The sequence below is a fragment of the Arachis hypogaea genome, chromosome 17 (genome assembly GCF_003086295.3).
Source record: "Arachis hypogaea cultivar Tifrunner chromosome 17, arahy.Tifrunner.gnm2.J5K5, whole genome shotgun sequence".
NCBI classification, from domain to species: domain Eukaryota; kingdom Viridiplantae; phylum Streptophyta; class Magnoliopsida; order Fabales; family Fabaceae; genus Arachis; species Arachis hypogaea.
The window spans coordinates 1,394,992-1,637,556 of NC_092052.1; the positions used below are offsets into that span (position 1 = coordinate 1,394,992).

At 33.8% G+C, this 242,565-nt stretch overlaps 28 protein-coding genes, 5 long non-coding RNA genes and 1 pseudogene across 47 annotated transcripts; 10 read left to right on the forward strand and 24 right to left on the reverse strand.

The window, feature by feature from the left end:
• Positions 1-8,480: 8,480 nt before the first annotated feature.
• LOC112764978 (uncharacterized) lies at positions 8,481-11,172 on the forward strand. Its single transcript, XM_025810836.3, has 3 exons — positions 8,481-9,384; positions 9,455-10,582; positions 10,680-11,172. Exons 1-3 carry the CDS (start codon positions 8,689-8,691, stop codon positions 11,016-11,018), a joined length of 2,163 nt encoding a protein of 720 aa, XP_025666621.1. The 5' UTR covers positions 8,481-8,688; the 3' UTR covers positions 11,019-11,172.
• Positions 11,173-11,244: 72 nt separating this feature from the next.
• On the forward strand, positions 11,245-14,159 carry LOC112764981 (red chlorophyll catabolite reductase, chloroplastic). 3 transcript variants are annotated; one of them, XM_072222137.1, is made up of 5 exons: positions 11,344-11,686; positions 12,015-12,061; positions 12,201-12,268; positions 12,451-12,691; positions 13,412-14,159. In XM_072222137.1, the coding sequence occupies exons 4-5, from the start codon at positions 12,476-12,478 to the stop codon at positions 14,024-14,026; spliced, it is 831 nt and encodes a 276-aa protein (XP_072078238.1). In that variant the 5' UTR covers positions 11,344-11,686; positions 12,015-12,061; positions 12,201-12,268; positions 12,451-12,475; the 3' UTR covers positions 14,027-14,159. The 3 variants fall into 3 exon arrangements, with proteins under 3 accessions (XP_025666624.1, XP_025666623.1, XP_072078238.1); XM_025810839.3 differs by lacking the exon at positions 12,201-12,268 and having other exon boundaries at positions 11,245-11,686; XM_025810838.3 differs by lacking the exons at positions 12,015-12,061; positions 12,201-12,268 and having other exon boundaries at positions 11,318-11,686.
• Positions 14,160-16,303: 2,144 nt separating this feature from the next.
• LOC112764549 (phosphatidylinositol/phosphatidylcholine transfer protein SFH9) lies at positions 16,304-19,539 on the forward strand. The gene is made up of 11 exons (XM_025810209.3): positions 16,304-16,596; positions 16,718-16,746; positions 17,128-17,211; positions 17,299-17,352; positions 17,454-17,528; positions 17,637-17,690; positions 17,781-17,840; positions 17,927-18,022; positions 18,440-18,541; positions 18,664-18,744; positions 19,029-19,539. Exons 1-11 carry the CDS (start codon positions 16,542-16,544, stop codon positions 19,344-19,346), a joined length of 1,008 nt encoding a protein of 335 aa, XP_025665994.1. The 5' UTR covers positions 16,304-16,541; the 3' UTR covers positions 19,347-19,539.
• A 38-nt stretch (positions 19,540-19,577) lies between these two features.
• On the reverse strand, positions 19,578-22,390 carry LOC112764548 (uncharacterized). The gene is made up of 5 exons (XM_025810208.3): positions 21,834-22,390; positions 21,228-21,313; positions 20,805-21,113; positions 20,574-20,657; positions 19,578-20,360 (listed from the first exon to the last, which is right to left on the reverse strand). The coding sequence occupies exons 1-5, from the start codon at positions 22,227-22,229 to the stop codon at positions 19,925-19,927; spliced, it is 1,311 nt and encodes a 436-aa protein (XP_025665993.1). The 5' UTR covers positions 22,230-22,390; the 3' UTR covers positions 19,578-19,924.
• Positions 22,391-22,936: 546 nt separating this feature from the next.
• LOC112765301 (WEB family protein At5g55860) lies at positions 22,937-26,827 on the reverse strand. Of its 2 annotated transcripts, none has more exons than XM_025811211.3 (4): positions 26,670-26,827; positions 26,489-26,551; positions 25,905-26,129; positions 22,937-24,933 (listed from the first exon to the last, which is right to left on the reverse strand). In XM_025811211.3, the coding sequence occupies exons 3-4, from the start codon at positions 26,082-26,084 to the stop codon at positions 23,149-23,151; spliced, it is 1,965 nt and encodes a 654-aa protein (XP_025666996.1). In that variant the 5' UTR covers positions 26,085-26,129; positions 26,489-26,551; positions 26,670-26,827; the 3' UTR covers positions 22,937-23,148. The 2 variants fall into 2 exon arrangements, with proteins under 2 accessions (XP_025666996.1, XP_025666997.1); XM_025811212.3 differs by having other exon boundaries at positions 26,674-26,825.
• A 4,517-nt stretch (positions 26,828-31,344) lies between these two features.
• On the reverse strand, positions 31,345-32,081 carry LOC112766043 (uncharacterized). The gene is made up of 3 exons (XR_003184079.3): positions 31,888-32,081; positions 31,610-31,721; positions 31,345-31,449 (listed from the first exon to the last, which is right to left on the reverse strand). It is a non-coding gene; the product is annotated as an uncharacterized lncRNA (long non-coding RNA).
• Positions 32,082-33,870: 1,789 nt separating this feature from the next.
• LOC112765696 (uncharacterized) lies at positions 33,871-34,729 on the reverse strand. Its single transcript, XM_029294589.2, has 2 exons — positions 34,113-34,729; positions 33,871-33,999 (listed from the first exon to the last, which is right to left on the reverse strand). Exons 1-2 carry the CDS (start codon positions 34,707-34,709, stop codon positions 33,979-33,981), a joined length of 618 nt encoding a protein of 205 aa, XP_029150422.2. The 5' UTR covers positions 34,710-34,729; the 3' UTR covers positions 33,871-33,978.
• A 2,658-nt stretch (positions 34,730-37,387) lies between these two features.
• Positions 37,388-38,426, reverse strand: LOC112765698 (uncharacterized). The gene is made up of 4 exons (XM_072223083.1): positions 38,332-38,426; positions 37,833-37,949; positions 37,690-37,747; positions 37,388-37,570 (listed from the first exon to the last, which is right to left on the reverse strand). Exons 1-4 carry the CDS (start codon positions 38,424-38,426, stop codon positions 37,406-37,408), a joined length of 435 nt encoding a protein of 144 aa, XP_072079184.1. The 3' UTR covers positions 37,388-37,405.
• A 17,923-nt stretch (positions 38,427-56,349) lies between these two features.
• On the reverse strand, positions 56,350-57,147 carry LOC112765701 (uncharacterized; the record flags this gene model as incomplete). The annotated part of the gene is made up of 1 exon (XM_072223812.1): positions 56,350-57,147. A coding segment is annotated over one exon (669 nt), but the record flags the coding sequence as incomplete, so codon positions are not given.
• A 2,582-nt stretch (positions 57,148-59,729) lies between these two features.
• On the reverse strand, positions 59,730-60,830 carry LOC112765705 (uncharacterized). Its single transcript, XM_072223084.1, has 4 exons — positions 60,736-60,830; positions 60,237-60,353; positions 60,094-60,151; positions 59,730-59,975 (listed from the first exon to the last, which is right to left on the reverse strand). Exons 1-4 carry the CDS (start codon positions 60,828-60,830, stop codon positions 59,811-59,813), a joined length of 435 nt encoding a protein of 144 aa, XP_072079185.1. The 3' UTR covers positions 59,730-59,810.
• An 8,866-nt stretch (positions 60,831-69,696) lies between these two features.
• Positions 69,697-70,572, reverse strand: LOC112765237 (uncharacterized; annotated as a pseudogene).
• Positions 70,573-77,201: 6,629 nt separating this feature from the next.
• LOC140180994 (uncharacterized) lies at positions 77,202-78,689 on the reverse strand. Its single transcript, XM_072223085.1, has 2 exons — positions 78,524-78,689; positions 77,202-77,995 (listed from the first exon to the last, which is right to left on the reverse strand). Exons 1-2 carry the CDS (start codon positions 78,687-78,689, stop codon positions 77,331-77,333), a joined length of 831 nt encoding a protein of 276 aa, XP_072079186.1. The 3' UTR covers positions 77,202-77,330.
• Positions 78,690-87,280: 8,591 nt separating this feature from the next.
• LOC112765708 (uncharacterized) lies at positions 87,281-88,656 on the reverse strand. Its single transcript, XM_072223086.1, has 4 exons — positions 88,591-88,656; positions 87,712-87,824; positions 87,568-87,625; positions 87,281-87,448 (listed from the first exon to the last, which is right to left on the reverse strand). Exons 1-4 carry the CDS (start codon positions 88,654-88,656, stop codon positions 87,290-87,292), a joined length of 396 nt encoding a protein of 131 aa, XP_072079187.1. The 3' UTR covers positions 87,281-87,289.
• Positions 88,657-91,123: 2,467 nt separating this feature from the next.
• On the reverse strand, positions 91,124-93,125 carry LOC112766579 (uncharacterized). 2 transcript variants are annotated; one of them, XM_025812474.3, is made up of 3 exons: positions 92,934-93,125; positions 92,216-92,573; positions 91,124-91,971 (listed from the first exon to the last, which is right to left on the reverse strand). In XM_025812474.3, the coding sequence occupies exons 2-3, from the start codon at positions 92,550-92,552 to the stop codon at positions 91,253-91,255; spliced, it is 1,056 nt and encodes a 351-aa protein (XP_025668259.1). In that variant the 5' UTR covers positions 92,553-92,573; positions 92,934-93,125; the 3' UTR covers positions 91,124-91,252. The 2 variants fall into 2 exon arrangements, with proteins under 2 accessions (XP_025668259.1, XP_025668258.1); XM_025812473.3 differs by having other exon boundaries at positions 92,216-92,577.
• Positions 93,126-96,262: 3,137 nt separating this feature from the next.
• Positions 96,263-117,273, forward strand: LOC112764913 (cellulose synthase-like protein E6). Of its 6 annotated transcripts, none has more exons than XM_025810739.3 (9): positions 96,263-96,660; positions 96,900-96,988; positions 97,951-98,290; positions 98,660-98,800; positions 103,603-103,734; positions 103,809-104,021; positions 104,695-104,925; positions 115,143-115,490; positions 116,621-117,273. In XM_025810739.3, exons 3-9 carry the CDS (start codon positions 97,967-97,969, stop codon positions 117,158-117,160), a joined length of 1,929 nt encoding a protein of 642 aa, XP_025666524.1. In that variant the 5' UTR covers positions 96,263-96,660; positions 96,900-96,988; positions 97,951-97,966; the 3' UTR covers positions 117,161-117,273. The 6 variants fall into 6 exon arrangements, with proteins under 6 accessions (XP_025666524.1, XP_025666523.1, XP_072078244.1 ...); XM_072222141.1 differs by having other exon boundaries at positions 96,394-96,660; positions 96,866-96,988; XM_025810740.3 differs by having other exon boundaries at positions 96,522-96,660; positions 96,897-96,988.
• Positions 99,846-102,156, reverse strand: LOC140180825 (uncharacterized). The gene is made up of 4 exons (XR_011874812.1): positions 101,988-102,156; positions 101,842-101,896; positions 101,625-101,753; positions 99,846-100,142 (listed from the first exon to the last, which is right to left on the reverse strand). It is a non-coding gene; the product is annotated as an uncharacterized lncRNA (long non-coding RNA).
• A 1,042-nt stretch (positions 117,274-118,315) lies between the features above and the next one.
• On the forward strand, positions 118,316-123,892 carry LOC112764268 (cellulose synthase-like protein E1). Of its 3 annotated transcripts, none has more exons than XM_025809825.2 (8): positions 118,316-119,238; positions 120,142-120,457; positions 121,016-121,156; positions 121,256-121,390; positions 121,615-121,827; positions 121,930-122,157; positions 122,725-123,072; positions 123,193-123,892. In XM_025809825.2, the coding sequence occupies exons 1-8, from the start codon at positions 118,931-118,933 to the stop codon at positions 123,757-123,759; spliced, it is 2,256 nt and encodes a 751-aa protein (XP_025665610.1). In that variant the 5' UTR covers positions 118,316-118,930; the 3' UTR covers positions 123,760-123,892. The 3 variants fall into 3 exon arrangements, with proteins under 3 accessions (XP_025665610.1, XP_072079173.1, XP_025665611.1); XM_072223072.1 differs by having other exon boundaries at positions 118,702-119,238; positions 120,189-120,457; XM_025809826.2 differs by having other exon boundaries at positions 118,740-119,238; positions 120,192-120,457.
• An 85-nt stretch (positions 123,893-123,977) lies between these two features.
• LOC140180987 (uncharacterized) lies at positions 123,978-125,167 on the reverse strand. The gene is made up of 2 exons (XR_011875411.1): positions 125,063-125,167; positions 123,978-124,545 (listed from the first exon to the last, which is right to left on the reverse strand). It is a non-coding gene; the product is annotated as an uncharacterized lncRNA (long non-coding RNA).
• A 13,139-nt stretch (positions 125,168-138,306) lies between these two features.
• LOC112764269 (cellulose synthase-like protein E1) lies at positions 138,307-144,532 on the forward strand. 2 transcript variants are annotated; one of them, XM_025809827.3, is made up of 8 exons: positions 138,307-138,976; positions 140,078-140,396; positions 141,352-141,492; positions 141,592-141,726; positions 142,295-142,507; positions 142,594-142,821; positions 143,281-143,628; positions 143,747-144,532. In XM_025809827.3, the coding sequence occupies exons 1-8, from the start codon at positions 138,669-138,671 to the stop codon at positions 144,302-144,304; spliced, it is 2,250 nt and encodes a 749-aa protein (XP_025665612.1). In that variant the 5' UTR covers positions 138,307-138,668; the 3' UTR covers positions 144,305-144,532. The 2 variants fall into 2 exon arrangements, with proteins under 2 accessions (XP_025665612.1, XP_072079174.1); XM_072223073.1 differs by having other exon boundaries at positions 138,416-138,976; positions 140,128-140,396.
• Positions 144,533-144,554: 22 nt separating this feature from the next.
• On the reverse strand, positions 144,555-146,492 carry LOC112764270 (protein NOI4). Of its 2 annotated transcripts, none has more exons than XM_025809828.3 (3): positions 146,296-146,492; positions 145,391-145,579; positions 144,555-144,954 (listed from the first exon to the last, which is right to left on the reverse strand). In XM_025809828.3, exons 1-3 carry the CDS (start codon positions 146,299-146,301, stop codon positions 144,910-144,912), a joined length of 240 nt encoding a protein of 79 aa, XP_025665613.1. In that variant the 5' UTR covers positions 146,302-146,492; the 3' UTR covers positions 144,555-144,909. The 2 variants fall into 2 exon arrangements, with proteins under 2 accessions (XP_025665613.1, XP_025665615.1); XM_025809830.3 differs by having other exon boundaries at positions 145,391-145,576; positions 146,296-146,489.
• Positions 146,493-148,451: 1,959 nt separating this feature from the next.
• LOC112765150 (uncharacterized) lies at positions 148,452-154,496 on the forward strand. Its single transcript, XM_025811028.3, has 16 exons — positions 148,452-148,687; positions 148,816-148,878; positions 149,037-149,191; positions 149,310-149,420; positions 149,631-149,696; positions 150,085-150,168; positions 150,256-150,342; positions 150,566-150,657; positions 150,974-151,034; positions 151,137-151,196; positions 151,379-151,439; positions 151,512-151,619; positions 153,205-153,323; positions 153,407-153,564; positions 153,655-153,751; positions 153,838-154,496. Exons 1-16 carry the CDS (start codon positions 148,540-148,542, stop codon positions 153,967-153,969), a joined length of 1,602 nt encoding a protein of 533 aa, XP_025666813.1. The 5' UTR covers positions 148,452-148,539; the 3' UTR covers positions 153,970-154,496.
• LOC112765152 (uncharacterized) lies at positions 151,694-153,059 on the reverse strand. The gene has a single exon (XM_025811029.3). The coding sequence runs from the start codon at positions 152,983-152,985 to the stop codon at positions 152,140-152,142; it is 846 nt and encodes a 281-aa protein (XP_025666814.1). The 5' UTR covers positions 152,986-153,059; the 3' UTR covers positions 151,694-152,139.
• A 1,267-nt stretch (positions 154,497-155,763) lies between the features above and the next one.
• On the forward strand, positions 155,764-157,230 carry LOC112766644 (uncharacterized). Its single transcript, XR_003184470.3, has 2 exons — positions 155,764-156,176; positions 156,897-157,230. It is a non-coding gene; the product is annotated as an uncharacterized lncRNA (long non-coding RNA).
• A 4,459-nt stretch (positions 157,231-161,689) lies between these two features.
• On the reverse strand, positions 161,690-164,537 carry LOC112766764 (probable L-type lectin-domain containing receptor kinase S.7). The gene is made up of 3 exons (XM_025812661.3): positions 163,054-164,537; positions 162,627-162,956; positions 161,690-162,468 (listed from the first exon to the last, which is right to left on the reverse strand). The coding sequence occupies exons 1-3, from the start codon at positions 164,435-164,437 to the stop codon at positions 162,026-162,028; spliced, it is 2,157 nt and encodes a 718-aa protein (XP_025668446.1). The 5' UTR covers positions 164,438-164,537; the 3' UTR covers positions 161,690-162,025.
• A 286-nt stretch (positions 164,538-164,823) lies between these two features.
• Positions 164,824-168,097, forward strand: LOC112767015 (nicotinamide/nicotinic acid mononucleotide adenylyltransferase). Of its 2 annotated transcripts, none has more exons than XM_025812900.3 (10): positions 164,824-165,112; positions 165,199-165,269; positions 165,403-165,476; positions 165,894-165,979; positions 166,261-166,344; positions 166,476-166,560; positions 167,017-167,096; positions 167,432-167,533; positions 167,639-167,697; positions 167,801-168,097. In XM_025812900.3, the coding sequence occupies exons 2-10, from the start codon at positions 165,202-165,204 to the stop codon at positions 167,901-167,903; spliced, it is 741 nt and encodes a 246-aa protein (XP_025668685.1). In that variant the 5' UTR covers positions 164,824-165,112; positions 165,199-165,201; the 3' UTR covers positions 167,904-168,097. The 2 variants fall into 2 exon arrangements, with proteins under 2 accessions (XP_025668685.1, XP_025668686.1); XM_025812901.2 differs by having other exon boundaries at positions 164,829-165,112; positions 165,406-165,476.
• Positions 168,098-184,984: 16,887 nt separating this feature from the next.
• On the reverse strand, positions 184,985-189,034 carry LOC140180995 (uncharacterized). Its single transcript, XM_072223090.1, has 5 exons — positions 188,940-189,034; positions 187,271-188,876; positions 186,440-187,186; positions 186,053-186,346; positions 184,985-185,962 (listed from the first exon to the last, which is right to left on the reverse strand). Exons 1-5 carry the CDS (start codon positions 189,032-189,034, stop codon positions 184,985-184,987), a joined length of 3,720 nt encoding a protein of 1,239 aa, XP_072079191.1.
• A 14,620-nt stretch (positions 189,035-203,654) lies between these two features.
• LOC112764954 (protein TIC 20-v, chloroplastic) lies at positions 203,655-204,643 on the reverse strand. Its single transcript, XM_025810800.3, has one exon. It carries the CDS (start codon positions 204,472-204,474, stop codon positions 203,830-203,832), a length of 645 nt encoding a protein of 214 aa, XP_025666585.1. The 5' UTR covers positions 204,475-204,643; the 3' UTR covers positions 203,655-203,829.
• Positions 204,644-210,753: 6,110 nt separating this feature from the next.
• LOC112765343 (nuclear transcription factor Y subunit B-3) lies at positions 210,754-211,888 on the reverse strand. The gene has a single exon (XM_025811249.3). The coding sequence runs from the start codon at positions 211,552-211,554 to the stop codon at positions 210,967-210,969; it is 588 nt and encodes a 195-aa protein (XP_025667034.1). The 5' UTR covers positions 211,555-211,888; the 3' UTR covers positions 210,754-210,966.
• Positions 211,889-219,649: 7,761 nt separating this feature from the next.
• Positions 219,650-221,251, reverse strand: LOC112767162 (uncharacterized). The gene is made up of 2 exons (XM_025813042.3): positions 220,863-221,251; positions 219,650-220,659 (listed from the first exon to the last, which is right to left on the reverse strand). The coding sequence occupies exon 2, from the start codon at positions 220,511-220,513 to the stop codon at positions 219,797-219,799; it is 717 nt and encodes a 238-aa protein (XP_025668827.1). The 5' UTR covers positions 220,514-220,659; positions 220,863-221,251; the 3' UTR covers positions 219,650-219,796.
• Positions 221,252-222,627: 1,376 nt separating this feature from the next.
• LOC112765311 (transcription initiation factor TFIID subunit 9) lies at positions 222,628-224,800 on the reverse strand. The gene is made up of 3 exons (XM_025811220.3): positions 224,418-224,800; positions 223,671-223,990; positions 222,628-223,161 (listed from the first exon to the last, which is right to left on the reverse strand). The coding sequence occupies exons 2-3, from the start codon at positions 223,932-223,934 to the stop codon at positions 222,865-222,867; spliced, it is 561 nt and encodes a 186-aa protein (XP_025667005.1). The 5' UTR covers positions 223,935-223,990; positions 224,418-224,800; the 3' UTR covers positions 222,628-222,864.
• A 627-nt stretch (positions 224,801-225,427) lies between these two features.
• LOC112764729 (uncharacterized) lies at positions 225,428-226,954 on the forward strand. Its single transcript, XM_025810489.3, has 3 exons — positions 225,428-225,765; positions 226,298-226,392; positions 226,503-226,954. The coding sequence occupies exons 1-3, from the start codon at positions 225,708-225,710 to the stop codon at positions 226,773-226,775; spliced, it is 426 nt and encodes a 141-aa protein (XP_025666274.1). The 5' UTR covers positions 225,428-225,707; the 3' UTR covers positions 226,776-226,954.
• A 114-nt stretch (positions 226,955-227,068) lies between these two features.
• LOC112764727 (cysteine synthase 2) lies at positions 227,069-229,538 on the reverse strand. Its single transcript, XM_025810488.3, has 6 exons — positions 229,220-229,538; positions 229,063-229,137; positions 228,765-228,908; positions 228,164-228,550; positions 227,839-228,074; positions 227,069-227,668 (listed from the first exon to the last, which is right to left on the reverse strand). Exons 1-6 carry the CDS (start codon positions 229,418-229,420, stop codon positions 227,446-227,448), a joined length of 1,266 nt encoding a protein of 421 aa, XP_025666273.1. The 5' UTR covers positions 229,421-229,538; the 3' UTR covers positions 227,069-227,445.
• A 617-nt stretch (positions 229,539-230,155) lies between these two features.
• On the reverse strand, positions 230,156-231,082 carry LOC140180988 (uncharacterized). The gene is made up of 2 exons (XR_011875412.1): positions 230,943-231,082; positions 230,156-230,735 (listed from the first exon to the last, which is right to left on the reverse strand). It is a non-coding gene; the product is annotated as an uncharacterized lncRNA (long non-coding RNA).
• A 5,728-nt stretch (positions 231,083-236,810) lies between these two features.
• On the reverse strand, positions 236,811-239,719 carry LOC112765815 (two-pore potassium channel 1). The gene is made up of 3 exons (XM_025811679.3): positions 239,547-239,719; positions 237,638-238,597; positions 236,811-237,293 (listed from the first exon to the last, which is right to left on the reverse strand). Exons 2-3 carry the CDS (start codon positions 238,543-238,545, stop codon positions 237,143-237,145), a joined length of 1,059 nt encoding a protein of 352 aa, XP_025667464.1. The 5' UTR covers positions 238,546-238,597; positions 239,547-239,719; the 3' UTR covers positions 236,811-237,142.
• Between the last annotated feature and the right edge of the window lie 2,846 nt (positions 239,720-242,565).

A 242,565-nucleotide genomic window follows, 5' to 3' on the forward strand; every position in this document is an offset into this window, starting at 1 on the left:
AAAAAAAATCAGGTTCTTAACAGTAAGAGAGGACAAACCACCTCTGGCGGCTGGTGCCAAAGGTGAACCTCATCAGCTCCGCTACCTCCAGATCCCATATTTGCCAACCGATCTGCCACGACATTAGCTTCTCTCGGGATAAGCTCAAAACGAATATCCCAATCCCTTCTTAACTTCAAGTCAAAGATCAGTTGTATCACTTCTTTTTCAAGATGTCAGAGTGGAACTTGCCAACTAGTCACTAGCTCAAAAGCTGATGCGCAATCTGTCTCACAGACAGCAAGCTTAAGACCCGCCTCCCAAGCCCAAGCCAAACATTTTCATATACTCCACAACTCCATCTTGATGACACTAGATCCAAAGGAATTTCCTGAGCATCCCATTACCCATTGACTGGAGCTATCGCGAATTACCCATCCAAAACCAGCACAATCATCTCCCAAGTTCACACTCCCATCACAATTTAACTTCCAAGCACCAGGTTCTGGCGGAGACCAAGACAGAGATTTTAATCCCTGGATGCAACACACTCGATTCTGATTTGTATATTCAAAATCCACCATGCACCTGCGAGCCTTGTATGCAATTGACCCAGCAGATCCAAAAATTCCCTGAAAATTATCCATATTTCTGTCTTGCCAAATTGACCATATTATAGCTGCAAATTTGGAACAACCTTCATTGAGGAGGCCATGCTTGAACCAATTATGCACCTCGTGAGAGCCAAAGAAACATACATAAGAAAAACCTAGAGAAACCCAAACTGATCGCACCACTTCACAATCCCGAAAACAATGAAGAATTATCTCCGGAAGTTGATTGCAACGTGTACATAAGGATGAGGAGGAGAGATGTCACCGAAAACGCAGATATTGAGTTGGTACAGCATCATGAAGGCAAAGCCACACTAGGAGCCTCAACTTTTCAGGGACCCACGCCTTCCAAAGCCAAAGTCAATTGATATTTCTATCCCAATTCAACTTATTCTGAATTAATTAACCATAAATATCCTTATTTAGCAGAGTAAAGAGTGTGCTCCCAACTCCAACCCAAATCACGACCAGAAGCCGAAATATGTACTAAACTAAGAATGTCTTCCCTTAAGTCCATAGGAATAAAAGAGTAAATCCTCTCCAAATGCCAAACTCCATCACGGTAAACATCTTCAATGGTCAAAGCAGCCTCACAAATATCAAGAAATTCAACCCTCGCTCCTACTGGCCCAGAGTGCAACCAAGAGTCAAACCAGAAATTCTTAGAAAAGAGCTCCCACTTCCCAAACAAACCCTTCCTTTAATACGGAAGCTGTGTGCACAATAGACTTCCATATATACGATGAAGAACCCATTGCTTTAACTGCAAATAGGTTTCTATTCTGGAGGTATTTTTGAAGCATAATCTTGACCCACAGTTTCTCTTGATTCATCAAAATTTGCCAAACTAGCTTTCCTAATAAAGAAAAATTAACCAACCGCGACTCCCGCAAAGCAATACCTCCAAACTTTTTCGGAGTCGTCAAAACTCTCCAAGATGCTAAATGAAGACCACGGTGATTATGACTACCACACCAAATGAAACTTCTAGTAAACTTATCAATGTTAGAGTATACACCTGATGGAAAAAGGCTTACTTGCATCCTATAAATAGGTATAGAAGATAAAACTGATTTAGCAAGGTAAATCCGACCAGCTTTATTAAGGAAGCGACCTTTCCAAGATGCTAGCCTATTAGTAAGCTTATCAACCACATCATTAAAATCAGCTTTAGTAACTCTGCCATGCTTAAGGGGGACACCAAGGTATTTTCCCAGAGAATTAGCAAATCGGATAGAAGAAATACCAGTGAAGAGATCCTTGCGTTGTCTAGAAACATTCATAGAACAGATAGCACGAGATTTGTCAAAATTCACCTTCATACCAGATGCTCTGCAAAAGGTGGCCATAGTGTCCAAAACATGAAGCACTTGAGATTTCTTCGCTTTGCAAAAAAGGATAAGGTCGTCTGCAAAAAGGAGATGGGAGATTACAGGACCTCCCCTAGACACAGTCACTGGTTTCCATCTACCAACCTCCACTTGCCTAGCAATGAGGCAACTCAACCTCTCCATATAAATAACAAATAAATAAGGAGACATCGGGTCTCCTTGCCTCAAACCCCTCTTTGGCTGAAAACCATCCAACCGGTTACCATTCCACATTAGAGAAAGGGAGGAAGACTTTACACATTTCATAATAAGAGAAACAATAGTACCTGGAAAGCCAAACATTATGAGAGATTGCTCCAAAAACTCCCAGCTCACCCTGTCATAAGCCTTTTCTAGGTCAATTTTAAAAGCAAGAACACCTTTCTTTGATTTGGTTTTCTTCATAAAATGGAGAACTTCCTGGGCTACAATGATATTGTCTGGGGCACCCCTTCCAGGAATAAACCCTCCCTGCAGAGGACCAATGATATCTTGTAGAAAAGGTCGTAACATCTCCACAACCACCTTAGTTATAATCTTGTAGATGACATTACAGAGGCTGATAGGACGAAACTCTTTCATGCGAGACGGGTTATCAACTTTAGGAATCAGCACCACCAAAGTGTCAAACAGAGCACTATCCAGATCAAACCCAGCGAAAGTCTTCTTAACAAGTTTCCATACCTCTGTACCAACCACTTCCCAATATTCCTTGAAGAAAAAAGCCTGAAAACCATCGGCACCTGGGGCCTTAAAAGAGTTCATACCCATAACCACCTTCCTAACATCTTCTTTAGAAACATTTCTTGTGAGACTTTCAATAGCCTCACGAGATAAAGAAGGTAATTCCTGATCCCCCATCACATCAAGTTCTACATGTTCCACATTACAAAAAAGATCTCTATAAAATCCAATTGCACATTCTTCGAGTTCTTGCGGATCAATACTCCATCTTCCATCCTCCAAAAATAACCCCTGAACCTTGTTACGCTTCCTCCGCATAATGGTTTGCATATGAAAGAACTTAGTATTTCTATCTCCAAATCTGACCCAATGCTCTCGGAATTTTTGATACCAAAACAACTCCTCTTGCATAAGCAGATTACTATATTCAGCCTGTAACTCCCTTTCTTCCTGTATGAGGGATAAAGCATCAACTCTCTCCATTCGCTGTTGGATACTGGTCACACGCCTCTCCAATTCCCTCTTTCTTTTAAAAATATTCCCAAAGACATCTCGGTTAAAGGCCAAAGCATCATCTCTGACTTGAGAAAGGCAACGAATAGGATTGGGTCTACCCTTGTCCCAAGCACCCCTGACCACCGACAAAAAACTTGGGTGATAAGACCAAGCTACTTGAAAATGGAAAGGTTTTACCTCGACTCTTCTATCATTACCTTGACATCGTATCATAATGGGACAGTGATCAGAATGCATCCTCGCCAAATTCTCCACATAGCTTTCCGGAAAACGAAAACACCAAGCATCAGTAGCCACAGCCCTATCCAGCCTCTTCGAGATGAACCGATTACCCTGCATATGTCTGAACCAAGTGTACAAAGATCCATGGGCTCCCAAATCAATCAAACCACACTCATCTAGGAGAGCTCCAAACCGCTCTGCCCTTCGAGAGACAAAGTTCCCACCTTTAACCTCAGATGAAAGAAGGACCTCATTAAAATCCCCAATAGCTAATAAAGGACCTGAATAATTTCTAGAAAAATCTGTCAAAACCCTCCAAGCTTCTTCCCTTTTGCTAGGAACGGGACTTGCATAAATTGCTGCACAGACCCAAGAAAAATCGCCATTCGAAAACTCAACACACACCACTTGCAAACTCGCTGCCACGACATTGCAAGATACTCCGGGCCATGCAGAGAGCACCCAAATACCTCCACTATGCCCCTGAGCTTCATCAATATGAATAGGAGTATAACCTAATCTGTTCAAAAAGACAGCCATCTTTTGGAAAGCACAATGAGTCTCTAAAATGATAAAAACGTACGGATGAAAATTCTTTACCAATTGTTTCAGATGCACCCGAGCCAGCTTATTTCCAGCTCCTCTCACATTCCAAGCTATAATATTTGTACAATCCATATTAATATTACTTGGAGTGAGACCCACACCTCAGATTATTTGAGGGTAGTGAGTGGGGTCTCCACTGTAACCACACTGTGCCCATTCTCAACCGGAGAATTCTGAAGAGAATTAGGCCTTAATCTCTTTAAATTGCTTTTGAATGGCGTTTTAGAAGTCTCTGCGCCTTGCGAATAAGCCCCTGCCCGTTCTGAACCAGGTCCTTGCTTGCCACCCGTCACACCTTGAGCAGAGGTAAAACCTGACGAAGCTAATTTAAAGTTCCTCGCTTGTTTTAGCACTTGATTGCCCTTACTTATGTGTAAAGATGATTCAACCACATTGATGCCTTTCATAGCAGGTTCTCCTTTAGCAACATAATTAGAAGATTTATCCACATAAACTTTTTTGGACTTATCCTGGTCATGCCTACCCAAAAAGACCTTCTTGCCCTTTGCCTTTCTTTCCACTTTGGTCCACGTTGTATCCCCTGTATGTGCCCCTTCCATTACATGCACTTCCTTATCCTTATTCTTCTCTATCCCAATTGTAGTACTACCAAAAACAAAAGGCTTCTCAATATTAGAAGAAAATGGCACCTGATCTATTTTCTCATGATCTTGTTCCTTGTCTTCATTCACCCCTGTTTTATCAATGTTCGCTGAAATTGAACTAATCAATTTACAGTCCACACCAACATGCCCATAACAACCACACGTATTGCAGACCAACTCAAGGCTTTCATATTCAACATCCAAAACCCTCCCATCCACCTCAACACTACGAGTAATGGGAACGCCTAAATCAATCTCCACACAAGCCCTCGCATACTTCCCTCTTACTGCCATCTTAGTTGCTACATCGACTTTCACTGGCTTTCCCACCGCAGCGGCGATCCTCAACATAGCCTTCTCATGGTAGTAACGAATCCCTAAGCCGTAAAAGCGTACCCATACCATGGTGTGTAAGGCCCACATCGGTTGGAGAGGGGAACGAAGCATGCCTTATAAGGGTGTGGATACCTCTCCCTAGCATGACGCGTTTTGACGAGTGAGTGTGGGGGGTTTCAGCTATCATCCCTATCGTCAAAGGCAAAACCGTGAGGCCTTGTGTGCCAAAGCGGACAATATCGTGCTAGCGGGTGGTCTGGGCTGTTACAGATGGTATCAGAGCCAGAGCTCGGATCGATGTGCCAGCGAGGGCGCTGGACTCCCTTAGGGGGTGGATTGTAAGGCCCACATCGATTGGAGAGGGGAACGAAGCATGCCTTATAAGGGTGTGGATACCTCTGTCCAGTCACCATGTCGCGGAAGGAAACCTTTTGAAAGCGATGTTCTTCCTTAGAAACCTCACCCTCTTCGTGAACCCACCCCCGCTCACTCCGTCACTCATACCTAAACCCTAGTAGAAAGAGTACAAAAAGAGTACCTAACTTATTGGGTACTTTAAATCATAGTAAAGTATTTAAGTCAATTGAACTATATTTGTTTAAACTTTAAAATGACAGAAAAATCAGTCTAGCAAATAAAAATTTATAAAATAATAAAAAATATTAAAAATTAAAATTTTTAATTTAAAATAATTTTTTAAATAAGTCATCCCTGATCCCGCGCAGAAGAAGTGGGACATGGTTAGTTTAAATAGTTCTCCATATAAGTTAGTTACATTCTGGCATTTTGCACATTCTCTCAAGAATGGTTTCCCCGCTAGAATTACTTGCTGACGATCCGATTTTAACCGAATTTCTTTCTCCCAACTTCTTAATGTCCTCCTTTGTCGCCAGAGTATGGTTAAGAACTCTTTCATGTGATTCTGAGTTGTTGGAGATGTGTTTTCATGTGAAGAATAACTAAGGAATTGTACATGTTTATTTTGATTAATATATATAGATTTGTTTTAGTTGTTGAGCCGATTTATATAGATTTGTTTAGGATGGTAATAATTTATATTAGGAGTACATAAAAAGTACATTAGGAGTACATTTTTTTCATATGAGATTTTTTTCCTTGACTTTAAATACTTTAAAAATTTGATTAATATATGAGTTTATTTATGTTTTTGAGCTTATTGTGTAATAAGGAGTGGTATGAATTGTAGGTATGCCATGTGTTTACGCATGTGCTGTATTGTCAAGAGTAAACAAAGATCCTGAAGATTTTTGTCACAAATGGTTGACTATGGATTCTTATAAGGCTACATACTTGCACTCATTGAATCCAATTCTAGGAGAAGCATTATGGGAAAAATCTCAATACCTTAAGCCTCTAGCTACTAAAGTAAAGAGAAAGCCAGGAACTTTGACAAAGAAGAGAAGAAAAGATGTTGATGAGGAACCTTCAGGAAGTAAAAAATAAAAAAATGCAACTAAGTTGAACAGAAAATACAAGCAGTTTACTTGTACCTATTGTGGGACAAAAGACCATACTAAAAGAAGTTGCAGTCATAAAAAGGCTGACGATGAAGCAATTGCTGAAGCTACTGCTGCTGTTGCAAATACTGGTGATGCTGCCGATGTTGGTGTTGATGGGCATAATGGAAATACTGCTAGCAATGATGGACATGTTGTTGCTAATGATATTGGAAAGCCGATAACAATGCTAATAATGATACTGCAGCCTCAGAGGTTGAAATCACACAACCCAGATATTCACAACCATTGATTAATGAAATGGTATGATTTTTCAACTCACTTTAAAGCAATAAACAATAATTATTCCTTACACATTTCTTCAGTAGAACTGACTCATTATCTTGCAGGTTGCTCCACTTGCTCCAATTCAACCTACAAGGCCAAACAAGTTGCCCCCAAAGAGAAGATCTCAACACTCAACTGCTGCAAATATAGATCTAATGCAGGGAGCAAGTTCTAGGACAGCAACAAGATTGGCAGGGGTCATGAGGTTTGTCCCTACGCCAGGCTTCATACCTCCAAGGAAGAAGTGATGAGAAGCTTTCTGTTTTTGTTGTATTTAATTATGTTAAACTTGGGTTCATCTTGATGATTGTATTTTGGGATTAGTTTATGTACAAGTCAAAAACAGTAAAACTGATATAGAATGTTTAAGTTTGAATTTCAATAGGTGATTCTATTTTGAATGGTTTTAATATTTTGTATAATGATGATACTACATACAAATCAATGCTGATGATTGTTATGACTATGTATCACCATGTTACTATAACCATTTATCTTAAATTAGGTGTTTTAATTGCAACTTGATATGTGCATGTTAAAGACTGTGATAATATTTAATATCACCATGTTAGCCAAGTTGAAATTGAAAATTAGATGCTGTTTTTTACGCAACTTCATACCACTACATTGCAAAAATTGATAATATTCAACATTATCATATTAGCCAACTTGAAAATAACACTGGCAAAAAGTGATGTTTAACATATCTATTGCATTCAAGTCAATTTCAATTGTACAATGACGAACAATTTCACATAGTTTATTTTCCTACAACTAAGTCATAATCAATACACAAAACCACAATAAAAAACGCAAGCAAACTTAAAATACAGTTCCATATTTTTAAAACTCTAACATCAGCTTCCAAATCCCTAATTGTCCATCTTAAATTCATTTTCCAATGGTCAATATCTCTTACAGAATCAACTCTCCTAACAATAGTTTCATCTTCTTCATTTGCCCATACGAAAAGCTCGCACTATCTCTTTTCTGCGGTTTGCAACGATACCAGGAAAAAAAATTAACATAAAATACAATTAATAAGGAGGTTTCAATAAGCTTCGAGGATTTTGGATTCTCTTGATTTTATTTTACCATGACTTTATCATTTTCACATTAAAATCTTGAATAATCGATGATGGAGAGACAAACATGAGAAGATCATGTCAAAAATGAATATGAACCAATCCAACCCAATTGGGAGAGAATATATATGTTAACTTTTAAACATGTTAGGTGTACACTAAAATTAATTATTAAAATTAGTGGTTAAAGTAGAATATATATTAAAATATTAAATATATATTAAAAATAAATTAAATTATATATGTATTTAATAAAAAATATATAGTAGTTGATTTTTATATGCAAATAGCCTTTTTTTTATTGAAAATAAAGAGACTCAAATCCGCGATCTCTTAGGTGAATATGGAGAGACTATGTCATTTAAGTTATAACTCATTGTCATTGGTAAGTAGCATTTTGTTTGACCTTTTAGAATTTAAATGAAAAATATTAAATAACAATTTAATCAAATATATCAAATAACAACTTCATATAAACACAATTGCATATGAATTTTCACTTATATTAAATTGAATTACTTAAAATAACAGAAAAAGCTAATAAAAGCAGGGGATATATATGTTATAACATTTATATTGAGAATAAATGGTCATTTTTGATCGTGTAAAATTTGATCGTTCTCAAAATTAACTAAAAAAAAAAATTAAATTAGTGTTGTACGGAACCCATAAAAATAAGTGTACCCATACAAAATGAGTATTGTTTGACAATAATTATAATTAAAGTTGACTCTGTTAATTTTTTTTAATTTCTACTCTTTAATCTCTTTCTTCTTTAGCCTTCACCAGAATCAATTCCTTCCAGTTCCGATTTCCGTCGATCTTCATCCAATGTTAACCGTATCCTATCCTGATTCGCCGTCGCCATGAGCAACGTTAATCCGAACCCGGAAAGGGTGCTGGCAATCCCTGTGAAGAAGAGTGATCCGGTGGGTCTGTACCGGCCGTTACGCAAGTTCGTAGCCACAAAATATTCAGAGAGCGATGCACAGAAAGTGGAAAGCATTCTCGAAACCCTAAACAACTGCCGCAGGGACATGGTGGAGCGAGGGGACCTCTCCCTTCCCATGCAACGTGACTGCCTCGTCCACTACTTCAAATGTCTCTGCATGGTTGAGCCACTCTTCACCGCTATCTCCTCCGATGCCGACGCCGACCCCATCATCTTTGTCTGGTACGACGCCTTCTCCTCTGAGCGTGAGAATGGGGTCTCCTCGCAGCGCAACAGCATCCAATTGGAGAAGGCTGCTGTTATCTTCAACCTTGGCGCCATCTGCAGCCAGATTGGGGCCTCTTGCGACCGCACCACCGCCCTTGGCCGTCACCTTGCAATGGACGCATTCAATGCCGCCGCCAACTTCTTCTACAAACTCTGGAAGGTTTTTGCCAAGGACGTCTCCGCCACTCTCGACTTGACTCTACTCTTCGCCGAGAGTCTGCACCGCCTCTTCTCCGCTCAGGCCTCGGAGCTCAACTTACAGCAACGACTTCACCACAACAACACAAATGAAGACGCCAGTTCCGCTCAACAACAACATCAATGTGCCGTTGGGTTTGAATCGGTCAGTTTTAACTCTTGATTGATTTTAGATTTTCAATAGGATGATGTTGATGATGATTATGATGATGTAGGTTTCTAAGCTTTATCGAATGGCATTTGATCTGATACTAAGTGATTCGGCTGCAACCAAACTTGTTGGCTCATTTGACGAATCCTGGATAACACATCTTTCTCGGAAGGTGAAATTCTTTGAGGGGGAGGCTCGTCAGAGGCAATCATCCATCCTACCCAATTCCAAGCGACCTAAAACATTGTCATTGGTTCAATCTTGTCGTCTTGATCATGATGCAGAATCTGTCACTGAAAAATTAGTTAGAGGGATTTGTTGCATGATTTCATTGTTACAATCTTGTCTTGATCATGATGTAAATCCTGTCCTTGAAAAGAACACTAGAAAGTTTTGCAAGTCCAGGGACATGTCTATACCCAAGCACCATAGAATCCCATACCTTGACCTCCTCCTCTCTGAGTACAGCTCTTTCAAGATTATTGACAATGGAAAGCTAGTGTCCAGCCCGTGGAACATGCCTCCTCCTTATCCAATAAATTTGGCCATCCTCTCAGCTTCGTCTTTCTCAGATATGCTGGCAATCCCTTTGAAGAAGAGTGAGCCCTTGGACCTCTATCATCCCCTTCACAGTTATGTTGCCCTTGAATACTCGGAGAGTGAGGCAAAGAGAGTAGAAGGCCTTTTCCAAATGCTACATAAATTGCGCAGTGAAATGCAGCGTGATGACCTCTCTCTACCCATTCGCCGTGACTGCCTTATCCGCTATTTCAAATGCCTTTGCATGGTTGAGCCTTTGTTCCCCATGACTAACTCACCCAGTCCACCTATCTTTGTTTGGTACAATGCCTTCAACCCACAAGAGAATTCTTCCCAGCACAACATCCATTTGGAAAAGGCCTCTGTTCTCTTCAACTTGGGAGCCCTCTGCACCCACATTACTCTCTCCTGCGATCTTACCACCGACCAAGGCCTTCACCTTGCCGTGGACACCTTAAACGATGCTTCGTATTGGTTCTTCATACTGTGGAAGCATGAGGCAGAGAAGGCATCTGCCACCATTGACTTGTCAGTAAACTGCGTCGAGCTGCTTCGCGAGATAATAACCGCTCAGATTGACGAATTGAAATGGAATTATCCTCCTTCCCATTGTAATTCCCATTCTTATCGATCATCATTACCTGCATATCCAGTATGTATCATCATCTAGCTTTTCAGTTGATTTTTTCTTAGTGCAATTGATTGATGTCAATCTTCATTTGTTAAATTGTTTGATTGGGATGATGTAGGTTGCTCAGCATTATCGGAAAGCTTATGATATGTCGACATTTGGGCCTTTGGCTGAGAATCTTGTTCAATCCTCAATACCTCAATTTCTTGAGTCGAAGAAGAAAACCTGCCTTGTTAAAACTGGTTCCAGTGTCACTGAACAATTTCTTTTGGGGTATTGTGAGGCTCAATCCCTGCTTCAAGAGGGATGTCAAACATCATGCTTGGACCTTTTCTCCGTGGTTGGCTCTTTCAAGATTAAGGATGGAAATCTTGTGGCTAACCTTAGAGGCAGTAATGTTGCCATTGTAGGAGATGAGGTCCCAGGAGACCATACCACCACAGTAACATCACCATAGAGAAAAACAAAACGAGCTTTAGGATTTTTCTTTTCCTTTTTTAAGTTGGATGTTGGAATTTTGTTGGTTGATGCTAGAACTCTGTTTGTGAATATATTATCCTCATAATTTTGTTTGTTGATGTGTGAATATATTGGTTCTTATTCCTCACCAATTTGTATGCCTCTGATCTGGTAGCAATTGTTAGTTTTTGTTGCATATTGGTAGAGAGAACGTATCAAATTTTGTGACATATGGTGCTAAGGAGAGCGGTTTACTCTTTTCTTTTATCTTAGAGATACACAGATAGAGCAACTAATATGCATATGTTTTGCTAAATGTGAATGAAGTTGTTTTCTAAACAAAACTTGCTGTCAAACAGTGACAAGGTATAGTCTCTCACTGTTCCTCTAATTTATTTTCTATTTTTCCATTTGGAAAATAGAAGATTAGGTATTTCCTTTACTGGAATGTAGAGGAAAGTATATCTTTTTGTGGTTATGTTCTTTCATTCTAACAAATGTCCTTATGTTCTTGTTTGATTGTTTGAGATCAATTAATTATTCTTGTTTAAAACTATTGCTTCTGTTGTTAATCAAATCCTTTAAAATTTATTGTTTGTATTTAAACAATTTTTTCTATTGTGCTGCCGAGATGAGTTTCGCCTTCTCCATTGCAGTAAACCCTAGGTATGCCTTCTTCTCTTCTACCTCTTTACTGTTGCTCAAATATTTTGACAAATATAAACTGAATTTGTGTAATTTGATAAATTCTCAACGTGATTGCTCCTGGCATGGAAGGATCCGTATATAGTTCTTTAAAATTAGATAATTTAATATCACTTTTAATCCGGTTTGCCTCTTTGGTTCTTTTTCTGCCAATTTTCCAATTCTGATTTTGTTGACCCAATTTTGCAAAGCATCTTTCCATGTTTCAATTCTTTTGTTTATACTTTTTTATTTTATTTCAGCTTTATAGTCTCATTTTCCAATTCTGATTTTGTTGACCCAATTTCAGCTTTATTTCAGCATCTACTCCTAAGTTGATATGCATCAAAAGAGAAGGTTGTTTGTAAGCAAGTACTTTTTTCTTTTTTGTCAATGAATGGGCCGGACAAACCCGACCCGAACTGAAACAGACCTGACTCTTACCCATCTAATAACATAAAGAACCTAACCACTCTCCCTCCTTCATTGACGGAAGGTTTGGTAAACAGAGAAGGTTGAGCTTCCATTAGAAGTGCTAGCAGCGGGTTCGGGTTACCGGTTCGGGTATTGTTTTCTGAAATTCGCCCAAGACAAAAAATAATAATTAAAAATTATTAAACAATTTAACATATTTAAGTAACGGTTTAACACTACATATTAGATTCGATGGAGTAGGTAGTGTGAGTGGAAACTGGAAAGTGATGCAAGGGAGTGATGTTCATCTTATCTTCTTCTTTTTGTTATAGGCCTTTATCTGTCTCTTGCTCTCTAATGGATTCCAACAACAACAACAACAAATTCATGGAGTTCCCTTTCGTTTCTTCTCCACACAAGAGTCTCATGGTTGATCTTGTTTCCACACTGGAGAATCGATTTCACTCGCATCTTCTTCCTTCCACACTCCCCAACCATGTTCGCCATTACCAAAGCCAGACTGGTTCTGCACAAGCCTCTCTCCATATTAGAGCTGCTCATCCTCACTCCCCTGTAATAATTCCCACCCTTCCTTCCTTCTTTCCAGCATTCTCAATTTCAATTAAGCTAATGCATGTCTTTAGTGTTGTAGATTCGGTTCTGTTTAAGACCGTTAATATATAAACTTATCATGAGAGAATTCAGTTATCTGAATATTGTAATTGTGTTGTGTTGATTGCATATGAAACTAATGCTTATAGAGTAGTAACTACCACACCAGAATACTATGCATTGATTTAGGTTATATGACTCCCAATGTGTTGGGATATTCTATGTGAAGTGTATATAATATGGAAATGTCCATAGATTATTGTCTTAATGTAAAAATCAGTCATCAATTGTATTTGTGTATATGTACATGCATTATTTTACACATTTTCATATGAATTTCGTATTGCAGTACGTATTCTACATGAGTGGTTGATTTAGTTTTTGAAATACAAATAGTCTAGTTCATATATAATATGTAAGGATCCTTTGTTTCTTTCTTGCCATTGTTTCCTTATGTATACAAAATCATTTTGTCTTATGCTTTTTTGGTTTCCTGCTGTGTGCTGTTGACCTTGTTTTGTTAATAAGATTATTCACTTGGTCTATCTAGAACATGGACTGAGATCCCTTGAGATTATGTAGAGACACTCATGATTTGGGGTACTTGTAAAGTGCTAGTGTCTATTTTTTGCACACAAACAATTGATGATGATCAAATTGGATTTTGAATGTGTGATTCAGATAGATTTTGTGCTGGGAAGTTGGGTGCATTCAGAGCTACCAACAGGAGGATCCTTTGATATCACAAGTCTTTCAGCTTATCTCAACACTTCAACTGATGCACCAAACTTTGTCTTTGAAATCATCCGCAGCAGCCCTACAACTCTAATCCTCATCCTCGATTTGCCTCCCCGAAAAGACCCCGTACTTTGGCCAAATTACCTACAAACATTCTATGATGACACTCAGCTTGATGCACATAGGCAGGCCCTACATACACTCCCTGAGGTTCAACCTTATTTCTCCTCGTCACTTTTCATCCGCGCCGTTTCCTCCCCTACCGGTATCCTAGTCCGAATTCAAACAGAGAATGGTGGGCAGGAGCGGATGGAGGAGATAATTGCCAAGCACCTGGACCCCGTTTCGAAGCAGGTGCTTGAAATATGGCTGGACAAGTGTGCCTCTGCAAACAGAGAAGTAGGAGATGAAGAAAGAGAGTATCTGAAGAAAAGGGATGGTGTGATTAGAAACAAGACCATAGAGGTTGATCTTGGTTCAAGCTTTCCAAGGTTGTTTGGTCCAGAAGTAGCAAACCGGGTACTTGATGTGATCAAGGACTATTTTACAGTCTCATGACTCATTCATATCTTTATATAGTTGTGAATTGTGATGGATAATTCTGTAGCAGCAGCAATACTTTACCTATGACAATGTTTACAAAATGAGTTGCCAGATTATGGAGATAAATCATCCTTAATTAACCTATTAATTTGATGTGTCTAACTATAGAGAAATTCTAAATATCAGAAAAATAACATTCTGTGATTGTAGTGTACCCAAATCATCAGAACATTTTTCTCTTGATGCATATTTCACATCAAAAAGAAAAGTTAGAAGCATGCAGAAAGTTGAGTAAATTGAATTTTTATGAATTCACCAGGCGTACTATAAAAAAGTATTTCTGTCAACTCAAATAGTATAAAATAATTATTAACAGGATCAGCGCATATTGAACATTATTATTGGCAAAGAATCATCTTTAAGGAACATGTAATTTTGAGAAACTGATTAAACGATTCCCCAATTTTAATTTGTTTGTTTGCATCAGATGCTGTTAAGCACATATATGAGCTATGAGGTGGCTATTATACTATATTACCAATATGAGAATAATATTTAACGATCTACAAAGTCAAAAATGTTATAGAAATTAATTAGAATCTTTCATAGAGAACAAGTGCATGGTTGTTAAATGATCTAAGTGATAATTAATCAGTTTAGTCGTCTAAAGATCATATATTATTACATATTATACGTTGTATTATTTTAACAAATTAGCCTATATTATATATACTAAAAAAATTATCTCCATTAAAATTTTTATAATAAAGTTCTGAGTATATTTCAACCGAGTGATTCTTTAATGTAGAATTTTTACATCAACAACTAATCTTCTATTATCACATTAGTAAAAATAATAAAATTTTAAATTTATTATTTAAAAAATCATCTAAATACATAAATCTTATTTAATAATTATATATAATTTTTATATTATTAATATATCAAAATTAAGATTAATATATCAAAATTAAGGTCTTATAATAAATCCAATTTATTATAGATGCGTGGTATGTTTTATGGTGTATAGTTACAATATATGGACAAAAGAATCAATACATTCTCTAGTTATAAAACGTGTGTATGTTCCTAGTTTTTTTAACATGAATGCTTTTTTGTTCTTATTTTTCGTTGGACATAGATATTATGCTGGACAAGGAATATTTGTTTATAGATGGATTATGGACACAAGCATATGTGCACATAATAATGGAGAAATGGTATATTCTCGTGCTATTCCATCTTCTAGTAGCTACATAGTGTGTTAAATACTTAAATTAAGTGAGTCGATTCCTTCATTTTAATTACAAGTTAATTAATAATTACATGATTGTTCTTTATTAGAGCATCTTCCAAATGGAAAATCTTGTCGTTTTGGCACATTATTATTATTATTATTATCCACGTTATATATATATATATATATAAACAAGCATCTTCATTGTTGGCCGTGGAAAACTTTAAGCAAAAAGAAAGGTTAGGCAGCATATCTAATGAAATTTAAGAATTAGATAAGTTTTGAAATACAATTAGAGAATAATAGAAAAAAAATAGTAGGGGTATAATTGAATCTTAGAAATTATTTTAATGCATTCTTTTTCGACCTTTTTCTAAGATTTGGAAAACAACTGCCAAAGGGAAATGAAAATGACAAATTATTAGGAGATAAGGTTCCTTCATGATTTAGATATAAATTCTTGTCAACTTTATTATATTTTAAAATTTTCCTTTACAACTTTATAAGGTATGGCTCACTTACTTAAGATTATGTACTTTGATTATTATTATTATTATTTTTTATACTATATAGCATTAAACCACAAAAAAAGCAATGTGCTTCTTCTTTTACCAAATTAACAATAACTTAACTTTTTCAATGATTTATAAATATTAAACAACCTATGAGTGCTCTTTTGCTAGACATTATGGACTTAAAATTCATGAGTGCCTCACACTAGCAAGAAAAAAAAAAAAACTATGTACAGTAATTTTCTTTCACAAAAAATATATTTTATGAATAAATATATTATGAGTTTAATTTTCATATACTAAAGTGTAAAATATTTTATACAACTATATATTATTTTACATAGTCATATATCAAAATTGAATTTATGTATTATTTTATTATATGGATTTTAACTATAATTAAATAGGGATTAGTCCTCTGTAATTAAATCTATTTTATCAGTTCAATGACCGATTTAGTTTTTGTGTTTATATTATTTCTTTGTAGTGATGCCCACTGAATTGAGTTCATACTTTAAAAAGGAAGCTGCAACAAAAGTCCAAGATACTTGGATACTTTATTGTCATAGGAAGTGTTGTGGACACAACAAACAAAGCATCAACATTTTTTAACTAAGGACACCCCAATTGGTTAATTAGTTTAAGGTTTAATTATGTGGACACAGTAGCTTCTTGATTATATAAACATCAGAAGCCTCAAATTCTTAGTTGCAGATTTTCCCCTGAGAATTTCTCAGCAACTTTTTAACCTGGGGAACTTTTTTAATCTTTACCATAAGACATGGATGCATGGAATGATGAAGCTATGAAGCAGTTTCAGTCCCTTCTGGAAACCTGTATGCATATTCAGTTCCAAACTTTGCTTGCATAATATTGTTCTGTTTCATCTTCTATGATCTTACTGCTGATTTGTTTAAATGTTACTGACACAATACATACAACACCTTCTTGGTGCAGTGGATGAACAACACAAGAACACATTCCAGGTTTTGTTCTTCAGTCTCTTAGTTTTGTTTGATTTGATTTGATCTAATATTCTGATGTGTTGAGAAATGAGAATGGCAATGGAAAAAGAAATCTGTACAAGCTATAACTATGATGATCAGAAACATGTTTAGATAACAAGTTTATATATTGTTTTTTTTTCCCTTACTTTAGTCCTAATAAATTAGATTATTATAAATGATCTATTTTTACCAGAAAGTTTGTTCCTTTAGCACAAAATTTTACTTGGGTAAGAAGCTTTGGTTCACCTTGTTTTAGGTATGTCAGAAGTCAGAACCATCATAAACAAGTGATTATAGTTTTGTGGTTCATAAAATTTGTTAGGTTTGTACTTAAGCTCTGAAAGCTTGTTTATAATGCAGAATATGCACCAGGGTTATCCCAGAGAAACATTAGTACGTTTTCTCAAAGCAAGGGATGGGAATGTTCCCAAAGCACATAAAATGGTTAGATATGTTTAGTAGTTTCTCTCTTAAATCTTCAACTTTTGGTGTATTCATTCACTATGCTGATGGTTTAAACTAATATTACAGTTAATTGATTGCTTGCAATGGAGAGTGGAAAATGAGATTGACAATGTTTTAGCTGTGAGTTTGATTCACTTTCCAATTTCTCTTCTGAATTCTATTGTCTTTCTAGTTTTATGGCATCTTTATATCTTGATCATCATGGGTTTGTTGATCAGCAGAGGCCAATCCCGGCCGATTCGTACAGAAACGTGAGAGATTCGCAACTCATTGGAATGTCTGGTTACACAAAAGAGGTAAGATCTGTGCTGCTCTATACAGAATGATACATTTCATTAGAGCTTTTATTCTTCTTTATGTATGATTGCTAATATGTTCCATTTTGTGATGAATGATGATGGCAGGGTCTACCAGTCATTGCTGTTGGTGTTGGTCTTAGCACATATGGCAAAGTTTCTGTAAGTTCAATACTAATGTTGATTAGTGAGGTATCTGAACTTCATTTTGATTTTTTATTGATGTTAATTTGTGTATTGTTTTTTGATCAGGACAAATACTATGTACAATCTCACATCCAAATGAATGAATATAGGGATAGGGTGATCTTGGTTAGTACCTAACACTGTTTTTGACAATTCTTTTTATTGAAAAATCTTTGATTTGCTGCTTGATTATTTGGAAGTTTTGTTTTTAGCCAACAGCTACCAAGAATCATGGAAGATACATTGGTACCTGTGTGAAAGTCTTGGATATGACAGGCCTAAGACTATCAGCACTGAACCAAATGAAGGTATGTCAATAACTTAAATGGCCAATTTCTCTGGTGTCTTCTAAAATCATGTCAAAATTGTCAAATTTGGTCTTGATATATGATTTTGGAAAAAGCTGTCAATGTAGGATCCACCAGTATATGTGTGTGGTTAGGCAATTGATTTTCACATTTTTCAGCATCATAGAAAATATGTAACTTAAAAGCATTTTCTTAGTAAACTGCTATTTTAACTCTCTGAAAAAGTATTCACTGATAAAATGGTTCCTCAAATATTGTTAATTGTCTTGTTGTAAAGCATAGTTTCTGTTTGCCAATTCACCCAAAACGTGGACCGATTTGTATTATTCGTGGGACAAAATAGTAGTTTACCATCTTTTGTTCTTTTTCTTCATCTTTTGTTCTCATGAGAGTTCCTTGATCATCCACCTTGTGTAGCTTTTGACATCTATATCTACCATAGATGACTTGAATTATCCAGAAAAGACAGACACATACTATATTGTCAATGCTCCATATGTATTCTCTGCATGTTGGAAGGTTTGCACCTACCCTTTTGTTTGAAGAATTTAAGCTTAGTTTCATAAATGTCATAACAAAATCCATAGATTAATAACTAACTTAAGGGTTGTTTTGTTTTTCACATGAATAACAATTGGCAGGTTGTAAAGCCTCTTTTGCAAGAAAGAACAAGGAAGAAAGTTCAAGTGCTGCAAGGTTGTGGCAGGGAGGAATTACTTAAGGTAAAAACAGTATTACCTCTTATATTTGGTGTTATCTCAGAATATTATAGAGCTTCATGTTGTCATATGAATTTAATTTTGATGTACTGTCGGTGTAAAGCAGTTTTACACATACATCTAATTACATAATGTCACGTTAGCAAAAAATAACTACCTTTTGCATTGACTACGTGAATGGTTATCTAAAAGAACAGATAAAATTAGGCGACTATGTAAAATGTTTTACACTTCAGTGCATCAAAATTAAACTGTTTGATATTGTTCTTTTAAAAATTGTGAAACAGGTAATGGACTATGCATCCCTTCCACATTTTTGCAAGGACTCATCAAAGTTAACCAAACACAATGCAACAATGAATGCTGAAAACTGCTACTCCCTTGATCATGTCTTCCATAAACAACTTTATAATTATATGAAGCAGCAAGCTATGATAATGGAGTCCATATCACAAATCAAACAGGATTCTTTCTATGTAGAATTGCCAGAGACAGACCCAGATGATGCCAGAATTGTCAAGACTATAGAAATTGAGTTCAGGAAAGTGGAAAGCAAGAATGGCCTAAATAATTCACTAAATGGTGTTACTGTTAAAGGTGTTTGAAACTGTGGAGACTCATTATTACACTATTTTGGCCTCTTATAGAGTTCAGTGCCACTAAAATTGTTGAATTGACATATAACCCTTTCAGATAAGGAATAGTTCTTTATAATGACAAAGAACTCATACCTATTAGCTGTAATTTCTTGCATCAACTCGATTTAAATCTCTAATAACAGAACTTTGTTTGATCTCATTGTTTTAAAGCATGAAACCTTTATGATTCTTGTCGACTATGCAGAACAGAACTTTAGAATTAAGATTAACAAACAAAAGTTCTAGCAACACCAAAGCTGTATGCTTTACATAAACTTTAAAAAAGGGTCACATCAAATTCTACCCTAAGCAAACTACCAATAGATTATTTGAATATTGGGGCTAAGGTTTCTTATATGTACAGATGAAGAGAACTACTAACCCAACACAAGTGCCTCAGCCAATACTCCAATAGTAAAGGACACACATCAAGGATTTTGATACAAAGAGGAACTGCAATAGCATCACATAACTTGAAGCTAGATACAGCAAAATAAAACTATGTGATCAGAACAACCGAAAAGTACTGCCAGTGTTGATTCCTCTTATGTCAACTGTTTGTAGCAGTTATAGGCAATACCAACTGATACGGCGGCACAAACAACGGCAAGGGCGGCATAAGTATCTTCTCGCTCCCAACTCTCAAGCCATGTTGTCATGGAATGAAACTTGCGTGACGCTCCTTTGCCGCTTTTGATGCGAGAAATCACGGTCTCACCACTCTTGTTATCGGCCGAGAGTTTTGCCTCTGTCTCAATGACATCGGCGTTTTTTCTCTTCTCAACTAACACATGATTCTGAGAAGAGGAAGAGACTCCGTTTTCTTGGCAGCAGCTCACTCCATTTGTTTGGCAGCATCCCACAGAGTTGTCATGAGATCTGTACATTGCATTGCCTTCTTCGAAACTTCCCAAACCATTAAGCAGAAACCTTTGTTCTTGGCTCTTGATTTGTTCATCTTCTGATAAACCCATCTGACCCCTAATGAACAGATCAAGATGTCAATTAATGTGAAAACAGAAGTAGACTGGCTAAGCTTACATTCTACATTTCAGAATAAAAGTAATGCCAGTATATAAAATTGTTGTTGAAAGCAAAAGGGGCATGTTGTCACTTCAAGGATAAAACTCAAACAGAAACATAACTTTTAAACCAAAACACTAACCAAGATCAAGCATTACAGGAAACAATTACCTCCATAAGGAGTCTATAATCTCTCCTTTCACAATATGCTGTTGAAGTAATGAAGGAACATCATCTGGAGTAACATATCCATACCTACATATTTTACATGAAGAAATATTGATTTACACAATAATCAACATAATAAACAATCTTATAGTGGAATTTCAAAATTTTAAATAATGATTCAAAAAGTTCTGACCAAAAAAGAAATTTTATCGACCAAGCAGATCTTCTCCTTACCAGTGCCCGGTGACTTCTCCATACGCACACGACCTATTAAATATAATAACATTTCCGGCATACTTATCCCCCCCAATATGTGAGCATGGGCTTACAAACACTTTACCCTGAAGACCATGTAACTTTATCTCTTCCCTGAATCTACTGACCAAGACAGGTCCGCAAACCCCACATCTACGATCACGGGATCCGTGTGAACACACAAAAACATATGAACCTTTCAATGCTTCCGGGGTTCCAGGAAGCCATTCTCCATCTTTCACAAGAACTTCTTCGACAAACGTTTCAACATCAAAATGTGTTAGTCTCCTGCAATCAAGCAATTTCACTAATGTTCATCGTCGGAGACCAGCTGGAGTGAACAAAAACAGATCAAAGCCTTCACTAGGGAATCATATGCTGCAAAAACAAAATCATACCAACCTATATCTGATCATGTCAGGAAAGATCAATACATCACCATTTGATGTTTCAGTCCCATCATGACCCTCACATATCGTTAAGCGAGTCTAGCAAACATACAAAGTCCAAGACAATCAGCTACATCCAATGTTAAACCAAAAAAGAATGCCAAAAGAGCAACCATTTTAATATTACATTCAATTAGCACTTCCAACAGCATCAACAAAATCACTAATTTCCTCAGCACAACAAAATCAAGGAACAAAACTCAATCACACATCACTAAATACCATAGTTACTAACAAAAATGACACTCCACCGGAAGCAATCTAGATTGAGCACTCACTAAACACTTCATCTAGCAAGCATTTGAAATTGAATGATAACTTGGCACTAGAGTAGCTCCTTCTACCAGATTCACCACCCACTGCTTCAAGGAAAATCAATTACTTAATTTCCCCAAACAACAACAAAATCAAGGAACAAAGTTTAACCAACCATTAAAGAACCAATTACCTCAAGCATACAAACCAACCCTGAAATTTCTTTTTTTTATATCTCTTAAAAAAATTGAGATTTGAAATAAGAAAAAAGGATTAAAAAAAAAAAGCGAAATGTTACAGTCACCTCCTTCTTCATGTGGTTCTTCCTAGCCATGACAGCTGCATAGAGCAACCTCGGCAACCGATCAAACTCTGCCGCCTCGATTCTCGGTGGCCAAACCCGAGGATTCTTGTAGCAAAGGAACACGTGGCGCTCATAAAGCTCGACAGTGCCGGCGAGAGGGCTCTGCCTAAAATCCGGGCGAGTGAAGCCGAATTCGGCTTCGGCAGCAGGGTCTCCTCCTCCACCGCCGCCACCGAGGAGTCCCTCGTTCTGGAAGCTTCCAGAAGCACTCCTAGGGTCTGCAAGGTAGCTGTCGAGTTGGTCGGAGACGGTGATTGGTGAGGAATTGGAAGAAGATGAAGGGATCGTGAATGTAAGTGGCGCTTCTTCTCTGTCCCTATTGCTGCTGGACATCATCCTTGTTCTAAATCGTTATCAAAGTTTGAATCTTTGGGACCAGTTAAGTGATGGGTCACTCTTCTTCTTCTTCTTTGTTCTGTGTATGGGGTTGGTGAGTGTGAGACTGTGAATGAATGAGTGAGTGAGTGAGTGAATGAGTGAGTGCTGTTTCCTCTGCGGAGGGGTTTGATGATGATGTTTAATTTGTACCTTGGAGGAGGCCATGATTCTGTGCTATTGAGACTAGGCTCTATCTGTGGAACCGAGGACACGTGTCATTTAGGGGTAGTATGTGCTTCTTTTCTTTTCATTTAGGTCAACTTATTTCAAGCAATACTTCATATTTTGACCTAGGAAAAATGTTTGACATACTTGCTTTTGAGGTTTGACCAATTTATTCATTTTGTGTATATTATACCAAATTAATTATTATTATTAGAGTTTAGTTTTCATACATGAACAATATAAAGAATTTCACATGATTACACCAAATTTTGACACACTACATACAAATTCAATCATTGCAAAAATGTAAATTGACCTGGTAAATGATAGTCCAAAGTAGTTAGAGTTATCATTACTCACAAAAATTTCTCATGGAAACATTTGAGAAATTTTGTAGCTTTGTTGTAGTAGAATTCTCATGTTTCTCCATCTAAGAAAATAAGGCATAAAGAAACGAGCAAAAAATGTGTGGATAAAAATGAAGTAGATGGAATAAGGTATACTACTAAGAATCTTTGAATAGTTTATTATGAAGAAAAATAGTTTATATGTTACCGGCCATGAAACCTCAATAATATGATGATCCACTACTTGATTTCCATTCACACTTTACATCCCTGAACTTGTGATTGTTACCAAACTATTCACAGCTCAAAAGGTTATGAATGCAAAATCTAAATTGGTCTCAACTTTATACAAATCCATTCACATTTCAAAGAGGTTCCTCTCCTGGAAGGTAAGAGGGAGATCCTCCATCAACCTGGTTCTTTTTCCGATGGAAAATGCCACTAATGTTGGGCAACAGAACTTTCTTTGAAACTGAAACCTTTCCCTTTTCAAGCTTTTGCACTTCAACCTTTTTTGGAGTTGGATTGTGCTGTTGAATCCTGTAGTGCTGAGGAGACACTCTTGGTGACATCTGTGTTTCGGCCAATATTCGAGCTGCAGCCTCTTCTGCTTTCTTCTGCTCCCGCTCACGCCACCTTTTTAGCTCAGTTTCCACTGCCTTCTTTGCTGCTTCGGCCATCTCAGCGCTTTTCAAGGTCTCTAGTGTTGCAGTCTTTATATCATCAATCTCCTTCTGTGTTGCCTCTAATCTTTTGAGAGCCTCATTTTCACTCACCCTGATAGCTTCAACCTGTGCCTTGGCAGCAGCCACTTTCATGTCAGCTAATCTATCTGATTCCTCAACCTTTCGAGATAAGGACTCATATTCCTCCTTTGAGATTGTAATTTTAGCACCATGCTCGGAGGTTGATGCACGAGCAGCATTAGTCCTCTCAGATAAGACCCTAATCTGATCAATACTGCTTGCCTCTGATGCTCTCGCTGCTTCGGCTTCTTCTAATGCTACTTTAAGCTTTATTTCTGCATCTTCTAAGGCAAGCTTAGTTACTTCAGCTTCCATCTTCAGTTCAGCTTCCATGTTCTTCATATCTTCAGCTTCCTGCTTTGCATTCTCAGTTTCGGATGACAACCGGTTCAATGTCAAGATCATTTCCTCAGATGCACCTCTGACTTTAGATTCTTCTGCCAAGTATGCTTCAAGCTCAGACTTACTTTTCCGAAGCTTGACATGCAGATTTCCAACAATAGATTCAGTTTCAGATTCTTTCTTCTTCAATTCAGCATGTTCTCTTCTCACGTACTCCAGTTCAACCTTAAGAGCCTCAACCAAACTTCTTAGGGAGCTTTCCTCTTCTGCTACTTTCTGCAGGGATTCTTTAGCATTATCAAGCCCCGAAGTGACGCTTTTCAGAGAATCCAAGTCTGATGTCTTTTTATTTTCTATTTCCTTTTGCAGAGCCCCAATTTTATTTGTTGTCTCATTCAGCTGCATTTCAAGATTTTCTGTTTGGTCCGGACTGAATTCCTTCTTTAAAGCAAGCAATTTCCTTCGTGATTCTTCAAAGGCTGCTCTATATGATTGTCGTAGAACTTCTTTATCAGTTAATATGCTTTCTTGTGGTTGATGTGCCAATGGAGCTGTAAGCCTCATTCGTTCAATTGATTCCTGCACGGCTAAAATTTCTTTTGATAGCTCAGATGCTCTTTCAGTGTTTGCCTTCATTGCATCTTCAGCTTCTACTGCTTGCTTGAAAGCCGAAACTCTTGCTTCCAAGGAAGTATTATACTCCTGACGAATATTCCTCAGTTCTTGCTTTGCAACATCGAGTTCTGTAATAACAGATGCATATCTTTTAACTGCGGTTTCCAAGTCTTCTTTCCAAGCACCATTGCTTCCAACAGGATCACCACATTTTTCTTCTTTAAGCTGTTTGGCTTGACAATTTGAAGCTTCTGTTGCTTTAGTTGATAATTCTCTTGACTCGTTGAGAACATTTAGCTTTTGTGAAAGATCCTCAACTGCTTTTTTATGCCTTTGAAGCTCCGCTAGGGCTTGAACCTTAGTAGTTTCTGCATTCTTTAGTTGATCCTTCAATTTGTTCAGCTCTTTCTCAGCTAAGTGAAGTTGTGTTTCTTTTGCCAAAACTCTCTAACAAAATAACAACAATTGTAAGTTACAATAATAAGGAGAGAGTACATCATAGCTAAGCTCGGAACGAAGAAAACGAAAATATTGAGCAGATAGCTTAGCCTAGAAGTTAGAAAAGCTTGTCCAATTAGAACACCTAGAATAGCTTTTCTCCGGTAAAAGGCTATCTAATATGGAGATGAAAATATGACTAGGAAAATTCTCAAGGTCCCTAGAATCCACAAAAACTTGTCCCAGCCTTCACATACACAAGATATTCTCTCTTAAATGAGGACATGCCATCAGCTATCAAGTCAATGCATAAAAATTCAATGCCATTGAACTCTTCGTCAACACTTCAATGCCTAATAATACATATAAGTTTAAAAAGCTTATCAACTAATAATAACACCACATGTTTCCCTGCTCAATTTTTTTTCCTTGAAGGATTTACGGATCAATGATTTTCATGACATTGCACCAGCTAGCATTATATTCATGATATCAGAAAAAAATGCCTTAGATTCATAACTCACACAAGAATGCATTGATTTGTAATGCCACACGAGTTTGCATTCGATTCATGACATCACACCAGATATTCTCTGTTAAATGAGGACATGAAATTGAATATCAAATCAAAGCTTAAAGATTGGGTGCTGTTGAACTCTTCATCAACGTCTAATGCCTAATCATATATTAGTTTGAAGAGCTCAAACCACATGTTTCCTGGCGGGCGCTTTTCTTTTTTTTCTTCAAAGGAAAAACAGATCAATGATTTTATACCACTACACCAGCTAGCATTAGATTCATAACACCAACAAGAATGCATTGGTTTATAATGCCACACGAGTTTGCATTCAATTCGTGACGTCACACCAGAATGCATTAGATTCCTAACATAACAGAGATTCTAAGAAAGAACTTTTCACTAAAGCTACTAATCCATTAATTTGAAAGCACACACAATTATAAGAAAAAGCCAGTGTTACCTCAGCAGAATAAGGTTTAGCCTTCTTAATGGAAGGTTTCTCGCCGGAGAAAGCACCTTCACCAAATAGAGAAACGGCATCTTTAACTGACTGAATAGGTGGACTAGTATCAATCTCTCCAACCTCTGGTTTTGTTGGTTTAGGAGAGCTGATAGCACTTTGCCTTATTTTTGCCACCATTGCAGGGTAGAATTCAGATGTTATTGGTGACTTTTGAAGCCTAACCTGCTTAAAAGCAAAATGTTACAAGTAACAATTGAAATCAAATTCTCATCAAACATGTTTACAAGTAACACATTATAAACATCAATCTCAGATAGTCCCAAATAAATGAAAAGGGGAAAAAAATAGCATCATAAACCGAAAAACACACCAAATTAGAGAGAGAGAGAGAAGAAAACCCCCTTCGTTAGATTCAGAAGTGGTTTCTTAAAAAAAATGCCAATCCTCGTACTCATCGAAACTTCTGATTCTATGGAACCCCAAAATCGCAAACGGAAAGAACAAGTAGGAAAGTTTCTAGCTTTATCTGAATCCGAAAGAAAAATAGCGAAAACTAAAAATCCAGAGGGGAAAAAATTCACCTTTTTCAGGCCTTGTAATTTGTAAAGCTAGCTCCTTTACAATTTCCAAGACACAGATGAAACCTATGGCATTGAATTGCAGAGTAAAAATAAGAATCCAAACAATGCTCCTTGCTTGCAATGAAGGAAAATAAAAGGAAAAGAAAGAGAGAATTAAAAAATGGGGTTCTGTGTTACTTACTTACTGTGTTTGAATTGAAAGATGTTGAAGACAAATTTTGTATCAGCAAGCAAGCAAGGTTCCGAAACAGTGTGATTTAAAAAGGGTAATATTCACGTGCACCCTTTTTCCTATTCAAAATTTTACTCCCCGCTTCTGTTATTCATTCCTTGTACCTTGTGGACTATGTTGTCCTTTTCCCCAATGCTTATGGGGACACACAAAAGTAAGTGGAGCGTAGTGGAAGATTCTGTCAGAAAAAAAGGTTGCAATGGAAAATGGGTCCCCACGTTAGCACCAGCACCGTCCAGAAAATAATGAGACTATATTAAGTTATGATTGACATTGAACATTAAGCTAATAATTGATAATTGATATATTAAAAAAGAATAGTGTAATTTAAGGTATGTAAAGATTTGAGAGATTCATTGATTCAAAGGAGTAATGATAATTATGGGAAAATCATAAAGGGCCAAATCTGAGAGAATATTAGAATAAGATGTCAGTTATACATGTATCAGTTATCAGTTATCACTGTCTAATCTTTTGGATAGTGCCATTTGTGGGGTTTGGATTTCACCTACAAATAGGATAATGTGTTCTTTCAAATCTTAATTGTTGTTGTTATTTCTTAACTTGCACTAGCTATGTCTCATTATCAACTGAGGTAGATGTGGATATATATTATTAATTAATTTATTATGGTACTATATACCATATACACCTTAAAGTTGTGTTATTTTATTCCACTTCCTTTGGAAAATGAAATATTAATGGTATGCTTTGAGTTTGTACTTATTGAGAATGAGAATGTTTTGAAGCAAAGACTATGAATTGGGATCTTTGTTAACAAAGATGACTCATCTCATGCATTTTCTTTTTGGGGGTCATGTAATGATATCTTCTGTACTGATAACAATATATACTGTAAAATTGCAGCAAAAATTTTAGTACTACTATGACATGATAGTGAATTTATTAACCGAATCACCAAGTTATTATGAGTGTTATTTCTTTTTTGGTCTTGAGTTATTGTGAGTTATTTATCAATCACCTTTATTTTCTTCTTCTATACTTTTCATAGAGTTATATTCAGAAGGAAACGGTCCATGAAATGATTTTTGGCAAACACAATATATAAATTACTTTTAAAAATTGTGTTTTTGAGCAATGAAGATGTTCATATAGTTGCACTTAAGCTTCCTAGTTCTTAAGAGGAATGGAAAAGATGCAATATAATATATACTTTTAACCACATAGAATTTCCCTTAAAAGTAAAGTATAAGCTAGGTATAAGTAATTTTTAAAAAGTCAACTATAAACTAGGTATAATGAATAATGTAGTCTACAATTTCTCATTGCAATTGGAATCAAAATTTTTCCTCCAAAATTAAGGAATTCTCTCATCTTCTTTATTAGTTTTACAATCAAAATGTGCCACATAACATTGTTTCATTGTAATTGAAATTAAATATTTTCCTCTAAAATTAAAGAATCATTTCCTTCTCTTTACTAATTTAATAATTTTACAACAAAAATATGCCACATGTCACTCCCTCGTTGCAATTGAAATCAAATCTTTCCCTCCAAAATTAAAAGAGTTCTCCTCTCCTCCCTCTTTCTTTTTCTATTTCTCTCATTCCTTCGACCACTCTATCTATTTTGAATATCATTATCAATATCAATGACTAATTACTAATTTGACAATTAAAATATGCAAAATGACATTCTTTAATTGCATTAAAACTAAAATTGAAATATTAAAATTAAAATTGAAATATACCTATATTATGTATCATATATTACTATCTAATTTAATAATTAAATGTGTCACATGACACTTTCTTATTAAAATTGAGAGAAAATATTTTTTTCAAAATTAATAAACTCCCTTCATAAATTCTCTCATCTACCTCCATTTTTTTATTTATCTCTACTATTTTTACTCTATATATAATTTATATTTTATATTAGTAATTTGACAAATCAAAATATGTCATCGGATATTTTTTTACAATTAAAATAAATTTTTTTCTTCCAAAATTAACAAACTCTCACTCTCGTTCTCATTCTTCATCTTTATCTTTCTCCCTTTTTTCTCTCATTCTCTATTTTTTCTATCTTTCTCTTATACAAAAAATAAAATTGACAAAATAATATAATTTAAATAAAAAATATTATTATTAGAGAAAATCTCTACATACAAGTGTTTTGCGTTTACAAGCTTTACAAGTCTGAAGAGAACGAAACCCACTAAACGCACTGCTTATGTTACGTGCCTCTTTAACAGAATTTTAAATCTATTCAAATCAATTAACGCGCAAATATATAACTTCCATTTTTTAAAAGATTTCGTTTCTTTTTTCGAGTTTCTTGCCAAATTTGTTAGATCTCCTTCGTGCGTTCTCTCTTTGCTTTGTTTTCTTTTTTGATTTTCATAGTTTCTGAAATCAAGTTTTGAAGATAATGGAACTTTAAAAATACACTCAAACGATTACATAAATACACCCAAACGGTTACATAAAGGATTGCAGAAATATACCAAAACGGTTACAGAAATACACCCAAAAGATTACAGAAATACACCCAAAGGATTTAAGAAATACACCCAAAACAGGGAGAAACAGTATATTTCTTCTTGAAATCTTTTAATGTTTTGCTGGTTAAGGATGAAGTACATGATAGAGACAATCTAAAAGAAAAACCTAAAAAAACAGTAAAACAGTATCTTGAATAATGTTTTTTCGTTTTTTCTGGTGATTTTTTATAGAGATTTGTATCTTTTTTTCTTAATTTCTTCTACTTTTCGCGAGGAGTTGGAACGTTTCTCCAGAATCTTAGTTTGTTTCGAATGTCCCTTGAATCTTGACGGTTTGCGTTTTGATTGAAGAAGAAGAGGAAGAGTGAACGTGTTGTGGAAAGGTGATTAAGGCGTGTGCGTTTGACGCTTGATTCTAAAAGAGTGGTGTGCATGTTTTTTTCTTGGACTTGGAGCAACTTGTATAGCTTGTAAACCAAAAAGGCTTGTATGTGTAGCAAGCCTCCTATTATTGTTATTATATACATAATTTTTTATTTAATTTTAAATTTTCACCGCTTATATTTCTAATCTATATTTTCATTTCTCTTCTCTTCATTCGATATTCTTTACACACGCTTCGGCCGGCCTGCTAACTGACAACCTCGGCTTATAGAAGTATAAGTATGGAAGTATAAGTACAAGTACAAAAGTACGAGTAAAATTTAGATAGTAAAATAAAGAATTTAATTTTGATGGGCAGTCAGTGTAAAGCAGTTCTACACGTGCATATTGTCACATCAGCAAAATAACCACCTTTTAGTTTGATTGCGTGAATGGTTATCCAAAAGAACGAATATGATTGGACAATTGTGTAGAAGTTTTACACTGTCAGGTGCATCAAAATTAAATTTATAAAATAAAATAAAAATATTACAAGCTTAAATTAAGATGGGAAATAACAATCTAAATATTGTCCTTATCTGTGATGGATTTTAATTGTATTCTACCTAAGTGCATCACAAATCAACTAGACTATAGAAAATATCAATCATTGTTCCATTCTTCTCTTTGAATGGAGAGGAGAGGCAGGAAGAATATAGAAGACAAGCCATTTTCTCCACTGTTTGTAGAACATGATCCTTTAGGAATAAATTATTATCAAATACGTCTTGTTGATACTATTTATCTTGTTGTTGCTAATTATCAATAGATTAAGAGCAAAAATCAGGTTGAGTAAACTATTAGAAGGCCAGTTTTATTAGTAGAACTCTAATATATAAACACTTTCTAACTACCATACAAATATAAGCAAAAATTTATGACAGTCATCTCCTTGAGAAATTGACAAGACATCATAAGATAGAGGCTCTTACAAGAACAGATATGTAAGAATCCAGCTTTTGTAAATTTTGATATATAGAATTGATAGCATCCCTGATTTCACAATCTGTCCACTGGGAATACTCCTGATTTATTTCCGGCAGCTTCTTAAACAGTAGTGGAATTGAATAGCTTCCATCAACAGAAGAATCAGTCTGAAAAGTGAATGTTGGTTCCAGGAAGAAAAGGTTAAATATGGAAAAAAAATTGCCAAATACAAGTTGAAAATTTACTGGAGTAAACTGTACTTTAACAAAATTTGGCCGATAGCAATGAGAATAACATGAAAAAGGAACAATTAGTTTATTCATGTATACCTGATGCGCTGCATGTAGGTGACCGATTGAACTTTCTGTTAGTGTTGCAAGTGTGAGGAGTGTTGAAGTTAGTCCCACATCAAAGAAAGCATAGAAGAGTGAGGAGTTTATAAGATGAGAGACCCATTAATTTGACATTTTAAGATTTTGAGTTGCATATGGTGTCTTTTTATTTTATGTTCTCTTGCTGTGGATCTTTCACCAACTCCTCTCCAATTTTATCAACTTCCACATAAAACTGAAAGCCAAGTCAAGAGTTTAAGTCAACAACTGAAATCATAAGTTTATGTCTCAACTTGATGAAAATTACTTAATAACAAAACTACATTCCTTGATGTGATCGCAAAAAACAATTATTATAATGATTTAAAACTAAGGGGGGAATTTTCAGCAGAGCACACCTGAGCTAAGAATGTTGCCAGAGCATATCTCAAGCTACTCAAAACCGTTACCCTCTCATGTATGAAAAGTTGAAAACAGATCCTTAAGCAGCATTTCCGCACAACAACTTAGCTGTTTGGTTGATAAAAGCGCTCGGACCCCTCTCAAAAACCATGAAATAAGCTTTACTAGCATCCGATTTCTGAACACATAAACAAGTTACAAGCATAAATATTTGCAGAACACACACATATTTGAATATCATGACTAAAGATGCTGAAAAACTGTAAATCTTAAAAAGTGTATCAAAACAAAATCATGATAATAACGAATGAAAACAATAAAATAAAATAAAATAAAACCTCTGATTTAGATTGCCAAAACTGGAGATTCTTCTCTATACTATGCAAGTTCAACAAAACATGTTCCAGTATATCCTCCAATACACCATGCACTCTAGATTCCTTTATGATCCTGCAAGATAACATCATCATAATCAAAACCTAAACCTAGCATTCATTGCACGTGAAAAAAAAAAGAATTATACAACGCGGAGAAATTAAATTCATGAGTAGAATCGAAGCACGTGACATCGATTTTAATTCAGTTAGAAGTTATCGGAAAATGAAAATGAGCATACATGGAAGAGTCGCGGAAATTGGAAGGGAGAGGAAGAGGTATGCATTGGCGGTGGTGGATCGATCGGAAAGGAGCGGCGAGGTTGGAGAGGAAGCGGAGGAGATTGGATGGATGGAAGGGGTAGAAAGCGCGAAGACGGTTGCGGAGGTAGTTGGAGTAGAGTGAGACGATGGTTACGTTGCTGGTTTTGGTGGATTCGGTTTCCGCCATTAAGTTTGAAGTCCCACATCGGTGATGTATATTGAAGAACAAGAGTTTATATAATTAATGAGAAGCAATGATGTTTGCCAAGTATTGGCATCATTACTATACAATTGGGCTTGAATTGATGTTACAATTGGGCTTGAATGGGTGTTTGTTAACCTGTTCTCTCGTACCGAGTTGGGCCTCGGTTGTGCCTGACTCACAACAATAAAGGGATAACGGGTCACTCCACCAGCCTTTTTGGCCTTTTATTTTTTTTATAATCGAATTTTTTTAACAACAATTAAAAAAAATTGTCTTCATATATATTTTTTTGCACAACCATTAAATAATTTTTTCTATTCATATTTTTTTGGAAAACAAAATTTTAAATCAAATAAAAATTAAATTTCACACTAATAAAATTTATAGCCAATCAATTTAATCTTTATAACTTTTAAAATTTTTTTTTATAATCGAATTTTTTTAACAACAATTAAAAAAAATTGTCTTCATATATTTTTTTTTGCACAACCATTAAATAATTTTTTCTATTCATATTTTTTTGGAAAACAAAATTTTAAATCAAATAAAAATTAAATTTCACACTAATGAAATTTATGGCTAATCAATTTAATCTTTATAACTTTTAAAATTCATTAATTAAGTCGAATTTTATAACTATCTAGAATAAACTAGTAAAATAGTACTCCAAAATTTATATTGTTGACAAAAAAATTCACAAAAAATATTAACAACAAATAAACTTCCTTATAACTTTTAAATTTCATTAATTAGGTCGAGTTTTATAATTATCTAAAATAAACTACTAAAATGGTACTCGAAAATTTATATTATTAACAAAAAAAATTACAAAAAATATTAACAATAAATAAGCCTCTAAAAGATTTAAAAATGAGGCGAAAAGAATCAGATATATATATATTTTAAAAATAGATTTTAGAGATCAAATTTTTTATTCAAATATTTATAACATTGTTCTAAATTCTTCGCTTGACAAGTCTCACCTCGGTCATATATATTAGAGCACACGGGTTTATAAAACTTATGAGAAGGTGTAACATTTTTTGAACTTAATATCGCAAGCTTGTGACCTGAGTGGGGGCATTATTGTGATGGAACATGGGTTTGGATATTCTTGGTTGGGCTAAATGGATTTGCAATATGCTGTCCTGTCCTCTCCAAGTTGAGAGTTGGGTCTCGGGACTTGGGTGTAGGCTAGAGGGTAAAGGGTTAATAGGCTGCTGCACCCTCGGCCCACATGGCCTGGTATGTTTTGCTCATAAACCATCACTTTTTTTTTAACTAATTTCTTTTTAATAAAAACTTTAGAAGTAGATTATAGTTGAATTTTTTTTAACAATTAAACAATATTTTCCGTTCATAATTTTCTTTTGCACAACTATTAAACGATGGAATACTTTTTTTTAACAACTGTTAAATAATTTTTTTCATCCGTAATTTTTTTTGAAAAATACTTTAGAATCAAACAAAAATTAAATTTAACACTAACAAATTATCTAGCTAATCAATTTAATCCTTAAAATTTTTAAAATTGATTAATTAAGTCGAGTTTTATAATTATCTACTTTGACATTGTTAATAAAATGACAATAACAACGTCGTGCCAATATGGTCCAATATCTTTTGAATTTTTTTCACCAACATATATCGATAAACTTTATTTTAATTGTTATTCAATAATTAATTTAGTCATGAGTTTTATAATAAAGTAAATTAACTTAGTCTCTTATGTAGATTATCTTTTTGATGAAATTAGTAAAATCCTAAAATAATGATGATCATTATCTTTTTCTTCATTGATTAGGTTAAGGAATCAATAAATAAGGGATTTGAAATAATAATAAAAAAGTGGAAATGCTTTGTGTCACTCATGCTTCCAACCTTCCTGCAATCATATGATTCAACAAATAAATAGTTAAGCATTACATTTTTTTTCCAGATTGAGACAAACATTAAGCATAAAGCTTACAAGTTAATCTCATTTTCTGGCTTCCATACCCGAACAAGTTTGTCATAGAATGAGCAAGTAGCCACAATTGGTTTGGTTCTCTCAACTCTGTGATTTGCTTCACCTTTCTGCCAATCTACTCCATATGCAAGGGAATCATGCTTCTTGTAAGTTTCCAACACTTCGTTGCCCTTGACGAAAACAATTGCAAAACCATTGTGCATACATGCAGCCAAGACCAAGTTTGGAATGTAGGGATGGTGCTTCACCCTCCAAACTCCTCCCCCTAAGCCAATTGAAGTCTCATTAACAGGTTTTGAGATTGTTCTCAAGTCCCATACCCTCAAGGTTTCGTCGTAGCTACCGGTTACTAAGCTATTTGGATCATGAGAACTCTTTTGAATGCAACAAATACCCATTTTATGAGCTTTGGAATTCTGAAATACCAGATTGGAAGGACCATCCCTTAAATCCCAACAACTGAATTTACAATCATCAGAGCCAGTATATACCAAATTTGGTTGGTGGATATCAAATGCGGTTGTCCAGAGTTCAAAGTCATGTGCCTTCCATTCTTCTTGTATTTCCAACTTGGATTCAAGGAAAGAAACAATGGATACAGAGCCATCAGAAAGCCCCACGGTCATGGATGTGCCTGAAGGGTTCCAGTCCAAATCTGAGAGAATATTAGAATAAGATGTCAGTTATACATGTATCAGTTACTGTCTAATCTTTTTGGATAGTGCCATTTGTGGGGGTTTGGATTTCACCTACAAATAGGATAATGTGTTCTTTCAAATCTTAATTGTCGTTGTTATTTCTTAACTTGCACAAGCTATGACCCATTATCAACTGAGGTAGATGTGGATATATATTATTAATTAATTTATTATGGTACTATATACTATACTATATACACCTTAAAGTTGTGTTATTTTATTCCACTTCCTTTGGAAAATGAAATATTAATGGTATGCTTTGAGTTTGTACTTATTGAGAATGAGAATGTTTTGAAGCAAAGACTATGAATTGGGATGTTTGTTAACAAAGATGACTCATCTCGTGCATTTTCTTTTTGGGGGTCATGTAATGATATCTTCTGTACTGATAACGATATATACTGTAAAATTGCAGCAAAAATTTTAGTACTAGTATGACATGATAGTGAATTTATTAACCGAATCCCCAAGTTATTATGAGTGTTATTTCTTTTTCGGCTTGAGTTATTGTGAATTATTTATCAATCACCTTTATTTTCTTCTTCTATACTTTTCATAGTTATATTCAGAAGGAAACTGTCCATGAAATGATTTTTGGCAAACACAATATATTAATTACTTTTAAGAATTGTGTTTATGAGCAATGAAGATGTTCATATAGTTGCCCTTAAGCTTCCTAGTTCTTAAGAGGAATGGAAAAGATGCAATATAATATATACTTTAACCACATAGAATTTTCCTTAAAAGTAAAGTATAAGCTAGGTATAAGTAATTTTTAAAAAGTCAACTATAAACTAGGTATAATGAATAATGCAGTCCACAATTTTTCATTGTAATTCGAATCAAATTTTTTCTTCTAAAATTAAGGAATTTTTCTCTTCTCTCTACTAATTTTATAATCAAAATGTACCACATAACATTGTCTCGTTATAATTAAAATTAAATATTTTCTTCCAAAATTAAAGAATTATTCCCTTCTCCTTACTAATTTTACAACCAAAATATATCACATGTTACTCCTTCATTACAATTGAAATAAAATATTTTCCTCCAAAATTAAAGAGTTCTCCCCTCCTCCCTCTTTCTTTTTCTATTTCTCTCATTTCTTCAACCACTCTATCTATTTTAAATATCATTATCAATATCAATGACTAATTACTAATTTGACAATTAAAATATGCAAAATGACATTCTTTAATTGCATTAAAATTAAAATTGAAATATACCTATATTATGTATCATATATTACTATCTAATTTAATAATCAAATGTGTCACATGACACTTTCTTATTAAAATTGAGAAAAAATATTTTTTTTTCAAAATTAATAAACTCCCTTCTTAAATTCTCTCATCTACCTCTATTTTTTTATTTCTCTCTACTATTTTTACTCTATATATAATTTATATTTTATATTAGTAATTTGACAAATCAAAATATGTCATCGGATATTTTTTTACAATTAAAATAAAATTTTTTCTTCCAAAATTAACAAACTCTCACTCTCATTCTCATTCTTCATCTTTATCTTTCTCCCTATTTTCAATCATTCTCTATTTTTTCTATCTTTCTCTTCTATAGAAAATAAAATTGAAAGAAAAATATAATTTAAATAAAAAAATTTATTATTAGAAAAAATCTCTACATACAAGTGTTTTGCGTTTACAAGCTTTACAAGTCTAAAGAGAACGAAACCCACTAAACGCGCTGCCTATGTTACGTGCCTCTTTAACAGACTTTTGAATCTATTCAAATCAATTAACGCGCAAATATATAACTTCCATTTTTCAAAAGATTTCGTTTCTTTTTTCGAGTTTTTTGCCAAATTTGTTGAATCTCCTTCGTGCATTCTCTCTTTGCTTCGTTTTTTTTCGATTTTCTTGGTTTCTGAAATCAAGCTTTGAAATCGTTTTGAAGATAATGGAACTTCAGAAATACACCCAAACGATTAGATAAATACACCCAAACGGTTACAGAAATACACCCAAAAATTTTAAGAAATACACCCAAAACAGGGAGAGACAGTATATTTCTTCTTGAAATATTTTAATGTTTTGCTGGTTAAGGATGATGTACATGACAGAGACAATCTAGAAGAAAAACCTAGAAGAACAGTAAAACAGTATCTTGAATAATGTTTCTTCGTTTTTTCAGGTGATTTTTGATGGAGATTTGTATCTTTTCTTCTTGATTTCTTCTACTTTTCGCGAGGAGTTGGAACGTTTCTCCAAAATCGTAGTTTGTTTCGAATGTCCCTTGAATCTTGACGGTTTGCATTTTGATTGAGGAAGAAGAGGAAGAGTGAACGTGTTGTGGAAGGGTGATTAAGGCGCGTGCGTTGGACGCTTGATTCTAAAAGAGTGGTGCGCTTATTTTTTTTCTTGGACTTGGAGCAACTTGTATAGCTTGTAAACCAAAAAGGCTTGTATGCGTAACAAGCCTCCTATTATTATTATTATATACATAATTTTTTTATTTAATTTTAAATTTTTACCTCTTATATTTCTAATCTATATTTTCATTACTCTTCTCTTCATTCGATATTCCTTACACACGCTTCGGCCGGCCTGCTAACTGACAACCTCGGCTTAACTTCTTTATGTTCCAACACATTTTCCGGCCTTTCACTGCTGTGTGTGCTTGCCATTTTGCTTCAATACATCAGATTCATCTTCAAACTTGACATGTGAAATCATTTCATAATCATGATCTGCTGTTCTATGTCCTCGGCCACGACCTCTACCTCTCCCCCTACTCCTTCCTCTGCCACTAGTATTTCTGGCCTCTAGCTGCGCAAATTATAAGATAACATAAAAAAAAACTGATATATTACTGCGGATTCATACAAGAAAAAGGAGAAGTCATATAACTTCTAATTTGAAGTAATTTAAAACATTTGATACATTACCATCTTATTTCTCTTTTGCTCCTCGTCGCTGTCATTATCATCATCTTCCGCAATTTTCCTGATGTAAGATATAAGATAAACAAAATTCAGCGAGAATAGAATATTTTCAAAATAACAAACAACAGAATCAAGCAAGCACAAACCTCTTCTTAGGGATAGAACGATCATCACCCGTCGCACCAGAACCACCTAAATCAGGAACCTTGTTGAGAATATCTTTCAGAAAATCAAACACATTAAATGTCTGGACACAATGCTTTCTGCAAAGGCAAGGATTCAAGTAATTGAAGCTATTATCTTTCAAGGAATTATGGAAGTATAAATACAAGTAAAATTTAGATAGTAAAATAAAGAATTTAATTTTGATGGGCAGTCAGTGTAAAGCAGTTCTACACGTGCATCCAATTACGTATTGTCACATCAGCAAAATAACCACCTTTTAGTTTGACTGCGTGAATAGTTATCCAAAAGAATGAATATGATTGGATAATTATGTAGAAGTTTTACACTGTCAGTGCATCAAAATTAAATTTATAAAATAAAATAAAAATATTACAAGCTTAAATTAAGATGGGAAATAACAATCTAAATATTGTCCTTATCTCTGATGGATTTTAATTGTATTCTACCTAAGTGCATCACAAATCAACTAGACTACAGAAAATATCAATCATTGTTCCATTCTTCTCTTTGAATGGAGAGGAGAGGCAGGAATAAGAATATAGAAGACAAGCCATTTTCTCCACTGTTTGTAGAACATGATCCTTTAGGAATAAATTATTATCAAATACGTCTTGTTGATACTATTTATTTTGTTGTTGCTAATTATCAATAGATTAAGTAGTATCGAGCATGTATGTACTCATGAATTATAAAGTCCAACAAATAGTTTACAATTTATACTTTATACACAGTTTAACCATTAGAGGCCAGTTTTATTAGTAGAACTCTAATATATAAACACTTTCTCAACTACCATACAAATATAAGCAAAAATTTATGACAGTCATCTCCTTGAGAAATTGACAAGACATCATAAGATAGAAGCTCTTACAAGAACAGATATGTAAGAATCCAGCTTTTGTAAATTTTGATATATAGAATTGATAGCATCCCTGATTTCACAATCTGTCCACTAAGAATCCTCCTGATTTATTTCCAGCAGCTTCTTAAACAGTAGTGGAATTGAATAGCTTCCATCAACAGAAGAATCAGTCTGAAAAGTGAATGTTGGTTCCAGGAAGAAAAGGTTAAATATGGAAAAAAAATTGCCAAATACAAGTTGAAAATTTACTAGCATCCGATTTCTGAACACATAAACAAGTTACAAGCATAAATATTTGCAGAGCACACACATATTTGAATATCATGACTAAAGATGCTGAAAAACTGTAAATCTTAAAGAGTGTATCAAAACAAAATCATGATAATAACGAATGAAAACAATAAAATAAAATAAAATAAAACCTCTGATTTAGATTGCCAAAACTGGAGATTCTTCTCTATACTATGCAAGTTCAACAAAACATGTTCCCGTATATCCTCCAATACACCATGCACTCTAGATTCCTTTATGATCCTGCAAGATAACATCATCATAATCAAAACCTAAACCTAGCATTCATTGCACGTGAAAAAAAAAGAATTATACAACGCGGAGAAATTAAATTCACGAGTAGAATCGAAGCGTGACATCGATTTCAATTCAGTTAGAAGTTATCGGAAAATGAAAATGAGCATACATGGAAGAGTCGCGGAAATTGGAAGGGAGAGGAAGAGGTATGCATTGGCGGTGGTGGATTGATCGGAAATGAGCGGCGAGGTTGGAGAGGAAGCGGAGGAGATTGGATGGATGGAAGGGGTAGAAAGCGCGAAGACGGTTGCGGAGGTAGTTGGAGTAGAGTGAGACGATGGCTACGTTGCTGGTTTTGGTGGATTCGGTTTCCGCCATTAAGTTTGAAGTCCCACATTGGTGATGTCTATTGAAGAACAAGAGTTTATATAATTAATGAGAAGTAACAATGTTTGCCAAGCTTAGTAATGCAAGGCATTAAGATGTTACAATTGGGCTTGAATGGGTGTCTGTTGATCTGTTTTCTCGTACCGAGTTGGGCCTCGGTTGTGCCTGACTCACAACACTAAAGGGATAACGGGTCACTGCACCAGCCCTTTTTGGCCATTAAGTTTGAAGTTCCACATCGGTGATATCTATTGAAGAACAAGAGTATCGAGTTGGGCCTCGGTTGTGCCTGACTCACAACACTAAAGGGATAACGGGTCACTGCACCAGCCCTTTTTGGCCATTAAGTTTGAAGTCCCACATCGGTGATATCTATTGAAGAACAAGAGTATATATAATTAATGAGAAGTAATGATGTTTGCCAAGCTTGGCAATGCAAGGCATTATGATGTTACAATTGGGCTTGAATGGGTGTTTGTTGACCTGTTCTCTCGTACCGAGTTGGGCCTCGGTTGTGCCTGACTCACAACACTAAAGGGATAACGGGTCACTGCACCAGTCCTTTTTGGCCATTAAGTTTGAAGTCCCACATCGGAACAAGAGTATATATAATTAATGAGAATTAATGATGTTTGCCAAGCTTGGCAATGCAAGGCATTATGATGTTACAATTGGGCTTGAATGGATCTATTGAAGAACAAGAGTATATATAATTAATGAGAACTAATGATGTTTGCCAAGCTTGGCAATGCAAGGCATTATGATGTTACAATTGGGCTTGAATGGGTGTTTGTTGACCTGTTCTCTCGTACCGAGTTGGGCCTCGGTTGTGCCTGACTCACAACACTAAAGGGATAACGGGTCACTGCACCAGCCCTTTTTAGTAATGATGTTTGCCAAGCTTGGCAATGCAAGGCATTATGATGTTACAATTGGGCTTGAATGGGTGTTTGTTGACCTGTTCTCTCATACCGAGTTGGGCCTCGGTTGTGCCTGACTCACAACACTAAAGGGATAACGGGTCACTGCACCAGCCCTTTTTGGCCATTAAGTTTGAAGTCCCACATCGGTGATATCTATTGAAGAACAAGAGTATATATAATTAATGAGAAGTAATGATGTTTGCCAAGCTTGGCAATGCAAGACATTATGATGTTACAATTGGGCTTGAATGGGTGTTTGTTGACCTGTTCTCTCGTACCGAGTTGGGCCTCGGTTGTGCCTGACTCACAACACTAAAGGGATAACGGGTCACTGCACCAGCCCTTTTTGGCCATTAAGTTTGAAGTCCCACATCGGTGATATCTATTGAAGAACAAGAGTATATATAATTAATGAGAAGTAATGATGTTTACCAAGCTTGGCAATGCAAGGCATTATGATGTTACAATTGGGCTTGAATGGGTGTTTGTTGACCTGTTCTCTCGTACCGAGTTGGGCCTCGGTTGTGCCTGACTCACAACACTAAAGGGATAACGGGTCACTGCACCAGCCCTTTTTGGCCATTAAGTTTGAAGTCCCACATCGGTGATATCTATTGAAGAACAAGAGTATATATAATTAATGAGAAGTAATGATGTTTGCCAAGCTTGGCAATGCAAGGCATTATGGTGTTACAATTGGGCTTGAATGGATCTATTGAAGAACATGAGTATATATAATTAATGAGAAGTAATGATGTTTGCCAAGCTTGGCAATGCAAGGCATTATGATGTTACAATTGGGCTTGAATGGGTGTTTGTTGACCTGTTCTCTCGTACCGGGTTGGGCCTCGGTTGTGCCTGACTCACAACACTAAAGGGATAACGGGTCACTGCACCAGCCCTTTTTAGTAATGATGTTTGCCAAGCTTGGCAATGCAAGGCATTATGATGTTACAATTGGGCTTGAATGGGTGTTTGTTGACCTGTTCTCTCGTACCGAGTTGGGCCTCGGTTGTGCCTGACTCACAACACTAAAGGGATAACGGGTCACTGCACCAGCCCTTTTTGGCCATTAAGTTTGAAGTCCCACATCGGTGATATCTATTGAAGAACAAGAGTATATATAATTAATGAGAAGTAATGATGTTTGCCAAGCTTGGCAATGCAAGGCATTATGATGTTACAATTGGGCTTGAATGGGTGTTTGTTGACCTGTTCTCTTGTACCGAGTTGGGTCTCGGTTGTGCCTGACTCACAACACTAAAGGGATAACGGGTCACTGCACCAGCCCTTTTTGGCCATTAAGTTTGAAGTCCCACATCGGTGATATCTATTGAAGAACAAGAGTATATATAATTAATGAGAAGTAATGATGTTTGCCAAGCTTGGCAATGCAAGGCATTATGATGTTACAATTGGGCTTGAATGGGTGTTTGTTGACCTGTTCTCTCGTACCGAGTTGGACCTCGGTTGTGCCTGACTCACAACACTAAAGGGATAACGGGTCACTGCACCAGCCCTTTTTGGCCATTAAGTTTGAAGTCCCACATCGGTGATATCTATTGAAGAACAAGAGTATATATAATTAATGAGAAGTAATGATGTTTGCCAAGCTTGGCAATGCAAGGCATTATGATGTTACAATTGGGCTTGAATGGGTGTTTGTTGACCTGTTCTCTCGTACCGAGTTGGGCCTCGGTTGTGCCTGACTCACAACACTAAAGGGATAACGGGTCACTGCACCAGCCCTTTTTGGCCATTAAGTTTGAAGTCCCACATCGGTGATATCTATTGAAGAACAAGAGTATATATAATTAATGAGAAGTAATGATGTTTACCAAGCTTGGCAATGCAAGGCATTATGATGTTACAATTGGGCTTGAATGGGTGTTTGTTGACCTGTTCTCTCGTACCGAGTTGGGCCTCGGTTGTGCCTGACTCACAACACTAAAGGGATAACGGGTCACTGCACCAGCCCTTTTTGGCCATTAAGTTTGAAGTCCCACATCGGTGATATCTATTGAAGAACAAGAGTATATATAATTAATGAGAAGTAATGATGTTTGCCAAGCTTGGCAATGCAAGGCATTATGATGTTACAATTGGGCTTGAATTGGGTGTTTGTTGACCTGTTCTCTCGTACCGAGTTGGGCCTCGGTTGTGCCTGACTCACAACACTAAAGGGATAACGGGTCACTGCACCAGCCCTTTTTGGCCATTAAGTTTGAAGTCCCACATCGGTGATATCTATTGAAGAACAAGAGTATATATAATTAATGAGAAGTAATGATGTTTGCCAAGCATTATGATGTTACAATTGGGCTTGAATGGGTGTTTGTTGACCTGTTCTCTCGTACCGAGTTGGGCCTCGGTTGTGCCTGACTCACAACACTAAAGGGATAACGGGTCACTGCACCAGCCCTTTTTGGCATTAAGTTTGAAGTCCCACATCGGTGATATCTATTGAAGAACAAGAGTATATATAATTAATGAGAAGTAATGATGTTTGCCAAGCTTGGCAATGCAAGGCATTGTGATGTTACAATTGGGCTTGAATGGGTGTTTGTTGACCTGTTCTCTCGTACCGAGTTGGGCCTCGGTTGTGCCTGACTCACAACACTAAAGGGATAACGGGTCACTGCACCAGCCCTTTTTGGCCATTAAGTTTGAAGTCCCACATCGGTGATATCTATTGAAGAACAAGAGTATATATAATTAATGAGAAGTAATGATGTTTGCCAAGCTTGGCAATGCAAGGCATTATGATGTTACAATTGGGCTTGAATGGGTGTTTGTTGACCTGTTCTCTCGTACCGAGTTGGGCCTCGGTTGTGCCTGACTCACAACACTAAAGGGATAACGGGTCACTGCACCAGCCCTTTTTGGCCATTAAGTTTGAAGTCCCACATCGGTGATATCTATTGAAGAACAAGAGTATATATAATTAATGAGAAGTAATGATGTTTGCCAAGCTTGGCAATGCAAGGCATTATGATGTTACAATTGGGCTTGAATGGGTGTTTGTTGACCTGTTCTCTCGTACCGAGTTGGGCCTCGGTTGTGCCTGACTCACAACACTAAAGGGATAACGGGTCACTGCACCAGCCCTTTTTGGCCATTAAGTTTGAAGTCCCACATCGGTGATATCTATTGAAGAACAAGAGTATATATAATTAATGAGAAGTAATGATGTTTGCCAAGCTTGGCAATGCAAGGCATTATGATGTTACAATTGGGCTTGAATGGGTGTTTGTTGACCTGTTCTCTCGTACCGAGTTGGGCCTCGGTTGTGCCTGACTCACAACACTAAAGGGATAACGGGTCACTGCACCAGTCCTTTTTGGCCATTAAGTTTGAAGTCCCACATCGGAACAAGAGTATATATAATTAATGAGAATTAATGATGTTTGCCAAGCTTGGCAATGCAAGGCATTATGATGTTACAATTGGGCTTGAATGGATCTATTGAAGAACAAGAGTATATATAATTAATGAGAACTAATGATGTTTGCCAAGCTTGGCAATGCAAGGCATTATGATGTTACAATTGGGCTTGAATGGGTGTTTGTTGACCTGTTCTCTCGTACCGAGTTGGGCCTCGGTTGTGCCTGACTCACAACACTAAAGGGATAACGGGTCACTGCACCAGCCCTTTTTAGTAATGATGTTTGCCAAGCTTGGCAATGCAAGGCATTATGATGTTACAATTGGGCTTGAATGGGTGTTTGTTGACCTGTTCTCTCATACCGAGTTGGGCCTCGGTTGTGCCTGACTCACAACACTAAAGGGATAACGGGTCACTGCACCAGCCCTTTTTGGCCATTAAGTTTGAAGTCCCACATCGGTGATATCTATTGAAGAACAAGAGTATATATAATTAATGAGAAGTAATGATGTTTGCCAAGCTTGGCAATGCAAGACATTATGATGTTACAATTGGGCTTGAATGGGTGTTTGTTGACCTGTTCTCTCGTACCGAGTTGGGCCTCGGTTGTGCCTGACTCACAACACTAAAGGGATAACGGGTCACTGCACCAGCCCTTTTTGGCCATTAAGTTTGAAGTCCCACATCGGTGATATCTATTGAAGAACAAGAGTATATATAATTAATGAGAAGTAATGATGTTTGCCAAGCTTGGCAATGCAAGGCATTATGATGTTACAATTGGGCTTGAATGGGTGTTTGTTGACCTGTTCTCTCGTACCGAGTTGGGCCTCGGTTGTGCCTGACTCACAACACTAAAGGGATAACGGGTCACTGCACCAGCCCTTTTTGGCCATTAAGTTTGAAGTCCCACATCGGTGATATCTATTGAAGAACAAGAGTATATATAATTAATGAGAAGTAATGATGTTTGCCAAGCTTGGCAATGCAAGGCATTATGGTGTTACAATTGGGCTTGAATGGATCTATTGAAGAACATGATTATATAATTAATGAGAAGTAATGATGTTTGCCAAGCTTGGCAATGCAAGGCATTATGATGTTACAATTGGGCTTGAATGGGTGTTTGTTGACCTGTTCTCTCGTACCGGTTGGGCCTCGGTTGTGCCTGACTCACAACACTAAAGGGATAACGGGTCACTGCACCAGCCTTTTTAGTAATGATGTTTGCCAAGCTTGGCAATGCAAGGCATTATGATGTTACAATTGGGCTTGAATGGGTGTTTGTTGACCTGTTCTCTCGTACCGAGTTGGGCCTCGGTTGTGCCTGACTCACAACACTAAAGGGATAACGGGTCACTGCACCAGCCCTTTTTGGCCATTAAGTTTGAAGTCCCACATCGGTGATATCTATTGAAGAACAAGAGTATATATAATTAATGAGAAGTAATGATGTTTGCCAAGCTTGGCAATGCAAGGCATTATGATGTTACAATTGGGCTTGAATGGGTGTTTGTTGACCTGTTCTCTTGTACCGAGTTGGGCTCGGTTGTGCCTGACTCACAACACTAAAGGGATAACGGGTCACTGCACCAGCCCTTTTTGGCCATTAAGTTTGAAGTCCCACATCGGTGATATCTATTGAAGAACAAGAGTATATATAATTAATGAGAAGTAATGATGTTTGCCAAGCTTGGCAATGCAAGGCATTATGATGTTACAATTGGGCTTGAATGGGTGTTTGTTGACCTGTTCTCTCGTACCGAGTTGGACCTCGGTTGTGCCTGACTCACAACACTAAAGGGATAACGGGTCACTGCACCAGCCCTTTTTGGCCATTAAGTTTGAAGTCCCACATCGGTGATATCTATTGAAGAACAAGAGTATATATAATTAATGAGAAGTAATGATGTTTGCCAAGCTTGGCAATGCAAGGCATTATGATGTTACAATTGGGCTTGAATGGGTGTTTGTTGACCTGTTCTCTCGTACCGAGTTGGGCCTCGGTTGTGCCTGACTCACAACACTAAAGGGATAACGGGTCACTGCACCAGCCCTTTTTGGCCATTAAGTTTGAAGTCCCACATCGGTGATATCTATTGAAGAACAAGAGTATATATAATTAATGAGAAGTAATGATGTTTACCAAGCTTGGCAATGCAAGGCATTATGATGTTACAATTGGGCTTGAATGGGTGTTTGTTGACCTGTTCTCTCGTACCGAGTTGGGCCTCGGTTGTGCCTGACTCACAACACTAAAGGGATAACGGGTCACTGCACCAGCCCTTTTTGGCCATTAAGTTTGAAGTCCCACATCGGTGATATCTATTGAAGAACAAGAGTATATATAATTAATGAGAAGTAATGATGTTTGCCAAGCTTGGCAATGCAAGGCATTATGATGTTACAATTGGGCTTGAATGGGTGTTTGTTGACCTGTTCTCTCGTACCGAGTTGGGCCTCGGTTGTGCCTGACTCACAACACTAAAGGGATAACGGGTCACTGCACCAGCCCTTTTTGGCCATTAAGTTTGAAGTCCCACATCGGTGATATCTATTGAAGAACAAGAGTATATATAATTAATGAGAAGTAATGATGTTTGCCAGCCAAGGCATTATGATGTTACAATTGGGCTTGAATGGGTGTTTGTTGACCTGTTCTCTCGTACCGAGTTGGGCCTCGGTTGTGCCTGACTCACAACACTAAAGGGATAACGGGTCACTGCACCAGCCCTTTTTGGCATTAAGTTTGAAGTCCCACATCGGTGATATCTATTGAAGAACAAGAGTATATATAATTAATGAGAAGTAATGATGTTTGCCAAGCTTGGCAATGCAAGGCATTATGATGTTACAATTGGGCTTGAATGGGTGTTTGTTGACCTGTTCTCTCGTACCGAGTTGGGCCTCGGTTGTGCCTGACTCACAACACTAAAGGGATAACGGGTCACTGCACCAGCCCTTTTTGGCCATTAAGTTTGAAGTCCCACATCGGTGATATCTATTGAAGAACAAGAGTATATATAATTAATGAGAAGTAATGATGTTTGCCAAGCTTGGCAATGCAAGGCATTATGATGTTACAATTGGGCTTGAATGGGTGTTTGTTGACCTGTTCTCTCGTACCGAGTTGGGCCTCGGTTGTGCCTGACTCACAACACTAAAGGGATAACGGGTCACTGCACCAGCCCTTTTTGGCCATTAAGTTTGAAGTCCCACATCGGTGATATCTATTGAAGAACAAGAGTATATATAATTAATGAGAAGTAATGATGTTTGCCAAGCTTGGCAATGCAAGGCATTATGATGTTACAATTGGGCTTGAATGGGTGTTTGTTGACCTGTTCTCTCGTACCGAGTTGGGCCTCGGTTGTGCCTGACTCACAACACTAAAGGGATAACGGGTCACTGCACCAGCCCTTTTTGGCCATTAAGTTTGAAGTCCCACATCGGTGATATCTATTGAAGAACAAGAGTATATATAATTAATGAGAAGTAATGATGTTTGCCAAGCTTGGCAATGCAAGGCATTATGATGTTACAATTGGGCTTGAATGGGTGTTTGTTGACCTGTTCTCTCGTACCGAGTTGGGCCTCGGTTGTGCCTGACTCACAACACTAAAGGGATAACGGGTCACTGCACCAGCCTTTTTGGCCATTAAGTTTGAAGTCCCACATCGGAACAAGAGTATATATAATTAATGAGAATAATGATGTTGCCAAGCTTGGCAATGCAAGGCATTATGATGTTACAATTGGCTGAATGATCTATTGAAGAACAAGAGTATATATAATTAATGAGAATAATGATGTTTGCCAAGCTTGGCAATGCAAGGCATTATGATGTTACAATTGGGCTTGAATGGGTGTTTGTTGACCTGTTCTCTCGTACCGAGTTGGGCCTCGGTTGTGCCTGACTCACAACACTAAAGGGATAACGGGTCACTGCACCAGCCCTTTTTAGTAATGATGTTTGCCAAGCTTGGCAATGCAAGGCATTATGATGTTACAATTGGGCTTGAATGGGTGTTTGTTGACCTGTTCTCTCGTACCGAGTTGGGCCTCGGTTGTGCCTGACTCACAACACTAAAGGGATAACGGGTCACTGCACCAGCCCTTTTTGGCCATTAAGTTTGAAGTCCCACATCGGTGATATCTATTGAAGAACAAGAGTATATATAATTAATGAGAAGTAATGATGTTTGCCAAGCTTGGCAATGCAAGGCATTATGATGTTACAATTGGGCTTGAATGGGTGTTTGTTGACCTGTTCTCTCGTACCGAGTTGGGCCTCGGTTGTGCCTGACTCACAACACTAAAGGGATAACGGGTCACTGCACCAGCCCTTTTTGGCCATTAAGTTTGAAGTCCCACATCGGTGATATCTATTGAAGAACAAGAGTATATATAATTAATGAGAAGTAATGATGTTTGCCAAGCTTGGCAATGCAAGGCATTATGATGTTACAATTGGGCTTGAATGGGTGTTTGTTGACCTGTTCTCTCGTACCGAGTTGGGCCTCGGTTGTGCCTGACTCACAACACTAAAGGGATAACGGGTCACTGCACCAGCCCTTTTTGGCCATTAAGTTTGAAGTCCCACATCGGTGATATCTATTGAAGAACAAGAGTATATATAATTAATGAGAAGTAATGATGTTTGCCAAGCTTGGCAATGCAAGGCATTATGATGTTACAATTGGGCTTGAATGGGTGTTTGTTGACCTGTTCTCTCGTACCGAGTTGGGCCTCGGTTGTGCCTGACTCACAACACTAAAGGGATAACGGGTCACTGCACCAGCCCTTTTTGGCCATTAAGTTTGAAGTCCCACATCGGTGATATCTATTGAAGAACAAGAGTATATATAATTAATGAGAAGTAATGATGTTTGCCAAGCTTGGCAATGCAAGGCATTATGATGTTACAATTGGGCTTGAATGGGTGTTTGTTGACCTGTTCTCTCGTACCGAGTTGGGCCTCGGTTGTGCCTGACTCACAACACTAAAGGGATAACGGGTCACTGCACCAGCCCTTTTTGGCCATTAAGTTTGAAGTCCCACATCGGTGATATCTATTGAAGAACAAGAGTATATATAATTAATGAGAAGTAATGATGTTTGCCAAGCTTGGCAATGCAAGGCATTATGATGTTACAATTGGGCTTGAATGGGTGTTTGTTGACCTGTTCTCTCGTACCGAGTTGGGCCTCGGTTGTGCCTGACTCACAACACTAAAGGGATAACGGGTCACTGCACCAGCCCTTTTTGGCCATTAAGTTTGAAGTCCCACATCGGTGATATCTATTGAAGAACAAGAGTATATATAATTAATGAGAAGTAATGATGTTTGCCAAGCTTGGCAATGCAAGGCATTATGATGTTACAATTGGGCTTGAATGGGTGTTTGTTGACCTGTTCTCTCGTACCGAGTTGGGCCTCGGTTGTGCCTGACTCACAACACTAAAGGGATAACGGGTCACTGCACCAGCCCTTTTTGGCCATTAAGTTTGAAGTCCCACATCGGAACAAGAGTATATATAATTATGGCATTATGATGTTACAATTGGGCTTGAATGGGTGTTTGTTGACCTGTTCTCTCGTACCGAGTTGGGCCTCGGTTGTGCCTGACTCACAACACTAAAGGGATAACGGGTCACTGCACCAGCCCTTTTTGGCCATTAAGTTTGAAGTCCCACATCGGTGATATCTATTGAAGAACAAGAGTATATATAATTAATGAGAAGTAATGATGTTTGCCAAGCTTGGCAATGCAAGGCATTATGATGTTACAATTGGGCTTGAATGGGTGTTTGTTGACCTGTTCTCTCGTACCGAGTTGGGCCTCGGTTGTGCCTGACTCACAACACTAAAGGGATAACGGGTCACTGCACCAGCCCTTTTTGGCCATTAAGTTTGAAGTCCCACATCGGTGATATCTATTGAAGAACAAGAGTATATATAATTAATGAGAAGTAATGATGTTTGCCAAGCTTGGCAATGCAAGGCATTATGATGTTACAATTGGGCTTGAATGGGTGTTTGTTGACCTGTTCTCTCGTACCGAGTTGGGCCTCGGTTGTGCCTGACTCACAACACTAAAGGGATAACGGGTCACTGCACCAGCCCTTTTTGGCCATTAAGTTTGAAGTCCCACATCGGTGATATCTATTGAAGAACAAGAGTATATATAATTAATGAGAAGTAATGATGTTTGCCAAGCTTGGCAATGCAAGGCATTATGATGTTACAATTGGGCTTGAATGGGTGTTTGTTGACCTGTTCTCTCGTACCGAGTTGGGCCTCGGTTGTGCCTGACTCACAACACTAAAGGGATAACGGGTCACTGCACCAGCCCTTTTGGCCATTAAGTTTGAAGTCCCACATCGGTGATATCTATTGAAGAACAAGAGTATATATAATTAATGAGAAGTAATGATGTTTGCCAAGCTTGGCAATGCAAGGCATTATGATGTTACAATTGGGCTTGAATGGGTGTTTGTTGACCTGTTCTCTCGTACCGAGTTGGGCCTCGGTTGTGCCTGACTCACAACACTAAAGGGATAACGGGTCACTGCACCAGCCCTTTTTGGCCATTAAGTTTGAAGTCCCACATCGGTGATATCTATTGAAGAACAAGAGTATATATAATTAATGAGAAGTAATGATGTTTGCCAAGCTTGGCAATGCAAGGCATTATGATGTTACAATTGGGCTTGAATGGGTGTTTGTTGACCTGTTCTCTCGTACCGAGTTGGGCCTCGGTTGTGCCTGACTCACAACACTAAAGGGATAACGGGTCACTGCACCAGCCCTTTTTGGCCATTAAGTTTGAAGTCCCACATCGGTGATATCTATTGAAGAACAAGAGTATATATAATTAATGAGAAGTAATGATGTTTGCCAAGCTTGGCAATGCAAGGCATTATGATGTTACAATTGGGCTTGAATGGGTGTTTGTTGACCTGTTCTCTCGTACCGAGTTGGGCCTCGGTTGTGCCTGACTCACAACACTAAAGGGATAACGGGTCACTGCACCAGCCCTTTTTGGCCATTAAGTTTGAAGTCCCACATCGGAACAAGAGTATATATAATTAGGCATTATGATGTTACAATTGGGCTTGAATGGGTGTTTGTTGACCTGTTCTCTCGTACCGAGTTGGGCCTCGGTTGTGCCTGACTCACAACACTAAAGGGATAACGGGTCACTGCACCAGCCCTTTTGGCCATTAAGTTTGAAGTCCCACATCGGTGATACTATTGAAGAACAAGAGTATATATAATTAATGAGAAGTAATGATGTTTGCCAAGCTTGGCAATGCAAGGCATTATGATGTTACAATTGGGCTTGAATGGGTGTTTGTTGACCTGTTCTCTCGTACCGAGTTGGGCCTCGGTTGTGCCTGACTCACAACACTAAAGGGATAACGGGTCACTGCACCAGCCCTTTTGGCCATTAAGTTTGAAGTCCCACATCGGTGATATCTATTGAAGAACAAGAGTATATATAATTAATGAGAAGTAATGATGTTTGCCAAGCTTGGCAATGCAAGGCATTATGATGTTACAATTGGGCTTGAATGGGTGTTTGTTGACCTGTTCTCTCGTACCGAGTTGGGCCTCGGTTGTGCCTGACTCACAACACTAAAGGGATAACGGGTCACTGCACCAGCCCTTTTTGGCCATTAAGTTTGAAGTCCCACATCGGTGATATCTATTGAAGAACAAGAGTATATATAATTAATGAGAAGTAATGATGTTTGCCAAGCTTGGCAATGCAAGGCATTATGATGTTACAATTGGGCTTGAATGGGTGTTTGTTGACCTGTTCTCTCGTACCGAGTTGGGCCTCGGTTGTGCCTGACTCACAACACTAAAGGGATAACGGGTCACTGCACCAGCCCTTTTTGGCCATTAAGTTTGAAGTCCCACATCGGTGATATCTATTGAAGAACAAGAGTATATATAATTAATGAGAAGTAATGATGTTTGCCAAGCTTGGCAATGCAAGGCATTATGATGTTACAATTGGGCTTGAATGGGTGTTTGTTGACCTGTTCTCTCGTACCGAGTTGGGCCTCGGTTGTGCCTGACTCACAACACTAAAGGGATAACGGGTCACTGCACCAGCCCTTTTTGGCCATTAAGTTTGAAGTCCCACATCGGTGATATCTATTGAAGAACAAGAGTATATATAATTAATGAGAAGTAATGATGTTTGCCAAGCTTGGCAATGCAAGGCATTATGATGTTACAATTGGGCTTGAATGGGTGTTTGTTGACCTGTTCTCTCGTACCGAGTTGGGCCTCGGTTGTGCCTGACTCACAACACTAAAGGGATAACGGGTCACTGCACCAGCCCTTTTTGGCCATTAAGTTTGAAGTCCCACATCGGTGATATCTATTGAAGAACAAGAGTATATATAATTAATGAGAAGTAATGATGTTTGCCAAGCTTGGCAATGCAAGGCATTATGATGTTACAATTGGGCTTGAATGGGTGTTTGTTGACCTGTTCTCTCGTACCGAGTTGGGCCTCGGTTGTGCCTGACTCACAACACTAAAGGGATAACGGGTCACTGCACCAGCCCTTTTGGCCATTAAGTTTGAAGTCCCACATCGGTGATATCTATTGAAGAACAAGAGTATATATAATTAATGAGAAGTAATGATGTTTGCCAAGCTTGGCAATGCAAGGCATTATGATGTTACAATTGGGCTTGAATGGGTGTTTGTTGACCTGTTCTCTCGTACCGAGTTGGGCCTCGGTTGTGCCTGACTCACAACACTAAAGGGATAACGGGTCACTGCACCAGCCCTTTTTGGCCATTAAGTTTGAAGTCCCACATCGGTGATATCTATTGAAGAACAAGAGTATATATAATTAATGAGAAGTAATGATGTTTGCCAAGCTTGGCAATGCAAGGCATTATGATGTTACAATTGGGCTTGAATGGGTGTTTGTTGACCTGTTCTCTCGTACCGAGTTGGGCCTCGGTTGTGCCTGACTCACAACACTAAAGGGATAACGGGTCACTGCACCAGCCCTTTTTGGCCATTAAGTTTGAAGTCCCACATCGGAACAAGAGTATATATAATTAATGAGAAGTAATGATGTTTGCCAAGCTTGGCAATGCAAGGCATTATGATGTTACAATTGGGCTTGAATGGGTGTTTGTTGACCTGTTCTCTCGTACCGAGTTGGGCCTCGGTTGTGCCTGACTCACAACACTAAAGGGATAACGGGTCACTGCACCAGCCCTTTTTGGCCAAGAGTAATATATTAAAAAAGTATATAATTAATGAAAGTAATGATGTTTGCCAAGCTTGGCAATGCAAGGCATTATGATGTTACAATTGGGCTTGAATGGGTGTTTGTTGACCTGTTCTCTCGTACCGAGTTGGGCCTCGGTTGTGCCTGACTCACAACACTAAAGGGATAACGGGTCACTGCACCAGCCCTTTTTGGCCATTAAGTTTGAAGTCCCACATCGGTGATATCTATTGAAGAACAAGAGTATATATAATTAATGAGAAGTAATGATGTTTGCCAAGCTTGGCAATGCAAGGCATTATGATGTTACAATTGGGCTTGAATGGGTGTTTGTTGACCTGTTCTCTCGTACCGAGTTGGGCCTCGGTTGTGCCTGACTCACAACACTAAAGGGATAACGGGTCACTGCACCAGCCCTTTTTGGCCATTAAGTTTGAAGTCCCACATCGGATCTATGGAACAAGAGTATATATAATTAATGAGAAGTAATGATGTTTGCCAAGCTTGGCAATGCAAGGCATTATGATGTTACAATTGGGCTTGAATGGGTGTTTGTTGACCTGTTCTCTCGTACCGAGTTGGGCCTCGGTTGTGCCTGACTCACAACACTAAAGGGATAACGGGTACTGCACCAGCCCTTTTGGCCATTAAGTTTGAAGTCCCACATCGGTATATCTATTGAAGAACAAGAGTATATATAATTAATGAGAAGTAATGATGTTTGCCAAGCTTGGCAATGCAAGGCATTATGATGTTACAATTGGGCTTGAATGGGTGTTTGTTGACCTGTTCTCTCGTACCGAGTTGGGCCTCGGTTGTGCCTGACTCACAACACTAAAGGGATAACGGGTCACTGCACCAGCCCTTTTGGCCATTAAGTTTGAAGTCCCACATCGGTGATATCTATTGAAGAACAAGAGTATATATAATTAATGAGAAGTAATGATGTTTGCCAAGCTTGGCAATGCAAGGCATTATGATGTTACAATTGGGCTTGAATGGGTGTTTGTTGACCTGTTCTCTCGTACCGAGTTGGGCCTCGGTTGTGCCTGACTCACAACACTAAAGGGATAACGGGTCACTGCACCAGCCCTTTTTGGCCATTAAGTTTGAAGTCCCACATCGGTGATATCTATTGAAGAACAAGAGTATATATAATTAATGAGAAGTAATGATGTTTGCCAAGCTTGGCAATGCAAGGCATTATGATGTTACAATTGGGCTTGAATGGGTGTTTGTTGACCTGTTCTCTCGTACCGAGTTGGGCCTCGGTTGTGCCTGACTCACAACACTAAAGGGATAACGGGTCACTGCACCAGCCCTTTTTGGCCATTAAGTTTGAAGTCCCACATCGGTGATATCTATTGAAGAAAAGAGTATATATAATTAATGAGAAGTAATGATGTTTGCCAAGCTTGGCAATGCAAGGCATTATGATGTTACAATTGGGCTTGAATGGGTGTTTGTTGACCTGTTCTCTCGTACCGAGTTGGGCCTCGGTTGTGCCTGACTCACAACACTAAAGGGATAACGGGTCACTGCACCAGCCCTTTTTGGCCATTAAGTTTGAAGTCCCACATCGGTGATATCTATTGAAGAACAAGAGTATATATAATTAATGAGAAGTAATGATGTTTGCCAAGCTTGGCAATGCAAGGCATTATGATGTTACAATTGGGCTTGAATGGGTGTTTGTTGACCTGTTCTCTCGTACCGAGTTGGGCCTCGGTTGTGCCTGACTCACAACACTAAAGGGATAACGGGTCACTGCACCAGCCCTTTTGGCCTTTTATTTTTTTTTATAATCGAATTTTTTTAACAACAATTAAAAAAAATTATCTTCATATATTTTCTTTTGCACAACCATTAAATAATTTTTTCTATTCATATTTTTTTGGAAAACAAAATTTTAAATCAAATAAAAATTAAATTTCACACTAGTAAAATAGTACTCCAAAATTTATATTGTTGACAAAAAAATTCACAAAAAATATTAACAACAAATAAACTTTCTTATAACTTTTAAATTTCATTAATTAGGTCGAGTTTTATAATTATCTAAAATAAACTACTAAAATGGTACTCAAAAATTTATATTATTAACAAAAAAAATTACAAAAAATATTAACAATAAATAAGCCTCTAAAAGATTTAAAAATGAGGCGAAAAGAATCAGATATATATATTTTAAAAATAGATTTTAGAGATCAAATTTTTTATTCAAATATTTATAACATTGTTCTAAATTCTTCGCTTGACAAGTCTCACCTCGGTCATATATATTAGAGCACACGGGTTTATAAAACTTATGAGAAGGTGTAACATTTTTTGAACTTAATATCGCAAGCTTGTGACCTGAGTGGGGGCATTATTGTGATGGAACATGGGTTTGGATATTCTTGGTTGGGCTAAATGGATTTGCAATATGCTGTCCTGTCCTCTCCAAGTTGAGAGTTGGGTCTCGGGACTTGGGTGTAGGCGAGAGGGTAAAGGGTTAATAGGCTGCTGCACCCTCGGCCCACATGGCCTGGTATGTTTTGCTCATAAACCATCACTTTTTTTTTTAACTAATTTCTTTTTAATAAAAACTTTAGAAGTAGATTATAGTTGAATTTTTTTAACAATTAAACAATGTTTTCCGTTCATAATTTTCTTTTGCACAACTATTAAACGATGGAATACTTTTTTTTAACAACTGTTAAATAATTTTTTTCATCCGTAATTTTTTTTTGAAAAATACTTTAGAATCAAACAAAAATTAAATTTAACACTAACAAATTATCTAGCTAATCAATTTAATCCTTAAAATTTTTAAAATTGATTAATTAAGTCGAGTTTTATAATTATCTACTTTGACATTGTTAATAAAATGACAATAACAACGTCGTGCCAATATGGTCCAATATCTTTTGAATTTTTTTCACCAACATATATCGATAAACTTTATTTTAATTGTTATTCAATAATTAATTTAGTCATGAGTTTTATAATAAAGTAAATTAACTTAGTCTCTTATGTAGATTATTTCTTTGATGAAATTAGTAAAATCCTAAAATAATGATGATCATTATCTTTTTCTTCATTGATTAGGTTAAGGAATCAATAAATAAGGGATTTGAAATAATAATAAAAAAGTGGAAATGCTTTGTGTCACTCATGCTTCCAACCTTCCTGCAATCATATGATTCAACAAATAAATAGTTAAGCATTACATTTTTTTCCAGATTGCTACAAACATTAAGCATAAAGCTTACAAGTTAATCTCATTTTCTGGCTTCCATATCCGAACAAGTTTGTCATAGAATGAGCAAGTAGCCACAATTGGTTTGGTTCTCTCAACTCTGTGATTTGCTTCACCTTTCTGCCAATCTGCTCCATATGCCAGGGAATCATGCTTCTTGTAAGTTTCCAACACTTGCGCTTCGTTGCCCTTGATGGACACAATTGCAAAACCATTGTGCATACATGCAGCCAAGACCAAGTTTGGAATGTAGGGATGGTGCTTCACCCTCCAAACTCCTCCCCCTAAGCCAATTGAAGTCTCATTAACAGGTTTTGAGATTGTTCTCAAGTCCCATAGCCTCAAGGTTTCGTCGTAGCTACCGGTTACTAAGCTATTTGGATCATGAGAACTCTTTTGAATGCAACAAACACCCATTTTATGAGCTTTGGAATTCTGAAATACCAGATTGGAAGGACCATCCCTTAAATCCCAACAACTGAATTTACAATCATCAGAGCCAGTATATACCAAATTTGGTTGGTGGATATCAAATGCGGTTGTCCAGAGTTCAAAGTCATGTGCCTTCCATTCTTCTTGTATTTCCAACTTGGATTCAAGGAAAGAAACAATGGATACAGAGCCATCAGAAAGCCCCACGGTCATGGATGTGCCTGAAGGGTTCCAGTCCAAATCTGAGAGAATATTAGAATAAGATGTCAGTTATACATGTATCAGTTACTGTCTAATCTTTTTGGATAGTGCCATTTGTGGGGGTTTGGATTTCACCTACAAATAGGATAATGTGTTCTTTCAAATCTTAATTGTCGTTGTTATTTCTTAACTTGCACAAGCTATGACCCATTATCAACTGAGGTAGATGTGGATATATATTATTAATTAATTTATTATGGTACTATATACTATACTATATACACCTTAAAGTTGTGTTATTTTATTCCACTTCCTTTGGAAAATGAAATATTAATGGTATGCTTTGAGTTTGTACTTATTGAGAATGAGAATGTTTTGAAGCAAAGACTATGAATTGGGATGTTTGTTAACAAAGATGACTCATCTCGTGCATTTTCTTTTTGGGGGTCATGTAATGATATCTTCTGTACTGATAACGATATATACTGTAAAATTGCAGCAAAAATTTTAGTACTAGTATGACATGATAGTGAATTTATTAACCGAATCCCCAAGTTATTATGAGTGTTATTTCTTTTTCGGTCTTGAGTTATTGTGAATTATTTATCAATCACCTTTATTTTCTTCTTCTATACTTTTCATAGTTATATTCAGAAGGAAACTGTCCATGAAATGATTTTTGGCAAACACAATATATTAATTACTTTTAAGAATTGTGTTTATGAGCAATGAAGATGTTCATATAGTTGCCCTTAAGCTTCCTAGTTCTTAAGAGGAATGGAAAAGATGCAATATAATATATACTTTAACCACATAGAATTTTCCTTAAAAGTAAAGTATAAGCTAGGTATAAGTAATTTTTAAAAAGTCAACTATAAACTAGGTATAATGAATAATGCAGTCCACAATTTTTCATTGTAATTCGAATCAAATTTTTTCTTCTAAAATTAAGGAATTTTTCTCTTCTCTCTACTAATTTTATAATCAAAATGTACCACATAACATTGTCTCGTTATAATTAAAATTAAATATTTTCTTCCAAAATTAAAGAATTATTCCCTTCTCCTTACTAATTTTACAACCAAAATATATCACATGTTACTCCTTCATTACAATTGAAATCAAATATTTTCCTCCAAAATTAAAGAGTTCTCCCTCCTCCCTCTTTCTTTTTCTATTTCTCTCATTTCTTCAACCACTCTATCTATTTTAAATATCATTATCAATATCAATGACTAATTACTAATTTGACAATTAAAATATGCAAAATGACATTCTTTAATTGCATTAAAATTAAAATTGAAATATACCTATATTATGTATCATATATTACTATCTAATTTAATAATCAAATGTGTCACATGACACTTTCTTATTAAAATTGAGAGAAAATATTTTTTTTTCAAAATTAATAAACTCCCTTCTTAAATTCTCTCATCTACCTCTATTTTTTTATTTCTCTCTACTATTTTTACTCTATATATAATTTATATTTTATATTAGTAATTTGACAAATCAAAATATGTCATCGGATATTTTTTTACAATTAAAATAAAATTTTTTCTTCCAAAATTAACAAACTCTCACTCTCATTCTCATTCTTCATCTTTATCTTTCTCCCTATTTTCAATCATTCTCTATTTTTTCTATCTTTCTCTTCTATAGAAAATAAAATTGAAAGAAAAATATAATTTAAATAAAAAAATTTATTATTAGAAAAAATCTCTACATACAAGTGTTTTGCGTTTACAAGCTTTACAAGTCTAAAGAGAACGAAACCCACTAAACGCGCTGCCTATGTTACGTGCCTCTTTAACAGACTTTTAAATCTATTCAAATCAATTAACGCGCAAATATATAACTTCCATTTTTCAAAAGATTTTGTTTCTTTTTTCGAGTTTTTTGCCAAATTTGTTGAATCTCCTTCGTGCATTCTCTCTTTGCTTCATTTTTTTTCAATTTTCTTGGTTTCTGAAATCAAGCTTTGAAATCGTTTTGAAGATAATGGAACTTCAGAAATACACCCAAACGATTAGATAAATACACCCAAACGGTTACAGAAATACACCCAAAAATTTTAAGAAATACACCCAAAACAGGGAGAGACAGTATATTTCTTCTTGAAATATTTTAATGTTTTGCTGGTTAAGGATGATGTACATGACAGAGACAATCTATAAGAAAAACCTAGAAGAACAGTAAAACAGTATCTTGAATAATGTTTCTTCGTTTTTTCAGGTGATTTTTGATGGAGATTTGTATCTTTTCTTCTTGATTTCTTCTACTTTTCGCGAGGAGTTGGAACGTTTCTCCAAAATCGTAGTTTGTTTCGAATGTCCCTTGAATCTTGACGGTTTGCATTTTGATTGAGGAAGAAGAGGAAGAGTGAACGTGTTGTGGAAGGGTGATTAAGGCGCGTGCGTTGGACGCTTGATTCTAAAAGAGTGGTGCGCTTATTTTTTTTCTTGGACTTGGAGCAACTTGTATAGCTTGTAAACCAAAAAGGCTTGTATGCGTAACAAGCCTCCTATTATTATTATTATATACATAATTTTTTTATTTAATTTTAAATTTTCACCTCTTATATTTCTAATCTATATTTTCATTACTCTTCTCTTCATTCGATATTCCTTACACACGCTTCGGCCGGCCTGCTAACTGACAACCTCGGCTTAACTTCTTCATGTTCCAACACATTTTCCGGCCTTTCACTGCTGTGTGTGCTTGCCATTTTGCTTCAATACATCAGATTCATCTTCAAACTTGACATGTGAAATCATTTCATAATCATGATCTGCTGTTCTATGTCCTCGGCCACGACCTCTACCTCTCCCCCTACTCCTTCCTCTGCCACTAGTATTTCTGGCCTCTAGCTGCGCAAATTATAAGATAACATAAAAAAAACTGATATATTACTGCGGATTCATACAAGAAAAAGGAGAAGTCATATAACTTCTAATTTGAAGTAATTTAAAACATTTGATACATTACCATCTTATTTCTCTTTTGCTCCTCGTCGCTGTCATTATCATCATCTTCCGCAATTTTCCTGATGTAAGATATAAGATAAACAAAATTCAGCGAGAATAGAATATTTTCAAAATAACAAACAACAGAATCAAGCAAGCACAAACCTCTTCTTAGGGATAGAACGATCATCACCCGTCGCACCAGAACCACCTAAATCAGGAACCTTGTTGAGAATATCTTTCAGAAAATCAAACACATTAAATGTCTGGACACAATGCTTTCTGCAAAGGCAAGGATTCAAGTAATTGAAGCTATTATCTTTCAAGGAATTATGGAAGTATAAATACAAGTAAAATTTAGATAGTAAAATAAAGAATTTAATTTTGATGGGCAGTCAGTGTAAAGCAATTCTACACGTGCATCCAATTACGTATTGTCACATCAGCAAAATAACCACCTTTTAGTTTGACTGCGTGAATAGTTATCCAAAAGAATGAATATGATTGGATAATTATGTAGAAGTTTTACACTGTCAGTGCATCAAAATTAAATTTATAAAATAAAATAAAAATATTACAAGCTTAAATTAAGATGGGAAATAACAATCTAAATATTGTCCTTATCTCTGATGGATTTTAATTGTATTCTACCTAAGTGCATCACAAATCAACTAGACTATAGAAAATATCAATCATTGTTCCATTCTTCTCTTTGAATGGAGAGGAGAGGCAGGAATAAGAATATAGAAGACAAGCCATTTTCTCCACTGTTTGTAGAACATGATCCTTTAGGAATAAATTATTATCAAATACGTCTTGTTGATACTATTTATTTTGTTGTTGCTAATTATCAATAGATTAAGTAGTATCGAGCATGTATGTACTCATGAATTATAAAGTCCAACAAATAGTTTACAATTTATACTTTATACACAGTTTAACCATTAGAGGCCAGTTTTATTAGTAGAACTCTAATATATAAACACTTTCTCAACTACCATACAAATATAAGCAAAAATTTATGACAGTCATCTCCTTGAGAAATTGACAAGACATCATAAGATAGAAGCTCTTACAAGAACAGATATGTAAGAATCCAGCTTTTGTAAATTTTGATATATAGAATTGATAGCATCCCTGATTTCACAATCTGTCCACTGGGAATCCTCCTGATTTATTTCCAGCAGCTTCTTAAACAGTAGTGGAATTGAATAGCTTCCATCAACAGAAGAATCAGTCTGAAAAGTGAATGTTGGTTCCAGGAAGAAAAGGTTAAATATGGAAAAAAAATTGCCAAATACAAGTTGAAAATTTACTAGCATCCGATTTCTGAACACATAAACAAGTTACAAGCATAAATATTTGCAGAGCACACACATATTTGAATATCATGACTAAAGATGCTGAAAAACTGTAAATCTTAAAGAGTGTATCAAAACAAAATCATGATAATAACGAATGAAAACAATAAAATAAAATAAAATAAAACCTCTGATTTAGATTGCCAAAACTGGAGATTCTTCTCTATACTATGCAAGTTCAACAAAACATGTTCCCGTATATCCTCCAATACACCATGCACTCTAGATTCCTTTATGATCCTGCAAGATAACATCATCATAATCAAAACCTAAACCTAGCATTCATTGCACGTGAAAAAAAAAGAATTATACAACGCGGAGAAATGAAATTCACGAGTAGAATCGAAGCGTGACATCGATTTCAATTCAGTTAGAAGTTATCGGAAAATGAAAATGAGCATACATGGAAGAGTCGCGGAAATTGGAAGGGAGAGGAAGAGGTATGCATTGGCGGTGGTGGATTGATCGGAAATGAGCGGCGAGGTTGGAGAGGAAGCGGAGGAGATTGGATGGATGGAAGGGGTAGAAAGCGCGAAGACGGTTGCGGAGGTAGTTGGAGTAGAGTGAGACGATGGCTACGTTGCTGGTTTTGGTGGATTCGGTTTCCGCCATTAAGTTTGAAGTCCCACATTGGTGATGTCTATTGAAGAACAAGAGTTTATATAATTAATGAGAAGTAACAATGTTTGCCAAGCTTAGTAATGCAAGGCATTAAGATGTTAAATTGGGCTTGAATGGGTGTCTGTTGATCTGTTTTCTCGTACCGAGTTGGGCCTCGGTTGTGCCTGACTCACAACACTAAAGGGATAACGGGTCACTGCACCAGCCCTTTTTGGCATTAAGTTTGAAGTCCCACATCGGTGATATCTATTGAAGAACAAGAGTATCGAGTTGGGCCTCGGTTGTGCCTGACTCACAACACTAAAGGGATAACGGGTCACTGCACCAGCCCTTTTTGGCCATTAAGTTTGAAGTCCCACATCGGTGATATCTATTGAAGAACAAGAGTATATATAATTAATGAGAAGTAATGATGTTTGCCAAGCTTGGCAATGCAAGGCATTATGATGTTACAATTGGGCTTGAAGGGTGTTTGTTGACCTGTTCTCTCGTACCGAGTTGGGCCTCGGTTGTGCCTGACTCACAACACTAAAGGGATAACGGGTCACTGCACCAACCCTTTTTGGCCATTAAGTTTGAAGTCCCACATCGGTGATATCTATTGAAGAACAAGAGTATATATAATTAATGATACAATTGGGCTTGAAGGGTGTTTGTTGACCTGTTCTCTCGTACCGAGTTGGGCCTCGGTTGTGCCTGACTCACAACACTAAAGGGATAACGGGTCACTGCACCAGCCCTTTTGGCCATTAAGTTTGAAGTCCACATCGGTGATATCTATTGAAGAACAGAGTATATATAATTAATGAGAAGTAATGATGTTTGCCAAGCTTGGCAATGCAAGGCATTATGATGTTACAATTGGCTTGAATGGGTGTTTGTTGACCTGTTCTCTCGTACGAGTTGGGCCTCGTTGTGCCTGACTCACAACACTAAAGGATAACGGGTCACTGCACCAGCCTTTTTGGCCATAAGTTTGAAGTCCCACATCGGTGATATCTATTGAAGAACAAGAGTATATATAATTAATGAGAAGTAATGATGTTTGCCAAGCTTGGCAATGCAAGGCATTATGATGTTACAATTGGGCTTGAATGGGTGTTTGTTGACCTGTTCTCTCGTACCGAGTTGGGCCTCGGTTGTGCCTGACTCACAACACTAAAGGGATAACGGGTCACTGCACCAGCCCTTTTTGGCCATTAAGTTTGAAGTCCCACATCGGTGATATCTATTGAAGAACAAGAGTATATATAATTAATGAGAAGTAATGATGTTTGCCAAGCTTGGCAATGCAAGGCATTATGATGTTACAATTGGGCTTGAATGGGTGTTTGTTGACCTGTTCTCTCGTACCGAGTTGGGCCTCGGTTGTGCCTGACTCACAACACTAAAGGGATAACGGGTCACTGCACCAGCCCTTTTTGGCCATTAAGTTTGAAGTCCCACATCGGTGATATCTATTGAAGAACAAGAGTATATATAATTAATGAGAAGTAATGATGTTTGCCAAGCTTGGCAATGCAAGGCATTATGATGTTACAATTGGGCTTGAATGGGTGTTTGTTGACCTGTTCTCTCGTACCGAGTTGGGCCTCGGTTGTGCCTGACTCACAACAAAAGGATAACGGTCACTGCACCAGCCCTTTTTGGCCATTAAGTTTGAAGTCCCACATCGGTGATATCTATTGAAGAACAAGAGTATATATAATTAATGAGAAGTAATGATGTTTGCCAAGCTTGGCAATGCAAGGCATTATGATGTTACAATTGGGCTTGAATGGGTGTTTGTTGACCTGTTCTCTCGTACCGAGTTGGGCCTCGGTTGTGCCTGACTCACAACACTAAAGGGATAACGGGTCACTGCACCAGCCCTTTTTGGCCATTAAGTTTGAAGTCCCACATCGGTGATATCTATTGAAGAACAAGAGTATATATAATTAATGAGAAGTAATGATGTTTGCCAAGCTTGGCAATGCAAGGCATTATGATGTTACAATTGGGCTTGAATGGGTGTTTGTTGACCTGTTCTCTCGTACCGAGTTGGGCCTCGGTTGTGCCTGACTCACAACACTAAAGGATAACGGGTCACTGCACCAGCCCTTTTGGCCATTAAGTTTGAAGTCCCACATCGGTGATATCTATTGAAGAACAAGAGTATATATAATTAATGAGAAGTAATGATGTTTGCCAAGCTTGGCAATGCAAGGCATTATGATGTTACAATTGGGCTTGAATGGGTGTTTGTTGACCTGTTCTCTCGTACCGAGTTGGGCCTCGGTTGTGCCTGACTCACAACACTAAAGGGATAACGGGTCACTGCACCAGCCCTTTTGGCCATTAAGTTTGAAGTCCCACATCGGTGATATCTATTGAAGAACAAGAGTATATATAATTAATGAGAAGTAATGATGTTTGCCAAGCTTGGCAATGCAAGGCATTATGATGTTACAATTGGGCTTGAATGGGTGTTTGTTGACCTGTTCTCTCGTACCGAGTTGGGCCTCGGTTGTGCCTGACTCACAACACTAAAGGGATAACGGGTCACTGCACCAGCCCTTTTTGGCCATTAAGTTTGAAGTCCCACATCGGTGATATCTATTGAAGAACAAGAGTATATATAATTAATGAGAAGTAATGATGTTTGCCAAGCTTGGCAATGCAAGGCATTATGATGTTACAATTGGGCTTGAATGGGTGTTTGTTGACCTGTTCTCTCGTACCGAGTTGGGCCTCGGTTGTGCCTGACTCACAACACTAAAGGGATAACGGGTCACTGCACCAGCCCTTTTTGGCCATTAAGTTTGAAGTCCCACATCGGTGATATCTATTGAAGAACAAGAGTATATATAATTAATGAGAAGTAATGATGTTTGCCAAGCTTGGCAATGCAAGGCATTATGATGTTACAATTGGGCTTGAATGGGTGTTTGTTGACCTGTTCTCTCGTACCGAGTTGGGCCTCGGTTGTGCCTGACTCACAACACTAAAGGGATAACGGGTCACTGCACCAGCCCTTTTTGGCCATTAAGTTTGAAGTCCCACATCGGTGATATCTATTGAAGAACAAGAGTATATATAATTAATGAGAAGTAATGATGTTTGCCAAGCTTGGCAATGCAAGGCATTATGATGTTACAATTGGGCTTGAATGGGTGTTTGTTGACCTGTTCTCTCGTACCGAGTTGGGCCTCGGTTGTGCCTGACTCACAACACTAAAGGGATAACGGGTCACTGCACCAGCCCTTTTTGGCCATTAAGTTTGAAGTCCCACATCGGTGATATCTATTGAAGAACAAGAGTATATATAATTAATGAGAAGTAATGATGTTTGCCAAGCTTGGCAATGCAAGGCATTATGATGTTACAATTGGGCTTGAATGGGTGTTTGTTGACCTGTTCTCTCGTACCGAGTTGGGCCTCGGTTGTGCCTGACTCACAACACTAAAGGGATAACGGGTCACTGCACCAGCCCTTTTTGGCCATTAAGTTTGAAGTCCCACATCGGTGATATCTATTGAAGAACAAGAGTATATATAATTAATGAGAAGTAATGATGTTTGCCAAGCTTGGCAATGCAAGGCATTATGATGTTACAATTGGGCTTGAATGGGTGTTTGTTGACCTGTTCTCTCGTACCGAGTTGGGCCTCGGTTGTGCCTGACTCACAACACTAAAGGGATAACGGGTCACTGCACCAGCCCTTTTTGGCCATTAAGTTTGAAGTCCCACATCGGTGATATCTATTGAAGAACAAGAGTATATATAATTAATGAGAAGTAATGATGTTTGCCAAGCTTGGCAATGCAAGGCATTATGATGTTACAATTGGGCTTGAATGGGTGTTTGTTGACCTGTTCTCTCGTACCGAGTTGGGCCTCGGTTGTGCCTGACTCACAACACTAAAGGGATAACGGGTCACTGCACCAGCCCTTTTTGGCCATTAAGTTTGAAGTCCCACATCGGTGATATCTATTGAAGAACAAGAGTATATATAATTAATGAGAAGTAATGATGTTTGCCAAGCTTGGCAATGCAAGGCATTATGATGTTACAATTGGGCTTGAATGGGTGTTTGTTGACCTGTTCTCTCGTACCGAGTTGGGCCTCGGTTGTGCCTGACTCACAACACTAAAGGGATAACGGGTCACTGCACCAGCCCTTTTTGGCCATTAAGTTTGAAGTCCCACATCGGTGATATCTATTGAAGAACAAGAGTATATATAATTAATGAGAAGTAATGATGTTTGCCAAGCTTGGCAATGCAAGGCATTATGATGTTACAATTGGGCTTGAATGGGTGTTTGTTGACCTGTTCTCTCGTACCGAGTTGGGCCTCGGTTGTGCCTGACTCACAACACTAAAGGGATAACGGGTCACTGCACCAGCCCTTTTGGCCATTAAGTTTGAAGTCCCACATCGGTGATATCTATTGAAGAACAAGAGTATATATAATTAATGAGAAGTAATGATGTTTGCCAAGCTTGGCAATGCAAGGCATTATGATGTTACAATTGGGCTTGAATGGGTGTTTGTTGACCTGTTCTCTCGTACCGAGTTGGGCCTCGGTTGTGCCTGACTCACAACACTAAAGGGATAACGGGTCACTGCACCAGCCCTTTTTGGCCATTAAGTTTGAAGTCCCACATCGGTGATATCTATTGAAGAACAAGAGTATATATAATTAATGAGAAGTAATGATGTTTGCCAAGCTTGGCAATGCAAGGCATTATGATGTTACAATTGGGCTTGAATGGGTGTTTGTTGACCTGTTCTCTCGTACCGAGTTGGGCCTCGGTTGTGCCTGACTCACAACACTAAAGGGATAACGGGTCACTGCACCAGCCCTTTTTGGCCATTAAGTTTGAAGTCCCACATCGGTGATATCTATTGAAGAACAAGAGTATATATAATTAATGAGAAGTAATGATGTTTGCCAAGCTTGGCAATGCAAGCATTATGATGTTACAATTGGGCTTGAATGGGTGTTTGTTGACCTGTTCTCTCGTACCGAGTTGGGCCTCGGTTGTGCCTGACTCACAACACTAAAGGGATAACGGGTCACTGCACCAGCCCTTTTGGCCATTAAGTTTGAAGTCCCACATCGGTGATATCTATTGAAGAACAAGAGTATATATAATTAATGAGAAGTAATGATGTTTGCCAAGCTTGGCAATGCAAGGCATTATGATGTTACAATTGGGCTTGAATGGGTGTTTGTTGACCTGTTCTCTCGTACCGAGTTGGGCCTCGGTTGTGCCTGACTCACAACACTAAAGGGATAACGGGTCACTGCACCAGCCCTTTTTGGCCATTAAGTTTGAAGTCCCACATCGGTGATATCTATTGAAGAACAAGAGTATATATAATTAATGAGAAGTAATGATGTTTGCCAAGCTTGGCAATGCAAGGCATTATGATGTTACAATTGGGCTTGAATGGGTGTTTGTTGACCTGTTCTCTCGTACCGAGTTGGGCCTCGGTTGTGCCTGACTCACAACACTAAAGGGATAACGGGTCACTGCACCAGCCCTTTTTGGCCATTAAGTTTGAAGTCCCACATCGGTGATATCTATTGAAGAACAAGAGTATATATAATTAATGAGAAGTAATGATGTTTGCCAAGCTTGGCAATGCAAGGCATTATGATGTTACAATTGGGCTTGAATGGGTGTTTGTTGACCTGTTCTCTCGTACCGAGTTGGGCCTCGGTTGTGCCTGACTCACAACACTAAAGGGATAACGGGTCACTGCACCAGCCCTTTTTGGCCATTAAGTTTGAAGTCCCACATCGGTGATATCTATTGAAGAACAAGAGTATATATAATTAATGAGAAGTAATGATGTTTGCCAAGCTTGGCAATGCAAGGCATTATGATGTTACAATTGGGCTTGAATGGGTGTTTGTTGACCTGTTCTCTCGTACCGAGTTGGGCCTCGGTTGTGCCTGACTCACAACACTAAAGGATAACGGGTCACTGCACCAGCCCTTTTTGGCCATTAAGTTTGAAGTCCCACATCGGTGATATCTATTGAAGAACAAGAGTATATATAATTAATGAGAAGTAATGATGTTTGCCAAGCTTGGCAATGCAAGGCATTATGATGTTACAATTGGGCTTGAATGGGTGTTTGTTGACCTGTTCTCTCGTACCGAGTTGGGCCTCGGTTGTGCCTGACTCACAACACTAAAGGATAACGGTCACTGCACCAGCCCTTTTGGCCATTAAGTTGAAGTCCCACATCGGTGATATCTATGAAGAACAAGATATATAATTAATGAAAGATATTTGCAACTTATATATTTTTTTTTTTTTTTTTTAACATTATTTTTTATATTTTTTTTTTTTTTTTTTTTTTTTTTGAAACAAATTTTAATCATAAAAAAAATTCACACAGTAAATATATCCAAATTATATTGAAAAAAAATTAAAAAAATATTAACAACAAATAAACTTCTTATAACTTTTAAATTTCATTAATTAGGTCGAGTTTATAATTATCTAAAATAACTACTAAATGGTACTCAAAAATTTATATTATTAACAAAAAAATACAAAAAATATTAACAATAAATAAGCCTCTAAAAGATTTAAAATGAGGCGAAAAGAATCAGATATATATATTTTAAAAATAGATTTAGAGATCAAATTTTTTATTCAAATATTTATAACATTGTTCTAAATTCTTCGCTTGACAAGTCTCACCTCGGTCATATATATTAGAGCACACGGGTTTATAAAACTTATGAGAAGGTGTAACATTTTTTGAACTTAATATCGCAAGCTTGTGACCTGAGTGGGGGCATTATTGTGATGGAACATGGGTTTGGATATTCTTGGTTGGGCTAAATGGATTTGCAATATGCTGTCCTGTCCTCTCCAAGTTGAGAGTTGGGTCTCGGGACTTGGGTGTAGGCGAGAGGGTAAAGGGTTAATAGGCTGCTGCACCCTCGGCCCACATGGCCTGGTATGTTTTGCTCATAAACCATCACTTTTTTTTTAACTAATTTCTTTTTAATAAAACTTTAGAAGTAGATTATAGTTGAATTTTTTTTAACAATTAAACAATGTTTTCCGTTCATAATTTCTTTTGCACAACTATTAAACGATGGAATACTTTTTTTTAACAACTGTTAAATAATTTTTTTCATCCGTAATTTTTTTTTGAAAAATACTTTAGAATCAAACAAAAATTAAATTTAACACTAACAAATTATCTAGCTAATCAATTTAATCCTTAAAATTTTTAAAATTGATTAATTAAGTCGAGTTTTATAATTATCTACTTTGACATTGTTAATAAAATGACAATAACAACGTCGTGCCAATATGGTCCAATATCTTTTGAATTTTTTTCACCAACATATATCGATAAACTTTATTTTAATTGTTATTCAATAATTAATTTAGTCATGAGTTTTATAATAAAGTAAATTAACTTAGTCTCTTATGTAGATTATTTCTTTGATGAAATTAGTAAAATCCTAAAATAATGATGATCATTATCTTTTTCTTCATTGATTAGGTTAAGGAATCAATAAATAAGGGATTTGAAATAATAATAAAAAAGTGGAAATGCTTTGTGTCACTCATGCTTCCAACCTTCCTGCAATCATATGATTCAACAAATAAATTGTTAAGCATTACATTTTTTTCCAGATTGCTACAAACATTAAGCATAAAGCTTACAAGTTAATCTCATTTTCTGGCTTCCATATCCGAACAAGTTTGTCATAGAATGAGCAAGTAGCCACAATTGGTTTGGTTCTCTCAACTCTGTGATTTGCTTCACCTTTCTGCCAATCTGCTCCATATGCCAGGGAATCATGCTTCTTGTAAGTTTCCAACACTTGCGCTTCGTTGCCCTTGATGGACACAATTGCAAAACCATTGTGCATACATGCAGCCAAGACCAAGTTTGGAATGTAGGGATGGTGCTTCACCCTCCAAACTCCTCCCCCTAAGCCAATTGAAGTCTCATTAACAGGTTTTGAGATTGTTCTCAAGTCCCATACCCTCAAGGTTTCGTCGTAGCTACCGGTTACTAAGCTATTTGGATCATGAGAACTCTTTTGAATGCAACAAACACCCATTTTATGAGCTTTGGAATTCTGAAATACCAGATTGGAAGGACCATCCCTTAAATCCCAACAACTGAATTTACAATCATCAGAGCCAGTATATACCAAATTTGGTTGGTGGATATCAAATGCGGTTGTCCAGAGTTCAAAGTCATGTGCCTTCCATTCTTCTTGTATTTCCAACTTGGATTCAAGGAAAGAAACAATGGATACAGAGCCATCAGAAAGCCCCACGGTCATGGATGTGCCTGAAGGGTTCTAGTCCAAATCTGAGAGAATATTAGAATAAGATGTCAGTTATACATGTATCAGTTACTGTCTAATCTTTTTGGATAGTGCCATTTGTGGGGGTTTGGATTTCACCTACAAATAGGATAATGTGTTCTTTCAAATCTTAATTGTCGTTGTTATTTCTTAACTTGCACAAGCTATGACCCATTATCAACTGAGGTAGATGTGGATATATATTATTAATTAATTTATTATGGTACTATATACTATACTATATACACCTTAAAGTTGTGTTATTTTATTCCACTTCCTTTGGAAAATGAAATATTAATGGTATGCTTTGAGTTTGTACTTATTGAGAATGAGAATGTTTTGAAGCAAAGACTATGAATTGGGATGTTTGTTAACAAAGATGACTCATCTCATGCATTTTCTTTTTGGGGCTCATGTAATGATATCTTCTGTACTGATAACGATATATACTGTAAAATTGCAGCAAAAATTTTAGTACTACTATGACATGATAGTGAATTTATTAACCGAATCCCCAAGTTATTATGAGTGTTGTTTCTTTTTCGGTCTTGAGTTATTGTGAGTTATTTATCAATCACCTTTATTTTCTTCTTCTATACTTTTCATAGATTTATATTCAGAAGGAAACGGTCCATGAAATGATTTTTGGCAAACACAATATATTAATTACTTTTAAAAATTGTGTTTATGAGCAATGAAGATGTTCATATAGTTGCACTTAAGCTTCCTAGTTCTTAAGAGGAATGGAAAAGATGCAATATAATATATACTTTAACCACATAGAATTTCCCTTAAAAGTAAAGTATAAGCTAGGTATAAGTAATTTTTAAAAAGTCAATTATAAACTAGGTATAATGAATAATGCAGTCCACAATTTCTCATTGCAATTGGAATCAAATTTTTTCCTCCAAAATTAAGGAATTTTCTCTTCTTCCTTACTTGTTTTACAATCAAAATGTGTCACATAACATTATCTCATTGTAATTGAAATTAAATATTTTCCTCTAAAATTAAAGAATTATTTCCTTCTCTTTACTAATTACTAATTTAGTAATTTTACAACAAAAATATGCCACATGTCACTCCCTCGTTGCAATTGAAATCAAATATTTCCCTTCAAAATTAAAAGAGTTCTCCTCTCCTCACTCTTTCTTTTTCTATTTCTCTCATTCCTTCAATCACTCTATCTATTTTAAATATCATTATCAATATCAATGACTAATGACTAATTTGACAATTAAAATATGCAAAATGACATTCTTTAATTGTATTAAAATTAAAATTGAAATATACCTATATTATGTATCATATATTACTATCTAATTTAATAATCAAATGTGTCACATGACACTTTCTTATTAAAATTGAGAGAAAATATTTTTTTTTTCAAAATTAATAAACTCCATTCCTAAATTCTCTCATTTAATAACCTACTAAACGCGCTGCTTATTTTACGTGTCTCTTTAACAGACTTTTAAATCTATTCAAATCAATTAACGCGCAAATATATAACTTCCATTTTTCAAAAGATTTCGTTTTTTTTTTTCGAGTTTCTTGCCAAATTTGTTGGATCTCCTTCGTGCATTCTCTCTTTGCTTCGTTTTTTTTTTCGATTTTCATAGTTTTTGAAATCAAGTTTTGAAGATAATGGAACTTTAAAAATACACCCAAACGATTACATAAATACACACAAACGGTTACAGAAAGTATTAGAGAAATACAACTAAACAGTTACAGAAATATACCCAAAAGATTACAGAAATACACCCAAAGATTTAAGAAATACACCCAAAACAGGGAGAGACAGTATATTTCTTCTTGAAATCTTTTAATGTTTTGCTGGTTAAGGATGAGGCACATGACAGAGACAATTTAGAAGAAAAATCTAGAAGAACAGTAAAACAGTATCTTGAATAATGTTTCTTCCTTTTTTATAATGATTTTTTATGGAGATTTGTATATTTTCTTCTTGATTTCTTCTACTTTTTGCGAGGAGTTGGAACGTTTCTCCAGAATCGTAGTTTGTTTCGAATGTCCCTTGAATCTTGACGGTTTGCATTTTGATTGAGGAAGAAGAGGAAGAGTGAACGTGTTGTGGAAAGGTGATTAAGGCGCGTGCGTTGGACGCTTGATTCTAAAAGAGTGGTGCGCGTATTTTTTTCTTAGACTTAGAGCAACTTGTATAGCTTGTAAACCAAAAAGACTTGTATGTATAGCAAGCCTCCTATTATTATTATTATTATATACATAATTTTTTTATTTAATTTTAAATTTTCACCGCTTATATTTATAATCTATATTTTCATTTCTCTTCTCTTCATTCAATATTCCTTACACACGCTTCGGCCGGCCTGCTAACTGACAACCTCGGCTTAACTTCTTCATGTTCCAACACATTTTTCGGCCTTTCACTGCTGTGTGTGCTTGCCATTTTGCTTCAATACATCAGATTCATCTTCAAACTTGACATGTGAAATCATTTCATAATCATGATCTGCTGTTCTATGTCCTCGGCCACGACCTCTACCTCTCCCCCTACCCCTACCCCTTCCTCTGCCACTAGTATTTCTGGCCTCTAGCTGCGCAAATTATAAGATAACATAAAAAAAAAACTGATATATTGCTGCGGATTCATACGAGAAAAAGGAGAAGTCATATAACTTTTAATTTGAAGTAATTTAAAACATCAGCAAAATAACCACCTTTTAGTTTGACTGCGTGAATGGTTATCCAAAAGTACGAATATGATTGGACAATTGTGTAGAAGTTTTACACTGTCAGTGCATCAAAATTAAATTTATAAAATAAAATAAAAATATTACAAGCTTAAATTAAGATGGGAAATAACAATCTAAATATTGTCCTTATCTCTCATGGATTTTAATTGTATTCTACCTAAGTGCATCACAAATCAACTAGACTATAGAAAATATCAATCATTGTTCCATTCTTCTCTTTGAATGGAGAGGAGAGGCAGGAAGAATATAGAAGACTAGCCATTTTCTCCACTGTTTGTAGAACATGATCCTTTAGGAATAAATTATTATCAAATACGTCTTGTTGATGCTATTTATTTTGTTGTTGCTAATTATCAATACATTAAGAGCAAAAATCAGGTTGAGTAAACTATTAGAAGGCCAGTTTTGTTAGTAGAACTCTAATATATAAACACTTTCTCAACTACCATACAAATATGAGCAAAAATTTATGACAGTCATCTCCTTGAGAAATTGACAAGACATCATAAGAAAGAAGCTCTTACAAGAACAGATATGTAAGAATCCAGCTTTTGTAAATTTTGATATATAGAATTGATAGCATCCCTGATTTCACAATCTGTCCACTAGGAATCCTCCTGATTTATTTCCGGCAGCTTCTTAATCAGTAGTGGAATTGAATAGCTTCCATCAACAGAAGAATTAGTCTGAAAAGTGAATGTTGGTTCCAAGAAGAAAAGGTTAAATATGGAAAAAAAATTGCCAAATACAAGTTGAAATTTTACTGGAGTAAACTGTACTTTAACAAAATTTGACCGACAGCAATGAGAATAACATGAAAAAGGAACAATTAGTTTATTCATGTATACCTGATGCGCTGCATGTAGGTGACCAATTGAACTTTCTGTTAGTGTTGCAAGTGTGAGGAGTGTTGAAGTTAGTCCCACATCAAAGAAAGCATAGAAGAGTGAGGAGTTTATAAGATGAGAGACCCATTAATTTGACACTTTAAGATTTTGAGTTGGATATGGTATCTTTTTATTTTATGTTCTCTTGCTGTGGATCTTTCACCAACTCCTCTCCAATTTTATCAACTTCCACATAAAACTGAAAGCCAAGTCAAGAGTTTAAGTCAACAACTGAAATCATAAGTTTATGTCTCAACTTGATGAAAATTACTTAATAACAAAACTACATTCCTTGATGTGATCGCAAAAAACAATTATTATAATGATTTAAAACTAAGGGGGGAATTTTCAGCAGAGCACACCTGAGCTAAGAATGTTGCCAGAGCATATCTCAAGCTACTCAAAACCGTTACCCTCTCATGTATGAAAAGTTGAAAACAGATCCTTAAGCAGCATTTCCGCACAACAACTTAGCTGTTTGGTTGATAAAAGCGCTCGGACCCCTCTCAAAAACCATGAAATAAGCTTTACTAGCATCCGATTTCTGAACACATAAACAAGTTACAAGCATAAATATTTGCAGAACACACACATATTTGAATATCATGACTAAAGATGCTGAAAAACTGTAAATCTTAAAGAGTGTATCAAAACAAAATCATGATAATAACGAATGAAAACAATAAAATAAAATGAAATAAAACCTCTGATTTAGATTGCCAGAACTGGAGATTCTTCTCTATACTATGCAAGTTCAACAAAACATGTTCCAGTATATCCTCCAATACACCATGCACTCTAGATTCCTTTATGATCCTGCAAGATAACATCATCATAATCAAAACCTAAACCTAGCATTCATTGCACGTGAAAAAAAAAAGAATTATACAACGCGGAGAAATTAAATTCACGAGTAGAATCGAAGCACGTGACATCGATTTCAATTCAGTTAGAAGTTATCGGAAAATGAAAATGAGCATACATGGAAGAGTCGCGGAAATTGGAAGGGAGAGGAAGAGGTATGCATTGGCGGTGGTGGATTGATCGAAAATGAGCGGCGAGGTTGGAGAGGAAGCGGAGGAGATTGGATGGTGGAAGGGGTAGAAAGCGCGAAGATGGTTGCGGAGGTAGTTGGAGTAGAGTGAGACGATGGCTACGTTGCTGGTTTTGGTGGATTCGGTTTCCGCCATTAAGTTTGAAGTCCCACATCGGTGATGTCTATTGAAGAACAAGAGTTTATATAATTAATGAGAAGTAACGATGTTTGCCAAGCTTAGTAATGCAAGGCATTAAGATGTTACAATTGGGCTTGAATGTGTGTTTGTTGATCTGTTTTCTCGTACCGAGTTGGGCCTCGGTTGTGCCTGACTCACAACACTAAAGGGATAACGGGTCACTGCACCAGCCCTTTTGGCCATTAAGTTTGAAGTCCCACATCGATGATATCAATTGAAGAAAAGTAATGATGTTTGCCAAGCTTACTGCACCAGCCCTTTTGGCCATTAAGTTTGAAGTCCCACATCGGTGATATCTATTGAAGAACAAGAGTTTATATAATTAATGAGAAGTAATGATGTTTGCCAAGCTTGGTAATGTAAGGCATTATGATGTTATAATTGGGCTTGAATGGGTGTTTGTTGACCTGTTCTCTCGTACCGAGTTGGGCCTCGGTTGTGCCCTTTTGGCCTATTTGGCCTTTTATTTTTTTTTATAATCAAATTTTTTTAACAATAATTAAAAAAAATTGCCTATTTGGCCTTTTATTTTTTTTTATAATCAAATTTTTTTAACAACAATTAAAAAAAATTGTCTTCATATATTTTCTTTTGCACAACCATTAAATAATTTTTTCTATTCATATTTTTTTGGAAAACAAAATTTTAAATCAAATAAAAATTAAATTTCACACTAATGAAATTTATAGCTAATCAATTTAATCTTTATAACTTTTAAAATTCATTAATTAAGTCGAATTTTATAACTATCTAGAATAAACTAGTAAAATAGTACTCCAAAATTTATATTGTTGACAAAAAAATTCACAAAAAATATTAACAACAAATAAACTTTCTTATAAATTTTAAATTTCATTAACTAGGTCGAGTTTTATAATTATCTAAAATAAACTACTAAAATGGTACTCGAAAATTTATATTATTAACAAAAAAAATTACAAAAAATATTAACAATAAATAAGCCTCTAAAAGATTTAAAAATGAGGCGAAAAGAATCAGATATATATATTTTAAAAATAGATTTTAGAGATCAAATTTTTTATTCAAATATTTATAACATTGTTCTAAATTCTTCGCTTGACAAGTCTCACCTCGGTCATATATATTAGAGCACACGGGTTTATAAAACTTATGAGAAGGTGTAACATTTTTTGAACTTAATATCGCAAGCTTGTGACCTGAGTGGGGGCATTATTGTGATGGAACATGGGTTTGGATATTCTTGGTTGGGCTAAATGGATTTGCAATATGCTGTCCTGTCCTCTCCAAGTTGAGAGTTGGGTCTCGGGACTTGGGTGTAGGCGAGAGGGTAAAGGGTTAATAGGCTGCTGCACCCTCGGCCCACATGGCCTGGTATGTTTTGCTCATAAACCATCACTTTTTTTTTAACTAATTTCTTTTTAATAAAAACTTTAGAAGTAGATTATAGTTGAATTTTTTTTAACAATTAAACAATGTTTTCCGTTCATAATTTTCTTTTGCACAACTATTAAACGATGGAATACTTTTTTTTAACAACTGTTAAATAATTTTTTTCATCCGTAATTTTTTTTTGAAAAATACTTTAGAATCAAACAAAAATTAAATTTAACACTAACAAATTATCTAGCTAATCAATTTAATCCTTAAAATTTTTAAAATTGATTAATTAAGTCGAGTTTTATAATTATCTACTTTGACATTGTTAATAAAATGACAATAACAACGTCGTGCCAATATGGTCCAATATCTTTTGAATTTTTTTCACCAACATATATCGATAAACTTTATTTTAATTGTTATTCAATAATTAATTTAGTCATGAGTTTTATAATAAAGTAAATTAACTTAGTCTCTTATGTAGATTATTTCTTTGATGAAATTAGTAAAATCCTAAAATAATGATGATCATTATCTTTTTCTTCATTGATTAGGTTAAGGAATCAATAAATAAGGGATTTGAAATAATAATAAAAAAGTGGAAATGCTTTGTGTCACTCATGCTTCCAACCTTCCTGCAATCATATGATTCAACAAATAAATAGTTAAGCATTACATTTTTTTCCAGATTGCTACAAACATTAAGCATAAAGCTTACAAGTTAATCTCATTTTCTGGCTTCCATATCCGAACAAGTTTGTCATAGAATGAGCAAGTAGCCACAATTGGTTTGGTTCTCTCAACTCTGTGATTTGCTTCACCTTTCTGCCAATCTGCTCCATATGCCAGGGAATCATGCTTCTTGTAAGTTTCCAACACTTGCGCTTCGTTGCCCTTGATGGACACAATTGCAAAACCATTGTGCATACATGCAGCCAAGACCAAGTTTGGAATGTACGGATGGTGCTTCACCCTCCAAACTCCTCCCCCTAAGCCAATTGAAGTCTCATTAACAGGTTTTGAGATTGTTCTCAAGTCCCATACCCTCAAGGTTTCGTCGTAGCTACCGGTTACTAAGCTATTTGGATCATGAGAACTCTTTTGAATGCAACAAACACCCATTTTGTGAGCTTTGGAATTCTGAAATACCAGACTGGAAGGACCATCCCTTAAATCCCAACAACTGAATTTACAATCATCAGAGCCAGTATATACCAAATTTGGTTGGTGGATATCAAATGCGGTTGTCCAGAGTTCAAAGTCATGTGCCTTCCATTCTTCTTGTATTTCCAACTTGGATTCAAGGAAAAAAACAATGGATACAGAGCCATCAGAAAGCCCCACTGTCATGGATGTGCCTGAAGGGTTCCAGTCCAAATCTGAGAGAATATTAGAATAAGATGTCAGTTATACATGTATCAGTTACTGTCTAATCTTTTTGGATAGTGCCATTTGTGGGGGTTTGGATTTCACCTACAAATAGGATAATGTGTTCTTTCAAAGCTTAATTGTCGTTGTTATTTCTTAACTTGCACAAGCTATGTCTCATTATCAACTGAGGTAGATGTGGATATATATTATTAATTAATTTATTATGGTACTATATACTATACTATATACACCTTAAAGTTGTGTTATTTTATTCCACTTCCTTTGGAAAATGAAATATTAATGGTATGCTTTGAGTTTGTACTTATTGAGAATGAGAATGTTTTGAAGCAAAGACTATGAATTGGGATATTTGTTAACAAAGATGACTCATCTCATGCATTTTCTTCGCTTTTTAATATTGATATTGGACCCATGCCGGTGTATGAGAATGATATGGGGGTGGGAGGTGTCTAACAAAAATGTGGGTTCAGGGTAGTAGGAACTCGGACCCTTCGAGGACAGCAAGCAAAACCCACGGTCCGATTTCTTTGCGTTTGTATCTGCTTGGAGTGGAAGCAAAACCCACGGTCCGATTTCTTTGCGTTTGTATCTGCTTGGAGTGGAACTCGGACCCTCCGAGTTGCATGCAAAATTCTTCCTTGTGATATCGTTGGGTCCGATTTCATGCATACGAATTTTCATCTCTCACCCAAACAAATCGGACCATTCGATTTGTTACTAAAAATTTAAAATTCAAAAAAAACGCAGGGTCCGATTTCCTTCTGCCCAAACTGACAAAAAACCTGTCCCACAAATATGTCTGTTTCACCCCTAAATCATATCGGAGCAAAGCACACACATGCCCCCATTTCCAAAAAATTGAGCCCATTTTCTTTTTGGGGGTCATGTAATGATATCTTCTGTACTGATAACGATATATACTGTAAAATTGCAGCAAAAATTTTAGTACTACTATGACATGATAGTGAATTTATTAACCGAATCCCCAAGTTATTATGAGTGTTATTTCTTTTTCGGTCTTGAGTTATTGTGAGTTATTTATCAATCACCTTTATTTTCTTCTTCTATACTTTTCATAGAGTTATATTCAGAAGGAAACGGTCCATGAAATGATTTTTGGCAAACACAATATATTAATTACTTTTAAAAATTGTGTTTATGAGCAATGAAGATGTTCATATAGTTGCCCTTAAGCTTCCTAGTTCTTAAGAGGAATGGAAAAGATGCAATATAATATATACTTTAACCACATAGAATTTCCCTTAAAAGTAAAGTATAAGCTAGGTATAAGTAATTTTTAAAAAGTCAACTATAAACTAGGTATAATGAATAATGCAGTCCACAATTTCTCATTGCAATTGGAATCAAATTTTTTTCTCCAAAATTAAGGAATTCTCCCCTCTTCCTTACTTGTTTTACAATCAAAATGTGCCATATAACATTGTCTCATTGTAATTGAAATTAAATATTTCCCTCTAAAATTAAAGAATTATTTCCTTCTCTTTACTAATTTAGTAATTTTACAACAAAAATATGCCACATGTCACTCCCTCGTTGCAATTGAAATTAAATCTTTCCCTCCAAAATTAAAAGAGTTCTCCTCTCCTCCCTCTTTCTTTTTCTATTTCTCTCATTTCTTCGACCACTCTATCTATTTTAAATATCATTATCAATATCAATGACTAATTACTAATTTGACAATTAAAATATGCAAAATGACATTCTTTTATTGCATTAAAATTAAAATTGAAATATTAAAATTAAAATTGAAATATATCTATATTATGTATTATATATTACTATCTAATTTAATAATCAAATGTATCACATGACACTTTCTTATTAAAATCGAGAGAAATTTTTTTTTTCAAAATTAATAAACTCCCTTCTTAAATTCTCTCATCTATCTCCATTTTTTTATTTCTCTCTACTATTTTTACTCTATATATAATTTATATTTTATATTAGTAATTTGACAAATCAAAATATGTCATCGGATATTTTTTTACAATTAAAATAAAATTTTTCTTCCAAAATTAACAAACTCTCACTCTCATTCTCATTCTTCATCTTTATCTTTCTCTCTCTTTTCTCTCATTCTTCTATCTTTCTCTTCTACAGAAAATAAAATTGACAAAATAATATAATTTAAATAAAAAATATTATTATTAGAGAAAATCTCTACATACAAGTGTTTTGCGTTTACAAGCTTTACAAGTCTGAAGAGAACGAAACCCACTAAACGCGTTGCTTATGTGACGTGCCTCTTTAACAGACTTTTAAATCTATTCAAATCAATTAACGCGCAAATATATAACTTCTATTTTTCAAAAGATTTCGTTTCTTTTTTCGAGTTTCTTGCCAAATTTGTTGAATCTCCTTCGTGCGTTCTCTCTTTGCTTCGTTTTTTTTCGATTTTCATGGTTTCTGAAATCAAGTTTTGAAATCGTTTTAAAGATAATGGAACTTCAGAAATACACCCAAACGATTACATAAATACACCCAAACGGTTACAGAAAGGATTACAGAAATACACTCAAACGGTTACAGAAATACACCTAAAGGATTACAGCAATACACCCAAAGGATTTAAGAAATACACCCAAAAGAGGGGGAGACAGTATATTTCTTTTTGAAATCTTTTAATATTTTGCTGATTATGGATGAGGCATATGACAGAGACAATCTAGAAGAAAAACCTAGAGGAACAGTAAAACAGTATCTTGAATAATGTTTCTTCGTTTTTTTTAGTGATTTTTTATGGAGATTTATATCTTTTCTTCTTGATTTCTTCTACTCTTCGCGAAGAGTTGGGGGGGAATGCATGATAGTTAGTATTTAGTGATTTTTTATGGAGATTTATATCTTTTCTTCTTGATTTCTTCTACTTTTCGCGAGGGGGGGGGAATGCATGATAGTTAGTATTAGTCAAGAACAGTACCGGTTGTTCCACGTGATCCTTATAAAAGCCAACTGTAGAATCCTTTGCTTTTTGAACCCAATTATCAAGATCAGAACTTCCCATCAAACTACTATGTCGCAAGAGCCAAATGGAACAGGCAGACAGACCAATTGCACCACATGTATAGCCGATCCAATATTGGGTTATTTTCCTTGGTTTTCTGTGGTTGGTAACCTGAAAAAAAATAGAAACAAAAAATTCTAGCAAAGAATTTTGTCAAAGTCATTCGTAAACCAACTAGTTTTACCCTAACAAATAGTTGATTCATTGTTCAACTCATTGTTCTCCATTTCAACAGCCTCTAAGGAGCCAAGGAGGCAAGGTTGGAGGGAGGAGAGACTATAGAGGCTCAAGTAGTATCAAGCATGTATGTACTCATGAATTATAAAGTCCAACAAATAACACCTGATGGTAGGGTTTACTAATTAACTTCTTCACAATTCACAAAGTTAAGAAAAAGGGTCCTAACAGTTGGTTCACAGGTGAAGACAGGAGAGACAGGGAGAGAATGTGATAAAATAACAAGATGAAAAGTTTGGTAAGCCAACTCTGGGAAAAACCACATTTGAAAACTATAATCAGTTAATCACCAACAAATATCTATCATTCCGATATCTGAGACAAGGAGACTCTAGTAATACATAGTGATTAAACAGCAATTCCTTTAGAGGACTCCGTAGTGTGTCTTTTGTAAATGTTACAGAAGAAAAATAGCTATGAGTTCACGAGTGCTAAACAGCAATGGAAATAAAAATTACCAATACTAAAAGAATTAGCTGCTGGAAATTGAACGATGAACTTATGAGGAATAGATCCTTTTTTATTCTTGCTCACAATCTTAAGTTACAAATAGTTTACAATTTATACTTTATACACAGTTTAACCATTAGAAGGCCAGTTTTATACTTTTATTAGTAGAACTCTAATATATAAACACTTTCTCAGCTACCATACAAATATAAGCAAAAATTTATGACAGTCATCTCCTTGAGAATTTGACAAGACATCATAAGATAGAAGCTCTTACAAGAACAGATATGTAAGAATCCAGCTTTTGTAAGTTTTGATATATAGAATTGATAGCATCCCTGATTTCACAATCTGTCCACTGGGAATCCTCCTGATTTATTTCCGGCAGCTTCTTAAACAGTAGTGGAATTGAATAGCTTCCATCAACAGAAGAATCAGTCTGAAAAGTGAATGTTGGTTCCAGGAAGAAAAGGTTAAATATGGAAAAAAAATTGCCAAATACAGGTTGAAAATTTACTAGCATCCGATTTCTGAACACATAAACAAGTTACAAGCATAAATATTTGCAGAACACACACATATTTGAATATCATGACTAAAGATGCTGAAAAACTGTAAATCTTAAAGAGTGTATCAAAACAAAACCATGATAATAACGAATGAAAACAATAAAATAAAATAAAACCTCTGATTTAGATTGCCAAAACTGGAGATTCTTCTCTATACTATGCAAGTTCAACAAAACATGTTCCCGTATATCCTCCAATACACCATGCACTCTAGATTCCTTTATGATCCTGCAAGATAACATCATCATAATCAAAACCTAAACCTAGCATTCATTGCACGTGAAAAAAAAAAGAATTATACAACGCGGAGAAATTAAATTCACGAGTAGAATCGAAGCACGTGACATTGATTTTAATTCAGTTAGAAGTTATCGGAAAATGAAAATGAGCATACATGGAAGAGTCGCGGAAATTGGAAGGGAGAGGAAGAGGTATATATGCATTGGCGGTGGTGGATTGATCGGAAAGGAGCGGCGAGGTTGGAGAGGAAGCGGAGGAGATTGGATGGATGGAAGGGGTAGAAAGCGCGAAGACGGTTGCGGAGGTAGTTGGAGTAGAGTGAGACGATGGTTACGTTGCTGGTTTTGGTGGATTCGGTTTCCGCCATTAAGTTTGAAGTCCCACATCGGTGATGTATATTGAAGAACAAGAGTTTATATAATTAATGAGAAGCAATGATGTCTGCCAAGCATTGGCATCACTATTATACAATTGGGCTTGAATGGGTGTTTGTTGACCTGTTTTCTCGTACCGAGTTGGGCCTCGGTTGTGCTTGACTCACAACAATAAAGAGGGAAAATGGGTCACTACACCAGCCCGCCTTTCATTTTTTTTATTAATTGAATTTTTTTAACAACAATTAAAAAAAATTGTCTTCATATATTTTCTTTTGCACAACCATTAAATAATCTTTTCTATTCATATTTTTTTGGAAAACAAAATTTTAAAATCAAATAAAAATTATATTTCACACTAATAAAATTTATAGCTAATCAATTTAATCTTTATAACTTTTAAAATTCATTAATTAAGTCGAATTTTATAACTATCTAGAATAAACTAGTAAAATAGTAATCCAAAATTTATATTGTTGACAAAAAAATTCACAAAAAATATTAACAATAAATAAATCTCCTTATAACTTTTAAATTTCATTAATTAGGTCGAGTTTTATAATTATCTAAAATAAACTACTAAAATGGTACTCGAAAATTTATATTATTGACAAAAAAATTTACAAAAAATATTAACAATAAATAAGCTTCTAAAAATTTTAAAAATGAGGCGAAAAGAATCAGATATATATATTTTAAAAATAGATTTTAGAGATCAAATTTTTTATTCAAATATTTATAACATTGTTCTAAATTCTTCGCTTGACAAGTCTCACTTCGGTCATATATATTAGAGCACACGGGTTTATAAAACTTATGAGAAGGTGTAACATTTTTCGAACTTAATAACGCGAGCTTGTGACCTGAGCGGGGGCATTATTGTGATGGAACATGGATTTGGATATTCTTCGTTGGGCTAAATGGGTTTGCAATATGCTGTCATGTCCTCTCCAAGATGAGAGTTGGATCTCGGGACTTGGGTGTAAGCTAGAGGGTAAAGAGTTAACAGGCTGCTGCACTCTCGACCCACATGGCCTGGTATCAGTTATCACTGTCTAATCTTTTTGGATAGTGCCATTTGTGGGGGTTTGGATTTCACCTACAAATAGGATAATGTGTTCTTTCAAATCTTAATTGTCGTTGTTATTTCTTAACTTGCACTAGGGGTGCACATGGGGCCGGGTGAAGCCGGGTTTGCCGTGACCCGAACCCGACCCTAAATAATGATCGGGTCTATTTATGAGACCCTTACCCGATCCTAGACCCGATGAAATCGTGTTACTTTCGGGCCACACTTAAGCCGGGTCTAAACCGGGTGAAGCCCGGGTCTTGATCAAGTTTATCACGACATCACCAAAAATTAGATTCTACATCTTTTAAACCTCTAAATTTTGGAAAATAATTATTCCATAACATTGCAACATTCACATAATAATAATTTAGAATCTAATAATAATAATTTAAAGTTTCATAATAATAATTATATCAATTACACATTAAACATTCAAAGTTCAAAAGACAATTAAAACAAAGTTAACAACCAACACAAGATTAACATAATAATAATAATTTATATTGTCATACCAACCAATAACAACAAAATATTAAGTAGTAAACAACTACACGGGTCCAACGGGTCGAAACCAGGTGACCCGAGGCTTGGCCCGAACCCGATTTAATAAATAATCGGGACCATCAATTAAAATTTCGGGTCTGACCGGATCATAACGAAACCGAACCAAATTAATCTCGAAGTCATCGGACCCGGTCCGGATCTTCGGGCCAGACCGGGTCTTGTGCACCCCTAACTTGCACAAGCTATGTCCCATTATCAACTGAGGTAGATGTGGATCCATATTATTAATTAACTTATTATGGTACTATATACTATATACACCTTAAAGTTGTGTTATTTTATTCCACTTCCTTTGGAAAATGAAATATTAATGGTATGCTTTGAGTTTGTACTTATTTAGAATGAGAATGTTTTGAAGCAAAGACTATGAATTGGGATATTTGTTAACAAAGATGACTCATCTCGTGCATTTTCTTTTTGGGGGTCATGTAATGATATCTTCTGTACTGATAACGATATATACTGTAAAATTGCAGCAAAAATTTTAGTACTACTATGACATGATAGTGAATTTATTAACCGAATCCCCAAGTTATTATGAGTGTTATTTCTTTTTCGGTCTTGACTCTTGAGTTATTGTGAGTTATTTATCAATCACCTTTATTTTCTTCTTCTATACTTTTCATAGTTATATTCAGAAGGAAACGGTCCATGAAATGATTTTTGGCAAACACAATATATTAATTACTTTTAAAAATTGTGTTCATGAGCAATGAAGATGTTCATATATTTGCCCTTAAGCTTCCTAGTTCTTAAGAGGAATGGAAAAGATGCAATATAATATATACTTTAACCCCATAGAATTTCCCTTAAAAGTAAAGTATAAGCTAGGTATAAGTAATTTTTAAAAAGTCAACTATAAACTAGGTATAATGAATAATGCAGTCCACAATTTCTCATTGTAATTGGAATCAAATTTTTTCTTCTAAAATTAAGAAATTCTCTCATCTTTCTTATTAGTTTTACAATCAAAATGTACCACATAACATTGTCTTATTGTAAATGAAATTAAATATTTTCCTCTAAAATTAAAGAATTATTTCCTTCTCTTTACTAATTTAGTAATTTTACAACAAAAATATGCCACATTTCACTCCCTCGTTACAATTGAAATCAAATCTTTTCCTCCAAAATTAAAAGAGTTCTCCTCTCCTCCCTCTTTCTTTTTCTATTTCTCTCATTCCTTCACCACTCTATCTATTTTAAATATCATTATCAATATCAATGACTAATTACTAATTTGACAATTAAAATATGCAAAATGACATTCTTTAATTGCATTAAAATTAAAATTGAAATATTAAAATTAAAATTGAAATATACCTATATTATGTATCATATATTACTATCTAATTTAATAATCAAATGTATCACATGACACTTTCTTATTAAAATTGAGAGAAAATATTTTTTTTCAAAATTAATAAACTCCCTTCTTAAATTCTCTCATCTACCTCCATTTTTTTATTTCTCTCTACTATTTTTACTCTATATATAATTTATATTTTATATTAGTAATTTGACAAATCAAAATATGTCATCGGATATTTTTTTACAATTAAAATAAATTTTTTCTTCCAAAATTAACAAACTCTCACTTTCATTCTCATTCTTCGTCTTTATCTTTCTCCCTCTTTTCTCTCATTCTTCTATCTTTCGCTTCTACAGAAAATAAAATTGACAAAATAATATAATTTAAATAAAAAATATTATTATTAGAGAAAATCTCTACATACAAGTATTTTGCATTTACAAGCTTTACAAGTCTGAAGAGAACGAAACCCACTAAACGCGCTGCTTATGTTACGTGCCTCTTTAACAGACTTTTAAATCTATTCAAATCAATTAACGCGCAAATATATAACTTCCATTTTTCAAAATATTTCGTTTCTTTTTTCGAATTTCTTGCCAAATTTGTTGGATCTCCTTCGTGCGTTCTCTCTTTGCTTCGTTTTTTTTTTATTTTCATGATTTCTGAAATCAAGCTTTGAAATCGTTTTGAAGATAATGGAACTTCATAAATACACCAAAACGATTACATAAATACACCCAAATGGTTACAGAAATACACCTAAACGGTTACAGAAAAGATTACAGAAATTCACCCAAACGGTTACAGAAATACACCCAAAACAAGGGGATACAGTATATTTCTTCTTGAAATCTTTTAATGTTTTGCTGGTTAAGGATGAGGCACATGACAGAGACAATCTAGAAGAAAAACCTAGAAGAACAGTAAAATCATATCTTGAATAATGTTTCTTCGTTTTTTCTGGTGATTTTTTATGGAGATTTGTATCTTTTTTTCTTGATTTCTTCTACTTTTCGCGAAGAGTTGGAACGTTTCTCTAGAATCTTAGTTTGTTTTGAATGTTCCTTAAATCTTGACGGTTTGCGTTTTGATTGAGGAAGAAGAGGAAGAGTGAACGTGTTGTGGAAATGTGATTAAGGCGCGTGCGTTGGACGCTTGATTCTAAAAGAGTGGTGTGCGTGTTTTTTTCTTGGACTTGAAGCAACTTATATAGCTTGTAAACCAAAAAGGCTTGTATGTGTAGCAAGCTTCCTATTATTGTTATTATATACATAATTTTTTTATTTAATTTTAAATTTTCACCGCTTATATTTCTAATCTATATTTTCATTTCTCTTCTCTTCATTCGATATTCCTTACACACGTTTCGGCCGGCCTGCTAACTGACAAACTCGGCTTAACTTCTTCATGTTCCAACAAATTTTCCGGGCTTTCACTGCTATGTGTGCTTGCCATTTTGCTTCAATACATCATATTCATCTTCAAACTTGACATGTGAAATCATTTCATAATCATGATCTGCTGTTCTATGTCCTCGGCCACGACCTCTACCTCTCCCCCTACCCCTTCCTCTGCCACTAGTATTTCTGGCCTCTAGCTGCACAAATTATAAGATAACATAAAAAAAAACTGATATATTACTGCGGATTCATACAAGAAAAAGGAGAAGTCATATAACTTCTAATTTGAAGTAATTTAAAACATTTGATACATTACCATCTTATTTCTCTTTTGCTCCTCATCGCTGTCATTATCATCACCTTCCGCAACTTTCCTGATGTAAGATATAAGATAAACAAAATTCAGCGAGAATAGAACATTTTCAAAATAACAAACAACAGAATCAAGCAAAGCACAAACCTCCTCTTAGGGATAGAACGATCATCACCCGTCGCACCAGAACCACCTAAATCAGGAACCTTGTTGAGAATATCTTTCAGAAAATCAAACACATTAAATGTCTGGACACAATGCTTTATGCAAAGGCAAGGATTCAAGTAATTGAAGCTATTATCTTTCAAGGAATTATGGAAGTATAAGTACAAGTAAAATTTAGATAGTAAAATAAAGAATTTAATTTTGATGAGCAGTCAGTGTAAAGCAGTTCTACACGTGAATTCAATTACGTATTGTCACATCAGCAAAATAACCACCTTTTAGTTTGATTGCGTGAATGGTTATCCAAAAGAACGAATATGATTGGACAATTGTGTAGAATTTTTTTACTGTCAGGTGCATCAAAATTAAATTTATAAAATAAAATAAAAATATTACAAGCTTAAATTAAGATGGGAAATAACAATCTAAATATTGTCCTTATCTCTGATGGATTTTAATTGTATTCTACCTAAGTGCATCACAAATCAACTAGACTATAGAAAATATCAATCATTGTTCCATTCTTCTCTTTGAATGGAGAGGAGAGGCAGGAAGAATATAGAAGACAAGACAATTTTTCCATTTCAACAGCCTCTAAGGAGCCAAGGAGGCAAGGTTGGAGGGAGGAGAGACTATAGAGGCTCAAGTAGTATCGAGCATGTATGTACTCATGAATTATAAAGTCCAACAAATAGTTTACAATTTATACTTTATACACAGTTTAACCATTAGAAGGCCAGTTTTATTAATAGAACTCTAATATATAAACACTTTCTCAACTACCATACAAATATAAGCAAAAATTTATGACAGTCATCTCCTTGAGAAATTGACAAGACATCATAAGATAGAAGCTCTTACAAGAACAGATATGTAAGAATCCAGCTTTTGTAAATTTTGATATATAGAATTGATAGCATCTAGCATCCCTGATTTCACAATCTGTCCACTGGGAATCCTCCTGATTTATTTCCGGCAGCTTCTTAAACAGTAGTGGAATTGAATAGCTTCCATCAACAGAAGAATCAGTCTGAAAAGTGAATGTTGGTTCCAGGAAGAAAAGGTTAAATATGGAAAAAAAATTGCCAAATACAGGTTGAAAATTTACTAGCATCCGATTTCTGAACACATAAACAAGTTACAAGCATAAATATTTGCAGAGCACACACATATTTGAATATCATGACTAAAGATGCTGAAAAACTGTAAATCTTAAAGAGTGTATCAAAACAAAATCATGATAATAACGAATGAAAACAATAAAATAAAACCTCTGATTTAGATTGCCAAAACTGGAGATTCTTCTCTATACTATGCAAGTTCAACAAAACATGTTCCAGTATATCCTCCAATACACCATGCACTCTAGATTCCTTTATGATCCTGCAAGATAACATCATCATAATCAAAACCTAAACCTAGCATTCATTGCACGTGAAAAAAAAAGAATTATACAACGCGGAGAAATTAAATTCACGAGTAGAATCGAAGCACGTGACATTGGTTTCAATTCAGTTAGAAGTTATCGGAAAATGAAAATGAGCATACATGGAAGAGTCGCGGAAATTGGAAGGGAGAGGAAGAGGTATGCATTGGCGGTGGTGGATTGATCGGAAAGGAGCGGCGAGGTTGGAGAGGAAGCGGAGGAGATTGGATGGATGGAAGGGGTAGAAAGCGCGAAGACGGTTGCGGAGGTAGTTGGAGTAGAGTGAGACGATGGTTACGTTGCTGGTTTTGGTGGATTCGGTTTCCGCCGTTAAGTTTGAAGTCCCACATCGGTGATGTATATTGAAGAATAAGCGTTTATATAATTAATGAGACGCAATGATGTTTGCCAAGCATTGGCATCATTACTATACAATTGGGCTTGAATGGGTGTTTGCTGACCTGTTCTCTCGTACCGAGTTGGGCCTCGGTTGTGCCTGATTCACGACAATAAAGAGGGATTTCAGGTCACTACACCAGCCCTTTTGGCCAATTGGCCTTTTATTTTTTTAATAATTGAATTTTTTTAACAACAATTAAAAAAAATTGTCTTCATATATTTTCTTTTACACAACCATTAAATAATCTTTTCTATTCATATTTTTTTGGAAAACAAAATTTTAAAATCAAATAAAAATTATATTTCACACTAATAAAATTTATAGCTAATCAATTTAATCTTTATAACTTTTAAAATTCATTAATTAAGTCGAATTTTATAACTATTTAGAATAAACTAGTAAAATAGTATTCCAAAATTTATATTGTTGACAAAAAATATTAACAACAAATAAATCTCCTTATAACTTTTAAATTTTATTAATTAGGTCGAGTTTTATAATTATCAAAAATAAACTACTAAAATGGTACTCGAAAATTTATATTATTGACAAAAAAATTTACAAAAAATATTAACAATAAATAAGCTTCTAAAAAATTTAAAAATGAGGCAAAAAGAATCAGATATATATATTTTAAAAATAGATTTTAGAGATCAATTTTTTTATTCAAATATTTATAACGTTGTTCTAAATTCTTCGCTTGACAAGTCTCACCTCGGTCATATATATTAGAGCACACGGGTTTATAAAACTTATGAGAAGGTGTAACATTTTTCGAACTTAATAACGCAAGCTTGTGACCTGAGTGGGGGTATTATTGTGATGAAACATGGGTTTGGATATTCTTGGTTGGGCTAAATGGGTTTGCAATATGCTGTCCTATCCTCTCCAAGTTGAGAGTTGGGTCTCGGGACTTGGATGTAGGCTAGAGGGTAAAGGGTTAACAGGCTGCTGTACTCTCGACCCACATGACGTGGTATGTTTTGCTCATAAACCATCACTTTTTTTTTTTAACTAATTTCTTTTTAATAAAAACTTTAGAAGTAGATTATAGTTGATTTTTTTTTAACAATTAAACAATGTTTTCCGTTCATAATTTTCTTTTGCACAACTATTAAACGATGGAATACTTTTTTTAACAACTGTTAAATAATTTTTTTCATCCGTAATTTTTTTTTGAAAAATACTTTAGAATCAAACAAAAATTAAATTTAACACTAATAAATTATCTAGCTAATCAATTTAATCCTTAAAATTTTTAAAATTGATTAATTAAGTCGAGTTTTATAATTATCTACTTTGACATTGTTAATAAAATGACAATAACAACGTCGTGCCGATATGGTCCAATAGCTTTTGAATTTTCTTCACCAACATATATCGATAAACTTTATTTTAATTGTTATTCAATAATTAATTTAGTCATGAGTTTTATAATAAAGTAAATTAACTTAGTCTCTTATGTAGATTATCTCTTTGATGAAATTAGTAAAATCCTAAAATAATGATGATCATTATCTTTTTCTTCATTGATTAGGTTAAGGAATCAATAAATAAGGGATTTGAAATAATAATAAAAAAGTGGAAATGCTTTGTGTCACTCATGCTTCCAACCTTCCTGCAATCATATGATTCAACAAATAAATAGTTAAGCATTACATTTTTTTCCAGATTGCTACAAACATTAAGCATAAAGCTTACAAGTTAATCTCATTTTCTGGCTTCCATACTCGAACAAGTTTGTCATAGAATGAGCAAGTAGCCACAATTGGTTTGGTTCTCTCAACTCTCTGATTTGCTTCACCTTTCTGCCAATCTGCTCCATATGCAAGGGAATCATGCTTCTTGTAAGTTTCCAACACTTGCGCTTCGTTGCCCTTGATGGAAACAATTGCAAAACCATTGTGCATACATGCAGCCAAGACCAAGTTTGGAATGTAGGGATGGTGCTTCACCCTCCAAACTCCTCCCCCTAAGCCAATTGAAGTCTCATTAACAGGTTTTGAGATTGTTCTCAAGTCCCATACCCTCAAGGTTTCATCGTAGCTACCGGTTACTAAGCTATTTGGATCATGAGAACTCTTTTGAATGCAACAAACACCCATTTTATGAGCTTTGGAATTCTGAAATACCAGATTGGAAGGACCATCCCTTAAATCCCAACAACTGAATTTACAATCATCAGAGCCAGTATATACCAAATTTGGTTGGTGGATATCAAATGCGGTTGTCCAGAGTTCAAAGTCATGTGCCTTCCATTCTTCTTGTATTTCCAACTTGGATTCAAGGAAAGAAACAATGGATACAGAGCCATCAGAAAGCCCCACTGTCATGGATGTGCCTGAAGGGTTCCAGTCCAGGTACAAGCACATAGAGTCGCTGATTTTTTCACTGATCATATGCTTTAAATTAATCCCTGCCATAGCATCAATATTTATCAATTGAAAAAACTCTTATTAGAAACATTCCTTGGCAAAATAGAAACTTATGTCATAGAGAAACCAAATCCTAGTGCACTATTATTGTAATTGAAAACAAAAGTGCTACAATTACGAATAATACCTGCTATCAAGCTTAGAAAGAAATGAAGATCTAAAGTTGGATTGGTTTTGAAATATTCAAATAGTGTTAAGGAAGCTTAATGAAGAATATATCAATACCTTCAACCCCGTTACAGCTACTTTCCAGCACATGAATTCTCAAGTATCCATCAGCATCAGCTTGAGAAAGAAAAGGATTTGAATGCTGTCCGGGCGGGCTCCACTTTATGTCGAAAATGCCAGAGGTCTCCACACTGCAAACCAAGTCAAGGTGGTCATCACCACCAGCTATGTCACTGCCATCAACACTGAAGAGAGAAATGCTTCCATGTCGACTGGGACGGTCACCTTCTTGGAGATTGTATGTGGAGGCAGCCAGAACATGGTGGTACGAATCATGTGGACAAAACTCCACAGCATCAGCATTGCCATCCAAATAGTAATGTGCTATATCCATAACAAAATGGGGTTTGTCCAACTACCTTAGACACCAACCACGCATTAAACAAAAACCAAGTCATGTGATTGAATCAATGAACGTAAAATCGTTAACAAAAAGCTACATTGTTGACAATCAAAGTAGAAAATAAAGATCAAATGATTGATAAGTCAATATATCTTCTTAAAATAGTAATTATTCATAAGAAAACAAGGGAGTGACGTGATTGGGAACTTATATCAAACACATGGTGGGCAACTTATGAAGTATCAGCATAATAACAAGTAACAAACACCATAATATACAAACTCAAAGACTTCTCTTTCTCCTAACATATTCTCATTTATCTTTTTCAATTTGATCAAAAAAATCTATTGCTGCTTTACGTGATTTACAAACCTTTTCTTTGGTCCAAGTGTTTCTTCTTCTTCTTCTTCTTCTTCTTCTCTCTCTTTCTCTTTGGGCCTGTGCTTTTAAAAAGAAAAAAAATATTCCTAGAATTCGTTTCCTCTGACCAAAAAAACTCTTTGTTCTAATAAATTTTTGAATAATCACTCAAATTAAATTTTAAAAATGTTAGATAGAATACATTTCTAAAAGATAAAAAAAGATAGATTTTCTTATGGAAGAGATTAATTTTTTAATAATACCTTTAATTTATTAAAAATTATTTATTTAGTGTACATGTTGAAAATTTTATTAAAATTAATAGAAAGACTAATTTATTTAACAAAAAACATTTTTGAAAAATTAAAACGGTGTCCCACACTCCCAATTATTGAAGGATATATATTTATATATTTATTTTTAATTAGAACTATCATTGCTGAGTTGCAGTCATACCATACATTCATAGCTCAATTATTAATTTATTATTGTACCTTCAATTTTTCCTTTTGACTGTTAGCTCCAAAGTCAAAGCACCATGTTTATTTTGGTTACTCTTTGACAAGTCAATGATAAATTTATTCTAAATCAAAATTTTATTTAAAAATTTATTGTTAGTCAATTAATTATTATATACACAAAATAAAATTTAAATTTTTATATTTATTTAAATAGATAAATAAATTAACTACTAAACTAATTCAAATGGATTAAAGTAGCATGTTTATGATCATGACTCAATCTCATATGATTGCCACATTTGTATGCGTTAATTGATATTGGCATTATTTCGATCACTTTTGAAAATTTAAATGTAAATTACTTTTATTAAATAGTATCATATAATAAATTTATGTTAAGCATTTTTAATACATAAAATATCATATACCTAATCAATTTAATTCATATTAAAAGTTTAAACAAAAATTAATTAAACTTTTGAAACATATATAAAATGTAATGTGTTATAAAATGATACAAATATTTTTTTTTCAAGCTGTATAATCTTATTAGAACAAAAAATAATATAATAAATAACTATTTAAAGTTCAATAAAAAAAACTTTATATCTAAATAGAACATATAAAAATAATTTATTTTATCCATTAAATATATGTACTAATAAACCTATTATATAATGTTATATATAATAAAAATTTATCTATCCTCTAATTTTCACAAAACGCAAAAACATGCAATTGCCTTGTAGCTATTAAACAGTGACACATATACGTTTTTTTTTTTTTTTTACCAAAAATATGAAGACTCGAATCCGCAACCTTTTAGATGAGAATGAGAGATTATGTCATTTGAACTATTAGCACTGAAACACACACGTTGTTATAGATAGATTAGAAAAATGTGATATCCACAATCAACACATTACAAATTCTTCACAAAAGCTTGCGTGATTAACAATCCAATTCTAATGAATAATGAGGCCGTGTGTCACAATCCAGTTCTAATGAATAATTGAATATTTTGCTATGAAAATTTTAATATTATTTATTTTATTATATTTTATATATATATGGGAGTAGTTGTAATCTTTTCATTTGTGGTGTCCATCACTAATTATTAAACTAATTAAACTAATCAAACAAGAGAATTTGCTACCACACAACACAACACAGAATATATCAATATATAAAAATATAAAATATTTATTAAATAAATTATAATAATATATTAATATTTTATAAATATTAAAGTATAAATTAATATTGTAATTATTTTTAATATTTTTTAATTATATAAAATATTTAAAATAATTTTTATTTTAATAAATAATAATATATATTATTTATAAATTTATTTAAAAAATATAAATTAAAAATAAAATATGTGATAATATTTAAATATATTTAAAAAATATTTTTTATTTTTATTAACATATGAATAAATATGGTATCCAAAATGTATGTAAGACGTAAACGGCTAATTTTTTTTGTTATGGAAGTAGAAGTGGTGATATATCTTAACATTATAATTTTTTGTGTTTTTAAAATTGGAAAAGTACACAAATCGGAGGGTCCAATTTCTATACCTCAAATTTTTTAATTTTTTTACCACAAATCGGACGGTTCGATTTCTGTACCTCTACAAATCGGACAGTCCGATTTGTGTACCTCTAAAAATCGGACGGTCCAATTTCTGTACCTCTAATAAATTGGACGGTCCAATCTCTGTTTCTCTAGTTAAACAATTTCACATTTAATTATAACATTCTAACAATCCACATTTTAAAAAAATACCACTACGACTCCAATATTAAAAATAAAATACACGACGCAAACATAACAACTCAGCAAGTGTTCTGACTATGACCTTTGCTGGCTTTGCATTATTGCATTGTCACTTCAATAAATAATAACAATGACTCTTATCAAATGTATGTTTGGACATTATTATGTTTAGATAACAATGACTCTCTCTCTCTTTCTATCTCTCTCTTAGATCATCACGTGCGATTTTTGTTGAATAATTGGATTTGACCATTTTAACTTTGTAGAGGATTCGGATCAACCGTAGTGATTTCATGTTTGAAAACAAGATTTGCCTATGATATCCTTAATTGCATTTGCAACGTCACTTGAAAATGAATTTTATAATGTCTTAGTTCTGTTTTTTTTCAACGTTCTTCTTCTTTTAATTTAATATTCTTTCCTAAGATTGGATTATTACTTTATTAGGTAATTACTTTTTGTAACTTTGATAGAATAATATTCTATTTCTTGGGTTAATTTGATCTTTATTGTCTAGCTAGCTATATTATAAATTTTTCTCTTTTAGTCAATAAAATCATTTTCTAATATATATAATTCATATAATAATACTACTTTTATCATAATAACCAGATAGTAAAATATATACATTAATATTAAAAAAGAATTGAAAAAGCTAAGGTGATAAATAAAACAAACAATAATGCTAGGAATTAAGATGGTTCAGCCAAAAATCAACCAAATATTTTTGGGTGAATCCAAAATTTTTACGTGTACGGTGTTTATACTATATATTAGGATTTTTTTTTTCTTTATAAATTGGATGATTTTGAATCTGTTTTCTGATTTATCATGTTTTAGGCATTTGAAGAGAGGAGGAGGATGAAGAGATCAATTTCCATGATTCACGTTGCAATGATACATTTCCTCCTAATTTGAATGTAGTGAAACATTTAATAACCAATATTTTAAATCATAAATAAATAAAACTAATTATTATATTTATAATTAATTAAGTTGTTCTATTTTTGCCTGATTTAAAGTTGGTTCCATATACTTTTCCTAAAACAAATGTTATATTCTTAATATATAATTTGCAGCATATATAGTAGCATAGCCAAACAAATTACAACACCTTCATCTTCATCTCATCAAAGTGTGAGTGAGAGAGTGTGTGTCTTTTCAGAGAGAGAGAGAGAGGGGAAAAAGAGAGAAATCAAGATGAGAGAAAAAGAAGATGATGAAATTATTGTTGGTGCTCCTTTATTGTTTGAGACAAAAGAAGCAAGATTCAGAGGTGCTTACAAGTTGTTTGCATCAACAATATTGGTATCCATATCTTTGATTTTGTTCTACAGAGTAACAAACTTCCCAACAGCAACAAGAACAGAATCATGGGCATGGATTGTTATGTTGGTGTCTGAGATTTTGTTTGGATTGTATTGGATCATCACTCAATCTGTTCGTTGGAGAATAGCTTTTCAATCTCCATCCAAACATACCCTTTTACAAAGGTAATATAAATAAGGTTTCTATGAATATATTCATCATTACTATATTATTCAACCTTAATTTATTAGCTTTCTATTCCTAGTCCCTTTCTCTAAACTTCTCAAGTATTAATTAGTGCTCTTTCTAATTATGTGTTAACATTAATTAATTCCCCATCATATCACATAGCCATCTCCATGTTTGAACATCTCTCTCATCGGTGTTTAGTTGCTTTTTTTAATTGTTTGGTATTGGAAAGAAGAAAGACAAAAGAAACGGAAGACAAGAAAGAAAAAACAAAAGAAGCCTAAGCTATGTCCTGCTGCATGAGAGAAAGCCAATCATCTAAAGGTTGGAGTCTATCACTTTATTAGTATCATAGTGAATTAGTACAAATCTGAATGAGGCTTGATTACACATCTTTAAATAAAAAAAAATTCTTTAAAAAAAATCATATTCTACATGCTGTATCAGCATATTCTCTTGATTTACTAAAAGATAAACCTCAGTAGAATCAGTTTTGCATTGAAAGAAGCACCATGCTCTAAACTCATCCTTACCTGCGGGTATCCAACCCATTCAAATAGGGTAGACTACCCGACTCGCTTCGGATAAAGTAGGATAGAATTTGAGTATGTCTGCGGGTAGGGTAGGATACGGATTTAGAATGTACTCTATCCTATTTTACCACCACTTCATATATAACACATATTTTATAAAAAATTGGTATATAGTGAAGGAAGTGAAAGTTGAACTTACAATCTCCTTTGTATAATGACTTACAATAAATAAACAACCATTAAAACTAGTTAGTTAATTTAGTAATTTAAAGCATTAGTTTTTTATTTTTTATGTTATTAATATGTATAAAATTCAAAATGATTGAATTTTATATTTATTTTAAAAAAATTTGATATTTTTACGAGTAAGATAGGATAGAGTAAGGTTTAAAATTTTAGGGTGCAGGTAGGGTTAGGGTTGAGAGATTCTCAACCCACGGATACCCTACCATACCCTACCAAATGTCAGCCCTATCCATAGCCCAATCCATATAGCCCATAATTAGGAATGAAAATAGATCAAGCGGTCTGTTAGGAGCTTGCAGTCTAATTTGTATTTAGCATGATTTGACTTAGCTTGTTATAAAATAAACACAAATTCTTGTAAAAGTTTTGATATATTAATAGAATAAGTTCAAACTTACTAATTAGTCTTTTTGGCCAGTTAAAATATAATTAAATATATAAATAATTTTTTATTATTAACAAAATTATTAGATATCGTAAAATTTGTATATGTTGTTATATATGCAGATATGATGAAGAGAAAATGCCAGGGGTGGACATTTTTGTGTGCACAGCTGACCCAAAATTAGAGCCACCATTAATGGTGATTAACACAATATTATCAGCAATGGCATACAATTATCCTTCAAATAAGTTGAGTGTGTATCTCTCTGATGATGGAGGATCAGAGTTAACATTCTATGCACTCTTCAAAGCTTCCATTTTCTCAAAACATTGGTTGCCATTCTGCCGAAAATTCAATCTTCAAACTAGGTCACCTCACGCTTTTTTTTCGCCCCTAAATCATAATTATCATAGCCATCATCATGATCATGATGACTTTCACAAACAATGGTTATTTATCAAGGTATGTATGTAGTGATATTTTTTAAAATAAAATTAAAATATTGATGATGACAAAATTATTAAATAAGCCTTTTTCCCTTGAAAATTAAATATTTGAACACATGGTTTGAGTAATAATAAAAATTTGGAACTTTTCATCGTGTATTTGAATGTATCAACAAATAATTTTTAAAAATGTACCGATAATACCTTTTTTATATTATTATTATCATTAAATTAATTTATATGTTTATGTATATTAGTAATGTTTAAGCATTAGATCTTAATTACTTTTATTATTGCAAAATATAATACATAATTATATATATATATATGTATGTATTTGATGAAGCGTTTCAATAATTTTGCATTGAAAAAAATTATATGGCAGAAATTATACGAAGAAATGAAAAGTGATATTGAAACAACATTAGCAAAGGGTAAGGTTGCAGATGGTGAGAGGAATTTTCACAAAGGTTTCAAAGAATGGAGTTCGAAAACCAAAAAGCAGGACCATCAGTCTATCGTGCAGGTATATATATAGCTAAATTAGTTATTTATTTATTTATTATTATATATAGTTGTTTAATTTAATAAGCTAAGTTATTAGAAGGGATAAATGATCAAATTTATCTTAAAAGATTACTCGTTTTTTAAGTTAGTTCTCAAAAAATTTTTTTAATCAAATTCGTCTTTCAAAAATTTTAAATTAATCATATTAATCCTTCTGTTATTTTCTTTGTTGACGATGCCAAAATTTATTAATGTGATATGTTAAGTGATATTATATACAATATATAAATAGGAATTTTAATTGACTATTAGTATGATAAGTTTATAAAATTAGATTAAATTAAAACTTAATTGAGGGAATAACTTAAAACATTGAAATCTCTCGATTTAAGGTTGATTTGATCTGATTTCATAAACTATCATGTTAACAGCCAATTATGATTACAAAGTGTGTATTATAGTGTCACTTAGACTTAGTTTGGTAAAGCTTTTACTTTTTAAAAGTAGCTTATAAAAGCTAACTTTTAAAATATGACTTTTTAAAAGTTGTAGCATTTATGTTTGGTAAATTAAATTAAAAATTGCTTTTAATATTACAAGCAACAACAATTGCATTTGGTAAAATAGCTTTTAAAATTTAAAAATACTATAATAGACATAAATACAAGCATTAAATTTGAAAATTAGTTAACATATGAGGTTATATTAGACTTTTAAATTTTGAAAAACACAAGCCAACTTTGAAAAGCTCTATCTTAGGTGCTTTCAAAAGTATCCCGATCTTTTAAAAGCTGCAAGCACAAGCACATGATCTTTTTTATTTACCAAACACAAAATGAGGAGCTTGTGTAACACCCTACCACACAAAGCTTTACGCTTAAGTCGTAAAACAGAGGTGATGTGGTATTACGACCTCTAAAATAAAATAAGTACATATAATAGCAGAAAAGTTATAATATGCTAGGAGCCTTGAAGAAAAGGGGGAAATAAAAATCGCACAATAAAGGCGCAACGCTCAAGGAACGAGTTAACTTACGTGCTAAGAAAACCATAACTATCAAACATAAGCTAACAGAAGTGGGAATAGAGTGCCAAAGATACAAAATATCAAGCTCCTAACTCAGCCTGCGAAGTCAAGACTGGCCGGAGAATATTTACACATATATATACATACATATCCAAAACCCAAAAGTACATATACACAATCCTGCCTCTCCATAAACCTCTAAGAGGATCAAAAGAATAAGTCATGCGGAGAGAAAACTAAGTACATATATATACATCATAGCATAACAAAATATCCCAGTAACCACTTCGCTTCAAGAGTCCAGACGCCTAACGAGATGCCTCTCGACCTGCATCTGAAAAATAACAACATAGTATGGAATGAGAACCGGAGGTTCTCAGTATGGTAAAGGTGCCACACACATAATATATAAGGTCCTGGGAATGCCAGAGGCAATCCTAAAACGCCGACACTCAGATTATAGAGCTTAAAGTATTAAACAGAAGCCATAAAAGGTGGTTTCCTAAAAATATTTAATCCTAACTTAACTTAACCTTAACTCTAAGTCCTATACTGCCATTCCTCCATACCTCCAACTCCATCATGCATTTTCACGGACAAATAGACAGATAAAGGCAAACACAAGAAGGTTACAACTACTGCAGGTAACAAATACACATTTAGCATGGAAAATACAGATAGGCACACCCAATTAGAGCACAAGCAAGTAATTCAAGTAATATGCATATGATGCATGCCTGTCCTATGGCTGATGAGGCTCATCTGTCGGTTATCCAGCCAACCCGACAAGTCTGAATTGTCCTTAGACTGTCCCCCGACGTGCATCCCCAAGAGTCTATGCATAGATTTTTCTCAAATAATCAATATTGCTCAATGGGGGTAACATTCCCGGGAATTTATATAGTGCCCGGTCACACTTACGTCGTAGGGTCAACAGAGTATCGAGTTTCCAACCTGGTATACGTGGTGGCAAGCCACGGCACTTAATCCAGGGAATCTCGTATCTCAGATTATTCAAATTCATAAGCCATATAAATAATTCAATTATAATTCATCAACATCCACATCATTCTCAATTGCATCTCATTCATCATCATACATTAAACATATTCAATCCTTATCCTTCATTATATCACCTCCCATTCCATCCATCAATAGTTTCAATTCAAAACATAATTCATTCTTTTCTAAGAATCAAACTTCAAACTTAAAACATACTCACTTTCTTAATAACTCAAAATCAAACCTTATAACCTTTAAATCTAAATCTCTTTTAAATAATCATCTAAATAAAATCTCTAATTTTTTATAAAATTTCGGCAGCATCTCCTCTAAAACTCGGACTTTGCCACCCTGTTCGGGTGCAAACCTGTATTCTTTTCAATTCAACATACCCTTTCTCATCATCATAACAACCACCACAATAAATCTACCTCAAATCAACAATTAAACTCATACAATATTCAAATCCAACAACCAAAATTCAACTAAGGATCATAGTTCACAAATCCTAGGCTTTTAACACAAAATACCTCATTATCACAACAACCTCCACAATAGTTATACCTCAAATAAATAATTCACCAAATCATTAGTTAATCAACAATAACATTCAACCATAATTCTCTCCAAATTAACATAACAACATTCACCATCCAAAATTAAAAACTAATTATCCAATAAACTTCAACCAAATATATTCATCGACAAATTACTAAATATTAAATATACACCTGCATTCCAACTTATCCTATGGTCATCTAGTCTAAGTTTTCACAGAACATTATATATTAAATGTAAGAAACCTAAACCATACCTTAGCCGATTTCCACGTAACGACCAAAGCTATTTATTCAAAACCAAAACAGCCCCTCAAAACTCAACTAATCCGCTTCCTCCAAGTTCCAGTATTCACAATTTCAAGCTCCAATTATTTATTTTCAACCTAATACACATTCATAATACATATATACCCAATTTAATACTCAAAGCTCAAATTTAATGAAATTAAAATAGAATTATCGTATCCTCACCTTACCCAAGCTTCACATAAGCAAGAGTGAACGTTTCTCTCAAGCTAATTGGATCCTAAAACATCAGAAATCAAAGAAATTCAACATTCCCACTTAAAATTCGAAAATTGGGGGAAATGAGAGGCTGAAGTGGAATATCAAGTTACCTATGAAATTGTTCCGGTAGAAACGTAGAGCTCGACGCAGTGAATGCGTGGCCGCAAACGGTGCGACGATTGGAGCTCGAACGGAGGAATTACGGGATTTGGAACTTTGCCGTAAAGGTTCGGCGTTCCTTTCCTCTCCCTGGAGCTCAGCTGCGTCCTTGAGGAAATGAGGGAAAAAGAGCCCGTGGCTCTTTTTAATGGGCTGGTCCGGTTGGACCGATAGCCCGGTTCGGATTCGGTCCAACCGGTTCGGTCCTTTCGGTCCAATTTTGGACCGTTTTCTTCGAAATTAGTGTCAAAATTCTCGTTTCGATGAGCTCTACCCTAATTTAATATAGCATTCACATTTCTAATCCTCCTTATTAAAAACTAATTTATTAACTAATTATCTACTAATTTAACCGGGGTTTACAGCTTGAGCTTTTAAAAAGCACAAGCACCTCTTCGAAAAGCTTTACCAAACCAAGCCTTAATGTGTCACATTAACAAATTTTAACGTCGTTAGCAACAAAAATGACGAAATGACTAAAATAACTAATTTAAAATTTTTAAATGAATTTAATTTTTAAAAAATAGAGATAAATTTAAAAAAGGATAAGTATTATTTTGATCATTAATGTTTACAGTCAAAATCAAATTCATTCCAACATTTTTTTTTATTTGAAATAATCCAAAAATATTTTATTTCATATTAAAACCATCATTTTTAATAAAATTTTTAATTTTATTACTAAATTATTTCTATTTTAATAAAAAAAATATATAATTTTTTTTTTAAAAGAAAAGAACACAAGGGGAGGAAAGAAAAGGGGAAAGGACGCAAAGGGGGAGGAACAGGGGAAAGGGGAAGGGGGGAGGGGGACGGAGCCGGTAAAGTTTGGAGTTGCCATTGCCATTGGGAATCAGAGCTTGCAAGGGAGAGAGGAGACGCGAGCCAGGGAGAGAGCTCGCCGTCGCGCTCCACCACTGTCGCCGCTGATACCGACCTCGCCATCACTTTGCGTTCTCGTCGCTGCACCTCGCCGCCTCACCGTTACACCTCGCCGTCTTGTTGCTGCACCTTCTCGTTTTTGCTTCTGCTTCTGCTTCTTGCTTAGTCTTCTGCGTTTTGTGTTGGCTTTTGCTTCTTGCTTCGATTTTTGCTTTATGCTTTTGCTTGAGCTTATGCTTCTGCTTCTTCTGCTTTTGTGTCTGCTTTTATTTTTATTTTTGCTTTTGATTTGTTATTTTTTTATTTTATTGTTGTTGTGTATTGATTTTATTGTTGAATTTGATGTTGTTTCTGAATTTGAATAGTTTATTATTGTTAGTGTTCTTGAATTGATTATTAGTATTTGGTGGGGGTAAGGAAGGTGGTGGTGGTGGCAGTAAAGGTGCTGGTAGTGATAGAGGGTATTTTTGTCCGTAAAAAATTAAAAGGACAATTTTAATATTAAATAAAATATTGGGGACGATTCATAATCTAAAATAATATCGAAAACGAATTTAATTTTAATTATAAATCTTAGAGACAAAAATAGTACTTATCTCTTTAAAAAATAAATGATTTTTCAAAAACTAATATGATTATTTACTCTTATTAGAAATATGATCATTTATTATTTGATTTTCCCAGATCATAATCGATGGAAGGGATAAAAATGCTGTAGATGAAGAGGGAATACAATTGCCAAGAGTTGTATACATGGCACGTGAGAAAAGACCCAATTACCCTCACCATTTCAAAGCAGGAGCTATGAATGCATTGGTATATATCAAGATCAATTTTTTTTTTATCATAGAGTAATTAATTATACATATTAATTTATTGTTATTATACAGATAAGAGTGTCATCGGAGATAAGCAATGGTCCCTTGATTCTGAACTTGGATTGTGACATGTACCCAAGTAACGCAGATACAATTCAAGAAACACTATGTTTCTTCATGGATGAATCCAGAGGCCAAAACATTGCTTATGTTCAATTCCCACAAAACTATAATAATCTCACCAACAATGATCACTATGCCAGTTCTTGCCTTGCCACAGATATGGTAACTGGTTAACCATATTTTTATATAAAAATAATAACCTAGAATTGTTAGACTAAATTTTTTACTTATGAATAATTTTAATATAAAAATATTTGATTATTTTAGTATTTTATATTGTTATGGTATATTAACATAAAGCATCTATGATATTTTGGAAAAAAGATTTTAAAAAAATAATTAAAAAATAAATTTAATACATAATTTGGATTATTTATTGAGATATTTATTCCTAATAATTTAATATTAAAAAAATTAAATTTTTAATTGAATGGACATATTTAATTAAAATTATTTTTTGATATAATATGTATCTACATTTTAACTATTATCATCATAAAATATCTTTATTAGAGGGAACCACTTAAATAAAGACGTTTAAAATATTTTTTTTAAAAGCATTTTCTAATCATTAAAATTTAACATATATAATCGATTAAGCTGTATTATTTTTGTCAAAATTAGATAAGACAAATTAATTTGACAAAAAAACTAATATACCAAATTTTAAAGCGATCTAAATTAATATTTTTTTATAAAAAACAACTACAATATCTTTATTATAAAAATATAAAATACAATATTTTTCATCTTTTCTTTTCTTATTCTTACGTAATTTTATTATCCCTCATCATATAGTGACACTATTAATTTGTTGTGTATGTACAAATTAAAGATTGAGCTGGCTGGAATAAGTGGACATGGAGCTGCCCTGTATTGTGGAACAGGGTGCTTCCATAGAAGAGAAAGCCTCTCTGGATCTCACTTTAGAGATTACAAAGCCAAATTGGATCATATGATTATGAACACCAAAATAGAAGATAATAGAACAGTTGATGAATTGAATGAAGCATCAAAACTTCTTGCTACTTGCACCTATGAGCATGGCACCCTTTGGGGGAAGGAGGTATATATTTATTTATATTGGTATTTATTTGGAAATTAACAAATTTATTGATTACTTTAATTATTATTTCACAATTTGATATGCTTAACTTTGTGTTCTATGATATTTTAGCATAGATTTGAGAATTTAGTTTTGATGCACTCGTACATTTAATTATGTATTACTATATTAATAAAAATAATTAATTTTTTATTAATTGCGTGAATAGTCATAAAAAAAACAAATGTGATTAAATGTGATGGTTTTAGATAAACTTGAGAAGGGGGTTGAATCAAGTTAGTTTAAAATTTAGAGTTTCAAACTCTGTTGCAGTGGAAGCTTAAGTTGCAGGAGATTATTTGAAATTATCTCATACGCAGAACATTAAAAGAGCAGAGAAGAAGAGAAAGGGGCCAGCATGTATCCTGGTTCGGATTCTCAGTACCATGAATCCTACGTCCAGTCTCCACCACAAACCATGGTGGAATTTTCACTATAATCCTCAGATTACATACACCAATACTATTGAATTACTCCCTAATCCAACTAGTATCTACCCCAAGCTTTCTTCACCAAAGCTTAGCAACCCCAAAGTACTAACCCAACTTGGAAGGGGAATCTACACAGATTCAATTCTCACCAAGTGCTAACCCAACTTGGCAAGGGGAACTAATCCTAGTTCATACACCCAAATTACATCAGAAAACAAACAATGGTTATTTTGCATCACTCATGCATTTTCTCTCTTGGCTTTTGAACCTCACATAATAGCCTTTTCTCAAAACAGAAAATAACGCAAGACAGCCATAACAAAAAATTCAGAATTAAGCTTGAGTAGAAGAAAGAGATTCCAGCTCTGTGTTAGAGATGGTGCTCTGAATGTGTGTGCTCTCTTCCTTGGCTTGAAATGTTGGAGTGAAGCTTGTTATATATCTTCAACTTGGCTTCATTGTAGCTTCATCCTTTTGCTTGTCCTTGCTGCCCGTTGGAGCTGGCACAGCTAGCAAGCTGTCCTTCTTCATCATGCTCCACTACCCCTGCTGCTGGAGGAGCTCGTCCACCACCTCTGTGGTCCTTGGTTTTATTTTCTTCCTTGGCATGCTCTCCTTTTTCATCCTGCTCCATGATCTCTGCCATACGAGGAGCTTCACCCACTACCTCTGCTGCTTGGCAAGTTTGTGTTTTGTTTAACCACCAACAAAGTGTTGCTCTACTATTGTCATTGGGTTAGTGGGGTGTCCTTGTGTCTTGTTGCTTTGCTAGAGCCCCAGCTGTCCTTGATGTTGACAAATGTCCTTGTCTTTCTTTTCTTTTTGCCAAATGCATAACCTTTTATTCTTGCTGAATGGTGCAACAAGAATGAGGAGTATTAGTTCTTTACATGGCTGAAGCTTGCTAGACTTGGGCTGATGCAATGTGGACTTGGACATTTGGGCCTGCATCACTAACACTCACATTAAACAATATTGGGCTTTCAACCCAAAACAATGTTTGTCATCATTTATAAAATCCAAAATCAAACTTAGACTTAACAATCTCCCCCTTGATGACAAACATGATAAAATAGGAAAATTAAAGACTAATTTAGAAGAGTTAAGAACGCTTCCCTTTGATGACATTCAGATTGTGAGTTGCTCCCCCTGAATGCTAGCATTACTCCCCCTTAATCATGGCTTACTCGCAACTTCTGACAATGAGGGGGAGGACAATGGAACCTCTGATGAATCCAACTCTGATGCCTAGCTCATTTTATCTCATATGTGATTATGATTTAGTTTCCTTTTGAACTTGTTTAATATTTTGGATGACTATAAAAACCCTTAACTACTCTGCTACTTAAACTATATGCACCAGCCACTAACAAATTTTGTGCAGGTTGTTTTTCGTTTCCTCCCTTGATGACAAAAGGGGGAGAAAAGAAAAGGAATGTTAGCTTTGGTTTTGGGATTAATAGTAATAGTTAAGAACACTTCCCTTTGATGATATTCGGATTGTGAGTTGCTCTCCTTGAATGCTAGCATTACTCCCTCTTAATCATGGCTTACATCTTTACCTGGACAAAACTTAAAAAAACAGCCAAGACCAATATTTCCAAGCAATATATCATAGTAATGAAAGCACAGAGCAATTAACACTAATCACAACATAGGGCAAATCATAGCACCACAAAACATTGTTCTTAACTATTACTATTAATCCCAAAGCCAAAGCTAACATTCCTTTTCTTTTTTTTTCCCTTTTGTCATCAAGGGAGGAAACGAAAAATAACCTGCAAAAAATTTGTTAGTGGCTGGTGCATATAGTTTAAGTAGCAGAGTAGTTAAGGTTTTTTATCGTCATCCAAAATATTAAACAAGTTCAAAAGGAAACTAAGTCATAATCACATATGAGATAAAATGAGCTAGGCATCAGAGTTGGATTCATCAGAGGTTCCATCGTCCTCCCCCTCATTGTCAGAAGTTGTGAGTCCAACTTCTATATCCTCCACAAAGTCCCTCAGAATCCAAATTCTCTCCTTGGTCTTCTTCAGAGCATTTTCCTCCATAACCTGGTTCCTTTTGCGCTCGGCACCATGAGTGAGAAGAAGGTCAGTAAGATTGATGAACTCCTCAAGTACGTTCTTCAGAGTGCGTGTCATGACCGTGATTGTGGTGGAAGTTGAAGGGAAAATCAGAGGATCCTCATCATCAGAGGGAACATCAGTGCTGTCATCAGTTTGGCGACGCCTGAGTGCTGTTTTCTTTACTGCACCACCCCCGTTTATGTATGAGTTACAATCTTTTGAAATTTCAGCCCCAAAATCAACATTGTAATATTGAAAAAAATTTGTAAGAAGCATGGCATAAGGTAAAGCATTTTTGGTACTGACACAAGCATGCATATGTCTCACAAGCAAGTAAGCAAAAGAGATAGAAGTTTTGAAAAGAAGTGCAAACAGAACCAGTGTGTCACAAAATGAGACGCGTTAAAAATAGCCATATTTATATAGCACTGGTTTGTAGAAGATGAAGGAGTGGAGAGTGTAGTATGAATGGATGCATGCAGTGGGAAGTTATAATAAGCTTTAGAGAAGTGTAAAGGTTGCACCTTGAAAAGATAAAAATTCAAACTTTGAAAACGTTTTGAAAGTTACAGCTGTAACCTTTGTACGTTTGAAAATAAGGATAAAAAAGTAAACAAAGTTGAAATTAATGTATGGATGCAAATGAAGTGAAGCCCAATTAAACAAAGTGCCAATGCCAAAAAAAAAATTTGAGACTGACAAAAAATGAGGTAAGACCAGTTGTCTCAAAAAATTTAAGTTGAATTTAAGCCAAAAAAAAATTGAAATCCCACTATTCATAAAGACTTAGTCAAGAAAAATTTCAAATTCCCAAAAATTGAAAAAGTCCCAAAGTTTTCAATAAAGAAAAGCCCATGGTTCCAAAGACTTTTTCAGCACTTGACGTCCATCAATCATTATGATCATATTTGAATCCAATAGGTTCACAGTGAATTAATGAAGTTTACTCATCATCTGCCAAAAAATCTCACCGCGATTTATGAGACAAAACATAAAAGATCTCATTATCAGAAACATTAAGAAAACAGAGATGAATTAAGAATGCCCAGTTCAGTTTGTAACTTGCAGAACCTTTCCTCTATCAATGGTTTGGTGAAAATATCAGCCAGCTGACCCTCAGAATTAACAAACTGAATATCTAAATTTCTATTTTGCACATGTTCTCTTATAGAATGAAAACAAACTTCAATGTGCTTTGTTCTTGAGTGCAAAACAGGGTTTTTGGAAATATTAATAGCACTCATGTTGTCACAAAATAATGGAATATTTGAGACATTCAGTTTATAGTCAGCTAGTTGAGTTTTCAGCCATAATAATTGAGAACAACAAGAGGAGGCTGCAATATACTCAGCTTCAGCTGTTGAAAGTGCTATTGTAGCTTGCTTTTTGCTAGACCAAACAATGAGAGATTTTCCAAGAAAGCAGCACATGCCACTTGTGCTTCTTCTATCAATTCTATCCCCAGCAAAATCTGCATCACAGAAACCCATTAATTGAAATGAATCAGTCTTAGGAAACCATAAACCATAATTAGTGGTACCAAGCACATATCGGATGATCCTCTTCACAGCTGAGAGGTGGGACTCCTTAGGCTTTGATTGAAACCTTGAGCAAACTCCAACACTTTGAATGATATCAGGCCTTGAGGAGGTTAGATACATTAAAGAACCAATCATCCCTCTGTAGCGTGTCTCATCAACATCTCTACTATGTTCATCCTTATCAAGCTTGATGTTAGGATGCATAGGGGTTCTCATTGGCTTAGCACAGTCCAGCCCAAACTTCTTGACAAGTTCCTTTGCATATTTTTTTTGATGGATGAATATGCCTTCTGCAGTTTGCTTGATATGCAAGCCTAGGAAGAAATTGAACTCTCCCATCATGCTCATATCAAATTCATTGGTCATAAGCTTAGTAAAATCTGCACACAAATTCTCATTATCCGAACCAAATATAATATCATCAACATAAACTTGCACAAGAATAAAATGATCATGATAATTCCTAATAAATAAAGTGGTGTCAGTGGCTCCTCTTTGAAAATTATTTTTCAACAAAAATGAGCTAAACCTCTCATACCAAGCTCTAGGAGCTTGTCTCAAACCATATAAGGCCTTAGCTAGTTTGAAAACATGGTTAGGAAAAGATTTGTTTTCAAACCCAGGTGGTTGAGCCACATAAACCTCTCTATCTATTATGCCATTGAGGAAAGCACACTTTACGTCCATTTGGAATAGCTTGAAGCCACAATGAGCAGCATACGCAAGGAGCAATCTGATGGCTTTCATTCGAGCTACAGGTGCAAAGGATTCATCGAAATCAATCCCTTCCTCTTGATCATATCCTTGAGCAACCAATCTAGCTTTGTTTCGGACTATGGATCCATCTTCACCCAACTTGTTTCTGAAAATCCATTTGGTGCCAGTGACTTTATTTCCATTTGGATAAGGCACCAATGACCAGACCTAGTTCTTCTCAAATTGCTGCAATTCCTCCTTCATAGCTAACACCCATGAAGGATCAGCAAGAGCTTCTTGGATGTTTTGAGGTTCAATCTTCGATAAAAGAGCAATGTTATTGGATTCGGCTCTTTTCAAAGATGAACGAGTAGTCCTACCAGAGGATGGATTTCCTATTATGAACTCTTCAAGATAGTTTTTCAGAAACCTCCATTCTCTTGGTCTTCTTGACTGGTTTGAGGATTCAAGTTTCTCTTGATCAACAATGGCCTCTGCATCAGTATTTTCTGCAGCAACAGGAGATAATTCCAAATTGTCTCCTGTAGAATTGGAATTTTCGTTGCTAGCAGGTGCAGCTTCATGAGAACTTGAATTTTGTTGAACTGACTCATCGTTCTTGGGTAATTCAGCTTCAAAATCTGGACTATCATCTATGTAAACACTAGGAACAATGTTAGACTCACAGAATGTGACATGCATGGTTTCTTCAACAGTTTTGGAGTTCTTGTTATAGACTCTATAGGCCTTGCTATTTGTGGAACAACCCAGAAAAATGCCTTCATGCGTTTTAGGATCAAATTTTCCTAAATTTTCTTTGATATTTAGAATGAAACACTTGCAGCCAAACACATGAAAATAACTAAGATTAGGAGAATGCCCTTTCCAAAGTTCATATGGGGTTTTCTTCAAAAACTTCCTAATGATGGTTCTATTTAAAACATAGTAAGCTGTATTCACAGCTTCAGCCCATAAGAACTTGGGGATTTCATATTCACATAACATAGCTCTAGCCATTTCTTGTAAACTTCTATTTCTTCTCTCAACAACACCATTTTGTTGAGGTGTTCTTGGACAAGAGAAGTTATGTGATATGCCTTGTTCATCACAAAAAGATTCAAAGTATTGATTTTCAAATTCTTTACTATATTCACTTCTAATTGAAACAATTTTTGAACCTTTTTCATTTTGAATCTTTTTGCTGAACTTTTCAAAAATAGAAAAAGCCTCATGTTTATGAGCAAGAAAGAACACCCAGCCAAATCTAGTATAGTCATCCACAATTACTATGCCATAACTCTTTCCTCCAAGACTTTGAGTTCTAGTAGGTCCAAACAGATCAAGATGCAACAACTCCAATGGTTTCTTAGTAGAGACATCTTCCTTGGGTTTGAAAGAGGTTTTAATTTATTTACCCATTTGACAAGCATCACAAATGATGTTCTTATCAAATTTTATATTAGGAAGACCTCTAACTAAGCCTCTCTTTACAAGCTTAGAGATTTGGAACATGCTAGCATGTCCTAACCTCTTATGCCACATCCATTTTTCAGATTCCATTGAAGAGAAACAAGTTACATTTTGAACTTTTAGATCATATAGAGTGATACCATAAATATTGTCACTTCTTTTGGCAACAAATAAAACAGCCCCTGTTTTCTCATTTATGACTCTACAATCAGATTTTCTAAAGGTTACAGCATATCCAAGATCACACAATTGACTTATGCTCAATAGATTATGCTTTAACCCATCAACTAAAAAGACACTATCAATGTAAGTTGAAAAATCTTTGCCAACCTTAACAATGGCAATTATTTTACCTTTACTATTATCTCCAAAAGTGACAAATTCTCCATTATACTTGTTGAGTTTAATGAAGAAAGTATCACTTCCGGTCATATGCCTTGAACATCCACTATCAAGATACCACATGTCCATTTTCTTCTTGGATGCAAGGCAAACCTGCATGTTCTTCAACTAACCTTAGGTATCCAAATCCATTTGGATCCTTTGATGTGAAATCTTCTTGGTTGCCCAAGAGCATTATAATCATGAACAACTTTATATAATTTACTATCATTACCAAAAGACTTAAGAAAGATGAAACATTGAGGAGGATCATGACCATTTCTATTGCTCTTGTAGCAATGATTCTTGCTTACTGATTTTTGAGTTTTGCTGAATCCTTTTGGTTTAAAAAGCTTGGAAGAGGAGGCTTCAGATTTTTTAAAGTTTTGTTTGAAAACAGCCTTGTTTTCCTCTATGAATCCAAGTCCAGATTTTTCAGATCCAAACCTTTGACTAGCAAGTAGTTTGTTCAGATTTTGAGAACCTTGAACAAAATTTGCTAAGTCTTCATTCAAATTTTTTATTTGTTCATTCAGCTTTTTGTTTTCAGAAATCAAATCAGTGAAAGCAGTAACTTCATGCTTAAGTTTGAATTTTTCTAATTCAGCTCGCAAGACAATGTTTTCTTCTTTTAAAAACTTTTCATTTCTAGTTTCATTTGCCTTAACCTTTTTCAAAAGAAGATCATTTTCTGTCCTTAAAGCCTCATTTTCTTTCTTACATTTTGCATACTTATCCAAGAGTTTCTTAGAGTTCACAGAAATATCTTTGATAATGTAGTGCAATTCATCAATAGATAAGTCAGAGAGATCTACCTCATCTTCATCATTATGATCTGCCATCAGACATAGTTGAGCTTCTTGATCTGAGCTCTCTGAGCTGGTGTCGTTTTCCAAGTCCTCCCATGTTGCCATTATCACCTTCTTTTTGTCTTTCTTGAATTTTTCGCCTTTCTTAAGTTGAGGGCAATCTGTCTTGAAGTGACCAGGTTCCTTGCAGTGATGGAATGTGAACTTGACTTGCTCTCTCTTGACATCTTTGGATGAAGAGCTTCCTTTGCCTTTGCTTTTGTATCTCATTATTCTTCTCATTTTTCTTGCAAAGAGCACCATTTCTTCATCTGAGAAATTGTCATCAGATTCTTCTCCTTGGGCTGTCATTCTTGATTTTAGTGCTATACTTTTCTTTTTGTCATCTTTGTCTTGAGACATGTGAGTGGTTTCATAGGCCAGCAGCTTGCCTCTTAGCTCATCATAGGTGATTTTGATCAAATCATTCCTTTTAGAGATGGCTGTGCTTTTTACTTCCCATTTCTTAGTGAGACTCCTTAGGATCTTCCTCACTAAGGTTTCTTCAGAGTATCTCCTTCCCATGGCATCCAGATTATTGATGATTATTGAGAACCTTTCGAACATTTGATCGATGCTCTCATCCTCCTTCATGCTGAACATTTCATACTCCTTCATCAGCATGTCAATTCTGGTCTCCTTCACTTGCTTAGTGCCTTCATGAGTGAGTCTGAGCTTGTCCCATATTTCTTTAGCCATTTTGCACCTTGACACCTTTCTGAACTCTTCGAAACTGATTGCGCAGTGCATCAGGTTGATTGCCTTGGCATTGAGTTCAACCTTCTTCTTTTCTTCATCTGTCCATTCGCTGTCCTCCTTTGCCACAACTTCTCCATCAGCATTCTGTTTGGTGGGAACGTTTGAACCGTTGAGAATGATCTTCCAGATGTTGTAGTCGATCAACTGCACGAAGATTCTCATTCTCTCTTTTTAGTAAGAGTAGTTGCTGCCATTGAAGTAGGGAGGTCTATTATTGGAATGCCCTTCAGTGAGAGTGAAAGCCACGATGTTGGGATTCATGTTGTTGGCCATAGATCTTTGCTTCAAGCTGTGAAGCTTGACTCCTTGAAACCTTCCTCCTGATACCAATTGATTGTTCTAGATGAACTTGAGAAGGGGGGTTGAATCAAGTTAGCTTAAAATTTAGAGTTTCAAACTCTGTTGCTGTGGAAGCTTAAGTTGCAGGAGATTATTTGAAATTATCTCATACGTAGAACATTAAAAGAGCAGAGAAGAAGAGAAAGGGGCCAGCATGTATCCTGGTTCGGATTCTCAGTACCATGAATCTTACGTCCAGTCTCCACCACAAACCATGGTGAAATTTTCACTATAATCCTCAGATTACATACACCAATATTATTGAATTACTCCCTAATCTAACTAGTATCTACTCCAAGCTTTCTTCACCAAAGCTTAGCAATCCCAAAGTGCTAACCCAACTTGGAAGGGGAATCTACACGGATTCAATTCTCACCAAGTGCTAACCCAACTTGGCAAGGGGAACTAATCCTAGTTCATATACCCAAATTACATCAGAAAATAAACAATGGCCATTTTGCATCACTCTTGCCTTTTCTCTCTTGCCTTTTGAACCTCACATAATTGCCTTTTCTCAAAACAGAAAATAACGCAAGACAGCCATAACAAAAAATTCAGAATTAAGCTTGAGTAGAAGAAAGAGATTCTAGCTCTGTGTTAGAGATGGTGCTCTGAATGTGTGTGCTCTCTTCCTTGGCTTGAAATGTTGGAGTGAAGCTTGTTATATATCTTCAACTTGGCTTCATTGTAGCTTCATTTTTTTGCTTGTCCTTGCTGCCCGTTGGAGCTGGCACAACTAGCAAGCTGTCATTCTTCATCATGCTCCACTACCCCTGCTGCTGGAGGAGCTCGTCCACCACTTCTGTGGTCCTTGATTTTGTTTTCTTCCTTTGGCATGCTCTCCTTTTTCATCCTGCTCCATGGTCTCTGCCATACGAGGAGCTTCACCCACTACCTCTGCTGCTTGGCAAGTTTGTGTTTTGTTCAACCACCAACAAAGTGTTGCTCTGCTATTGTCCTTGGGTTAGTGGGGTGTCTTTGTGTCTTGTTGCTTTGCTAGAGCCCCACCTGTCCTTGATGTTGACAGATGTCCTTGTCTTTCTTTTCTTTTTGCCAAATGCATAACCTTTTATTTTTGCTGAATGGTGCAACAAGAATGAGGAGTATTAGTTCTTTACATGGCTGAAGCTTGCTAGACTTGGACTGATGCAATGTGGACTTGGACATTTGGGCCTGCATCACTAACACTCACATTAAACAATATTGGGCTTTCCACCCAAAACAATATTTGTCATCATTTATAAAACCCAAAATCAAACTTGACTTAACAAAATGATTGTGTAATTTAATCTCTCAATGCATAATTGAAATTAATAAACTCTAAATTTTATTTCATCTCTTAATTATAAAAATTTTGATATTATATCATAATAAAACTACTTATCTTAAAAATTTAAATTATTAAATAAGAACACATAAATAATTATATATATACTTATATAACTATAAGTTTAATTTTCATATTATCATTATAAATAAATTTTATACAAATAACTAATCGGGTATTATCACACCAACAAAAATAATTAATTTTTAAATCTACTACTTAATAAAAAAGTCATCTAAATGAATGATGAGTCAGATTGAATATCTCTATATATATAACTAACAAGAAAATATATAAATTATAATAACTTGTAGATGGGATTGGTGTATGGGATTCCAGTGGAAGACATAGCAAGTGGGCTTGCAATAACATGCAGGGGATGGAGATCAATATACTATAATCCAGAAAGGAAAGCATTCATTGGTGTAGCTCCAACAACCTTAGATGTTGCACTTGTTCAGCATAAGAGGTGGTCGGAGGGGATGTTCCAAATTTTCTTATCAAAGTACTGTCCTTTCATTTATGGGCATGGCAAGATCAACATTGGTATTCAAATGGGGTATTGTGTCTACCTCTTATGGGCACCTTTGTCACTTCCTACTCTTTCTTATGCCATTCTTCCTCCTCTTTGCTTGATTCGTGGAATACCATTATTCCCACAGGTTTGCTTTCCATTCTTAATTAAAGAGAAAGTTCTAGGCATTATTATTGCTATTGATTTGAATTAGGATTGAACTTGGTGTATGTTGTCATGCACTGAGATAATTTAATTTAAGTTTAATCATTTTGTTCGTCGTTATAGTTTTATTAATTTATAATTAGATTTTTATATATTTTTTTAATTAAGTTCTTATACTGTTTTTAATTTTATAATTAGATCTTTTAGTGTAAAAAATGTTAGAATTAACTGAATATTTATTCACAAATTGAAGGTATTTAACTATTTATAATTAAAAATTTAATTAGATCATTAATCACATATATTTAAAAAAAATATTATGTTAATTTTAATATTTTTTATATAAAAATTACTTAATTATAAAATTAAAAGCAGTGTTAAGACCCAATTAAAAAAATATATAAAAACCTAATTAAAAATTTGATAAAATTATAAGGATTAATAGAATAATTAAATCATTAATTTATTGTAGTACATATATATCTCTAAGATATTTTTCTTTGACTTAATCATTATTTGCCGAATCAACTTTGTGAAGGAGTCACCAAAAAAAACTTTGTGAAGGAAGTTCATAAACAATTAAGGATATTAGAGTGATCCATAACAAAATGATCAGACGAATAATAAATTACCAAAATAAATTAAATTTTGTGCATATGCTCTAAAATAATCAAATAGTACAAATCTTAGTATAATTTTACATCAATAACTTTTGCTAAATATATACTATTAAATTGTTATAAATCAAATTTAAATTATGAGTTTAATTTTAATTAGCTGAGAGTATTTATATGGTTTTTCAATTGAATTTATACATCTAAATGAAATTTAAGTGGTGGATTTAAAAATAAATCATTTTTATTAATATAATAATATAATTTTATATAAAAAATTTTATGTATTATTAGTGTATCAAAATTAAATTCTTAAATCATTCCAAAAAATGATACAAATAAAAAACAAAAATCATATACCTCAAATAAAGCTAATACTTAACAATTTCTCCATATTCCTTAATTATATTTGATATTCATTAGTTTTTCCTAGCTAGCACTTAACTAACTTATTTTAATTAATTCTTTGTATTTTAAATATGTATGTCTTAATTTGCAGCCTACAAGCCTTTGGTTCCTTCCCTTTGCATATGCATTTGTAGCCAACAATGTTTATAGCCTATGTGAGGCATTGAGTTGTGGATCCACAATAAAGAGTTGGTTGAACTTGCAAAGAATGAGATTCATAAGGAGAACCACTTCCTATTTCTTTGGATTCATTGATACCATAACAAAGCAATTGGGACTATCACAAACAAATTTTGTAGTAACAGACAAGGTTGTCACCGAGGATGTTCAAAAGAGGTATGAGAAAGAAATCATTGACTTTGGAGGATGTTCATCAATCATGTTGACCATGTTGGTAACATTGGCATTACTAAACCTTCTTGGTCTTCTTGTGGGAATTAGGAGAATTATTATGGGACAATTGATTATGATTATTCAAATTGTGATTAGTGCAATGATTGTAATGGTGAATTTACCAGTTTATGAAGCTCTTTTCATTCGTAGTGATAAAGGTAGCATATCAAGCAATGTGATGATTAAGTCCTTTGTGTTGGCCTCAATGGCATGCTTCATTGCAACTTTTGTCCTCTAATTATTGTAGAGCTTAAAGTCAAAGAAATGTGCAATAATGAATTAATGATATTGAAGTAGTGTATATTTGTGTTCCAATAATATATATTGATAAAAATCTTGAATCTCTCTCAATCTCTTTCCAATTTTGTTTTAGCTTATTGGAGTTCTTAATATATATTTTATTTTGCAGCCAGAGTTTTGTTATTATTAGTATGTATTTATTCACAATTTCACACTCAATAACTCAACCTCTTTATTTTTTTAAAAATATGTGCATAAGTTAAAAATATTGAATTTATAAAAATTAAAATATATTTATAGAAAAATATTAAATAATTTATTTTTTTTCGTATTTTACTAATATCTTTTTTCCTATGCATTTTTCTAATTATATATTATTGAATAAGAATCTAAATTTTAAAAAAAGAATATTTTTATAATTTTAAATTATATTATTATTTGTAAAAAAAATAATTTCATAACTAAACAATTATTTGAAAATGAGAGAGTATTAGAATAGAAACAACTCCAACATCTCTGATCTAATAGTAATAAATTAAGTGAATATTAGTATCATAATATAAAAAAAAAATCGAGAAAACATTTATAAAAGAAAAAGTTTAGGAGACAATAATTTTATTAAATTTTGATCAGTATGTAATTAGCCAAACAAAAATGAATAATTCCACACCATTAGATAAAATCTAACACCATTAAAAATATTATTAATAGCTACTTAATAGTTACAGATCATAAAAGCTGCTGGCGCATATCACCGCTCTTTATAAAAAAGAGAGGGTTAATAATGTTGATAAGGCAATGCTACATGTGATCCAAATTGAATGTATAAAAGATATCAATGTTCAGCTAAACTTATCCATCATGCATTGCCTCATTCAGAAAATGAAAAGACAGAGAAAAAATGGTACCCTTTTTTGTCTCTAGGCCTCTGTAATCATAGTGCAAAAAGCAATCACAAGCCACAACCTTAATCATTATTCCAAACACGCATTCTAAACTTTTCCTAATTACATGACTAGTAAGATATACCAATGAAAACTAGTTAATTAACTGTCAATAGATAACATTTAAAAAAAAAAATAAGTATACTAAAAATATTGAAATATACCTTGACGGCTTGGCCAGAATAATATCATTCCACCAAGAGATTCTCAACCAATATTGCTTCAGAAACACTCAATTTTGTTTCAAAATAAAGATATTTAACATGTTTCCTACTCTCTACTTTATTTATTAGATAAAGTATATTTTTATTTTCAATATTCTTAACAAGTTTTAAATATATTTTTAATATTTAATTTATTTCAATGTTATCTTTAATATTTTTAGATAAATTTCATTATGTCCTTTCCTTTATTTTTTTTTTTAATTTTACATTTCCTTTAAACACATCATTGTTGTCTTTATTCTCATCATCCGAAATTAAAAAAAAAAACTTTATTCTTTTTTTTTTAAAGTGTCTTTATGTTTTTCTATGAAGGTAACTATCAATGAAAGAAGTTAGCTATTTATCAATGCAAGCCTTTGTTGCCTGTTCTTGTATCACTATATATATATATATGCTGTATTTCTTCCTCTAATAATACAAGTTATATATGATTACACTTTACATTCTTTCATCACTCTATATATATATGTTAACTAGCTTATTATTAGTTTTGCAATAATAACAAGTTTTATTTTGAGAAAAGAAAACTTGTATTATTGTTATTATTAATAATTGTTATATATATTTCGAAATACATAGAATTAAACTCATTAGAAAGATATGGTTGTAAAGAGGAGTGATGATGAAGAATCATTGTTTGAGACAACCAAATCAAGAGGGAGCTTCCTACATAGGCTCTTTTCACTGTCTTTGTTTGTTGCCATCTGCTTTGTCTATGCTTACCGGTTGACCCACATACCCACCGGAGGAGAAGACCACGGCGGCGGCGAAGATTACTACTATGGGACATGGACTTGGCTCGGGTTGCTTGCGGCGGAGCTGTGGTTCGGCCTCTACTGGGTCTTGGCTCAAGCCTTCCGGTGGAACTTAGTGTTTAGGAAAACCTTCAAGAACAGACTTTCTCAAAGGTATCATTTTAAATGTTAGTAAAAAATTATCAAAATTTATTATTTTTAGTTTTATTTAATATATTTTATAATAAATAAATATTAAATAAGATAATTTAAATTATTTAAATAGATTATTTTTTTTCTCTTTAGTATTATTACTGTTTACATTATTAGTCCTTCTAACCTCTTTAACATTATGGCCTTGCAAATGGTAAAAGTTCAACATGACTCCTCTTTTATTATTACTTGAATGTATCACTTGTATATATATCAATAGTATTTATCTGAATACTAAAAATTAATTATTAATTATATATTATGTATACTTGTATAGAAATAAATATTTAATATTTCATAATTAAAAAATATATTATTATAAACAAATTTAATTTAATTATTCGTTTATTGTAGATTTAATTATTTTATTATAATAAATTAAGTTTGATTATTTTAATAACATGTGAATCAATATATATAAATCTAAATAAATATATAATAAATTTTTTAGTAACGGAATTTTAGTTTATACATAGAGAATTTTTGTTGTATAACTACATTTTACTATTGATAAAAGAGAGAAGAACGACAAAAACCACCCACATAAAAGATCTATCAATATATATATCAAAGTATAATAAAAATTGAACCAAAAGATATTGTTGTTATTAATTAATAATAAAATATTTATATATGTATTAGTAAGATATATTTAACATATATAGTAGTGAATAATTAAGTAAATACATTTGTCAACGAGCTATAACTCAAATGACATAATCTTCTCATACTCACCTAAAAATTGTGGATTCTTGGAAAAAAAAATTAATTTAATACATTTGTAGTGATAATAAGACAATCAATAAAAATATATAGGAGTAGATAGTATAATAATTATAATTAATGGTGTAAATTAAATAACAGATATGAAGAAAGCAAGTTACCAAAAGTGGACATATTTGTGTGCACAGCAGATCCAGATATTGAGCCACCAATAATGGTGATCAACACAGTCTTGTCTCTTATGGCTTATGACTATCCTTCTGAGAAGCTGAGTGTTTATCTCTCTGATGATGCTGCTTCTGATCTCACTTTCTATGCTCTTTTGGAGGCTTCTCTCTTTGCCAAGCATTGGTTACCTTTCTGCAAGAAATTCAATGTTCAACCTACCTCTCCAGCTGCTTATTTTAATAATATCCTTCTTCACCATAATCATGCTAAAGAATTCGCAAACATTAAGGTATAATCATGTAACTTTAATTTAAAAAAAAAAATAGCTAGATCTTCCATGATAGTAAACAGTAGATATAGATGTCTTTCTGTCTATGAATAGTTTAAAACGAAATGGAGTATCTATATATTTCATTATTTATAGAATTATAGTAGTACATGTCTTGTTGCTGTTACATGAATATGAAAATGATATAAATTTAGACAGTAAAATATTTATTATCTTTTAAATTTCCATGACTATTTTTTATAGGTAGACACATCAAAAATAATTAACAATATATATAAATATTACCATTAAATTGATAAATAGATAGAAAGATATCATATGTTCATCGTTTATTATCGGCAGATTAAATTGGTATTTTTTTTCTAAGACTAATTAATTTAAAGTCAAAATTTTTAAAAATCTAATTATCACTTTACTCTTATATATTAAGACCAAAATATAAAAACGCTTTAATATATAATTTGTCCTTAAAGCTATAGGAAAAATTAAATTTTATTATAATGTCACGTTGTACTTACTTCTGACAATGCAATTTTGTGTTCATATTTAATGGTATAGAAATTATACGATGAGATGAAAAAGAGAATTGAAGATGCAACTAAGTTGGGAAGAATAGCGAGTGAAGAACGCTCGAAGCATAAAGGATTTTCCCAGTGGGATTCATATTCTTCTCGACGTGACCATGACACAATTCTTCAAGTATAATATAGTAACATTATTTATTATACAACTTTTTCTATCAATTAATTAGGTAATCATTTATATTAATTAATTAATTTGATATTGTTATGATAACAGATAATACTGCATAAAAAAGAGCCTCATAATTCTAAAGATGAAGATGGGAATTATTTGCCAACTCTTGTGTATTTGGCTCGTGAGAAGAGACCCCAATATCATCACAATTTCAAAGCTGGAGCCATGAACTCCTTGGTATACATGTTTTATCATAATTTCACAGTCATCTAATAAAATTCATGCGTTTAGATAATATTTTAAGTAATAATTTAAAAAATTAGTTATTTTTATTGATATTGTAATATGCGATTAGTTATCTGTCTGCATAAAAATTAAGTGCTAATTTTATTAATCCATAACTATATATATGCTACATTATATTAATTCTTCTTATGTTGCAACTAATTAATTAATTGTAGCTAAGGGTGTCATCAGTGATTAGCAATGCAAAGATCATTCTAAATGTAGATTGTGATATGTACTCAAACAGTTCAGAATCAGTAAGGGATGCTCTTTGTTTTTTGATGGATGAAGAGAAAGGCCATGAAATTGCTTTTGTGCAGTTCCCTCAAAAATTTGACAACATTCTCAAGCATGACATATACAGCAGCACTCTATTAACATTAATTGATGTGAGTCACTCCATCTTCACCAATAAAAATAAATTGAAAGATATTCAAATGATTCATTTTTTTTCTTGTATTGATTATTATTTCTATTATTATTATATGAAGGTGGAGATGCATGGTGCGGATGGTTATGATGGCCCTTTGTACATCGGAACATGCTGTTTTCATAGAAGAGATGCTCTATGTGGGATGAAGTTCAGTGATAGATACAAGAATGACTTATTAAAGAGTGAGAGAGACAATTGCATAGGAGTAAACTTGAATGAATTAGAAGTAAAATCAAAGGCTCTAGCAAGTTGCACCTATGAAGAAAACACACTTTGGGGAAAAGAGGTGCCTTATATTTCCATATCCTCTCTTAATTGAACAAAATCCCTATTTATAAAATAGTCACCAAAAAAAAAATCCCTATTTATAAAATGAAAATTTCATATAGGAGCAGAAGTTTACCAGGATATATTTATTTGCGATCTTATAAAAGTTGGTAAAATATCGAATGATTCGAAAAACAAAAATGCTACGTGTATACTAAAAATTAATCACTGAATTAGTCTTCATAAATTTATGTATAAATAAATGTTTCACATCTTTCAACTAAATAATCAGCCATTAGAATTATCAATCATGTTATAGTAGATTCAAACCTGCAATAGACGAATAATTAAATTTGATTACAGAAGTATAGTAAAAAGAATTATGAGATGCTAAATACATATTTCTATATGTGGTAACTGATTGGTAGCTGATTTTTTATGTGCATGTAACATGATTGTTTGAAAAAGTAATTGAATCTTAAGAAAGTGAAAATTTCTTAATAAGATTCAATAAGATATTTAAACTTTAAAGATTTCTTAATATGCAGACTAAAAATTAGTGAATAATGGTTCAATCTAAATGTAGATGGGTGTGATATATGGGTGTCTAGTGGAGGATGTGATGACAGGATTGTGTATACATTTACAAGGATGGAAATCAGTGTACTATAGCCCACCAAGGAAGGCTTTCTATGGTGTTGCTCCAACCACCTTGCTTCAAGCACTTGTTCAGCACAAGAGATGGGCTGAAGGAGAACTTCAAATTCTTCTTTCTAAGCATTGTCCAGCATTCTATGGCCATGGAAGGATCAACTTAGCCCTACAAATGGGATATTCTTACTACAATTGTTGGGCACTCACCTCCTTATCAAAGCTATGTTACTCCATCATCCCTTCACTCTATCTCCTTAGAGGCATTCCCTTGTTTCCAAAGGTAATGTGATTATTTAGAAGCATCTTGCAAAACTTGCGTTTTTGTTGTATAACTTCATAATAAAAAATGTTTTATGTACTCATTGTCTTATACACTGAATACATTTCTTGTGCTGATCAGATGTCTAGCATATGGTTCATACCTTTTGCATATGTAATAGTGGGTGAAAGTGCTCGCAGTTTGTTGGAGTTTGTGTTATTTGGAGGCACAATCCAAGGTTGGTGGAATGACTTAAGGATGGTGCTGTACAAGGGAACAAGCTCTTACCTATTTGCTCTCATAGACAACATCTCCAAGTTATTTGGCCTTCCAGATTCTCCCTTTACAGTCACAGCTAAGATCATGGAGGAAGATGTTTCCGAACGATACGAGAAACAAGTTATGGAGTTTGGAGCAGCTTCTCCATTGTTCACTGTATTGGCAACACTTGCATTGCTCAATTTGTTCTGTTTACTTGGCATCTTGAAGGAGTTAGCCCTTAGTGAAGACTGGTTTGAAACTTATAAGAAAATGTCATTGCAAATTCTGTTGTGTGGGTTCTTGGTACTTATCAATATTCCTATATACCAAGGACTTTTCTTAAGGAAGGATAAGGGCAGATTGCCAAGCTCTATTGCCATTAAATCAACAGTATTGGCTCTAAGTATATGCATCCTCTTCAGCATGTTGAAAGATAAATTGTTGTAATGTCTGCATTTGTCTTTTATTTGGAAGAGAAAAAATATAATTTCATAATGAAGGGATTCTTATTGTCATTTGAAGGAATTGTATAATGTTTACTTTAGAAAGATGTTGGATATAAACATGTTCTTCTGTTCAAGCTTTTAGACAGGAGCAACCACTACTATGATTCTGCAGGAGGATTCTGTCAGCAAAACCATTTCTTCTGAAAATCAATTCATTCATGAGAAGGTTAACACGCTATACCTTACGATTAATTCAAGTACCATGCATCTATTCAATGATTACATTGCCATTTGACTATCTAAACTTGGACAAAGAAATAGAAACACCTTCCTGAGTTAGTTCTACAAATGATCCCTGAGCTAGAACAACAAACTACACAGACAAGAATGATAAGGTTCATTACTTCATTACCTTATTACCTCATATACATCAAGGTGCCAAGTTATCTAGCTACAATACACTTGTACTCAAGACAAGTTAATCCAACATAGAGCTGAGCTTGTTAACTAACATTGTTCCTAAATCCGTTGAAATGCATACACATGCAACATAGAGCAGAGCTTGTTAAGTAATAATGTTCCTAAATCCCTTTGAAATACATACACATGCATTATATACAATACACACACAGACAGCCACTCAAATATCCTAAACAATAGGAAACATTAAAGACATGCACAGGTTTAGAACATCTTACACTCGCAGTTTTGCCGGGATCTAACAGCTGAAGCTGGATCATTAACATCCCATTCACCAAACTTAAGGTAGTGGCTGACCCTTTTCCTGCTGTATATTAAGTCAACTTAGTCAACCAACATTCAAACCTGGTAAACTTCAAAATTAACAAATTCACATTTTTCAATACAAAATTCAAAACTAAACCTGATAATTTAATCATAAACTTGAACTATATGGGGATTAGAGAAACTAATCTAAAAGCAATTAACTAACACATCTAACCCGTTTCTATACTAATTGTTAATAAGTTGAACCCTTCCCTCTCTGTGAGGTATATTTTCTCTCTTCTCTTTCCCCCAATCCTAGGTCCAGATTAGGGATGCTCTCTGCAATAAACTACATAATCTAACTCCGCAGTAAAAGATGTTCAGTCATCAATAGTGTTCAGTTCAGTGTATTGTTAACCTTATCTTCTCTTTAGATCTTAGATCTGAGATATTTCCAAAGTCCGTTGTTGTTTCATCAGAGTTTAACCTAAAATTCGAAAAATCTAAACGCGGATCATATTACCAAAATCAATCATCGAAATTACAAATAAATCATAAAAATATAGCGATTATCGAACCAAAATCACGGAAATCGTAGCAGAAATAGCTAAACGCAATCATCGTCGAGGAATCGAACAGAGCAAACAGAACCGATTAAGATATTTCCAATTTTGTTTTAGCTTATTGGAGTTCTTAATATATATTTTATTTTGCAGCCAGAGTTTTGTTATTATTAGTATGTTTTTTTTTTTTTTTGTGTCTTTATTGGTATGTGTTTATTCACAATTTCCCGCTCAATAACTCAATCTCTTTATTTTTTTAAAAAAATATTTGCATAGGTTAAAAATATTGAATTGATAAAAATTAAAATATATTTATAAAAATCTTAAATTATTGTTGTTTAGTATTTTACTAATATCTTTTTTCTTCTTCATTTTTCTAATTATATATTATCGAATAAGAATAGAAATTAAAAAAATATATAATATTTTTATAATTTTAAATTATATTATTATTTGTAAAAAAATATTTTCATAACTAAGCAATTATTTGAAAATGAGAGAGTATTAGAATAGAAACAACACCAACATTAAAAAAAAAATATCAATGTTTAGCTAAACTTATCCATCATTTCATCATTAAAAAAAATGGTCATTACCAAATTAGCCTAAGAATTTTAAAAATAGATAATTTTTTTAAAATAATGCACAAATTAATTTTTAAAGTTTTATTTCGGTAAATAAATCAATTTTCAGTTTATTTTTTAGTATAGTAATTATTCAGATCAGTTTTCAAGAATTTTAATAGCGGATATTTAAATTTTCAAAAAAAATTAATACAAAAATCAATTACCAATATTTTTTCCATTAGACATAATAGTTTTTCGTAAAAAAAGTAAAATAAAATTAATATTACTATTAATTGCACAATAATACTGTACCATAATTTTTTGTATTATTGGACAAAATTAATAATATATATATATATATATATATAGTCACTCATTAATAATAATAATAATAATAATAATTGTTACGGTGGGTAACCAGAGATTAGTGGGCCGGATGGCGTTGGTTGGCCCAAACGTGTGAGGGAGGTGACTATCGAGTGAACCTGAAACTCGGTGTTCCTCCGTCCGACTTGTACGTGTGAAAGAATGGGGGGTGGTACCTGCAAAGACACTCCGATGCCTAAGTTAGCAAGAGTGTGAGCAAGTTTAGAATGTATTGGACTTAGTGATACCTGAGGGATGTCAGGGTATTTATAGTGGTGAACCAATAACCACCGCTGAAGTAGTGCCACCTTTTTAGGTGGATAACCGTTCCCATATCTTAGGGAGGTTAAGATATGGCTCTATGAAGTGGTTAGAGAGTTTCTAGGGGCAGTTACTCATTCGAATGAGTGTTATCTGCCAGCTAACCCTCGTATCCGACTTCTTTGGAGCAGGTCGTGTTCAGTACCGACTTCTGGGGATGAAGGCTGGTACTGGGTGAGGGCCAACCCTTTGGGTTGGGCCTTTTTGCTTGGATCCTGGACCTTTATTATTGGGCCAGGGTATGAACAGTGCCCCTACTCGAGCCCAATTTCTTTTTAGGATTTGGGTTCGAGTATTCAACTCGGGGTCGTAGCCGATTTGCAAGAGGACCGACGTGATGGTTTAAGAACCGACGTGGTTTTTCGTGACCTTTTGGTTCTGACAGTTACGTCTAATCAAGCGTCGTGTCCATTAGGGGTGTGCGTAGGGATTTAATGGCCTTGGTAACGGTGCATCTTCATTAATGATTGCCCCAATTTTACCATTATGCCCCTAACGTCTTTATAAATACTTTCCATCTCTTTCGTTGTTTCGTTTCTGCAATCTTTCAAATTTCCCTTACATTTGTTCGTGCTGCGTTCTTGCGTTTCAAAGGCTTTTATTTCCTCCAGTCTTGATTTCAGACTTAAAGGTTAGCCTTTCCCCTTCTGTAACATGCGTTCTATTTGCGTGTCTTTATCTTGTAGGTAGATTTGGTTTGTAGGCTTTAGTTCCGTGCCCCTTCCCTTAGAGATCGTGTGTTGATTTTCCTTTTCTTTTGTAGGTTTCTTGTCACCCTTTTTTAAGAAAAGAAATGGCTTCCGTAGACGCTCTCTCCCAGTGGGTTGATGTTACGGTCCTAGGGGAGGAGCCCTCGGTTGATACTGAATTTATCACCCACCTGCGTACTCACTATAGAATTTGTACTTCTGAAGAAGATGAACCGAAGTACGAGTTGATAGTTCCGGGTCCAGAAGACCGGGTTTGTTTCGGGAGGGCCGACGAGACGGCCCCTCATTTCTTTTTATGTATGAGAGCATGGTTACTCGTTTGGGCATTTTTCTCCCCTTTTCAGAGTTTGAAATGTCTGTGTTGCGTCATTGCCGGGTTGCCCCCACCCAGCTTCACCCCAACTCTTGGGGTTTTTTGAAAATTTACCAATTCATCAGCCAGGCCTTAGAGTTTCCGACTTCTCTGAGGATTTTCTTCTATCTCTTCCATATGACCAAGCCCTTCAGTGGGTTAAATAATAAGCAACAATGGGTGTCCTTCCGTGCCATTCAAGGTCGGAGGCTTTTTACCCTTTTTGACGAATCCTTTCATGATTTCAAAAACTATTTTTTCAAAGTTCAAGCAGTAGAGGGTCACCACCCCTTTTTCCTGGATGATGATTCTTCTCCCCGGTTCTCTTTATATTGGCTAGAGGCCTCTCCCTGCGAGAAATATGGTCTGGACGACCTGGATGAGGTGGAGGCGGCCATTGTGGGGTTCCTCCGAGAAGTGTGGGGGAGGGCCCCATATTTGGATACCAAAAAGTTTCTCCAGGGGTCGCCGACCTTTGTCCAGTCACAACTAGGTAGCTTTTTGCGTTTTTCATTTATCTCTGACTTGCAACTTCTTTTACCGACTTGTCTGATCAATTTGTTTTTGTAGAGATGGCAAAGAAAAATGCTCAAGAGTCTTTCCAGAGGGTTCAGGAAGCCAAGGCGAAGTCTCGCGCCAGATCTGGTGGTGCTAGGGTGGCTGTCTCTCCTTCTCCTCCTCCTCGGAATGTTGGGACTTCCTCCCAACCTATTGTGATTTCTTCCTCTGCCTCCTCTCTGCCACCCCCTTCCGCCCGACCTACTCCCGAACCAGAGCTAAAGAAGCGCAAGACCTTGGAGTCCGGCGCTTCTGGTGAGGCGGACGCTCTTGCGTTCGTCCGAAAGAACATCTATCCCCATGCTCGTATGAGTATGGATGATGTTTCTGTTCGGCACTACCTCACCACTGTGGTTGAGGAGAGTCTCAAGACGGCGGGGGTTTGTGGCAAACTCTTGGATATATTTGAGAAGACTCCTATCAGCTCTTTAGGGACGACCTCGAGGGTCGAGGAGCTGGAGGGTAGGCTTCGCATATATCAGGAGCATGAGAGGGAGTTGGAGGGGAAAGTCGCCAAACTGAAGGAGGAGAGGGACAGCCTCCGGGAGAAGGAGCAGAAGTTGCAAGCCCAATGCAACATGGAGGTAGGTTTGAGGAAAGCAGCGCAAGCCAGCTATAACAGTTTATTTGCTGATCTTGTGTCTGTAAAGAACGACTTGCTGAATGCTCGGAAGGCCTACACCGAGTTGGAGGACTCTATTGCGGATGGTGCTGATGAGGCTTGGAGGATTTTCAAGGAACAGGTCGGAGTTATTGCTCCTGACTTGGACCTTTCTCCTTTGGACCCTGATAAGATTGTTATTGATGGTGCCATCGTGGATCCTCCTGTCCCCATAGTAGAGTCTGAGTCTGATTTAAAGACTCGGGGGCAGAGGATCGTAGAGTCCCCTCCTCGCTCTAAGGACGCTCCGAGTTCCTCTACCATTCCTCCGACTTCCTCTTCGACTCCTGCTCCTGGCGTTCCCCCTGACTCTGCTGGTGGTGATCCTCTTAAAAAGTGATTTTGGTTATTGGGGCCCGGCCTGTGGGCCCCTTTTTTTAAACTCTTTATATTTATTTGTTGGTGTTTTGAACAATTTTTTGGCCTTTTAGGGCCGTAAACAAAACAATTTATGATGCCTTTTTTAATAAGGGTTTAATTTAGCGTTAAATAAATGCCCTTTTTGGATAAGGGTTTTGAGTTACCTTATGCGCGCATGCTTTTTCTGTTCGTGGTTCTTTTGATTCTTTGATCTTTTCTAGAAAAACCTTTTCTTTGGGGCTTGCCTGCTTTTCTGAATCTCCTTGATCTTCAAGGCAGCTTTACAATTTTTCTTAGTTTTTCCTATCTCTTTTTGTTATTCCTAGTACTCAATTTCGTTTTATTGAGCTTTTCGTGACTTAGGCTACTTTTGCGATTCATTTTAATTTTACTTGGTTTCGCCTTCTGACTTATGAGTCGGACTGCTCCCGAGTTTATCATGATCGACTTCTATAGCCTCTTTACGCCGACTTGTACCTCGTCGTTTTATCCTGACGACCATCTAGGCCGGTTCATGGGATTTTCACGTTTTGTCGAGCTTAAATCGGCGCGTTTCGTAGAAAGAGAAATAAAAAAGGGAATTTAAAAGATATATTTTAAAATAAAAGAGATCTTTATTAGTTGAGGAGGTACCTTATTGCTACTAAGGGCTTTTGATAATTTATTTCCCTTAGCCCCTACTATGATGCCTCGTTAAAAACCCTTCTCCAGAAAAAACCCTTTGATTCTGGGAAAAAATCATGAAGCTGGGAAAAGAGTACATCAAGGAGTAGAGTTTGCTTTTAACTGTAGTACCTTTTCATATTACAAGCATGCCATGACCTTGGTAACTCGGTGCCGCCTAAGTCGGTCACCTTATAATAGCCCTTTCCTAAGACCTCCTTGACCTTGTATGGTCCTTTCCAATTAGCAGCGAGTTTTCCCTCCCCCGATTTGTTGACTCCAATGTCGTTTCTGATTAAGACTAAGTCGTCAGGGGTGAAACTCCTTCGAATGACTTTTTTGTTGTACCTTGTAGTCATCCTTTGTTTCAACGCTGCTTCTCTTATCTGAGCTTCTTCTCGGACTTCAGGGAGCAAGTCGAGCTCTTCTTTGTACCCCTGTATATTCCTGATCTCGTCGTGGAAGATCACTCTTGGGCTTTGCTCATTGACCTCTATTGGGATCATGGCTTCTACGCCATAGACTAGTCGGAAGGGTGTTTCTCCAGTGGCGGATTGGGGGGTTGTTCTGTAAGCCCATAGTACTTGTTGGAGCTCTTCAGCCCAAGCTCCTTTCGCCTCTTGTAATCTTTTCTTCAGCCCTGCCAGCATGATTTTGTTGGCTGCTTCGGCTTGCCCATTGGATTGTGGATGTTCCACTGAGGTGAACTGGTGTTTGATGCTCATACTGGCTACTAGGCTTCTAAAGGTGGAGTCGGTGAACTGGGTTCCGTTATCCGTGGTAATGGAATAAGGTATCCCATACCTTGTGATTATATTTTTGTAGAGGAACCTCCGACTTCTTTGTGCAGTGATGGTGGCCAGTGGCTCTGCTTCTATCCACTTTGTGAAATAATCTATTCCCACTATTAGGTATTTAACTTGTCCTGGCGCCTGGGGAAAGGGACCTAATAAATCCATTCCCCATTTTGCAAAGGGCCATGGAGAAGTGATACTAATGAGCTCTTCTGGGGGAGCCACGTGGAAATTTGCATGCATCTGACATGGCTGGCACTTTTTCACAAATTCTGTGGCATCTTTCTGTAAGGTTGGCCAGTAGAATCCAGCTCGGATCACTTTCCTGGCCAATGACCTGGCTCCGAGGTGGTTCCCGCAGATTCCACTATGTACCTCCTCCAACACCTCGGTGGCTTTTGAGGTTGGTACACACTTTAACAATGGTGTTGATATCCCCCTTCTATAGAGAACATTTTTCACCAAGGTATAGTGTTGTGCTTCCCTTCGGATTTTCTGGGCTTCTTTTTCCTCCTTAGGGAGGATGTCGAATTTTAGGTATTCGACTAAGGGGTTCATCCATCCGAGGTTTAATCCGACCACTTCAAAGACTTCTAGTGTGTCTTCCGTTTTTACCACTGAAGGTTCCTGGAGAGTCTCTTGAATCAGGCTTCTGTTATTTCCTCCCGGCTTGGTACTTGCTAGCTTGGATAGGGCGTCTGCTCTGCTGTTTAGATCCCGAGTTATGTGTTTCACCTCGGTTTCTGCAAAGCGCCCCAGGAGCTCCGAAGCTTTTTCCAAGTACCTTTTCATATTTGGGTCCTTTGCCTGATATTCCCCACTTATTTGGGAGGTCACTACTTGGGAGTCGCTGTATACCATCACCTTCATAGCACCGACCTCTTCTGCCAGCTTCAATCCTGCGATCAAGGCTTCGTATTCTGCCTGATTATTTGAAGCTGGGAATTCAAACTTGAGGGAAACCTCTATCTGGGTTCCCCTTTCATCTACCAATATTATGCCTGCGCCGCTTCCTGTTTTATTGGAGGATCCATCCACATAGAGTTCCCAGGTAGTCGGTTTGTCCTCTTGGTCCCCTGCATATTCTGCAATGAAGTCGGCGAGGCACTGGGCTTTAATCGCCGTCCGAGTTTCGTACTTCAAGTCGAACTCGGAGAGCTCTATTGCCCATTGGACCATTCTTCCTGCAACATCCGTTTTTTGGAGGATTTGCTTCATGGGTTGGTTTGTGCGGACTCTTATTGTGTGAGCTTGAAAGTAAGGCCGCAGCCTTCGTGAGGCTATTACTAAGGAGTAGGCAAACTTTTCTAATTTGTGATACCTTAGCTCAGGGCCCTGTAGAACTTTACTGATGAAGTAGATAGGGTGCTGACTGACCTCATCTTCTCTTATCAAGGCTGCTGAGACGGCCTTGTCTGCCACGGATAGGTATAGGACGAGGTCTTTTCCGGCTATAGGTCGGGTCAAGATAGGAGGTTGGCTTAAGAATCTTTTGAACTCCTGGAACGCCTCCTCGCATTCGGGAGTCCACTCAAACTGGTGCCCCTTTTTCAGTAGGGAGAACAGTGGAAGGGATCTTAATGCTGATCCTGCCAAAAATCTGGAGAGAGCTGCTAGTCGGCCGTTCAGCTGTTGGACCTCTCTCAAACAAGTCGGGCTTTTCATCTCTAGGATAGCTCTACACTTGTCGGGATTGGCTTCGATCCCTCTTTGTGTTAGCATGAATCCTAGAAATTTTCCTGCCTCTACTGCGAAGGCGCACTTTGCAGGATTTAGTCTCATCTCGTGCAACCTTATGGTGTCAAAGACTTGCGAGAGGTCGGATAGGAGGTCGACCTTCTCCTTGGTTTTTACTAACATATCGTCGACATATGCTTCCATTAAGCTCCCTAAGTGGGGGGCAAACACCTTATTCATCAGCCTCTGATATGTGGCCCCTGCATTTTTCAACCCAAATGGCATGACCACGTAGCAATAGTTGGCTCTGGGCGTGATGAATGATGTTTTTTCCTGGTCTGGTTCATACATCGGGATTTGGTTATATCCGGAGTAGGCGTCCATGAATGATAGGTATTGATACCCCGAGCTAGAGTCCACTAGGGTGTCAATACTTGGTAGTGGATAAGGGTCCTTGGGACATGCCTTATTTAAGTCGGTGTAGTCGACGCACATTCTCCATTTACCATTTTGTTTTTTGACTAGCACTGTATTGGCTAGCCATGTTGGATATTTGACTTCTCTGATGAAGCCGGCTTCTAGGAGTGCATGTACTTGCTCTTCTACTACTAGGGCTCATTCTAGACCGAGCTTGCGTCTTCTTTGTTGCACAGGTCGGGACCCTGAGTAGACCGAGAGCTTGTGAGACATGAGCTCGGGATCTATCCCAGGCATGTCGGAGGCCTTCCAGGCGAAGAGATCTGAGTTATCTCTTAGGAGCTTAATCAACCCTTGTCTCAGGGTTTCCCCTAGGTTGGCTCCTATGTGAGTGTTTTTTCCTTCCTCTTCGCCGACCTGAATCTCCTCAGTTTTTCCCCCGGGCTGTGGTCGCAGTTCTTCTTTAACCCTTGCTCCCCCGAGTTCTATTGTGTGAACTTCTTTGCCTTTTCCTCTCAGGTTTAGGCTTTCATTGTAGCATTTTCTTGCTAGCTTCTGATCTCCCCTCACCGTTGCTATCCCTGCTGAGGTCGGGAATTTCATGCAAAGGTGGGGTGTCGATACCACCGCTCCGAGTCGATTAAGGGTAGCTCTGCCGATTAAAGCATTATAGGCCGACCCCACGTCGATGACTATAAAGTCTATACTCAGAGTCTTTGATTTTTCCCCCTTTCCAAAGGTGGTGTGGAGGGGCAAAAATCCTAGTGGCTTTATTGGCGTGTCACCTAATCCGTACAAGGTGTCGGGGTAGGCTCTTAACTCTTTCTCATCTAAACCTAGTTTGTCGAAGGCGGGCTTGAATAGGATGTCTGCCGAGCTTCCTTGGTCTACTAGTGTTATGTGTAGATGGGCATTTGCCAGGATCATGGTAATTACCACTGGGTCGTCGTGCCCAGGGATTATTCCTCGCCCATCTTCCTTTGTGAATGAAATGGTTGGGAGGTCGGAGGACCCCTCTTCAACCTGGTAAACTCTCTTGAGGTGTCTCTTACGAGAGGATTTCGTGAGTCCCCCTCCCGCAAACCCTCCTGAGATCATATGGATATGTTTCTCCGGAGTTTGTGGTGGTGGGTCTCTTTTGTCCATATCATCTCGCTTTCTTTTTCCATGACTGTCCGACCTTTCTATGAGATATCTGTCAAGCCGACCTTCTCTGGCCAGCTTTTCTATCACATTTTTAAGGTCGTAACAGTCGTTTGTAGAGCGCCCATATATCTTGTGGTACTCACAGTAATCACCGCGGCTCCCCCCTTTTTTATTTTTAATGGGTCTGGGGGGAGGCAGCCTTTCAGTATTGCAAATTTCTCTGTATACGTCCACTACGGGAACTTTCAATGGAGTATAAGAGTGATATTTCCTTGGCCTGTCGAGGCCGAGTTCTTCCTTCTTCTTCGCTTCCCTCTCCCTCTCTTTCGTTGAGGGAGAGTGCCCAAGTCGCAAACTCGGGTTTCTTAGCCTAGCGTTTTCTTCCATATTGATGTACTTTTCAGCTCTTTCCTGTACATCATTTAAAGAGGCGGGGTGTCTCTTTGAGATGGATTGTGAGAAGGGACCTTCTCTAAGACCATTGACTAGCCCCATGATGACTGCTTCGGTGGGCAGGTCTTGAATCTCCAAACATGCTTTGTTGAATCTTTCTATATAGGCCCGTAAGGGCTCCCCGACCTCCTGTTTTATTCCCAGGAGACTTGGTGCATGCTTTACTTTGTCCTTCTGGATGGAGAACCTCATCAAGAATTTTCTTGAGAGGTCTTCGAAACTGGTAATCGACCTCGGAGGGAGGCTGTCGAACCACTTCATCGTTGCTTTTGACAAGGTTGTCGGAAAAGCTTTGCATCGCGTAGCGTCAGAAGCGTCGGTCAGATACATCCGACTTTTAAAGTTGCTCAGATGATGCTTGGGATCGGTGGTTCCATCGTAGAGGTCCGTATCGGGGCTTCTAAAGTTTCTCGGAACTTTCGCCCTCATTATGTCCTCGCTAAACGGATCTTTCTCTCCTAAGGGAGAATGTTCTCTATCGTCGTGGGGATTCCGACCTTTGAGGGAGGATTCTAACCTTAAGAGTTTTCTTTCTAACTCTTTTCGTCGCTCCATCTCCTCTTTTAGGCTCTTTTCAGCTTCCCTTTGTCGTTCCCGCTCCTGTTCTAGCTGTTCGAGGCGGCTATGGATTAATCCCATAAGTTCACTAGCGTGGGAGGGTCCTTCTTTTTCTGATTCGCGCCCCTCCGAGGAGTTCACCTTCGGATTTTTGATTCCGGAGGTGCCTTCCCTATGTTGGTCATTGACTTCCTGGTGGAGGGTCTGATCTGCCTCATTGTTTCCAGTGTTCAAATTCTCTTGTTCGGAATCTGTCTCCACATGACCCTCTTCAGGGGATCTTTCCGCCATCACTGGTTGATCTCACGGGTCCCCGGCAACGGCGCCAATGTTACGGTGGGTAACCAGAGATTAGTGGGCCGGATGGCGTTGGTTGGCCCAAACGTGTGAGGGAGGTGACTATCGAGTGAACCTGAAACTCGGTGTTCCTCCGTCCGACTTGTACGTGTGAAAGAATGGGGGGTGGTACCTGCAAAGACACTCCGATGCCTAAGTTAGCAAGAGTGTGAGCAAGTTTAGAATGTATTGGACTTAGTGATACCTGAGGGATGTCAGGGTATTTATAGTAGTGAACCAATAACCACCGCTGAAGTAGTGCCACCTTTTTAGGTGGATAACCGTTCCCATATCTTAGGGAGGTTAAGATATGGCTCTATGAAGTGGTTAGAGAGTTTCTAGGGGCAGTTACTCATTCGAATGAGTATTATCTGCCAGCTAACCCTCGTATCCGACTTCTTTGGAGCAGGTCGTGTTCAGTACCGACTTCTGGGGATGAAGGCTGGTACTGGGTGAGGGCCAACCCTTTGGGTTAGGCCTTTTTGCTTGGATCCTGGACCTTTATTATTGGGACAGGGTATGAACAATAATAATAATAATAATAATAATAATAATAATAATAATAATAAAATTATAGAGATAATTCTGTAAGAAATTCAAGATTAAAATTATTTGATTTTTTGTATTTAATATAATCAAAAGATGTTATTTTAAGAAACATGTTTGTATTAAAAGAAAATATTTTAATTTGTATTTCAAAGCATCATTATTTACCTTACTTATTTCTAACGAAAAGAGTGTATTAATATACTAATGTCATCGTCCGCATGCACAAATCTAAGTTAATAATAATAAAAGTCGACATATGATAAAAGTAAAATAGACGGGGACTGTTATGTTGGCAGAGAAAAACGCTGCGGATTGATTTATATATTAATTTTTTTTTAGATTAAAATGTTCGCTTTTAATCTTTGGAGACTGATTTGGATAATTACTTTGCCGAAAAATAAACTGAAAACTTATTTATCTGGTGGAATAAAATTTTAGGAATTGATATGTGTATTAATTTTTTTCAAAAATTAAAATATCACCTTTTAAAATTTTTAGGGACTGATTGAAATAATTACTCAAAAAAAATAAAGAAAGAAAAAATGGTACTCTTTTTTGTCTTTAGGGCTCTGTAATCATAGTGCAAAAAGCCATCACAAGCCAAAACCTTAACCATTATTCCAAACACGCATTCTAAATTTTTCGTAAATGCCGAAGAGTCTTACCTCAGGTGGCATTTCACCTCTCCTCATCATTAAGGTCTAGAGTTTAAACTCTAAAAAAAATGTATTTGAGAAGAAAAATGTGATAAATATGTAAAGAGTGTGTGAGTGTGTTGTGTACTTAAAATTGAAGATTATTCAATCTATTGGGGTACCTAAGATTGAAGGTTGTCTAATTCACTGGAAAAAAAAAAAAACCTTTCCTAATGACATGACTAATAAGATATACTAATGAAAAGGAAAAGTATAGAGTACCAACATATTATCTGCCAACTCTTATTTATAATTGTGTTTCATGGAAGTGTGATCGTGGATGTGTCTAATAATTAATATATTTTAAATACATATATAAAGAGACACATCCAGAAAATATATCTATAAAGAGTAAAGACACTTCTATTAAACACAGTTATAAAAAAGATATTTTTATTAGACACATCTACGAACACACTTCCATAAAACACAATTATAAATAAGAGTTGGCAGAAGTTGGCAGATATGCTGTTGGTAACGTAGCGAAACCGCAATGAAAATTAGTTAATTAACTGCCAATAGATAACATTAAAAAAAAAAAACACTATACTACAAATATTGGCCTCATTGGCATGCTTCATTGAAACTTTTATCCTCTAATTATTGTAGAGCTTAAAGTCAAAGAAATGTGCAATAATGAATTAATGATATTGAAGTAGTATATATGTATATATTGTGTTCCAATCAATAATATTGATAAAAATCTTGAATCTCTGTCGATCTCTTTCCAATTTTGTTTTAGTTTATTATTAGAGATTTTATATATATATATATATATATATATATATATATAATAAAATATATGTTAGAATATAATATAAATATGTATTAAAAATAAATTAAATCACATATATTTATACACAAATATATTAATAATTAATTTTAGTATACGAATAATATTTTTATATATATATTGTCTTAATATATATTTTATTTTGCAGCCAGAGTTTTGTTATTATTAGTATTTATTTATTCACAATTTCACACTCAATAACCCAATCTCTTTATTTAAAAAAAATATTTGCATAAGTCAAAAATATTGAATTTATAAAAAATTAAAATATATTTATAGAAAAATCTTAAATAATGTTGATAAGGCAATAATGCTACATGTGATCCAAATTGAATGTAAAAGGTATCAATGTTTAGCTAAACTTATCCATCATTGCCTCATTAAAAAAAGAAAAAAGAAAAAGACAGAAAAAATGGTACCTTTGTCTTTAGGCCTCTGTAATCATAATCATATAGTGCAAAAAGCCTTCACAAGCCACAACCTTAACCATTATTGCTTGACCAGAAGATAACTCCTTGACCAGAATAATATAATTCTAACAAGAAATTCTCAACTAATAATATTGCTTCAGAAACCCTCATTTTTGTTTCAAAATAAAGATATTTAACATGTTTCCTATTCTCTACTTGTATTTTTAGATAAAGTATATTTTTATTTTTTTATATTCTTAACAAGTTTTAAATATATTTTTAATATTTAACTTATTTTAATTTTATCTATAATATTTTTTATAAATTTCATTATATTCTTTCCCTTATATATATTTTTTAAATTTTACATTTCCATTAAGGGGATACTCTCATAATGACGCTTAAAATGTCTTTTTTTAAAGACGCTTACGTTTCGCATTATTATTGGACGTATTAATGAACCGGTTATTTTAAATTTCTTAACAAATTAGAATAAAATTAATTTTTTTATAACAATAACAATAAACCTATTTTTTTCAGAGATTTAATTGTATTTTTAATTTTTTCGGAATTTAAATGTCTACAAAATAAAAAATCAGGGATATATTTGTCTTTTTATAAAAAAGTTTAAAGATATTTTATTTAGATTGTGTAATTTGATCGGATCAAATCAGGTCTAATAATTATAATACAAACAATTGGGTTTATTATTATTGCTATAATAAACCGATTTTGTTATAGTTTATTAAAAAAATAAATTATTAACCAGTTTAATAAAAATATCCAATAATAACATGACACATGTAAACGTCTAAAAAAAAAAAAGACATTTTTAATATCTTTATTAAAGTGCTCTTCTTCCGTTAAACACATCGTTAATGTCTTTATTCTCATCACCGAAAAAAAAAATTATTATTTATTTATTTTTTTAAGTGTCTTTGTGTTTTTCTTTTAAAGTAACTATCAACGAAAGAAGTTAGCTATTTATCAATGCAAGCCTTTGTTGCCTCTTCATGTATCACTATATATATATGCTGTATTTCTTCCTCTAATAATACAAGTTATATATGATTACACTTTGCATTCTTTCATCACTCTATATATGTTAACTAGCTTATTATTAGTTTTGTAATAATAACAAGTTTTATTTTGAGAAAAGAAAACTAGTATTATTGTTATTATTATTAATTGTTATATATATTTCGAAAAACATAGAATTAAACTCATTAGAAAGATATGGTTGTAAAGAGGAGTGATGATGAAGAATCGTTGTTTGAGACAAGCAAATCAAGAGGGAGCTTCCTACATAGGCTGTTTTCAGTGTCTTTGTTTGTGGCCATCTGCTTTGTCTATGCTTACCGGTTGACCCACATACCCACCGGAGGAGAAAACCACGGCGGCGGCGAAGATTACTACTATGGGACATGGACTTGGCTCGGGTTGCTCGCGGCGGAGCTGTGGTTCGGCCTCTACTGGGTCTTGACTCAAGCCGTCCGGTGGAACTTAGTGTTTAGGAAAACCTTCAAAAAGAGACTCGCTCAAAGGTATCATTTTATATTTTTTTTCTCCAAAATTGGAAGATTCTAATTTGCAACTTTTAGGTGAGTATAGGAAAACTATAATATTTGAATTATAACTTGCTGACAACTATCATTTTACATTAAGAAGATGAAGTCGACTTCATGTGAAATTGATACCTGAGAACCGTTAGATGAAAATTTAATCAAATCAGTTAAATCATTTAATGACTCTTGAGTATCAACTTCACGTAAAGTCGACTGCACCTGAGTTTCCACCTAAAAAAATATTTAATAACAAAAAATATTAATAAAAAATTGTCAAAACTTATTATTTTTAATTTTATTTAATATATTTTATAATAATTTAAATTTTTTAAATAATTTTTTTTGTCCTTCTTATTATTACCGTTCACGTTATTAGTCCTTTTAACATCTTTGACATTATGACCTTTTCAGCATGACTCCTCTCTTATTATTAAGTGAGTGTATCACTTGTATATATATATATATATATATATATAGTATGGGGAGGGCTAGGTAAATAATGATTATGTTGAATAATATGAACAATCACCAATTAAATAAAAGTACATTATATCCTAATTTAATGCTACTAATTAAATTTAAGATTAATTTACTTTTTTAAGCCTATTAATTCACATTGTTCACACATTATTTAAAAATATTGTTGGTTACTTATACTTTTTCATATAGTATTACCTGTATACTAAACATCAATAATCAATTAATTATTATGTATAAAAATATATATTTAATATTTTATAGTTAAAAATATATCATTAAAAACAAATTTAATTTGATTATTTGTTTATTGCAGGTTTAATTATTTTATTATAATAAGTTAAGTTTGATTATTTTAATAATATATGAATTAATAAATAAATATATAATAATTTATTCAGTGGTTGAATTTTAGTTTATATATAGAGGTTTTTGTTGTATAACTAAATTTTACTATTGATCAAAGAGAGAAGAATGACAAAAGCCACCCACATAAAAAGATCTATCAATACATATATCAAAGTATAATAAAACTTGAATAATAAAAATATATAGGAGTAGATAATATAATAATTATAATTAATGGTGTAAATTAAATAACAGATATGAAGAAAGCAAGTTACCAAAAGTGGACATATTTGTGTGCACAGCAGATCCAGATATTGAGCCACCAATAATGGTGATCAACACAGTCTTGTCTCTTATGGCTTATGACTATCCTTCTGAGAAGCTGAGTGTTTATCTCTCTGATGATGCTGCTTCTGATCTCACTTTCTATGCTCTTTTGGAGGCTTCTCTCTTTGCCAAGCATTGGTTACCTTTCTGCAAGAAATTCAATGTTCAACCTACCTCTCCAGCTGCTTATTTTAATAATATCCTTCTTCACCATAATCATGCTACTAAAGAATTCGCAAACATTAAGGTATAATCATGTAACTTTAATGTGTATATATATATTCTTGGGTGAATAGTGAAATTAGTTTCTAAAAAATGTATCATTCTCTAAATTCATTCTTAAAATTTTTTATCAGTTTTAATTAGTCTTTCAAATATTACAAATTAATTATTTTTGTTTTTCTGTCACTTAATTAATAATTTCTGTCAATAATTGATGATATAAAACATTAACTGATGATAACTAGTATACATGACACCTGTGATCTGACATGTCTAATTGTATATTCTGTATAAATATGTTTATGAAAATTTATCAATTTAGTCTATTTTTTAATTATATAATCCTTAATTGTATCCCATAAAAAAATAATCCTTAATTGTAATACAACCTAAGGACACTAAATTAATAAATTTTTATAAATTATTTGTTTTGGTCTAATTAAATATATTAGGTGTCATGTTATGATATGAATTAATATTCCATGCCATTAATCGTTTACGAAAATTATTCATTGAGTAACTGAAGAATAAAAATGATTAATTTATAATTTTTAAATGACTAATTTAATTGATAAATTTTTTCATAAGATAAATTTAAGAGAAAATGATAAATAGGTCCCTAACCTTTTGCTCCGCGGACATTTTCGTCCATGACCATTGAAAAATACTTTTAAATCCCTGACCTTCACAAAACTTAGACGGATCGATCCCTGACGGAGGCATTTGGACGGAGGGATTGATCTGTCCAAATTTTGTGAAGGTCAGGGACTTAAAAGTATTTTTCAATGGTTAGGGACAAAAATGTCTACAGGATAAAAGGTCAGGGATATCTTTATCATTTTCTCTAAATTTAAAGAACGAACCATATTTAATATATAAATTATCATTAAAGCTATAGAAAAATTAAATTTTAGTATAATGTCATGATGTACTTACTTTTGACAAGACAATTTTGTGTTCATATATATTTAATGGTATAGAAATTATACGATGAGATGAAAAACAGAATTGAAGATGCAACTAAGTTAGGAAGAGTTGCGAGTGAAGAACGCTCGAAGCATAGAGGATTTTCTCAGTGGGATTCATATTCTTCTCGACGTGACCATGACACAATTCTTCAAGTATAATATAGTAACATTAATTATTATACAACTTTTTCTATCAATTAATTAGGTGATCATATATATTAATTAATTAATTTGATATTGTTATGATAACAGATAATACTGCATAAAAAAGAGCCGCATAATTCTAAAGATGAAAATGGGAATTATTTGCCAACTCTTGTGTATTTGGCTCGTGAGAAGAGACCCCAACATCATCACAATTTCAAAGCTGGAGCCATGAACTCCTTGGTATACATGTTTTATCATAATTTCACAGTCATCTAATAAAATTCATGCGGATAATTTTTTGAATAGTAATTTTAAAAATTAGTTACTTTTATTGATATAGTAATACACGATTAGTTATTTGTTTGCATAATAATTAAGTGCTAGTTTTATTAATACATACTAGGATAAAATATGTTTTTTGTCTTTAAAATTTGCGATTTTCTTCAAAAATATTCCTAAAATTTAGTTACGTTTAATTTTGTCCTTAAATTTTTGATTTGTATCAAAATTATCTCTTAACATTAATTTCATATAAAATGTTAGGAACAAAATTAAAAATTTCTAAAGGTAATTTTGACACAAATCGAAAACGTTAGGAACAAAATTAAATTAATCAAAAACGTTAAATACAAAATTGAATAAGATTAAACGTTAGGGATATTTTTGAAAACAATCGTAAATATTAGGGACAAAAAGTATACTTTATCCATATATAATATATATGCTGCATTAGTATAAATTATACCAATTTCATTAATGAAACATTATATTAATTCTTCTTATGTTGCACCTAATTAATTAATTGTAGCTAAGGGTGTCATCAGTGATTAGCAATGCGAAGATCATTTTAAATGTAGATTGTGACATGTACTCAAACAGTTCAGAATCAGTGCGAGATGCTCTTTGCTTTTTGATGGATGAAGAAAAAGGCCATGAAATTGCTTTTGTGCAGTTCCCTCAGACTTTTGAGAACATTCTCAAGCATGACATATACAGCAGCACTCTATTATCAATTGTTGATGTGAGCCATCCCCTTCATCTTCACCAATATAATGAATTGAGAAATATTCAAACTTGTATTGATGATTATTCTACTACTATATGAAGGTGGAGATGCATGGTGCGGATGGTTATGGTGGCCCTTTCTATATTGGAACATGCTGCTTTCATAGGAGAGATGCTCTAAGTGGGATGAAGTTTAGTGTTGGATACAAGAATGACTTATTAAAGAGTGAGAGAGACCATTCTATAGAAGAAAACTTGCATGAATTAGAAGTAAAATCAAAGGCTCTAGCAAGTTGCACCTATGAGGAAAACACACTATGGGGAAAAGAGGTGCCTTATATCTCCATATCCTTTTTTAGTTGAACAAAATCCCTATTTATAAAATGAAAATTTCATATATGAGAAGAAGTTTATTCTGATATATTCATATGCACGCGTATAAAAGTTGGTAAAATATCGTATGATTTGAAAAATAAAAATGCTATACCTATACAAAAAATTAACCACTAAATCAGTCGTTATAATTTTTGTGTATAAATATATGTTTCACATGTTATAGTAAAATCAAACTTGTAATAGATGAATAATCAAACTTGTTTACAGTAGTATAGTAAAAAAATTATGAGATGTCAAAAATATATATTTTTATATGAAGTGGTTTATTGATGGTTGATTTTTTATGTACCTGTAGCATAATTATTTGAAAAAATAATTGAAATTTTTAAGAAAACCAAGATTTCTTAATATGCATACTACAAATTAATGAATAATGGTTCATTCCAAATGTAGATGGGTGTGAGATATGGGTGTCTAGTGGAGGATGTGATGACAGGATTGTGTATACATTTGCAAGGATGGAAATCAGTGTACTATAGCCCACCAAGGAAGGCTTTCTATGGTGTTGCTCCAACCACCTTGCTTCAAGCACTTGTTCAGCACAAGAGATGGGCTGAAGGACAAGTTCAAATTCTTCTTTCTGAGCATTGCCCAGCATTATATGGCCATGGAAGGATCAGCTTAGGCCACCAATTGGGATATTCTTACTGCAATTGTTGGGCACTCACCTCCTTATCAAAGCTATATTACTCCATCATCCCTTCACTCTATCTCCTTAGAGGCATTCCCTTGTTTCCAAAGGTAATGTGATTATTTAGAAGTATCTTGCAATTGCGTTTTTGTTGTATAACTTCATAATAAAGAATGTTTTATGTACTCATTTGTCTTATACACTGAATACATTTCTTGTGCTGATCAGATGTCTAGCATATGGTTCATACCTTTTGCATATGTAATAGTGGGTGAAAGTGGTCGCAGTTTGTTGGAGTTTGTGTTATTTGGAAGCACAATCCAAGGTTGGTGGAATGACCTAAGGATGGTGCTGTACAAGGGAACAAGCTCTTACCTATTTGCTCTCATAGACAGCATCTCCAAGTTATTTGGCCTTCCAGATTCTCCCTTTACAGTCACAGCTAAGGTCATGGAGGAAGATGTTTCCGAACGATACGAGAAACAAGTCATGGAGTTTGGAGCAGCTTCTCCATTGTTCACTGTATTGGCAACACTTGCATTGCTCAATTTGTTCTGTTTACTTGGCATTTTGAAGGAGTTAGCCCTTAGTGAAGACTGGTTTGAAACTTATAAGAAAATGTCCTTGCAAATTCTGTTGTGTGGGTTCTTGGTACTTATCAATATTCCTATATACCAAGGACTTTTCTTAAGGAAGGATAAGGGCAGATTGCCAAGCTCTATTGCCATTAAATCAACAGTATTGGCTCTAAGCACATGCATCCTCTTCAACATGTTGAAAGATTAAATTATTGTAATGTGTGCATTTGTCTTTTATGTGGAAGAAAAATAAAATAATTTCATAATGAAATACGGGATTCTTATTGTCATTTGAAGGAATTGCATAATGTTTACTTTAGAAAGATGTACTAGAAGATCCATGGTGAAAGAAATTCGCTATCTTCTTAGCTAATTGTACGCAATAATACCATTTTGATTATAATTATATTATGTATAATACAGAATATTTAGGAAAGTAAGGTATGCATCAAATCAGGTTTGTAGAAAATCAAAGGAATAAAATCTGTTGATAAAATAAGATTTGTTTAAATTATACAACAAGGAATACAATGTGAGAAGCAATCACTATAGGCCATAGCGCAAGACAGAGAAAAAAAAGGAAGCAATCTTTGCTCCTAATTATAAGGCACCACATCAATACAGATACGTACAGATAACATAATAGTCTGTTTTCTTAACTCTCCCCACAGTGCAACTCACTTTTACAGTACATAAACTTATATTCAAACAGAATTCATTTATGGCTCTGTAGCTCAGATCTTGGAAACACTGGGAGCTAGTTGGATATAAACATGTTCTTCTGTTCAGGCTTTTAGACAGGAGCAACCAATACTATGATTCTGCAGGAGGATTTTGTATGCAGCAAAACCATTTCTTCTGAAAATCAATTCATTCATGAGAACGTTAACACGCTATACCTTACGATTAATTCAAGTACCACGCATCTATTCAATGATTACATTGCCATTTGACAATCTAAACTTGGGACAAAGAAATAGAAACACCTTCCTCAGTTAGTCTACAAATGATCCCTGAGCTAGAACAACAAACTAGACAGACAAGAATGATAAGGTTCATTACTTCATTACCTTATTACCTCATATACATCAAGGTGCCAAGTTATTTAGCTAAAATATACTTGTATTCAAGACAAGTTAATGCAACATAGAGCAGAGGTTGTTAACTAATAATGTTCCTAAATCCATTTGAAATACATACACATGCATTATATACAATACACACACAGACAGCCACTCAAATATCCTAAACAATAGAAAACATTAAAGACATGCACAGGTTTAGAACATCTTACACTCGCAGTTTTGCCGGGATCTAATGCAGGCTTGGCAGTATGAGGATCAGCTTTTCCGGGTGACTCAGGTTTGCCACCAGTCTTCTTCTCATCCCTAGCTTTGTTAAAGATTACAGTGTACCCTTCCGCTGAAGCTGGATCATTAACATCCCATTCACCAAACTTAGGTAGTGGCTGACCCTTTTCCTGCTGTATATTAAGTCAACTCAGTCAACCAACATTCAAACCCTAGTAAACTTCAAAAGTAACTAATTCTCATTTTTCAACACAATTCAAAACTAAACCTGATGATTTAATCATAAACTTGAACTATCTATGGGGACTAGAGAAACTAATCTAAAAGTAATTAACTAACACATCTAACTCGTTTCTATACTAACTGTTAATACATTGAACTCATCCCTCTCTGTGAGGTGTGTTTTCTCTCTTCTCTTTCCCCCAACCCTAGATCCAGGTAAGGAATGCTCTCTGCACTAAACTACATCATCTAACTCCGCAGTAAAAGATGTTCAGTCATCAATAGTCTTTGGATAAAGAGCAAAGCCACCTAACAGTGTTTAGTTCAGTGTATTGTTAACCTTATCTTCTCTTTAGATCTTAGATCTGAGATATTTCTAAACTCCGTTGTTGTTTCATCACAGAGTTTAACCTAAAATTCGAACAATTGAAACGCAGATCATATCACCAAAATCAATCATCGAAATTACAAAAAAATCATAAAAATATAGCGATTATCGAACCAAAATCACGGAAATCGTAGCAGAAATAGCTAAACGCAATCATCGTCGAGGAATCGAGCAGAGCAAACAGAACCGATTAAGAGAAACATAATCGGTACAAATTTAGAATGACGCTAATCAGAAAATTCCAAAGAGGAAGAAAAAAAATGAAATAGGAACACATACCGACATGAATACCGGATTGGAAAGATTTTCCGGGAAAAGAAAAAAGAGTGGGAAAAATAAAAGACGAGAAAATTTCAGAGACGAAATGAAAAGAGAGTGTGCGTCTTTTGAGAGAGAGAGAGAGAGAGAAGAGCGAGAATGGTTGGGACTAAGTGAAAGAAATTTTGGAGGCGCAGTGTTTGAGTTATAACGGCGTTTGCGTAACGTGTTAAACGGATGCCACTGTGAAGAAGGAATCAGTGACGGCGCGTCCAAACGGCTCCGTTTGACTTTAACGCTGTATTAGACTATTGAGTAAAACAGAAAAAAACAGAAAGAAAAAGTTTAGTAATGGAATCTATCTACTAATTATGCTTAACGCTAATGATAATCCTAAATTCCTAATGCTTATATAAAAATGTTTTAGAGTAAAGTATCGTTTTTTGTCCCAACGTTTGGGTAAATTCTATTTGTGTCCCTAACGTTTAAATCGTCCTATTTGTATCCTTAACGTTTATAAAAGTGATTCAATGTTATCCTGCCGTCAATTACACATCATAGTCGCTTTAGTTTGAATTTTAAAAATCTCTTATTGAAGTTAGAATACAAATGTCTGTGATAGAATTGATGATCTACTCTGAAAAATAGCTCATCGAATGTTAAAACTAATTCCTACAACATTTACATGATTCATTTTTTAGGGACATAATTGAATCTATTTGTGGGTATAATATTAAAATCGAACACATCCAAGTGAGACCTAATTGAGAATGAATACATCCAAGTGAGAATAATTGAAAAATATAATCTGATTTGTTAGTATAATTGATAGTAGGATAACATTGAATCACTTTTATAAACTTAAGGATACAAATAGAACTTACCCCAAATATTTGGGACAAAAACAATACTTTAATGTTAGGAGTAGGTATAATAGTTAATTTATTAATTTATTTAAATAAAAGTTAGGAGTTTAAATCATGTTTATATATATAGCAATTTATTAATTTAAAATAAATTCTTAAATAAAATTTAAATTCATAAAAAAATAGTTTTTGATTTACTGAATTGATGGATACGGTAGGAAAAAAATATGGAAAGGTTTTATTGTTGTTAGCATGACCACATCAATCATGTAATGTCCACAACTATTTTATCAATCAATTTATTTAGTTATCAACTTATTGTTATATTTTTTAATTAATTAGTTTGATAAAAAGTAGTAGTAGTGCTCAATTTGTCTATGGTGGTACCCCATAAACTTTGATCATGTGTCAAGAGGAATATATTCTCACAAGTCACATATATCTTTTATTTAAGTCATGGCAAAATGACACTTGCATCAATCCAGTTGTCTTCTTCCTTTTTTTTTAGCTTTAAAGTTTTCCTAAAGTTATGAGTGTGTGTTCCTCATCATTTATTCCTCTTTACAAGGTCCTTTGGAAAATCTAAATTATAGAATTATGCAAATGGAAATACTATTAACTAGCTTATATAATTTTTCTATTATTCTTCTTATTCCACATTTAAGTATATAATTGATTGATAGTTGACTTATAAAAATTTCATATTAAAAAAAAAAAAACCATCGATATTTTGTTAAAAAAAAAAAGAAAAATAATTGAAAAACGAAAATTTTAGCATAAAACTGCTAAAAAATTTTAATTTTGACTTTATTTACATCACTTTCATACATTACACTTTCAAAACTCATGCCCCTATCGCATATTAATTTGTTATTAATTAAATAAATTTTTTATACACTAATTATAATAAAAACTAATGAAATAATATCTTTTAATTTTGACTTCATTTATTTATATCACTTTCATGCATTACACTAACGTTTTAAAAGATGTTGAATGAATTAATTTTATTAATATCTAAGGGGTATTAATTTAAGATGATTAGTAGATAAAATAGATAAATAGATGTTTTAGAAGGAAAAATGAAAATGAAAAAGAGAAAATATGAGGAGCTAATAAAATATTTATATAATGTGTACAATAGAAGTTTAGAGAGTATTAGAGATATAATCATTAGTATTACTTTTTTCCATCAGCTGAAACTTTTGGGATGAGTGGTATCATGCATGGTATTAGAGCGCTAGATTTAAAAGGTCAAAAATTCGAACCTTGGTGAACCCCAATGAAAAATAGTCGGACAAATAGTCCATTGTCTCTTTAGCGGGATCCCATGAAAAAATATCTTTACAACATATCATAATCCAAAAAACATAACGATTCGAAAGAACGAAGCGAAAACATGGCGCAAGTGCTGTACCTGCGTTTGTCTCTCCCTGCAGAACCCCGAAAATTCTCACCTTCTTCTTCTTCTTCTTCTTCCGAACCTTCACTGAAGCTTCCACAAAGAACTCGAAGCTCCAACGTATCCATTCCTGCCACCGGCAAAGGTAATTAACTATTAACCATAAAGACGAAAAAAAAAAAAAAAAAAAACTTGATTGATGCTTTCACTGCTTCTGCTATTATTCTACCAGCTCAATTACAATGACCCAAGATTAAAAATTGAAACTTTCAGGTGGTTCCAGTCGCTTGCTCAAAACCCAGAAGCTGAATTCAGAGGTTTCTCCTCACAGAGCTGGTATATACTCATTTTACTATCTATGTTATTGTTACCATCAGAATTTGGCTAATGGGGTGCCTTCAGTTTGAACCCTGCATCAGAATTGGTTTATGGTGTTTTCTTCTTGTTCTCTTATCAATTTTTTGCTGTTTTTTTTGGCTACTATAATGTTGCAGTCTCAGCTGTGAGATTGATGAGGATAGAGCTTGGTGGTGCTTTTGCTGACCTTCTCAATGAGAAAGGCAAAGGTTCTGGCGAGAATGAGATGGGATATGTCCAGAGAACGCTCGGCTTTCGAACCCGGGAATTGAATCATCATGATCTTAGATTGGTATCACTTTCAACCATTCTCTGCTGTACTCTTAAAATTTTCATGTTGTGGTCAATGGTTAGGCTTGAAATTGAAGTATTTTGGACTTTGATTCTTATTTAATTTTTAAATTACATAGGTTACTGACATTGTTGGCGGCACAATTCGTTGGAGAAGATATCTTGATCATCTGATCAGTTCACTTTGTCATGATAAAGATATATCTAGTATGGAACCTCTTCTCTTACAGGTGATAAAAAATGTTCTGTCACATATTTCTTATGAGCATGTTTGCACCATGAGTCTTCAACTGAGTAAATCCTACTAAAGAAAAACCTTGACCATTGTTTTAGTTTGGCATTTCTCAATATAGAGTTTGTAGGTGAAAGTTTTGCAGCAAAGATGGCTGGTGTACTCAAACATTTATTGATCTGAGGCCTTATTGCATTGTCTGTTTCAGATTCTAAGAATAGGATTCTATGAGATTGTCAAATTAGATATGCCGCCATATGCTGTTGTAGATGAGGTATGTCTTTCTGTTCATTTGATCCCTTGTTTCCAGGTAAATAGATTGGGTTGATGTTGCTTGAAGCTCAAGCAGTATCAGACAGAAAGAATTATCATCTGTTGAATTTATCTATTTATCTTTTATGTTGTTTACAGCCATTAGAGATTATTTGTCTTATGATAAATTGTTGATTCTTGGTATAAAATTCAACTTCAATTTCTTATGTTAGGAAGAATTCATTTGTAACAGTAAAGTCTGGTATGGCTTCATTAAATTTTAAGTTTGATACAGGTGTTAGGAGACAGCTGTTCTTGCATTATTATTTATTATTATTAAGTGACAATAATTGTTTTTCAAAGTCCAACCTTTTCTTCATTAAATTTTGATATACCGAATGGAAATGCAGAATGTTAGGCTTGCCAAAGTTGCGCTTAGACCTGGTGCCGGCAACATGGTCAACGGAATCCTCCGAAAGCTAGTTGCACTCAAGGTTTTCCTTTTCACAAATTTCATAAACTCTATGAGTGGAGAAACCATGAAGAGTTTATAAACTCCATTATTGTTGTTTGGCTTGCAGGAAGATGAGGTTCTTCCTTTGCCCAGAGTGGAGGGTGATGATCGTGCCCAAGCCCGTGCTCTAGCAACTCTATACTCACACCCAGTTGTTAGTGTGTAACTGACATGTCTTTTTTGTGCCAGTTATAACTTCATGATAGGCCAGAATTAAGAATCAGTAACGAATAAGGAATAAACCAATTCTTTAGTTGGCACCAGTGTCAGAAAAATACAACTTGATTAAACTAACACTATGAAGAGTAGCAGAAACATTGTCATATGTCAAACTTATAACGATAAACATTGAATATTTTCTAATTTCTTGTTTGTAGTGGATGGTAAGGAGATGGACAAAATATCTTGGCCAGGAAGAAACCATTAAATTGATGAAATGGAACAACAGTGAACCCAGTTTCAGCTTAAGGCAAGTAAATATGTTGCTTCCTTTTTTCCTTTGTTCCTTATAAAGCACCATATAAGTGTATAACTGATAGGTTCAAGGGACTAGCAGAATTAGGGGATCTAACTAACTGTTGAGAGAGTTTTTCTCTCCTGAACTAACAGACTTGCAGATTTTTCTCTAACTGCCTCAAAAAACTAACTAACCCTAGTACTTATAGGCAGCAGGCCAGCAGCAATTAGGAATAAGGAATTAAGCAGTGAAAATCAAAAGCCAAACCGGTTTCTATCAACAACACAGAAAATGAAAACTGAAGCTATATATTTTGTGTTTGTCTCAGAGCAAACCAGGCAAGAGGTTTTTCGAGAGATGACCTTGTGATGCAGCTTAATGCATTGAAGGTAGTACTGATAATTTTTCTTGTATGCACAATCCTTTCCTTTTGCATTTTACCTTTTCTTCCATGGATAATCTGGTCTTTTCTTCCTTTTCTTAAACTTCAGGTCCCATACAGTGTTTCACCACATTTGGATGAATTTGTTCGCGTCAAAACCGGATTGCAGGTATGACAGTGAGGAGATGAGTTGATTATATGACTATTTTCATATGTGAATGTTGTTAATTGCATGGTGGAGACTGAACTCTAATACTCTATCTGTATATAACTTCTGATTTACATTATCAATTGTGAGAGTTTTAGCATGCCTAGATTATGTTACTGAATATTTGTACTTTCATATTTCAGACTGTAATTCATGCCGGATTACTCAGAAAAGGGTTATGTTCAGTTCAAGATGAAAGTGCAGGTCTGGTTTTCATCTTTTCATGTAGCAGACTCTACTTAGTGAGGGATGAAACTCACAGATTGATGATTTCAGGTCTGGTAGTCTCTATTGTGGATCCTCAGCCGGGTGAAACTGTGATTGATTGCTGTGCTGCTCCTGGTGGAAAGACCTTATACATGGCCTCTCGTTTATGTGGCCAAGGTAAATTACTCCTCCTCCTTAATCCACTTTATATTTTGGTGAGAACCATGGTGGCCATCACAGAATTTTGAGAATTGAGACAAAACCAGAGGTTATATATTGAGAGAACAGTAAAAGGTGAATACAATTTGATACAATAGATCTTTTATACACCAACAAAACTATAACCAATCAGCCAATCACAACTCAGTTACTAATCTCTGTTAACATTTCTAACTAACCCCACAAAGGAAGAATCTGATTTGAGAAGACTAATACAGTTGCTTCCTCAACAAATTATCAAATGCCAAAGACTAATACAGTTCAACCACTAAGCAGAATTTGACCAATATCAAGCTTCATCAATTGGAGAAACAAACATCAAAAGCTACCAGAGCTATTTCAAGAAATTTGAACTAAATGCTTAACCACCTTCAAACAAAGTAAAAAAAGAAGCTAAAGTTGAACTTAATCAACAGTTGCAGAAGCTATACCAAAAATATGAAACTTTGAAATGAAACATGGAATTATGGTTGAAACTTCACACTTCTGAAGGAGCAATCAAACCCTTGGGAACAAAGCGGTAAACAAGAACACCAACCCTAGCACCATCGGAGGGAGCACAAGTGTGCAAAACGTCAACGTTGAAGAGCTTCTTCGCTTTCTTGAAGAACGCCGATTCCTTCTTCCACCTCTTCATGTGAGCCATCACAAACACCGTCTCCTTCTCCTTCTTCTTCATCTCTTTCTCCTCCTCAAACCCTAACAACAAAAAACGCAGCGTTTCGAGGAGCGGTTCGTACAGGTGGTCGTGATAAACCACATCCGAAGCCAGAACAACGTCGAAATCGCGCCCTATCTCTGCCACGTCATCAACATTTCCCCATCTCAGCGCCGCGACAGTTACGGCGCCGCCATTGGACGTAACAACTTCTTTGTTGGCGTCTGTGTTGAATTGGAGATTCGGAACGACGTGAGGAAGGTCCGTGATGATCACATTGCCGCCGAGCGTGGCGGCGGCGACGATTCCGACGATTCCTGTGCCGGAGCCTAGCTCGAGGATCCTGAGCTGGCGCTGGCTGCCGGAGAAAGCAGCGGAGAGGGGGCTGGTGGAAGGGCTGGAACGGTAGCTATCAAGAAGAGAGATGAGTGCGGTGGCGGCGGGCCAGAGCTGGAAGGAGAGTCCCTCGGAAGGGAGCTGGCGAATCACGACCGTTGACTCGATCGAACGGAGTGAGTAGCTCTGTTGCTCCGGTGCGCCGTCGTGTACGGTTGTTAAGCTGTTAGGTTGTTGTTCGTGGTGGTCTTGGTCGTTTAGGACGGTGGTGAAGGGGTTTATTTCGTCATCGTCATCTTCCTGAGTCGCCATTGCGCTTTCGTTCTTCATTTTAGGGTTTTTTATTTTTGAATCCCTTTTTATATTCGAAGTGACTGAGCTTTCATTTCTTTGAAGCAAGTTGCCAACTTGCAAAGAAAACAAAATATTACTATTTATCTATTGTCAATTATTTATTCCGCCTAAAAAATTAAGCCACAAAACTAATAGTTTCTTGCTTAGTTTGTTTAAAACTTGCATTGCACGCAACTAACGATTTGTGTTTTGCAGGTTTGGTATTTGCAGTTGATGTAAATCGTGGCAGATTGAGGATTCTCAAAGAGACAGCAAAGTTGCACCAAGTAGACGGCGTTGTTACCACCGTCCACGCCGATCTTTGCGTGTTGACGGTACGTTGTATCGCGCCGTTATCACGTTGGAATCGGAGGAATTGTTTCTTTCTAATATGTTTTGTTTGTTTTGGATTATCCAGGATGGTGAAGCGCTAAAGAGTAACAAAGTTTTGTTGGATGCTCCATGCTCTGGGCTCGGTGTTCTTTCGAAGAGAGCGGATTTGCGATGGAACCGGAAGCTGGAAGATATGGAAGAGCTGAAGAAATTACAGGACGAGCTCCTCGACGCGGCGGCCAAGTAAGGCCAAGATTCTTTTCGGTGTTCCCTTTGTTTATTATGATTTATGAACATCAAAAACTTGATAATTCTTCTTTTCCACAAGTGTAGATTGGTAAAACCTGGTGGAGTATTAGTTTATAGTACATGCTCCATAGATCCTGAAGAGAATGAGGAGAGGGTAGCAGCATTTCTTCTTAGACATGCGGTAACCGTTATCATAAAATTCTTGTACTATGGCTTCTACTCTCAATTTTTCTGAAGTGCTAATCGATCTTTATCTGAATTTTTCAGGAATTTCGCATTGATCCTGTGGACAGATTTGTTCCACCTGATTTTGTGACGGACAGTGGTTTCTATTTTTCTAACCCGGTAAAGCATTCGCTCGATGGCTCCTTTGCTGCTCGATTGGTGCGCGCTTCCTAAAAATCAACTAGGGAAACTGACCCTCGGCGACTGTCCCCCATTTCGGGTGGCATTCAAAGGAAAACAGAGCGGCTGAGTTGCTGCGGCCGCGGTCCGTCTCTTTACAAATCCAGGGCAGACTTTCTGATTTCTCATCCATGAAAAAAATTTATATCCAAGATGTCTGCAACTTCAGTTTCATCAGGCTGGTAATCCTTAACAACATACTTGCAGTTTTGAATGGCAATCCATGCTTCAAATTTCCTCCAACATACTTTCAAAGCATCATGATTTCTATCCGAGCAGGAAATTTTTGTAGGGACAATAATCAACATACTTATGCTGCTTTAGGGAAATTGATTGAAGCAAATTTGAGTAGCTGTTAACAAGTAAATTTTTTTTTTTCCTAACTGTTATGCAGCTGTTGTAGCCCACAATTTTGTAGATAATTTCAGGGACATATTGATACAGTGTGTTTTTATTGTTCATCACACTTGACACACTTAGAACTTGAATTGAATTTGAGACAATTTTTTTTTTATTTTTTCCATAATTTCTCAACTCATTGAGTTAAAGATTAATCCATTGGGATCACGAGTACATTTAAGAATCTGTACTAAAAAATATTATTAAAATTATTATTAAACATTTCTCTTATTAAAGAAAGATTTTCAAGTGTACCGTCATGTCGGTATATCAGTGATTTTTAACCGTTGATCTTAATTATATATATTATATATATTTTTTATAATTAAGATCAACAGTTAAAAATAACTGAAATACCAGTACGACGGCACACTTGAAAATTTTCTCTGATTAAAAATGTAACAAATTTTCTTAATATTAATAGTGTCTCATGAAGTTGTTTGGCATTTCGAGGTGTATCTTTAGCACTGGAAGCACTCAGTAATTAGATTATATTCGTATCTTAGGCACTGAGGATTTATGGTTTGAAAAGTGAGGTGCAGTTTGGACAAAATGGGAATGCAAATAAAATAACCTGGAAACTGGAAAGGACAAATTTGCCATGTCACATGCAACATTGTATAACCCACAAAAAGTCAAATATTACAATTCAGCCGTTTAATGTACATAGAAATTAGTAACATTGACAGCCATCCAAATCTTTAATACCGGAAAAATAAAAAATAAATGTGTTTCAAAATAAACACTGAACAGCCACCCATTGTCAGATATAAATTAAACAAAGCAGCCACCCACTGAATTATTAGTAATTAATCTATCATCTATGTGCGACCTAGACTACTATTATCTAACTGTCAAAGTTCAATCTACTTTTAACTTCTTATTTACAGAATTTGACATACATCATTGTTACTATTATTTATTTATTTATTTTGGTTGAATCTAAAGACATCATTATGTTGCTTGTTAAGAAAAGAGTATTTATCATTTTAAATGAGTAGTTGGCTTTGATTTTTAATTTTTATATAATACTAAATATATTATATTAGAATGCCAATTGTTAATTAATTAAATAATTGTTTAAATGTAGAATTAATTTATATCCATGGAAGAATGTTTTCCCAGTCATCCTAGGTATCCCTACTTAGATGATCACACACAAGAATTATATTGACAACCAACTAATTACTATTCTATTAGATAAAAATAACTAATTTTTACACCTACTAATTATTTTTCAAAAAGAAAAACCCTTTTAATATATATAACAAAATAGATTAGATGTTTTGTCCATATATACAAAACGCTAAGATAAAATCTAATTAATTTTATATAATAAGTAGGTAATGAAGAGAAGACACAAATTAAAACTAGGCCAATAAGCAAAATGCATTTAGCCAAATCAAACACCACTCATATATCATATAGTCGGTTAAATATATTGTGACATTGATATATAAGACCACCACCTATGGCGACCTATCCAAGGTGATTTTCTAGCACCTTTCAGATAGAGTTTCTGTTTCATACGTTTCTCTCTCTCTTCAAAGTTCAAACCCTTCATCAATTTCATCTTAGCTCCTTATTCATTCATTCTCAATACATCTTCTTCAATCAATAATTTCCTTTCCATTATAAATTATTTTTCTCTTTCCCCCTCTAAGATCTTGTGCCCTTCTCCTCAGATTTATTTATTCTACTATATATCTTTCCTAATAAATCTAACTCTATATATAGAGAGAGTTAAATTTATGATCAATATGTTCAAGAAGAGACAAGATCAGATACATACATATATGCAGGTGAATTATTCATTCTTATTTCTTAATCAACCATCTATATTATTCATCGTTGCTTTTAATTTTGCATATTTAGTATAGATGCGATGAAGTAGCTCATTGTAGAGATTACTTTTGATATTCTATAGTATTGTTACCTTATCAAGATTTATATATCTAGAATGATAAAAATTTACCTACAATTAATTTTATGTGAAGTTGATAATTGATCATCGTTAAATGATAATTTAGTTAAATTTGTCAAATTATTTCATGACTCTTAACTTCAGGTGTGTTCGACTTCACGTGAAATTGATAGCCGAGAGCCTTTAGATAAAAATTTAGTCAGTCAAACCATTTAAAGACTTTCAACTATTACTTCACGTGAAGTCGACTGCACTTGAGTTTCCACCTAATATAAAATGTTATAGCAAAAGGAGAAGATAGATAATAAACACATCTCCTTATAACTTAAACCCTAATAATTATATCTTAAACCCTAGTTCTACCTAATCCCTCTAATAACCTCGTCGCTTGTCTGTGTTTCATTAGGTTTAAGAGGAGGAGTACTTAAGTAGGACTTCAACCATGTTATTCCTATAACTTCGTATTAAATTAGTTATTAAGCAAGAATAATTTCATATTTAATTGCACCAAAAGCTGCATATGTATGCCTATATGTGTGCGTATATGGTTTCACCTGATGAATATATTGTTGATGCTGTTTTAATTTTGTTGATCAAGGAGAAGAGTGATATACAATTAATGGTCACAAAACGTTGCAAAAGAGGATGATATACAAGTGTTTGGACGTTGAGGAGATTATAAATGTTGACAGAAGAGAGAGAGCACAACCCGAGAAATGGTCAAAGAATCTTTTACCTTTGTTGGGAGTGTGCTTTCTATTCTTTTGTCATCATCTTTGTCTTTGTTTATATGGTATACATCTTTTTTTCTCTTAATAATCACTACTATATATCTTAATTACCATTCAAGCCAACTAGCCAAGGTATGTAATGAGGTTATAAATTTTCTTTCTACTAAAATAGTGAGAATAAAATCGAGTTGAGTTGATTTAGTGGTTAGTTTACTAGTTCGAATTCTGTTTTGTGCATAATGCAGTAATTTATTGGCCAATAATAAACCTTTAAATAAAGATCAGTACCACGACAGATTAATTTTTAACTTGTCGGGATAGAAGATAAGTATTGAAAATTAATTTTTAATTAGTCAATAATATTAATTAATTATTTTTTTCATTATAAAAGTTCTTTTTTAGTTTAAATATTTAGGATTTATAGTTAATAATTTAAAAAATAACTAAAGGTTAACTCTTTAATTGAACTCAAATGATAAATATATATTATGAGAATAAATATTGAACATTAATTTTTAATTGTAAAAACACTTATTTTTTTTAAAAAATTAAGATTTAACTAAAGTTTAAGATTTCATGCAAAGTATGTGGATAATGATAATCATATTCCTCTGTTTAGTTTTTTGTTCACAAACAGAAAAACCATAGTGTTAATGGTTATAGAGGCTCTTTGTGAAAAATCTTGATTAATATTTGAGACTTGATATGAAATTTATAATTTTTAATATAATTATATTAAGTGTATATTAAAATTAGTTATTATTGTAGAATATATATTAAAATATAAAATATATATTAAAAATAAATTAAATTATATATATAATAATTAATTTTATTAATTGATTTATATTTTAGTGTACAAATAATATTTTTATTTTAGTATATGTGTATTTATAACTATTAGAAAGTATGTACGGTGCAAGAAGCTAAGAATGATCGAGAATGATGATGGTGATGGAGCAGAATCAAATCAAGCAACAGCAACATGAAATTAAAGTCAATTTCTGTAATTTGGCTTTTTCAGAAAGACCAATATTTGTGCCAACCTTTCATGTATACGGTCGCTACTTTAGGAGAAAATAAGGATCTGATCTGATAAGATAATGTTTATAGTCAACTTTTTCTTTTATTGGTTTGTGGAAATTAATATCTGCTTTAGAGAAAATGACTCTTAAAATATCTTCTTCTATTTATTAATATTATTGTACAATATTTCTTGTTATCATCTTCTATTTTAGGAGGAGTAGCATCAATTCCTGTGCATGTCTACAACGTGTCATCCAAAATGTTCTATTTTTCTGCTATGATCATCTCCTTGAAACTCCAAATTAAAACCTATGTTAGCATATTAAAAGTCAGAACAAACGAATTTGTCTTGAGTAACATTTTTAATTAATAATCTTATATGGTTGTTAATCAAAGATGAGAATAGATTTTTTTAATTGAAAAAATAAAGTGTACTTTTTAATTTTTTAATATTTTTTATATTTTTTAATCTTATTTATAGAATTAAGTGTGAACACTTTATTAAGTTTGAAAAAAAATTGAGAGAATCTATTTTTATTAATATACTAAAAATTAATTACTAATTAATGTATATTTATATATATTTATACATATTAATTTATATATTTTTTAATTAAAAAATTAATCATTAGAATAATTAAATTTATTATAATAAATGAATTAAATTTATAATAAATAAATAATCAATTTTATTTACACTAATTACATAGCATGATTATATCGATGATTCACATACTTGTTTATTAGTTTTTTTTTTGTTTACTTGACTAAATGGATCTCATGAAAGCTTAAAATTATTTTGTTTGTTGAATAATGTGTAAAAGCGAAGGAAAAAGACAATCTATGTAGTATTAAGAAATAGTTTAATTCTAAGCATATCTGCTCAAAGTGAAATAAATTAAAACTTATGAACATAATTTATAAAAGAAGAAAAAGAGGAGAGAAATCATCAATTGAATTTAATTTTGAACGGCAGGTGCTTGCTTGTGGAGTATGTAACGTCATAATAAAAACTTACAGATGCAACGTACAAAGAGATGAACCATTCCCTCAAAAAATAAATAAATAAATAAATGAAGCATTTACTCATTTGTTCGTGTGGGAATGCAGAGAATCAAGGAAGCAACAATTATACAATGGCGACAGAGTTAGCCGCTGAAGTCAGAAATTTAATCTTTAAACTTATTTATTTTTTAAAAAATATAAACATTCATAATTAAAAAAATAAAAAATTACTTAGACATAAAAATAACAAACGGTTAAAACTAAAAGTATATTATTTTTTAATAATAACTACAACAAAATACTTTAAAATTTAATCTCTAATTTTTAAAAATATATATTTAATATATAATTTGTTGTTACCATCTTAATTGTACAGACTTTCTTGTTTCACCTTTGGATATAACTTGCGAAGGAAAAAAAAGGGAGAAAAAACATAACATTCACAAAAAACAAAAGTAATATACTTAACACACGTGCATGAACTAACTAAGTACATGCATGATTATTCCACAGAGTCACAAACTTAAACAAAACGTTTTTCAAAAGACTTATGCTTTCTGCTTCTTGGGTCCAACATGGCTGTGATAGAGTATGACATTAGGCTTAATGTCAAAGTCCTTCCTAAATTGATCCTTATTTTTTCTTGCATGTGATGATGAAACTTGTGGATCTTCAACAAGAAGGTCTTTGATTGCTTCAGGCATAGTTTGCTTATCCATCATATCCTTCCAATATTCACCTTGATCTTTTCTCCCATGGCACACATTATTTGCAACCTAGAAACAAGGGAGAAGAAAAAGAAAAGAGAAACAAATTATGTGTATAGTTTGATATCATAAAACTTAAAAAGGATTTATATAAAATGGATAAAAAAATTTTGAAGTTTTACCAAGAGAAATGAGAAGACTAGAAATAAGGCAAAGGTGGAAGACTTCATTTTTTTTCCCTTCAATACAAATGTGTTGTGATGGGAGTGGGACTACTCCTTGTGCCTTTATATATTATAGGAATATAGGCCAACAATTAATTCAAAATGGAAGATACAAATTCCAAATATGACATTACAAATTCCGAAGGAAAATTTTGTCATCCGTTCCCTATATTAAAATTTAATAAGTGTGCTTTAATTCAAAATTGAATGTTACTTAGAGGTTAAAAAACCAAGTCAAGTGGGTCAAACCAGATTAAACATTTTTAACCACACAATTTAAAAGGATTAGATTGCGCCAACAACAAACCAATCAGAAGTAAATCCTAGGGATGTCAATGGGGGCGGAGCGGGGGATGCCTCCCTGCTTCCCGTCCCTGCCCCCAGAAATAATTTCTGTCTCCGTTCTGTTTTTCACCATAGAGGAATAATTGTCCTATTCCCATTCCTTGCGTTCCCCCGTATTTTTCGGAGGCCCCACTCTCCATCTTTCTATGTTTAACATTCATATGGAAATTATAATAAAAAATATCAAAAAAATAAACTAAAAAATATTATTACAAACACACAAATATATTTTATCTAAGATTATAAGTCAAAAAATATAACATAACAAATCATAGTCCATAAAATAAAATCTTGAACAACAGGGTTAAGGTTTTTTAATGAGTAAAATTACTAAAAAAATTTCTATATTAGAAATAAAGTAAGGATTATTAAGTTAAAAAATTCGAAAAATTATCGGAAATAGGCAGAGATTTTCGCTCAGGTTTCCGCACCTGTTTCGGAAAAATTTCGCTCCCCATCCCCATTTCTACAGAAAAATTTTTCACCATTGGGGCTCCATTCGGAGCCGTGGAAATCCACAGTTCATGGAGATTTTTGACACCCCTACTAAACCCAAATCCAAATATCACTTTGATACGGTGGTAAAACCTTCCTATATTGAAAACATAATTCTAAAGTCAATTAATCCATGCCCTCCATGTCCAAAAACAAATAGGACAATGAACGTAGGATAGGACAATGAACGCAAAGACGCAAAGACAACAATACAAATATGAATGTTTTTGTATTTTGTTTGGTAATAAATTAAAATAAATTATGAAAATTTAATTTATTTTATATTTTTTATAAAAAATTTAAAAAAAGATATAATGATAAAAAATATAATTATAAAAATTGAATAAAATAATAAATAATAAAAAATAAATTGTGTGTCTTGTTAGTGTTTATATATTATTTCTGTTAAAAATGACACAAAATACATTAATTCAGTGTTTTTAGACACAGTGTCTCTGTTTATGTCTTATTTGCTAATCATAACACAACCCTATTTCACTCTCTCAAAAGAGGAGGCCCCTCTCGCAAAAAAAAAATGTTAATAAAAATCTTTGTTCCATTGAAACTCTTGATGCCAAATCCAGTTCAAATTTAGCTGATTTTACACCATAGATGAAGTTAATGTTGGATTTTAGTAATCCATAATTCAAGAAGTTTGTCCCTTTCAATAAAGTTCATGTGTACTTGTGTATACACTCCAATGATGATGATGCTCATATGCATATAGCCGTTGCAAAAAGTTCCATTTCTTGGTGACATTTTCTTTCCAAAACTCACATGGTCAAATGCCACTTTTTTAGGTACATATGGGACAGAATAATTTAAACACAGATGTTCTGTAAATATTGCAGTGAACCATGCCAAATAATAATGAACTGCTCCATTTCTATCAAAAGAAAGCATACATAATAATGGTCTTTACGGTTTAATTTTGTACACTTAAAAGGAATTTGCAAACAAAAATTAGTTTAAGTGTACACACTATACTACCTAAGCTTATGTGCCTTGAACATATAAAGCATGAAATCAATGAAGTTCAATGGATTAGCTTTGAACTTCAATCAATGAACCATGACGACATCAACTTTTCTTGCACATCATATTCAGACTTATGGAACAGCAACATTACACAAAGAATTAAAGGGCAAAAGAAAAAAAAAGGAATTAAAGAATCAAATTGGAATTATTATAAATTCAGCAACTTGATGATGAATCAATCTTGATCTCACACATGCTCTGGCTGGTGTTGAACTCTTCAGTATCAGACACAATGTCATCAATTGTGCATGGCAAATCTGAAGAGAAGGTTAAACTTGGCTTCACTTTAGGAACACTAATTGGTGCAGCTTCATTGTTGAGAATCTGAAGCACCTTCCTCATTGAAGGCCTCTCAGCACTATCTGGGTTAGCACAACACAACCCCAAAAGCAAAAGCTTCCTCATCTCTTCCTCAACAAACTCACCATTAAGCCTCTTATCTGCAGCATCAATAACCTTCCCTTCAGAATGCAACCCCCAAACCCAATCCACCAAATTCATCATCTTTTGCCCTTCCCTCTCAATTGGCCTCTTCCCACAAGCCACCTCAAGAATCACCACTCCATAGCTAAACACATCAGTCTTATCGGTCGCTTTACCTATATTTAACAAATATGAACACTACTATTAAACATGATAATAATTTCCTCAATAATTATATTAGAGACCATAGATTGTGCCACATATCAGATAGACTAATAGATTGTGCCACATATACAGAGCAAAACTAAAGCATTTGAGCATCATAGAGCTTTACCATATTGAAGATACTCAGGTGCAAGGTACCCCATTGTTCCAGCAGTCAAAGTAGAAACAGGACTCTTGTCATGATCCATAAGCTTTGCCAAACCAAAATCACCCAACCTTGGATTGAAATTCCCATCAAGCAAAATGTTGCCAGTTTTGATATCCCTATGAATCACCCTTTGTTCACATTCTTGGTGAAGGTAAACAAGAACAGAAGCCAAACCAACAGCAATGTTCACCCTATGAGACCAATTCAACAACCTTCCCCTCTCAGGTTCCTTGTATAGCATCTTGTCCAAGCTTCCATTAGGCATGAAATCATACACAAGAAGCAACTCACCTACATTGCACGAACACAAGTATAGACACATAAATTCGACAATTTTATGAAAAAATAGTTACAAATTTAAGTTTGAGCATCATAAGGATCCACTCACCTTTCTCAACACACCAACCTTGGAGCTGAACCAAGTTCTTGTGCCTCAAACCAGCAATGATTGACAACTCAGCAAGGAACTCAGTTTTCCCTTCATGAGAATGCCTTGATCTCTTAACAGCAGCAATGGTACCAGAAGACACAAAGAAAGCTTTGTATACAGTCCCAAAAGAGCCATGACCAATGATTCTGCTTGGATGAAACTCCCTCGTTGCAGTCTTCAGATCCTTGTAATCAAATTGCCTTGGACACGTAACAAACGATTCAGCCTTAAAACTTGTCACACTGTTGATCTTAGAATTATTGTTGTTACCACCTCTCTTTATACCCTTCCATTTTCGAACCGCAAAGAACACCAAAATCGAGAACAGAACAAAGAAAAACGCAGGACCCGCAACCGCAACAGCAATACCAATTTTCCTCCTCTTGTTCTTGTTCTTTCTATCTCCATCATCATCGTCGTCGTCGTCATCATCATCACCATCACCTATACCGTCATTAGAAGAAGAAGTTGTAGCAGGTGGAAAATTAACAGTGGCACCATTTCCCGTTACTCCAACGGTGTTATCAGAAACATTGTGAGGGTTCAAGTTCTGTCTTTTAGGGACGAAACCGAAGCTCTTGAAGCTCCAACGCTCGATCAAGTGAACCTCGGTGCTTCCACTGGTGGAGCCTGAGAATCCAACGTAAACCCTTTCTTCTTTCAAGAGCTTGGAGAGATCGACGTTGCGCACTGTGAGAACAGGGCTGGAGGGTTTGGAAGAAGAAGAATAGCTCAAGAAAACCGTTAAGGTTTCTTTTTCAGTGCTGTAATCGATCCAAGACGTTATTGTGTTGCCGGATTTAAGGTCAATGCCGTGGGTTATAGGGTCAACGGTGGCTATGGAGTTCAAAGAGTTGAAGTTGAAGCCGACGTGGTTCTGGTTAGGGTCGTGGAAGGCGGAATCATCGCGCGTGTCGAATTCGACGGCGAGGAAGCGCGTGGAGGTAGGAAGACCGAGGCGACCGGCGGGGGAGGCGGTGGCGGAAGCGGTGGTGTTGGAAGGGGAGAGGAAGAAGGCGATGCCGTCGCCGAAGGAGGAAGGGTTGAGGTTGGTGATGGAGAATGAGAAGGTAGTGGAGAAGGAGGAGGTGGTGTTGGTGGGTGGGTCGAAGAGAGGGATAGGGTGGTCGTAGAGGAGGGCGCCGGAGGAGGTGGTGGGGACGTCGGTGGCGCGTGTGAGTCCGACGAGTCCGTTCCTGAGGTAGGAATCTCCGACGAGGGTTATGTTTCGGAGTGTGAAAGAAGAGAATTCGAAACTGACGTTCTCTGCTGAAACAATCAATGAGGTTGAGGTTAACAAGAAGAAAAAGAAGAAGAAGATTATTAGAATGGTGGAGTGCATGGTTGAGAAACAGAGGTTGAAGATAGTTTTCTCCAAGAATGGAGTAAAGAGAAAAAGAAGATGGTGGGAACAGAAAACAGAGGGAGTTTAAACCGTTACAAAGATGGCGCCTCTGTTTCGTTTTATAAAATGAATTATTTTATTATTATTATTAGGGTGTATTGTATTCTGCTTATGTTGCCATATAGCCGTTATAAATATACTGTTAAACATTACATTATTCACATTTAAAAAGGAAGAGATTATATTATATGACTCACTTCATCATCTTTTACTTGGGCCAGATATACTCATTTCCAGGCCCAAAATCCAACAAACATGGCCAAAAAGGCCAAAAATATTAACAAAAATTAGAACTAAGTAGAACCTTGCTCTGTGCTTGGTTTAGAGTGGGGTTTTGTTTCCTGGACTTGCTGACTTGCAACTAAAAATAAAGAAAGGATAATATAATTGGATTTGTGGGTGTATATCGTATAGCACACAAGGTGTTTGATAAAAGTTCCCAAAGGCTCTTCCATTTCTTATTTATCTGGTGCATCATTTCTCTACTTTGCCGTTGGTTCTACGCTCCGTAGCCATCCAGCTTCCAATTCCAATCCAATAACATTAGAGAAATTCTCTTCTTTCTTCATCACATCAGTGACGTGATTTCTACGCTTCATTGATTAAGAAAAAGTAAACATTGCTTTCTTTCATATTCGTAATTCCATTCTTCAGCTTCTACTATAACTTTATGATTTCTTGTTTGTAATGTGTTCTAGCTAATGGATATTCCGTTGCCGGTGGATAAATTAGCTTTGATCAACAATGAACCCTCTCCAAACACAACCAAGTATGTTCCTTATCTTATTATGCATTTCTTTGGTTAATGTAATGGTCAATTTTGTGGTTGAATTATTCTGTGAACTTCACTATCAATTGTTGAGTTTATGACATACTTTCTGTATCTCTGTCCAAAAAATCAGCAGTAAGATATATGTTGTTCTTGTCGCTACTGGGAGCTTCAATCCACCTACCTTCATGCATTTGCGAATGTTCGGTGAGTTCCATTTACGCCTCACTTTCTTTTCCTTATTTACAGCTGAGTTGCCAGTGCTTTGTAGCTTTAAACTCTGAAAAGTTAATATGATGAATGAGAATTGTTATTGAAATTAAAAGCTTTGCAAAAATGTTCAAATAAGTTGTGGAATTTGGATGAGAACCAATTTATACATGTGGATGTGGTGTCTTCTTATATTGTCAACTTCCTTAAGTTATGAGGTCTGAGTTTATACTAAATAAATCAGCAGAGGGGAGCAATCTATGTTCATAATTTTACCTTTAGTCTCCCCGACTACTACTTAATGAAAATTCATTGATATAATTTCTTGGTATTTTATTTTTGTATTTATTCATTTTTTACTTCATTTATATAATGTAATCCCCTCCCCCTCCTTTTTATTGATATTAACGTTAGAGCTTGCAAGAGATGCACTGAATTCAGAAGGTTACTGCGTAATTGGAGCTTACATGTCTCCTGTGAACGATGCATATAAGAAAAAGGTACACTACTATCAAATGTGCATCTGTATAACTTCTTAATAAGGGAATATATGCTTGCCATGTGAGAAACACTGAAGTTATTATGAGTCAATAGGCAATCTATTTGAGATTTGGAAGACTCCTTGAAATTTTATTTTTAATTTTGTAGAAATTCTATGAGAACAAAGCTTAACTTTCTTTTATGCATCTATTAATATTTCTCTTTTATTCGCCTTTTTAAATGAATATATCTCCTTCGCAGTTGCACATTCTAATATTCTGCCTCTTTTATGCTGGTACAGAACCTAATATCTGCTGAACATCGAATGCAATTATGTAATCTAGCATGCAAAAGTTCAGACTTTGTAATGGTTGATCCATGGGAGGTAAATTAGCCCCTATCTATCTGCCAGTTTGCAAACATTCCTTTATCACCCGTGCAAATGTGAGAAGTACAATGGTCTGGTGGCCTCATTTCCTCATATTTTGAATTTTTATATGGTTGTAACTCCAATAGGCAAATCAAAGCACCTATCAACGCACTTTAACCGTGCTGTCCAGAGTCCACAGTTCAATATGTGGGAAAGGATTAATATCTAGAGGTATGTTCTAAAACAAAACTTTAACAAAGAAAAGTTTCTGTCCGTATAAGATTTCTCCCCAGCCCACTGTTAATATGTAAACCAAGGGAAAGAAGAAGAAGCATAGTGGTTATCTTAATCTCCTTTAAGAGCGCTAGTCCCCACTATTGATGAAATTTTAAAATTGAATGCTTAAGGTTATGTTTTCATTTTGAACGCTTTGTTATTTAAATAATTATTGAATTGGTTTCAATATTAGGGCATGTTTTACTCCCTGTAGTTTTTCAGAATTTCTTGGTGCTACGACAATACATAGTCAGCCAGCTTATTTTGATTGTGTTCTACTAAAGCCTTCAGTTTTTCTAGATGCTTATTGTTATTAAATGGGGATGTAGACTAGAAAGAAACTTTGATATTTTCTTTTCACGTTATAAACATTTCAAATAGAATAACTTGCCTTTTTATTTGTTAGTCCAGGAACCCTCAAGGTCATGCTTGTCTGTGGTTCTGATCTGATTCATTCTTTTAGCATTCCAGGATTTTGGATTCCTGACCAGGTAAATATTCAATACATAAATATAAATGTTGTTTATAATATCAATAGCTTCACATTGAATCATTTGGTGAATCTAGGACATAAATGCAATTCTAATGGGACCACATAATATTTTTGAAAACCATCCACAGATGGTTGTGGAATTCAAAGATAGGAATTGGATTGGTTATGTTTCTGTGGAGTCTTATTGTTAGAATTGATAAGATTAGTGAGCTTAGAAGTTTACCTCTACTAGCACCTATATATGATAATAGCAGATAGAGTTTAAATATGCTTGTTAGTTGTTAGTGATAGATTGTGGAAGTAATGGACTATGATTTGGTGATTTCACTTTAGGTTAAGAGTATATGCAGAGATTACGGAATAGTCTGCATTCGCAGAGAAGGACAGGATGTTGAGAAGATTATATCCGATGATAAAATTTTGAAGGAGAATCAGGTATATCAGACTTATATAACTTGTCCAAATTGCTTATCACTTCAGAATGAACTTTTGCTAGTTAGCTTTTATACTTATCATCAAATTCGCCATTACGATTTTTAGGCTAATATCAAAGTTGTGCATGACCTTGTACCGAACCAAATCAGTTCAACGAGATTAAGGTAATCCTATGACCTTGTTTGCTTCTATAAGAGTTTAGTACAGTGATTTAACAAAAGACATATTATTTTGTTTTTGCTGTCTTTACTAATTGTCTAATTTCAGGGACTGCATTGCAAGAGGATTATCAATAAAATACCTGACAGCAGATGAAGTGATTGATTATATCAGAGATCAGAAATTATACTTAACCTTGGATGATAAATAATTAGTAGTGTTGTGATATGATGAGGTTTATTCACCTTATAATCTGTAAGAATTGTGATGTAACTATGAGGCCAATATTCAATAATCAATTACTAGATGAAAATCAAACTGCATGCAAGTTACCAATATTACCTTAACTTGCGTTCAGCATCTTCTTAATCATTCAATTCAATTACCCTGTATTTTGAAGAATAATTAGAGTCTTAGCCAACAATAATTCATTACAATAGCCATGAACAGAGTCAAAAGTTTTGCATGTTCTTATTCCATAGTAGTTCTTACAATTGCATGGTTCTATTCTACTACTTAACCATTGCTTTGTTCTTCTACCAACTCAAAGGAACTTGTCACGATTGAGGTAAGCAAGAGGATCAAACTCACTCCCTCCAACATTGTCACCACTAGTTGACCAAGCCCCACCACCCAACCTGAACCCACCACAAACCTTCCCAGTCTCCCTTGGGTCATACTCACTCCTACACACAAAGGATGTTGGTCCACCAACACCCCCACGTGTAGGGGTTGGTGGTGGAGCAACATTCTCGTCAGGGCGTTGAGGAGCATCAGTGTAGTGTGCCTCAGCGCCAATATAGCGCACATGGCTAAGATGAGCCTTGAGAAGCTCGGCGTAGTTGTCGAAACCAAGGCTCGACATGGCCCATATGATGTCCTCAGCAGCAAGAGTCCTACGTTGCTCGGTGTCACAATGCCCATTTGCTTCGTAGGTAACTATTCCTATGAACTCACAAACGCAGCTACGAACAATTTCTTTGGTGTCATCACAAATCTTTGCATGCTTTGGAACAATTTGTCTCATATCCTATGCACGCTTGACATGGGCAACGTTATCAGGTTTTCTTCTTTCTGTTGCTTCCTCCTTCTTGAGTCTAAAAGAAACTAAAAAAGTAAATAAAGTCAAAAAAAAAATAGTTGCATTATTAAAAATACTTTAACCATTTACTTTCACATTTGTTTTCTCTAAGAAATTCTCGTACCTTATAGTTGGATGACATTGACATAGTAGAAATATTTAATAACAATTAAAAAAGATGGAGGATTATATATATATATTCAATTTATTAAAATTTAATGGAGATTATGAAGGTGGTCAAGGTCAAGGTAACAAACTCCATAAAAGAAAAAAGGACAAAAATCTTATAACTGTGTGAGGTGGCATAATCAGTGTGCTTTAATGCACATATGATCTAGTCAATTATTCTGTTATAAGTTATAACTAGTCAGTGTAACGCTAGAAATATCTGAATGCATGAATAAGATAATAATAATAATAATAATAATAATAATAATAATAATAATAATAAACACAAGTTTATATATAAGCATTGACGGATGTATGTATGTGCCTCTGGGGGCAAGCGCCCCACTCCAATTTGATCCAATTTAAAATTTGTATGAATAGTATATGAAAATAATATTTATTTGTTCTCACTCAATTATTAAATTTGTCTTTATAATACTTTTTAATTTAATTTTTAATATTTTATAGTCAATTTAAGAATTTTATATTAAATATCGTTAGAATGATCCATTCTCAATTTAAATAAAATTTATTATTTTTTTTTAGAAATCGATTCGAAAAAGTATTATTTATCTTTTTTTTATATTATTTTTAATTTTTTCTCCGTAACAATTGTATTAATTAAAAAAACTTTTTCAACTATGAATTTTAATAAGAATTGACTTATTTCTAATTGTATGAGAAGTAAATTTTTAAGTAATTACTGATATATATATATATATATATATATATATATATATATATATATATATATATATATATATATATATATATATATATATATATATATATATATATATATATATATATACTGACACGGACACGGAACACGTCGACACGCGAATTTTAAAATCTTACATAACACGGGGACACACATACATATAAAATATAAAGTATTTTTTAGATAAACCGTAATAATATTTTAATATTTTATTGATATTAAAATATAAATAAATTTTTTAAATTATTTTTAATGTCTTATTTTAATTATATCAAGTATTTAAAATATTTTTTGTTTTAATAAATAATAATATATACTATATCTAAATTTATTTTAAGAATATATATTAAGAATAAGATCGGACACGCTGAGACACCACATTTCTCTCAGACATTTCATCGAACACCTTCCTCGCATTCCCCAAACCACCCAAACTCCGTGAGTAGGAGTCAACAAGAGCCGTTTCCACAACACACCACTCCTCAAAACCAAATTTCACAATCTAAGCATGCACGGAATCGGTGCCACGTGGCTCCATAACCTCAGGGCAAGATTTGAGAACACGTCGCCGTCGCCGTCGTAATTGTGGCTGAGGAGAGGACAGATCGAGCGAGGAAGAAGAACAGAGCTCCTCACCACCAAAAGCTCGACGACGGTGATGGAGCCCGACGCCGATAGAGCAGCTCTCCGGCGTCACTCTTCCCTGCCGTCACCACCTCCTTCTTCCTTTCCTTTCTTCTCCCTCTGTTCCTCTCTTCTCTCGTCCTCTCTCTCATCTCCTCGTTTTGTCTCTCTCTCTAGTCACGACACAATGGCGACAGCGACGGCGGCGGCCGCACTCTTCCCTGCTGTCACCTCTCTTTTCTTTCTTCTTCCCCTCTATTTCTCTTTTCTTTTGTTTGTTTTTTGCTTTCTTTTTTTTTTTTCTATTTTAGGTAGTGATAAGGGGTGGGGTGGGGTGGGTGGGGTATTTTTTTAAAATATTTTTTATTTTTATTTAAAGGGTAAAATTATCTAAAAAATTTTGTTTATAGACAAAATGATGATTTCATAATGTTTTGTAACGTTAAGGATGATTTTAATAACAAAAAAAGGTATGGGACGAATTTGATTTTCACCCCAGACCTTAGGGACGAAAACAGTACTTAACCCTTAATATTAAATGCCTTAAGGGAAACAAAGAATCAAGTGCAATTAACTCAATTAATATATATTATCACTACCGTCCATTATTATTATTATTATTATTATTAAATATAAAAATTAAATTATAAAAATAATATTAAGTATTGATTACAAGAATACCTAATAGTAAAGAATATGATATTATAATTAATATGATTAATAAGTGGAGTTGATAAGAATATGATAAGTGGAATGATAAGATAGTGGGATAAAAAATAACAGAAATGTTTGGTAACCAAAGAAAATCAGCCAAAAACAGCCATAACTTTCCTTATTTAGCATTCATTAATTGTTGCGACAATTAATTAATGCTAAATAAGGCAAATTCTGACTGTTTTTTTTGTCTACTTAACATTATCCAAAAGATAAAACTGTTATTAAGTGATGTAAATAAAGTAAATTATAGAAAATTTTGGCTAATTATGGCTGAAAATTTTTTGTTACCAAACTTTTTCCTTTTGTTATTAGGTTCTAATTTATCCTACATGGATACGTAATTGTGGGCCTCAAGTGCTTAAATTAAATGTCTATAATCTTTCAATCCCGCTACGATATCAACAACATTTTTGCCAATTTCTGTCAACTCTTATTTATAACTGTGTTTAATGAAAATATCTTTATAAATGTGTCTAATAAAAATATCTTTTTTATAGTTATATTTAATAAAAATGTCTTTATAAATATATTTTCTGAATATGTCTCTTTATATATGTGTTTAAAATATAATAATTAATTATTATTAATAATAAATTAACAGATAATATGTTACTACTCCGTACTTTTCTATAATCTTTTTACAGAATCCTATGCTAGGTTTTATAGAGAGAGAAATTAGAGGAAGAATCAAGTAATAATAAAATTTTAAATCTTTTACTTGGATAAAAGAAAGACAAGAATAAAAGGCTAAAATATTACGAAATAAAAAATATTACATACATCCTTAATTTTTTCATTTGTCTTAACGTATTTTATACCTACTATAAATTTTAAATTGTCTTCCATCTTATATGTTTTTTATATAAATTTAATTTTAATATATTATTAATATAAAATAATTTTATATGTATATTTAAAATGAATAATCATAAATAAATGAATATAATTAAAAAATATATAATTATTAACACATCAAAATAAACTTTTTATATATATATATATGAAATATTGATGATAACAAAAAAAAAGTAATGTGCAAATCATGATCAATTTCTTTCTGGTTACAGACTACATTTAGTGGATAAATGTTTTCTTCTTTCCTAGGGAGTAGGGATGAGTCATCTCATTGGGAGAAATTAACTCCACTATGGAAGGTGATGGTAGTGCAAGAATTACTACTATTACGAAAACAATGACAAGTCATAAGCTTAACTATACTTTATATATATATATATATTTGTCTTCTTGTAATGGTTATAAATTTATGTGTCAATTTGGTTCAATCGATTAAACTGATGTTTGTTAAAATCTTGCTGCAAACTATTATGTAAATTGTTGATTCATCGTTATTAATTAGTGCACTATGCTATCCACTAAAATAATATAAGGTACGAAAGAAAAAAAAAACACAACATTTTTCAAGGAAAAAGAAAAAGTTGATGGAACAACAACTAACAATTTGCTAGCATAGTAAAGACTAACAATGAGATTCATGCCAGATTGAATTCTTTCAAAAAATTTGGTGTCATCACAAATCTTTGCATACTTTGGATTTTGGAATAATTTGTCTCATGATCCTATGCACACTTAAGTCTAAAAGAAACCAAAAATAAAAAACAATCTAGAAAAAAAATAGTTAGATTATTAAAAATACTTTAACCATTTACTTTTACATTTCTTTTCCCTAAGAAATTCTCATACCTTATAGTTGGATGACGTTTACATAGTAGAAATATTTAATAAAATTAAAATAGATGGAGGATTAAAATTTAATGGAGCTGAAGAAGGTAGTCAAAGTCAAGACAACAAACTCCATAAAAGAAAGAAAGGACAAAAATGTTATAAAATAACTAAATAAATAAGGAAGAGGTAACAAGAATAAAAATATAAATAGAGAGAAGTATTGCAATGCAAAAGAGAGAGAAAGAGAGTTGTTTATTGCTTGTTGTTGTAATTCTCTTCGGGCTTTAGCCTCCTATTTATAGATACAAAAGTTCAAACATTCAAAACTTCATTTAATATCATTTTGGCTTGGGAGCTTCATTTCTCATAGGGAAAATCAGCTGCCCATATATTGAATGGGCATCCACGTCCTTTTGAACTTATCACAACACTCCCCCTTGAATGACCATTCAAGATTATGCCTCATTAAAACCTTACTAAAGAAAAATCCAGTGGGAAAAAATCTTAGTGAAGGAAAAAGAGTACAATATCCTTTGTGATAGGGACTGCCTCATTAAAAAACTTGTCAAGAAAAACCCAATGGGAAAAAACCTGACCAAGGAAAAAAGAGTACAGTCTCCCCCTCTTATCGACATTATTTAATGTCTCAAAATCGACGCATCCCAATCTCATGTACCAATGTTTCAAAGGAGGATTTTGGGAGTGACTTTGTGAATAAATCTGCCAGATTGTCACTTGAGCGAATCTGTTGGATATCAATTGTCCCTTGATTTTGAAGATCATGAGTGAAGAAGAATTTGGGAGAAATATGCTTTGTTCTATCACCTTTGATGTATCCACCTTTAAGTTGAGCAATGCATGCTGTATTATCTTCAAACAGGACAGTTGGAGCTATCTTATGATCAATCAGTCCACATGATGACAGAATATATTGGATCAAACTCCTGAGCCAAAAACACTCGCGACTAGCTTCATGTATCGCTAGTATTTCGGCATGATTAGAGGATGTTGCAGCAATCGTCTGTTTCGTGGACCTCAATGATATAGCTGTTCCACCATATGTAAACAGGTATCCTGTTTGAGATCTTCCTTTATGTGGATCAGACAAGTAGCCAGCATCTGCATAGCCAACTAATTGTGACTTGGATCCATAGGGATAAAACAATCCCATATCAATTGTTCCATGAAGATATCGAAAGATTTGCTTGATTCCGCTCCAATGTCTTCTGGTTGGAGAGGAACTATACTTTGCTAGTAAGTTTACAGCAAATGATATACCGGGTCGTGTATTATTAGCAACATACATTAGTATTCCAATGGCACTAAGATATGGTACTTCAGGACCAATGATATCTTCATTCTCTTCTTTAGGGCGGAATTGATCCTTTTACACATCCAAAGATCTTACGATCATTGGGTACTCAATGGATGTGACTTATTCATATAAAATCTTTTCAAAATCTTTTCTGTGTATGTTGTTTGATGTATAAAGATCCCATTTTTTGTATGCTCGATCTGCAGGCTGAGACAAAATTTAGTCTTTCCAAGATCTTTCATCTTAAACTCTTCTTTTAGAGTTTTTATAATTGTTGGAATCTCTTCAGGAGTCCCAATGATATTTAAATCATCAACGTACACAACAATTATAATGAATCCAGATGTAGATTTCTTTATGAAAACACATGGACAAATATCATCATTCTTGAATCCATTTTTGGCCAGATACTCAGTAAGACGATTATACCATATTCGTCCAGATTGTTTCAGACCATATAAAAATCTTTGCAATTTGAGTGAGTATAACCCTTGCGAATATTCATTGGATGGTTTAGATATCTTTAGTCCTTCAAGGACTTTCATATAGATATCCTGATCTAATGAACCGTATAAATAGGCTATTACCACATCCATTAAATGCATATGCAGTTTATGATATGCAGATAAACTGACCAAATAACACAATGTTATCGCATCCACTACAGGGAAATACGTTTCTTCATAATCTATACCGGACCTTTGTGAAAAACCTTGTGCCACAAGTCAGGTTTTGTAGCGCACAACTTCATTTTTCTCATTTCGTTTTCTCACAAATACCCATCGGTATCCAACAGGTTTTATATCTTCAGGTGTACGGACTACAGGTCCAAAGACTTCATGTTTTGCAAGTCAGTCTAATTCAACCTTCATGGCTTCTTCCCATTTTGGCCAATCATTTCTTTGTCGACATTCTTTGATTGATCTTGGCTCAAGATCCTTACTTTCATGCATGATATTTAATGACACATTATATACAAATATTTCATTGACAATTGTCTTATTTCGGTTCCATTTCTTTTCTGTAAAGACATCATTTATCGAGATCTCGTCATTTTCACAATTCTCAGGTACCTGAACGTTTTCTGGCGTTAAAACTATATCAGAATTTTGGACAACTGCAGGTGTCTTTACTATGTCTTTTTCAACAGGAATAGTATTTATCTCTTTTCTCTTTCAAGGATTTTTGTCTTTGGAACCGACAGGCCTGCCACGCTTCTGGCATGAATTTGCTTCAGTGGCTACTTGTCATACTGGGACATTAATTCGAATTGGGGCATTTTCCACTAGTATATAAGATTTATTTATCCTCTTTGTATCGGAAAATGCATCAGGCAATTCATTTGTTATTCTTTGCAAATGTATAATCTTTTGAACTTCTAGTTCACATTGCCCTAATCGAGGATCTAAATGAATCAAGGATGATGCATTCCAATTAAGTTCCTTTTCAGGAAGCTTATTTTCTCCCCCCTAATGTTGAAAATTTTGATTCATCAAAATGACAATCTGCAAACCGGGCTTTAAATACATCTTCGATTTGTATCTCAAGATACCTCACTATAGAGGGAGAATCATATCCAACATATATCCCCAATTTTCTTTGGAGTTCCATTTTGGTACGATTAGGTGGTGTAATAGGAACATATATCGCACACCCAAATATTCTTAGATGGGAAACATTTAGCTGCTGGCCAAAAGCTAATTGTATAGGAGAGAACTGATGATAACTCGTTGGCCTCAAACGAATAGGTGCTGCGGCATGTAAAATAGCATGCCCCAAACTGAGGTTGGAAGATTTGTTCTCATAAGTAAGGGTCTAACAATTAATTGGAGGCGTTTAATAAGTGATTCTGCTAACCCATTTTGTGTGTGAACATAAGCTACTGGATGTTCAACACTTATTCCATTAGCCATACAATAAGCATCAAAAGCTTGGGAAGTAAATTCACCAGCATTATTAAGACGAATTGTTTTGATTGAATTTTCTGGAAATTGTGCTTTTAATCGAATAATTTGAGCCAGTAATCTCGCAAACGCCAGGTTGCAAAAAGACAATAAGCACATATGTGACCATCTCGAAGATGCGTCTATCAGGACCATAAAATATCTAAAAGATTCACATGATGGATGAATAGGTCCACATATATCATCTTGAATCCTTTCTAGGAATTTAGGGGACTCAAATCCAACCTTTACTGGTGATGGTCTTAAAATTAACTTTCCCTGATAACATGCAGCACAACAAAATTCATTAGTTTTAAGAATCTTCTGGTTCTTTAGTGAATGTCCATGTGAGTTTTCAATAATTCTCCTCATCACGGTTGTTCCCGGATGACCCAATCGGTCGTGCCAAGTTATGAAATCATTTGGACTAGTAAACTTCTGGTTTACAATGGCATGTGATTCAATTGCACTAATTTTGGTATAATATAACCCAGATGAAAGCGAGGGTAATTTTTCTAATATAACTTTCTTATTTGAATCATGAGTTGTGATACATAAGTACTCATGATTTCCCTTATTCATAGTCTCAATATGATATCCATTTCGGCGAATATCTTTAAATCTCAATAAGTTTCTTCGAGACTTGGTAGACAATAGTGCATTATTTATTATTAATTTTGTTCCTCCAGGAAACAAAATTATAGCTCTTTCGGAGCCTTCTATCACATTACCCGAGCCAATAATAGTATTAACACATTCTTCTTTTGGCACAAGATGGGTATATATTACTTTTAAGAATAGTGTGCAAACTTGCACTATCCGCAAGGCAAATATCTTCAGAATATGTCCTTGTCATTTTTCTTCAAAAACAAATAATAATAATAATAATAATAAAATGAGTAAAAGTACATGCACAGTAAAATTATTCACATGAATACTTAACAAACACACATATTAAACTATTTCATCATTGATCAAATAGCCAATATTTTCTTCAGGATCCTCAAAAAAATTAGATACATCATAATGAGTGGTGGAATTTTCATAATTTGAAACAAAATTTATTTCATTTTCTTTGTCATCCTTTTTCAAGGATGCTTGATAAAGATCAACTAGGTGCCTTGGGGTACGACAGGTACGTGACCAATGGCCCTTTCCACCACAACGGAAGCATTTATCCTCAATTGATTTACTTTACCCATTGTTTCTTTCTTTATCCCACTTCTGGTGAGATCCTTTCTTGTGAACATAATTCATTTTCCTTCCATAATTTTTCTTGTTATTAAAACCTTGCCATTTACCTCATCTGGGGTTATAATTTGCCACATTTGCTTCAGGAAATGGGGTGGCGTCAACTGGACGCGCTTCATAATATTTTTTAAGAGTAACTCATTGTTGCGCTCAACAACAAGAAGGCAAGAAATTAGCTCAAAATATTTTTAAATCATTTTTCTCGATACTGCTGCTGCAGGAGCATATTCGAGGCATGGAAGGTTGAGAAAGTTTTCTCTAACATATCGGGCTTGAGGAGGTATCACCGTCTTTTGATGATTGTACCTTTCTTCAAGGTCTTTCCACAGATCTGTAGGATCTTTTAATGTGGGATATTCATTTTTTCAATCATACGTCAAGATGACAACAAAAGAAAATCATGGTTTTGGCTTTAACCTTCTGGGATGTATTATTTTCAGGCTTAATGGTATCTTCAAGATCCATTGAATCAAGACGGATTTTAGCATATAGTATCCATGATAAATAATTATTTTCAGATATATCAAAAGCATTAAATTCAAGATGAAAGAGTTTCGACATAATAAAAATTTGTTACCTGAAGTCTTCCTAAAATATCGTTAGAGCTTCGTGCTGATACGTGTTATAAAATAACTAAATAAATAAGGAAGAGGTAACAAGAATAAAAATATAAAGAGAGAGAGAGAAGTATTGCAACATAAAAGAGAGAGAGAGAGTTGTTTATTGTTTGTTGTTGTAATTCTCCTGAGACTTTAGCCTCCTATTTATAGATACAAAAGTTCAAGCATTCAAAACTTCATTTAATATCATTTTGGTTTGGGAGCTTCATTTCTCATAGGGAAAATCAGCCGCCCATATATTGAATGGACATCTACGTCTTTTTGAACTTATCACAACAAAAAATCTTATATCAATGTGAGGTGGCATAATCAGCGACTGCGCTTTATATTATTAGATATAATTTTATACCATTAAAAATATTAATAATGACTAATGACTATAAATTATAAAATTTATTGGTCTTTAACACTCTTCTAAAATAATAATAAACACAAATTTATATATATACGCAATATTGTAATATTATTTTATTTAAAATTGATGACCAATGGAGTGAGTTAACCATTGAAATCAATATGAAATTGAAAACTTTCTTAAAAATTTGTGAAAAATCAAACTCAAAATAAAGCCCATTTTATTTAAAACTGATGAACAATGGAGTGAGTTAACCATTGAAATTAATATGAAATTGAAAACTTTCTTAAATATTTATGAAAAATCAAACTCAAAATAAAGCACAAAAGAAGAGAATTATAAGAATCTACAAATAAAATGTCATATTTTCATAAATATAGATTATAGTGTCATAACAAAAATATATTACCCATAAGAAACAATAACGAAAGTGGGGCTTTTACGAGGGCTTGAGTTTTGAGGTTCACCAGGGTGAGATGAAGAACCACCAGTCTCCATGTTCTTGCTCTTCGAGAAATAAATAAATAAAAGAATTAAGTCTTAGAAAATTATTTTAATTTTTTAATTTGTTTGTAGACAATATATATATTAATTATAATCACAAATTATGTTATTTTAAATTAAATGACTTATATAAAGGTGATCTCATTTATTGTTATAAATACTAAATTGAATAAGTTATTATTACTTTTGATTTGGAATTTAATGAGAATAAAACCAGATATTATTTTTTGCTCTTTAAATAATTATTTTTTGGATTTGGACTTTAGATACTATTTTATTTGGGTTTTAGGGTTTAATGAGTGTCATACTCAAATATAAATAGGCCTTCAGAGTTTCGGTCCCCAATATACTAAAGCCGTCTTTTGTTGTTCTTTTCTCATCAAAAGAGTTACAATTCAATCGCCTAAGAATACAGAAGACTTTGGTTGAGGAAAATCGAAAGAACTACAAGACTGAATCTTTCCATCAATTTCTAATTTTTACGAATAAAGGTACGCTTCCCCATTATGATATATTTTTTGATGATTCAATATGGATAATTTAGATTATTAAAATTAATTTATTCCAACAAATAATATCAGAACCATCCATGATTTAGTCATAAAAAATATCAGTTTTATATTATTTTGTATGGATAGATATATATGTATGTGCACGTCATATATAATTGGTACTGATCCACGAGCACAAAGATTAACTTTTTTTAATGCGAACGCCCTGAATTGCAATTATTTAAAATATATATCATTACAACCGAATATGAACTCTTGGCATTTAATTTGGTTTTAAAATATATATGTCATCGTATCCAATTTTTTTGATATAATAATAATTGATTTATTCTAAAATATTAGTAGAGTATTATTATGATTGTTTTAAATTTAATTGTGTTTATCATTAATTTGGTATAAAATTAAATAATTATTCTCTTAGGATATAAGGATTATTGTACCCATTAATTTTATAAAAATTTGGTTTTGGAATAAATTGATTGACTATTATATATGCTGCCAAATTAGCCTTTTTTGTGAAAATTGATTTATTTAAAATATTAAGAATATGGTGTTATGTAATTTATGCGAATATTGGTCGGCCCAAAAGAAGGTCTATATTTAGTCGAATTACATACACATATTGATAGTAAATACATGTTTGGGTAACAAATTAAGAATAAATTAATGCTTATTATTTATGCGGACAATAATCGGCCCAAAGGAAGTTTATTGTTTGGCCAAATAATAAGCATTGCACATTTTTGTTTATTTTCTATTAATTATGTGGTCAATAATCGGCCCAAAGGAAGGTTATTGTTTGGCCAATTAATAGAAAATATATGCAGTAATAAATAGGTTACGAAGTTTAAGTTTCCATATGCGCATTAAGTCGGTCCAAAGAAAGGCTTAATGTGTGACAGGAATTTTGACAATATTTGATTACTGCAATGAGAGTATCACTTACAGTTAATTTTTCTATTCAAAGATTGAAAATTAATGTTGTTCTAGATATCTCAATATGAATTTTTCTCATTATTTAACTTATGTTTACTGCATGTTCTTTTGTTCTAATCCAGAAACTATGGCTTTAGCTACCAATGTTTATGCACAAATTAGCAATATTCCTATGCTGAATGGTTCAAACTTTAAAGTTTGGAAGGATACCGTGGAGATTGTCCTCGGTTGTATGGATCTAGATATAGCTCTTTGAGATGAGAAACCCACTTCCACTCCGAAAAACCTTAATGAGGTTAAAATAGAGAAGTGGGAGAAATCCAATCGAATGAGCATTATGATCATGAAACGCTCAATTTCTGAGGCGTTTCAGGGCTCAATTACTAAGGATAAAGATGCCAAACAGTTCCTAAAGGATGTTGAAATTTTTTTTATTAAGAATGAAAAGGCGGAGGCAAGTAGTCTTTTGAGCAAACTTGTTTTCATGAAGTATAAAGGTAAAGGGAACATAAGGGAGTACATTATGGAAATGTCTCATCTTGCTTCAAAATTGAAAGCACTAAAGTTAGAGTTGTCTAAAGATTTACACGTGCATTTCATTTTGATTTTCCTTCCTGCACACTTTGGGCAATTCAAAGTGAGTTATAACACTCTGAAGGACACTTGGTCCTTAAATGAGCTTATATCTCACTGTGTGCAAGAAGAAGAGAGGCTATAGCAAGATAAGACTGAAAGTGCTCACATGGCTTTATCTTCTCAGTATAAAACAAAGCGTGATACTACTGCGGATGTGCCTTCTCAGCAGAAAAAGGCTAAGAAACAGGATCAAGTTTCAACTTGTTTCTTTTGTAAGAAGGTGGGACACATGAAGAAGGATTGTACCAAATATGCCACCTGACGTGTAAAGAAGGGTATAATTCTTACTTTCATTTGTTCTGAGGCTAGTTTAAGTTATGCCCTTGTTGATACTTGGTGGGTAGATTCTGCTGCTACTACTCATGTAAGTGTTACTATGCAGGGTTGCCTATGGACCCGACCGCCAAGTGATGCTGAAAGATACATCTATGTGGCAGACGGCAATATAGTTGCAGTCAAAGCTATAGGAACCTTTAGATTATGTTCCACGAGTGGATTTTACTTAGATTTATTAGAGACATTTTATGTACCGTCATTTAGACGAAATTTGATTTCTGTTTCTCGTTTGGACAAATCAGGTTATTTTTGTTCGTTCAGAGACAATAAAGTCAGTCTCTTTTATAATTCAAATAATATTTGCTTTAGTCATTTGGTGGATAATCTATATAGGCTTGACCTAAATTCCTATAATAATGAAATACTGCAAACAGATACAAAACGAAAATTAAATGAGAATTTGGCATCATTATGGCACAAACGCCTAGGTCACATCTCTAAATAGAGAATTCAGAGGCTCGTGTCGGATGGAATTCTTGGACCCCTAAATTTGGCGGGCTTTGAAGTCTACATTGAGTGCATAAAGGGGAAAAAGACAAACGAAAGGAAATTAGGTGCCGAGAGAGCTAAAGATGTCTTAGAACTGATACATACCGATATATGTGGCCTATTTCCTACTGTCTCTTGGAATGGATAACGGTACTTTATTACGTTCATAGATGATTACTCTCGTTACGGGTATCTATATTTAATTCATGAAAAGTCCCAAGTTTTGGATGTTTTCAAGTCTTTCAAAGTTGAAGTTGAACTTCAACTTGGAAAGAAAATTAAAGCTGTCAAATCTGATCATGGTGGTGAATACTATGGAAGATATGACGGTTCAGGTGGGCAACGTCCTAGGCCTTTTGCTCTTTTCCTAGAGGAGTGTGGTATTGTTCCGCAATATACCATGCCAGGAAAATCTAACATGAATGGTGTTGCAGAGTGAAGGAACCGAACTCTTAAGGACATGGTGAGAAGTATGATTAGTCATTCTTCCTTGCCTGAATCACTCTGTGGAGAAGCCTTAAAGACCGCAGTGAACATCCTTAATAGGCTGCCAAGCAAAGCAGTTAACAAAATCTCATATAAAATTTGGACTGGAAAAAGGCACAGTATAAAGTATTTGCATATTTGGGGATATTCAGCTGAGGCGCGACCTTATAGGCCGCATGAAAAAAAAATTGGACTCAAGGACAATTAGTTGCTACTATGTTGGTTATGCTGAGCGTTCACAGGGGTACAAGTTTTACAATCCTGCATCAAGGTCTATTTTTAAAACGCAAAATGTGAGATTTCTTGAGGATGTTGAGTTTGGGGGGGGGGGGGAAGGAAATATTAGGAATGTTGCTTTTGATGAGGATTTTGTAACTGACACAATGATCAGGTCCTTGTGCCTATTATTGTTCAAGATACAGTTATAATACAAGAGCACAATATGAATCCTACTGTAGATCCAGTTATAATACAAGAGAACAATGAGAATATCGTTGTTGCTTAAGATACTGCTACAGCACAGAAAAATAATGAGAATCCTCCTCAACTCCAATCTATGCAGCAAGCTCAACAACCTCAAGAAGTACCATTAATGAGATCCAACAGAAAAAAAAAAAAAAAGAGAAAATCCATCAATGATCTCAAACAAGCTTCCCGTTAATGGTATCACAAGTTTCATCAAGTTATTACCTCATATGGTTTTGAGGTAAATATTATAGAGAAACGTGTATACTGCAAGTTCAGTGGGGGTAAATGTTTTTTTTTGTTTTGTCTTATATATTGATGACATTCTACTTGCCAGTAGCGATATAGGCTTATTGCATGAAACTAAGAAATTTCTATCGAAGAAATTCGAAATAAAAGATATTGGTGGTGCCTCTTTTGTATTAGGAATCGAGATACTAAGAGATCGCTCTCAAGATATTCTTGGATTATCATAAAAAAACTATATCAAAAAGATTTTAAGTAGATATGGCATGGAAAGATGTAGACCAATGGACATACCTATAACCAAAAAGAGACAAGTTCAGTCTCAAGCAATATCCTAAAGATGATCTTTAGAGGACAGCAATGCATGATAAACCTTATGCATCAGCACTAGGGAGTTTAATGTATGCTCAAGTCTGCACACGTCCCGATATATCATTTATAGTGGAAGTGTTGGATAGATACTTGAGCAATCCGGGCATGGATCATTGGATAATGCGTTGTCTAAAGAGAACAAATGATTACATGCTTATTTATCGGAGATTAGAAAATTTGGAGATCATTGGGTATTCTAATTCCGATTTCATGGCATATGATTGCGAAACTTTGTCACTAAACTTCGTATAGTAGATGACATTGAAAGGTCATTAAAGATATTTTGTGACAATAAGTCAGCAGTAATATACTCCAACAACTATAAGAGCTTGACAAAATCGAAGTATACAGACATCAAGTTCTTAGTTGTCAAGGAAAAAGTTTAAGGAAAAGAGATTTCCATAGGACATATAGGAATAGAGTATATGCTAGCAGACTCACTAACCAAGGAATTGATCCTTAAAGTCTTTCATGAGCACACTGCTCGGATGGGTGTCAATATTTGTGATGCCTTGATTTAGTGGGAGTTTATTTTATGCTATATATCCGATGACAGATATTGAATTATTTTTCTGCAGAATTAAGTTGATGGTTTATTTCATGTTATGTGAAATGTTCATTTTGCAAAATTTATTTTGCGTTTGATCTCAATAAAGTTTTAAAGTTGGACCAACTGGAAATAGACATGCATGAGATCACTTGGCATGTAATTTCTATATTACTCATCCAAATTTGATCTATGTCGTTAAGTATATTAGGATGGTGATTGTCGTGGTTTAGTCACGACATTAATGTGATAAAAGCTGCGGTAGTTCCATATCTAATGTATGAGACGGACCAGATTGTTAAAGTAATGAGAAAAATAGCATTCAGATGCGCACATAAAGTTTATAAGATGTGATTATGTCAGGAAAGAATATATGTATAGCCCAAGTCAGAGATTGTTAGGAAATTATTTTAATTTCCTAATTTGTTTGTGGGTAATACATATATTAATTATAATCACAAATTATATTATTTCAAATTAAATAATTTATATAAAGGTGATCTCATTTATTGTTATAAATGCTAAATTGAATAAGTCATTATTACTTTTGATTTGAAATTTAATGGGAATAAAACCAAATATTATCTTTTGTTCCTTAGATAATTATTTGTATATAAATTTTTATAAATGAGTGTAAATTATTATTGACTAAATAATAATCTAAAATAATAATATTTGTTCATCATATAATATTGTTCTTATTTAGATTAGATGAGAGGCAAAATTTGTTATTTGTTTCATCATAAAATATGTATGTTAATGTAATATACAAAGATTAAATCCTAGTAGTCATAAAATATGAATGTTAATGTAATATACAAATTAAAAATAAAAAAAATTGTTTTCCATTTTTCTTATGTTTCATAATACAATATTAATTAAATCCTAGTAGTCATTAGTTTTGTTATGACTAAGCTATTGTTTTTATCTGAGGCTTATCTTAACAAAATCATCAAGAAACTACACATTTTGGATCCTTGCAACTGAACGAAAAATGCATTCAATATGTTCATTTAGTTGCATTTACCTATTGATCATTCATTTTTTCCATTTTCTATTGTAAGAATAAGAGAAAGAAAGTAATAATAATGGATGACAAACCAGGCAACCCAAGGCTAAGTTATTACTAAAATAATCTCATACTAAAGTCAAGGAAATATAGCTAAAACCAAAAACAGAAATATGCAGACATTTATACCTCAACCCTAATGATAAAATCTAACATTTTTTTTGGGTGAACAACCAAGAGAAAAAATAAAAGAGCAGAAAAGAAAAAGAAAAGAAATCAGGTTCTTAACAGCAAGAGAGGACAAACTACCTCTGGCGACTGGTGCCAAAGGTGAACCTCATCAGCTCCGCTACCTCCAGATCCCATCTTTGTCAACCGATCTGCCACGACATTAGCTTCTCTCGGGATAAGCTCAAAACGAATATCCCAATCCCTTCTTAACTTCAAGTCAAAGATCAGTTGTATCACTTCTTTTTCAAGATGCCAGAGTGGAACTTGCCAACTAGTCACTAGCTCAAAAGCTGATGCGCAATCTGTCTCACAGACAACAAGCTTAAGACCCGCCTCCCAAGCCCAAGCCAAACCTTTCCATATACTCCACAACTCCATCTTGATGACACTAGATCCAAAGGAATTTCCTGAGCATCCCATTACCCATTGACTGGAGCTATCGCGAATTACCCATCCAAAACCAGCACAATCATCTCCCAAGTTCACACTCCCATCACAATTTAACTTCCAAGCACCAGGTTCTGGCAGAGACCAAGACAGAGATTTTAATCCCTGGATGCAACACACTCGATTCTGAGTTGTATATTCAAAATCCATCATGCACCTGCAAGCCTTGTATGCAATTGACCCAGCAGATCCAAAAATTTCCTGAAAATTACCCATATTTCTGTCTTGCCAAATTGACCATATTATAGCTGCAAATTTGGAACAACCTTCATTGAGGAGGCCATGCTTGAACCAATCATGCACCTCGTGAGAGCCAAAGAAACACACATCAGAAAAACCTAGAGAAACCCAAACTGATCGCACCACTTCACAATCCCGAAAACAATGAAGAATTGTCTCCGGAAGTTGATTGCAATGTGTACATAAGGATGAGGAGGAGAGATGTCGCCGAAAACGCAGATATTGAGTTGGTACAGCATCATGAAGGCAAAGCCACACTAGGAGCCTCAACTTTTCAGGGACCCGCGCCTTCCAAAGCCAAAGCCAATTGATATTCCTATCCCAATTCAACTTATTCTGAATTAACCATAAATATCCTTGTTTAGCAGAGTAAAGAGTGTGCTCCTAACTCCAACCCAAATCATGACCAGAAGCCGAAATATGTACTAAACTAAGAATGTCTTCCCTTAAGTCCATAGGAATAAAAGAGTAAATCCTCTCCAAATGCCAAACTCCATCACGGTAAACATCTTCAATGGTCAAAGCAGCCTCACAAATATCAAGAAATTCAACCCTCGCTCCTACTGGCCCAGAGTGCAACCAAGAGTTAAACCAGAAATTCTTAGAAAGAGCTCCCACTTCCCAAACAAACCCTTCCTTTAATACGGAAGCTGTGTGCACAATAGACTTCCATATATACGATGAAGAACCCATTGCTTTAACTGCAAATAGGTTTCTATTCTGGAGGTATTTTTGAAGCATAATCTTGACCCACAGTTTCTCTTAATTCATCAAAATTTGCCAAACTAGCTTTCCTAATAAAGAAAAATTGACCAACCGCAACTCCCGCAAAGCAAGACCTCCAAACTTTTTCGGAGTCGTCAAAACTCTCCAAGATGCTAAATGAAGACCACGGTGATTATGACTACCACACCAAATGAAACTTCTAGTAAACTTATCAATGTTAGAGCACACACCTGATGGAAAAAGGCTTACTTGCATCCTATAAATAGGTATAGAAGATAAAACTGATTTAGCAAGGCAAATCCGACCAGCTTTATTAAGGAAGCGACCTTTCCAAGATGCTAGCCTATTAGTAAGCTTATCAACCACATCATTAAAATCATCTTTAGTAACTCTGCCATGCTTAAGGGGGACACCAAGGTATTTTCCCAGAGAATTAGCAAATCGGATAGAAGAAATACCAGTGAAGAGATCCTTGCGTTGTCTAGAAACATTCATAGAACAGATAGCACGAGATTTGTCAAAATTCACCTTCATACCAGATGCTCTGCAAAAGGTGGCCATAGTGTCCAAAACATGAAGCACTTGAGATTTCTTCGCTTTGCAAAAAAGGATAAGGTCGTCTGCAAAAAGGAGATGGGAGATTACAGGACCTCCCCTAGACACAGTCACTGGTTTCCATCTACCAACCTCCACTTGCCTAGCAATGAGGCAACTCAACCTTTCCATACAAATAACAAATAAATAAGGAGACATCGGGTCTCCTTGCCTCAAACCCCTCTTTGGCTGAAAATCATCCAACCGGTTACCATTCCACATTAGAGAAAGGGAGGAAGACTTTACACATTTCATAATAAGAGAAACAATAGTACCTGGAAAGCCAAACATTAGGAGAGATTGCTCCAAAAACTCCCAGCTCACCCTGTCATAAGCCTTTTCTAGGTCAATTTTAAAAGCAAGAACACCTTTCTTTGATTTGGTTTTCTTCATAAAATGGAGAACTTCCTGGGCTACAATGATATTGTCTGGGGCACCCCTTCCAGGAATAAACCCTCCCTGCAGAGGACCAATGATATCTTGTAGAAAAGGTCGTAACCTCTCCACAACCACCTTAGTTATAATCTTGTAGATGACATTACAGAGGCTGATAGGACGAAACTCTTTCATGCGAGACGGGTTATCAACTTTAGGAATCAGCACCACCAAAGTGTCAAACAGAGCACTATCCAGATCAAACCCAGCGAAAGCCTTCTTAACAAGTTTCCATACCTCTGTACCAACCACTTCCCAATATTCCTTGAAGAAAAAAGCCTGAAAACCATCGGCACCTGGGGCCTTAAAAGAGTTCATGCCTATAACCACCTTCCTAACCTCTTCTTTAGAAACATTTCTTGTGAGACTTTCAATAGCCTTACGAGATAAAGAAGGTAATTCCTGATCTCCCATCACATCAAGTTCTACATGTTCCACATTACAAAAAAGATCTCTATAAAATCCAATTGCACATTCTTCGAGTTCTTGCGGATCAGTACTCCATCTTCCATCCTCCAAAATTAACCCCTGAACCTTGTTACGCTTCCTCCGCATAATGGTTTGCATATGAAAGAACTTAGTATTTCTATCTCCAAATCTGACCCAGTGCTCTCGGGATTTTTGATACCAAAACAACTCCTCTTGCATAAGCAGATTACTATATTCAGCCTGTAACTCCCTTTCTTCCTGTATGAGGGATAAAGCATCAACTCTCTCCATTCGCTGTTGGATACTGGTCACACGCCTCTCCAATTCCCTCTTTCTTTTAAAAATATTCCCAAAGACATCTCGGTTAAAGGCCAAAGCATCATCTCTGACCTGAGAAAGGCAACGAATAGGATTGGGTCTACCCTTGTCCCAAGCACCCCTGACCACCGACAAAAAACTTGGGTGATAAGACCAAGCTACTTGAAAACGGAAAGGTTTTACCCCGACTCTTCTATCATTACCTTGACATCGTATCATAATGGGACAGTGGTCAGAATGCATCCTCGCCAAATTCTCCACATAGCTTTCCGGAAAACGAAAACACCAAGCATCAGTAGCCACAGCCCTATCCAGCCTCTTCGAGATGAACCGATTACCCTGCATATGTCTGAACCAAGTGTACAAAGATCCATGGGCTCCCAAATCAATCAAACCACACTCATCTAGGAGAGCTCCAAACCACTCTGCCCTTCGAGAGACAAAGTTCCCACCTTTAACCTCAGATGAAATAAGGATCTCATTAAAATCCCCAATAGCTAATAAAGGACCTGAATAATTTCTAGAAAAATCTGTCAAAACCCTCCAAGCTTCTTCCCTTTTGCTAGGAACGGGACTTGCATAAATTGCTGCACAGACCCAAGAAAAACCGCCATTCAAAAACTCAACACACACCACTTGCGAACTCGCTGCCACGACATTGCAAGATACTCCGGGCCATGCAGAGAGCACCCAAATACCTCCACTATGCCTCTGAGCTTCATCAATATGAATAGGAGTATAACCTAATCTGTTTCAAAAGACAGCCATCTTTTGGAAAGCACAATGAGTCTCTAAAATGATAAAAACGTACGGATGAAAATTCTTTACCAATTGTTTTAGATGCACCCGAGCCAGCTTATTTCCAGCTCCTCTCACATTCCAAGCTATAATGTTTGCACAATCCATATTAATATTACTTGGAGTGAGACCCACACCTCAGATTATTTGAGGGTAGTGAGTGGGGGGGTCTCCACTGTAACCACACTGTGCCCATTCTCAACCGGAGAATTCTGAAGAGAATTAGGCCTTAATCTCTTTAAATTGCTTTTGAATGGCATTTTAGAAGTCCCCGCGCCTTACGAATAAGCCCCTGCCCGTTCTGAACCAGGTCCTTGCTTGCCACCCGTCACACCTTGAGCAGAGGTAAAACCTGACGAAGCTAATTTAAAGTTCCTCGCTTGTTTTAGCACTTGATTGCCCTTACTTATGTGTAAAGATGATTCAACCACATTGATGCCTTTCATAGCAGGTTCTCCTTTAGCAACATAATTAGAAGATTTATCCACATAAACTTTTTTGGACTTATCCTGGTCATGCCTACCCAAAAAGACCTTCTTGCCCTTTGCCTTTCTTTCCACTTTGGTCCACGTTGTATCCCCTGCATGTGCCCCTTCCATTACATGCACTTCCTTATCCTTATTCTTCTCTATCCCAATTGTAGTACTACCAAAAACAAAAGGCTTCTCAATATTAGAAGAAAATGGCACCTGATCTATCTTCTCATGATCTTGTTCCTTGTCTTCATTCACCCCTGTTTTATCAATGTTCGCTGAAATTGAACTAATCAATTTACAGTCCACACCAACATGCCCATAACAACCACACGTATTGCAGACCAACTCAAGGCTTTCATATTCAACATCCAAAATCCTCCCATCCACCTCAACACTACGAGTAATGGGAACGCCTAAATCAATCTCCACACAAGCCCTCGCATACTTCCCTCTTGCTGCCATCTTAGTTGCTACATCGACTTTCACTGGCTTTCCCACCGGAGCGGCGATCCTCAACATAGCCTTCTCATGGTAGTAACGAATCCCTAAGCCGTAAAAGCGTACCCATACCATGGTGGATCCAAAAACCTCCTCCTCTGAATAGAACTCAGGTGACCATGGTTTTACAGCAAGATAGAACCCAGATATCATCCAAGGACCACCAAGTAATACCCTCTCCCGATCTTCGAAAGCATCAAACTTCACCAGAAAATAACCATTTCCTACATCCAGAACTTGAAACCCACCCTTCAATCTCCACACCATACCCAGCTTATGCACCATTGCCGTGTAACTCATATGCTTGCCCAAGACTTTGACGACAATCGCTTCCTTATATGGTACAGATAACGCCGCCAGCCCTTCTTCTGATAAGATGACCCGAGGAGGATGCGAATCCCGTGGTTCCCTTTGATCACCTTGGCTAGCCTCTCTCCATCTAAAGCCTCATTCCAAAGCATAGGAGACGGAGACTTCTGTCCAGTCACCATGTCGCGGAAGGAAACCTTTTGAAAGCCATGTTCTTCCTTAGAAACCCTAGTACCCTCCTCCTTCTCACCAGATACAAACCCCCGACGCTCTCCCCCTTAGTTCTACCGCTGGCATTACTGGTTACCTCACTGTGTGTCACCCTCTTCGTGAACCCCCGCTCACTCCGTCACTCATACCTAAACCCTAGCAGAAAGAGTACAGAAAGAATACGTCAATGAGTAATTTTGATTAGGATGGGTAGAAGTGAGTTTATAATCTAACATTTATTGTAGCTAAAATATAACATATTATATAGCACTTCTCTCCATACATAACTAACTCTCCTTCAATGTCTCATAATCCTTCATTCAAATTGGTGGCCTCCTTTCCCGTCGTGGTCTTGATGCTCTTGGGCTCATAAGATATAGTACATCAGATGGAACATCATTTCTAGGCGCATCAAGGGATGGATACACATATAGTACATACTTAAACACTTCCAAAACCAGGAGGCCCGTAACCTTTGCGGTAACATTTCTGAAATCTTGTTCTTCCAATGTAAATGGCAATCGGTGTAGCCAAATGTACCTTAATTTGTGGTTAGAGACTAAGCTAGATAGAAAATCAAGGGATAATAACGAATCATTTCTCCTGAGCTCTACCTTAGGAAGGTTAGGGCATTCTTTAATAACTAAGTTAAGACTCTTAATATCAGACCTATGAACACGTAGTGTAGATCAGGACAGTTGTTTGACAGGTTTATCAAAACTTGATTTGTCATTGTTTCGGTGATAAACTCAATCGATTGCAACTTCCTACAACTCCTGAAAACTGCATCTATCCCAACTTCAGAAACTGTTAGGTGAATTTGTTCATTTTTTTCCTAGTTGTTGAACCTTTGTACTACCCTCGTACTCCCTTCGTACTCCCTTCATTCAAATTAAGTGCCGAATTGCCTGCATAGTTATATCACTTTAACACGTTTTCTAGCGCTTCATTTGGAAATGCATTACTGCATATGTTTTTGGAGGAGGAAGCTGACATTATTTTGTTGAGAACAAAAAATGAGTATAGGTATGACAATTCTGAGAATAAGAAATAAGAGGTAAATTCAAAAAAGAAGAAAAACACAAATATCACTAGTAGTGCGCATATTATACATTGTATATTTGTAGGTGTGATTTTAAATTTGCACATTGTGCTGCTTGTTTAACCAGCAATTTTTTCATTTTTTGGAATTTGTTATAACATTTTTTTTATTTGTCCTTTTACTTATAACATTCTATCATCCATTATCATTTTTTATAATTCCCCTAGGTAACCTATATAAAATTTGCTAACTTTTACTGACTCTTATTAAATTAGGTCCAAAATTCATTAACAAAAAAAATCCATTCTAATTTTTTTGGAAGGATCTTTTTTAAAAGCGTTTTTAAAATACGTCTGTCTTTTGTGGTTATGGAGGTGTCTTTTTTGTATTAGATGTATCTGCTAAATTAATTAAAATAATTTAAAATTATTAATTATTAATTGAGTTGTCAAAAGTTGACAAATTAACTCTTAGTATCCAATACTTTTCCAATTTTTTAATATCACTAATTTTACAATTTTTTCCATGTCTTATTGATAAAATCACATCAGATTTGGAATCGCATGATTGGTTATATTATTGTCAATTTTTTTTTCTTATATATCATTGTTTTTGTTTAAGTAGTTAAGATTTAAGAATAATAAATAGTGTGTTCCATCAATTAAGAAATTAAGAAATGAATAAGGGAGTCACTTAGATAAAGACGTATAAAATATTTTTTTTAGATATTTTTTAATAATTAAAATTTAATACATGTAATTGATTAAACCATATTATTTTTATCAAAATTAAATCAGACAAATTAATTTGACAAAAAAATCGGTGAACTACACCTTAAATCGGTCTAAATTAATATTTTTTTTATAAAAAATAATTACAATATCCTTATTATAAAAATTAATAGTGTGCATATTATACATTGTACATTTGTAGGTGTGCTTTTAAATTTACACATTGTTCTTCTTGTTTAACCAGCAAATTTTCATTATCACTAGTGGGACAGCTCATTAATTTTGAAATTTGTTATAACATTTTTTTTAATTTGTCCTTCTACTCATAACATTCTATTATCCATTACTGATTCCTGGACTAAATAAATAACTATGAATGAAAATGTAATAATAATAAGCCTGCCTACAAATAAAAATAAAAATAAAATTTATAACATAGTAATATATTGGCTAGAGAATAATGACTCGTTTTTTTTTTATAAAAGTTATATGGTGAGATTGTATTCTTTATATTTGCAGAGGATCAGTGGTGCACACAGACGCAGTATTGTGGGATTTATGAGATTCATAAACAGCATGTTCATTATTAGGATGATTTTGATCACGATGATCAACATAATATTTTTTTGTGGAGAACATTTTGCCACAAATTTTACACCTATAGAGTGAAGACATGATGAACCACAATCTTTGGAGAATGAAGCAACCACCAATTCAATATGCAAACAACACGGGTAGATTATCTAAGTTGTTTTGAATGAGAAAATAACGGTAGTTCAAATTGTAAGAGAAAATCAAAACCTGAAGATGGAGTTAGCAGCTAATAATCTTAGCTGACAAATCTTGGAGTACTAGAAATGAGTTCGTCTTCGAAGGCAATGAAAGAAAAGAGGAATCGATTTCTGTATTTTTGATCGGCTAAATTGTAATAATAAAATTATTTATTATTAATAGAAAGGATTGAGAAGTATTTTAATTAAAAATAAAAAATTAAAAAATAATTTAATTAGATAAATTGTGTTCCAATCATGTAAATTAGGCATTTATATTGATATGGTATTATAGTAGAAAATAAAAAATTAATAATACATTTAGAGATTATCTTAAGTTCTGTTTTAATTATTATTAATAAATTAATAAAAAAAATTAATTTTTGTTGTTTATAAAATTCAAATCCTTGGTTAGAGTATAAGATATTTATTATTATAAGTTATTATAACTTTTTTTTTTTTTGGTGACTAGGTTATTATAACTTATTACTTATAGGGAGTTTGATTCTTTGATATACAAATTTATTAAGATATTTACAAATAGACACGTTAGTGCCTATAATCATCTAGTTATAAATAATCCTAGTTTTCATTAATAGATATAGAATGTATAGAATATTTTATTTTTACTGCTTTGAATGTTAACATGAAGAAGAAGAAATAAATAAATAAAGAAAATCTGGATACCAAAGAACTTGATTAGTTGATTAGGTGTTAAAGTAGTGTTCCCCTGACATGCGATAAAACATGATTCTTGTAGCAACAACTGCTAATAACGAAAATTAGGATAATGAAAAAATCCAGCCAAATGGTTATTCACAAAAATTACTAGCAATTTGAGACTAAATAAAATTTGTCTACGTAAAATGATAGAAATAAGAAGATAAGTATTTTTTTATTAATCCGTTAAATCTATACGAATATAAAATTATTAATTTATCTTTATATATATATATATATATATATATATATATATATATATATATATATATCTTAATTTTTTTTAATTTAATAATTCTAATTTCTGTCTTTAAATTCTTTTTTTTAGACCTATTCTTAACTTCAATTTTGTATCTCTCTCTTTCTAATTCATTTTATCTGTCATTTAAGTCTGTTACTACGTAATTTAATTTCATCTCAAAAAATTATATTATATTATTATGTTAGAAGATATTTTATTTTTTATTTTAAATATTATTTTTTATAATTAATATATTATAAATTATGTTAAATTATATTGAGTTAATTATTTTATAATTATTATATTATGATTTTTTTATTAATTTTTTTATTTTCAAAGAATATTCATAGATAGTTGAGTATCTATATTTTACCTAAGGAGATTATTAAATAGAAATTTGTGTTAAAGATAGAGAGGGGGACGTGGGACATTTTTTTAAAACGGAAGTGATGAACAGAAAGAAGATCTGCCATACTCATACAAGTATCTGTTACCATCTCTAACTAATAAAAGAAATTTTACTTGAGCCAATTTGAGAAGGAATATGTAGACGTCATCTGCATTGAGTCCTAAGATAATGAACCTATTTCAGATTTGGAATTTTAACAGTAGACCTCATCAGTTAGTCTTATTCACTTGAGTTAATATTTTGAGTCATTACTGTAGCAAATACTATACTATTAAATATTATTACATTTAGTATATATAAACGTTGAATATATTTATTAGAGATTTTTTAATCGAACTAACAAAAAAAATTCTAATTATCTTCTTTTTTCTCTCTTTTAATTTTAAATAGGTTTAATTATTATATTGATCCCTATAATTTTATAAATTTTCAATTAGGTCTTCATACTTTTTTTTCAATTAAGTCTTTACACTACTTTTAAATTTGTATTTAGAGTTTAGGATTTACCAAAGAATATTAATCAATCTAATAGCTTTTGTAATAATATAAGTGTATAAGTTTAAAAAATAAAAAAATATGTCATAAAATGTGAAATTTTAATTGATAACAACATTGATCATATTGTTTTGATTTGATGAATAAATATGATACTAACAATCATATTATTTTGACTTGATGAATGAATATGATACTAACAAATAAAGTTATCACATTTAAATTTCAACAAAGATAAATCTCTGTAAGTATTGGTTTCAATGAGAATTGTTCTAATTTCAAGACAAATAATATTTGTTTTATCGTATTTTCTAACTCGGCAGGTCAAATCGGAAACTAATTCACCACGAATTGAAACTTCAGTTATTAAGAGTCTGTTACTAGCTAATGAGTTGTTATATACACAAGGTGAATTCAAAACCTTAATAATTACTTAAGTGGACGAGTAAAATAACCACTCAATCAATTTAAATTAATTAAAACAAATATTAATTATTTTTAATATTTTGAATACTAAAAATTAATAAACTTTTTATTTTAATGATAATTTTATAAAATATCAATAGTAATAATTATTATATAGTTTTTGTTTAATTTTTTTAATATAAAATATTAATTATCGTGTGCTCGCACAGAAACATATACTAGTCTAGTATAAATGTATAATTATAGGCTTCTAAGTTTAGCTTTTTTTATTGTTTTGGACAAAAAGACAGATTTTTTATACGTTAATGTCTTTAAATAAAATAAACTAGTTTGTTTTGCGATAATTAAACTGGTCTGTTTGTTTGTCATTTCTGTTTAGATCGTCTCTTTTGTTAATGGTTCCTTGGTCTTTTTATAATTGCACAAGAATTAAAAAAAAAATCACTCAATTACAAATCTATTGTCAGGAAGATTGCTCGATGACAAGAGATTGGAAAGTTTCTTTTATTCTGGCACAAAACATAAGTTAAAAAAAATGATGAGTATGTTTTAAAAATTTATAAATTTTTTTTTGGTGAAAAATTTTTTAATATTAATTTTTATGAAAAAATAATTTAAAAAAAGTGATGGATATGTTTTAACGTTTATAAAAAAAATATCAAAAAATATTTTTTATATTAATTTTAATACAAAATATAATTTTAGAAGAATGATGAATATGTTTAATCTTTTTAAAATAAAAAATAAAAGGTATCTTAATTTTTTTGAAATGAACTCGAAATTTTAAAATAAAATTTTGATTTTATTTTGTAAGACAATAAAAACTTTAAAGACAAGGGATTTTGATCGTTTTAATATCAATACTAAAATACTATTTTTTCATAATAATAAAAAGTTCTTTAATCTTTTCAAAAATCAACCATATAAAGATATTTTAGTCTCTTTATAATTGATTTAAAAGATATATTAATTTTAAAGAATATATAATTTTTTTTATAAAGTAAATATATTTGTTGATGTGGGTTTTATAGTTCACACGTCAATTTTTCATTATATCAACACATTTATTTTTTAATGTATCAAAGCAAATACCTTAATATTTTATTGGCTTTATTTTTAATGTTCAAATTTGACACTTAACTAATTTGATAAAACCAAGTTCCAAGTATGAATAGGTAGGTCTAATGTATAATTAAGGTATATAATTTGAAAATAAATTATAAAACAAAAATAATATTACATAATATAAAGATTATCAATTAAATCATAAAAATATAACATTTTATTATTAATTTAAAAATATATATTTTTAAAATATGGTTTTGAATCAGGTCAGTTTTATGAAAAGTGTAATCTAAATGTAAACCACAAACAATAATATAAAAAAAATGTAAACCGATAAAGAGAAAAGTATAGGTAAAATATGTTTCTAATTTCAGATCAATTCTGTACATTCTTTAACAGCTAAATATATATTTTTTTTTTGGTGCTATTGAATTATTATTATTATTAATTTATTATATTATGGATTATATTTTATGGAATCAAAATTTTTTAAAATAAAAAATTAGTAAAGTTACGTTATAAAGGAAAAAATTAATCACTCTTAAATTAAGATAGTAGAACACGTATATTTTATAAAAGTTATAAAATTAACAATGATTAATTATTTATTTTATTATTTTACTAACTTTTTTACTTTAAAAAATTTTAATTCTATTATATGACAATATTTTTTAGTATTTGATTAACAAAACAAATTTAATTCTAATCCAATTAGAATCGTGCTGCCTGGATAAATAAACAACAGAAACTCACACTTTTTTTAGGGCTTCATTTGGAAATGCATTACTGCATATCATTTTGTTGGAGGAAGATGATATTATTTTGTTGAGAATAAAAAAAGAGTATAGATATAAAGGAAGATGTAGAGAAAAGAACTTAGAAAGAGAGAAAATGAGGAGTCACAATTCAAAGAATGAGAAATAAGAGGCAAATTCAAAAAAGAGAAAAAACACAAATACCACTAATACTCTAATAGTATGCATATTATACATTATACATTTGTAGCTGTGATTTTGAATTTACATATTGTGTTTTTTTGTTTAACCAACAATTTCTCATAATCACTAATGGTGGACAGCTCATTAATTTTAGAATTTGTTATAACATTTTTTTATTTGTCCTTTTATTCATAACTTTCTATTATCCATTATAATTTTTTTAATATCACTAATTTTACAATTTTTCCATGTCTTGTTGACAAAATGACGTCAGATAGACTTGGAATCCCATGATAGTTTATAGTTTTTTCTTACATTACATGTCATTGTTTTTGTTTAAGTAGTTAAGAATAGTAAACTGCGAGCTCCATCATCTAAGAAATAAATAAATGTGAATTTTCTCTTTGTTTATTACTATATATAGACTTATAAAAAAACTTCATCATGAGTCATGATAGATAGACTTAGAGTCGTGATGCCTGAATAAATAAACACCAAATGCTATTTATAAACTAAAATAGCTACTATATATTTATATATATATTATTTAATTTATTTTTAATATATATTTTATATTATAAAATAAAATATCATTTTAATCATTTATATTTAGATAAATTTTAATTTAATTTTTAATATTTTAAAAATTTTATTTTTGTCCTAAAAAATTTTAAAGATCACTTAAAATATTAATTTTTATGTTTTCATATGCAGATATAAATTATAATTTTAATTATTTTTTTATTATTACTGTTTGTATAAATTATTCTTTAATGTAATCTTTTTATTACAATAACATAAATTTAATATTTATTAGATGGACGCCAAAAATGTGCTATGCATATCAGGAATAGAACGAGTTAAGTTTTAAAGTAGTCCTTGAATTTGCACTCAAGTCTCAAAGTGATCCCTGAAGTTAATAATTACTCAAATTCGTCCCCAAATTTATACTCCGGGACTCATACCCTAATAATATTAACTAACCTCTTCGTCGATGTATCCAGCCACGTGAGCAACGCCATTTAGCCGGTATAAACGAGCTTCGTCCTCTATACCTCCACCACCTAAATCTCACCAAAACCTTCAAACTTCTCCCTCAAACTCTCTCTGAACAACCAAGGTGCAACTCAATTTGGTTTGGCACAAATGATCCGTGATGATTACCCACGGATTCTATATTTATACCACCTAACATGTAAACCGTGGTAGTCAGGAGGGTTTATGTACATGGCTTCTTCTTCATAAACTGTGGGGACCAAACATGGTTATGTTAGTTTTTTTTTCTTAATAAACCGTGGGAAGCAGTCACGGTTTATGGCCAACGTTCTCCAACTATAATCCATCCTAACCTCCAACGGTTTATGTAAAAATTCAAAATCGTGATAGACTCTCACGGATTACATAATAATAAAAATGCACATACAGATAACCAGTTTTCAAATCATGTATTTAGGTAAAAAATTCACTCAATTAATTTATTTCAGTACATTGGCCTATATTTCCTTATTAAAAAGTTATACAGATGAACATTTGATAGTAGCATACCTTTTTCTTCTCCTTGTCTTTTTCACTTGTGAATTGTGATTGTATTGTTTCTAATTCATAAATTCAGTTAAGTAAATATGAACTATTAGTAGCATGCATTCAGAATAAAATATTTTCCAGACCATTGAGAGAATAGATTTTTAAGTCATTTAGAATTGAAAAAGTGGTGATAAACTGGTAATAATGCACAAAGTCCATGTACACTTTTCTTTTATAAAATATTTAATTTGACAGTGCTGCATGTTTGCTTTCAATCCAATCTGTTATCATTTTTTAATATCACTAATTCTACATTTTAGTTTATCCTACATAATTGTGGGCCTCAAGTGCTTAAATGTGTATACTCCTTCAGAATCCTATGCTAGATTTTATAGAGCAGAAATTAACTCCATTATTGAAGGTGGTAGTGCAAAAATTACTATTACAAAGAAAACGACAAGTCATATAAGCTAAACTATATTTACATATTCTATAATGAAAATTGTTCCGTTGTAATGGTTATAAATTTATGTGTCAATTTGGTCCAATCCATTAAACTGCAAACTACTATGTAAATTGTTGATAAGTCATTATTAATTATCAGACTATGATATCCACCATAATAAACAAATAAAAAGTACTGAAGAAACACAACAATTTTCAATGAAAAAGGGAAAGTTGATGGAACAACAACTAACAATTTGCTAGCACAGTAGGGACTAGCAATGAGAGCATGCATTAAATTAAATCAAATTGAAGTGTTGGTGGACATTTGTGTGTGGTGCTTCGATACTATGACGCCAAATGTTGTGCCATGCGGCACCTTATGATGCATGAACTAGAAAAGATGGCGAAAGATCCAAGGCCATAGACATGGACATGCTGATGCTTGTTCATAATAAACTTATAATCAAAACACAGATTCTAGAACACTCTGTTTTCCCCTGCTTTATATGTTACAGTTATCATTTCCACTTCAAAAATTAATTAAACTATAGGTGAATATAAGTTTATTATATTATACTAAAGTCCTGTCTTGTCCGATATTTTAAGCCAATTAAATTGTATTTTTACATACATATATACGGAGAATGGCTCCTGACAATTACTTCAAAAGATATTTAATAAAAAAAATACATAACTGATTCTTGGATTTTACTTTTATGGAACTGATTAGTGTCTGTGTCAGTATTTTGTTTTAGCACAAAAATTAATCAATTCTATAAAAATAAAGTTCAGAGACCGGATTGAATATTTTTTGTGTTTGAAGGCTTTTAGTCTTTTCCTATCTACAATTTAAAAAAAGATATTTTGAAAAAAAATTAATTATATCTAAATAAAAATTATTTCATCCTAGGAGTGTATATATATATAGCCAAGAGATAGGTTATAATTATTTGTCTCATGCATAAAGTTTTGTCCCACGAACATCATTGCAGTCCTCATAGTCAATTTCCCCCCGTCTCCTTTATTTAATTTCTTGCTTTATGCCATCTTATAAGTTGAATTTTCATACCGAAAAAACACACTACTAAAGTTGTTAAAAGAAAAAAAAAATGATTCCACCACCAAAGTTTCTATTTGTTGTAGTAGCCCTACCCCTCTTGATATTATCACTATCCTATTTTCATCTTGAAGCTTATGGAGACCCATCAAGTGATGTCCCTTCATCACCAAATTCTTGTTTGAATTGCCCTAATAAATGTGATCCTCCATGTCAACAACAATCTCCACCAAACCCTACTTATGAAGCTCCACCAACACCACCATCGCCGACGTCTTCCGGTTACTCTATATATGGCTCACCACCACCACCACACGAGAAAAGAGGACAGAATAACAAATGTCCTCCTACTTCTGGTGGTGGTGGTAGTGGAAATAGTGGTGGCGGTGTTGAATGCTGCACCCCACCACCACCCTATTACTATACTTATAATGGTCCTCCAAATGCTTATGCTCCTCCATATGCCTATGGTGGTTATGAACCTCCAAATCCTTACACCTACGTGCCTTATAATGATAGAGGTTTTGTTTCAACTCTTCTTGTGCCGTTTCAACTTCTTTTGATCATGATGTTTTTCTCTTTTATTTTTGTCTTCTAAAATTTGGCTAGCTTATTTATTTTTTATTGTCTTTTTTAATTAAGTTGTATAACAAATAAAAATCAGTGATCATTTTGAATTGGACGTGTAACAATAATGCTTATATAAGATGTTGTCAATATTTTGTAGTTTAATTTTGTAGAACCTGGTATATGTTCCATGACAAGAAATTAGTTTATACAAATTCATATGTATCCTATTTCATATTACTGTTAATTAAATTATGTCAACATATGAATCTTTTTTCTCTAACTAAATTACACGCATCAATATCTTAATTATTATTATCGGCTAATTTTTTTTGTATGGAAGTAGAAGTGGTGATATATGTTAACATTTTAATTTTTGGTGTTTTTCAAAATTGTGAAAGTACACAAATCAGAAGGTCCGATTTCTATACCTAAAATTTTTTAATTTTTTTAAACACAAATCGGACGGTCTGATTTATATACCTTTCACAAATTGGACGGTCCGATTTGTGTACCTCTAATAAATCGGACGGTCCGATTTCTCCTTTTCTAGTTAAACGATTCCGCATTTGAGTATAACACGCTAACAATCCACATTTTAAAAAAACACCATTACCACTCCAATATTACAAAAATTCATTATTATCTTCATATGCGCGAAGATAATAGTGAGTTTCAAGATAATAGATGGAGGCATATGAGGATGCCACGTTGATTCATGAAAGTGTGTATGTGACGTTGCTAGAATCATCTACCGACAATCCTCCTTAATCTCTTCGCATGTCTTATATGCAAACCTGATTTGTATTTGTATGGAACCACCAAATGCGTTAGTATTCCAAAGTATATACACGATGATGATCTATGTCTCTCAAAGATTTATACACTTTTCAATTATCTTTAGGCGGACAAAATTGAAAGAATGTTAAATATTGCTAAAAATAATTGTTTTCTCAATTTTGATACCAGTACACAACTTTATATAGGCAAGATAAAGAGTCACCAAAAAAAAATATAGGCAAGATAAAGAACGAAACGAAAGTCAGTAAGGAATGTTAAATACAATTTTCTTTTTCAAAAATTATTAAAAGAATTAAAATTGATAAGAATACCGAATTTTGGATTTTAATTTTACAATCTTATATAATTCTAAAACGGAAAGATTACCAGTTTCTTAAATATTATGAACACAAGCTTAGGTTTATCTTTCATAGAGCTGTTAAAATAGACTAAATTCATGTTTATTTACCCATTTAAACAGACGAATTTACTTTTAAAATTAAACTTGTTAAAATTTTGGATTAAATAGGCTAAGCCTGACTAATAAAAAAAAAAAAGGTTAAACGAGTTAGTTTACAGACTAAACAGGTAGGCGATTTATTTTTATTGTTATTTTTTTTTACAAAAATAGTACTTTTAGTTAATATTTTTTCTGATTAGACTCGAAAACTCGACCAATCAACTAGAAAAAACCCGATTTGTTTAAGGTTTTTGACTTAGAAGTAATACCCATTAGGCTGCCATAAATCATCCGAGTTAAAAAATGATGGCCTGTGAATAAACGAGTTTAAACGGGTCCTTTGACAGCCCTACTTTCAACTCATAGTAGGTAACTTCCTCTGTTTCTGCAGAGTGTCTTGCAATTTTTTCTTTGTTTTTTTGAGATTCATCAATTTATTCACTGAAACGTTTTTCCCATGAAGCTATTATACTAGAGCCTTTTAAAACCTCTTAGTGCTACTGCTCTTTCTCCACATCAACTTAGAAAGGTTAACAAAACCTATATGCATCATGAACCTGTTTGAGAATGATGGAAAAAAACAATGCATTACCAGTTACTTTCAAAGGTGTATATATGTTTTGTTGGAACTTGGAAGATAACATAAAAGTAGGGTGGAAACTAGTTTGGTGTATAAACTCTCATTCATGAAAAGACTTTACCTTGTTAATTACAAGCAAGCCCCAACTTTGGTCCTTAGAAGATTAGCACAAGAAAATTATTCCAATACAATAATCCACAACTGCTTAGTGAAGAGAGGAGCATCAAAATCAATCCAATATCACCATACTAAACCGCTTTAGAAAAATATCACCCTACATCTGTTTTCTCATCTTCTCCGAGTCAAGCTCTAAAGTGATATCTGAAATTAACTGCGTGTACTAAAATAGTCTTTGAAATCACAGTTGTACTAATTACATTATTGAAAATAGCAAAAATGCACCAAGTTAGTTCTTAATGGCATGATAAGTTACTTGATGGAAAAGAGCGAAAAGACTAACATGGCGTACTTTTGTAAATTTCAGATATATAATTAGTTCAATTGGAATCTCGAAAACTATTTTAATGCACGCCACTAATCTAAGATACCACTTTGGAGTTTAACTCTCCCAATGCCATTAATAGAATATTCTAATACTACACTACACCATTCTAAAAGATATCACCCTGGCCTCCTCAAACATAAGAGCACAAGTTATCTCATCATAAAAGTGCTAAAGAAGCAGACATATAAAACCGAATTCAAGACATTGATTAATGCAAGTTTATCATTGTCTCATGATAATTTTATTTTGCCAGCACCACCCTTTGAGTTTGTATAGCCTTAAGTGCTTAACATCCAATCCATGATGCTTGTGATAAGTATAATTCCTTATGCTAGATACCTTAACTCTAAAAATTAGCTATTAATATAACCCAACATTATTTTCAAAAGCTGCACCATAGCTTTGATCTTATTTGGACTAATAGTCATTGATAACCATTTGATCCAACATGTTCCTAATACACCAAGAACAAAATCCATGCTAAGAAATTTCCAATTTTATAAGAATACAACAAATCCAATTAAACATGTTTTGCATAACATTCTAGCATTGCTTAATCACTTCCTAGTTAGCTGAAGTTGAAAGCTTGAATCAATAAGGTCTGCTATACAAGTAAAAAGAAAAAAATGAATCAAAGGTAGGAATATGATGAATCATAGAACTTGCCTATCAGCAGCATCAGCAACAATGGGCAATCTTGGAATTTGACCCAACAAGCAGGAAGAAGAGCCATAGATCAAAGACACCAAGAGGAACAAGAACACAGTACTATCCAAGCTCATCATCAAATCCAAACCAAAACCACTCCTTGGATTGAAAGTCCTCTCCAAAAGATCAGGGAAAATCAAGAGCACATCAAGAACAATGGCTTGCATTGTGTTGAACCTCACATACCTACTGAAATTTTGGTTCCTCACAACAACAAAGTAAAGTGTCAAAAATACAAGGAACCCATTAAAGGGGAAGCTTTTGAAAACCCTAATAGCAGGGAACAAGGGTTGAACAATGGCTTGAACAGGATAGAACTGATTGATGACATATTTACCATACTGAACCCCATCAAAGAAAGGGTAGAAGTAGCAGAGTGCAGAGATCAAACGGTCAGGAGCATCTGCTGAATCACTACCGTTGGATTTGGCCACTGTGAGGGTTCTGAGTTCATTGGTTTTTCTGATGAAACCCTTTGGAAGCAGCAAGTTTAGATTTTTTGTGGAGGAATGAAGGAAGGAATAATGAAGAAGTGGTTTTTTGTTGTGTGAGAAAGTGAGAGGAGAGAGGAGGAACGTGGAGCTGGCCATGGAAGAAGAAGAAGAAGAAGAAGAAGAAGAAGAAGAAAAGTTTTGGTTTTTGGGGCCAACGAATTTGGAAGAGAAGATGAGGAAACCAGAGAAGAGAACAAGGACACGATAGATGAAGAAAAAAAAAAGATGAAAAATTATTAAAATATTTAAATGAAATAAAATATCTTTTCTCTTTGGAGTTAGGAAAACGTGGATTAATAATTATAATAATAATATATTTCTGCTATTCAATAATATGTTAAAAAGTTTAGTTAACGGGTGCTTAAAATTATTATTTGTAAAATTATTTTAACGATTTATTTTAATAAATGTATATAACAAATATAATTAAATTATTTGTATTTCTAAATAGATTTCGTTTACAATTTAATATATATTTTAGAATACATATGTTAGCTAACCCTAAATTCTATATTAAAAGGTTTATATATTTAAATGGAATCTAAAAAATACATTAATTCTCAAACATATGAAGAATTATGTTTTTTTTTTATTTATTTCACGTATAAGGAGACTATGCCATTGCCAATGAGTAATAGCTTAAATAGCATAGTCTTCCAATACTCAATTAAGAGGTTGCGGGTTCGAGTCTCTTATCTTTGGTAAAAAAAAAAAACTCATTGTTCATATCCAACTACACTTGATTTAAAAGGATGATGAGATTATATTATATTATTTTATTTTATCCATATGTAAATTATTATTTTAATTTTAGTATGCTAAATTACACTTCAATATAATTTCATTTATTTTTCATTTATAGTAATTATGTTAAGATAATTAAGAAATGTTTTCTCAAAAAATATATCATCATCCTCTTCAAAAGATAATTCGTTATAAGTTACATATTTTTAATTGCACATTTGCACCCAATGTGAATTCTCTTTTCATACATATTTCAAAATGCAACTTTAAATTAATCATCTTATAAAATATTAAACAATCCAAATAAAATATACAAATTAAACATAAAATAAAATGAAGCACTTAAAGAATAATGAACGAAAAAAAGAAGAGCGCGAAAGAACGTAACATGAACCGCCATGGCTACATGGCCAAAACGAGAAAGACTGATAAAGCAAACAAGGTAACAGTAACACCCAATTTCGAACCCGAACCCTTATGATTCTCTTCGTCATTTGCAGGGGGATCTGAAATCCCCGTCGGAGAATAACTCGCCGGAGCTGGAATCGTACTCTCTCCTGCATTTGGCGCTGGCACTGGTTCGGGTGTGGGGCCACTCTTTGGAGTCGGAGAATGAGCCACCGGTGACGGACCACTCTTTGGAGACGGAGGATAAGCTACCGGTGCCGGTGCCGGTGTTAAATTATGGTTCTGATGGCTGGGAGCCGGAGCCGGGGAATGAATCGTCGGAGAAACCGCTGCTGGTGTTGTTGCCGGAGACGGTGACGAAGGACCATATGAAGGAACCGTCGGAGTGGCGGATTTCGGCGGTAATGACGGAGACTTCGCAGGGGATGGGTGATGATTTCTCGGAGAGTGCGCCGGAGAAGGTGACGGAGAATGATGTTCATGGTGGCGTTTTGCTATAACAAGAGAATGCGAGAGAAAGAGTGCAACAATCAAAGAGAAAACCGCCACAATATTAAGACGCCGCATCATCATCGTAAGTGAATACTATGAGATTTTGGAACAAAACAATATTCGTAGAAATCAAACGTGTGTCTGTGTCTGTGTCTGTGTCTGAGTGAGTGTGTTTATGTGTATATATAGTAGGAGAGTTGAAACGGTGTGAATTGAACGTTGAAAATTGGCAATGGTTCGGTTCATGGATCAATCGGTGTGAATTATATTTGGAAATAAAAAATTCAAGTCTCTGATTACTTGCTTGATTCTCTCCATTCATATCTCTGTTTCAAATAATTTTAATGAGATGGATTGTGGTGGTGATTCATTTTCATCAATGATATGAGATGGATCCAGCAGATTATTTCTTTTTCTTCCACAGAACTTGTATCGTACAATTGTATTTTTTTTTCCTGTGATTTAAAAGAGGTAACTCCTCTAAGTAATGCAAATATCTATGGAAAAAAAAAATTCGATACCTATTTTTTTTTATGTTTCTATATTCCTTTGTTCTCGTCCTTTATCATTTATATCTTTACCATTTGGACATATTATCTTGTAGGTATCCCCCATCCGTTGCAGTACTGAACTCCATTTAAGGGGACTAGTGAGCTAACCACTACACCAACCCAACTTGGTTAACTCTAATTACCTTTTTATTCAATTATATATATATATATAAAGCATTTGTATTTTTTTTTTTTGTGGATCATCTTTTGTGTTGTTTCTCCCACTATAGCATCTGTTTGGCCCATCAATTCACATTACATAGTCCGTAAGATTATGAAACAGAGTCCAACCCAAAACGAAGAGTTTCATAAACAGATTTATCCCATCAAACCCATGACCAAAAAAAAAAAAGATTTATCCCATCAAACCAACTTGGGTTATTCTAGTCATTAATTTACTAGTCTACTTAATTAAGTGCTAAAGACTCTAATCTCATTTTGCATATACAATAAATTATTAACCAACGACAAATTCTTAAATAAATCTCTAATTACCTTTAAAAAGAGTTGGAGACACTAGATGGGATTCACACTATGAAATTATACTTAGATTTGTTAGGATTTGGTTGAATTAGTCCCACATTGCTTAGGATAGCAAATGGAGTGGGTGGCCTAGGCTATAAATATGAGGCTAAGTTCTCCATTTGTTTTTGCACCAGTCAGAAACACTTTAAGCTTGTATCTGATTTTTCTTTTCCTCTGTACTCTTTGATTAGAGAGTGTTGTGAGGTGTAGTTAGATATTTGCTTTGAAAGAGTGTGGGTGTACTGGGGTGCCGGTGAGAGAAAGAAGTCTATGTGTTGTAACAATTTTCACAAAGTGATATTCTCTGGTTGTCATTTGACAACGGCCGTGGTTTTTTCTCCGGTAATTGGAGTTTCCACGTTAAATTCTTGTGTTGTGATTGTGTCTATTTTATTTCTCTGTCAAAGGTGTTTTCTCAAGGGGAATTGTGTCTTATTCCCAACAAGTGGTATCAGAGCTTCGGTTCGGTGGGATTTATTCTTAGTATGCTCTGTGGTTGCAGCCTAGTCTAATCTCTTTGGTTGCTGTTGTTGTTGCTGGAAGGCAGTGTGACTCTGTGAGAGTGCAGTTTGGAAAAGGTTCTGGCTAAGGAAAGACTTGGTATTTAAGTGTGTCCATTGTGACCCACCTCTCTTTCCTGGGGACCCTTCCTAGTGCACGGTCTACAGTTGAGTTATAATATTCCAGTATACGGTTGCAACAATGTCAGGATATTCAAGTGCTGTGAAGCTTGAAATAGAGAAATTTGATGGAAGAATCAATTTTGGCTTGTGGCAAGTACAAGTCAAGGATGTGTTGATACAATCAGGTTTGCACAAGGCGTTGAAGGAGAAGATCTCTGGTTGCTCTCTCTATGAGAGAAGATGATGTTCTCTAGAAGACAAGAAGTATCCTCATGGTATTACCGCACTGCCATGGATAAGGATGAGTTGTGGCAATCAGGTCCACAATTGCACACGGGCATTGGTTGGCGTTGAGATGCAAGGTGTGTGGCGGAGTTAGGTCGATGGCTGAAGAACTTCCAGGAAAAGCCAATTTGGAAGTTGCACCATGAATTTTCAGCAAGGTTTCGATCTGTACCAAGGTGAAATTCTTGGAGTGGTCTAATTCCAAGTGAGTATACTTTCATGGTGGAGTATGATAGTTCTCTGAACTATGATTGTCGGTATAGACAATGGCAGCAAAGAATTGTCGGTGTTGACAATGGAAGCTGAAGATGTGTGACTATTTCAATCAAGGTGGAGATTGTTAGGATTTGGTTGAATTAGTCCCACATTGCTTAGGATAGCAAATGGAGTGGGTGGCCTAGGCTATAAATATGAGGCTAAGTTCTCCATTTGTTTTTGCACCAGTCAGAAACACTTTAAGCTTGTATCTGATTTTTCTTTTCCTCTGTACTCTTTGATTAGAGAGTGTTGTGAGGTGTAGTTAGATATTTGCTTTGAAAGAGTGTGGGTGTACTGGGGTGCCGGTGAGAGAAAGAAGTCTATGTGTTGTAACAATTTTCACATAGTGATATTCTCTGGTTGTCATTTGACAACGGCCGTGGTTTTTTCTCCGGTAATTGGAGTTTCCACGTTAAATTCTTGTGTTGTGATTGTGTCTATTTTATTTCTCTGTCAAAGGTGTTTTCTCAAGGGGGAATTGTGTCTTATTCCCAACAAGATTAATTTCTTTATTTTCTTCTGTGGTTAATATTCTTGAATATGTTGAGGAAGATGGAAATAATTCAGAACAAAGAGCTGAAGCATGTCATTTATTGAATGTCATTCAATCCTTTGAATTCATTTTCAACTTGTACTTGATGAAAAATATCTTGGGAGTTACTAATGAGTTATCGCAAGCGTTACAAAGGAATGATCAAGACATTATAAACGCTATAGCATTAGTCAAAGTGTCTAAGCAACGGTTGCAAAATATAAGAGATGATGGCTGGTCTCTTTTACTTGACGAAGTCTCACTGTTTGTGACAAATATAATATTACTGTTCCAATCATGGATGATTATTTGTGTCACAAGGAAGATCAAGACGCAAAACTCAAAAGATATAAAAAATTTGCATCATTTTCAAGTTTATATATTCTATCAAGTAGTTGATAGACAACTTCAAGAACTCAATAATCGTTTTACAGAGGTGAATACTGAATTGCTTCTTTGCATAGCTTGTTTGAATCCAAGACACTCATTTTTTGCATTTGATAAGGAGAAGTTGATCCAGTTAGCTCAATTCTATCCATTAGAATTTTCTTCCACTCAACTTTTGGCACTTGATAGTCAACTTGAGAACTTCATACTAGATGTGCGTTCTGATGATCAATTCTCAGACTTAAATGGAATTGGTGCTCTTTCTCAAAAGTTGGTTGAGACTCGAAAAAATATTGTTTATCCATTAGTGTTTCTTCTTTTGAAGTTAGCTTTAATTTTGCCCGTAGCAACTGCATCAATTGAAAGAACTTTTTCTGTTATGAACATCATAAAGAGTCGACTTCGAAACTGTATGGGAGATGAATTTGTAAATGATTGTTTAGTGACATACATAGAAAGAGAGACATTTGATTGTATTAACAATGAAAAGATTATTCGATCTTTTCAAAATATGAAACCTAGAAGAATAAAATTCTAAATTATTTATTATTATTTTAAATTATTATTTTATTTTAATTTATTGGTTAAATAATTTAAAAAATATTCCTATTTTATAACATCAATTATAAAAATTATTATTATATTATATATATTTTACCGCACGAAAAAATTTTCTGGGTCAACTGCATATCCGCAAATCTGTGTTTATGGCAACGTCATAGTACAGAGCTAAATACTCATGCTCTCAAATTTGTGTAGCTAAGACCCGAATATGTTAGATTCACACAGGTCTCATAGATTATAATGTACAAACTCCGCCGAAGCCCTCTAGATCTGGATCCCACACAAACCAACCAATGCGAATGCAGAGGCATATCTAGCTATTTATGTTTGCATGTCACTTTCAATATCTTATTCAAATATCAATTGATATGCTTTTAATTTCTCTGTTATCCAAAAAAAAAAGGTTATAATTTCTCTTACGTATATTGTAGCATACTAGCATGTGAATGCAGGAATAATAAAGTTAGTCATCGTTAGTTGCATGAACCTTTTTTTTTTAACCTTCCAAATATTCTCCCTTTTATATATTCCAAAGTCGAGTTTTATAGCCGAAAAACTACTTCAACCAATCACAGTTTGACTTTTATGTTCTCATTTTACTACTCTCATTTTCTCACAAAAATTAGTTGTCAAGATCGGACGACGTTAGATAAATGTATGCAATGAAAAAATGATTTTTATGTTAATTTTTTTTCTTAGTACTATTATTTTATAAAATTTTGATTTAAAAACTACAGGCATAAGCCTTTGATTTGTCGTCTTCGATTCATTCGCAATGGACACAAACTCAACTTTTCAAACCGTAGTCCCACAAAAAAAACAAACGAAAAAGATTTTCAAATCACAGTCTTCATTCATCTAATACCAATATAAAACAGTAACAACAACTGATTAAATTATTATTATAACTAGTCACTAATTGATGTTAATGGACAAGAAAGAACTTACAACTTACAACATCAAGCCATGTTTGGCTTCACGAGTGTCACTCTCTTACAATTCATACTGATTAAAATATTTTTATTATTTTATTTTTGGTGTAATATAGAATTCGACTCAATTCAAGAGTTTTTAATACGAAGTCCCCCATTCCCAAATTACCTACCCTATACAATACATTAGTTTAAAAAAGTTCTTGCGGATTAAAAATGGAATATTAAAAATTATAAAAATTAAAAAGGCATGTCCAAACACGTCACAAAAGAGAAGACCACGACATCTATCTGGGTCTACCTGCATTAGATCCAGCACCCGGATAATTGGGCCCACCACTCTTACCCATAACAGGACCACCACTACCTCCACCACTCACAGCCACTTGATGAAACGCACCAGAGCCGTACACGTGTCCCTGGTTCATCATCATCCCCATTGCGCCACCACTACCACCTCCTCCGTAATCGTATGCGGCGTTGACCGCAACCGCGTCCTTGTCACGCGCCGCAACGCTCTTCTCACCTTCCATTTCCCTGAACCTCTGCAGATAAATCTTGAGCGGCTCCACGTACTCCTCGAACCCTAGCGTCGTCATCGCCCAAAGCAAATCGTCGCCGTTGATCGTCTTCCGCTTCTCGCGCTGGCACTTGTCGGAGGCCTCGCCGGTGATGAAGCTGATGAACTCCGAAACACACTCCTGCACCGTCTCCTTCGCGTCCTTCGAGATCTTCGCGTTCGCCGGTAGCGCCTTCTTCATGATCCTGCTCACGTTCGCGATCGGTAGGAACCGGTCCTGCTCCCGCGGCGACAGCTCGCTGTTATTGTTCCCGGCGTTCTGCGCGCCTCCTGACTCGTTGTCCGAGTCCGCCATTAACCTAACTCACTACTTCTCAACTCGGTTTCGAATCGTTGAATCGCTCTGATTTGCTGGATTGGATTCGAAAGAAGAACCCTAGGAATCTGAAGCTGAAGCTCAGTGATTGGATTATTCAATGACCGAATTTTCTCGAATTTTTGAATGTGCGTTGACTTGAGAGTGAAGGAGAGGTTTCGACGAATTGCGGCTCAGTGAAGGTGAGGTGGAGGATGGTAACTTGGTGAGTCAGTTGGTGGTGACGGCGGCCGGGGGCGGCGGAGAAGGAGGAGAAAGAGATAGAGAGAGTGAGGGAGTTGGGAGTTGGGGAGTGGGGAGTGAAGGAAGGGGTTCGTTGAGTTGGTTGGTTAATAAGGGGGTTTATCTGGTGGACACGTGGAGCGTTCTGGACCGTTGTTAGTCGATAAGTGTGAGCTTACGCGGACGACGTTTTATCCGTTGGATTGGGTGAGGGACTGAGTGATCTTCACCGTTCATATGGTATCTGCCACTTGGTCTGACTTGGACTCTCTAATCTAATCACCCTCTCCTTTTTCTTTCAATTCAATAAATTCAATATTATTTATTTGAACAGACATAGAAAATTAACTTTTAATTAATATTAATTAATTTTTTGTCATAAGATTTCTTTTAATTATAATTTTTTGAATATTTAGAATTAAAATTTAAAATCTTAAAAATTAATTGATATTACAAAAAAAAAAAAAACCATTATCTCCTAATTCAATTCTATTTAAGCTAAGAGACCAATATTTGCTTTCTTTGATTTGATTCTTTTCTGATAGGTAGAGAGTGCTGGGAGCTACATGCATGAATTAATCTTTCAATTCTCTGCTCATTTTTAATGGTTCATACTTGGTCAATGACCAAATAACTTTTCTTTTCATCATATCTCATACAAAAATAAATATCTTAGGTGGAAACCCTTTTATTCTTAGTAGCTTTCTTCAATAAAATAATGATTACTTCGATCAACCCTTATTTTTTCTCCTCTATATATATATAATTCGTCTATTTTTAGTCTAGGGTATTTTTCTAGAGGAATCATAAATTACAGCGTGGAGTTCAGCATATTGCTGTGACATCTCGCAATAAGACAACTCTAATTTACTAACAGATTTAGCCTAATCTCATTATCTCAAAGCATAACATCTTATGATGAATATTATATATTCAAATGCAGCCAACTTAATGCATATAATTGCGTGGACAAAACTAAACTATGTATTCCCCAAAACAAGTATTAACTATTAACCATTATAACTTCTTTTGTTTTAATATATTTATTACTTATTTAATTTATCAAAATAAAATATCTAACAAATTTGAGAGGGCATTTTGATTATGATTAGATGTGTCGGTGATATATGAGTTAGGACTAGTTATAAGGAGTGTGTCTTTTAACGTTTTGTGTGTAGCAATCAAATCAAATATTAATCCATAGATATATGCATGCTGAGAAAGTTGGGAAAAGTGCATGTGTGAATTATTCATTGTAGGGCATAAATAAAAGATCACCAAGGACGTGGAATAATGAAATGGATCAGAGAGATTGTGATTATATCCTTAATTTCCTTGTCAAGTAAATTTAATTTCTTCTTCATGATTGTACATTTGTGTAAACAAGATATATATGTATCTCTACTTTCACTTCAAAAATATGAATTGCGTGGCTAAAGTTGTTTTCGATGAGAATAAAATTATTCTTTAGAATATTTTGTAGCCTGCTACTCACAATAATAATGATGATATCTAATCTCATCCTTGTGCACATATTCTTCTAGTTAAAGAAACTTAACACTTACGTACACTATGTTACTGTTTTAGGGTCTTTTTTTTTCTTCCGAAATTTAAGGACTGTATTATTCTATAGTAATAGTAAGATTGTTTAAGCCAATCAGTAATAGTTCCAATGGTATAATTTTTTCATACTCAATTAAGAGGTTGTGGGTTCGAGTCTCTTATCTTTGGTAAAAAAAAAAAAATAGTAAAATTGTTTAAGCAATAAAATTGAGAGACCACTTTAATAAAAACATTAAAAATATTTTTTTTAAGATGTTTATATGTATCATTTTATTATTAAACATCTTTATTAAACCGATTAATAATTTATTTTTTTAATAAATCAGAACAAAATCGATTTATTGTATCAATAATAATAAACCTAATTGTCACCCGATTTGATCCGATCGAATTACACAATCTAAATCAAATATCTTTAAATTTTTTTATAAAAAGATAAATATATCTCTAACTTTTTGTTTTGCAGATATTTGAATTCCCAAAAGGAAATTATATTTATTGTTATTGTTATAAAAAAATCGATTTTATTCTAATTTGTTAAGAAATTAAAAAATAACTGATTAATTAATATATCAAATAATAATATGACACGTAAGCATCTTTAAAAAAAAAAGACGTTTTATACGTCTTTATGAAAGCATCCCATAAAATTATCCCTTTAAAATTGTAACACAGTTGTATATTTAGTGTTTAAAATATTAGATCCAAAATATTTTATTAAATTATTAGTTCAACCACAATTCTTAGCTTGTGTTTATTTTCTTTAGTGTTTAAACTGACAGGTTTTTTTTTTTACCCACAAAATTTGTCAATTTTAGCTTTTTTATATATATATTTTTTTAGAAAAAAAGTATAAAAAACTAATTTTTAATTAATGAATATTAATCAATTTTTTTATTCTAAAATTCTTGTTTTTGTGGAAGATTTAGTATTAATTTAGGATTAAGAGTTTATGATTTAAGGTAAAAATAAAAATAATCAAACCAATCATCTTCTTAAATTTTACAATGCATTGTCAAATATTTTAAAGAAACTAACTTTATTTTTTTTTTAAATATAATAAATAAAACTAAACATAAAAGGAATCACTTCCTATAATACTATATTAAAAAGAGAAAGGATGGCAATGAATACAAGCCTTTACATTCAAAAGAAAAATCTAAGCCATAAAGAAAAGGAAAAAATCAATCAATATCATACATCATTACACACTCAATAAAAGAAGAAAAGACCTTAGATTGTATATATAAATATAATGGATCAGTTTGACGTGAACGGACCATACGCTTTTATTTCCAAAATATCTCAAAATATCTACAAGCTAGTGGTATTAATAAAATCTAAAATGGGAGTGCTCAATACTGATGATCTTTTTGTATTTGAGTGATACAATGATTTTCTTTTTCCTTATTTTCTTTCTGAAATTAATAATCATTGTCAAAAAGCATATTTATATTTAGAGTAATAAGATAAATAGGTTTCTGGAGAAATTTTGTAATATATATATATATATATAGATTTATAGGTTTTTAAATAAAATAAAGTATTAAGTAAGTATTATTTAAGAAAATTTTAAAAAATTATAAAATAGAATTATAGATCTCTAATAAAAAAATAAATTGTATTCAACATTATATTTTTTAAGAATTTATAACTCTAATATTTCATTAAATTTTTTTTAAAAAGAATTACTTGATATTTTATTGAGTTTAATTTTGATGTATTGACAGTATAAAACGTTTTATACAGTTATACAATTATTACAACCGTTTTATTATGACCATCTACGCGATCAATATTAAAAGTAGTTATTTTTAGTTTTTTACTAATAATGTGACGTTATGTGATTAGATATACATGTAAAACAGTTTTGCATTGACAGTACATCAAAATTAAATTCAATTTTATTTTCTTAAAAAAATATAAATCTATCATAAAAATCATAAAAAACCTTCATATTCTGTTATTCTGTTTATATATATATGGACCCATGCACAATAATGAAGCATTTGAAGACGAACATATAGGGCTTTGAGGCATTGCAAAGAGGTAGCATTAGTTATAAAATGTGGTCACAAAAACAATGACATTGCATGTAGGTCTCTCCACTATTAAAAACATTATTAGGGATGTACAATGCAAACTACTAAGCTAAGTGGGTCACCGACCCATGCATCATTGTTTTAATTTCTAATCTCTTGATGTGATGTCATTTCCTTGTTTCTTTCTTTTGTTGTGACGGTATTCCTTTGTTTTTTGCGCAAATTATCATAGTAATGGCCAAAGCATTTATAATTATACATAGTGATATCAAATTCAGTTTAATATCTGCTTCTAATAATAATATTTTAACTTGTATGATAGAATAATCATGCATGGCGAGGCAATTTTGACAGTTTAATTTTGATCTACAGCACTTGTTCATATATAAAGAAGTCTAAATGTAAAGGAAAAGTATATGAAATTAAGAGGTGATCAGTTAAAAAGTAAATAATTTAATTAATTTATAATTATATTTAATTAATTTTATTTATTTTTAATTTATAATATTTGATATTAATTACTTATCACTTCAAATTAAAATTCTGAATGATACGTTGGAGAAATAGGGGTGGAGATTACGGAACTTCCAACAATCCCAATTTTTAGTATATAAAATTTTTTATAAAATATATAAAAAAACATCCATTTAATATGAAAAAGAAACATTCTGATACTTAGTAGAAGAAACATCCTAATGCCTAATATAAGTACAATTCACGTAAAGATTTTGAATTCATCCAGAGACATTTGGCTAGTACTCTTTTGGTTCCTAGCCTTTGTTGAAATGTAAATAATAAATGAGCAAAGCTACATTATTAATTACTAGATAAATTTATCATTTTTTAACTAATCTTTCATCAACTTTAAACACTAAATACTAAATTTTAAACTCTAAATATTATTTAATTTTAAATTTTAATAATATAAAATTAAAATATTAACTAATATTAATAAAAAATATTGACCTCTTAATATTTTTGTTAATAAATATAAAGAACTATTTTTAGTTAGTTAATATAGTTATTTTTTATTGCAGAATTATTTTTTAATTCTTATTTTGTTTGAGAGTTTAAAATTTAGAGTATAAAATTTATAATATATAATTTAGAATATATTGGTTAAGAGTTAAGATTTAATTTATAGTTTATAATTTAAAATTTAAGATTTAAAATTTATAGTAAAAAAGTTAAAGTAACTGATATTGGTAGTTATCAACCTTTAACTGATGTTAGAAGGAGGAAGAAAAAGAGATGAAAAAAAAAACGATAATGAATATATGAGACTAAAAAAATTTAAATAAAATTAGTTGATATTAGCTAATAATGAATAATTAAATTCCGTACTTAGACTCAAATGTAAATCATTTTTCATTAAACAAAAAGTTATTCTTCAATATATCAATCATCTTGTGTTATGAAGTCAAAGGAAACAGAACTTACCCTAGTCTATGACCAATAGTAATGCAATAATAAATGCAAGTTTTGACGAAAACTTTATATAATGATGGGTCTTATTATATGTATTCTAAATAACCAACCTTACAATATGGAGTCTTTTTTAATTCCAACACTTGATAAATGTAATTATAAACTATACTATATATTCCACCAGTCACCTTCTCAATGCAAAATAACATATTATTATTTTAGATTAAGATATATAAATCTTGTAATTAATTTGAGGGGGGCTATAATAAATGTAGGTGCATGTTTTTGGTGCGCCACTAATATAAGTGAAGAAAGCATGGCTATAAACTTTTTGAATTGCTCCACTTGCATTGTATTTATTTGAAGTAATGCTAGCGTATAGATTAGGTCAGAAAACAGTGCTTAGAACCCAATAAAAGGTTGATATAGAAATTTTAAGCAATAATAATAATAATCTTGAAATTTAATTTTCAAGATCAGGAGAATGAGTTCACATTATAAGAAAGCAACTCCTCTATGCAACCCTATTGTGAAATTAACTGTAAAAACGGTTCAAATTTATTATATTACAACCTCGTGATTTCATGGAATGAAAAGCATAGATTAATAACCGGGTAGATACATTTTCAACCAAAAAAAAAAAAAAATTGAATCCTAAAATACTACTACATTGAGTTATATATATATATATATATATATATAGGCAAATAATACAAACGCTGTGGCATGACAAATTAATAAAATTCCTCATGCATTGTGATACTTGAAAAAAAAAACCGTGTGATACTTATAATTATGTGTAGAACACAAATTAGTGAGTGAAGTATGTACGTAGAAATTTAATACTTTGTGTGTGAAGCTATAATAGATTGTATAGTTGATAATGACCTTTTATTTATTATTATTATTTTTTTTTTCGCGATATCTTCGTATCGGTATGTCAATGATTAATTCATCGCAGATCTAAGTTCTGTTTAAAAGTTTTTTGTTAGCCAATAAATTATTACATTTACAAATAAGGATTTAAACTATCAAATTGAAAGAATAGGACAAGCTATTTTTTTGCCACTCAAGATAGATGAGACAAGTTAGTGTTGGTTTTTTTTTTTTTTTTTTGTCTTGGAGTTAGTGTTAGTTCTAAATTGTAACACCAAGAAAAATAATGTACATAAGTCATAACTGTTGGACATTAAATGGATAGAACCTTAGCCCAATACTTTGATAACGTAGCCCGGACTGACCCATGACCACCAACGAAACCAAAATTCAGGACCATTTTTTCACAGTTTTTTTTTACAGAAAATAAAACTTTTATTAAAAAAATAGTGGAACTGGAGCTTGTTTGTTTGGGAGGGTCACCCACTTTACCTCTGCAATATCCGAGAGATTAGTCATTGAGCTTTCGACCTTATGATACCCTAGTGCAAACCAAAAAAAAATTATGATTTTTTTTTGTGACTTGTTGAATTATGGTTTAAGAGGAGGTACAGAGTTCAATTGCAAAAAATTTTATAAAACAGAAATAAAAAAAAATTGCCAATGGATTATACTCACCTAAGGAAGAGAAGATTTTTTTTCTACTAATTTTGCATAAGAGATTAACTAATACATATTTTTGAGCATAGAGAAGATTTTTTTTTCCCACTAATTTTGCATAAGAGATTAACTAATATATATTTTTGAACATATATTAAGGTTATAAATAATTTGTCTATTTAAAAAATATAAATTTTTATTTTACAGTCTGTTATGCATCTATTAAAATAAAAAAAAAAATTAAAAGTTTTACTAATAATAATTTTAATATGTATTCTTAAACTGCATATTAACTAAACCCAAGCATTATTTCTCACAACAAAAGTTTGTCTTCACTTAATTAAACACTTTCCAAATTCAAGAATAAAGAAAGTACGTGAGTCCGAGGTGAGTAGTGTTCATAAATTAATCTTTCTTTTTTCACAAGTTAATCTAGTTGTAGTAGAATTTGTTTATAAATAAACATCAAAATTTTCAGTAAGCAAATAATATTGTTTGATTCCTTTGGACCATTTTTTTAAGTATATAGTATGAAAATTACTCATCCGCCTCTGATTGTTGGTGCTCCAATATTTGTAGAAAGAAAGCTGAAGAATATTATCGGCACAGGTGAAAATTCAGGTGCAGTCGACTTCACGTGAAGTTGATAGCTGAGTGCTGTTAGATGAAAATTTAGCCAAATAAGTCAAATTATCTAACGACTCTTAGTTATCAACTTCACCTGAAATCGATTGCACTTGAGTTTTCACTATCGGCATAATCAAAATTATTAGGTTCATTTCTTTAAATACCTGTGAAATATAAAATTGAAACCTTATTCGATTGTAGCACACTAGCATTGCATATTGCAAACTGCATAAAAAGTAAATATAAAGCAGATCGATGAGTGGTTAGCACACTCATTTGTCTAAGTAAATGTCGAAAGATTTAAATTTTGCTTTGTGTAAGTAATGACTCATTGGACAGAAATAGACTTTTAGATAGAACTCTAATTCGCGGCGAATTAATTATTAGTTTACCAAATTGACCGAATACTGCGGAAAGAAAAAAAAAAACAGAAAGATAAAGAGAAAAAGAACAACACAATCTTCATACACCCACTTAATAATGTTCTTCTTTTTCGGATTAGAATCATGACTACAAACAAAATATCATCATACTATGTTTTGTGGGATCAAATTTTTTACATAATTTAGCTGCAAAAAGATTAAGAAAAAAGGACTCCAATTTTCTAATTTAGGTGCAAAAATTAGTAAAGTGGAAAATGGTAATAAGTCAAGAAATTTAACTAAGATTAGAATTAGGATTAAACTCATCCTAAAAATAGCAGCTTAAGATTGAGTTTCAAGTTAATAGAATAGAAGTAGAAAACAAAATTTGCTACACAACAAGACCTGAAATAATGGCAGCATAAGATTGAAATATCTCTATCAATCACTAAGAACACATTGATCTGCTCCATAATATGCCAATTCCTTCTTTAGTCTAAAATCTTGACATTTGGTAGATCCCATTGAAATATCAATTTCAATTAAATTTTCATCCTCATTTATCTCATTGATTTCTTCTAATAGATCCATTAGACCCTTCTGCTTGAACATGTATTCTGGCAAGAACAACTCTGTCAAATTAGACTCAAATTTTTGCTTAGGTTCCTCAACCAAGTACCTGTTTGGAAGTTTGATTTCAATCAAGCTATCTTCCTCTTCTTCTTCCTCCTCCTCATCAACATCATCAACATCACTATTAGAAATCATGCCATAATTTTCACTTCTTTCTTGATCATTCTCAAAACTACTTGTGCTTTGACTTTCTGAATCTTGATCAGCATGTTGTTCTTCATACTTCTCATCAGCATTGATTTCACTTTCTTTGGTAACATCTCCTAATAATGAAGGAAGTGAAGACTCCAATTTCTTCAGGTTATTATCTTGGACTAAATTCTTTTCATCTATGGACCATTTTGTCCTTGTCAATGTGACAAGAAACAAAGTGGTGAAAAGAGCAACCAGTGTTGTAAAAAGAGAATGAGGAAAGGATTCAAAAACTGAAAAGAAGTATAAGAGTGAAAAGAGAACAAGAACAAGAACAAAAGGTAGCAAAGGACACAGCTTGCAAAAGATTTGTTGAATTGATACTTTCTCCATATTCACTCACTGAAATTTACTTATGTATGTAGAAACTATGGAAAACAAGAGATGAAGATCTATGGAGGAAGAAAATGAAAAAAGAAAAAACATACAGAGAAAGTTAAAAAGTACCTGATTTTTTTTGTTCAAGCTGTAGTCTTTATCTGTGGTAAAATACATGGTTTTTATTAGCATGGGAAAAAGGAATTTGGGGTGCCAAAAAAAGAGCCTTTTAAGAAAAAAATTGATACCATTTTGTAGAACTGTTGCTAAAAATGTTAAAAAAAAAAAGAAAAGGGAAAGCTAAGGAGAAAAAGGTTTAATTTTATCCACAACAAATGTGTGAATAAGATCCAAAGGATCATACCCTTTTTCTTCATTATTATAGCTTCAAACAAGTAGTTGAGATTTGGTGAGTTTTTTAACTCTCCTTTTCTTTTTTCCTACTTCTGAGCAACTGTTTGTTCAATATTTTTCTGACAATTAAAACCAACCTGTTTTGGTTATATATATTTAGTAATTGGTTAATGTGAAACTGAGATGATTATATATCTTGGAGATGGCTATGATGTTTGTTTTTCATCGATGTTTGGAACATAAAAGCATTGGAATTATCGAGTGCATGTGCCATTTATATCTGAGTATCCTTCACATGGCAATATAAGTAGCACAGAAACCTCAAAACAAAACAAGTTTCATTAATTAAACTATTAAAGACACATTGGTAATCTATACCTAAGAATAAGGTCTTTCTTGATTCTCCTTATATTATATTCAGAGTCAAACAAACCAAACTCTCGAATTAATACAATAAATACTTGCATGCCTTTAAAATATATTTAGTGTATTTTCTAAAATTATTTACAATTATGCAACATATATATATATATATATATATATATATATATATATATATATATATATATGTATAGATATAAGGTGTGTTTTAAGATCTTACAAATATTTTTCAGATGAATATATATATATGGAATTGCATTGAATGATTTCTTTTCAAGACAAGACTTTCACAAGAAGCATAAAAAGAAACGTACAAATCCAGAATAATAGCTTTCTGCAGCAATGTATAATTTTTTATGTGTGTTGGTCAACAAAGAAATTTACACCCTGCAAATTTTATTATATATAATAAATGAAATGAGCAATGCAATGCAAACTGACCCATTTTCTCTTGTCTTGGGTCTTGAGGGAAAAGCCATGAAGGAGTAACTATTCAGAGTTCCATTTCTATCCTCAGCATGACAGCATGTGATGCATGTTTTGATGGAGTGGAGGCCCATTGTGAATGAAATAAACTATCCTAATCCATTGTAATAAGAAAGTGTTACGTATACATATTCATATTTTGTCTTGTATATGTAGTAATTTATTGATGAGTAATAAATTTTTAAATATAATTTCGATCTCTGACAGATTAATTATTAAATTGTCGAATTAAAAACTAAAACAAAAGATAAAGTGCTAGGTGATCATGCTGACATCATGAGTGAGGAATCAAATAAAAAATTTTCTTCTCTGATAATTAGGAGCTTGCTGAAAGGATGATTGTAACATTAAAATACAAAATGGAAAAAAAAATGAATGATCAATAGGTAATGCAACTAATTTAGTCACACAAAAAAAGATGCAACTCATTTCTTAGCTTTTTTTTATTTATTTTATATCAGGAAAGTAAGAAAATCATTTTCATGTGCACAAGAATTGTGAATGTCGTTGTCAGCTTTCCGTCCCTTTTTGAAATTAATTATGGATAATTCTTGGCTCTAATATATAATCTCACTCCTAATCATTGCTCGTGCCTATGACGAAATGATGCTAGATAGAGAAGATTTTACAAAAAGTCACTGCATAGCTGAAAATAATGCTTTCCCGTGATTTGATTTGTCAAATGAATTATGATATTAAAAGATTTGTGTTGTTGTTGTTGTTGTTATTATTATTATTATTAACTAACACAAGTGGCAATGGTTTAGAGTATTAATATAGGAAATTTGCAGAGAAAAGTTAATATATATATATATATATATATATATATAACCCTTCAAACAGAAATGAAACTAAACAAATGCCACAAAATACGAATAAATAACTAGTCTCCTAATTACTCTGATGAATTTGGAATATTAACTAGTGGCCTGGTGGAACAAGGATTTAATAAATTGCAAATACAGACTAAATGAACTGATTGAATGCATTTTCAGTTCAGTTGTAAGTATCCAATCACAACAGATACAGTCATACAGCTGAGATGAACACTGATCACACTATAACATGAGCAGTTTCTTGATGATTTTGTTCCAATCTGAAAACCCAGTGGATTCACTCTACAAGTCAATACATTTCTGTTACATTTAAGTGGTGGATGGGGAATCAATCCTTTGGCGTTTGGGGAGGGGAAAAGACACTCTCTGATGAGGATTCTGTTGCATCATAATATCTGTCTTCTCTTCCTGGGAAGGGTTGGGATTAGCAGGTTCTTCATCCTCTGTTTCTTCCATGGGCTCTGCAGGCCTTTTGTTGTTCGGAAGCGCAAGCTGGTAGTTGGGACTGATTAATGTGTCCTGATCAGGTGGAAGTGGAAGACCAGGCCCTGCTATAGACTTTGGCAATGGTATCTTGTTGCGGTTTTGCGCCAACTCCAGAAGCACCTGCCGTCACATTACAAATATCATATCTTACTAATTTTCTAGCATTACTCGTTACTCATTACTCAACACAACTGACAGGGATCCTTTCAAGCATAGTAACAAGAATCTCGATTCAACTCTTAAAATATTTCGATATTACAATTTTAAATGAGTCAATCGATTTTACAAAATTGTACTAGGTCCAACGATTTTACGATTTAAATCTTGTTACCATTTCATGTTTTACATACTTAATTTACTTTCTCGATTTCACCTAAAATCTCGATTTTCTCACCTTACTTTCAAGTTAACCAATGTTTATCCACTACATCTCAAAACAGATCGAAGCCCTAGCTTCCTAATTTTCTAACTTCAATTGACAGTCCCCATGAATCTAAAATAAATGCAAGATTAAGTTCTACAAGCTAACCCTAAACAATACCAATAAGCGAATGTCAATGTCAATCTCAACCACAACCAGGAATGAAGAATAGAAATTGAAAAAAATGGAAAGAATTGAATTGAAATACCTCTCGGGGTGGTGGTTGGGAGAAGGTGAAGTTAACCTTGGATTGAATAGCAAGCTTAACATCATCACAGTCAATTGCAGACTTGGAGGCATGCTCTGAGTAGACTTGTGCATCGGTTAAGATGTCGACGACATAGCGATACCAGAGCTCAAGAAATTTGTGTATAACACAAGGTTCATAGTCTTCAACGCCCATTGATTTTAACAAAGACTTCACAATCTTTGCATCCCTTGGCATTGCTGAATCCTCATCGTTATCAGCCATAACAGATATTCAACTCAACTGACTTCACTTTTGGGACATCAACAAACCCTATTGGTCTGTAAATTGTAATTACCAATCTTAGTATATGCCTGTATTCAAGCTATTTCAGTAGAATGAATGCAACAAATCTTCCAGAAAAGAGTAAAATGCACTTCTTGAAGAATAAAACAACAGAGCTCCCAGAAGTTATTTATCAAAAGAATTCAATCTCAAAATGCAATCCTTGATCTTTTAGTGTTGTCTTTTTACTATGCAATTGCAAACAACAAATTATTCCATTCTATTTGACGGATCAAAGCAAACAATCTCTTAATGATTCTTTTGCGTGTCAGATTTTGGATTCTAATCGGGGATTTGAACTTATTGGAATTCAATTTAATAAAAATTATTACATGAACAAGTTTCACATGAACTAAACCCTAGAAACTAAGTAACTAATTAAAAAAAAAAAAAGTCACAAAATAAAAAGTTAGAAAAACGAACCCTAACAGGCCACGGGAAGCAACAGAAGAGCTTGCGGAAGCAGAACAAAGCTCCGGTGGGTTGAGGCAAAGCCGCGGTAGTAGGAGCAGCGGCGGAGGTGAATTTAGAATCTATCCGCAAAGAGAATTAGAGATTCTCTGCTTTGTTTCTCCTTATTCCTTGCAAAACGACCTCGTTTAGAGTGTGAAGTTTAGATTAGCTAACATCTCCCTTCACATGTTAGTGCTAAAATAAATTAAAATTTATAGATTGATCCTTAATATTTTAGAAGATTAGAGAAGATTACATGTATTGATAGCTTCAAACAAAATAAAAAATAATTTTGGTCTTAATATCTTTATAAAAGCGAAGAGTTAGTCTATAATGTTTTTTAAAAATAATAACATGATAAAAGAATTAAAGTGTTTATTTTTTAAATAATTATTTTTTATCAGTAAAAATTAATATGTTTAATGTTTTAAAAAAAAAAAAAGACACTCGTGATTTTTTTTTTTTTTTGGTTAGAGGCAATTTACTTAAGCAAAAATTTGCATAATAGAGGGTAAAACTTCCAAGTTATTCCATGAATTATGACAAAAATAATAACTTCTTATATGACAAAAAAATATATATATAAACTTAAATTTAATATAATGTTAATATAAGTATTTTCTATTAAATTTTAATTATGTGTAGTTTTTTTTAATTAAAGATAGAAAGATTTGATCTTAGATGTGTACGAAAATATTATATCATTTGAACTATAATTCATAATTTAATTATGTGTTACTATATGAATAAAATTATTTTACTTTTATACTATCTTTAAAATATATTTAAATTATATGCTCGGTTAAATATAATATATATATATATATATGGATTGAAATAAATCAGTATCTAAGTATTAATAAAAAATTAGATAAATTAACATGTTATCGTTTTAAAAAAATATTATTTTAATTTAGCTATTAAAAATAAATGTTCCAGAGAAGGAATTAGAATTATAATTTATGATAAATTATATTTTCATAGATTTAATAACAAAACTACCCTTGATATGTGGAGAACTAATGGTGCAACCTTCAAACAATTTCCGCTCAAAACAGCAGGGGCAATTCAGGGACCGAAACCCTAGACTTGAGTTAGGGTTTATTTGTTCCCTTCCCCAAAGCATCTTATCTCTTGATTCATCGATAGCATAATAGATTATAGTTTCGATTTGATTCTCTCTTGAGATCTCATCTGCGCTTTCTTCATTTGGGGCTTCATCGCCCACTTTGCCATCAAATCCATGGTCGTCAGTTTCCAATGGACCCTTCTCAAATGCCCACAATTTCTCCCATTGAACAAGAAGAAGATGAGTGGGGTATGCTATTTTTTCCTTCAAAGTTCCTTTTTTTTATTCCTATTTTTATGTATTATCTTAGAACTATGAAGGTAGAAGAAATAATGATGTTTCCATGTTTTTTTTCCTTCTATACCGTGTTTCTCTCTTGGGTTGGGTTGGATCAAGGATTGATTTTTATGATGCTAATATTGAAAATTGAATGTTGAATATTGTTTTGATTTATCGCATTTGCGGGTGGATATCATGTGAATCGGGATGCAAATTCTGCTAATTAGATAGGTAATTGTTGTTGGATCTCATCCCCTACTTTTTGTGTGAGTCTCCTGTTGAATGCTCATAGCTCAGGCATGAGTTGCTATTCTCCTTTGATTCAACTGCTTCTTTTCAAGTTTTAACTGAATTGTTAGAGTGATTGATTTGACGTTGGTTTCCATTTTTTGCACTCTATATACTTATTTGATTGGTTGAGTTCTCTGCCCTTAAAGTTACATGCATCCAAACACACAGATTTTCTGCTTCTGATATTCAATGAGTGATTTTTGACTCGTAGACACTGATGGGTTTGTGATTCCAAGTTTGGGAATTGACTCGGATCAAAGTAAACCGCATGTTCCAAGCATAGAATCCTCAAATTCTGCCGCAAAGGTCAGCTCAAAGTGTTATTTCTTATTGTGAAAATTTCATAAGCTTTTTGCTTTGGATAGAACTACTTGGGTAGAATGTTTTAAGCTAAGTAATTGTATTTGTTTGTGTAGGTTAAGAAAGAAGAGAACATATATCTCGGACCACACGGAGCCCCTCCTTCACAATCAAAACAACAAGAGACAAATCCACCAAACCGAAAACAGAAGCTCAAGCAAAAGCTGAAAGAAGCTGATAAGAGAACTAGTGGGACTGGTAGGGAAAACAAAGTGGATAACCTAAGGGAGCTTGTTGGTGGTGGGAAAGTGAATGCTAACATGGCAAAGGGGTCCCCAAAGGAATGGTTAGATCCACATTGCCATGAATCTCAATTTGAGAGGAGGTAATGAAACAATTAAAGATGATAGTTTCTCCAGCCATTGTTGAAGTAGAACTTCTGGTCTTATGTTATAGTTTAATGCATTATCTCTTGGGACATACAGTTTTGGATTTTATGTACTCAGATAATAAATGTATCAATTGGTCTTTAGATGATATTTAAAAGTCTCCTATCTTTTACGAAAAAGATTTGAAGAGAAGGCCTTATACCGGTATATATATATATATATATATATATATATACTGTGTGCAAGTTTGAAACAATTGTTAATAATTTGCCAAGAATAAAAGTGAAAAATAATTAAAAGTAGCAACACTTCTCTTACCAAGAAATTCTGCCCAAAGTGAATTTGTATTTTGTCAACTAAGAATCGGTCAACATGCATTTCACTAAACTAATTATTAACTAAATAAATTAGTCTAACAAAGAATGAACCGTACAACATTCTAAATGTTACATCAATCAAATGTAACGCCCTCAATATGATTGTGGAATGTAACTACCCGTCCTTGTCCATGTCAAAATCCTGAGATGAAATATACTCTGATCTTGCACTCAACCTTCTTCAAACATCTAACTAGCCACTCAGCTGAAACCGAAAGATCACTAGAAACTGGGGTGCCGATAGTATAGCTGCTAGTGCATTTAAACTTCAAAACAAGAGATCTCTTGACTCCTCATTTGATGCCCAAGAACTCCAATCCAGTTGCTTTTGGCATCAATCCGAGCTGAGACAAGTATTTGTCGTTGTGGAACTTGCTCAGGTGTCGCATTCCACTGTCACAGAGGATTGTCACAATTGTGTGACCAGGGCCCAATGCCTGCGCTACTCTAACTGCTCCTACACAATTCATTGCTGAAGAGCTTCCTAAGAAGAGCCCATCATTCTTCAAGAGGAACCTAATACATTAAAAAGCCGACATTCAGTAAAATATTCATGTCCATGATTCAATTCTTTCATCATGTCTTCTGGTTGGCATGAACATAAAGAAGAAGAAAGAAACAAAATACCATCTGAGTAAGGAAAATATATAAGATGAATAAGTGATATGTAAGATATACACTACAACCTAGCCATTTCAACAGCCTCAAGATCTGTGCCTCGAAAAGCGCCATCAAGCTTTGCCTTTGCAAAATTCCTTGTTATCCTGTTAATTCCGATTCCTTCTGTTATGGTGTCAAATGGATTCTTAAGTCTTCGTCCTTCTGCCTCCTCTTTTGTATACATAACTCCCCTCGTTACCTTATTATACAAACCGGAACCAGGAGGATCTATAAGGAAGCACTTGATCCCTGGATTCTTTTCCTGTTGTGCATAAAACTAGAATGTCAAGCAGGTTCCATAATCGGAATCACATTGTTGCAAAGGTGAAGATGGAGGAACGGGGTATAAACCTGAAGAAAACTGCTAATACCAGCCACAGTGCCACCAGTGCCTGCTGCTGCAACAAATGCATCCAAATTTCCATTGGTTTGTTCCCAAATCTCAGGCCCTGTACCCTCATAATGGGCTCTGAAGTTCGCCAAATTCTCAAACTGATCCGCAAAAAATCCACCTTTACAATCAGTAGGAAAGAGTGAACTGTGATCATAACCATTGGATTTGTGACCGTTTATCTGGTATGTGTCCTTGCCATTCAATTGTGAATTTCTGAGCTTTGATGCGAACTCATTTGCTTCAGATGCCCTTCTCCTTGCAATATTGACAAAATGATCTTTGTGAGTAATTGACACTGGTCTTACTCTTTCAACAGTTGCCCCAAGGGCTTCAATTATTTGAGACTGAAATTTGATTCCAATAGAGTAAACAAATTGCTTCAGTAATAGTGGGGAGGCTAAGAAGAAACATGGTTGATTTAAATTAACTTGATAGACAGAAACTACACTTTGTCAAGATTAATCTAGCAGCTCTATAATGATATACAAAATGTTACAAGCTAATGAGTCCTAATAGTGCATAATTAGCATGCTTAACTAGAATAACAAAAGTACCTACCTTCTCAATGGCAGCATCATCGGGTATAACAACGTGGCATTGGCATCCAAATGCAGGAGCAACCGTGGCGATGCTAATGGCAGTGCTACCAGCACTCCCTTCAGTGATTATTCCACCTGGACTTAGCTGGCCAGATTCCAAGGCCTACATAATCAATCATAGAGAGTTTGATATGTAGTGGAAGACTTTGATCTCACACCTAATTTGTCACAAACTATGAATTTATCTAAAAATCTTATTCATTCAGACTTAATATGAATATGACAAATGAAACCCTAAAAAACAGTAAGATTTGTACCTCTTGGATAATTTGAAGAGCAACACGATCTTTGACGCTGCCACCAGGGTTAAGGAACTCGCACTTGGCAAGAATCTGAAGAGAGAAAAGCAAGTATGTGAGGTGAATTGAAAGCAGAGAGAGAAGAAAGAATGAATTTCATTATGATTGTGATTACTTGGCAGTTAGTAGCATCGGAGAGGCTGTTGATTCGAATCAAAGGAGTGTTGCCAATGGCATCAACCACTCCTCCTCTGGTTTTCTTCATTATCGGTTTCTTCTTCTTCCAACGACGGTCGGAGATGAAGTAGGCAAAAGCTACGCACACCAAAATGGCGCCACCGAAGCCAACGGCGCTTGTGCCTCCAACACGCGCCATTTTTTCTTCAGATGCCACTCGCGTCTTCTCTCTTCTCTCGCTTTTTTGACACTTCTACTAGAGTTCAGAGATGTAGATTAATCATGTCATAAACTCATAATAATTGTTTACTAATCAACCTTCATCTCCGAAATTTTAAAATTATTAACTATAAGTTCTTTTTCTTTTTTAACGTAATCTTAATCTTAACATTGTGAAAGACTGAAAGTTATTGTACTCTTTTAATTGTAGTTTTAATTAAATTAAATTAGTAATTACCAATTAATATGTTGCTGCAGAAATGTTAGGGCCAGTAACTTTTAGGATTTATAGTCATCAAATAGCCATCAATGAAACTTTTAATAGTGTAAAATTAGTGTGAGATTTCATTAAATAGCTCACTCTTCTTTGATGATTACATGCTGGTCAGAATTTGATAAAGTTACTGGCTCTCTAGACTTTTCCTATGTTGCTGGCTTGCTGCTAAATGCTCATAGCGTGTAGCATTTTTTTTTTTGGACAGTGCATTTTTCTTTTTTTTTTTGGGGTGGGATTTAATGAAGGTGGGCTAGAGTACTATTGGGCTGAGCCCAATTTTCAGTAATGGCCCACTTTTAATTCATAGGATTATTTTCATCGCTGTTAATGTTATTATTAAGTGAGAATATTGTCCAAAAAAAAAAAAAAAAAAAAAAAAAAAGTGAGAATAATCATACAAACGAGCTGAACAGAAAGCATAAGTGAACATTTTTAACATATAATAACACTTACTCTTTAAAACTTAAAATATATTAGTAAGAATTAACTAAATTTTCATATTAACATGAAATATGAAATTGAAGATAAAAAATAATTGAAACTTGAAAGTAAATCCCCCTATAGACTATAGTGACGGTGCCAGAGTTAAAAAAAAAAAAAAAAAAAAAAACACTCTCTCTCATCCTTCCCAAAAACAAAGACCTTTTTTGTCTGAGAGAATCTCTGCACAGAAAACACCAATCTCAACCTGAGAGAGACTCTTTTCCTCTCATTCACACACTCATTCACTCACCAAACCTCAGATCAAGATTCATGGAGATCCCAGAAAAGTTGGTGAAGTTGAGATACCATATCCTTGCAACACTTATTTTGTCAGCAACAATCTTGAGCCTCATAACGGTGGCACCAAGATTCATGAATCTCTTGGCATATTTCTGGCCACTTCTACTCTCCACAGCTCTTGTTCTTGCCTTAGTCTTCTTTTTCGCCAAGACCTCTCCTTTACCGGCTACCGATTCTTCCCTTGACAACTCCCTCCTTGATTACGTTGCTGGCCCCCAAGATCCACCTTTGGATTCTGCTCACAACAAGTTCGATTAGCCTAAGGTTAGAACAACTTAGAATAAACCAAACCCACCAACAACAACATTAGATAATATTAATAATAATAAGATACAAAACTACTCAACTGCTCTTACTACTTTATTCACTTCTATCATGTGTATTATTATTATTATTTATTAGTTATTAACAACTTCTACTTACAATTTGATAGCTTTATTACCTTGTACTATTGTTGTTATTATTTTTAATTTTTATGCTTGAGTTGCATGTTAGTGTTGTAATTCAATAATTTTTGTTTTATGATTATTATTATTATTGAGTTTGAAGTTTGAGCTGAAAATTATTATTGTTAGCTAGATTTCAATAATTATTGTTGCATGTGAATTGATTGAAGCTTGGTTCAATTATTAAAATGAGGGATGTTTTGGCTGTTCGGGGTTGCCGCAGGTGCCGTTCAAAGTTGATAGCGTTGGTGTGATTGTGATTTGTGAAAGATGCAACCTTGAACCTACTATGCTTTTTTTCTTTCGATCTTTTTTTTTTTCTTTTTTTTTAGGTTGCGGGTTGGATAAATGCAATGATTTTGTGTGTACATAATTGATAATTCAAACCCTCTCTCTCTTTTTATTTTTTTAACACATAATCTACAATGGTGGATACTCCCATGAAGATATTATAATTGTCTTCATGTGATGATTTTTCTTTTTGACCTTTAGATGATGGAGTGTAGGGTTAGATTTTGATATGTTATAAAAGTGTTGTTTTTATTTGAAGTGTGGCCAAATTAATAAATTACACTTTTATACAAAGCATCTTCATAAAAAGATGTTTTTTGCATCTTCATTTGAGTAGCTCCCATCTACAATTATTTCTCATGATTGATGACGTTATGCTTAGGTCATGAACGAATTTTCATATGTATTTCATATTTCATGATAATATTCACGAATTAAAAATAAGTACTAGAATTAATTTTTAATTAATTAATATTAGTTAATTCTTTATTATAAAAATAATTTTTAACTATTATTTTTAGAAAATTTAAAATAATTAAAAAAAAGTGATTGATATTGATTGAAAACATTTGACTCGAGAATTAATGACATGACATGTATTAAGCTATATTGGAATATTGCTAAGAATTTTATGAAAAATTCCGAGGAATTATATGAACTATTTGTATTAGATGCCTATTACCAAGTGTAAGAATATATAAGTGGTTTTTAATTAAAAAATTTTTAAAATCTCCTTATTGGTAGTGACCTATGTTTAGTTAGCTGGGGAAAAGTGTTAAATGATGGTTTGAGGAAAAATAATCTTTTGTTTAGATTTTTGTCTCTTCAAAAGAATTTAGGTAGCGTTTGAAAAAGAGATAGAGACGGAGAGATAAATTAAAATAAGTTTTAGTATTGTATTTGGTGTAATATAAAAGTTAGAGATTGAAATAAGAATGAAGTTTTAATTTAATTTATACAAAGAATAAAATTAAAATTAATTAATTGAAATGACGATATTTTAAGTAAAAAATGTTATTAAAATTTTAGTTTTTATCTCCAAAAATTTCAATTGCTTGTGTTTCTATTTTTTAGAGATATTAAAATACTAAAATGTTAGAAACAAAAATTAAAATTTTAGTACTAATTTTTGAACTAATAAATATGCTACTAAATTTTAATCTCTCAATCCAAATACTTCAAAACAAACGCTACTTTATAACCAGTGTAGCATCTAGGAGATAAAAAGAATAATACCGTAAAAATACAAGGATATACTATTTTATTTTATTTTGAGCGAAGGGAATTTGAAAAAAGTCTTGAAAGTCGTAGAAGTTAGAACCATGGTACAATGCAGCATGTGCCACCCATATTAGATTAGATTAGATTCTCACTGCCTCAAATGTCCATTACTCTATTATTATTTTTGGGGTCCTACTTCATCCTTCTGCCCCTGCAGAATATTTCTTTTTATAATATATGTGGCATTTTAAACTTGAACAAAATGACAATCGATGAAGTAAACTTCCATGTATGTATAGCTTTTGAATTGAACTGGGTTCTTAATAGTATCATACGATCGTTTCCACAAAAAAGGAAAAGGTTCTTAACTAGTTCGATCGATTCATTAAATCTGGTATATTATTTACACACTAAAAAATAATAATTAAATTAATTATTATATATTTATGTATAAATATATGTATTATTTTACACATTTTCAATATGTACTTTATGCTTGATCATTATTTTTTAGTGTATATGTAGTATAATTGTAAAATAAACTAAAAGAAAATCTATGTAAAACAAAAAATCCTAAAACACTTGTTAAAATATAATAATATTTTTTATTTTTTTATATATTTAATGTATAATTTTTAATTTTTTATGTTGTTAACTAATGCACTAAAAATACTTATTAGTAAGAAGACTAAGATCCTAAACCATCTACTTTTAATGTCATCAAGTGAACTGTTACCAAAGTTAAAGAATTTGAATTGAATTGAATTGAACAACTCAATTAACTATTTTTACACTACTCAATTGAATCTGTTCTGTTGTTTTCTCTTGTCCTTTCAAATGAGATACGAGAGGTGTAAAGTTGGAGTAAAATAGGCAAATCAGTAATGGTAGAAATGGGCAACAACTATGCTTAAAAACTTGATAATGTTTGGTATGAAATTTTCGTAGGCTACTCAATTCTTTATGGCATTGTGGGCCATTTGAGTCTTTTTGAATTTGACTACAATCACATTCACAGATTATAGATAAGTCCTAAGTGTGAATGCTTTCTAGATATAGGTGTGTAAATTCATTGTATTCATCTCTCTCAATTGTTGTACTACCACATAATGACGATCTTCAAAAAGAAGATGGGGTCAATGGCGATGAAAAAGAAGAAGACGAGTTCGATGATAATCAGAAAACTATATTGAAAGAGGAGGATGGTGAACCAGGAGAAGAAGACGATGAATCTAATTAGGGTTAATGTAAATATTGGCGGGTTATATGTGCCAGTCCGACTCGTTTGCTATCCCTAGTTAGATTATTAGACTAAAAAAATTGAATTAATGATCAAGTGATAGTCAAAAACAATAAATTCTGATAATTTTTTAATATTTTTTCTCCCAATAAATCCTATACGAAGAAATAAGCTAAGGAGTTTAGCATGAATGAAAAATTAGGTATTAAGTAGAAGTACCATGTATATATGTTGAAGCTCAATCACACATTAAACTAAAAAATGTATGCATTCTACTTTTTATCCACATCTATCTATATTAAAAAGTAACAACACTCTTCATCACCATCACCAGCTATATAAATCTCAGACTGTACTCTTCAATTATCTATCCCATCAATCTTCAGTTATCGCCATATTCATTACCTCTAAAAAATGGCTTAACAATAACCTTCTGGTAATCCTCATTGGTTTTGTACTAGTTCTCTTCCACAGCAACAACATCAAATTTACCTATGCAACAAGCAGATTAGTATTATTAGATGAAAACAATAATAAGCCAGAAAAATTTTCTTCACTTCCTCAACAACCCATTTTCCCAGTTGCACCACTTCAACAAAACACACCTTCATTTATGCTCCCAACATTGCCATCTTTGCCACCACAACCAATCGGTAACAATAACATCAACAATGGTTTCATGAACACACCACTTTTTTCACTTCCAACATTGCCACCTCTACCCAAATTGCCTCCTTTACCTTCTCTTCCAATTATGCCCTTTCCTACTTTACCATCTAATAATGCCATTCCTTCATTTCCTTCTTCTGTTGCACCTCCAAGACCTTCCCCTCTTGGCTTACATCATCATGGAGGAGAAGATGATACAAATTAAATTTCACCCGTGAACACTCAACAATTAACAAAATAAAATTTGAGAAAAGGACAAATAAGTCCCTTACCTTTTGCCCCGCGAACATTTTCGTCCCTAACTATTGAAAAAATACTTTTAGGCCCTAACCTTCACAAAATTTGGACGGATCAGTCCCTCCGTCCAAATGAGGGACTGATCCGTCCAAATGCCTCCGTCAGAGACTGATCCGTCCAAATGCCTCCGTCAGAGACTGATCCGTCCAAATACTTCCGTTAGGGACTGATCCGTCCAAATTTTGTGAAGATTAGGGACTTAAAAGTATTTTTAAATGGTTAGAGATAAAAATGTCCGCAGGACAAAAGATCAGAAACCTATTCGTTCTTTTCTAATCAAATTTTTAGAGTTTACTTCATATATTCTTCTTATTCTTTTTTAGTCCGTCTCTTATTTGAAATTTTGGTACGTTTATATATAAACTAATATTTGTTTAGATACGTCAAACGTACTAAAATGCTAAAGAAATACATTAAACACAACAACTTGAAGGGAGTATTTTATGTTGCATTCGATCTAATTAGAACTTTCTCGCCATATTTTTTGTGACAGTTTGTATATTAAGGACGGAGATATTGTTTGCATTATTCATGTTGTTACTGTATTTCCTATGTATTCCGTGATTAATAAAAACCAATTTTATTCATAGCTTTTGTTGCTTTCAAAAATATACAAAGTTCTGAAAACCGATCAAGTTATGGAATTAGTAGTTTAAAGATTCAAAAAATTTAATCGAGATTTAATTAGAATCAAATTATATATAATAAAATAATATATTTATTTATAAAATATATAATTCTTTTAATTCATTATATTTTAAATTGGCTAATCGTTAAAAAATTGTATCGATTCGACTAAATTAATTTAATAATTGATTCTTAGTTAATCAGATCTAACTAACCAATTTGATCCGATTTTCATAACCATAATAATATATATCAAATATGATATGATTTTTTTCCTTCGCAACTCGAGTATACCCACTATTGTTGGTAATTAATCTTCTGTAATGTCAATTTTTAAAAATCTTCGCAACTCGAGTATATCCACTATTTTTTATGTTCTTAACTAATGCACTAAAATTACTTATTAGTAACAAGACTAAGATCCTAAGAGAAAAATATACGAATTAATTCAAGAGTCAACACACTATATAACATCTACTTTTAATGTCATCAAGTGAACTCTTACCAAAGTTGAAGAATTTGAATTGAATTGAACAACTCAATTAACTATTTTTACACTACAAAATTGAATCTGTTCTGTTGTTTTCTCTTGTCCTTTCAAATGAGATAAGAGAGGTGTAAAGTTGGGGAGTAAAATAGGCAAATCAGTAATGGTAGAAATGGGCAACAACTATGCTTAAAAACTTGATAATGTTTGGTTTGAAATTTTCGTAGGCTACTCAATAGTTTATGGCATTGTGGGCCATTTGAGTCTTTTTGAAATTGACTACAATCACATACACAAATCATAGATAAGTCCTAAGTGTGAATGCTTTCTAGATATAGGTGTGTAAATTCATTGTATTCATCCCTCTCAATTGTTGTACTGGTTATATAGCTATTAAAACTCTGCTCTAACATGAATGGCTAATAAATAAATAATTAATAGCACAAGTTATTGTACATCTAATTCTGCTATTAGTTGGTATCTTTGTAACTATATTATTTTGCATCTTACAATTTAATTATTATACTGTTAAATTTGGTGTGATTACATTCCATCATAGTGAGTCACTCGATTTTCTTGATGTATTGTAAAGAAAAATGATGGAACATCATATGGAATTGAAAAATTTGTTGAAATAATATTGTTTATCCTGAATAAATAGATACACTTTTGTTCTTTTATCTTATTTGATAATTATTCTAGTAATTGGTTGATGCATGAATGGTACTACATTGGCTTGAAAATATTGATGAGGTTATGGCTAAGTGATTGAAGGTGTAGCATTGATCATGTTAACTAACTAACAGATAAGATAGACTAACAGACAAGATAGCTAAAAGAATGGAAGATTCATTATCTAATACATTAACATGATATCATACATTCTGGACAAACTCTTTGTTAATCTGGAAGAACTATAACTGGGAAAAAGAACATACAAACTACCCTTGATTACCTTTTACTTCCAAACTTTGCAAAATATGAGAAAGTTTGAGCTAAGCTGAACAGAATGCTTTAAATGCTTCATTCATGTAACTTAAGTTGGAAAGGAATCCAAGTGAATTCAATATTAATGTGTTAATGTTGCAAGTGTGAGGAATGCATGAAATTATTCTCACTACATCAGAGAGAACAAAGAGAAGTGAGGAGTTTATAAGATGAGAGACTTGGACGTGATGTCTTCTCATCTTATGAAAAAGGAAGACAAAACATTTAATTACAATTAAACCGCGTCTAAGAAATTTCAGACTCTACACTCTTGAAAGCTCTAGTGTGCATTTTATCATTGAAGTTGAAAATGTGAACTCTACAAAAACTCTACTCTGTGAATACTACATACAAATATACAATGTGTCTTTGTCAGTCTAGGATGACTGAGCAAGTGCTAAATCAGAAATTGAAAGGGTACCGTTTTGATCAACATCAAGTTCTTCAAACTCCTGCATCAAAAGTGATATATCTTCTTGACTAATCTTCCCCATCTCTTTGAGTTTATAAACAACGAATTCAGCAGCCCTATCAGCAAAGATCCAAGATATATTATACAAACAATGAAGCTATATAAATGATTCATAGAAATAGGAATAAAAGATGGCAGCCCAGTGCACAAACATTCTGTGTTAACGCATGGTCAGTAAAATTATTCTATAGGTTCCTATAGTTTTATGTAATTTTAATTCATCTATATAGTTTAAAAATCTGTAATCATCAATGTTAAATTAGTAATCATCAATGTTTGTGACTGTATAAAGACTTGATCACAGAACATTTAGAGGGACCTGATTTAAAAATGTTTATGTGTCATCATTAGGACTTAATAAGCTGGGAAAAACAAGGCTTTGAAAGAATGCAGAACTAACCCAACAGTGCCGTCATCATCAATATCTGCTGCCTCCAAGTCCAAATTGGTCATCTTCTTCGAAAGAACCCACTTCACAATTTTCTTTTGTCGGCTTTCAGTGTTAAGCTCAGCAATGTAAAGGAACACCTGAGCCAAAGAAATTGTACCTGCCAATATCCAAAACACAGCAAATATTCTTCCTGCTTCAGTTGAGAAACTCTTATCACCATATCCCAGGGTTGTAAGAGTAGAACAAACGCAGTAAAACGCATCGACGAATTCCAATTTCTCAACCATGATCAAGAAAACTGTCCCCGCTATGATCATAATCAAGAGAAGGAAAAAGGCCAAAAGGAATTTGTATCTTGTTTTGTTCACCTCAACCTCCTTTAGAATTTCTCTTTGACCAACGTTTTGGTGCATGTGCAAAGCTTTAACTAGCAAGAATTCTTGCTTCTCAACCAAGTAATCTGCTGCTTTGCCTAGGATTAGTCCAACCAATGCCATTCCGGTGAAAACAAAAGCGCATGCAAGTAGCTTTGTAAGGTTGCTATTCGGAACAATATCTCCATAACCAACTGTGGTCATTGTTACGATTGTGAAGTATACAGCATCAAGAACCCCATCTGTTTTCAGCCCCTTGATCTGGTTCCCAACAAGGTAGAATACAATAGCACCTACTCCTATATACACTACAAGGTATATAGCAACTTTTCTAAAGCTTGGATGTATATTCCCAAATATTGAATCAGATCTTGGAATTGGTATATTGCCATTGGTGTCCTGGGGATCAACATCGTTGCAAGGTGCACTTCTAGCACGGCGGAACCTTCTCTTCTTTAACTGCCTTCTGAACTTTTGAGCTTCAAGATCCTCTGATCCTGATAGCAAGGGCTCTGTTGCTTCTGTGTTCGACCTGTTCGCCATGCAGATGATCTTAAGAAGCAAGGATCAGCAATAGACCACCTGATTTGGTTCCCTGGCAATCCAAACTAGTAATGTCAATCAAATAAGAAGGAAAAGAAACTACATAAAAGGATATAATACAATGTCCACATATAAATTCATAAAATCAAAGTCATAAAAACATAGTAACATACTAAAAATACACTTTTTATCAATTAAACACGTATGTATGTTCAAGCATATACTAGAATATGAGCGAAACAATTCAAGTTCCAAGATTTATTCATTTGGATCACCACTTACAGCTCATATGGATCTCCTAAATTCTATTCCTTCAATTGAAGAAAAGGAAGATGCAGCATCTTCTGACTTTGTAAGTACAATAACTAATAACCTCTAAGCATCAAGAGTCAAAGAAAATTGGTTTAGCTTTCTCTCCGGAACCAAAATACGATAACTTAAACATGGAAAATGTTCGGCAGAAAGCCAGAAACAAACTAATGAACAAGAACCTCTCATCTGCAAATTACTCCCAGCCTTAAATCCATCGTACTTAGAATTCTGATGAACATTACATCAATATTACCTAATTTCCTTATTTAACATATCAGTTCAAAAATCAACTTGTCCCTAATTACCTAAATTCCTAATTGGCTTTGAAGTAAATTCCCAATTAAAGTAAAATAAACGTGTCCTTAACTAAAATACTAATGATGCCTTAATTGTTCGGAAAAAACTGAATCAACAAGTTGGATCTGACTTGATCATGATCATTAACATTACTAATCTTCATCATGTGAAAAAACTTGTGCAATTGCAGTCCAATTGAAGGAGCACTAGATCTTGACCAATATATCTACAGTGATACATAAACTCAACCCTCTTCACAGAAACTAAACACGCCAATTACTTAACAAAACAGCTGATATCCAAATCAGAAACAAATCAATAACAATAATATTATAAAGTAAACGCATATTATGAATGAACAATAAGTGATGGAAGAAGCTTTAAATTTTGACCTTGAAATTTTTGAAGTGGAAGAGATGGATGATGATGCAGTTGCAGTTACAGTTACAGTTACAGTGTGGTGGTGTCTTCTGAAAGCTTCGGGGAACCAAAAGTTTTGATTCAGTGAAGGCGCAGGTTTAGGTGCATGTGTGGATCCCATTCCCTTCCGCGTTAATGAATCACTAATTTTTTTTATTTTATATTTAAATAAAAAGTTATATCCACTTGTTTTGTTTCAACTGGATTTGACTTTTGAGGTTTGTTGATGGTGGCTGGCCACAGAAGGAAAATGACATGCTTTCAGTTTTCAGATCAGTTCATTTTGCTAATAAATAAAATAAAATAATTATATTACATATACATAAAAAGTTAGTTACTAATTAGTCATTGCATATAAAATTACATATTATATCTCATTAAAAAATTTATTATCTATTATAAATTTAATTATTTTATTATGATATATTTAATTATTCTAATAACTGATGTTTTTTAAAATAAAACTCTTCAGTCTTGAGCCAACAAATGACATGCTTGTAAGAGTAAAAATAAGTATTAGCTTATAAATAATAGAACTATCAGAACTATTTAGGCCAAAATAAATGAGAGAGTAAAATACAAAATGATTTAGAGAATAGAATTCGTTAAAATTAACTGTAAATTCTCGACTTATATTCAATATTCTACTTTATACATAATTTTCTTTGATTAAGTTTACATTATCATAATTCCAATACGCATCATATATATTTTTTTTCTATATTCTAGAATATTTCTACTTTAAAATTGAGAGTGGAGGGAAAGTAGATGAGTTCCCGATCAAAGTCACCGAACTTCCACGTACTTGCCAAGATCAAAGGTAAACAATCCAATCCACTTTTTTCATTAAATAAAACTCATCTCAGCTCATAAAGAATCTCAATTGAGTTAGTTAATCAGTTATACTCGTTAGTTAATTATTCGCTTTCATCGCAGAGTTCACTTGATCTGTCGTCACTGACCTCAGCAACGGTTAATCGCCGGTTATTTTCATCCACCGTTTCAAGAATCACTGCACTAATCCCAATTCCAATTGGTATGGTTTCGCATCGCTTATACTATCCAATCGATTGAATGTTTCAAAACAACCTGAGGTCTCACAATTCAATCGATTGGTTGTGTTATCCAATTGATTGAAGTTATCAAAATAATATGGATTTACCCAATTCAATCGATTGATTGTGTTACCCAATCGATTGAAAGCTTCAAAGCAATATGAATTTGCCCAATTCAATTCATTGGTTGTGTTACCCAATCGATTGAAAGCTTTTATAATTTTTCTCTATTTCTATGCACTATAGAGATATTTTAGTTTAAAAAACTTATTTTTATGATGAAGTAATGTCATTTTCATTTATTATTTCAACAACAATGCCATACAAATTTTATGTCTTGTGAATTATATTTTATTTTATATAATTAATTTATGTAAAAAAATTCCATATCTTTTTATTTGTTTGCATTCTATTTTGTTCTTTTCATTTGTTCAAGATTTGACCTTTCTATTGAATCTTGACTAGAAAAAAAAAACACCATGCAATATATATCAAAGCATTTTAATAATATGTTCATATATTGCTAAGACATATATGAAGTATATATATTGCAAATTTTTAATCAATTCTTCCTAGATTAACAATGGAAGGCCCCTTTCTAATTCTCCATTAGAACGATAGGACTTTTAGACTTATCATCTATAGTTTTCTCAAGAGGCACACGATCCGTTATTTCTTCATTGTAAAGCTTTAATAGCATTACTTTCATGTTGTGCTCTACATTCTGAGCCTCCAATATATCTGTTTCATAGCTCTGGAGATAACACCAGCATCACTCGGCAATTTGCCATTCTGCACGATGAAGAGGACAGAAGGATAATTTGATTTCAATACAAAACATTTGAGCAGACATAAAACGCAGTTAAAATAGGAGAATATTGAATATATGATATCCCCTGCACCACCGGTATTTCCAGTTGGGGGTGTTTGATATGAATTTCTCAAAAAGGAGAAACATTTTAAGCAACGAATTCCCTGTAAAAAATAAGAACATTCATTACCAGCCAATACATGATTTCAAAAAAGGGTAAGTCAAGAGACATTATAGCTACGAGTCATAAGCCTGCACCACTCTCTCATGATACATAAAGAAATTGATATACGATTCCAATAGTGGGATTGAATAATTTGTGATAGATTATTCAAAATCAAAATATTAAAAGAAAAGATAAGATTAGAGTATCTAAATCAAAATAAAGTCTTAAAAATTGAAGATAGAATTTTAAAGTTAAGATAGATGAATAATAAGATAATAATTTATAAAAATGATAAGAAAATTGAAAACGGCGTAATACACAATTCAATCGATTGGGTAACACAACCAAACGATTGAATTGTGAGACCTTAAGTTGCTTTGGAACATTCAATCGATTGGGTAGTATAAGAAATCGATTGAATTTTAAAAAGCCAACATTTTAGTCATCGTTCAATCGACTCGGTAATATAACCAATCGATTGATTTTTACGAAAACCATGATGCCTTACAATTTTCAATCGATTGTTTTGTGATAACCTGTAGTCCAATCGATTGATTTTCAAAAAAACATGATTTCACAGCTCTGTACAAACGTCACCGATCAAATATAAACTTTTAATCAATTGGAATTGCCAAAAAGTTTATTACGATCAATAGAAGATCTAATTCGTTATTGTTTTTTATTTTGATTGTTAATAAACATAATAGATGAATGATAAAATAATAATTTATAAAATAAAAAATAGTTTTTATAATTAAATAAAATATATGGGGTTAATTTGTAATTAAAATTAGAAAAGAACTATTTAACAGTTGTTAAAAAAATTTAAAAAACATGTTTTATTATGGGACCATTTAATGGTCCAAACGTTGTGTGACCATCGAATCCAGTGCCAATTTTTGTGTTTTTTAAAATTGTGAAAAGTAGACAAATTGGAGGATCCGGTTTCTGTACTTCTA

What these genes read in the sequence shown, in the direction of transcription:
- LOC112764978 (XM_025810836.3), top strand. Translation starts at nt 8,689, where the DNA reads ATGAGCAACGTTAATCCGAACCCGGAAAGGGTGCTGGCAATCCCTGTG. An exon ending in GTGCCGTTGGGTTTGAATCG is followed by an intron (nt 9,385 to 9,454) that starts GTCAGTTTTAAC and finishes ATGATGATGTAG; the next exon opens with GTTTCTAAGCTTTATCGAAT. An exon ending in CATCATTACCTGCATATCCA is followed by an intron (nt 10,583 to 10,679) that starts GTATGTATCATC and finishes GGGATGATGTAG; the next exon opens with GTTGCTCAGCATTATCGGAA.
- LOC112764981 (XM_025810838.3), top strand. Translation starts at nt 11,526, where the DNA reads ATGTTCTTGTTTGATTGTTTGAGATCAATTAATTATTCTTGTTTAAAA. An exon ending in TCCATTGCAGTAAACCCTAG is followed by an intron (nt 11,687 to 12,450) that starts GTATGCCTTCTT and finishes TTTTTGTTATAG; the next exon opens with GCCTTTATCTGTCTCTTGCT. An exon ending in CTGCTCATCCTCACTCCCCT is followed by an intron (nt 12,692 to 13,411) that starts GTAATAATTCCC and finishes TGTGTGATTCAG; the next exon opens with ATAGATTTTGTGCTGGGAAG.
- LOC112764549 (XM_025810209.3), top strand. Translation starts at nt 16,542, where the DNA reads ATGGATGCATGGAATGATGAAGCTATGAAGCAGTTTCAGTCCCTTCTG. An exon ending in AACACAAGAACACATTCCAG is followed by an intron (nt 16,747 to 17,127) that starts GTTTTGTTCTTC and finishes TTTATAATGCAG; the next exon opens with AATATGCACCAGGGTTATCC. An exon ending in TATTCTCTGCATGTTGGAAG is followed by an intron (nt 18,542 to 18,663) that starts GTTTGCACCTAC and finishes AACAATTGGCAG; the next exon opens with GTTGTAAAGCCTCTTTTGCA.
- LOC112764548 (XM_025810208.3), bottom strand. Translation starts at nt 22,229, where the DNA reads ATGATGTCCAGCAGCAATAGGGACAGAGAAGAAGCGCCACTTACATTC. An exon ending in AGAACCACATGAAGAAGGAG is followed by an intron (nt 21,314 to 21,833) that starts GTGACTGTAACA and finishes TATGTTTGCTAG; the next exon opens with ACTCGCTTAACGATATGTGA. An exon ending in ATTATAGACTCCTTATGGAG is followed by an intron (nt 20,361 to 20,573) that starts GTAATTGTTTCC and finishes TCTGTTCATTAG; the next exon opens with GGGTCAGATGGGTTTATCAG.
- LOC112765301 (XM_025811211.3), bottom strand. Translation starts at nt 26,084, where the DNA reads ATGGTGGCAAAAATAAGGCAAAGTGCTATCAGCTCTCCTAAACCAACA. An exon ending in CTAAACCTTATTCTGCTGAG is followed by an intron (nt 24,934 to 25,904) that starts GTAACACTGGCT and finishes TTATTTTGTTAG; the next exon opens with AGAGTTTTGGCAAAAGAAAC.
- LOC112765696 (XM_029294589.2), bottom strand. Translation starts at nt 34,709, where the DNA reads ATGACCGTGGGGCTTTCTGATGGCTCTGTATCCATTGTTTCTTTCCTT. An exon ending in TCTATGACAAACTTGTTCGG is followed by an intron (nt 34,000 to 34,112) that starts GTATGGAAGCCA and finishes ATATGATTGCAG; the next exon opens with GAAGGTTGGAAGCATGAGTG.
- LOC112765698 (XM_072223083.1), bottom strand. Translation starts at nt 38,426, where the DNA reads ATGGCTTGTCTTCTATATTCTTATTCCTGCCTCTCCTCTCCATTCAAA. An exon ending in TTCTGTAGTCTAGTTGATTT is followed by an intron (nt 37,950 to 38,331) that starts GTGATGCACTTA and finishes TTGCCTTTGCAG; the next exon opens with AAAGCATTGTGTCCAGACAT. An exon ending in AGCAAAAGAGAAATAAGATG is followed by an intron (nt 37,571 to 37,689) that starts GTAATGTATCAA and finishes TAATTTGCGCAG; the next exon opens with CTAGAGGCCAGAAATACTAG.
- LOC112765705 (XM_072223084.1), bottom strand. Translation starts at nt 60,830, where the DNA reads ATGGCTTGTCTTCTATATTCTTATTCCTGCCTCTCCTCTCCATTCAAA. An exon ending in TTCTATAGTCTAGTTGATTT is followed by an intron (nt 60,354 to 60,735) that starts GTGATGCACTTA and finishes TTGCCTTTGCAG; the next exon opens with AAAGCATTGTGTCCAGACAT. An exon ending in CGTTCTATCCCTAAGAAGAG is followed by an intron (nt 60,152 to 60,236) that starts GTTTGTGCTTGC and finishes ATCTTACATCAG; the next exon opens with GAAAATTGCGGAAGATGATG.
- LOC140180994 (XM_072223085.1), bottom strand. Translation starts at nt 78,689, where the DNA reads ATGAAAATTCGTATGCATGAAATCGGACCCAACGATATCACAAGGAAG. An exon ending in AAACGCAAAGAAATCGGACC is followed by an intron (nt 77,996 to 78,523) that starts GTGGGTTTTGCT and finishes ATATTCTCTCAG; the next exon opens with ATTTGGACTGGAACCCTTCA.
- LOC112765708 (XM_072223086.1), bottom strand. Translation starts at nt 88,656, where the DNA reads ATGCTAGATGCTATCAATTCTATATATCAAAATTTACAAAAGCTGGAT. An exon ending in ATTCTTACATATCTGTTCTT is followed by an intron (nt 87,825 to 88,590) that starts GTAAGAGCTTCT and finishes CTTTGCATAAAG; the next exon opens with CATTGTGTCCAGACATTTAA. An exon ending in AGCAAAAGAGAAATAAGATG is followed by an intron (nt 87,449 to 87,567) that starts GTAATGTATCAA and finishes TAATTTGTGCAG; the next exon opens with CTAGAGGCCAGAAATACTAG.
- LOC112766579 (XM_025812474.3), bottom strand. Translation starts at nt 92,552, where the DNA reads ATGGATATAGCACATTACTATTTGGATGGCAATGCTGATGCTGTGGAG. An exon ending in TAGCTGTAACGGGGTTGAAG is followed by an intron (nt 91,972 to 92,215) that starts GTATTGATATAT and finishes ATGCTATGGCAG; the next exon opens with GGATTAATTTAAAGCATATG.
- LOC112764913 (XM_025810738.3), top strand. Translation starts at nt 96,368, where the DNA reads ATGAGAGAAAAAGAAGATGATGAAATTATTGTTGGTGCTCCTTTATTG. An exon ending in AAACATACCCTTTTACAAAG is followed by an intron (nt 96,661 to 97,950) that starts GTAATATAAATA and finishes TTATATATGCAG; the next exon opens with ATATGATGAAGAGAAAATGC. An exon ending in GAATACCATTATTCCCACAG is followed by an intron (nt 115,491 to 116,620) that starts GTTTGCTTTCCA and finishes CTTAATTTGCAG; the next exon opens with CCTACAAGCCTTTGGTTCCT.
- LOC112764268 (XM_025809825.2), top strand. Translation starts at nt 118,931, where the DNA reads ATGGTTGTAAAGAGGAGTGATGATGAAGAATCATTGTTTGAGACAACC. An exon ending in AAGAACAGACTTTCTCAAAG is followed by an intron (nt 119,239 to 120,141) that starts GTATCATTTTAA and finishes ATTAAATAACAG; the next exon opens with ATATGAAGAAAGCAAGTTAC. An exon ending in CTCTATTAACATTAATTGAT is followed by an intron (nt 121,828 to 121,929) that starts GTGAGTCACTCC and finishes TATTATATGAAG; the next exon opens with GTGGAGATGCATGGTGCGGA.
- LOC112764269 (XM_025809827.3), top strand. Translation starts at nt 138,669, where the DNA reads ATGGTTGTAAAGAGGAGTGATGATGAAGAATCGTTGTTTGAGACAAGC. An exon ending in AAAAAGAGACTCGCTCAAAG is followed by an intron (nt 138,977 to 140,077) that starts GTATCATTTTAT and finishes ATTAAATAACAG; the next exon opens with ATATGAAGAAAGCAAGTTAC. An exon ending in CTGGAGCCATGAACTCCTTG is followed by an intron (nt 141,727 to 142,294) that starts GTATACATGTTT and finishes AATTAATTGTAG; the next exon opens with CTAAGGGTGTCATCAGTGAT.
- LOC112764270 (XM_025809828.3), bottom strand. An exon ending in ATCCCGGCAAAACTGCGAGT is followed by an intron (nt 144,955 to 145,390) that starts GTAAGATGTTCT and finishes ATTGATTTTCAG; the next exon opens with AAGAAATGGTTTTGCTGCAT.
- LOC112765150 (XM_025811028.3), top strand. Translation starts at nt 148,540, where the DNA reads ATGGCGCAAGTGCTGTACCTGCGTTTGTCTCTCCCTGCAGAACCCCGA. An exon ending in GGTTTCTCCTCACAGAGCTG is followed by an intron (nt 148,879 to 149,036) that starts GTATATACTCAT and finishes ATAATGTTGCAG; the next exon opens with TCTCAGCTGTGAGATTGATG. An exon ending in GCGTCAAAACCGGATTGCAG is followed by an intron (nt 151,197 to 151,378) that starts GTATGACAGTGA and finishes TTCATATTTCAG; the next exon opens with ACTGTAATTCATGCCGGATT.
- LOC112765152 (XM_025811029.3), bottom strand. Translation starts at nt 152,985, where the DNA reads ATGAAGAACGAAAGCGCAATGGCGACTCAGGAAGATGACGATGACGAA.
- LOC112766764 (XM_025812661.3), bottom strand. Translation starts at nt 164,437, where the DNA reads ATGCACTCCACCATTCTAATAATCTTCTTCTTCTTTTTCTTCTTGTTA. An exon ending in AGGTTGGTGTGTTGAGAAAG is followed by an intron (nt 162,957 to 163,053) that starts GTGAGTGGATCC and finishes CGTGCAATGTAG; the next exon opens with GTGAGTTGCTTCTTGTGTAT. An exon ending in ACCTGAGTATCTTCAATATG is followed by an intron (nt 162,469 to 162,626) that starts GTAAAGCTCTAT and finishes TGTTAAATATAG; the next exon opens with GTAAAGCGACCGATAAGACT.
- LOC112767015 (XM_025812900.3), top strand. Translation starts at nt 165,202, where the DNA reads ATGGATATTCCGTTGCCGGTGGATAAATTAGCTTTGATCAACAATGAA. An exon ending in GATTTTGGATTCCTGACCAG is followed by an intron (nt 167,097 to 167,431) that starts GTAAATATTCAA and finishes ATTTCACTTTAG; the next exon opens with GTTAAGAGTATATGCAGAGA. An exon ending in ATCAGTTCAACGAGATTAAG is followed by an intron (nt 167,698 to 167,800) that starts GTAATCCTATGA and finishes GTCTAATTTCAG; the next exon opens with GGACTGCATTGCAAGAGGAT.
- LOC140180995 (XM_072223090.1), bottom strand. Translation starts at nt 189,034, where the DNA reads ATGGATTGTGCAAACATTATAGCTTGGAATGTGAGAGGAGCTGGAAAT. An exon ending in TTGGTAAAGAATTTTCATCC is followed by an intron (nt 188,877 to 188,939) that starts GTACGTTTTTAT and finishes CTTTTGAAACAG; the next exon opens with ATTAGGTTATACTCCTATTC. An exon ending in CTTTGCGGGAGTTGCGGTTG is followed by an intron (nt 186,347 to 186,439) that starts GTCAATTTTTCT and finishes AAATACCTCCAG; the next exon opens with AATAGAAACCTATTTGCAGT.
- LOC112764954 (XM_025810800.3), bottom strand. Translation starts at nt 204,474, where the DNA reads ATGGCCAGCTCCACGTTCCTCCTCTCTCCTCTCACTTTCTCACACAAC.
- LOC112765343 (XM_025811249.3), bottom strand. Translation starts at nt 211,554, where the DNA reads ATGGCGGACTCGGACAACGAGTCAGGAGGCGCGCAGAACGCCGGGAAC.
- LOC112767162 (XM_025813042.3), bottom strand. Translation starts at nt 220,513, where the DNA reads ATGGAGAAAGTATCAATTCAACAAATCTTTTGCAAGCTGTGTCCTTTG.
- LOC112765311 (XM_025811220.3), bottom strand. Translation starts at nt 223,934, where the DNA reads ATGGCTGATAACGATGAGGATTCAGCAATGCCAAGGGATGCAAAGATT. An exon ending in CCCAACCACCACCCCGAGAG is followed by an intron (nt 223,162 to 223,670) that starts GTATTTCAATTC and finishes ATGTGACGGCAG; the next exon opens with GTGCTTCTGGAGTTGGCGCA.
- LOC112764729 (XM_025810489.3), top strand. Translation starts at nt 225,708, where the DNA reads ATGGACCCTTCTCAAATGCCCACAATTTCTCCCATTGAACAAGAAGAA. An exon ending in ACAAGAAGAAGATGAGTGGG is followed by an intron (nt 225,766 to 226,297) that starts GTATGCTATTTT and finishes TTTGACTCGTAG; the next exon opens with ACACTGATGGGTTTGTGATT. An exon ending in CCTCAAATTCTGCCGCAAAG is followed by an intron (nt 226,393 to 226,502) that starts GTCAGCTCAAAG and finishes TTGTTTGTGTAG; the next exon opens with GTTAAGAAAGAAGAGAACAT.
- LOC112764727 (XM_025810488.3), bottom strand. Translation starts at nt 229,420, where the DNA reads ATGGCGCGTGTTGGAGGCACAAGCGCCGTTGGCTTCGGTGGCGCCATT. An exon ending in CTCTTCAAATTATCCAAGAG is followed by an intron (nt 228,909 to 229,062) that starts GTACAAATCTTA and finishes TTGATTATGTAG; the next exon opens with GCCTTGGAATCTGGCCAGCT. An exon ending in ATGATGCTGCCATTGAGAAG is followed by an intron (nt 228,551 to 228,764) that starts GTAGGTACTTTT and finishes ATCAAATTTCAG; the next exon opens with TCTCAAATAATTGAAGCCCT.
- LOC112765815 (XM_025811679.3), bottom strand. Translation starts at nt 238,545, where the DNA reads ATGGCGAACAGGTCGAACACAGAAGCAACAGAGCCCTTGCTATCAGGA. An exon ending in GATGATGACGGCACTGTTGG is followed by an intron (nt 237,294 to 237,637) that starts GTTAGTTCTGCA and finishes CTTTGCTGATAG; the next exon opens with GGCTGCTGAATTCGTTGTTT.